Here is a 221239-nt window from a genome sequence, read left to right on the forward strand (position 1 = left end):
AAGTAGTATATTGTGTTTTGGGGTGTATTTTTACACATACCCATGCTGGGTGGGAGAAATATCTCTGTAAAAGGACAATTGTGTGTAAAAAAAATCAAACAATTGTCATTTACAGAGATATTTCTCCCACCCAGCATGGGTATGTGTAAAAATACACCCCAAAACACATTATACTACTTCTCCTGAGTACGGCGGTACCACATGTGTGGCACTTTTTTGCACCCTAAGTGCGCTAAGAGGCCCAAAGTCCAATGAGTACCTTTAGGATTTCACAGGTCATTTTGCGACATTTGGTTTCAAGACTACTCCTCACTGTTTAGGGCCCCTAAAATGCCAGGGCAGTATAGGAACCCCACAAATGACCCCATTTTAGAAAGAAGACACCCCAAGGTATTCCGTTAGGAGTATGGTGAGTTCATAGAAGATTTTATTTTTTGTCACAAGTTAGCGGAAAAGGACACTTTGTGAAAAAAAACAATTAAAATCAATTTCCGCTAACTTGTGACAAAAAAAAAAATCTTCTATGAACTCACCATCCTCCTAACGGAATACCTTGGGGTGTCTTCTTTCTAAAATGGGGTAATTTGTGGGGTTCCTATACTGTCCTGGCATTTTAGGGGCCCTAAAGCGTGAGGAGTAGTCTTGAAACGAAATTTCTCAAAATGACCTGTGAAATCCTAAAGGTACTCATTGAACTTTGGGCCCCTTAGCGCAGTTAGGGTGCAAAAAAGTGCCACACATGTGGTATCGCCGTACTCAGGAGAAGTAGTATAATGTGTTTTGGGGTGTATTTTTCCACATACCCATGCTGAGTGGGAGAAATATCTCTAAAAAAAGACAATTGTGTGTAAAAAAAATAAAACAATTGTCATTTACGGAGATATTTCTCCCACCCAGCATGGGTATGTGTAAAAATACACCCCAAAACACATTATACTACTTCTCCTGAGTACGCAATACCACATGTGTGGCACTTTTTTGCAGCCTAACTGCGCTAAGGGGCCAAAAGTCCAATGAGCATCTTTAGGCTTTACAGGGGTGCTTACAATTAGGCACCCTCCAAAATGCCAGGACAGTGAACACACCCCACAAATGACCCCATTTTGGAAAGTAGACACTTCAAGGTATTCAGAGAGGAGCATAGTGAGTCTGTGGCAGATTTCATTTTTTTTTTGTCGCAAGTTAGAAGAAATGGAAACTTTTTTTTTTTCTTTTTTTTGTCAGAAAGTGTCATTTTCCGCTAACTTGTGACAAAAAATAAAATCTTCTATGAACTCACCATGCCTCTCGCTGAATACTTTAGGATGTCTTCTTTCCAAAATGGGGTCATTTGGGGGGTATTTGTACTATCCTGGAATTTTAGCCCCTCATGAAACCTGACAGGTGCGCAGAAAAGTCAGAGATGCTTGAAAATGGGAAAATTCACTTTTGGCACCATAGTTTGTAAACGCTATAACTTTTACCCAATCCAATAAATATACACTGAATGGTTTTTTTTTTAATCAAAGACATGTAGCAGAATAACTTTCGCGCTCAAATGTATAGGAAATTTTACTTTATTTGAAAAATGTCAGCACAGCAAGTTAAAAAAGTCATTTTTTTGCCAAAATTCATGTCTTTTTTGATGAATATAATAAAAACTAAAACTCGCAGCAGCAATCAAAAAAGCAGCAAAAGAAAGCTGTATTAGTGACAAGAAAAGGAGGTAAAATTCATTTAGGTGGTAGGTTGTATGACCGAGCAATAAACCGTGAAAGTTGCAGTGGTCTGAATGGAGAAAAAGGCTCTGGTCCTTAAGGGGCGAAAAGACTGTGGTCCTCAAGTGGTTAAAACGATCGTTACCGACGGCATTGCCCGACGATCGTTCGTAAAAAGTGCACGAACGATCATTAAAACGACCGACCAACGAGATATGTCGTTGGTAAAGAACGATCCATTCTGCGAGATCTTTTCCAACGACCATCGTTCAAAAAGTAATGTCTGTACAACGATCGGTCGTTGATCGTTCGTTCTCAAAGCTTTGCACATGCTCAAACAGTTCTTTATGACACTTGTGTTTGAAATCAGTTTATACATCATGTTGCGCACGCAACGCTCGTTCCAAGATCGTTCGTACACGAACGATGTTCAAAGTAGCCTTTCTTCAAACGATCATCGGCCGATACCTCCTTTAACATCGTTCGTCGTTCAGAACGAATGATCGTTATCGTATGTCTGTACGTACCCTTACTCTCCCTCCCTGTCTCCCTGATATCCACAGTTCTAAAGTAAGCCTGCTCCATAACGTGAACAGAAAATAACAGCAATAAAAGCCTGATGGAAGCTCTAACTGTTCTTGCATGCTCTTCCTGCATCTGACCCCTTTGGACACTATTATCGCATTATTGAGTAATGTGGCTCATTGCGAAATTTTGTAGATTGCTGACACAAGAGGAAATGTTAACTTACTTCTCTTGCACCAAATTAGTTTTTGTCTAAACATACATTAGATGTTATTTTGAAGGTCTAATAACCCCCATACCTCCTCCTCCACACCCACAGGGGAACGCGGGAGCGCGGTGGTGAACGATCCTTGAAGTAAGTGCACAGCGGTAACGACGTTTGATTTTTCTGGCAACGGATGGATCTGATAGACCCCTGGTTGGTCTCCTCTTAAAGTGTATGTGTGTTGTCCTCCCCCCGTACGCTAGACACAGAAGGAGGCGAGGAGCCGCGCTGGCTTGACAGCAATACTGAAACTTTTTGTAGTAATACTGCGACTTTCCAACTTGAGACAAGTATTTGGAAGGACAATATTGTGACAATCCTACAATCTTCCTGATCTGCAGACTGTCTAGCCAGGGAGCGCTGTGGGCCACCACTGACCAGGGAGAAATCGGAACCACGCTGGAGAGCAACACCGGCGTCAGCAGGAAGTGAGGCAGGAGATCACATGATCGGAGCCTCGGGAGCCGGCTAGATCGCTGCACGGAGTTACTGTCACTGGCCGTGACAGGAAGGGTATCGGGATTACTTCAAAAATCAAAGCTGAAGACGGCGCACATCTTATCTTCACATGTGCATAGCCGGCCTTTGACCTGAGCAACTGGAGCGGTCGCTCAGGGTGGCGGCTTCCAAGGGGGCGCCTATAGCTGGTTACCTATACTGAGGGCACCTACACCTGACTTCCTATACTGGGGGCACCTATGCTTGGCAACTGGCAACCTATATTGAGGGCACCTACACATGAGATCCTATACTGGAGGCACCTATACCTGGCTACCTACCTATACTGAGTCTGAGGGGGGGTTTTCTGGGGGGGGCGCACTGCGGCTAAAACGCGTGGTGCCAATTGTCGGTGCTATCATTCTAAATGGGGGGGGGGGGCATCTAACTGTCCCACTGATTGTTTTTATTAATATTCCTGAAAGGTTTTAGCCTTTGTTTTTAAGTATATTCAGAATAATCCACACTTTCCATCCAGTCTTGGTTATTAATAGTATTATATATATATACATATGTGACGTGTCATGGAGATCTGAGCATGTGGCGTGATGTGTCACGATGTCAAACAGGTTGGGACCCACTGGCTTAGGAGATATCTCAGGAGAAAAGGTGAATTGCATATGGGCCTGTGTATGTGTGCGTGCATGCACACATGGGAAGAGGATGAAGGGGGGCACAAAAATCAGGTTTCGTTTAGGGCGCTGTGAAACCTAAGGCCGGCCCTGCACATGTGTGCTTGGTAACCAACGATTAAGGTACTGGACTGCGCAGGCACGCACCTGCGCAGTCCGCTGTGGCCCATGTGGCGGTGAATGACAGCGCCGCTCGTGCAGGTGCAGTACAGGCCTACCTGGAGGTCGCCCTGACGTCATCGCCGGGGACCGGGACGGAGCTGTGGCGAACGGCTGAAGGGAGAGCTGCGGCGAGGGAAATGCTGGAAGCTTGGGGTTGGAGGAAGCCCCCAGTAAGTAGTAGCACTTATTTTATGTATATTGCCTGATGACTTCTTTAATTTAAAATCTGTAAATAAAAAATAAAAAAAAATAAAAAAAATTGTGCAGTGTATCTTAAAGGGGATCCATCTGAAAATGGCACCTGCGAATAATGGCGCACAGCGTTGCCGCTAATGCGTTTGCCGCTTATTGCTATTTAACGTTAAAGCCTTATTGTTATTTGGCGTTAACACACAGAACCCTCTCTGTACCTATCCTTAACCCCTAAACCCCCCCTGGTGGTGCCTAACCCTAACCACCCCCCTGGTGGTGCCTAACCCTAACCACCCCCCTGGTGGTGCCTAACCCTAAGACCCACCTGGTGGTGCCTAACCCTAAGACCCCCCTGGTAGTGCCTAACCCTAACCACCCCCCTGGTGGTGCCTAACCCTGAGACCCACCTGGTGGTGCCTAACCCTAACCAACCCCCTGGTAGTGCCTAACCCTAACCACCCCCCTGGTGGTGCCTAACCCTAACCAACCCCCTGGTGGTGCCTAACCCTAAGACCCCCCTGGTGGTGCCTAAACCTAAGACCCCCCTGGTGGTGCCTAACCCTAACCACCCCCCTGGTGGTGCCTAACCCTAAGACCCTCCCGGTGGTGCCTAACCCTAACCTTGAAAGTGTTACATTAAATCCATTCACCGTTTTGCAGTTAAATAACGTCTGCAGTTTGGCTAATGTAGGGCACTATTGATAAATAACGTTACTGTGCACAATAACGTCTGCTGTTTGGCATATGAACGGCACTATTGATAAATAACGTTAGTGTGTGCCACTATTGGTAAATAACGTTAGTGTGTGCCACTATTGGTAAATAACGTTAGTGTGTGCCACTATTGGTAAATAGCGTTAGTGTGTGCCACTAGTGATAAATAACGTTACTGTGTGCCACTATTGATAAATAACGTTACTGTGTGCCGTTTTTCTTCATTTTTCCCTGTGCGCCATTATTATGCAGTACTAACGATAAATAGCAATAAGCGTATCTTTTTAAAGCGGCGCCATTTTTATGCATAGGCGCTGTGCGTCATTATTCACTGATCCGCTTAAAGGACCACTATTGTGAAAAAAGTAGGCAGGTAAAATCTGACAGAACCAACAGTCCATCTCCTCGTGGGGGATTCTCAGAGTTTTCTTTGTTTTTAAAAGCATTTCCTGAACAGCAGTTTACCTGCCAAAATAGTAAGATACCAGCCAGCCTCCCTACTCACTGGAACACTATTTTGTCAGTTAGACTTTGCAACTGCTGTTCAGGAAATGCTGTTGAAAACAAAGAAAACCCTGAGAATCCCCCACGAGGAGATGGACTGGCCCAAAACCTGTCAGTTCTGCCAGATTTTAACTGCCTAGTTTTTTTGTGATAGTGGTCCTTTAAAGGATACTCGAGGTGACATGTGACATTATTGAAGCTCATACATATGCCAGGATGCCAGGCATTACCATATGACCAGTGAAGATCGCCTGAATGGCTCTGTATCTATCCTCCTTCTCCCTAAAATGACTTTTTAAGATTTTTCACGGTTTTATTTTATATTTAACCTCTTCCCGACCGTGTCACGCCAACGGGTGTGCCCGTGGTGGCAGCCCCAGGACTGCTTAACGCCGATTGGCGTAAGGTCCTTGGGGCGTGGTTTAAGGGTGAAACTGTTAGACGGCGAAACTGCCGTCTTTTATTGCTGTACAGCGCTGCGATCTAAGGCAGCGCTGTATTGGGGACAGCCGTGTGACACGGCTGTCTCCTCCAGAAGCAGGAAAGTGATCGGCGATCACAGTGATTGGCTGGGGGGGATGGGGGAAGGGGGGGATGGGGGAAGGGGGGGGGGACATACAAAAAAAATAGTAAAATTGAATAGTAAAATAAATAAATAAATATTGACAAAAATAAATAAACGCTGGGGGAGTGATCAGGTTCCCATCAACAGAATTCTCTGTTGGTGGGGGGGAAAAGGGGGGGTCACTTGTGCGCTGACATCTGCGGCCCTGCAGCGAGGACTTAAAGCTGCAGTGGCCAATTTACAGAAAAATCGCCTGGTCTTTAGGAGGGTTTAACACTGTGGTCCTCATGTGGTTAAATCTACTTTTTAAGCCTAAAGGCCCCATTCACACTCGAGCGCTTTTCAGGCGATTTCAGCATCGCTAGAAATCGCTAGCATTTTGAAAAACTTGTGTACAATGAAAGTATATTGAAGTGTTCTCATCTAAGCGATTTGCGTTTTGCTGAAACGCAAACTCGTAGCCTGCAGCATTTTCTGAGTGAATCTGGAGCGATTCTGCAGGCTTATATTGAACTAGAAATCACAAAATGCTAATCGCTGAAAAAAACGCTGGAAAAACGCTCTCTATACAGTGAGAAATCGCTGGTAAATCACTAGGAAAACACGCCAGAAAATCGTTCAGCGTTTGCGTTAGCATTTAGCGATTTCTAGTGTGAATGGGGCCTTACTGTTTTTACTCAATGACACACTCATTGAAGTATGCCGGAGCTAAAATCTATGAACTATTAACCCTTTTTATCTCTTTCCTGCTCTCAGAAGACATTTTCTGCTAGGAAAGTGTTTTATAATTGTATTTTTTATTTAGTGAGGGTCACACTGTAGTCTGACCCAGTCCTGACTCAGACAAGAACTGCCACTTGCATACCTGATGTTTAACTCTTTCAGGCAAAGAAAGAAAGGAACACAGCATAGTTATTTGTGTGCTTGGCACTGTACATACAGATGTCTACCTCATCATGTCACTTGTCACTTCGGGTGTCCTTTAAACTCGAACTAGTGCTAGTACAGCCACACAATGTTAGGTAGGGACGGTCAATGAGGTGAATATAAGACTGAGTTAATGCTGAATTATGCAATTGTATAATGTCCATTTTCAAGTTGCATAAATAACAAAAAGTAAAGAGATCGCGGCTCAACTCACAGACAGACAGCGGATTAGCACTACACCCAGGGCCGGATTTAGGCAAAAGCCACCTAGGCCATGGCCTAGGGCACCACAGGAGGAAGGGCACCAAAGAAGAGGGCTAAACTGGTGCGGCATTTACAAGCTTGCAAATGCTGCAATGCAGGGAGATCAGGCGAGCGCCTGACCGCGGTACTCTGCTGCCAGCCACTTGTGTCAACAGCCACCTTGCTCTCTGTGCACGTTTGCATTGTGGCCGGCGGCTATGGATTTGGGCAGCATTGGAGATGGAAAGGCAGAGGAAGCTTCTGCACTGGAGATGAGTGGAGAAATGAGTGACACTGATGGCTGCTGTGGTGTGAAGGTGAGCTGGCTACCTATACTGAAAGGTGGGGGGTAGGAAAAGGAGGGCTTAAGTGAGTCATCTGACTACATATACTAGAGGAAAGGGGGAGGAGTCATCTGGCTACTTATATGGGGGGGGGGGGGGGGAGGGTCATCAGGCTACCTATACTGAAGGGGGGTGGCTGGTGGCAGTGGCCTAGGGCGGTAAAGAGTACAAATCCAGCCCTGACTACATCGCAATAAGCAAGATTATTGGTTCTGGAGCAGAGTGCTCTGTACTTGCAGATGGGCACCCAGTATAACTCTTTACTGAAGAAAACGTACAGAGAATATATCATTCACCACCATCAGGAAATGCAGTTTACTTAGTTGGAACAGAGAGAAACACAGAGTGAATACAGGAAATAGCAATGCCATAGAGATCATTGCAGCACTTTACATTTTACAGTGACATCTTGAAGGTTGCTTTACTATACTGCAGTTTAATTAATAACGTTTTTATTACCAACAGGTTCCACATATCCACAGGCATGTGTGTAAGCTCCTCTTAGAGGGGTCCCTACGCTAACAGAGGAGGCAATCACTGATGTCCAGCCCAGCACTGTGGAGAGATGACCTTCTATATCTGAGATGATTTTCTCTTTTTCATTTCCGTAAAGCTAAAGGGTTTTCACCTAAATTTCCAAGGAAGAAACGCTGCAGAGTAGGATGTGAAACCACACAGTATGAACCGCTGAATGAGTCATTTAAAGGAGAATGCAAAATACCTGTGTAGCTAATTTCACTTGGAAGCAGACATTGCACAGTTGCTAGTGTTTTTTCACTGGTGGGGTTAAAATAGCATCAAGGGTAACTTGACTGGATGCAACTTAATGAATAAAATTGCTAATATCTGAAAATGCAGTATTACTTTTCAAATTATTAAAGGGGACCTGAACTCAGAACATCCTCTTTGCTCTAGAAAATACGCAACAGCATAATAACCTTTAACCCCCCTGGAAGTAACATTATTTACAGATTTTAGGGTCTTTTAAAAAGGTTTCAGATCCTAAAATCGGGAAAAGAAATTATGCCGTCAGAGTCTCTGCAGCAGCCCCTGCTCTCACTCATCTCCCTGGGCTCCAGCGCTGCAATTTTACCTCCGTCCTCCAGGTGGCGCTGTAACTCTTTGGTGAGCTCATTGATGGCGAGGACAGGAAGGAGAACGGCTACCAATGTCTGGATCCCCCAGGAGGTGAGTAAAAGCTCCCGCTGCGTGCTGTATTCTGCATAGAGCTCCCGGCAGCTAGATCGAGCGTAGCTCACGATTACCGCCACGGAGGTTAAAGTAAAACCATTTCTGTGTTAAAGCGGATACCAATCCTGCAATAAGTCAGCAGTGTGACTACTTCCTACTTTCATGGAAGCAGACATAGGGTTAATTTGTGCTTTAAAATGAGCTTATCTGCCATCCCTGCTGCGGCAGTCATGTGACACATGGGAGAGAATAAATTACAACTTGTGATTAGACAAAAATGAGGGGGAATTGATCAGGCTAAACTTTCTAAATACATACAGGGTGGATTTCTCTCTGTTTTCCTTCTGTCCTGTGCAAGAGTTCAGGTCCACTTTAAATAATTGTTTGCCCATTGTAAAATCTTTCCTCACCCTGCTTTACATTCTTAAATATATCACAGGTGGCAACATCTGTACTGCTGGCAGGTGTATCAATGCGGAATGTTTGTTCACTGTGTTTTTTTAATTGTACAGAAGCAACACCTGGACTCTCAGAATGCTCTAGAAGCTGAATTCTGCATATGTACAGTAAGTAGCCTAGGCTGAGCATCACTGGGAAATGGTGGTTACGTACCAACATACAGCAACCGATATAAGTCTAAGGCCTCTTTCACAGTGCGACATTAAAGTCGCACGTTAGAAAATGTTTTAACGTAGACTAACGCACAGCAATATTAAGTCTGTGCAACATTCACAGTGCACACGTTGCGTTGTGTGTAACGTGTAGCAATATATGTAGAATATTCTTAAAGTAACACACTTTTTTTAATAAAAACAACAACAAAAATATTTGCACCAAAAAAAATAAACAATCTGGGGGCGATCAGACCCCAACAACAGAGAGCTCTGTTGGTGGGGAGAAAAGGGGGGGAAATCACTTGTGTGCTGTGTTGTGCGGATCTGCAGCTTAGTCTTAAAGCTGCAGTGGCACATTTTGCTAAAAATGGCCTGGTCACTAGGGGGGTTTAGCACTGCAGTCCTCAAGAGGTTAACCTAACCCTACTCCAGTGATGTTTAACCTTGGCACTCCAGCTGTGACAAAACTACAAATCCCATCATGCCTCTACCTCTCCGAGATATGCTTAGAGCTGTCAGAGTATTGCTCATGGGACTTGTAGTTCCACCACAGCTGGAGTGCCAAGTTTAGCCATCACTGCTGCCTACTCTCACACAGAAACCTCCCCCCTCCGATGTCTAACCCTAAAACCCCCCTGTTGCCCACATTGACCAGTGTATGGGCACCTTAAAGGTGCGTACACATGCACTACTGTAACAAACAACGGGTCCGTCAGACCCTCCTGCTGGGCCGACAGTAGGACGTGTGTACACACTGTCGGCAGACTGATAAGACTTTCTGACAGATCCGCTCAGCAGACTTATCAGTCTGCCGACAGCGTGTACACACGTCCTACTGTCGGCCCAGCGGGAGGGTCTGACGGACCCGTCCTTTGTTACAGTAGTACGTGTGTATGCACCTTTAGCTTCCATATCTCTCCTTCACTTTAATTATCTCAGTACAGAGAAGGAAAGTGAAGCCACTTCAGGATAATTGGAAGTTTGGGAGTGTTTCTGTTTGGTTTGCTGAGATCAGATGTTTATCTTTAAACAGATCAGTGAAAGGGACTTTCCACAAACCGGCAGGCTGTTTTTTCCCTCATCCTACTACACCAATGTCTGATTTCTACAGAAACAAAATTGCCACACACTTCTTCTCATGGTTGCCCACTGACTGAATGAGACCTTATCTTAAGACCATTGTTATTCAATCTCAGCTAAATACTGCTGGATAGAATGTGATTTTCTATACCAATGCTCCTCAAACCTGTCCTCGTAACTCCCCAACGGAGCATGTTTTGCAGGCAACCTCAACTATGCACAGGTGGAGTAATTAGTGTGTCAGGGGTGTAACTAGACATCACTGGGCCCCCCTGCGAAACTTTGGATGCCCCCCCCCCCCCCCCCCCCCACACACACCTCCCTCGCTTTCTGCACAGGAAAACTGAGGACCAATGTGTTTTCCCCATGCGTTTGCGGTTTGCATATAGAAAACTCATACGGGGTTTGTATGCATTTTACATGCGTTTTTATAGTTACATTTATGCAAATCACTTGGAAGACAACAGTAAATAAAAATTCAGCAAAAAAAAATATTTGGGGGAAAAAACGCATATAAAAACGCATACCATTGCGTTCCCTTTGACTTTCATTATGTTGGTTTTGGCAGCCATCCTGCATAATATGCAACAAAACCAGCGTTTTTAAAAACGCAGGTTTGAAAACGCATATGCGTTTTTTATATGCATTTTTTCCTGCGGCCCATAGACTTCCATTAGCGGCAAAAATGCAGCGTTTTATCCAACACTAGCGTTTCTACTACATGTCCACTCCGCCTCAGACACTAATTACTCCACCTGTGCATAGGTGAGGTTGCCTGCAAAACATGCACCACTGGGGAGTCACGAGGACAGGCTTGAGAAACTCTGTTCTATACAATCACCAAAGCCAGAACACAATCTGGAAAACAATTTGAGTGTTCGTGGAACTGGATCACAGATTGTACTGCTGCTGTGCACAGCTAGATTGTCGTTCCACAGTAGAGATGCAGTGGGGAGGGTTGATGACAATTGTGTCTTCAAAGTCAACCTAAAACCAACTATGAAATGCTCTGACACGCACCCCTCACCCTCACCCCTCACCCTGTCTTGTCTGAGAAAGTACCCAATACCCACAGTGGCTGGACAGTGTAATGGTTAAGGGCTCTGCCTCTGACATGGGAGACTAGGGTTTGAATCTTGGCTCTGCCTGTTCAGTAAGCCAGCACCTATTCAGTAGGAGACCTTAGGCAAGTCTCCCTAACACTGCTACTGCCTATAGAGCGCGTCCTAGTGGCTGCTGCTCTGGCGCTTTGAGTCCGCCAGGAGAAAAGCGCTATATAAGTGTTTGTCTTAATATAGTGCAGATACCACCAACTCAGAGGACATATGATGGCCATACTAGGCCAGTGAGGGTGGCTGACCAGGTCATACTAAGAGGGATGGCTAACCTTGGCACTCCAGCTGTGACAAAATTACAAATCCCATCATGCCTCTGCCTCCCCGATCACTCTGATCTTTAGCTCCCTCCACAGATTCTCAATTGGATTTAAGGTGCATACACACGCACTACGGCTGCCAACGACGAATCCGTCAGATCCTCCCGCTGGGAGGACTTTCAGGCGACAGTAGCGCGTGTGTACGCACTGTCGGCGGACTGATAAGGCTGTTTCTGAACGATCCGCCGGGTGGATCGCTCAGAAACAGCCTTATCAGTCGGCCGACAGTGCGTACACACGCGCTACTGTTGCCTTAAAGTCCTCCCAGCGGGAGGGTCTGACGGACCCGTCGCTGGCGGCCGTAGTGCGTGTGTATGCACCTCTAAGTCAGGACTCTGGCTGGGCCATTCCAAAACGTTAATGTTGTCAGCTAACCATTTCTTCACCACTTTTGCTGTGTGTTTTGGGTCATTGTCATGCTGAAATGGCCAAGTTTCTCTGCAGACTGCCTGATGTTGTCGTTGAGAATCCTCATGTATTGCTCTTTTTTCATGGTGCCGTTTACAGTGATTAGGTTCCCTGGTTGATTGGCTGAAAAACACCCCCCAAAGCATTAGGTTTCCACCACCATGTTTGACAGTGGGGATGGTGTTCTTTGGGATGAAGGCTTCTCAAAAAAAAGGGAACATCATTGTGACCAAACAATTCAATTTTTGTTTCATCTGACCATAACACAGAAGACCAGAAGTTTTCTTTGTCCAGATGAGCATTTGCAAAGGCCAAGTGAGCTTGTGCGTGCCTTATCTGGAGAAGTGGTGTCCTCCTTAGTCTGCATCCGTGGAACCCAGCAATGTGCAGTGTCCGTTGGATTGTCTGCCTTGAGACATTGCCACCAGCAGAGCCCAGATTCACCAGGATGGCCTTGGTGGTGATCCTTGGATTGTTTTCACCACTCTCACTATCCTCTTGGCCAGCACAGGTGTCACTTTTGGCTTCTGACCACATCCTCTGAGATTTTCTACAGTGCAGAACATCTTGTATCTTTTTAATAATACTTTGCACTGTAGCCACTGGAACTTGAAAACATTTAGAAATGGCCTTTCTTGACTTGTGAGCAGCCACAATGCGCAACCGCAGGTCCTCACTGAGCTCCTTTGTCTTAGCCATGACTGTCCACAAACCAACTGCAGAGATCCGCTGATTTTCACTTGAGTTGAGTCGATTAAAACAGCTGTTCACAATTAATCAGGGTAATTAGGATGCTTTAGAACAGCTTGGACTATTTGGAATGATATAGAACTTTGGACTTTTTCCACAGACTGTGACAGTTTGTGAAGGGTATGAATAATTTTGGACTAGACGCTTTTTTCTTAAATGTAAATAAAAGCTGAGAAATATTTTTCTCTCCACAATGATGCCTCTTGTACATTATTGTCGTATTATCTTTTGGGAGACACCTATGTCATTTCCCGTAAAAAAAATACTTACTGGTTGAATAAAAGTAACAGTCAAAATTTGCCAGGGTTATGAATAATTATGGGCAGCACTGTATGTAACACTAGACACAGTAACTTCCTCTGACATGGCAGTGCTGCTGTGTGTCCACTGCCTATTACATTTTTATTTTTAATTGTGACAATACTTATGCTACAATATTCAAAGAGCAATCATTGACCTCATGAATGTTTTGTCAACAGCAATCATTTACCCCATGAACGGAATGTTACAATAGGTTACTGTTCATGTGAATATGTAATTGGCTGCTTTAGATAGTTTTGCAGACCCCCTCAAAAAAGTCAAAGTAAGCTGTTAAACAAGGATACTATTGTCTAATGCAGGGGCGTAGCTTGGGGGGCAGAGTGGAATATGTGCCCCCGGGCGCTCGGTCCCTAGGGGTGCCCAGCCGTGACCGTTAGGTGTTTTGTTTTTTTCTAAGCGCAGAGAAGGGGGAGCAATAGGCACAGCGGTGGGGAAGGGGGGAAGTTTCCCCTTCCCTCACCTTAGGGCTCCCCCTCCCTTGTTCCCCCCTCCAGATATGAGCAGCGAGCGGCGGCAGAACACTTCCTCTATTCCGGGCGCAGTAGAGAGATCCGTGCGCTGCTACTCGGCGCTACTCTGATCTAGACTAGACCAGAATAGCGGCGCACAGATCTCTCTACCACGTCGGGAATAGAGTAAGTGTTCTGCCGCCACCCGCTGCTCATATCTGGAGGGGGGAACAAGGGGGGAGGGAGCCCTAAGGTGAGGGAAGGGGGGGGGGGGAGACGTCCCCTCTTCCCCACCGCTGTGCCTATCGTTCCCCCTTCTCTGCGCTGCCACCCCTCCTGCTGGGGGGACACCTGGCTACCTGTTCTGGGGACTACTACACCCCTGGCTATATATGCTGGGGACATATACCCCTGGCTACATATACTGGGGACAGCTATAACCCTGAATACATATAGTGGTTACATATACACCTGGCTACATATACTGGGGACACCTATACCCCTACTTATACTGGGGACACCTATACCCCTGGCTACATAAACTGGGAACATATACACCTGGCTACATATACTGGGGACACCTATACCCCTGGCTACATATACTGGGGACATTTATAGACCTGACTACCTATACTGGGGACATTTATAGACCTGACTACCTATACTGGGGACATTTATAGACCTGACTACCTATACTGGGGACATTTATAGACCTGGCTACCTATACTGGGGACAGCTATACTCCTGGCTACATATACTGGGGACATTTATACACCTGGCTACCTACTCTGTAGACTACTATAGACCTGCCTATTTATTCTGGGGACACCTATACCCCTGGCTACATATACTGGGGACACATATACTGGGGACACATATACACCTGGCTACCTATTCTGGGGACACCTATAGGCCTGGTTACTTCCACTGGGGACACCTATACACCTGGTTACCTATACTGGGGGCACCTATTTTGGGGTACAGCTGCCAGATTAAGTGTATTTTGGGGTACAGCTGCCAGATTATACGTATGTTTGGGGAACCACTGCTGCCATATTGTCTATTTTGGGGAAACCATTGCCATATGATCTGTATTTTGGAGGAACCTCTGCCAAATTGCATGTATTTTCGGTGAAATGCTGTCAGATTACATGTATTTTGGGGGAAACACTATGGCAGAGCTCAAACTTCCCTGGCAGACCTTTTACACCACTGCTAAGGTCATGTATATTTGGCCCCACCCATTACCACGCCCACATTCTGTTGCGTGGCCACACCCATTTTTTGCGCAGCGCTGCAGGACCCTCCTTGGAGGGCACATTAATAGTCTTTGTCCCCGGGCGCTGAAAGCTCTAGCTAAGCCTCTGGTCTAATGGCCCAATGCATTTCACAGACATCAAAACTTGAACTGTTAACTAAACAATTTGTAAGTATACATGGGGTGGGGTTGGCAAAGGGTGTCTCACCTAGGGACCCCTACATGGTTCAAAAGTAAGGATTTGCTAAAAAGGCTATAAATGACCTGTGTTGGTTCCTAAGAAACAGTAATGGCAGGGGCGTAGCAATAGTGGGTGCAGAGGTAGCGACCGCATCGGGGCCCTTGGGCCAGAGGGGCCCCGGAGGGCCCTCCCTCAACTACAGTATTAGCTCTCTATTGGTCCTGTGCTGGTAATAATCACTTCTAAACATACTGTGAATAGTGGTAATCATTAACACACTGCTCCCCATCCCCTTCTTGCACCTCTGACACTGTAGTTGCCATTGGCAGATTTTGGTGCGACATATCAATTGTTATGTATAGAGTGCTTGGGGGGCCCCATTGTAAAACTTGCATTGGGGCCCACAGCTCCTTAGCTACGCCACTGAAATGGCGAAGAAGGATATTTATCAGGACTTAAAGAGAACCTGTACTGAGTAAAATTATTTAAAATAAACACGAGGTAACTTCAAATCAACATTACATAGTTACCTTGCCATCAGTTCCTCTCACAAACTCACCATTTTCTGCTGACAGTGATCCCTTCCAGTTCTGACAACACTTTGTCAGAACTGAAATATATCAGTTGCTGTCGGTTATATATCACATCGGACTGATGTGTCCATGTTTCCCAATGGCTCAAGTGGGCGATGTTACAGTTTAACTGTGTGCTGACCAGAAAGCTGTTATGGTGTAATGCAGGGATGCTCAAATTCAGATTCGGAAGATACCCGGATAGTTGCAATCCGGATATCTCCCAGTAATGCTGTGCGGGCTGGGCGGGGGGGTCAAGCTTACCACTCTGACGTCTTCTTCGCTTGTCCCTCAGCGCCTCCCACGATGCGGTCCACGCGCATCACGTGACTACAAACGCTTCCTCCTTCAACCCGGAAGGAGGAAGTGTTTGTAGTCACGTGACCGCCGCGTGGACCGCATCATGGGAGGCGCCGAGGGACGAGCGAAGAAGACGTCAGAGAGGTAATCTTGACCCCCCCGCCCAGCATTACTGGGAGAAATCCGGATTGCAACTATCCGGGTATCTTCCGAATCCGAATTTGAGCATCCCTAGTGTAATTGCCATTTTACAAATGGAGGACGGAGAAATCCATTGATCACAGTGGACAAACAGGATGCAGGAGAGGAAAAAGAGATTGAGGAGTAGACTACACAGGAGGTAAGTATGACTTGTGTATGCTTATTTTGACTTTTAATTTTCAGTTTAGGTTTTCTTTAACAATGGTATGTTGCGCCATCTCCTGGGGAAAAATAAAAGTTCATCAGCCAGAAAATACTGCAGATAGCATTATAGTTACAGAGTACTCAGCAAGCTCATGGTGAACCAGACCTCCTAGGAGTGTGTAAGGGGCTACAAAGGACCAAAAAGCCTCCATAGGGCCCTTTTCCACCAGCGCGTTTGCGCTGGCTGAATCGCAAAAACGCAAACCGCTAGCGATTTTACAATCGCTACGGTTTGCTTTTTAACATAGGAATCGTGGTAGGTCATTTCCACTACCGCGATTTGTTTTTGCCGGGAACGCAAACGCGCGGCGGAGCGATATTTGCCGTGATTTTGCTATGCAGTGCATAGCATAGCAAAATCGCGGCCGCGAACGTCGGGGAATCGCCGGTAATTGCGATTCAGCAATCGCTAGCGTTCAGCGTGAACGCTAGCGATTGTTAGTGGAAAAGGGCCCATACTAAAATGTTACACAAAACAAGCTTGCCTTCTTAAAACAGAAGGTATTGGTGAAAATTCAGGTTTGCATTGGCGATTATTATCCCTTGTTATCCCGGTAAGCTAGACACACCTTCAGGGTTCATTCACACTAGAAGCGTTTTTTGTCCATTTTTAAGCACGGGCGTTTTTTCAAAAAACGCCCTGAAAGCGGTCACACCATGCTTCTCTATGGTGTCGTTCAGATTGGACCGTTCCGTTCGTGTTCAGGTCAGAAAAGTGGTGCCTGAGCCATTTTTGAGGCGATTTTGCCTCAATGGAAGGTATAGGAAAAACGCAAACGATCACAAAATCGCTTTGTGCAGCGATTGAGTTCACGTTTTTAAGAATAAATACATTGTATTTATTCTTTTCCGGATCAAAGAGTTCACTTCCTGACTGACATCAGCAATTGAAAAAACGCAATCGCTCTGCAAAACCGATTAGAAAAGCGGTTCACAAAAAAAAAAAAAACAGCACTCAGGTAATCGCTGGAAATCGGGAAATAAAAACGCCAGAAAAACCCGCCCAACGCGGACGGACACGCTAACTGAATGCAATGTGAACAAGGCCTCAAAACTGCTGGAATGCAACAATATGTTAGCTTGCTATAGGACACCCAAAGTGAAAATAAACTGATCATTAAAGATAAACAAATGGCTTCTCAGAGCAGGCAAGAGATAAAAAGGGTTAATGGTTCATAGATTTTAGCTCTGGCATACTTCAATGAATGTGTCATTTAGCAGAAACAAGGAAACAGCAAAAACTTAAAGAGGAACCGTAACCAAGAATTGAACTTCATCCCAATCAGTAGCTGATACCCCCTTTCTCGCAAGAAATCTTTACCTTTTCTCAGATACATCAGGGGGCTCTGTATGGCAGATACTGTGGTGAAACCCCTCCCAGTATGATGTCAGGACCATGGTTCTGACATCGCACTGTGGGAGCATTGTTGCATTGTGGGAAACAACAGCTGTTTACAGCTGCCAAAAAAGCAAGCAGCATCTCTTTCCACTGACATCACCTGCCAGCATTAAAAATGTCACCATGTGATAAATTTCAGAATGTAAATCAGGGAAAGAAAAGATTTTACATTGGGCAAACACTGACTAAATCATTTATACATAATTATTGGAAAAATAAAGCACATTTTTATTACATTATTTTCACGGGAGTTCCTCTTTAAGTAAGGTTAACTTGTGGACTTCTTTCCAGAGCAAAAAAGCAGTGGAGCAACAGAAAAGCAGAATGCTTCCCTTCACTTGTCTGCCTGCACGGTGTCCAGGTCTGCCCGAAGTGTTTCCTCGTACTGATACAGTGTCTATTCTGGCAGCCCATAGCAGTGCCTGCCACACTTCCTGACAACAAATGTGCCGTCTGAAAAATGTGGCGATAAGGGTTGTGGCATTGTGGAAACTCAGGCAAACCATTGCATTGTGATGACACAGGATGGCATAGGCCCATTCTGCATGTCTTTTGGGTCTGCTGCTTAGGAAAGCAGCCTGGCAGCAAACCAACAGATATGCAGAACAACCCCCATGCTTTGCTATGGGCCCGTTTACATACCAGGTTAATCCAATGCATTTCGGAAACACAAACCTGGTCTGCACAATTTATTTTTTTTACAGATAGCTGATGCATTGCCCTATTTGTAGGGAGCCAATTTGGATTGGTGTATAAACTAGACAGAAATCAGGGCTGTAGAGTCAGTACAAAAACCTGACTCAGACTCCTCAGGTTAGGATTCCACCGACTCCGCCTCCTCCAATTTGCATATTACAGTTTGTTGATTGAAAGTATGTAACATGAAATGCATCTCTTAAATACCAACGTTTAGGAATTTTAAAATACAAATGAAGTGAGAGGGATATGGAGGCTGCCATATTTATTCTCTTTTAAACAATACCAGTTACCTGGCTAGCCGGCTGATCTTCTGCCTCTAATACTTTTACCAAGGACTAGTTTTAGTCTATGACTAAGAGTACTTGTGAAAGGTACAGACAGGAACAAAGAACATCTATCAGGCCCTAGGCAATGTAACTGTGGGTACATGTAAGAGTGATGTGCAGGTACTCTGCAGGGGAATGAGGAGATTCTTCCTCTATTACACATTCTTCATGTACAATCTAAACCAGGTTTATGGGTGACAGACAACACCTCTGTGTTCAATGTGCACAACATTCTCAGTGGATTCCCTGCAGCTCTGTGGAGAGTGCATATGTAGAGTATAGTACTACTATGTAACAAAGTAAACCTGAGACAGATGAAATTAAAGTTTTATACATACCTGGGGCTTCCTCCAGCCCCCTTCAGGCTAATCAGTCCCTCACTGTCCTCCTCTGCCACCTGGAACTTCTATGGGTCCGGGTACTTGAGCCAGTCTTGCGTAGTGCGCATGCACACACTCCGCCGCTGGGAGCGTACTACACCTGCGCAGCACTATTGCGCAGGTGCGGAATGCTCCTGGCTGTGGGAGCGAACTGCGGCCTGACTGGCTGAATTACCGGGACTCATAGCAGATGATCCAGGTGGCGGAGGAGGACAACGAGGGACTGATTATCCTGAAGGGGGCTGGAGAAAACCCCAGGTATGTATAAAACATTTCTTTTCATCCGTCTCAGGTACCTTTTAATTCGTAGTCTTCAAATCAAATTTTAACATATCAAGTTATTTGATTTCATGAGCAAAGGGAGTGCATACATTTGCATAAACCAGCATCAACACAGAATTATTTCCATCTCATTGACCATCTCTATTAGTGACACTGCTACACATCAGGCTTTATTTTGACAGCAAAGATGTTATTTAGTGTATGTATATAAGATTCCTGTGTATACATCATATATACAATCAGATATGTATATCTGACTTATAATAATATACAGGGATTGCTTTATTGAAGCAGCACAACTATTTTTTGATTGGTTTATTTCATTTTTGAGGACTAAGCACAGCTATTACTGTATATATAAAATTATTTATGATGACTATTATATGAGAAATAGAACATTTTATCATATTTTCTATTTTAATTACATTAAGGCTACTTGCACACCAAGACGTTGCGTTAGGTGCCATGTTAAGGTCGCACAACGTGCACCTAACACAACGTATGGTGCTGCAAGAGCCGACGGTAGAGTGAGCCGCGTTAGGCGGCTCGATTCCTATAATGTCTCCCAGAGTGGCGCTGATTGGCCAGCGGGACCACGTGATGTGGAGCGAGACACTCCGCATCACGTGGTCCCGCCGGCCAATCAGCTGCCGCCAGTGCAGTGAATATTAAGTAGCCATGTGCGCGGCTACTGTAGCTGGCTCTCCCCGCCTCCTCTCCGCCCCCCACTGCGCATGTGCAAACAATCTAACGCGGCTATAGCCGCTCTAACGCCGTAGCATGCTGCACTTTCCGGAGAACGTGCAGCGTTACATGTAACGCAACGTGGGCTGCGTGAACAGCCCACTTGTGTTACATTGCTGTGCGTTGGGGGAGCGTTACAGGCGCACTAACGTGCGCCTGTAACATCCCTGTGTGTAAGCAGCCTTAAGCAGGCCATACACTGGCCCGATTTGCGCCCGTTTCGACAGCAGATTCGATCACTGGGATCGAATCTGCTGCCAATCGTTCACGCTACACGCCGAATTTCGATCCATTTCGTCCGATCCCGTCGATCGTGCCGTGCGGAAAATAACCGTCGATCGCCCGCGGGTAAAGAGCGCATCGCTAGCGGCGTTCGAGTGCCCGACGACCGACGCAATAGAGCCCGCATACATTACCTGCTCCGCCGGCGCGACTGCAGTCTCCCGGTCACCGCTGCTCCGTCTGCGCTCTGGTCTCCAGGTCCGGCATGCCTCACTTCTTCTAGCCCGGCAGGAAGTTTAAACAGTAGAGCGCCCTCTACTGTTTAAACTTCCTGCCGGGCTAGAAGAAGTGAGGCATGCCGGACCTGGAGACCAGAGCGCAGACAGAGCAGCGGTGACCGGGAGACTGCAGTCGCGCCGGCGGAGCAGGTAATGTATGCGGGCGGGCGGGGGCAGCAGCAGCAGTACCACCACAACAGATTGTGAACGGTTTCAGGCTGAAATCGGTTCACAATCTGTTTGCTGTAAAGGTAGCCATACGATCCCTCTCTGATCAGATTCGATCAGAGAGGGATCTATCTGTTGGTCGAATCTGATGGCAAATCGACCAGTGTATGGCCACCTTTAGTGTATTGTTTTCCCAACTCCGACTCCAGGTACCCAAAAATTGCTCCAACTCCACAGCCCTGAAAGAAATCACACTGTGAAACGATTTATCTTCTCAACAATTCTTCCTCATCTGTCCAAAAACTGAGCAATGTGGACAGCTTAAAGGGAACCCTAAAGAGTAACTGTTAGGTATGAAAAACAAAATCAATTCTCTATTTCTATCTGTTGATCATATAAAGGGAATGCTAAAAAGGCAATGCATAACTTTAAAATCAATCTTACTTTTTTATTGCAGAGATTAATCCTCATGTCCTCAGCTCCTTAGTACACAGCCAGTAATCAGCCGCTAAAGAGAAGTTGCAGTGCAGGCTGGGGGAGTTTCTGCACAGACACAGCTAGTTCAGCCTGATTGGCTGCAGTCTGTGTCACTCTTAGTCCTTTTCCTCTCATTGGCTGCCTCCCATGACTGTCCGTGTCTGCCCCCTCCCCACAGGCATCTCCGCCGTTTCATGTGCGAAGTGGCCCTGTCCCTGCTACCATTTCCTTAGGGATTCCCTGCATTTACAATCAACCCTGTAGCATCCCCGGCTCGGCGCTCGTCCCACAGCATTGTAGAACTTAGCGGGGAAGAATATATGCAGCGCACACAGACTCGCCTCAACATGGTTCCAGGCGATGGAGCTGCATTTATTCTTCCCCACTAAGCGCTGTAATGCTGCGGGATGAGTGGGAATGCTGCAGGGTTGGAGGGTAAATGCAGGGGGAATCCCTATGGATATGGTAGCAGGGCTGGGGGGGTTTTCCATGGATGTGGGGGTGCCTTTGACATAACACTCGCTATTCGTGTGGGGAGGAGGGGGGAGTAAGGGAGGAAATCACTTTACCATTGGCTTCAGCTAGAGGGAGTAAAGATGGCCCCTGCCAGCGAACAGAATTCTCTCCATTAACCTTTTTTTTTTTATAAAGTTCACTGAAATCAACACTTGGACCGTGCAATACGCATTATGTAAGTAGAGCTAGTATTTATCTACTTATATAGGTCTTTTTTTATCTGTCATAGTATGGCTGACAGCTCCTCTTTAAAGGACAACTTAAGTGAGAGGTATATGAAGGCTGCCCGTTTACAGTACTGCGCTGTAACTGATCACATTTTGTAACTCGCTGCATGAAGGCTTTGTATTTAAAGGACAACTGAAGTGAGAAGAAGAACATGGAGGCTGCCATATTTATTTCCTTTTCAACAAAACCAGTTTCCTGGCAGCCCTGCTGGTCTATTTGGCTGCAGTAATGTATGACTAACACCAGAAACAAGCATGTAGCTAATAGTCACATCTGACAATGTCAAATACCTAATCTGCTGCATGCTTGTTCAGGGTCTATGGCTAAAAGTATTAGAGGCAGAATATCAGCAGGGCTGCCAGGCAACTGGTATTGCTTAAAAGGAAATAAATATGGCAGCCTCCATATAGCTCTCACTTCAGTAGTCCTGAGGCCGACGTTTCCTTTTAACCACTTCACCCCAAAGGGATTTTTACCCTAACGCAGTGTTTCCCAACCGCTGTTCCGCGGCACACTAGTGTGCCGCGGAACGTTGCCTGGTGTGCCGTGCTCTTATCCCCCCTCCCGCCCGTCCCTGCGGCCGCCGCTGTTATTACCTTAGCAGCGGCCGCTCTCCCCTCTCCAGACCATGTATATGCTAGCAGCGTATCTCCGGCTGCTCTGTGTGATGCACTGATGCGGAAGGAGGCAGGGCTCGGTTACCATAGTAACGGCGATACATATCGCCGTTACAGGAAGCCGCTGCCCTCCTTTCTTCCGCATCAGTGCATCACACAGAGCAGCCGGAGATACGCTGCTTGAATATACACGCGCCGGAGAGGGGAGAGCGGCCGCTGTTAACAAGGTAATAACAGCGGCGGCCGCGGGGACGGGCGGGAGGCACTAAACTGGCTATACTGGGGCACTATTCTGGGGTACTATACTGGCTATCCTGGGGCACTAAACTGGCTATACTGGGGCACTATTCTAGCTATACTGGGGCACTATTCTGGCTATACTGGGGCACTATACTAGCTATACTGGGGGGCTATACTGGGGCACTATACTGGCTATACTGGGGCACTATACTGGGGCACTAAACTGGCTATACTGGGGCACTATACTAGCTATACTGGGGCACAATACTGGCTATACTGGGGGGGCTATACTGGGGTACTATACTGGCTATACTGGGGCACTATACTGGCTATACTGGGGCACTATACTAGCTATACTGGGGCACTATACTAGCTATACTGGGGCACTATACTGGCTATACTGGGGCACTATACTGGGGCACTAAACTGGCTATACTGGGGCACTATTCTGGGGCACTATACTAGCTATACTGGGGGGCTATACTGGCTATACTGGGGCACTATACTGGCTATACTGGGGCACTATACTGAGGCAACTAAACTCCCTACACTGGGGCAACTATGCCAGCTATGCAGCCGCACCCCAGCCCCCCCCCCCCCCATAGCGGCACTGTCCACTAGGTCGCGCAAACAACCGGGGGCCACATCGCCCCCACCGCGCGCGCGCCGTTCCCCGGAGAAAAATTTGGTCAGACAGTGTTCCCCGGGCTGGAAAAGGTTGGGAAACACTGCCCTAACGGACAAGAGCGATTTTCACCTTTCAGTGCTCATCCCTTTAATTTGCCAATAGCTTAATTACTACGAATCACAATTAAATGATTTTTTTCACTACCAATTAGGCTTTTTGGGGTTATTTGTTTTCAGTACCGTATTTTTCGGAATATAACACGCACTTTTTCTCCCCCAAAAATAGGAAGAAAAAGTGCCTGCGTCTTATATTCCAAAGGCAGGGAATCCCCGACTTCAGAACTGCCTGCCGATGCCAACCGCCGATCCTCCGCATTGTCGGGGACTCCCTGCCTTGTCCCCCTGTGTGGTCTGCCGGTCCGCTCCCCCGGTAACAATAACTGCAGAGCAACTCACCTTTCTATGGATTCCAGCGCTGTGTGGTCCTTCGCCTCCAGCATGTCAGCTACACCTGTAAATGAAAAGTTAGCGCAGACACTCACCTACTCAGCGGCAGCCGCTGCAGTGGCAGCACGATCTGCAGACATCTCTCCCGGGAGGCTTCCCTAGTGACGGCTCCTGCTAATGACTCATTGAGTCATGGGGAATGACTCATTGAATCATTAACAGGAGCCGTCACTAGGGGGAGCCGCGCAGCTTCCCCTAGAGATGGCTCCTGTGAATGATTCAATGAGTCATTCCCCATGACTCAATGTGTCATTAGCAGGAGCCGTCACTAGGGGAAGCCTCCCGGGACGAGATGTCTGCGGCTGCCGCTGAGTATGTGAGTGTCTCTGCGCTAACTTTTCATTTACAGGTGTAGCTGACATGCTGGAGGCGGAGGACCACACAGCGCTGGAATCCATAGAAAGGTGAGTTGCTCTGCAGTTCTTGTTACCGAGGGAGAGCTCGACATGGGGAAGGGGGGGGGGGGGGGCAGAGGACAGGATGGGGACTGGGGGGGGCACACACATGGACATGCACAGGAGGTGGCACACACAGGAGGACAGGAGGGGGACACAGGGACTGGAGGACCACACAGGGGGGGTGAAGGGGACACAGAAACACACACAAGGGGGGCAGGAGTGGACACAAGGGGCCTGGAGGACCACAGAGGGGGGCTGGAGGAGACACACAGGACATGAGGGGACACATGGGGCAAGAGGATCACACAAGGTGGCAGGAAGGGATGCCACACACAGGGGGACAGAAAGGGACACAGTGGACACAAGAGGACAATGGGGAGAACATGTACTGTACAATACGCTCCTGGAATATGGACGCACCAGGTTTAGTATATACTGTATACATTTTTTTCCCAGATTTTTGCCCTCTAAACCTAGGTGCGTCATATTCCAGAGCGTATTATATTCCAAAAAATACGGTAATTGCTTTATTTTAATGAAAAAAAACACAGTATTTCTCCAATTTCATCCCCTATAGTTTAAATATGCATTGCTACTGTGTAAAAAACCCACACATTTTATCTGCCTATTTGTCCTGGTTTTATCACAAGATTTGAATTATGTCCCTAGTACAAAGTATGGTGACAATATTTGGAAATAAAGGTGTATTTTGTCTATGTTGTGTTTTTTGTTTTACTGTTCTCACGTGCGCACATACGGGAGCGCGCACGTGCACAGTGGCAGCAGCGCTGCTTAAAGAGAACCTGTACTGAGTAAAAATATTTAAAATAAACACGAGGAAACTTCTAATGAACATTGCAGTTACCTAGCCACCAGTTCCTCTCAGAAGCTCGCCATTTTCTTCTGACAATAATCTCTTCCAGTTGACAATATTTTGTCAGATCTGAAATATATCAGTTGCTGTCAGTAAAATATCAGTTGCTGTCAGTTATAGCTGAGAGGAAAACTGATGTACCAGGTAATGTCCATGTTTCCCTATGGCTCAAGTAGGCGATGTTACAGTTTAACTGTTTGCTGACCAGAAAGCTGTTATGGTGTAATAGCCATTTTCAAAATGGAGGACGGAAAATTCCCTTGATCACAGTGAACAAATAGGACGCGGGACAGGAGAAAGACACCGAGGAGCAGACTACATGGAAGGTAAGTATGACTTGTGTATGCTTATTTTTACTTTAATTTTCAGTTCAGGTTTTCTTTAACTTATAAAAACGTTTTAATACGCTGCTTGTCTAAGTGGTTAAACAATAGCAGAGGATCAGGACAGTTAGATAACCAATATTTTTAGCCATAGACCCTGAACAAGCATGCAGATCTGGTGCTCTAAATGAAGTCTGACTAGATGAGCCAATGCTTAATCTAGTTGTGTGATTCAGACACTACTGGAACCAAACATTCAGCAGAACTGCCAGGCAACTGATATTGTTTAAAAGGGAATATGGCAGCCTCCATATCCCTCATCTCATTCATTTTAAAGTGATCCTGAGCCAAAGCTCATGATCGAATACAGATAGCTTAAAAGAGGGAAGCCTCAGGATGCCATGGAGGCTTCCCTCGCTGCTGTAAAGACCCCCCCGTTGCAGATCACGGCCCCCTTCACATGGGGGCTGCGCGGCTCTTCCTTCGGGAAGCGAGTAGACGCGGTAGCTGTGCGAGACCCCCACGCATGAGCAGTAGCCTACAGCTCCAGCTTACTGCACACGCATGGGTGGGCTGAGTCGGCTATTGCACAGCCACACTGGAGCAGGAATGCATTGTCACTAATCTTCTGGGGGCCGCACTCAGAAACAGGACAACACAGCATGGAGGGAAGCCTCAATAGGATCCTGAGGCTTCCCTCTCTTTAGGCAAGTATCTAATTCTGTGTACCCGAGCTGTGAAAATGCAAATGGTTTTCATACCAGTGTGATCCCAGCCTACGGCATCTTTCTTCACACAGGCAGCTGCTGGTGGTGAATTCACCCATCTGCTACCATGCACTGATCAGGCGCTTGCAAGTAATCAGAACAGGCAGTGGAGAGGCAGCCATGGAGGCACATCATACGGTCAAGGCAGTTTGGCTTCCCCTTCCCATTGTAATTGGTGTTCTCTGTGCTCCCATTAGTGTGCCAGCTTAAGATACTGATCTCTTCAGGTCACTTCCTATTGGAAGCCTTTTTTCTCACTGCTGCCCACTAAACTGCACTCCAGAGCGCTAATGGACAGCTCCCCCTGCTGCAAGAGTACCAGTGGCTTAGCTGGAAGTGTCCTTGGTGGCACTGCCTGTTGTGAGAAATCACGGCAAAACCACTAAGGAAGCTAGCAGAGGGTGACTAGGTCTATAAACCACGAAATTGACAGTCAATAAGACCAATCACTCTTCTATGACTATTGCACACTCCTGACTTTTTGCAGGGGAAAAAAAAACAACAACTTTTTTCTGTACAGGTCTTTATCAAAGTGCCCTAAAATCGGATATTTTTTTTTATTGTAGTGTGGCCACCATAAAGCAGAACATATTCAGCTGTTATTGGCCAGTTTACACCAGATTAATGAACAATGGGACCCAGCTGACCAATGTAATGGCCATGATTGGTGCTCTAAGACTAAACAGGGCTCAGCCCATTGGGCAGGACAGTGGGCGTGTACTCTCTGCAGATCATTCACCTTCCTTCCCTGAACAACAACAACCAACACACAAATGTTTTTTGGTCTGATATTTTTTATTAACAATTGAAAGACAAAGTTGGAGAATTACAGACGACGACCACGGCGACCGCCCTTTCTGCGGGTGCTGTCTGAAGGGATGGGGGTCACATCCTCTGAAAAAAAAAACAACAACGAACACTTGTTAGGATAAAGAAAACAAACCTTTCATATGAAACTTACAATTTATATCTTTGCAAGCATTCATCATTCATTTCTAGAAAACAGTGCAAGAGCCACCAGTCAACACTAATTTCCAGTTACCACACCCATAGTTTGCTATGCTGACAAACACAGGAAGTGCATACAAAGAAGCATGCACACCATGATGTGTGATATGAACACCGATCCTAGAGCAGAAATACAAACATGCTTTCCTCAGAGCAACTATCATGTACTCCTTCCACAATGGCATCAAATCAAAGATTTGGGTTGCATAGACAGCACAGAACAAAGCGACCATTTCCTACAGCAATCAGATCCCCATGTCTCCATACAATCTGTTTCCTACATAGCCTGATCCGTTAGAGAATGTAACCTGGCCAACATGTCTTAAAGAGAACCACAGACAAAGCACCTTCATGTATTTTACCATATATATCAGTGGGAACATTAGAGAAAACACCTACCCTGCTCTGTTTCATTCTTCACTGCTCAGTCTGCTTGTTATCAGCCCTGATAAAATCCCTGACTGAGTTCAGTCTGGCTTTGCTCAGGAATCATAGCAGAGTCTGTCTTCTCTGATGTTTTTTCATGCCCAAGCCTGCCCCCTTCTGGCTCAGCTATAATGACTCAGATATAATGATTCCTGAGCAAAGCCAGACTGAATGCTCAGTTGGGGATTTTATCAGGGCTGATAACAGGCAGGCTGAGCAGTGAAGGATAAAGCAGAGAGCAGGGTAGATGTTTTCTCTAATGTTCCCACTGATAAATATGGTAAAATACATGAGGGTGCTTCGTCTGGTTCACTTTTAAGTGTATACTCAACTAAAACCTTGTACACACCATGCAATTTCCCATTGAATTTCCGCCAGGTCCGATACGATTTCCGATCGGTTTACTGATTTGCAAAGAAGTGATCAGAAAATCGATCGGATCTGTCAGAAATTATCTATTGACTCATCTATCTAGTGGGAAATTGCATGGTGTGTACCAGGCATTAGAGGGATGCCTCTGGATCTTGCAGGGGTCCCCAACCCCTGGTCCGCAGCCCACTGCTGATCCGTGGGCTGTTTTGTGCTGGACCGCGGGATAAGCCTCTTCTCACTCTTTTCTCCTTCCAGCAGAGCAGCATGCATCAGAGTGTCAGTAGTTGGCGCTGTTCTGAGGAAGCACATGTAATGAGAACAGCTCCATGTTGAAAAACTCTGCTGCATGCTGCTCAGCTGAAAGGAAATAGAAGATGAAAGACCCGCAGTGGTAAAGCTGACTGGGGATGGATGGGGGCACATACAGCTACCTAACCTGGGAGGGGAGCTACAGAACGCTGGGGGCACATCTAGCTGCCTAACCTGGGAGGAGGGCTTCAGAACACTGGGGGTAAATTTGAATATGAATACTTGGGAGGGGACTACATAACACTGGGGGCAAATCTAGCCATCTAAACTGGGGAGGGTGCTACCTAATACTGGTGGAACATCTGTGCCTGTGTGAGATTGGTTTTGAGGCCCAGTGGTTTTCCATATGCCTGCACCATAGCCCTGTTCCCTGCCCAATCCAATTTGCTGACAACAAAGTCACTGCAGTCCGCTCCGGTCCATGAGGCGGTGACCGACAGCACCGCTCGCGCAGGCGCAGTACAGGCCGACCTGACGTAATCGCCGGGGACCCGGGGGGAGCTGCGGCGAACGGCTGTGCGGCAATGGACATGCTGGGAGCTTGGGACTGGAGGAAGCCCCGGGTATGTAGCGCTTATTTTGTTACTTTTACCTTGATAACTCTAATATCTTTAGCTAACATTGTGTGACTTGTTGTACTTGTGTTTTGCTGTGACTACAAAAGTAAAGTTCAGCTTTCAGATTAGGCCAGAAGGGAAAAAATACAAAATACAGCCTTGGAACTACTGGCCGAGCATGACTAAACCCTACGGCCCCCTCCCTTTTTAAAGAGTAACTGTCAGGCTGCAAAAACTAATTTAAACCTCTATTCTCCTGTGTTAAACAGTTTAGAAGGAAGCCAAAAAGGCAATACTGAAGTTAAAAATCTCTCTTACTTTTGATGTGTGCTGACAGCAAGGCTCTGTATTCCCAAGCCCTTAAAAAGGACGAGAGGCCGCATACCATACAGCAAAGCATTCTGGGGCCCTCCCCTCGGCTGCTAGTGAGAAGTTACAGGCTCAAGTTACAACAGCCTGTAACTCAGCACTGATAAATCTCCAGGCAGAGTACACTGCAGGAGTCCGCTATTGTTCCTAGCCACATGGCTAATTAATATTCACTGCACAGTAGTGTTATTCATTATGAGCTTTTTTGTGAGTGTAATCAGGAAGCAGGGAGGACATGACGACACAATTGGCTTCATAGGAGACAGACAAACATGGAACCTGCCATGAGCTGTCAGGAGCATCATTCTCTGCAAATACTATATAAAAATTCTGTGAAGTACAAACATGGACAGTGAAATGCATATGTAATGTAAGTACAGCCAATATTTAGCTACTGATATACGTGTTTATATAGAGACCCTATACCTAACAGCTCCTCTTTAAGCTTTATTTTCCCGAGAGGAGTCGTTCATACAGGAGGCTACAGTCCAGAGATTTTTTTTTCCACAGAATTCTTTCTGTGATCACGGTGACTGGCTTTCAGTGATCACAGGGTCAGAAGCCAATGACAATCAGCACCTGAACGGCATACGGAGCTCAGCTGCAGGCAGCAGTGGCACCAGCGCCACACAAACAGCAAAAGTGACGGGACAGAGCAGCAAAAGTAATTGAAAGCTAGCAAGGGGTAACAGGACATAAACAGGGCATAGATTTCAATTGCTTCGGTTTGGAATGGGCTAGAAGAAAAAAACCCTATATTCTGAACTGTTGGAAGGATCTTGTGGGCCTCAGTCACTCACAGATCTGTACCTGAGCCATGCCCTACATACTTGGACAGGCCATTTATAGTCAAACTTTGAAGCACAATTATTTAGCCAGGTCAGTGGTAAAGCACTTCTTGGTAAACTGAAATCTAATAAAAATTGATTTAACCATTTCAGCCCGCGGGGATTTTTCACCTTATGCATCAGAGCAATTTTCACCTCCCATTCATTCGCCAATAACTTTATCACTACTTATCACATGGAAAGGGTTCCTGTTTAACCTTACCTGTCCCTTCTCAGCCAAGTGCTGTCACCTCCATTGCATGCATTCAACCAGTTGGTTGGATATGCCTTTGCGAAGCCTTAGAAGGCTTTAGGAGCACCTGTGCTCAGTATGCACACAGTACGGAGCCATCAGGAATTGGGTATAAATGTATCGAATTTTATTTTTTCAATTATAATACACCAACTACTCTTGTACCGAGCAATAGGAACAGGAGTTTACATTTATAATTGGAAGTTTGACCCCACTTTAACAATCCTGTGAAACAGTTGATAGCATTCAATGGGCAAGAGTAAAGCACGTTTCTTACCAATGCGGCCAATCTTCATGCCGGAACGAGCCAGGGCTCTAAGCGCAGACTGTGCACCGGGGCCGGGGGTCTTGGTCCTATAAACAGAGGATTATGTCAGATGAGGATTTTGCAAGAGGCAGCCACACATCAATCCTACAATATACACCTATAATCCACCAGTCACTTTTCTATAAGCTATCATCAGGCGCTACAAATTATACACTGCGTACCTATAGCCAAATTATACACTGGGTACCTATAACAAGATCATCAATGCAGTCTATGGCATCTGCTTTGTAAAAAACACACCTTTTCATATCCACAGATACAAAAGGTTTCCACAGAGGCCAGTTGCTGTAAAGAGTCTGAAGCCATTTCCTTAACCTTTTTATTGCCCAATTATCTTAAGCATTAAGATCAAAGCTGATTTGCTGCATCCCTGAGGCAGAATAAGGCATTTATCCCCCCGAAATCCTGAGATTGCAGAATTTTGCTTCCTGGAAAAGGCAGAGATGTGCGCAGTAGCTCTGCTTCTGCTTCAGTCAACCTCTGCCTCTCCCTGCCCCTCTCAGTCTTCTTTCACTGAGAGGGGCGGGGAGAGGCAGAGATAAACTGGACTGGAGGCAAAGCAACTGGACACAGCTCTGCCTCCCCCAGGCAGCAAAATCCATGACCTGGGAAAGTCGTGCGGCCGGATCCTGTCTGTGGTGTGCTGGGCTGTGTGTCCCCCATGGAAGCAGGTGTCCCCCCCTGTAGCTGGAAGCCATCACTCACCTTCCAGGCTCCAGCAATGAGCCACAGAAGCCACCTTCTCCAGCCGGCATCTCCACTCCAAATGACGCTCAGGTTGGGTCGCGGCTTGATGACGTCATCAAGCCGGGACTCGGCGCTGACGTCAGACGGAGCAGAGATGCTGGCCAGAGCGGAGGGGGCGCCGATAGTCGCTGGAACACCAGGGAGGTGAGTGGATTCTCTTCTTTTCCCCCCTGCCACCGCTGTCAAAGTGATCACTACAATCCGACGCCGATCGTAGTGATCACGTGATCAGCAGCAATACGCGATGGCTGCTGATCACTCGGGGGAGATGCCAGCTGTCATGACAGCTTAATCACCCCTCTCGGATGCGCACGATCGCGCCGGGAGCAGTTCTTTAGTGCGGACGTTGAATCAACGTCCGGTCAGAACGCTACCACCACCTGCCGGACATTGATTCAACCTACGACGGTCCCCAATAGGTTGAAGGACACCTGAAAGAGAACCCGAGGTGGCATTTCATTACGTTAGTGGGGCACAGAGGCTGGTTGGGCACACTAACACCAGCCTCTGTTGCCCCATCGTGTGCCTCAAAGACCCCCCTGCTTGCCGCTATAGCGCCTGTAGTGCTGGCGACACGCAGCGCGTCGCCAGCACAATGTTTACCCTAGTGCTGTCTATCAGCGCCGCTCCCCCGCATCGCCGCTACCCCGCCCGCGTCCCTACCCTCCTATCAGCTGGAGGGAAGGGAAGAGGGCAGGTAGCGGCAATGCGGAGGAGAGGCGCTGACAGACAGCGCTTAGGTAAATATTGTGCTGGCGACACGCTGCGTGTCGCCAGCACTGGGGGGTATAGCGGCGAGCAGGGGGGTCTTTAAGGCACACGATAGGGCAACAGAGGCTGGTGTTAGTGTGCCCAACCAGCCTCTGTGCCCCACTAACGTAATGAAATGCCACCTCGGGTTCTCTTGAAGTGAGAGGGAGAGAGGCTGCCATATTTGTTTCCTTTTAAACAATGCAGATTGGCTATCCTGCTGATTCTCTCTAATACTTTTAGCCATAGACTCCGAACAAGCATGCAGATCAGGTGCTCTGACTGAAGTGCAACTGGATTAGCCAGGGACCTGATTCAGGTGTGTGATACAGACACTACTGATGCCAAAGATCAGCAGGACGCGGAGCAACTGGTATTGTAGGAAATAAAGACGGCAGCCACCTTTTTGCCACTGACAACCTCCCTAGCGGTATTGACGGTTATACACGTCCATACAAAACATGCTGTGAACAGTGAGTGCATACACATGAATACTCTCCTGCACTATATACTAGACCCTTGCTTGACACATTTTGACAAGTTACACGAAAATAAAAGGTTATGAAAATTAATTGGATCACTTTTTGCACAGAAATCCTGGGAAAATTGAACGCCAGGAAAGTTAAGGTTCCTTTAATTATCTGAACTAATTTCAATTCATAAACCAAATGATATTTACTGCACCCTTATCCTCCTTGTCCAATAAGGTGCCTCTGTTGCCACTAGTGTCTGAATCAACCACTTGAAACAAGCATGTGACAAATCTAGGCATCTGATCTGCATGCTTGTTCAGGTCTATGACAATGTATTAAGAGGCAAAGAATAGGCAAGACAGCCAGGCAACTGGTATTGTTAAAAAGGAAATAAATATGGCAGCTTCTATATGCCCCTTACTATGGGTGTCTAACAGCGGATGGGAGCTTTAAGTATATATGTAGTGAAAAAGAGTGCCCAATTTGGGTACTTCAGTAGAGGGAAGCCTCTGGATAATGCTTGGCTGCACTGCGCAGGTGTCTGAACACTAGCATGGAACTGAACGGGTTCAACTTCTGCCGGCAAGCCAGAGTGATGGATACATGCTACTAAACAGGGGCCAACTGTCCTGAGCAATGCGGATGTGCTAGTTCTCATATGGGAACACCGCCGCGAACTTCGGGAGTTCCAGCAAAGTATTTTTTGCCCTTAAAAAAACAAAAACAAAACAAAAAAGAAAACAGGTTTGTTTCTAAGGAAATACACTTACGGCTGGATAGTCTAGTGGCTATCTCGATACAGGAGACCTGGCTTCAAATCTTGTCTTTTCCTATTTAGTAAGCCAGCACCTATTCAGTAAGGAGTTCTGGGGCAAGACTCCATAACGCTGCTACTGCCTACTCTAGTGGCTGCCTCGCAAGCACTTTTAGCCCGCCAGGACAAATGCGCTATACAAATATAGGAATTATTACTACACTTTGTTGGCCACATACATTGCTGAGAAATGCCACATCCAGGAAAAAATTTAAATCAGGGATATGACAAGTGGTTTGCACACAAAGGCTCACCGGGAGCAGATTACCCAGAATGCCAGCTCTTACCTGTTTCCGCCGGTGGCGCGCAGCTTGATGTGCAGAGCGGTGATGCCGAGCTCCTTGCATCGCTGGGCTACATCTTGTGCAGCCAACATAGCAGCGTAGGGGGAGGATTCATCTCTGTCGGCCTTTACCTTCATACCGCCAGTCACACGGCAGATGGTTTCTCTGTAATGGGACACAGGCCAGTGAGAAGATGCAGCAGAACTAAACCTTTTCTATTCAGTTACAGAACCATACAGCGGTCAACTAACATGACAAGGGTAGGTTAGCCTGACTATGCCTAAAGATAGCCATTCTCAGGTCAATAATGCCCTGATTGAGGAAATGGATCAGGGTTCTCCCCAGGCTCTTTTAGCCGGGTGCTCCACCTGGCTAGTTTTGGTTAGCACCCGGCTTTCATTGGTTCACTTCCTATGCTGTAAGCAGAGTTGCGCACAGAAGCATTCCCTGAATCTCGCCCCACTCGGCTACTTTTGCATGCCACCCAGCTAGAAATTTTTTTTTACTGGGGAGTACACTGGATAATTAATTACCCTCAAATTGTAAATATACCATGCAGTACGCTATAAGCCACATATAGCAGCATTACATTCTGATCACATTTCAGCAACATTTTAATTTGTATCCACTGTTAGGGCTGGAACCCACAAGAGCGGTTTTTTGAGCATTTTGGCAGCGCTGCGATACGCTAGCGTTTTGCCAAAACGCTCAGCTGATGTTAATGGATGGAGCAACTTCCACAGGAGCGTTTGCGTTTCCCAGAAACGCAAACGCAGGACCTGCAGCATTTTGGGAGCGTTAGCGCTTCAATGTAAAGTATTGAAACGCTAGCAGAAACGCTCAGCAAAACCTAAACTGAGCGGTTTTGCTAGCGTTTTGCGGTTCAGCACACTGTAACAAAATTAAAAATAATTCACAGGACCAATCAGGATAAAAACGCGAAACGCAAAACGCTACACAACCGCTGAGCAAAAAAATACACTGTTGCAAAACGCGACCGAAAACGCGCATGAATCCGCTTGCAAACCGCTCAGACAAAACGCTAGCGGATGCGTTTTGCGTTTGCGGATTTCAGTGGGTTCCAGGCCTTAGGCTGGGTTCCCATTAGAGCTAAAGCAAGACAGCATGGTAAGCACTGCAAATCATCGTACACCTGCCCTATCCATCCGTATCGACCGCCAACACTCACGTGACCCGGCTGCTGCTGAGTTCTCACTACCGAAGTTCACAGACGCGAGCATGGGACTCCACATAGGAATACAATAGACCAATTCTTCGCGGCAGAGAGAATTTTCATTCGTCAACCATGAACCAATGAGAATCCTCCCTGTTGCTGAAGATTCCCATTGGTCTTTTGCATTCCAATGGGGGAATCTCCATGGTTCTGCTCAGCACCGATCTTTAGCGGGAACAAGTGGAGGAGTCAGCAGAAGTGGAACCAGGGAACAGGAGTATCCTTGATTTATCCCCAAGCTGTTACTCCCAGCAGTCTTATAACCCAGTTAGGGCTGATTCACATGGGTATTCTGTGGCTCTAAACGTGTGAGCGTGTGTGTGTGTGTCATTTGGATAAGACACTGCAAGATGTCCATGTGATTCGAGCCCCAGTGCTGTAATGTGTGATCAATGCAACAGTAACCAGATAAGACTCTGGAGGTACAGGAGCACATGAAAAAAGCATCAGAGTATTTAGAGGCTAAACCAGGTATGGGCAAACTTGGCCCTCCAGCTGTTAAAGCGGACCCAAACCAAACTTTTTTTAATTTAAAATATTTTGTTGCACCCCTGACACATACAAATATAAATAAACACTCCTTCAAGCCTATGAGCATTTCAGTGCATGCTTTTCACCCTCCTCTTTGCATAATTAGGGTTATACAGGTAGCAGCCATTAGCAATTCCTCCTTTGCTGGACACCATCTACTCCACCAGTTTGCCGGATTCTGTCCTGGCAATATGAAAGGAAGGAAGGGGGGGTTTCTCCAATAAATTAAAATATTTTACATTTGTCATCATGCAGCTAAAAAAAAGGCTGCTATTTATTATTATAATTTAGAAAATAGATTTTATTTCTGAAATCTTGTATTTTTAGTTTGGGTCCACTTTAAGGAACTACAAGTCCCACAATGCATTTGCCTTTATGAGTCATGACTGGCTGTAAGACTCATGCAATGCATTGTGGGACTTTTAGTTCCTTAAAAGGGAAGGTTCAGGGAGGGTGGGTAAAAAATAAAAATCAAATTCCACTTACCTGGGGCTTCCTCCAGCCCGTGGCAGGCAGGAGGTGCCCTCACCGCCGCTCCGCAGGCTCCCGGTGGTCTCCGGTGGCGCGCCCGACCTGGCCAGGCCGGCTGCCAGGTCGGGCTCTTCTGCGCTCCAAGGCCCGGAACTTCTGCGTCCCACGCCGGCGCTCTGACGTCATCGGACGTCCTCCGGGCTCTACTGCGGAGCGGCGGCGAGGGCACCTCCTGCCTGCCACAGGCTGGAGGAAGCCCCAGGTAAGTGGAATTTGATTTTTATTTTTTACCCACCCTCCCTGAACCTTCCCTTTAACAGCTGGAGGGCCAAGTTTGCCCATGCCTGGGCTAAACCGAGTGGAGAATCCTGAACTGCTGCAGCTAGCTATACCTCTCCTTGTTTTGTACTCCAGATGTTTGCAGAGAACACTTGGATGCAGCACTTACTTGCCAGACAGGTCAGTGACATGCACGAAAGTGTCATTGAAGGAAGCGAAGATGTGGCAGACTCCGAATACATTCTCTCCTTCGGCCACTTGTGGGCCCAGGCTGATGACCTGCTCTTCCTTCTTTTCCTTACCCTTACGTGGAGCCATTTCTGAAAACAAGACCAAAGCAATTCAATCATCAGTTCAGCTGGAAGATAAGGTCCAATGCCCTAGATGCATATTATTGCATGGGGACACAATGCAAATAACACTTCCTGCTGTTTGGGAACACCCTGGAGAGATTTATTGGTGCTAGTCTACTTCAGGGAACCCAGTAGGAAACCTCATAGGGAAATTCAGCTAACCTGATTGGCTGGATAGCACCCTCACAAACTGCTGGGTTTCCAATAGGTTGCAGTGAACTACACCCTCACTATTTGGCCAGTCACAACGCTTCATGCTGTGTAGAGGGTACTGTGATTGGAGAACTGTTACCTGAGAGGATTCCTGCTGGGTCCCCTAAAGTAGACTAGCATCAGTTTCTCCTTATTTCCTGTCTCTGGGCCCCCATAAGCTTTGTGATTTTCTTCACTGCTGTCCTTAGCAGAACTGCCAAATTTCTTGTCTGAACAGGCGGTGATTGAAATTCTTATAGTGACACCAGCAGATAAATATATAAAGAACGTTTAACCCCTTAGCACGCTGTCCAAAACTGATCAGTTCCTGGAACTTGGTTTAAATATTTCCTCCTAACTCCAAAAATGACTGTTACCATTCCATATACTGGAAGATCTGAAACAATCTAAAATTTTGAATTTGCCATTTTTTCCCCATTGGGTAAACAGGAACTTGGCACAAGGCTAATTGATGCAGAAACCTAAAGATTAAATACTTGAGCTTCATTGCTCAATCTTTACCTCTATGCATTTAATTAATCCTTTGATAAGGTCCAATTAAGCCACTGCTTATTGTATTTATTGTATTAAAGAGTAACCGTCGAGAATAAGATAAAAAAATCAATTCTTTATTTTTATGTGGTAAACAAGTAATAAGGATGCTAATCAGGCAATCCAAAAGTTAAAATCACTATTACTTTTCTTGATGATAAATTATCATTCCCCAGTTTACATGACTTATTTGGTACACAGAAAATTTGGTACACAAAAGAGAAGTTGCAGGGCATGCTGGGTTGTCTTTTTTTGCTTCTCTACTTCGCCTCAGACTTAACTAATGCAACCTGATTGGCTGAAGCATCTTTCCCTCCTGTTTTCCCCTCCCACTCCTCTGTTCCTCTCAGATTGGCCAATATTTCTCATGCTGAAACAATGCACTTTCTATAGTGAAGGGCGGGCAAATCAGGTAGAGGAGACTAAAAGTGCCATACACTCCTCAGATTAGCAGGAGATAGATCATCAGATTAAATTCTTATCTATCTGATGTGTAAAAGGAACATTTTTTACTAGAATAGAATTCCAATAGATTTCAGTTTGAAATCTATTGAAAAACTATCTGATGGCATTGTTTTTGCCATCAGATTTCCATTAGGGCCAATGCAAAATGATAAGCAATCTCAACAGATCGACCTAGATTTTCCACCCTGCCAGTTCGATGGAAAACGATCGAAATCGGCCGATAGGCCAACCGATTTGCGATCGATCTTGATCGGTTGGCCAGAAAATCAGCTGAGTTTATGGGCCCCTTTAGGGTGGATATTACATAACGACTGGCTTTAAAATAGCTACAGTAAATATGGAAACTGTCTAGAATAGGATTCTCTGCTTTTCCTTTATAAAAATCACAGAAATCATAACGTGGACAGTGCAATACATGTTATGTAAGTAGAGTAAGTATCTACTTATATATATTTTTTTTTTCCTGAGATAGTATGGCTGACAGCTCCTCTTTAAGTACCAAATTGTCACTCAGCACTGGACAATGAATACTAATCCCACTTTGTACTAAAGACAGAGTTCCTGTTGACATTCATCAAAACACTTGTGTGAATGTCACATTTTGGCGTCACAATCAATGTTGTATACAGACTTTTGGCTCTGAAAATACCATGCAGTGTGAGGCTCTACTGAAATAACCACATGCACAGCAATGCCATGGTCTACACACAGGAAAAACAATTCAAATACTTGCAGAACTCATGGATAAAAGCATAAAAAGGTCTGCATAAACAGAGGCTTTTTAAAACCTTCAGAAAAGCCATACAGCACTTGTATACAAATATTGTGGCATCTTTATAGCAGCCTTAGATCACTGAGGACACAGAGTTTGCGCTTAGACCCAATCTTTCTCCATAAACATTCTCTGAATGCCCTATGAAACCTTAATGAAGCAGGTAATTTAGATGAACCAAGTGCTTTGAACGCCACATAGACTACAATGTTAATAGCGGCTAAAGCGATGCCAGTTTATGGTCATATGCTAGAAGATGATAAATAGGGCAGAGCAGGGACAAGAAAAAGCAGCAGCATGGGTAAGCAACATGTTGCACATCAGCATGCAAATCCCCACTGCCTGGCACAGTTAGAGGAACCGCATGCCTCCTTGCATTGCAAAACATGCCGATGTACGTTTCGGAGAAATACACCAGCAATAGTGTAAACATTGCCTAAGCCATGCAAGGAGGGTTACGGTATGGAGTAGGTGTTAGTATATAGTATAGTAGGTAGAGGGGAGAGTTAGTGTGCAAAGTAGGTAAGTAAAGTGTTAGCAGAATATCAGTAAAATGACCATGTTCTACTATCCGTGTCTAACAGCGGCCAATAGTAGAAATATGGGTAATATTACCAATAATCTACTAGCAGCTTCACCTGGCACCCAAATAGCCGGACTCCCTTTATCAGTACACACAACCTGATGCTCTAAAATGCACTTCTAGGGTGAAGCAGCACATTGCCAGAGAGGGGATTTCTCAGCAGAGACTTTTAAGGAATATAATTAATAATGCACATTAATACCAGTCCTGGGCACAATGCATTAGAGTCTAAACCATAATATAATGATAAACAGCCCCTCAGGCCGTGCAGGAGATGGAGCTACAGGAGAGCCTCGGCCAGGCAGGCTTGTTATGGAGGCTCCAAGAGTCACCCTTCTATCCCCCCAAACTACAGGCTGCACTCCCTCTGCTGCCCCAATACCCCCCGCCACAGACAGCCAGGACTCCCCCACACTCCAGTACCGGCGGCCGGCCGCTCTCCCCCCTGCTGTACGGAGGATGGAAGCGGATTTCAGGAGCAGGCCACACTCACCGATACGTCTTCTCGAGGAGCCGCTATAGGAAAGGAAGGAAGAACTCTCGCACGGTCAGAGGTCACTTCCTTCCCCGGAAGTACATGTGCAGCTGCCCTCACTGCCCCGTGTCCGTAACAACGGCCACAGCGGAGGTTCTAAGTATGACGTCACCCGAGCACGGAAACCGCCTGTAGAACAGACTGCTGAGTTTATGTGTTAAACTGAAACGAACTGATAAAAGGATACCGGCGGGTGTAGCGAATTGCCAGGGACCAAGATGGCGGATTTGGCAACGAAGGTGAAAGCCAATAGAACAGCCTGGCCTCCCTTTTCACCAGGGCGAGGGCGTAAGTGACGTGGGAGCACGGATAGTACACAGTTTGTAGTGTAGTGCATAACATGCAACGTGCATTATTATCTTTTTCTTAGGCCGATGGTACTGGTTATTACTACTATATATATATATATATAAATATATATATATATATATATATATATATATATATATATATATATATATATATATATATCTCCTACCTAATAAAGTACAAGTGTCCCTGCGTAACATGTCCATGTGTCAGTGCTTTCGCACTACTGCGCATGTTCTGCACTGACACAGCCGTTGGAGTAGGACGGGCCAGGAGGCGGGCGTGTGTGCGCGTAGCAGGCGGGTGCGCACACACATTGGGCGGGTGGGTCCGTGTGTGCGGCGGTGACAGACCTAGAGCCCATTTTTTAACCACCCTGGCGTTCTGATAAGATCGCCAGGGCGGCTGCGGGAGGGTTTTTTTTAAATAAAAAAAAAACTATTCCATGCAGCCAACTGAAAGTTGGCTGCATGAAAGCCCACTAGAGGGCGCTCCGGATGCGTTCTTCTGATCGCCTCCGGCGGCCAGAACTAACACGGAAGGCCGCAATGAGCGGCCTTCCGTGTTTCGCTTACCTCGTCGCCATGGCGACGAGCGGAGTGACGTCATGGACGTCAGCCGCCTCCGATCCAGCCCTTAGCGCTGGCCGGAACTGTTTGTTCCGGCTACGCTGGGCTCGGGCGGCTGGGGGGACCCTCTTTCACCGCTGCACGCGGCGGATCGCCGCGCTGCGGCGGCGATCAGGTAGCACACGCGGCTGGCAAAGTGCCGGCTGCGTGTGCTGCTTTTTATTTCATTAAAATCGGCCCAGCAGGGCCTGAGCGGCAGCCTCCGGCGGTGTTTTGGACGAGCTGAGCTCGTCCAGACCGCTCAGGTGGTTAACGGGCTTAGGTCACTAGTATATCCTCTATAAAACACCTGTGTCCCTGCATGTTCCTGTCTATGTCCTTGGGTCCATTCTTTTTGCTACTGCGCATATGTGCAGCACGGACCAGTGTTGCCAACAGTCAGTAAATTTACTGACAGTAAAAAAGGTCAACAAATCTGGGCTGTCAGTAAAGTCCATGAAAAACTTTGTGGTGTCAGTAAAAAAAAACCCTCTCTCTTTCTTGAAAAGATCACAGCACTTACCGCTTGAGTTCACGTACCACTCTGGAATGTACACTGCTCTAGCTAAAGGTGACCATACATCTGTAGACTTGGCGGCCGATCAACCATCAGATAAGACAATTTTTATTGATATTATAAAAATCAGTGTCATCAAGAGCATGCCTAGTTGACAATCAAACCAATTTGGGTTGGGGCCGAAATCCATAGCTCCGAACTGTCCCTTTTTCGGAGGGACAGTCCCTCTTTGGTAGCCCTGTCCCTCTGTCACCCTCATTTGTCCCTCTTTCAGGACTTTGTCCCTCTTTCTATGTAAATATATATATATTTATATACTAAAAATGTGTTTGATTGACTCTAAACTTTATTCCCATTCTTTAAATTGATATATTACTAATTGTAAAATGTTACTATGAAGGAAAATGAACCAGGATAGAAAGGACCAGTGTGGTTTAAATTATAAAACAACATATGTTTCTTATGAAATCTTTATGGTATGTGTAACTGAAGGCGTGGTAAGGGCATGACCAGGGATGTGGCAGGGGCGTGGCTTAAGTGTCCCTTTTTCTCATCTCAAAAAGTTGCATGTATCGATCACATGTAACAATCGGACATGCTGGAAAAGCTCAGGTTGGCATGCTCGATAAGGTGTGCAGCGGTAAGGGCTGCGATAATCTAGAACAAATGTGACGGAAACCCCTGGTGGCATCCCCAAATGTAAATGTATCAAAGTCTCCCCTCCCCAGATGCCATGCATTAATACTTCACCTGTCCGGTGTCCGCCACTGCACTCTTCCTCCTAATTCGCACCCCACGTGGTTGCCGGTGTATTGCACGTAAGGGCGCATGTGTGATATCTTTCATTTAATTTCAATAATATTAGATGTCAGTAAAAAAAAGTGTTCTGTCAGTAAATTTTTTGTGCTTTGTCAGTAAAAATTTATTTCTGAGGTTAACAACACTGGCACGGACCCGGACAACGGTTGAGACAGGAGGACAGGGCCAGTGAGCCGGGCAGGTGTGTGTGGATGGGTGCGCACGCATGCGCAGTTAAAAAAAAACAGACCTAGAGCCTGTTTTTAAACGGGCTTGGGTCTACTATTATATATATGGTGGTGGGAAGGAGGGTGACACTAGGTGTGAAGCAGGATGACACTGACTGGGTGGGGGGAGGATGACACTAGGTGGGAAGGAGGCACTGATACTTTGACCCTTTTTTTCTTCTGTTTCTTGTCTCCTCATGGTGGCAGGTAGATGGGCAGAACGCTTGGGGCGGGGCTGATACAGGCAGGCGACAAGCTAATTAGAGGGTGGGCACGGCAGCACTCTAGGGACGGAGCTGATGTGGCCAGGAGGCCGCTCCGATTGGAGGGTAGGCAGGGCAGCAAGCTGGGGGCACAGCTGATGCGACCTAATGGCTGCACTAATTGAAGGGTGGGCAGGGGAGCAAGCTGTGAGCGAGGTTGATGCGGTCGTTTGGCTGTGCCTACTATAGCCTGAGGGAGGTCCAGGATATCCGGCGGGATGTTTCGTGGGACACAATGTCCAGGCTAAATCGGGACGTCTGATCACCATACATTATTGTAACGGGGCTAAGGTCTCATTAATTACATTCCCACTGTTCCTTCACTGATCCTCTGTGCAGCTCTGAGTGAATAAATCAAGTCTATTTGCCTTACCAACTTCCTTTTCCTATTTGGTAAGGCACACCTCCCAACTTTTTGAGATAAGAAATAGGGATACACCTCTAACCACACCCATCACCATGCATAGCATAAAATATTGTCGCCACTAGGGATATTATTTAAACACTAGGCATTAAGCCTGCCCATTTAAAACGGGCGCTAGGGCTCAGCCGCGACCCCCCTCACCACCACCTTGCCCGGCGTGCAAGCCGCGCGCATGGCCACACTCCCCCTGGGAAAAAGACTAACACTGCTGCCTATAGAGCACGTCCCAGTGGCTGCAGCTCTGGCACTGAGTCCGTCAGGAGAAAAGCACGATATAAATGTTCTGTGTCTGTGTGAGCGAGGACCCTTCTACATTGTGCCTGCTGTGTTTAGGTCTGAATAGAGCAGATAGCTGATGTGCAGTAGACATGGAGAACATTGCCTTTGCTTTCCTGAGTACTTTCTGACATATCCGTTGCATTACTGTCTGAAGTGTTACAACTCCGCAGTGCTCATTTTTCCAGACAACATGTGGCCATTCATGAAACAAACAGGTGTCCACACCACACACCCAATAGATCACCAACAGAGGCGATTGTAGTTAGCACCAAGTATGTATGTATATAAAATGTGCCTGAGCCAAAGGCAGAAAGAGCTAGAGGAATTGCTCAATGAAGCTGAGGTTGGAGCAGTTTACCCCAAGTAATCAGGGAGCCCAGCAGTTGGGGATGCACAAAAGAGGAGGCTGGCCTCTAACCTCCACGTGTGGCAGCCAGGGGACAAAAGTCACTAAGCCTGTGAGCTGCAGTAGAGCTGGTAGTAACTTAGGAGGTCAGTGGTTTGTTAGCTTGGATTCTGTGAGAGCTGTAGGACAAATGAGTCCAGCAGTGCAATTGATAGTGGTAACTTCAGAAGTAACCCATCAGTAGGTCGGCCCCATTGCGGAATTCGTCTCAGGCAGATTCGATCACTGCAGATTTGATCACCTTAACGTGATAAGATTTTAGGACTTTAAGGACATTATGACTTACCTTCACTGGAATAAAGGAAAAAACACCAAGGCCATTATTACACCACCAAGCTTCACAGTTGGCATTATACACGTAGATAGCATTCTGGATTCAGCCAAACGTATCTTCATATATCATAATCCCAAATGCTGGAGTATTTTTCAATTACTTTAAGGAAAGGGAGAAGTATCATTCTGATTCAAAACTTCTTGCTTTTTCAGGGAAAGGATTGAATATTGTATGTGATAATCTGTTTATTTGTACTGTTAGGCGAGGTTCACAGTGGTCAGTTGCATAACACACACGTTATACAGTATAATACCGTTATAATAAATTCTGGTATAGTTAACATTTGGGTTTAGTAAACTAACTCTCCAGGTCCCAGCTAATCTCCAATGCCTGGTATAGTAAACTCGGAAGTAATAAAACTTTAAAGTAAACATGTTTTTTGGCCCCTATGTGATGCTGACTCTGGATATACCGTAGTAAAAAGTGGGCGGTACATGCATCCTACGTCAGGCTGGTTGGTCTGCTGCTCTCTTCAGGCTGGTTGGTCTGCTGCTCTCTTCAGGCTGGTTGGTCTGCTGCTCTCTTCAGGCTGCTTGCAGGTAAGCTGATGCTTGATAACATTTGAAAGACAAGAAGAATGGCACCGGCGCTGGATATACAGTACAGTACAAATAAGCAGCCTGGGGAAAATGAGGAATAATGTGCACATAAACAAGAGGATGCAGCGTTTCCACTTCACAATCACCGATAAAAGTATCATCACAGTCCTCCCACAGGATTGTACGCACTCCTGGGCATTTCTTCCCTCGTTAGCACTGACACTCCTGGTAGCCCATGGAGTGCAGTACAGGCTACTTTCACATGTAGTGTGGATCAGAGCATGCCGTCTTGCTGAAAAACTAAAGCTGGCCACTAACGGTCCAATTTCTAGCGAAAAATTGTTCGAGCGATCAGAAATTCTGATCAGATTGGTTGTAAATAATCTCCATTGGTGGACACAATCGATTATGAACGAGTGAAAAAAATGTTGCCCGAATGAATTTTCGTCTAATGAAAATTTAGATTTTCTTGGTGGTCGTGATAGATAGGAAGCAATGATCGGTTAGTTGATGGTGTAGTGAACGATTTTTCGTCCGATCAGAATTTCTGATCGCTCGAACGATTTTTCGCTAGAAATTGGACCGTTAGTGGCCACCTTAAAGAGAATCTGTATTGTTAAAATCGCACAAAAGTAAACATACCAGTGCGTTAGGGGACATCTCCTATTACCCTCTGTCACAATTTCGCCGCTCCTCGCCGCATTAAAAGTGGTTAAAAACAGTTTTAAAAAGTTTGTTTATAAACAAACAAAATGGCCACCAAAACAGGAAGTAGGTTGATGTACAGTATGTCCACACATAGAAAATACAACCATACACAAGCAGGCTGTATACACCCTTCCTTTTGAATCTCAAGAGATCATTTGTGTGTTTCTTTCTCCCTGCAGTTCTCATGCACTGAAGTTTCAGGCTGCTCTTTTTTCTCCTGCAAACAGCTTTGCCCTTGTCTGTAATTCTTCAGTATGTGAAAGCCCAGCCAGCTCAGAGGACGATTTATCCAGCTTGTAAAAGATAAGAGAGAAGCTGCTCTAATCTAAATAATACACAGGCAGTGTGCATAGAGGGGCCTGGAAGGGGGAATTCATAGCAGAACCACAACACTGAAGAACTTGGCAGCCTTCCAGACACAGGCTGACAAGTCTGACAAGGGAAAGATACATTGATTTATTACAGAGACTGTGATAGTACAAAGTGCTGCAGTAAGCCAGAACACATTAGAATAGCTTTTGGAACTTGTAGGATGATAAAAAACAGGATGCAATTTTTGTTACGGAGTCTCTTTAAGGAGAGTGGAGAGGAAAAAGCCAAGTCCCCCCCTCCACGGAGGTATCAGAGCCACTCGCATTACAGATGCGAGTAGATTATCATGATTGGCTGCATTTTGAAGAGAGGCTTCATGATGGGCTTAAAGTGGATCCGAGATGAACTTTTACTCATTGCATAATTGTGTTCCTTTCCTATTGTTTACAGGGCATTCCTCAAGCCAAATACTTTTTTTTTTTTTTTTAATACTCTAATTCCCTATAAACTAAACAAGCCACACCCACAGGTCTTCAGAGAGCCAAGGCACTTTCAGACAGTAGCAAGGGCTCATGGGAGCTCAGTCTGGGCAGGAGGAGGGGGAGGTATTACTAGCCAGAGATTTCAGAGGCAGAGAGGAGGAGGGGGGATTATTTTTATTTTTTTTTGCTCAAGATGCAGATAAGCCTGCCTCTGTGTAAAGTTTACAAACAACATGGCTGCTGTCACTGTATCACAGGAAGAAATAATCTTATTCTATTAAAGCTGTTTTCAGATTGATATGCTGTGTAAACTATCTAAACTTTAGATAAGATACAGTATATAGACAAGTTACTTGTTATAGTTAGTTTTTCATCTCAGATCTGCTTTAGGGCCCGTTCACACTTAAAATCGCAGAACGCCAGCGTTCTGCGGGAGTGATTTTCCCGCGATTAGCGCGGAAAAATCACTGGACACTGCGGTGGTTTTGGAGCAATCACGATTAGCATGCTATGGACGCTAATCACGATCGCAAATCGCGGAACGCTCGTCGCCGGCAAACCGTTGCATGCAGCGCAGTTGCGGTTATCGCTAACCGCAACCGCGGCAGTGAGAACACTGCCACTCGCTACATTGTGTAGCGGTTCTTGCAGAACCGCTAGCGGTTTGCCGTGAGCGGGAATCGTGCGATTCCCGCTCAGGTGTGAACGGGCCCTTAAATGTGAGCAGAAAGTATTGCAAGACATGTGCTGCAAGTCCCACCCATGGAGGTATCGGAGCCTCTTACAAGAAGCGAGTGGCTGCCTCTATTCAGTGACTGCTGCAATTTTTAAGGAGCCGAGCCCTGGATACTGTACCAGCAATATGTCCAGCCTGGCTGTGCAGCCCTAAAGTATACTTAACCTTGTAGTCCACCAAATGTGCAAGTGCTTGTACTGTACCACCAATGGGAGGAGAGAGTTGTTCATTTGCAGCAGAGTATGTACCAGGGCATGCTGGGCCACTTCTAGGACAATTTCTGATATCCTAAACCACTTTTCCTGTTCCCTTGCAGTTTACTATAATGAGAGTATACTGTAATGACTGTACTGCAATGGAGACTGGACATGGACTTAAATACAAAGCCTTCATGCAGTGAGTTAGAATAATGCAATCAGTTACAGCACAGTACTGTGAACAGGCCCATTGAATTGTGTGGGCATCGAGAAATAGCCCTTAGTCATTTATTGAAGAATTACTTCAGGAGCATATCCTCCTATTATCACACCTATACTAATTTTATTTCCAAACCTTTCTAAAATATAACATGTTCTGACAATTAATGCAATGATGCAAGTTTTAAAAAGTCAAGATCCCGGCTTGATCTCAGGTCATCTCGTTTCATCAATTAGAAAACATAATATGTATAGTGCAAAGATGTAAACATTACTTTCCCAAGGACTGATCAAAATTGAAGATATACAAATTGGACATCATATTAAGATACCTTCCGACTAAGTCCAAAAACTCAGTGGCATGCACGTTTTCTAATGGATGAAACAAGAAGTTGGCCTAAGAATTTCCCAAGCCAGGATTTTACTCCTAAAGAAGTAAACATTATGTTACTGTCCAAGTTCACAAAACGTGTTTAGTCTCCCTTTGAAAACCTTGCCTGAAAATAATGTAATATTTTTGATATATATGATATATATATGAGATATATATGATATGATATATATATATTTATTTTTTTCCTCGTTTTGGTGATTCTTGTATGGGCCAAGAATACCTAGGTGAGAAGAAGGGAGAGACCGGGAGCCCAATGGTGCAGTATCATTGGGTATAGGGAGGATAAAATCATATAAATATATATAGGTGGGTTGCAGTTCCTGCAACCACCGTAAAGGGCCTGCAGGGAATTAAAAGTCCCTGCTCGGTACTCCAGGTCCTGCTGGATACTGGATGGTCGCTCTCCTGTAGTACGATATACTTTCCAGAAAAACTGTAAAGCTATTACCTCCAAAGGAGGTCTGACTGGTAGTGGGTAAGATGGAGGCATCCAATGTATGTTCTATTTTGGTATTTTATTATAGAATAAAAAGAGAGGTAATTGCTTACCTCTCCAGAAGATATAGACACCAGTTCAACTGGAAAAAAAAGTTGTTATTCAAAAAGTAATCTGACAACGCGTTTCACGGGTCATGGCCTACTTCCTCAGGTCAATACAAAATGCCTTGATAGCATAGGAGAGAGTATATTAGATGGATAGATTAGAGGCGCCTATACTCTATCCCCTATGCGATCAAGGCATTTTGTATTGACCTGAGGAAGTGGGCCATGACCCATGAAACGCGTTGTCAGATTGCTTTTTGAATAAAAACTTTTTTTCCAGTTAAACTGGTGTCTATATCTGCTGAAGAGGTATGCAATTGCCTCTCTTTTTATTATATAATTTTTTATTTGCATTTAAAAATACCAAAATAGAACATACATTGGGCGCCTCCATCCTACCCACTTTTGATATATGATTGACTGATTGGCTCATCACTCTAAACTAGGGGTGACATAATTTTGCATATGCAACCTTTCATTAGGAGAATATACACTTTTGACCTGTAGCAACAAGTGTGATGCAGGGTAATCAATATTTGATATCCAATTACGTGTAAAAATTACTACTGATGGCAATGTGCTGTTTTGCTGTTCTGTCATGTCTCTGGCCTCGATTCATAAAGCATTTCCGCATGAGGAAATGCTGAAAACGGCTCACTTTACCGACCACACAGCCAAATCTGTATTCATAAAGGCTTTTTCCGCATGAAAAGCCGACATCCACGAGCAGAGTGATAAATCACCGCCTTGCGCGGTGATTATCACAGCAAAAGTAACAAATGTCAATTCATAAAGATTAGAGGTAGCGGTATGCGGACGGGTATTACCGCTACCTCTGATGTGGCGAGAAGCGTGCGGAATCCGTTGCAGTGAATGGAACAGACCTCCCAAGCAGCTGCAGAGAGAACACCGCACGGAGGGATTCCGCCTGCTTCTCCTGTTTCCGCATGTCTCCCGACAGCCTAACGCCTGCCTACAGCGGAGTATCTCCGCACGCCTGTCACAACAGGCAACATTTTTATGAATTACCACCCTGAAGGCGGAAATACCGACAGCGGTGTTTCCCCGCTCGACTTTCCCCGCTCGCAGGCACTTTTATGAATCGAGGCCTTTGTGTTGTCTTTGTTATTAATTTTTTTTTTTTTACCTGATCCATGATCTACTTCACTCTGATTATTTTCTAATGTTACAACTGATCCCCGTTAAAAATCCTATTTAGCTATTATGATCAACTATAGAAGTATAACAGGATGTGGAGATAATATTGATTCTAATTGTTTTGTGTGGGTCTATTTTTATCTTAATTTTTTCCTGTTACATATACTTGATAATATCACTTTAATTGGGATTTTCCAAGGTTCCTATGTGGCTGCATGATTCGAAAGATGAGGGCTTGACAGGCAAGAAATATGAAGAGGTGGAGGGAAAAGAAGTAATAGTGAGGGTAGGAGGTAAAAGTAGTCATGTTGGGCGATGATTTTAAGTGCTCAAACCAATATGGCATCCAGTTTGTCTTGCACAGCATCCTAGAAGTTTGTCTTGTACAGCATCATTGCCACATGAGCGGGATCGAGGGCTGTGCGCAGCGGGGACCACGCATGTGCAGTGGAGCGTGACTGGTTTGGATTGTGGACCTCACTGTGGGAAAACAGCAACGTGAGAGGAAAGCTATTGAGCCCACAGACTACAGGGAGCTGGAGGAATCCGCAGGTAAATATAAATACCAGGGGTGGCCAAATTTTTTATGCCAAGGGCCATATGGCCGTTCTTGACAGTGCAAGGGAGCCGAACCACTGAAATTACACTTTTGCTGTTTGCCGTGCCTGTGACATTTTGCCAAAACATTTCCATAGGAAATAACCCATATACCTTGTGCAGTTAGCACAGTGACTGCTGCTAATCAGTGGCTGTTACTGCTGCTGGCCCTTGAGTGCAGGACCACAGCTATGGCCTGCGGGCCCCATGGTATTAACAACCATAGAGAGCTTTGGAGGCCACCAGAAATGGCTCGAAAGGCCACACGTGCCCCCGGCCGGACTTTGGCCATGCCTGATTTATACCATATTTTATCTACAGTTTCCTTCAAGTGTTTTGAAACTCCCTTTACTTTCTTAATATCAACGTCCTGACAAAACTAGCATAACTAAGGTGCAATAGCAACTTTGCCACTTCGCATGTGGAAAAGTTTACCAAACTAGGGTGAAGAGGAGGCAGGCAAACTGCAGAGAAGAAGAAGAAAATAAAAAGTGTGTTTCTGTTTATGAATTGGTCATTGAATCCCAGGTAAACTCTGACAGCAGGCTTCTATCCCAGGGGTGTTGCCAGACAGGAACAGATACGGAGGACATCTGTAGAATGTTAGGGAAGCATTTTTAGTAGATACGGTATGAAGAAGTACTGTATCTGCCGCCGTGTAAGACGCTCCGGAACATAAGACGCACCTAGGTTTAGAGGGAAGAAAAATATTTACTAAACCTGGTGCATCCACGTTCCAGGAGCGTCTTGTACATGTTCCCCCCTAAATGGCGTCGTCCTGTGTCCCCCATGTGTCCTGTCCTAAGTTGGTGTCCCCTTCTGTTTCCAGTGTGCCCACTCCCCCCCCCCCCCCCCCGTTCTTCTGCTACTGTGTAAGTGTATCAGGCAGCTGTCTTACCTAATCCACCATGCCCACAGAGATTACAGTCCTCCCTCTCCTCCGTGCAGCTCTCTCTAGTGAACGGCTTGTACTGATCGCATCATCAGTATAAGCTATCACTAGAGCAAGGCGGATTAGGTAAGCCAGCCAGCCTATACACTTACACAGGAGACACAGCGAGGGAGCAGAGGATTAGCAGGATAGCCAGGCAACTGGTATTGCTTAAAAGGAAATCAATATAGTAGCCTTCTTAAGAACTAGCATGACTGATCTTTAGTGATACCTGAGCACTGCCTTTTTTCCCCACACCTCCACCTATGGTAAACTTTTCTGGCGCATGCTGTCCTTCTGCCCCCACCCCCTCCAGAGCAATACACCAGTCGCTAGTGTAGAGGCTAGTGACGCATTTGTACAGTGTCAACACTGCACTGTCACCCAAGGTTTTGAACAGGGCTGTGGAGTCGGAGGTTTCATAAAAACGGAGGAGTCGGATGATTTTTGTACCAACTCCACAGCCCTGGTATTAGAGGAAGGAGCCAGAGTCGAGGAGTGGGAGTAATTTTGGGTATCTGGAGTAAGAGTCGGTGGTTTCATAAACTGAGGAGTCCGAGTTGAGTCGGGTGACTTTCATACCAACTCCACAGCCCTGGTCAGTATTATGCCTGGTACACACCATGCAATTTCCCGCCAGATAGATGGGATGAATAGATAATTTCCAACAGGTCTGATCTGATTTCCGATCTCTTTCTGATCAATTTTCAAATTATTTCTATACAAAATCGATCAGAAAAACGATCGGAAATCAGATTGGATCTGACGGAAATTATCTATTCCACTTATCTATCTGCCAGGAAATTACATGGTGTGCACTAAGCATTAGACAAAGGTGTCGGAGTCTTGGAGTTGGAACAGTTTTGGGTACCTGGAGTCGGAGGTTTCATAAACTCTGTCTGTGTCTGAGTTGGGGTTGGATAATTTTTTGCACCGATTCCACAGCCCTGGTTTTGAATACCAATTCCTACCAGGCGACAGAAATGGCTTTGTGCATGCAAGGCACAAGAACTAATTCTGAGCTGAACCCTGAGGCTGAGATATGGACTCATTTACAGCAATCTCCATTTCATGCAGGTCTCTTAGTGCAGGGCTTTTCAACCTTTTCACTAATTGTACCACTTTCTATCTCCTGAAAAATTTCAAGTACCACCAGCCTGCCTGCGCAGTAATCAGACCCATACAGGCTCAAATCGTTTCCACTACAGCTGAGAGCCAGTACTGCGCATGCACACACGTTGACAAGGAGCTCTTCAGGGGGTCCCAGCGCTGGATTTCTTCTACTGAGAAGGAAGGGGGAAACCTCTTTAGGATCCTGAGCTTTACTATAAGTAGCCTCCCACCGCCACCAGAGAACTGGGCAGTGACTCACTACAAAATTCGGCTCCCCATCACTCGTTCCTCACTGTGCTGGCCTGTGGAATAGTTCAGACCTCAGTTCAGTGGTAACCTGGCCACGGTGAAGAGACAGCCAGGCAAACAGTGCACAGTGACAGCTCGTATACATCAAATACCGGAAGTGGCCAGTGATGTCTGGACTCTTCTCCACCGATCTGAGGTTTGAAGTGTGCCACAGGGCAGCAGGGCGAGGAGTGAGCAAGAGGGGAGTAGAACTTTGTGGAGGTAGGACAGGACCAGGACAAGCCACAGCCAGGCAATTAAGTGGCAGGCAAGCCTGGTGCGTGCCATCTGGCCAACAGCAAAGTACCACTGGTGGTACGTGTACCACAGGTTGAAAAGCCCTGCCTTAGTGGACCATCTCGTCTGGCTGCCCCAAGGCAAAAGTCCTCTTTTCTGACCCTTCATGACAATCTCGCTGAGTTGCATAGATTCCGATGGCAGATTCGGTCCACCGGTGAGGATAGACGCTACAGACGGTGGAGGCAATACACAAGATACACAACAGGGGAGATACATCAGCTGTCCATCCAGGGGTTTAATAATATTGAAAGGTGCAGTTCCACTGACATGGAAAAAGGAGGAGACCGGACAAACACGAGCTTCAGCTTATCGTTATACCATTCTTCCCACAAACAAGGTTAGCCAAAAAGGAAGGGGAGGAGTTAAAATGTGTCCACCATATTTTTTTTTAGTTAAAAAAGTCTGTTAATGTCAATATAAATTACAAGTAAGAGCATTTAAACAGGCATTATTTGTTGCATTCTTTGACATTCATTATTCAACAATCTAAGGCTTTCAGGACAAATTCTGAAAATTATCATTTTACCGGGAAATTTCACCCTTGTTAAAAAAATAACTGTGCGTTACCACCTTGACTCTCTATAATGAGCGGATTATTGGGAAACATTGTTTTGGTTGCTTAGTTGTGTTTTTTCCCCCCTGAATGTAAACTTAGCCATTCTGCCTGGTACACACCTCACAATTCACAATAGATAGATGGGTCGAATCAATTATTTCCGATAGGTCTGATTTCTGATCGATTTTCCAATAACCTATAAACAGAAGCGATCAGAAAAAAAGATTGTCGGACCTGGCAGAAATAATCAATTCGACCAGTCTATCTGTAAGGAAATTGCATGGTGTATACCAGGCGTTACATAGTGTTCCTAAAGGCTCGTACACACATCGGATTTTTCCAAACGACCGCCAAGCGGATCCGTCAAAACCAGTCTTATCAGGTGAACAGCCGACCGTACACATGCCCGATTTGACGTCCAAACGACCGGTTGTTTGGAAAAATCCGACTTGTGTATGCACCTTAATGGAAATTGGGAGATAAGAGGGTCAGAGTTTGTTGTCAGTCAACAGATCAGTCCAAGTATAGAGAACAGTGACAAGGTCTCCTGTAGGGGGATGGTAGCTTCTGCACAATGGTCTCATGGCAACAGTATACTAAACAGGAAATGAGTAGTGTTGCCAAGGTTGCAAGGAAGGGGCAAGTTGAGCTTCCTGTCAGTTGTGGGAATTGTTCTCTGGCTGCAGAATGAAAATATAATTTTTAATAACATTAATTTGAGTGTCGCCAATCTACAATTGTGACAATTTTATGACAAAAGTGAAATTTCCCTTTAAGTGGAACATCTTGAGGAAAACATTTGAAATTGTAAGGCAGGTTTTTGCAATCGTGAACAATTTTCTGAATTATTAATCATGTTCTGTTAGGCCTGAACAGACTCTTGAAGTATCAATCACATCCTATGAGAAATAGTCCCATTTAACTTGATTACTGGAATCGATTTCCCATAATCCTCTGCACAACAGGGCTAATCCCAGCCACACAGGTTAAATGCTCTGATAGTTGTCATATAGATTAGGAAGTTGCAATCAGTGCAGCATTGCTGCAGTATTAAAGCACACCCGAGGTGAGAGGGATATGGAGGCTTTTTAACAATACCAGTTGCCTGGCTGTCCTGTTGATCTATTTGGCATTAGTAGTGTCTGAATAACATGAATGCGGCAAATCCAATCAGACTTCAGTCAAACATCTAATCTGCATGCTTGTTCATTGTCTATGGGGAAAAGTATTAGAGGCAAAGGATCAGCAGGACAGCCAGGCAATTGGTATTGTATAAAATATAATCCAAAAGGCTCACACACTCAGAACAGTTTAATACCTTGGCAAAGGGGACGCGCCACGGCTCCGAAACTTCTGATGGTTATTTAAATAGACACCTGGCACATTATGTGATTAAACAACTTTTCTTCTACTGAATGCACCGGTGCAGCACCTCGCAACTTGGCATGGTGTGTAACACTCTTCTGGTTCTTGTATTGTGTAAAAGGTAATGATTATGGCAACTACCATATTTCTCTCACTTCAGGTGTCCTTTAAGTTAATTTTCTATGGAGTCCAACATTTTGTATGCATGGCCCCGATCATAAGATCTTAAAGGGATACTGTAGGGGGGTCAGGGGAAAAGGAGTTGAACTTACCCGGGGCTTCTAACGGTCCTCCGCAGACATCCTGCACCCGCGCAGACCCTCAACGATGCTCAGGCCCCGCCTCCAGTTCACTTCTGGAATTTCAGACTTTAAAGTCTGAAAACCACTGCGCCTGAGTTGCCGTGTCCTCGCTCCTGCTGACGTCACCAGGAGTGTACTGAGCAGGCACAGACCATACTGGACTTGTGCTATACACTCCTGATGACATCAGCAGGATCGAGGACATGGCAACGCAGGCGCAGTGGTTTTGAGACTTTAAAGTCTGAAATTCCAGAAGTGAACTGGAGGCGGGGCCGGAGCATCGGTGAGTGGCTGCGCGGGCACAGGATGTCTGCGGGGGACCATTAGAAGCCCCGGGTAAGTTCAACTCATTTTCCCCCGACCCCCCTACAGTATCCCTTTAAATCTCTTATCATCTTATGTCTACAGTTACATTTATCTTAGAAGTTTTTAAAGCATGCAAAGCTAATTCTCACTAGAGTAACATTTAGAAAACAATTCTTAAAGGATGCCTTAGTCTTTACTCGATTTGGAGATCAACAGGGCTGTGGAGTTGGAGTCTGAGCCGAGGAGTCGGAGCAATTTTTGGTATCTGGAGTCGGCGGTTTCGTAAACTGAGGAGTCGGAGTTGGATGATTTTTGTTCCAACACCACAGCCCTGGAAATCAAAGCCGTGTGTGTGGGGAGGTGCGCATAGGCTTACCGCACCTCCCGTGGCCCAGCATCTGCCTCTGTTGACCTGTAACCAGCCCTGTTCCAAAGCCCTGGTCTGCGGGTGTACGTGCACATTCCCATGGGAAGACGGCGGGTGTGGTCACCAGGTGTGATAGCCGATATACTGCGCCTGTGCACGTAGTATGTCCAGGTCAGATGACCCCGCGCACCGGGTACATCTTCCCACGGATATACTGCACCTACCCCCACCCAGGACTTTGGAACGGGGCCGGTTACAGATCAACGGAGGGAGATGCCGGACCACAGGAAGTGCGGTAAGCGTATGCGCACCTCCCCACACACACACAGTGTCGATTTCCGAATTGATTAAGGACTAAGGTATCCTTTAATGAATCCATCTCAACTTTGTAGAATTAGATGTCCTTTCAACACGTCTTATAGGTCAGATTCACCATGTTTTTATTTGCCAACACATTTGCCGCTAGGAGAGACCGGCAAGTAAATGGTGGGCAAATCCAGGTAGGGAAATATGAGGGGGTGTGCCCAAACTTTATCAACAGACCCGCCCCATCTGTACATTTTTCATAAGCTCCTCCCCAGGTCTACATTTTGTCTTTCAGACATCCAAAAATTCCTAATTGGGCATGAAGACACTTCAAGAGCATATAAAGGCATAGCGGGACAAAAGACATGATTAAAATTCATTAAGTATACCATTTTGCCATCTTGTCTCATACAGATGCAGACACCGAAGAGCAACTTTTCAGAGCAATATTATCAGCAGTTCTGTTCCTTTGGCTTGTAGGAAACTAAATCGCCAACGAATATGCTCTCCTTGTGCTGGATTCATCTCCCTTTATTACCACCGACTTTCACATTAACCTCCCTGGTGGTATTATTTCCAGATTTTAGGGCCTAAAAGCGGTGCAATTTTTTCACAAGCTTTTATACCCTAAAACGGGGAGCTCTGCGGCAGCCCTGCACTTACCCACCTCCCTGAGGTCCAGCGCTGCAATTCTCCCACCGTCCTCCGGGTGGCGCCGTAACCCTAGTGTGAGTTCACCGTCTGTCATCATGACGACAAACGGCGTTCTCACCTGAGGCTTTCATAGCCTCTGAGGACCGAAAGAAGAATGGCGAAAAGAATGGCGGGATGGCGTCTGGATCCCGAGGGCGGACAGTTGAAACAGCGCCATGCTGACTCCCTACACATCCCAACAGCTACACCAAGTCAGGCTCGGGATTACCGCTCCTGACTGTTTTTTTTTCACCCACCTGACTCGAGTAGGCCTGAACGATTTTAGGAAAAGATTGAATTGCACGATTTCTGTCCGAAATTGCGATTTCGATTTGGTTCACGATTTTCTTTCAATCAAGCTTTAGTATATCACACAGTCCAGCTCAGTCACCTCAGCTCAAATGCACAGTGCCCACAGCACACATCATCTTGCACACACAGAATTAGTCGCACAGGGTGTCAGAGTGATCTGGTGTGCATTGTGCAGAGTTGCAAAGGAGGCAGGGGGCGGAGCCATGATAAATCTTAGCCTAGATGCCTGGCTCGTAGCTCTTAGTCGGTAGTGGTACTGTCTGTCACTGCCTGGCCAAACTCATGACTGACAGGCCTTCCGTGGCGCGCTAGGCTAGGAGCAAGAGAGCACGAGAGTCTGCGGGAGAAGAGAGAACCGAGAGCCTGTGGGCAGAATCTACTGCCCGCCCAGCTGATGAAGTGCCAGGCTGGGCGGAGCGAAAGTGTGAGAGCCTGCCGCGGCCGCCCGCCCAGTCAATGATGCGCTAGGCGGAGGGAGAAAGTGAGAGGCTGAGCCCTGTGATGACTTCAGAGGTGGAGGCGGCACTAGGAAGGAGTAAGGAGCTGGTTAGAACCGCTAAGCCGCCGCTACTTACACGGAGCGGCATGTGGAAGATGGACTGACTGCCTCTGCCTGGCTGAACTGATACACTGCAGGAGGGCGGGAGGGATATCGTGAGAAATCGCGGCATTCACGATCACGGAATCGTCATTTCCGTGATCGCGATTTCGGTTTTAAATCGATAAATCGTTCAGCCCTAGACTCGAGGTTAATATCCTGACTATGTTTTTACGAACTGCAGAATCAATGGGTCTAGGATTTCTCCAACTCTAGTATCTGAGGCAGGAAATGAGAACAATGATAGAGCAGCTAAATGTTATAGCAGATTTAAAGCCTCAAACAAATGTATGAGCAGGGATCGGGACACAATCGCTGGGGCGACAGTTTGAGTGCTGTGGAGGTGGGCTGAGGGAGAAGGAGGGAAGACTCATGGTGCATGGTGGATTGGCTTTCAGCAGGTGGGGGTGAGGAGTACAATGTGATGGGGGACAGTCCAACATTGCTAAAGGTTTGGCATGCCAGATCTTTACGTGAAGTTGGAGAGCACCGGTACACATGTTAGATTCTCGGCTGAGGCAGTCCTCAACACCAACCTTTGCTAAGTTTCATCCAATGTATGCACATGGCTTAAAGTGTACCCGAGCCAAAGCTCAGGTACAAATTCACATACTTACCTAAGAAGAGGAAAGACTCTGGATCCTAATGAGACTTCTCTCGCTATCCTCTTGCCCACCATCGCAGAGCGTAGACCCTCCAAAGATTGTCAGTAATCTGATTGAGGCCACGCCCCTCTTCGAGCACGAGCGCAGCTGCACTGTGCCTGCTCAAGTACGGTGGCCCCTGCGCAGTAAGCTGCTGCAGCTCGGACGTTCTCGGGCTAAAAGAGGTAGGCAAACCCGACTATCTGAAAAGCCAGCGGGCAGCAACAGGGGATCAGAGGAAAGTGAGGGAAGCCTTATTAGGATCCAGGGGCTCTTCTCTCCTTAGGTAAGTATCTGGATTTTGTTTTTGTTTCTATTTAATACATTTTGGCCTTGGGTTCTCTTTAAAGCAAACCTGAAATGAAAGGGATATGGAGGCTGACATATTTATTTCCTTTTAATCAATGCACATTGCCTGGCTGTCCCGATGAATCTCTGCCTCTAATACTCTTAGCCATAGACCCTGAACAAGCAGATCAAATGCTCTGACTGCAATCAGACTAGATTAGCCACATGCTTGTTTCAGTTGTGTGAATCAGACACTATGGATACCAGAAAGATCAGCAGGACTGCCAGGCAACTGGTATTACGTAAAAGGAAATAAATATGGCAGCCTCTATATACCTCTCACTTCAGGTTCCCTTTAAAAGTCGGGGTGAGAAAAATAAACCCAGCACAAAGAAAAAAAAGCATATGGTCATATGTAAACAAGCTTCCCAGCGCAAAGTGTCTGTAGAGGGCCAAGGGAACAGAATACCCCAAAACATTCAACACAAAAAATTGCACTCCTAATACTACTGGGCTGTCTAGTAACTGCGTGTGCATCATTGCTGACCCACTGTAACTCTCATCCTCGGGGCTGGGCACACGACTGAGAAGTTCTGTTACAGTGTGTACATACAGCAACATGGTACTGCACCTTTAAAACATCAGCCTATCTTGAAAATGCGCGAGTGGTTACAGAACCAGGATATGTACAGAAGAGCCAATGATACGGGGTTCACAGAGATTCTTATAGGCAATACTGTACAGCAGGTTTAGGCAGATGTGATTTCTGTCTAGATCAGCAGAGCGTTACTGGGGACATTTCGACGTCACAGCTAAGGTCACATGACCACCCCATTCCGCCATTCGCAGTTTGAAAACTCCGATATATAGCGACTTTTCCATCCCGGAATCCCTGAATTTTTATTGCTACAACATAGTCGTCGTCAGATTCCCATAAAGGCAGAGTCACAGAATTGAAGTCCTGTCTCCCAACGGCAGAGCTAAAGGGCCAATACTTTCCTTTTTTTTTGGGATAATCTGCATCGACCCTGGATAGGCCCCAAAAGCTTTTTTGAAAAGCTTTTGTACCTTTAAAAAAATCGACAACAGTACCCTAGTAGGTGAACTCATTAGTAAATAATTCAGTACAATGCTAGCACCAAACTGTACACTAAATACAATGAGGTTTCCCCAACCAACCCAACGTCTTCCTCACTTCGCTATTAAACCTCTAGATTCCAAGACAGGACTCTTACGAACTGCCATGAAAATTGCTGCAAACTCTCTTGGGAAGACCAGGAAATATTTGTGAAATACATGGTATTTCATAGCTTTGTGGCACTTCCGTCTATAGCAGGACAGGCATGTTAACCGTTCACCAGTCCACGCAGTCAGAAAGTTTGTTTTGTTCTTTGATAGTTGTTGTGGTGGACCTTCCACACCTATCCAGAATTCACATGTAGCCCGGTTTGCCAGTCACCGGGGCTCGTTCCATAATAATAAGTGGTTGAGTCCATGTACAACAGTCAAACGAACGTGTGGAACCCAGTAAAGTAGGGATCCCACACGGAATAAATGAGGCCTCTAAAACAGGCCTTTCAGGATGAGAAATTGGTGGCTTTGCAGTGCCTTCAGGAGTAAAGGGGTCTCAGATGTTCCTCCGAAAAGGAGTCTTTCCGTCACAGTGACCAGGTGTCACTTGGCAAGCGTAAAGGCTGGAGATCCTTGGTGGTGTCTCTGCTTGGCCATCGCTGGAAAACTTGTAAGACCATAACCTCTTCCTAAAAGCAGCAGCCAACAGCTACCTCGTGCTCTGGAGCTCCTCGCGTAGCCAGGTGGGTAATGTTTGGCCCATCTTGTAGAGCAGCTTGGACAGTTCAACATTATGGTCCCTATAATAGTCTGTCAGAAAGGCTCGAGACTGAAAAGAGAAAAAAAAATAGAAACAAAATCACATACTTGAAGTCCATTAAAATAACCAGTTATGGATGCATTAGGTATTGGAATTATCTATATTGATGGTCTTAAAGGGATACTTAAGTGAAAATAAAAAAAATGATTTTTACTCACCTGGGGCTTCCCTCAAACCCCTGCAGCTGTCCGGTGCCCTCGCAGTCTCGCTCCGTTCCTTCTGTCCCCGCCGGCGGCTACTTGCGGTTTCGGCGACAGCCGCCGACAGGCTGGGAACGCGAGTGATTCTTCGCGTTCCCAGCCACAAAATATCGCCCCCTATGCTGCTATTGCGTCAAGAAGGCCGCAATAGCAGCATAGGGAGATATTGTGGCAGGGAACGCGAAGAATCACTCGCGTTCCCAGCCTGTCGGCGGCTGTCGCCGAAACCGCAAGTAGCCACCAGCGGGGACAGAAGGAACGGAGCGAGGCTGCGAGGGCACCGGACAGCTGCAGAGGTTTGAGGGAAGCCCCAGGTGAGTAAAAATCATTTTTTTATTTTCACTTAAAGAGACTCTGTAACATCAAAAACCTCCCCTGGGGGGTACTCACCTCGGGTGGGGGAAGCCTCTGGATCCTAATGAGGCTTCCCACGCCGTCCTCTGTCCCACGGGGGTCTCGCTGCAGCCCTCCGAACAGCCGGCGACAGAGCCGACTGTAGCTTCAATATTTACCTTTGCTGGCTCCAGCGGGGGCGCTGTGGCTGCTTTCGGCACGGAAATAGACGGAAATACCCGATCTCTGTCGGGTCCGCTCTACTGCGCAGGCGCCGGGTATTTCCGCCTACTTTGGAGCCGACAGCCGTCAGAGCGCCTGCGCAGGAGCCGGGAAGGTAAATATTGACGTCACCGCTGCATGGAGGGCTGCAGCGAGACCCCTGAGGGATGGAGGACGGCGTGGGAAGCCTCATTAGGATCCGGAGGCTTCCCCCACCCGAGGTGAGTACCCCCCAGGGGACGTTTTGTCGTTACAGTTCCTCTTTAAGTATCCCTTTAAGCGGTTATGTTGCAGACAAGCACCTACAGTGGCCATTTGGTAAGAAATGCTGTCGCTATGGTTAAAACCACTGGACTGTTCAGACTGATGCAAAAATCCACTAGTAGAAAAAGATCCTTTTTTTTCCAATAAGCTCTAGACTATGGTGGCGTATTGATTAGCACTCTCGACTGCAGCGCTGGGTCTCCAGTTCAAATCCCAGCCTGTATCTGCACAGAGTTCGTTTGTTCTCCCCGTGTCTGCATGGGCTTCCCCCAGGCACTCTGGCGTCCTCCTACATCCCAAAAACATACAGATAAGTTAATTGGCTTCCCCCTAAAATTGGCTCAAGACTACGATACATACTAGCGTATGTACCCGATATATACATAGACATATGACCATGGGAGGGGTTAGATTGTGAGCCCCTCTGAGGGATAGGAGACAAGACAATATGTACTCTGTACAGCACTGCAGAAGATGTTGCTTCTGCTAAATAATAATAATAATTATATTAAAAAAAAAAGCATTAAAGTGAACCTGAGATGAAGCACCCTCGTGTATTTTACCATATATATATATATATATATATATATATATATATATATATATATATATATATATATATATATATATATATATATATATATATATCAGTGGGAACATTATGCTGGGCATACATGGTGCGTTTCTACGGCTGAATCGAGCCATTAGATTTCAGACGTGTCCGATCACCCGCCGGATCGATTCCGCCCTCGATACCGCGGGCGGGACAATGGGAAAAACGAGCAGAAGATAAAAGATGCTCCCGCAGGGACGATCGGGAATCGATCCAGGCACGCACGGGGACGCGCGGGAGTCGATCCGGCGGCATAATCGAGCCGCAGAAACGCACCATGTATGCCCAGCATTAGAGAAAACACCTACCCTGCTCTCTGTTTCATTAATTACTGTTCAGATTGCTTATCAGCCCAAATAAAATCCCCAACTGAGCATTCAGTCTGGCTTTGCTATAATGATTCCTGAGCAGAGCCACAAGGGGGCAGGCTTGGGCTTGAAAAGACATCACAAAGGACAGAATCAGCTGTAATGATTCCTGAGCAAAGCCAGACTGAATGCTCAGTTGGGGATTTTATCAGGGCTGGTAACAAGCTGAGCAGTAAATAATGAAACAGAGAGCAGGGTAGGTGTTTTCTCTAATGTTCCCACTGATATATATGGGAAAATACATGAGACTGCTTCGTCTCTGGTCCACTTTAAAGAAACAAAAGTAATATTTTTAATGAAATATTTAGCCACTCTCTACAGAGCAGCTCCACCACAGGTTAATGCTCCCTGCCCTTCCCCCACCAAAAGCCCACAACATTTACAAACCTTTCTTAGGTTTGTTTGATAGATTTATTGAACTTAGGAGCACCTGGATGCTCACTTTAGGTAAAAATAAAGGGTCACACCTACATAAAAAAAATGAAGCATACGTAATCTGTGAAGAATTATTATTATTTAGCACTTATACAGTACTGACAACTTCCACAGCGCTTAAGAGTATATAGTATATAGTCTCATCTCTAATGGACCTCGGAAGGGCGCACAGTCTAATCTCTAACATAGTCATATGTTCATAGTAGTCTAGAGCCATTTTTTTTAGGTGGGAGCCAATTAACGTATCTGTTTGTTTTTGGGATGATGGAGGAAACTGGAGTGCTGGAGGAAACATACACAGTCATAGGGAGAACATACAAACTACGTGCTGATAGTTTCCTCGCTGTGATCCGTAATGCAAGGGGAGGGGGCTATCCACTACACCACCATGCTGCGCATTGCCCAAGAATGGAGACGGAACGTCATCAGATTATCAAAAGCAAAAGTCCAAAAGTTTTCAACTTATTGAATCAAACCGAAGGTATATCAATCGCTTTCTGGATTCTTCTGTTTATCAGCTCTATAAAACAACAATCTCAAGGAAATCTATGTGTGTGGCTGGCATAAGGATAGGAGTGTACAGAGTATAACCCCGAAGGACAAGATAACTTTTTCTTTGATAGGAAAAACTTACATCTGAGTTCATATCTGGGTACTTCCTCCCTTTACTCTTTCCCAGGCATTTGGTTTTGCCCCCGTCCAGGAGTTGGCACCAGAATCCCTTCTTGGAATCGAATCTGGAAAAAAATACACCAACGCTAATATTATGGATGTGAAATAACTGCCCTAATTATAAGCGGACTCTGCCAAGTGAGAGGGATGGAAAACGTACAGTCTTCTTCAACAGACACATTACAGCCATTTAAGATTTTATATGAGAAATAAAAGGCAATCTGATGTGAGAGTTCAGTCCGCATTATCGTCTCCAGACATCTCTTCATGCGTCTGACAAGCTCATGACTTCAGATCCCCGGAATCTCAGCCAACGAAACAGCTACATAAAACCCAGCAAGGAAAAAGCAGCTCGCTGAAAGCCAAGCTATATATAAAAGACGGGCATAGCTTCAATCCATGAATATGTGCGAATGTGAAGCTAAACACAGAGTTTCTATTTTTGTCGCCGGAAACCATCGGTTTAAAAATATTCTTTGGCTCCTACACCTAAACAAATTTTAGAAAAAAAACTATCGAAAAAAATATGTTGAACATTCAATTTCTCTATACAATCGATTTTATTGAAAAACGTGAACATCAGTTTTATTGCATCGTGTGCGACTACCTTAACCTATTCCAGACCGACGTAGTTGGAATTTATGTCCCCCAATGGCTGTGCGGCTCTGACAAGACAGATTTTAACTATACACTGCCGCACACTTACGTTGGTCCTTAACCTCTTCAGCACCACGGTCTTAAAGCCATTTTTTTCTACTTAGGCCACTGCAGCTTTAAGGCCTTGCTGCAGGGCCATACAACTCAGCACACAAGTGGTTCCCTTACCCCCCCTGCCCCCCCTTTTCTGCATCTTCTGTATCTTTTTTTTTTTTTTTTTTTTTAACCCTCCCTCCTTCCTCCCGCCAGCCAATCAGCCTGATCGGCTGTCATAGGCTTCAGCCTATGACAGCGGATCACTTTTCTGCCACCCAGGGGGACAGCTGTGTCACACTGCTGTCCCCAGTACAGCGCTGCTGTAGATCGCAGCACTGTACCATGTAAATAGACGACGGTTTCACCGTCTAACAGTCTCCTATCGGCGATTGCCGCTGGGAGGCTAATGATGGAGCGATCCTCTGCAATCTACGCCCCTAGCACTTCATGCCAATTGGTGTGGAGTGGTGCTGGGGCTGCCGCTCTGCTCACGCCAATCGGCGTTGAGCAGTCGTTAAGCAGTTAAAGTAAACCGAGCACCATTTTTAGCACCCAGGGCATCTCAATAGTACATTTAATATGCACGCCAACAATGTGGCTCACTAGTAAAAAATAAAAAACAAACAAACAAAAAAACCTTACATTTTATCTTTTTACATTTAAAAGTTTAGCAGAAGCCTTTATTATACTATTTCCTCCCACTTCCTAGGCCTGTCCGACGGCAGAAATTTCAGGCAGATAAGGAGCAATCAAAAAGCTTTTGTCAGGAGGGGGAGGGGGGGTAGATTGTACACTGTGCCTCAAAGAGTTTACAGAAGTCACAGATACTATCTTCACACCTTCCCCTGGATAAATAATTGGCAGCTAGAAGGGGAGAGGGGAACATGGCAGCTCCAATAACTTTTAGAAACCAAAAGTAATGCTTGGTTCCCTTTAAGGAGCCACAGCGGTCCGGTCCCAAAACGGTTAAGGCGGGCAGCACCTGCTGCAAGTAATTAGCAGTGACATGGGTACTAATTCTAAAGTTACTGACCCCTGCCTGGGAGCAGTAGCGTAACAATAGCCCCTGCAACCCCTGACCATGTGACATGCTTGCAGCACGGAGAGAGTGGCTGTCAGGAGGAAGAGGAGATGTGACAGCGGGAACAGGTCAGTATTTGTACACAGCTCCACTTTGCCAACTCTGGGGGAGGTTGGGACTAAAGTACCAGTTAATTCACTGGCCACCACGCGGGGCGGGGGGTGCTGCAGGGACCCCAGGATCATACACTGGTCACTACACAAGGAAGGGAGAAGGTGTCTGCAGGGGGCCTCAAGGTCATTATATATGCTGGGGGAGGGGGGGCGTTGTTATGCCCCTGCCTGGGTGGGGTCATACACACTCCACCAGCTACAGAAAGGACCGGAGGAAGTGGTGAGCATTTTAGAGGCAGTGCTGATCATGTCAGCACTACGTCTGCTATGCTTTATTTTTAATACAGATTGGATGCAGTTTAAAGCAAACCTGTTGCTGGCTTTGAATGGAGATGTTTCACCAGACCATACTGACCACCATGTCAGTTGCTGTAGGACAAGTACACTACGTGAACTAAAGGAAGTCTTGCGGTTCCTCCTAGCAGCTCAACCAGCAGTTATGAGGACGGATACTCACGCCAATGCCTTGTGATAGTCCATGGCATTTGCCACACCCAAGAATTTCTGCACAGAATCCATGATGTTGGCAGGCTCGGTGCGCAGCAACTTGCCATCTAAGACCAGGATCTGGAAGACAAACATACAGCATTGCTCACTCTCTCACAGTGTAAGGTGGCTAAAACAGAGGCAGCTTCCTAAAGAGTGGGCTGGAAGAGGGGATGGTTATGTAGTGCTTAAAGGAATCGTCAGGCAAATAAAATAAAAAAATGAGTTTCACTTACCTGGGGCTTCTACCAGCCCCATGCAGCCATCCTTTGCCCTCGTAGTCACTCACTGCTGCTCCAGTCCCCTGCCGCCAGCTTACGCGTTGCACCACTAACGCATAAAAATATATGTGTTAATGTACGCGATAGCTTCATGCACCAGCGGGAATGCGTGCAAATGTATGCGTGGCGGCCCGCCAACCCCGAGGTCGGCAAAAATGACACTGACGGAGCTGAGAGAAGCCCCAGGTAAGTGAAACTTTTTTTTTTTGCCTGCCGATTCTTTTAAAGGGAACCCAAGGTGATAGGGATATGGAGGGTGCCATATTTATCTCCTTTTAAACAATGCACATTGCAGCAGATCAGGTACTCTGACTCAATGCCAGGAAACTGGCATTGTTTGCAAGGAAATAAATATGGCAGTCTCCATATCCCTTTCACTTCAGGTTCCCTTTAGGGCCCATTCACACTATAAATCGCAAAACGGTAGCGCGCATGGGTGATTTTACTACGATTAGTGCGGTAAATCACTGCTCACACTTCCGCGATTCAGAGGAATAGCGATCAGCACTTTATTAAGCACAGTACCGTGATGGCTCCAGAATCGCGGCAAAACGCTGCATGTAGTGCGCTGTGCGATTGGCGTTAATCACAAATCGCTGTGAGATCACTGCCACATACTTTCTATTGCGCTAGCGCTTTGGCGAATAAACAGGAATCACCCGCTAATTGCTCAAGTGCAAACGGCACTTAAGCGAGTGTAAAGGCAACAGTAAAAAAAAAAGTCAAATACTTACCCATAGACAGGGAAGGCTCTGGATCCTAGAGAATTCCCTGTCTTTTCTTGCTCCCCTTGTTCCAGCATTGTTACTAGGAATAGTCAATGAGATGCAAATTTCGAGTTGTTGCAGCGTTTTGAAAATTGTGTATGCAAATGTATGCACCTTGAACATGAACCAATCAGATCCTGCTGAGGTACAATTCAATTGGTCCATTTTCAAGTTGTATAAATTGAGGTGCGCGACCTCTATGCCATTTGCTGTAGGAAAAGTACACTACTTGAACTAAAGGAAGTCTTTTGGTTTGCAAACTGTGGTGCAGATTGAAGACTTTAGTATGATGTTTGCACAGCCCATTTTTTTTTTAATGAAAACATTATATATACTGTGAATCCGAAAAGTATTCACAGCGCATCACTGTTTTCACATTTTTGTTACGTTAAAGAAGGGGTCTCAAACTCGTGGCCCATTTCCGGCCCTCGATACAATATTTTGTGGCCCGTGCCGGCAAACGCTTCCTTATAGTTCGCTTCAGTGCTCCCAAGTAATCCGCCGCATCCCCGCCGCTAAACGAGGGCTGCAGAGCCCCCAAATTGCCTGGGGGGCAATCCGCCGGCATTTCCTGGAAGGGGCAGAGCTTTCAGCTCTTCCCCTCCTGACGTCAATCGCCGCATGGATTGCCGCCTCTCCCCGCCCCTCCCCGCCCCTCTCACTCTTCCTTCACAGAGAGGGGCGGGGAGAGGCGGCGATGCGTCGCAATTGACGTCAGGAGGGGCAAAGCTGAAGTTGAAAGCTCTGCCCCTTCCAGGAAATGCCGGCGGATTGCCGCCCAGGCGATTTGGGGGCTCTGCAGCCCTCGTTTTGCGGTGGGGACATGGCGGATTACTTGTAAAGGGAGCACTGAACCGAACTCTAAGGTAAAATAGGCAAAATGGTTCGCTTCAGTGTGAATTCGATTTTGAAATAAAAATCAATGCAAGGGACCGGGGGGGGGGGGGGGGCTTGCGGATAGGGGAGCTGCTCATTGACTTTTTTTGTGAAATCCCTTATGCAGCCCAGCCTCATCCTGACTTTGCCTTCTGCGGCCCCCAGGTAAATTGAGTTTGAGACCCCTGCGTTAAAGCCTTATTTCAAAGTAGATGAAATTCTTTTTTTTCCCCTCAGAATTCTGCACACAACACCCCATAATGACAACATCAAAAAAGTTAAAATTTTGGCAAATGTATTAAAAAAAAAAAAAAAAAAAAAAAAAAAAAGTCACATGTATTCACAGCCTTTGCCATGAAGCTCAAAATTGAGTTCAGGTGCATCCTGTTTCCCCTGATCATCCTTCAGTTCTATCAGCAGCTTTAATTAGAGTCTACCTGTGGTAAATTCAGTTGATTGGACATGATTTGGAAAGTCACACACTTGTCTATATATGGTCCCACACTTCAGGTCAGAGCCCAAACCAAGCATGAAGTCAAAGGAATGTCTGTAAACCTCCGAGACAGGATTGTCTCGAAGCTAAACAGACACATCCTGGATTAAACCACGATCAGGGGCATTCTTAAACTCAGACTGGGAAGACGATTCATCTTTCAGCAGTGCAACAACTCTAAGCACATAGCCAAAATATCAAAGGGGTGGCTTCAGAACAACTCTATGAATGTCATTGAGTGGCCCAGTCAGAAGATAGACTTGAATCCCATTGAACATCTCTGGAGAGATCTTAAAATTGCTGTGCACAGACGCTTCCCATTCAACCTGATGGAGCCTGAGAGGTGCTGCAAAGCGGAATGGAGAAACTAGCCAAGGATAAGTGTGCCAAGTTTGTGGCATCATATTTAAAAAAGACTTGAGGCTGCAATTGCTGCCAAAGGTGCATCAACAAAGTATTGAGCAAAGTTTGTGAATACTTCTTGTATATGCAATTTCTCTGTTTTATTATTTTTAATAAATGTGTCAAAGCCTCAAGTAAACTTTTTTCACACGGTCATTATGGGGTGTGGTGTTGAAAATTATGAGAAAAAAAATGAATCCATTTTGGAATAAGGCTTAAACCTAACATGGAAAAAGTGAAGTGAATACATTCCGGATGTAATGGAAAGCATTCAGGAATGAGTAAACTCACATTATGCATAGGATCCTTGCATACAGTGCCCCGGTGCATCAAACCACATAACAAATACTACAAATTTGGGCAGAACAATGCAAAAACCTGCCCATTTTTCCATAGCCCAACCGGTTTCGGCCTTGCACCATCAGGCTTAACTCCCTTCAAGTCAGTATTTTCTGTTAGCAGTTACCACACTTCCTGTGTTCTAAAAAATGTCTCCTCCTCATGTAAACACCATTTCTCAGTAATGCATGAAATTCTGTTTCCTACATGTTCACACCTAACTAACCTGCCCCACAGCAGAATCCAAGAAGGAAAGAATGCAAGTTGTACTGCACTGGCAAGCACGTCTGGGCCATTGCGCTTACCCAACATTCTGATTGCAATTAGACTTTGCCTTGTGTCATTTTACCTTTGTCATTTTGCAAAAACATATCCTGTGACAGGACACATTAAAAGTAACAGAGGATAGAGCCAATTACCTGGTTAGCATGAAAGTGGTTTAACCAGCGTTCAATATGAGTGGCATACCATCCGGGGACAAGGCACCTGTTCTGCAGAGCTCTCAGCTTGGAAGGAGCATCTGGCCCCGCGGTTATGACTTCTTGGAAGGTGTATTTCAAAGCCACAGGGTCATCATGGGCTCTCTGGTGCTGGAAGCAAAATAACACTTCATGTAAAGTAGGTGATTAAGTAGTATATAATTAGCTGATGGCAAATAAAATTACTTTGAAAGCCCTTAGTCCCTACTTCCTGTTCCACAGACGGCCACTGCCTTCCTGTTCCACAGACGGCCACTGCCTCCTGTTTCCACAGACGGCCACTGCCTCCTGTTTCCACAGACGGCCACTGCCTCCTGTTTCCACAGACGGCCACTGCCTCCTGTTTCCACAGACGGCCACTGCCTCCTGTTTCCACAGACGGCCACTGCCTCCTGTTTCCACAGACGGCCACTGCCTCCTGTTTCCACAGACGGCCACTGCCTCCTGTTTCCACAGACGGCCACTGCCTCCTGTTTCCACAGACGGCCACTGCCTCCTGTTTCCACAGACGGCCACTGCCTCCTGTTTCCACAGACGGCCACTGCCTCCTGTTTCCACAGACGGCCACTGCCTCCTGTTTCCACAGACGGCCACTGCCTCCTGTTTCCACAGACGGCCACTGCCTCCTGTTTCCACAGACTGCCACTGCCTCCTGTTTCCACAGACTGCCACTGCCTCCTGTTTCCACAGACTGCCACTGCCTCCTGTTTCCACAGACTGCCACTGCCTCCTGTTTCCACAGACTGCCACTGCCTCCTGTTTCCACAGACTGCCACTGCCTCCTGTTTCCACAGACTGCCACTGCCTCCTGTTTCCACAGACTGCCACTGCCTCCTGTTTCCACAGACTGCCACTGCCTCCTGTTCCACAGACTGTCACTGCATCCTGTTTCACGGACTGTCACTGAGGCATTGTTTCACAGGCCTGTTTCACAGACACTCACTGCATCCTGTTCCACAGACTGTCACTGCTTCCTGTTACAGACTGTCACTGCATCCTGTTCCACAGACTGTCACTGCCTCCTGTTCCACAGACTGTCACTGCCTCCTGTTCCACAGACTGTCACTGCTTCCTGTTCCACAGACTGTCACTGCCTCCTGTTCCACAGACTGTCACTGCCTCCTGTTCCACAGACTGTCACTGCCTCCTGTTCCACAGACTGTCACTGCCTCCTGTTCCACAGACTGTCACTGCCTCCTGTTCCACAGACTGTCACTGCTTCCTGTTCCACAGACTGTCACTGCTTCCTGTTCCACAGACTGTCACTGCTTCCTGTTTCCACAGACTGTCACCGCTTCCTGATCCACATACTGTCCCTGCCTCCTGTTCCACAGACTGTCACTGCTTCCTGTTACAGACTGTCACTGCATCCTGTTCCACAGACTGTCACTGCTTCCTATTCCACAGACTGTCACTGCTTACTGTTACAGACTGTCACTGCATCCTGTTCCACAGACTGTCACTGCTTCCTGTTCCACAGACTGTCACTGCTTCCTGTTAAAGACTGTCACTGCATCCTGTTCCACAGACTGTCACTGATTCCTGTTTCAGAGACTGCCGCTACTTCCTGTTCCACAGACTTTATACATATTCGAATCAGCAAGCAAGCACAGCTGTGGTTGGCATATCTAGACTGGGCATGTGGGGAGCTTGTGCAGAGAGGAAAAAAAACCTGTGCATGAGTGCTTCCTTATACTAGGCATCAGCAGGCCATACGTGTGTATTCCCAGTGCTTATGTGCTCATCCAGATAAAGATGGATCCTGCGGTGGAACAGTGGGCTCTGTGAGGATTCTGGAAGCCTCTGGACCATCCAAAGGCCCCCCACTAGTAAGGCAAGCGCCTACTTTCTCTCTCTGGCTCCTCCCCCCCAACACACACACTTCAAGTGTGCTTTAAAAAGGGAACAAATGGACAGCCTCCATATCATTTTCACTACAGGATCACGTTAAAGAAAATGAGGGAAATATAATACTACATAGCTAACATCTTAAGGCACACCTGAAGTAAGAGGGATATGGAGGCTGCCATATTTATTTCCTTTTAAAGAATACCCATTACCTGGCTGCCCTGCTGATCATCTGCATCTAATACCCTGAACAAGCATGCAGATCAGATGCGCAAACTGAAATCTGACTGGATTAACTGCATGCTTGTTTCAAGTGTGTGATTCAGAAGGATCAGCAGGACTGCCAGGCAACTGGTATTACTTAGAAGGAAATAAATATGGCAGCCTCCATATACCTCTCGGGTCAGGTGTTCTTTAAATGTAGGGAATGTTGGAAAAGTAAATATTTCAATATTTCTGTCTGAAACTGCAAAGAAGCATTATTAGCTGCAGTGGACAGATCAAGAACCTAATATGGGGAAAAGAACGTTAGCTCTGCGAGCATCTAGCAGAGAAATAACATTTCTATGCAATAAGACAAGCTGTGGCAAGGCTGGTTACCTGGTACCAGGAGTATGCGCGGTCTGCGGGGTTAATGAGGATTGTGACGAGTTTGGCTTTGGGCAGAAGAGCCGCTACCCGCCTGGGCACCACGTCCGAGTCAAAGTAGTTGGCGCTCTTCTCAAAGTAAAAGTCTGAGGTGGTGTTGGATGGAATGGGGAAATACTCCATGTACCTGGAAAAAAAAAAGAATCCAAATATAGCAGGGGTGTCGAACTCAGATACAAAGTGGGCCGAAATTGAGCTCTGGGACCAAGTTGCGGGCCAACCTCAATGTCTACTGGCCACCTCTCTGCCTTTATAAAGTTCCCTGGGGTCCATCTCCTATACAGTTCCCTGATGTTTAGTGGTCCTCCCTTTCCTATACAGTTTCCTTGTGTTTAGTTGCCCCCTCCTTCCCCTATACAGCTCCCTGGTGTCTAGTGGCCCCCTTCCCTCTCCTATACAGTTCCCTGGTATTCTAGTGCTGCCCCCTCCCCATATGGCTTCCCTGGTGATCTAGGGCTTACTATCTGATATAGCTTCTCTGGTGGTCTACAGTGGGCCAAACATAATGCAAACTGGGGAAACCACCTGAGGCCCAAATCTGATGGCTTAGAGGGCCAGATTTGGCCCACGGGCTGGAGTTTGACATGTATGAAATATGGTAATACCTATAGTTCTGCCTATTTTACAGACCTCTATTTCCACTATACGGCAGCATCTCAAAAGCAGTATAAAAGCAATTGTGCAAGTACATTGCATTACTAATAAGCATCCCATTTTAAAGTGCTTTAACCAAACTTAAATAGAAGTCCACTACTACTTGAATAAAAACTTTACAGTTAATGGTGCTGAATGGCGTATATATACACACCGCCGGTGAGCTGGGCACAGGGTGCCGAATGATGGCACCGTATGACCCTGCTGCCGCTCAAATCCCCGGAGGCATAAAATACTCTTCCAACTCCTCCCCCCCCCCTCCCAAGTCGTATCAACTCGCAGGGAGGTCCGCTCTACTGCGCAGGCGGCTTGCCTGTGCAGTAGAGTAGAGCAGAGATGACTGGGATCGGCTATTTACACCTGATCCCGAGCCGAGAGCCGCTACTGCGCCTGTGCTGGAGCCGGGAAAAGGTAAATATTGCAGGCGCTTCTGCACCTGCGCCACAGCCTCGCAAATTGTTGGCTGTGGCTTACAAGGGACACAGCGAGACCACAGTGGGACGGAGGAGGATGGGGGAAGCCTCGTTAGGATCCAGAGGCTTCCCCCTCTCAATGTAAGTATGCCCCAGGGTCACTTTTTAAAGTCAAAGAGTCTCTTTAAGTAAGTAAACACTCCCTGACTCCGTCCGCAGGTTCAGTGCTAAATGGTCACTTCGTAATAACACACTTCCACACCAGACAGGTCTGCAGCTCAAGACCCGGAAGCCTGTACCAGAATCCTGCAGGGACACCACTCCCGCAACCAACAGTCTATACAGCAAAAGAAGGAGACGGCACACTGTTCGCTTCTTCAAGTAAACTGTATTGTTACAACTACACACAGCTTACAGAGCAGACCAGACATACGACATGTTTCGGGCTACGTCCTTCCTCAAGTGTGACGCCTGAGGAAGGGCGTAGCCTGAAACATGTTTACTTGAAGACGCGAACAGTGTGCCGTCTCCTTCAGTGCTGAATGGTGCTGAAGTGTGGCGTTCTGGTGAATTTGGAGCCATGTTCGATTCAAACACCGACAATACTGACAATGTTATTACAACCAGCAGCAAGGCATGCTGAGCGACATACCAGTCTATCCCTTTGTGGTAATTCTGTCCGTTGAAGAACTGGATCTCCTCAAAGGTCTCAGAGCTGGGGTAATTACTGCTCAGGTCCGGGTGCATTCCTAGGAAGAGGTACAGAGCCGTGGTTCCTAGGGCAGAAAGAAAGGTACAAAGACATTGTAAAACCCGACAACATCCAAAACCGAACACGGAAAATTGTTAAAGCTCGTCATGTTGATTAGTGTAGATTAAAAGTGGAATTTAACTTTTAATATTTGAGAACCAATGGTGAAGTGGCGTTTGCCTGCCACTGTGCACCTATCCACACAGACATAAGACCTCTTGTAACTTAGTAGTTTCCAGTCTTCAAAATGAGGTTCTACAACTGTCACTACCTACTTCCACCATTGAATCTTTCCTGTGCTCTTCCATCATTGGTACACAGGGACAAAGGCAAGTGAGAGGCACAAATTCCAGAGAGTAATTGATGCCGCGGAGAAGATCACTGGGTCACCACTGCCACCGCTGGACCTCCTCCACACATGTAGAATGTTGTCCAGGGCATACAAGATAACGCTTGACCCCTCCCACCCCAGCAGTTGTTTCTTCACCCTCCTTTACTCAGGCCGATGTTGTGTCTGATTATGCTGCCTGTGGATTTGCGCTGCCCCGCATGCGCAGTAGGAGACTGTGCGGCCACATTTCCTATAGAATGATGCTGCTGGAGATAAAATACGAAATATCTCCGCTCCCACACCTCTTACACTCCCCAAATTTTCAGGGTAGGGAGGGGACCCCCCGAACGACCTCTATGCCAAATTGCAGCCCCCAAGACCCGCTGGTTCCCGAGATACATTTCTCTAATCTATCTCCTGAACTTCACACTGAGCATGCGTGCTACTCAGTGTGGAAGGGAGCTTCCGGGCAGCGCAATCAGACATTACACAGACATTACAAGGCCATCCCCACCAAGACCTCCAGTCACAGGGTCCTCGTCCTGAACTCTAGTCCCCTCCCGAATGCAACCCCCTGCACCTATGTCTTCATCGTGCATGCCTTACATTAGTCTTCCAATGGTTGCACTGTGTCACATGTTATGTCCTATGTTGTTTGTTTACTATGTTATGCATCTGTCGCATTTGGTAAATAAAGAGGATTCTGATTCCTGTGAACTAGAATCCTTCCCCTACTCACATGGGACACCTGGTTTCTACTGTTAAAGAGACTCTGAAGCCAATAAAAATAGTGCTTTTTATTTACCAGTCCTCTTCTGCAATATCAGCTAAGATGAACCGCCGCATTCCCGCGACAAAACGGGGTCTGTAACCCCCCGAACTCCCGGGGCAAAAATCCATTACTTTCAAAGTCGTGGATTTTGCTGCCCGGGGAGGCAGAGCTTTGAGCTGCAGCTCTGCCTCCATTCGCGTCAATCTGTCCGCGGATCTCCGCCTCACCCCTGCCCCTCTCAGTCTTCTTTCACTGAGAAGGGCGGGGAGAGGTGGCGATCAGCGCTGATTGACTAAACTGCAGGCAGAGCTACATCGAAAAGCTCTGCCTCCACCAGGAAGTAACAGGGGATTTTTGCCCTGGGGATTTTGGGGGGCTAAAGACCTCGTTATGCCGTGGGAATATATATGGAGGCTGCCATATTTATTTCCTTTTAAAACAATAGTAGTTGCTAGGCGTCCTGCTGATCTCATGCATCAATAATGTCTGATTCAACCACCTAAATGCAGTCAGGACATATGATCTGCACGCTTGTTAAGGGTCTATGGCTAAAAGTATTAGAGGCCAAGGGTCAGCAGGATGGGTGGGGGTGGTAACAGGTAACACAGATAATCTTCTATGAGGAGGATGACTAGTGCTGAACCTGTTAGGCCCAATTCACACTAAACGCGCTGCCGTGCACATTTTGGAAGAGTTTGGTGTGCAACACGCAAGAACGTCAGAAGTGCATAGACAGCACTTATGATGTTCAGACTACATGGGAATGGGATCAGCAGTGCAATTATTATTATTATTAATTTATTGTATTTATAAAGCGCCAACATATTACGCAGCGCTGAACATTAATTTAGGTTACAGACAATATTTAGGGGTGACATACAGCAATATGACAATACAGGAATAATAGAAAACCAGATCACACAGCACAGTATGAGTACAAGGTAATGCTTAGTCAGTCACTGGATGGAGCATGGAGATTAAAGAGACACTGAAGCGGAAAAAAAAATTATGATATTATGATTTGTATGTGTAGTACAGCTAAGAAATAAAACATTAAGATCAGATACATCAGTCTAATTGTTTCCAGTACAGGAAGAGTTGAGAAACTCCAGTTGTTATCTCTATGCAAACAAGCCATTAAGCTCTCTGACTTATGCTGGGAATACACGTTTCGTTTTTGCCTTCGTTTAAACCTTCGTTTCGATTGTGCCTTTTGTCCTTTTTGATCCTGAAATAATCGATCGTACGGTTAATATTACCACCCACGGTTTCGTTTTTTTTTCTCGATTCTGATGGTTTCGTTTTTCCAATGATCGAAGGCTGCAAAGAAACGAAACGTAGTACAGGGACGGACGGCATAAACGAATATATAATCGATCTGAACAGCCATCAAGCCTACCAATCACTCGATTAGATGGATAAAGAGAGATAATATCAAACATGTTCGATCACTAGTCGTTCGTTTTTGGGGTCTATTAATCGAAACTATAATGAGATCATGACTATTTTCACATACGTTTTCAACACTCGATTCGTTTACCGAACTAATCGAAGGCTAAAACGAAGGCAAAAACGAAACGTGTATTCCCAGCATAAGTAAGTCGTGGAGAGGGCTGTTATCTGATTTTTATTATCTCAACTGTAAGTGAACTGTTTACTTTTTCTCTGCTAGAGGAGAGGTCATTACTTCACAGACTGCTCTGAAAGAATAATTTTGAATGCTGAGTGTTGTGTAATCTGCACAAATTATAGAATAATGCAATGTTAGAAAAAAACACTATATACCTGAAAATAAAAGTATGAGAATATTTTCTTTGCTGCTAATGTTCTAGTAATTATTCATAGTACACAACCAATTCATTATATCATATTTTTTTTTTTCGCTTCAGTGTCTCTTTAAGCAAGTTAGGTTCACTCAAGTGCATAGCATGGGTGCACAGTAATGGAGGTGCATGATCAGGTACGACACAAAAGGAGGACCAACGCAGTGCGATTGCGTGCATTGCGTTCCAAGCACACAGCCATCTGCGTTGTTTAACAATTTCTGCCGCTGGGATGTGAGCCTCATGTCCGCAGCGGCAGCTGCTACAGCCGCAGGGTTGTGATAGTCATGTCCCTGCACTTAGGGGGCCTGTGTGGGCGATCGTGCGGGCAGATGCCCACGATCGCGATGTTGCTGTTAACAGGGGGGATTGGCTGCAGGGAATAAAAGTCCCCTGAGCCAATTTGTTCTCGTCCACAGAGAATAAACACTGTTTTTGTTTAAAAACAGAGTTTATTCTTAGATAGAGTTGTCGCACTTCCTCCCGCTGCCGCTCGTTACATTTATTCCCTATTTACAATGTAGCAACACATTGCTTCCTACAGCATACTTATTGTATGTGAATAGGAGGCGCTCAGCAGGAACATCTTGTGGCCAAATAGTACAATTACACCTACTGTGTTTAGGGAATTAAAATGTTTTAATATATATGACAAGAGGGCATATTATTATAAAATTAAGGGGTAAAAATTAGTGATGAATGTAAATTTTAAAACTATATTGGCCGAAAACTGAGAAATAAGATTTTTTTCCATATTCCCGCTAAAATGCATTTACAATAAAATAATTCTTAACATAATGTACCACCCAAAGAAAGCCTAATTGGTGGCCTAATTGGTGGTGGAAAAAGCAAGGTGTAGATCATTTCATTGGAAGATTAAACCGTGCTTAGAATATATATATACCAGTCTCAAAGTTCTAGTAGTGGAGCACAATGATAAAAGTCACTTAAAACTTCAAAATAATATAATTATAAAATGATCGCGCTACAAGCTCACAGACCCATTGGATGTAGAAACTTCCTGATGACCAGAATATTCCATCCACGACCACTGTGTCAGACACCAGTGTCCCTCTCAAACAAGAGGTATACAAGCGCTTGTGGGGGTAGACACCTGGTCCTATAAGCAGGGGCTGATGAGACTTCCGGGTCGAAACGCGTAGGACGGAGCGTGGAGAGGGGCGAGGAGTGGGATTGTGGTTGTGGCTTCGAATCAGCGGAGGTGGATACATTGGGAGCGGTGTCCCGGGAACACCACTTGTGATATGCTTGCCTATCTCCGATGTTTGTAAGTGTAATACCGCTTGCCTTTGAATGTATTAAACTGTACTTCACTATATGCAACTTGTTTGAGTCCTGGTGTTGGGATCTGATTGAGGTCTGTAACGGACCCCCTCTAAAGACAAGGCTGCTTACAGGACCAGGTGTCTACCCCCACAAGCGCTTGTATACCTCTTGTTTGAGAGGTTAACTGGTGTCTGACACAGTGGTCGTGGATGAAATATTCTGGTCATCAGGAAGTTTCTATATCCAATGGGACTGTGAGCTTGTAGTGCGATCATTTTTAATTATATAGATCATTTCATAGTGATAAAGTTATTGGGGAATGAAAGGGAGGAGCGCTGAAATGTGAAAATTCCTCTCGTCCATAACGTGAAAAACACTCGCGGGTTGAAATGGTTAATGTGAATGAGGCCTTAGATCTTTCAGCGTTTTACTACCTATTGTAAAGGGCACCAACACAGAAAAAAGTAATCTAGAGAGCATTTTACTCTGGGAAAAAAATGTATATTTTATATGTATGCATTTTTAAATTTTTTGTTAGGTACACACTATACAATTTTCTGTAAAGCCCCATCTACACCATACAATTTTTTGTCCGAGTCGATTCAACTCAATACATTGATTCGATTCGATTAGACATGTCAGATCGGGATTCGATTTGTAATTGCAAAACAATGGCAAATGGAATTGAATCCCGATTGGACATGTCGGATTGAAAAGAATCGAATCAATGAATCGAACCGGACAAAAAATTGTATGGTGTAGCAGGGCCTTTAGATTTTCTGTTAAACTTTGCATGATGGTGGTCATTTAAAAAAACAACAAAAGGCTAGGTTTATAAACAATCAGAGCAGGTATAAAACAATGCCAGCGCTCCTTAAATGGGCAGCAACCCCCTCCCCCACCCCTCTTTATATATGTACCCCAACCGCCCAATCTTTAATCCTTCCAGAAGTCTAACTCTTCTGTGTCTGCTCTCCCTCTCTCCTCGCATCCCCTGCAGCTGCCTCGCTAGCACCTGTGGCAGCCAATCACAGGCTCTCGGCTTCTCGTTCACTCCGCTACATCTCGGGCAATTTTTAACTTTGACAAGTCTTCTTTTCCCACATTAATTCCACCCACCTCCTGACATCCTGTGTTAAGCTCGGCTCCCGCTGTGCGCACACCACATCCTGTATTAATCTCACTTTCCTCCCTTTTCATAACCTGCATCAAGAAGTAATCCTTCCTCCGGCTTTCCTCTGAAAACCCTGGTTAATAATCCTCCCCTCTGCTGGGGGCCAGTATAGCGCTGCACACTGTAAGGTGTTCCCGACTCACACACAAAGTCTGATCCTCTCAGCTACACGTGCAGCGCGCTGTGCGGACGTACCAAGGCCAGATGTATACATTTTTTGCCCCAAGGCCAGGTATGTTGTGACTCCCCTTTCTTGTGTAGAAGTGCCCCTCCTATTCCACGTGCAGCCCCCCCCTCTTCCATGTGTATCATGTACAGCAGCCCCTTCCATTCCATGTGCAACCCCTTCTTCCATGTGTATCACCCATTTACATTAGCTCATCCCATTCCATGTGCAGCCTCCTCTTTCATGTGTATCCTCCATGTACTGTAGCCCCTCCCATTCCATGTGCAGCCCCCTCTTCCATGTGTATCATCCATGTACCGTAGCCCCTCCCATTCCATGTGCAGCCCCCTCTTCCATGTGTATCCTCCATGTACTGTAGCCCCTCTCATTCCATGTGCAGCCCCCTCTTCCATGTGTATCCTCCATGTACCGTAGCCCCTCCCATTCCATGTGCAGCCCCCTCTTCCATGTGTATCCTCCATGTACTGTAGCCCCTCTCATTCCATGTGCAGCCCCCTCTTCCATGTGTATCCTCCATGTACTGTAGCCCCTCTCATTCCATGTGCAGCCCCACCCCCTCCATGTGTATCATCCATGTACTGTAGCCCCTCTCATTCCATGTGCAGCCCCTCTTCCATGTGTATCATCCATGTACTGTATTCCCTCTTTTTCACAAACAGTTCCCTTGGGCATCAGTCTCCCCTTTTCATGTGTTGCTCCACATTTTTCATGTTCAGGTGCTCCCCGGGGCTGCAGCCACCCAAGGCCCGGGTCTTTGGGGCCTCTCCAGAAATCCAGCCTTGGGACATACCTGTTTTCTGAGGTCCGATGATGAGTAGTTTGGGGAAGCGGTCGCAGGTCTTCTCCTTGGACCAAATATCTTTATGACGTTTATCTTCACAAGGATCCTGTAGGAAATAAGACAAAAAAATAAAAATCACATCCTATTAACTGGACGATAAATCACGACAACGTATTTCATCGGTGGGGAAAGGGAAAACTTGTCTGTTACTGATTAATGGAGTCACTGGCCGCAAATCATTTCCTTTCCTTACTGAATGGCGTGATTTAATCCACATTGCTGAGGCAGAAGGAGAGTGAAGCCTGCAGAAGGTAACCCTTCACCTCTCTCAGGAGTTGCAGATTGCGGCAGGCTTGGCCGCTCCTCAAGTCCCAATCACAGCTAAGCGGTCACAGGGGAGGAAGCGGGATGCTCCGGACTTGCTGGGATCCAACGGAGGACTTCAGCTGTTACGGCCAAAGTCCAGGCTAGAGGATTACCCAACAGGTAATACGAGGTAAAGCCTGGAAGCCACTGGACAATTTCCCCACATACAGAGGGATGGGCTGTACATTGCAAGATGTTTATTATCTATAGCCTCTTTCTAACACACGGTACATATACCCCGGTGGAGGGGACTTCTGTTAAGGCTCAGGGAGTAGGGGAACATGCTACACTCCACTCATTATAATAGGTTTTGAGATGTGAAATAAAACAGCTACAAGCAAACCTAAATGTTTTTTTTTTCAAGTGAACCCAAGGTGAGAGGTATATGAAGGCTGCTATATTTATTTTCTTTTAAACAATACCAGACACCTGGCAGCCCTGCTGGTCTATCTGGCTGCAGTAGTGTCTGAATCACACCAGAAACAAGCATGCAGCTAATCTTGTCAGATCTGACAATGTCAGGAACGCCTGTTATGTTGTATGCTTGTTCAGGGTCTATGGCTAAAAGTATTAAGAGGTAGGGGGATCAGCAGGGCAGCCAGGCAACTGAAATTGCTCAAAAGGAACTAAATATGGCAGCCTCCATATAACTCTCACCTCTAGTTCATTTTAAGGAAATGTTTTCCAAACATTCATACACCATCATTTAGTACTGCTACATACAGGTGTGAAGTGGTACACTTGAGAATATTAACCATTTCCGCCGGCCGGACGTGAAGCTCACATCCGGGCGGCAGCTCTGCAGCGCTCCCGCGTTTGGGCGTGCTCCCGATCACCGATCCATGTCCCCAGCAGAAAAACCGAAGCGTCTCACCTGTGAGGCTTCAGTTCTTCTGCCCGGACAGATTTCCGCATCCCCCTTGTACTTCTGCTTAAACAAAAATGAAGGTGGCCATCTTGTGGCCAAATAGTAAAACTACAGCTACACATTTTTTTACATTACAGTTTACACATTTAACAATATTAAAAATGACCTGTTTATGTCCCACACCAAAATATTAACCAAATAAAAATTTTAATGGGCAAAAAAAAAAAAAAAAAAAAAAGGGACATAAATAGTTACCTAAGGGTCTGAACTTTTTAAATATGCATGTGAAGGGGGTATACTACAAACATTTTTTAAATTATAAGCTTGTAAATAGTGATGGACGCAAAACGGAAACAATGCACTTTTATTGCCAAATAAAATATTGGCGCCATACATTGTGATAGGGACAAAATTTAAATGGTATAATAACCGAGACATACGGGCAAATAAAATACATAGGTTTTAATTATGGTAGTGTGGATTATTTTAAAGCTATAATGGCCGAAAACTGAGAAATAATGAATTTTTTCCATTTTTTCCTTATTAACCCTGTTAAAATGCATTTACGGTAAAGTGGCTCTTAGCAAAATGTACCACCCACAGAAAGCCTAATTGGTGGCAGAAAAAACAAGATATAGATCAATTGTGATAAGTAGTGATAAAGTTATTAGCGAATGAATGGGAGGTGAAAATTGCTCCGATGCATAAGGTGAAAAATCCCCGTGGGCTGAAACGGTTAAAGTGATACTGAAGCGAAAAAAATTATGATATGAATTGTATGAGTAGTACGGATAATTAATAGAACATTAGTAGCAAAGAAAATAGTCTCATTTTTATTTTCAGTTTTATAGTGTTTTTTTATAACATTGCATCATTCTCTAATATTTGCAGTTTACACACTACACTCAGCATTCTAACGGATTTCACAGAGCAATCGAATGACCTTTTGAACTTTCCTCTGCAGAAAAAAACTAAATACAGTGACAGACACTTGAGATAATAAGCTTCAGAAGACAGAGCTCTGTGACTTTCAGTCTGAGAAATCAGTGAAGCTCTTTTGCATAGATAACAAGTGAAGTTTCTTAACTCTTCCTGTACTGGAAACAATGAGACTCATATCTCTGCTGCTAATGTTTTATTTCGTAGCTGTACTACACATACAAATCATTATATCCAACCTGCCTACGAAGTGAGTTCTCAGGTCTAAATAAAAATATATCAAAAATGTAAACTGTGTTTGCCAGCGATCATTTTTACATTTAGGCAAAAGTCAATAAAAGAATGAGGGTGGGGCTTAGCAAAGTTATTTCTAAGCTCAGAATTCTAATTTAGGAACATCAAAAGGTAATTGAATCAATTCCTCACTAGCGTTGATTGATTTGTTCCCTTGATTTTTCATTTAACGGAAGAAACATGAGAGGCTGACTGAAAAAAAAAGGGAATACGAGAACTGATTGAACATGTGGATCAAAGGAAAAAACAGTCTGCTGCTATTTGCCTCTCCTAAAGTAAACAGAACAAGGGTCTTCAGAAATTCGAAGGCTTGCTACGGAGTTTACTGATAATATTTTGTATTGATCTGCTGTGAGGCACTGTTTACCTTTCATCTCGGCAGCACTTCCTCTTACCTGCCACAAGGGGTCCTTCTCCTCCGGGAAGATCTGGAAATACTTGTGGGCGAGCTGCACAGGCGGCAGCGTCTGCAGCTTGAGGTTCGTCCAGGTGTTCAGGAACTGCACCAAGAGCTTGAACGTGTACAGGCCCAGGCGGTCGTTGCCGTAGTTAGATAAGTGGGTCATGAAAATGCTGATCTGGAACAATATTGCATCACGCGAAAGTCAGGAGATGGAAATAAAATGCAAAGTATGCATAAACATAAATGACGTTCCGAGAAAAAACATACAGAAAAAGAATTAAGACAAAATAAAGTCTGTTACTATGCAGACTAAGGAAAAAATCTCCTCCTTCCCCATCTTGATTAAAAGATTTCTGGGACAAACTCAAACTTAAAGGGATTGTTAAGTGAATGGGGGGGAAATCAACCATATACTTTTCTAAGGAGAGGGAAGGCCCTGGGCCCTATAGAGCCTTCCCGCTTCTCTCTATGCCCCCCCCCTCAATTGGTCAAATACTGCTCCTCTGCCACCGCAGAGGCTTCAGAAGTCTTCGGGAGCCCGAGTGCTCCCAAAAGATGGGCGGGCTCCATACTGCGCACGCACCCTCTCTCATGCACTCACGCATGCGCAGTATGGAGCAACCCTTCTGAAGCCTCCCGTGGTGGAGGATTTAAACGTGGGAGCCAGTGCTTAACAGAGGGGACCCTCAGAGGAGCGGGAAGGCTCTATAAGACCCAGAGCCTCCCCTCTCCTTAAAAAAAGTTGCCCTGTGGGGTACTCACCTCGGGAGGGGAAAGCCTCAGGGTCCCAATGAAGCTTCCCCCTCCCTCTGTAGCTGCAGGCAGTCCAGCGCTGGCTCCCCCGAAGTGTCCTGGAATCCTCCCTCGACGCTGATTTATTTAACTTTCCTGGCTCCAGCGGGGGCGCTGTTGCGGCTCGCCGTTCGGAGATAGGTGAAAATAGCCGATCTCCGTCGGGGACTTCTGTTAAGGCTCAGGAGACTTGTGCCTGCGCAGGGACTTCTGTTAAGGCTCAGGCGCAGGAGACTTGTGCCTGTGCAGTAGAGCGTGCCGACAGCAATCGGCTATTTCCGCCCATCTCCGAGGTGGAGAGCCGATACTGCACCTGCGCTGGAGCCAGGAAGGTAAATAATGACATCCCCGTTGTTCGAGGGGACTTTAACGCTGCCGCCGTGGGACCGAGGAGGACGGGGGAAGCCTCAATAGGATCCGGAGACTTCCCCCACCCCAGGTGAGTAGCCCCCAGGGGAGGTTTTTCTCATTACAGGTTTTCTTTAAAGGAGAGCCTTAAAGTTCGATACTCACCTCAGAAATGGGAAGCCTCTGAATGCCATAGGCTTACCGGTACAGCCCACCATTCCGGTGCAATTATGGTCCCGCGCCAGCCCAGTAGAACGATGCCATTCTTGTACAGCTTTTTGCCTCCGTGCATGAGCGCTTTTGTTTGACTGATATTATGTCACTTGAGAAGGATAGTTACACTTCGATCAACCTAATAATATTGCCGGTTGCAGGGGGAAAAAAAAATGTTCAGATTGTCTTGTAATTAACCACTTGCCGACCGCCCACAGCCGATGGGCGGCGGCAAAGTGGACGCCGAAAGGACCGCAATACGCCCAAGGGCGTTGCGTCCTTTCGGCATGCCGGGGTAGCGATCGTGTCATTGATGACGCGCGCTTCCCCCGGCAACTGGCTCCGCCCACCCGCAACGACAACCCGCCAGCCGTTCTGAAGCACCGGCGGGCTGTTAACCCCGCGATCGCCGCTACAAAGTGTATAATACACTTTGTAATGTATACAAAGTGTATTATACAGGCTGCCTCCTGCCCTGGTGGTCCCAGTGTCCGAGGGACCACCAGGGCAGGCTGCAGCCACCATAGTCTGCACCCAAACACACTGATCTGCCCCCCCCCGCCCCCGCTCACCTCCTGTCACCACCTGTCACCCCCTTGCACACCTACCCATCAGATCAGGCCCTAATTTGCCCCGTGTGGGCTCCTGATCACTCGGCCAAACCCTCAGATCCCCCTCAGACCCCCTTCCGATCACCTCCCCAGTGCATTGATTGCATCTATTTTCCCCTCTAACCACCCCCTGAGACACCCATCAATCACCTCCTGTCACCCCCCCCCTAGCACTCCTATCCATCAGATCAGGCCCAATACAACCTGTCATCTAAAAGGCCACCCTGCTTATGACCGGTTCCACAAAATTCGCCCCCTAATAGACCACCCGTCATCAAAATTTGCAGATGCTTATACCCCTGAACAGTCATTTTGAGACATTTGGTTTCCAGACTACTCACGGTTTTGGGCCCGTAAAATGCCAGGGCAGTATAGGAACCCCACAAGTGACCCCTTTTTAGAAAAAAAGACACCCCAAGGTATTCTGTTGGGTGTATGACGAGTTCATAGAAGATTTTATTTTTTGTCAAAAGTTAGCGGAAATTGATTTTTATTGTTTTTTCACAAAGTGTCATTTTTCACTAACTTGTGACAAAAAATAAAATCTTCTATGAACTCACCATACACCTAACGGAATACCTTGGGGTGTCTTCTTTCTAAAATGGGGTCACTTGTGGGGTTCCTATACTGCCCTGGCATTTTAGGGGCCCTAAACCGTGAGGAGTAGTCTAGAAAACAAATGCCTCAAAATGACCTGTGAAATCCTAAAGGTACTCATTGGACGTTGGGCTCCTTAGCGCACCTAGGATGCAAAAAAGTATCACACATGTGGTATCGCCGTACTCAGGAGCAGTAGTATAATGTGTTTTGGGGTGTATTTTTACACATACCCATGCTGAGTGGGAGAAAGATCTCTGTAAATGGACAATTGTGTGTAAAAAAAAAAATTGTCATTTACAGAGATATTTCTCCCACCCAGCATGGGTATGTGTAAAAATACACCCCAAAACACATTATACTACTTATCTTGAGTACGGCAATACCACATGTGTGGCACTTTTTTGCAGCCTAACTGCGCTAAGGGGCCCAAAGTCCAATGAGCACCTTTAGGCTTCACATGGGTGGTTACAATTAGGCACCCCCTAAAATGCCAGGACAGTGAACACACCCCACAAATGACCCCATTTTGGAAAGTAGACCCTTTAAGGTATTCAGAGAGGAGCATAGTGAGTCCGTGGCAGATTTCATTTTTTTTTTGTCGCAAGTTAGAAGAAATGGAAACTTTTTTTTTTTTTATGTCACAAAGTGTCATTTTCCGCTAACTTGTGACAAAAAATAAAATCTTCTATGAACTCACCATGCCTCTCAGTGAATACTTTGGGATGTCTTCTTTCCAAAATGGGGTCATTTGGGGGGTATTTATACTATCCTGGAATTTTAGCACCTCATGAAACATGACAGGTGGTCAGAAAAGTCAGAGATACTTCAAAATGGGAAAATTCACTTTTGGCACCATAGTTTGTAAACGCTATAACTTTTACCCAATCCAATAAATACACACTGAATGTTTTTTTTTTATCAAAGACATGTAGCAGAATAACTTTCGCGCTCAAATGTATAGGAAATTTTACTTTATTTAAAAAATATCAGCACAGAAAGTTAAAAAAATCATTTTTTTGTCAAAATTCATGTCTTTTTGATGAATTTAATAAAAACTAAAACTCGCAGCAGCAATCAAATAGCACCAAAAGAAAGCTGTATTAGTGAGAAGAAAAGGAGGTAAAATTCATTTAGGTGGTAGGTTGTATGAGCGAGCAATAAACCGTGAAAGCTGCAGTGGTCTGAATGGAGAAAAAGGCTCTGGTCCTTTTAGGGGTAGAAAGACTGTGGTCCTCAAGTGGTTAAGTAATTGCTGTGCCAGGTACAGAAAGTTTTCTGCTTCCCCTATGCATACAGCAGAAGCAATTCTGCATCGTGTACCCGGCTTAGTACAGCTCAAATCAATCCAAGAAATTTGGTAGGCAACTGTGATCTTGTCATTTAGCTTCTATGTAGAAGTCTAAATATTAACCTTCTTCTAGTAACGTGGACATCATTTATACATTTTGGCTGTGAGTTTTACGTTGTGTTCAATGCTTTAAGCCACAGGTGTCAAACTCAAAGACTACTTGCCATTTTATGTGGCCCTCAAGTGCTTTGGATATGCATTAAGCAGTAAAAGAACAGCAGCACACTTCCTTCCCAATCAGAGGAGCACAATCGGTGACAGAGTTTTTGGTTGAAACATTAACAGTTTGTCAGCAACAACTGGCAGGACCTCCGTGAAATTAGCATGGAGCCCCCTCCTTGAATCTAAATCCCCTTGTGTGGCTGGCAAAACACACACACAATTTACTACTCCCTTTCCCCCATACCCGCTTTTCCTGATCACGTGACATGCATTTGAAGTCAGAGGTATGAAGCATAGAACCTGTGGCTATCGGGCAGATCAGAGGGGTCCTGAAAGAGCACGGGAGCAGGTAAATATTAAACTACCCTACTGCACTACTCTGCAGAAGGGCAATTAGCTGCCCCCCCCCCCCACAGTTGCTATAGTTACGCCACTTCGTTTCAGACAATAAATGTTAAATTTGGCAAGCGACAAACTATGTTTTACATTTTGGCCTCCTACGTGATTTGAGTTTGACACCCCTGCTGTAAGCCATAGATGACAAGTGCGTTTCATACCACTTTTTAAGTTCTTTAAATTCGATAAAACATGTAAAATGCTGCCCAGGAGAGAACGGTTTCTTTCTCAACGAGCGGAGTTTGGCTTTAGGCGTGCGGCGGGTTTCATTCTGACACACCGCTATCTCTGAGAGCTAAAGAGAGAAATTTATGTATCCAGCTGCTAGTGCTACAATAGAATTGTTTCCCAATCTGTCTCGTTGTCGCTGTTTAGACTTCCTTGCTGTGCAGAAAGATTGACAATCCTCAACCCACCATCTGCTTCTAACCTGTGAATCAGATCACTTCTCATTATCTGCAGCTGGTAAATGTTACCAGTAACAGGAGCTGAGATTCTAAATTTCACCATCATCACCTAAATCGGTGAAATCTCTTTTTGTCAGATTTTTACTGTTAACGGTGTTCCGGTTGAAGTTTCCACCATCATTTCCTCTAATCTATAAAAAAAAGTCTTCACAACCTGTCTCCGCAATTTATCTCTCCATTTATTTTTCCCCCCCAAGTACCCCCCATACACAATCTATGTACTGCAAAGCACCTTCTTTTATCCTCCACTAGAGTGATCTCCTCACATTCACATGTATAGGATTTCTCACGGGCCTCTCTCTTCCTCTGGAACTCACTCACAACACAGTTGCCACTCTCCAATGCTCTAAACGCACCTTTAAATAGAACCTGAACTGAAAATAAAAAGTCAAAATAACCATACACAGGTCATACTCACCTCCTGTGCAGTCTACTCCTCAATCTTTCTCCTCTCATGCGTCCCATTTGTCCCCTGTGATCAATGGAATTCTCCGTCCTCCATTTTAAAAATGGCCATTACCCCATAACACCTTCCTGGTCAGCACACTGTTAAACTGTAATATCACCCACTTGAGCCATAGGGAAACATGGGCATTACCTTGCACATACAGTTGTAACTGACAGCTGCTGATATATAACTGACAGCAACTGGTATATTTCAGTTCTGAAAAAATATTGTCAGAACTGGAAGGGCTCACTCTAAGAAGAAAATGGTGAGCCTCTGAGAGGAACGGACGGTAAGATAAGTATGTAATATTCATTTGCAGCTATGTCATGTGTTTATTTTAAATAATTTTACTTGCTTCAGGTTCCCTTTAAAGGAAACCTCTAGTGAAAAAAGAGCACTAAATAGGTAGTTACCTGGGTAGAGGGAAGCCTCTGGGTAATTCAGAGGCTTCACCCGTCTTCCTCCTCCTTGCCGTTCCAGCTCTGAGACATTTGCAAGCCTGTTGACAAGGGCTTGTCAACAGAGGTCAGACGCACTGGGAAGGACGGCTCACGCCTGAACGGGGTCGACTTTTTCCTGGGCATTGGCAGGCCGTCCTTGCACAGTTTGGGCCCGTGCTTCGGGGGCCCGGCGCTGAATGGCGAGGTGGACAGGGGAAGCCTCTAGCGGATTAAGAGGGCTCTATCTACCGAATTAGGTATCTAAATGTCGCTCTTTTTTATCTTACAGGTTTTCTTTAAAGGGAACCTGAAGGGACAGGAGTAGGGAGGCTGCCATTTTCATTCCCTTCCCAACAATGCCAGTTGCCTGGCTGTCATAAAGCGCTTTTGACCTTCAGTTGTGTTTCAGTCACACACCTGCAGCAAGCATGCAGCCAGTGGAGTCACAGCATCTGATCTGCTACTCATTCTGGGCCAGTTAATCATATTATACTATACTATGGCATTAGACACAGGGCATCAGCACAACGGCTGGGCAACTGGCATTGTTAGAGAATGAAGGTGGCAGCCTCCGTATCCTCACTTCAGGTTCCCTTTTTAGGCAAGGATAGCCTCAGGATTATAAGCTTGCAATGACATTGTCCTCCCTGTAGTGTTTGTTGTCTCTGCCGTACTTTATCACATCAACCTGTAGCCGTATTGCATAGGTTTTAAACCCCACATCAACTACAGTACATACGTATTGTGTACGTGCATTGCTGGATGCTCTGACTGTGGTGTGGGATTAAAAGGACAACCAACACAAACAACTGTATAATATCAAAACACATACCTACAAATGTACATTTCTCACAGAGTAAAATGCACTATAAATGACTTTTTTCCTATGTCGCCGTCACTCACAGTAGGTAGTGGAAATCTGACAGATCTGACAGGTTTTGAACTAGTCCATCTCCTCATGGGGGATTCTCAGTTATTTCTTTATTTACAAAAGCACTTACTGAACTGCAGTTCAACTGCCAAAACATAATGCAAACAGTCCCCAACCCTGTCCTCAAGGCCCACCAACAGTGCATGTTTTGTGGAAATCCACAGAGGGAGTTAATTGGCTCTGCTGAGACACTAATTACCTCACCTGTGATTGTGTGTGGTTTCCTGCAAAACATGTACTGTTGGTGGGCCTTGAGGACAGGGTTGGGAAACTTTGAATTAGGGAACCTGGCCAACATCTTGCTATAGACCCTTTCCAGGGAGTGATTTTGTACAAAATAAAAATAATGTATACAATCTCCCATGAGGAGATGGATTAATCCAAAACTTGTCAGAACCGTCAGATTGCCACCAAACCAATAAACTGCTTGCTCACTAAAGGTGCCCACTAACGGTACAATTTTCACAGACGATCAACCGTCTGATCCAATGATAGCATCTATTTGGTTTAAATGATGGGGTGTTGCTGATCAACAACAAGCGATCATATTATCCCTGACAATTTGGCTTTAGGGTCTGGAAGGGGGATGTTACACCGATACGTGACCGGAGACTTACAGTCAGCTTTCCTGAAGTTGTGACAGTGCGTCACTATGGAGAAACCGCAGTCTCTTACTGCTATATGAAGCGTATCTGCATTGATCCATCACATCTGAAATGAGCAGTAATGGCACCCTGATCAATAATGCAATATACCGGAATTGATTTTTAGCCCCATTATCAGATGGCAGCCTAGTAATAACCTGAATGCATGGAATCTACCTGCCTTTCAACAGCTGCTATTGTGATATTCAATACACTGCTGCAGGATTCCCTATCTGTCTAATGTGTCTCTCTGCTCTGTATCTCTACAACAGGTAAAAATCACTACACTTATCCGAATTCTACTGCTGCTAGTGTTTCTTAGAGAGCAGTCCGGGACCTTTTCTGCACAGCAGCAGTTGTCAGGGGAGCACTTTGTGTGATGCACTGCTCTATTAAGCAGGGTTGCTTTTACATGCAACAAGCAGGCAAGACTGGCCGATTAAGCTAGGCATACATCGCACAATGTTTTTAATATATTAAAGGGAACCAGAGGTGAGAGTGATATGGAGGCTGCCATATTTATCTCCTTTTAAACAATACTAGTTCCCTGGCAGCCCTACTGATCCTGTGTCTCTAAAGGTAGCCATACATTGGTCGATTTGCCATCAGATTCGACCAACAGATAGATCCCTCTCTGATCGAATCTGATCAGAGAGGGATCGTATGGCCATCTTACTGCAAACAGATTGTGAATCGATTTCAGCATGAAACCGATTCACCATCTGCTGAGCTGCCGCCCCCTCCCCCCGCATACATTACCCTGAAGCCTGGTCCCGGCATCTTCTCCGCATCGGCTCCCGGCTGGCATCTTCTCCCATCACCTTCCGCATCACGGCATCCGCGTATAACTTTCTGTCACTCCGGTGACAGCGGAAGTTCAAATAGAGCGCCCTCTATTTGTACTTCCGCTGTCACTGCAGTGACACAGGAAGTTATACACGGATGCCGGGATGCGGAAGCTGATGTGGAGATGCCAGCCGGGAGCTGGGAGATGATGCGGAGAAGATGCCGGGAGCAAGCTTCAGGTAATGTATACCTGCGTCGGTCATACGCCGCTAGCGATGCGCTTCTTACCCGCGGCGATCGACGGTAATTTTCCGCATGGCGCGATCGACGGGACCGATCTATTTCGGCCCAAAATAGATCGAAAATTAGCGTGTTGTGTGAGCGATTTGACAGCAGATTCGATCCCAGTGATCGAATCTGCTGTCGATCGGTGAGAAATCGGGCCAGTGTATGGCCAGCTTAAGACTTTTAGCTATACAGCCTAAACAAGCATGCTGCAGATCAGGTACTCTGATTTTATTGGACTAGTCATATGCATGTTCTAGGGTTTTGTCTCAGACAATACTTATGCCAGAAGATCAGCAGGGCTGCCAGGCAACTGGTATTGTTTAAAAGGAAATACATATGGCAGCCTCCAAATTCCTCTCACGGGTTCCCTTTAAGTACAATGTTTTAAGATATTACATTCCAAGTGCAATGTTATCAATATTTGGCCAAAATGTTGCTCAAAATGTTATGCCCATTTGAAGAGGAATGATACTTATTGTTCACATCAGGGCCGTTTCTGTGCGCTTTCCACAGCGCACTGCCCTGTGCGTTCAGCAAGGTATTCATTTTTCCATGTAACTAAATGTAGCTGGTTCACATCTATGCGCTGCGCTGAGCAGCGTTACAGAAACGTAGTGTTGCATGCATTTCTGTGCGCTGAGCTGGAAAGCGCACAGCAATGCAAGTGAATGGGTCCGCTTTTTTAGCGCATAGAAGCGCGTACAAGCGCATAGAAGCGCATGCGTTTTTTACCCCTAATTGGAGAAAAAAATACATTTACATACAAAAACAAAGTTTTATTGACAACTGCTGCTGCTACAGTAAGCAAAACGTGCTTTAAAGAAGCGCAGCGCAACGCATAGAAACGCGGACTAAAGCGCGCACAAGCGCATGCGTTTTTTACCCTGCGCTTTAACACGTTTTTCAGCGCAGCAGATGTGAACGAGGCCTAAGTTTTCTCTCAGTTTTTAATTCAGGGTAGTTTGTGCTCATGCAATTTTCTTTACTCCCTCTGAAAGGCCCTCCAGAGGTAATTGAGAGAATTACATGAGTTCAAACTACCCAGCAGTAAAAGCTGAGAGAATTTTTATTTCTCTCTCTGGCATAGAGGTAATGCCCACATCCTTGGAGCAGAATGTTGGGAGTTAAAAAAATTATTCTCAGCAAGAAATGGAGCTGCCAATTTTTTTACCTACGATCTTCCCTGTCACATAACACAGCACACGACAGCAGCACCTGAGCTTGGATTAGAACGTTGGTTACTGCTTCAGCAGGGAGGTAAGACAGGTCAACTGTTTACACAGCCCAACTGGCACGTTGCTAAGCCTTCTAAGTGGTGGGACAGTTAAGTGAAGACAATATACTCTGTACAGCGCTGAGATGTTGGCGCTATATAAATACTCAATTATTATTATTATAATAATAATAATAATGGTGGAGGTGAGCGCCTCAGTGCAGATGTACCGAATACGGAGAGTACATCAGGGTATGGCGACTCACTTCCACCTACAGATTCGACAACGCCAACCTGGATGTGATACGTACGAGGTTACTTTAAAGGGAATGTCCAGGCAAAATAAAAAAAATGAGTTTCACTTACCTGGGGCTTCTACCAGCCCCATGCAGCCATCCTGTGCCCTTGTAGTCACTCACTGCTGCTCCAGTCCCCCGCTGGCAGCTTGCCGACCTCGGAGGTCGGCGGGCCGCATTGCGTACATTTTTACGCATTTCCGCTAGTGAAGGAACAGTGACACATACATTTTTACGCGTTACTGGTTCAATGTGTAAAAATGTATGTGTTAATGTTCCTGCACTAGCGGGAATGCGTAAAAATGTACGCAATGCGGCCCGCCGACCTCCGAGGTCGGCAAGCTGCCAGCGGGGGACCAGAGGATCCATGAGTGACTACGAGGGCACAGGATGGCTGCATGGGGCAGGTAGAAGCCCCAGGTAAGTGAAACTCTTTTTTTAATTTTGCTTGAACCTTCCCTTTAAGTATGAGTGCGCTAAAATATTAAAGATTAAAGAGGAACTGTAACCAAGGATTGAACGTCATCCCAATCAGTAGCCGATACCCCCTTTCCCATGAGAAATCTTTACCCTTTCTCCAATAGATCATCAGGGACGTCTATGGATGATATTGTGGTGAAACCCCTCCCACAGTGTGATGTCATGACCAGTTTCCTGTCTGAAGCTCATTTCATTGTGGGAAATGACGTTTGTTTCCGACTGCCACGGAAGCAGTATCTTCCTCTGTGCATATATGTTAAAATGAAAAACTTTTTAGCCCATCACATTGTTAGTGTATGTGATCATGGCAGTTGGTGCTGTCTTTTTTCCTGTCAATAGTATAGATGTTGACCTGCAGGCTCACAGTGGAGCAAACATGAATGAATCACATGGCGAGTATCGATAATTTCTTGACCCTTTTTTTATTTTTTAACTTGGTTTGCAATGTAGTGGTTAGTTCCCCCCTCCTACTGCTATGTTTCGGTAAAGTTCCTCTTCAAAGTCACTGATGAGTGTCGTACGACAGGCCCACTTTCTGTAACCAAATAATGTATCCGCAGGAAGGAATGTGAAATACCAGTCTTGGCAAGGCTGACTCGGGCCGATTCCTGGAGTCTTTGTCCCCGGCGCCCGATAAGCGCCTTCCAGGAAATCAAGCTTATGGTTATTCAAGAGAAATAAATCTTCCGCGTTTTCAAGCAGCTTGGTCATTATGTGAGCATTATGATACATTTATCCCAGGAAGAACCAAGAGACACAATTACCGCTTCATTAAATATGGATGCCGAGTTTAATGGCCATTTTATAGCTTACAACCTCCCGCCGATGTACGGATTTGATTGGCTGGAACGGTCTTGATATTTGCACCCAACGTTCACAGAGTTTGTGGCCTTGAAAATTGCCGGCAGAGATCACCTGCGAAGAATGGCGGCCAGAGACGCAAGACGCTTCGCTTATCCTGTGATAAAGGATGTTGTGTACTTTGTGAGCGTCAAATTTAAAGCCCAAGTTTAGTCCCCATTTTTTTCTTGTATATGATAAGAAATCTGCATTAGTTACCAGTTTTTGCACTAAATAGATTTAAACTTGCCTCCTTGCTGGCAGCTGAGTGCCTCCTAAGCGCACACCAAACATACATGAGCAGAAGCTGCAGGTCACCCCCTGCTGGCTGTGGAAATCTCTGTCTCTAATTGTCATTACAAGCACAGTTATTCTTAGGTTAGTAACTATAAATCATGGGGCCCCCAAGCAAAAAGCTTTGATAGGGCCCCCTAATGTTCACATACTTTCCCTTGCCATAACCCCGAATGATCGGCAAAGTCTGGGGGCCCATCTTGCAAGAGTCATAAAACAAGTATGGACATTGTAATCTTCTCACCGATAACATGTACAGCCACCAATACACCTGATCTGAAGGATGAGACCCTTCATCAAAGGGAGTTAAAGGGATACTGTAGGGGGGTAGGGGAAAAAAAGAGTTGAACTTAAATGGGGTTTCTAACGGTCCCCCGCAGCCATCCTGTGTCCGCGAAGCCACTCACCGATGCTCCGGTCCCGCCTCAGGGTCACTTTTGGAATTTCAGACTTTAAAGTCGGAAAACCACTGCGCCTACGCGGCCGCACCCTCCCTCCCACTGACGTCACCAGGAGTGTATTGCGCAGGCCCAGTATGGTCTGTGCCTGCGCAGTACGCTCCTGGTGACATCAGCGGGAGCGAAGACACGGCCGCGCAGGTGCAGTGGTTTTCCGACTTTAAAGTTGGAAATTCCAAAAGTGAACCTGAGGCGGGGGCCGGAGCATCGGTGAGTGGCTGCGTGGGCACAGGATGTGTGCGGGGGACCATTAGAAGCCCCAGTGAAGTTCAACTCTTTTTTCCCCACCCCCCTACAGTATTCCTTTAAGTAGTAGTGTGTGAAGCCCCCTTACTGCTCTGCCCCCCCCCCCCCCCCTTTCCCTACAGGGTCTGCGTCCCTGTAGTTACATTCCTGAGGTGGGTTAGTTAACAGTCGATGCACTTCTTACTGGCTTATGGATGAAAGGAAGGGTGGGACAGAGCTCCTGATCGGAAGCAAAGACCTGTGTCCAGATTTTACCTGAAACCAATGAAACTTCCTGAGAGCACAAGATGTGTAGTTGCAGGTGCCTTAGGATCACTTCACTATGGTTTCAATTCACTAAGCATTACCGCATTCAGTAATGCAGAAATGGCTGATTTTACCCTTGCCAAATGCCAATTCGCTAAACCTATTACCGCAATAAAAAGTTAAATTACTGACTTGTGCAGCAAATATCTCAAGAAATGGCAAGAAATTGCAATTCCCGAAGATTGAAGCATTCGTAAATCTAGCAAAAGTGTTCAGTATTTACTTCCAGCTCTGACCAGTCGATAACTCACAATCTCCAAGCAATAACATATTGACAGATGTAGCAGACAGCCAACAGGGAGAGCCACATAACCCTGCCTCTCAGCCCATTTGATCCAATACTCTGGTGGCCGGGACTTCAGAATGACAGAGCAGGAAAAGAAGACATTTAACCTCCCTGGCGGTATGATTCCCGCGGCTGCGCGGCCGCGGGAGGGTTTTTTTTCACTTTTTTTTTTTTTTTTTTTTTTTTTAGTGCTAGCTACATGCTTCTCCCCTCCCTGCTGCGTCCCCTTGTAGTGTCCGATCGCCGCTTGCCCATAAGGAAATCCCGTTCTGAACGGGATTTCCTTGAGGGCTTCCGCCGTCGCCATGGCGACGAACGGAGTGACGTCATCAACGTCACAGGGAATCCCAATCCACCCCATAGCGCAGCCTGGCGGCGATTGGCCAGGCTGCGCAAGGGGTATGCGGGGGGGGGGGGGGGGAGGGGCCCAGCAGGGACTGAGGAATCCTCTGCGGCGGCTTACCCCGTGTCCAGCACGGGGTTACCGCTAAGGAGGTTAAGAAGGATTTTCTGTATCCCTTTATGCTGGGATTACACGCAGGGGCGTAACTAAGACCCACTGGGGCCCCTGCAGAAATTTTAAGCGGGGCCCCCCCCGGGATCCGCCCAGGGCTGTTTTGGGGTGCTGGAGGGGTCGCAGCAGGAGGGGAAAGCCATGCTGCACTTCGGCAGGGACCCCTCCAGCCCTCCAAAACGGCAACGAGCGGGCCCCAGGGGACCCCCCCCCCCCCCCGCAGGCACATGGGCTGCAGCCCCTATTGTTACGCCCATGATTACACGGCTCGATTCTGAGCTGATAAGATGGCTCGATAGATAATTTCCAACAGATCATTTTGCCGCTTGATTTCTCATTGGAGTGAACTGAAAGAAAGAGAACAAAAAACTAGCGGAAGATAAGAGAATTGAGCGGGCAAAATGATCAGGCGCAGAATCCAGCGCCAGAATCGACCCGTGTATTTCCAGCATAAGATGTGCATATCTGTATACTGATACACAGAAGAGCTCCTTCCACTTAGCATAGATGCACATCTAAAGGGATGCACTGGACAGAAAATAAAACGTCTCATGCACAAACTTGTAAGAGAAGACTGATTGCTTGCTGCCCAACCTGCTCCACAGCTGGCGAGTCTTACCAAGCAGGGCTTAGTGAATTGAAGCATGTTTTTTCGATATATAACCAAAATTCTACCGCATGCGGGAAATCTTCGTGAATTTGGAAAAAAAAACATAAACCTAAATTATTTTACGGAACTGTCCTTAGTGAATTGAGACCAGTGTAGGAAACTAATTGTGCTTAAAGGGTAACTGTCAGGCGTAAAATCAAAAATCAATTCTTTATTTTTATCTGGTAAACAAGCAATAAGGATGCTAACCAGGCAATCCAAAAGGTAAAATCTCAATTACTTTTCTTGTTGATTAATGATCTTTCCCCAGTTTACCTGACTCTTATTTGGTACACACAAAATTTGGTACACAAAAAGGAAGTTGCAGGGCATGCTGGGTTGTCATTTTTTGCTTTTGTACTTCCCCTCAGACTTAACTAATGCAGCCTGATTGGCTGAAGCCTCTTTCCCTCCTGTTTTCCCCTCCCACACCTCTGTTCCTCTATGATTGGCCGATATTTCTCATGCTGAGACAATGCACTTTCTATAGTGAAGAGCGGGCAATGCATACACAATCAGGCAGAGGAGAGTAAGGGAGGAAATGACATCAGGATTGGCTTCAAAATAGCCACAGTTAAAATGGGCAATGCTAAGAAGGATTCTCTTTTTTACTGTAGAAAAATCACTAAAATCAAACATGGACAGTGCAATATATAGGTTATGTAAGTAAAACCTGTATTTATCTTCTTATATATGTGTTTTTGTTCTGAGATAGTATGGCTGATCGCTCCTCTTTAACTGAAATATATTTAAAAAATTGGACTATTTTGGGTATACCTGTAGGGAAAAAGTGCCCTAAATACACACCTCCGTAGAATGAAGCATCTGTATAATCCAGAGGCTTCCCCATCCCCCATCCGAACCTATTCCACAAGGTCTTGTCAAACAGGTCCACAGGGCCATGCTCCCATCTGTGTACCGGCATGGGCACAGGCGCAATATGACTTGCACCCTTGGGCGGCACTAAGCCGCTCGTGCTCGTTTTATTATGCCGTGCACAAGAGCATCCGTGTGCAGTGCATTTTGCTCATTCACAGATGGTAGAGTAGCTGCAAGCTTTCAGAGGGTCACAGGAAGTGCCATGGGCGGGCCTCTGGAGGGCTCAGAGGCTTCCGTCTGCCAAGGAAAGTATCTGACTTATTTTCCTGCACTCACAGGTTATCTTTAATGATCATTAATGATAGTTTTTTTCTGCGCAATGATAGATGATAGATTTGCACTTCTGTGCAAAATCGATCAGAAAAACAATCAGAAATCAGATCAGATCTGTCAGAAAGTATTCATTCGAGCTGTTGATCTGATGGGAAATTGCATGGTGTGTACAAAACAATAGTCTCAGGCTAGTTTCAGACTATGGATTGGGGGCAGCAGGGCGGCCCGGAGGCCGCACCAAACCACCCAAAAAAGGGCCATCAGGGATTATCGCGTTAATACGTGGTAATCCCCTTCTGGCCGACGGCTAAACACGAAGTGCTGCTCGCTTGCTGCAGTCACTTCCTGTTTCAGAAATACAGAAGTACACAGAAGCGTATTGTAAAAAATACGTTTTTGTGCATGTGCGCCACACTGCTGGCACCATTATTTTTAATATCCCTGCATCGCCATAGACTTACATGACTTCCAATCCGCCACAGATCGCTGCAGCTCGACGTATAACCGCGCTGTATCATAGGTCTATCTAGCGTTGGGGGAGCTGTGAAAACGTCACTCCTGTTGCAGCACGCCGTACTGCGGTCGTATGAAATCCCCATAGACTTTCACTGCAGTGTGGTGCGGTACCGCACCAGCCAAGTGTGAAAGGGACCTCAGGTCTGTACAGGGGTACTCTTCAATTGCAGCTTCTGCAATTTGCTTTGTTCATATTTTTCAGTCATTTACATCGAGAACCCCCAGTCCCTCCCCTCACAGAACAGAGGGCACTGCTGGGCAGCAGATAACAGACAGACCCTGCCTGATCTCTGTAGCATGAGTAGCTGTATTCACCAGTATGGCAGCAGCACAGTGTGCATAGTACTGCCCAGCCGCTGGAAGCCCCATACATCGCTGCTGCACTGGCACGGTACATTAAGCCCTGAGCTCTCATCCTCATGTCACTGCCAGCAAATGAGCTTATAGACAGCGCAGGTGAGGAGGGCATGCAGTGCGGCATAAGAAAGAGACAGAGAAGAATTCATCTGAAGTGGCGGCATTATCTGCCTACCAGCATGTGCTGTACAGAGAGCGGCACTGATAGGGCGGGGCCAGTGTGCACAATGCAGACACACGGCATTACTGAAAAGAGCCCCAATGTCAAGCCACTCGAGTGAAAGCGGTGTGACTGCGGTAAACAGCAGGCATCAGTCTAGCAACATTGTGAACTCACACAGGTCAGTCTAATTAAAGCTCAACACACACCATACAATCTTGGTTGTACAGATTTACCAAACCCATGTAGTATAAGGGCCAACAGATTGAAAATACCTTGAATGATTGATTGGATAAGCTCTTATACTACATGAAAGTGGTAAGATTGAACAACCAAGATTGTATGGTGTGTGTTGAGCCTTAAGGTGGCCACACCTCATACAATAAAATGATCTGATTTTACGGCAGTTCGATAAAAACGATCAGATCTCCTGAAAAAAATAGAAAGCTTTTTTTTTCATTCGACTGAAAAATCCGATTGGATTTCCGGTTTTCTTTGATTTTTATCGATCCGGAATGCCAGATATTTTTCTTCAATTTTTCTAAAGATTGTATGGTGTGTGTTAGATTGCCAATTTATTAATATACACACCCTAGCAATTTTCTCAGAGTTTCCAATCATTTTTATTATAATTGGGGAAACAATTAAACATATGTGTGTGGTACATTGGTCAGATTTTTCAAATGTTATAATCAGTCAGAAAAATTGATTGCAGTTCTTGAATTGAACAGATATTTAAAAAATTGTATGGTGTGTGGCCACCTTTAAAGAACTTCCTCTCTGCTCTAAAAGATAAGCAACAACATTACAACAATAACCTTTAAAGAAAAACATTTCTGTGTTACAGTCGATACAAATCCTGCAATACATCTGCAGTATCTACTTCCTGCTTTCATGAAAGCAGACATAGGGTTAACATCCTGTGTTAACAAATTAGCTGCTCTGCTAAGGCAGCCAGCTGACACATGTGAGAGATCAAATTACAGTTGTGTTTAGTCACAGATGAGGGGGAATTAGACAGGCTAAACCAGGCATGGGCAAACTTGGCCCTCCAGCTGTTAAGGAACTACAAGTCCCACAATGCATTGCAGGAGTCTGACAGCCACGGTCATGACTCATAATGGCAAATGCATTGTGGGACTTGCAGTTCCGTAACAGCTGGAGGGCGGAGTTTGCCCATGCCTGGGCTAAACTCTCTCAATATATACAGAGGACATTTCTCTCCGTTTTCCTTCTGTCCTGTGCAAGAGTTCAGGTCCACACCCGACATAGTAAAAATGGCTGCCGCTAGGTGGCACTATTGGACTAAGTCCAATGCTTGGATTGCCGCTTGCTTCATCCTTCGCTGCTGCACCATAATGTAAATATTACGTGTGTGCATTTAGGAATGTTTTAGGGGCACCACCGCCGGACGTGGCATCACCCTACATTGTTCGACACTTTGATCATCTTCAGTCCTAAATTGCACTGCATGATAACAATGTTACGCTACTGTGAGCATGCAGGGGGTGGAGCTACAGCCCGCAAGCTGCCACTGGCCCCTCCTACCAACTCGTTGGATTTCGGTGTCTCCAATAAAATTCCACTATCAGCTTTACAGGAACCAGCTGTCCAGGGGGCTTTCAATATATGCACTACAAAAAGTACAGCCATAAAAAGTACAGACAGACATAAAATGCACAAAGCTCAATAATACAAATTTACTATTACATACATTAAAATAGGCCTGGAAACTGAACTTTCATAGCTTCAGAACAGGTGAGAGATTGCATACAACTGTACAGAGAATACAGTACGGACTACATGCCAATATGACTCATGCACAGGTAGAAAGCAAGCAGCACGGCCGGAAACCCCTCCCAGGCAGGTTTATATTTGGTACTCACAGGGTTTAGCAGTACTGTAAGGAAAAGCTCTCCTCCATTGATGATCCTGTCCAGTTCCACAGGCCCCCCGGGGTACTCATTATAGAATATGGTGTGTGTGAAGAGGCCGCAGGTCTGCCGAGGTAGAACCTGGAGGAGAGAATTCAGGACGGGCATAAATATGGACGGCAAAACAATAAGGTAGAACAGAAAAGCCCTTCAGAAGGTAAGATCCCACAAAACCACTGTTCAAATGCTGAAACCCAAGAATGTTATTAAGGCTTCTGCATGGCAACGTACATTACTCGATTTGAGGCATTGATCATAATGATTAAATCTGGCAGAGACTGATGCCATAACATGGTCACTCAATCGTTGTTTTTAATCGATTTCCAGCCAACATCTATCAAATCGATCTATCCTGGTACACGATGGAAGGGGTATTGAGATCCCAATGACTGAGACCTCCAGCCAGTTTCGGCCAGACATGGGCTTTCGAGTAGAGTACTACTGGAATTCGGAATTCAAATGAAGTCTAATGTTGTTGATCAAATCTGGTGTCCCATCTACCAATGTATGGGCACCTTTAAAATGCAAGTAAGCTCAGAATTTCCTCCCTGCTCTAAAAGATTGCCTACAGCATGATAACCTCTGTGGGGAAATAATGTCACATTTACAATTGATGTAAATCCTTAAAAAAAACTGAAGTTTTACTTGGTTTCACTTTTGCAGGAAGCAATGAAAGAGTTAAGCCTCTGTACTTTGCTGTATTGGGAGAACTGCCTCGGCAAGTCTCCTGCAGTTTATTCAGAGATGCTGATAAAAATTGGCTCTATATCAGGACTGTGCCTTAATATAGCTAAAACAGAGATCTTATTTGCCAACGTTCCCCGACCCCAGGCAGCTCACTTAACCTCCTCTCTAGGACTCACGCTGCAACATAAATACATAACATATTTGGGAATAAAAATCTCAACTAACCCTGCAGACCTCTATGACCTAAACTATAAGCCTATGATCTCCCAACTACAAAGAGACCTACAGAAATGGAATACCCCAACTATTTCATGGTCAGGCAGAGTTCAGGTAGTACGTATGAATATACTTCCCCGAATCCTATACCTGTTTCGCACAATACCGATACTAATCACGCAAAAACATCTCAAGGGTCTCCAGGGAGATATTTTTAAATTTATAAATAACAACAAAAAAAGCCGTATAGATCGTAAAACAATGACCCTAAATAGAACCAGAGGGGGAATGGGAGCTCCGAACCTAATATCTTACTACAGAGCCGCTCAAATAGCCCAAATGGCGCAAATCCACTCTGATCTTAACCACCCACTTTGGGCTCAACTGGAGACGGATCTGCTACAACCCTATACTCTCCCTGCACTCCAATGGTCCACATATCCAACCCCCACAATGGTGAAAACTCAATCCCCTCTGTCGGCCCACTCCCTTACTATATGGAGACTAACCAGATTCAAAAAGAACCTACAAACAAAGATACCAAAGCTTCTCCCACTCTACGGTAATCCCATGTTTACCCCAGGCCTTGATCCACGCTCCTTCAGATGGTGGAGATCCAAAGGCATCACGCATCTCAAACACTTACTGGTAAATGACAAAATACCAACCTGGGACCAATTCAAAGCTAAAGTTGAATTCCCACCATCTGAATATTTTGCAGCAATGCAGATATACCATTTTTTAACCACTCTAGGCCCAAAAAACTCCCCCCTACCACAACTAACCTCTTACGAAGCCTGGTGTGACCTTAGACCCTTAGAGGGTGGCCTCATCTCATTGCTATACTCCCTACTCTCTCAACCCTCTGACCTGAGCAAACTCAGAGTAATGCAGACCTGGGAATCTGACCTGGGAATTACATTAACCCCAGAAAGATGGTCCAAATGCTGTACTACCCTCACCAAAGGCAGTACATACTACTCCCACATAGAGACTAACTACAAAATTCTCCACCGCGCCTACATTACACCCCAAAAACTACATAACATTGATTCAAACAAAAGTAACCTATGTTTTAGAAACTGTGGAAGGGTGGGAGACATGTCCCATATGTGGTGGTTTTGCCCGGTGGTTCAAACTTACTGGACGAGGATCACCGCACTCATAAACGCAGCTCTGGGCACTGCTCTAGGCCCAGATCCAGGGCTTCTACTTCTGGGAGACAAACCTCCTAAATGGAAACACCCGCCTCATCGACTAGCACAACACATAGCAAAAGCTGCCAGATCCCACATCGCAAGGCAATGGATGCAGCAAACGCTCTCCATCCAAGCGACTGACAACATCATCTTAGACATAATGATATCCGAAAGGACCCTCGCAATCATTAACGACACTTTTGATACCTTTATTAAAACATGGCAGCCCTGGCTGAGTGCCTCAGACTTAATTGGCCTCCGCTCATGTGCCTTCTCACTATGATCGCTATTCTGTTGCTGGATTTATTGTACGAAAAGGATTCCATACCTCAACCCTGCTACATTACCACTCACATAGAATATGTGCATACCTGTTTCCTGTTATGTTCATGTTGACTGTTTACTTTTGTATATATAATCTGTCTTGTCCTGAAACGGACACTCTTACCACTGCTGTCAAGATTATCTACTAAAATTAATCAATAAAACTCTTTTGAAACTAAAAATTAAATTAGACAAGTTGATCTGCCTAAATAAAATACAGAATAAAGAGAAGGAAACTTCTTCAGCAACCATATGAGGAAGAAAAACTTTTCACTGTGTGCTGTGCAGTTTGTACAGCAAGAGTTTGGATTCGCTTTAAAAAACATTTGATCTTATTGTCCTTAAACTGAGCACCAGATATTATGAGTGGTGGCCCGAGGGAGGAGAGGATGGATAGTCCTGCGTCTTGCCGCTATAAACAATCTCTGCGAAACGTTTGTTTACTGAGAGTTCCACAGTCAGTGCAAAATATACCTGGTCTCCCAGAGGACGGGGCTATATCCAATATACAGAAATATATAGCTATGGGAACTGCTTTTGAGGCTGGAACCAGGATAATTACCATAAAAGTGGTTATTTACTGCATTCTACTGTATGTCACTACAGTGCCTCTTCAACATTTTCCTCCTCACAGGTTTGCTTTAATGAATCCAGCTTTGAGACCTGTCCCTTTCAATGGCGATGAGAACGATGACATGCCCTCTTTTCTTAGGTCTAATTGAGATAGGGTTTGATCTCTAACATGCACATAGGAAAAAGAGGAGCTGTAATATTTGTTATACCTCCTTTCCAGTTACAGACCCCCCAACTATATGAATATTATAATAGGTTATATTGCAAAGCTTTAAAAAAAAAAAAAAAAAAATCAGCAGGCTCCTGAATCCCTGATTATCTGTGAGAGGCATCCATGCCAGCGAGCTCGTAATCCGTTACTCCCTGTTAACTGCCCGAAGAAGCGGGTGGAATACCTGCGCAACGTGTTGCACTGTTTTGTGGAGCACACAATAAAATTGGCCTGAATTAGACAATGTGACTCTTCAATAGGGAGTTAAGTCCACCACTACCTCCCGTTTTTAAAGGAATGTTCACGCTGCTAAAAAAAAAAAAAAAAAAAAAAAAAAAAAAAACTTCACTTACCTGGGGCTTCTTCCAGCTCCTGGCAGTCGATCGGTGCCCTCGCCGCAGCTCCTCTCCCTCCCGGTGTCCACCGGTGAAGAAGCCGACCTCGCTAGGTCGGCTTCTGTGCGCTCCACGGTGGGGGGTCACGTGGTGTAGAGACGTCATCGTGTCTCTGCCTATACTTACATTATTGCACCATTAGATCCAATGCAACTCAATGGGCCATCGATCTGCTGCCAGCAGTAGATCAACCTAGATTTTCCATCCTGTCAGATAGATCAAATCAATCAAAATTATTTGAAATCGATTGCAAATCAATCGTCTTGCTGATTTGGAAGAATCGATTTTTGAAATGGCTGAAATCGACCAATGTATGGGCCCCTTTAGGCCTCGTTCACATTAGCAGATGGTTGTGCAATCAGAACGCAATGCGTACGATCGCAAACCATCTGCGTTTGTATGTGTTGCATGGCTGATGCCATTCGCTCAGCCGCGGGTACTGCTAAAAAATGCGTGCAGCATGCACGTTCGCGCACGGCACTGGTACGGAACGCATGCAGTGTGAACCTCAGACAGTGCAGTCTATGCACTTCTGATGTTCGTGCGTGTCGGACTCCTGCACACGTTGCCGCACTATGGACGGCAACGCATGTAATGTCAACTAGGCCTTAAGGGGCCCATACACTGGTCAATTTCAGCCATCGATCGATCAATCGATTCTACAGAATCGATCGATTGATCAGAAATCTATTCATCAAATTCCCCATTCAATCGATTTGTGGCCGATTTTGATCAATTTCGATTTGATCCATCTGACAGGATGGGAGATTTAGGTCGATCTGCTGCTGGTAGCAGATCCATGCCCCATAGAGTTGCATTGGATCTAATGGTCCAATAATGCAATTAGATCGATTTCCAATAGATTTAATTCTGAAATCTATTGGAAATCTGTTCCTAGTGTGTGGCACACATCAGATAGATTCCTGTCAGATTAGACTTGACAGGCATCTGACAGAAATCTATCTGATGGTCGAATCTGCTGCAAATCTATAAGTGTATGGCCACCTTTAGTGGATACAGCAGGAACTTGTTTACACAGTTTATTAAGGTCCATACACACGTCGGATTTTTTTAAACGACCCGTCGTTTGGACGTCCCGTCGTTTAGTCGTCCGGACGTCAAATCGGGCGTGTGTACAGTCCGTCGTTCAGCTGATAAGACTGGTCTTGAGCGATTCGCCGGATCGCTCAAGACCAGTCTTATCAGCTGAACGACGGACTGTACACACGCCCGATTTGACGTCCAAACGACGGGTCGTTTAAAAAAATCTGACGTGTGTATGGACCTTAACCCTTCCAAAACAATCTGATAATGCTGGTCACTAAAGCAAGCTTATCTATTAGCTGCTAAATGAGGTAAAAAGCTTGGGTTTTAACCCTTCCAGTACCTTGAAAAATCGTCAGATGGTTTTAGCTGTTAATTATATGCTTTAGACCATAGATGCTATCTGATACCACTTCAAGTGCTCAACCCAAAACAATGTGAGTATCAGAGTCCTGTTTCTTCTGAAAGATGAGGCCATTGTTATGGAAGTCTCCCGACTCACCATGATTCCACTGTGGATGAAGCCTCTGCGGAAACGGGCGGGCTTCAGGTGAGGGTACTCCTCTGTGCTGGTCACCTTGATCCCCCAAATCTGCTTCCAAGCCTCGTAGAGCTGCACATGGACAGGGTACACACCAGAGTGATGCGGGGCAACAGCGTAGCCCATGTCGGTGGGAATACCATGCTCCTAAAATGGAACAGAGACATTAAAAAAATCTGAATCAGAATCATTTTGCCAAGTCACTGGGGGTTGTACCCGGAATTATTTTTGGCACATACAGGGTCGTGATGGTACAGCAAAATACACGAAACAGTAATATAAATTACATGGCAAGCCTACACATAATACATATAACTTAATGGAGGGTCCCGAGGGGTCATCCAAGTGCTATGTGAGTGGAGCTGCCACATTCCCTATAGCGATCAACGTCTCTGCAGCTATTCGGATGCCCCAATGAATGGCATTGGAGAAAAAAAAAAGAAGAAAAAGTAGAGAAAGAAAGAGAAAATCAAAATCAAAAAGTAGAGGAGAGAGAGAGAAGAGAAAGAAAGAGAGAGATAGTCCCTGGGCATTGCTGTAGCTGGCTAGTGGCATGGTTAGATGTCCCAGTGGCCTTCAGTGCAGCCCAGTCGGTGCAATCGGACAGTTTGGAGGCCTGATGTACAATAATGGGGCTGCAAGCACAGTGGTGGTGGAGCGCAGGACTTCTGGTACCCCTGTCGTACCTGTGGTGGAGAGGCTCTGGCAGCGGTGGAGGAGAGCACAGGTCCACGCTGACTGAGGCCTAGTCAGCCGCCCCAGTATGGGGGCTTAAAGTCCAACAATGGTGCTGCGGGCACAGGAAACCCAGCACGGTGGTGCAGCGCAGAATTTCTGACCCTATGTTGTACCTGTGGTGGAGAGGCTCTGGCAGCAGTGGAGGAGAGCACGGTTCCCAGAGGCCATGCTGGGCTGCTTGAAGACTGGGACCAGGGCTGTGCTGGGGATCAGCTGCCTACCGTGCCTGTGGACGGGGAAGGCGCTGATCCTGGTCTCGGCAGCGGCGGTGGAGAGCTGTTTGTGTGCGGGTCCAGACACAGGTAACGTGGACTAAGAGAAGGGCTTGATTCCGGGCGGAGGCGAAACAGTGGCAAGAGACTGGAGCAGCTGCTAAGAGCCGGTGTGGTTGCTACAGGGCCGGCAACACCTTCCCACGTGGTGAGCCGGTAACGTATGCTGGTGCGTCGGAGTGCGGGGAGCCGGAGCGGTGCAGATGAGCAGCAGTGGCGATGACAGCGGGGTTCAGCAGTAGCAGGTTGGCCATACTGCTAGCTCCGCCAGTGGTGAGGAGCAATCCGGTGGTGGAGTACGGTTCAGGGCACGTGGGCCCTGATCAGCTGGACCACCCGATCAGTTGACAGTCCGCAGTCCCGCGGTTGATGCAGAATGCCAGCTCTCCAGTGTCCCCGCATCCTCCCCGGTAGGATAGGGGGGGAATAGGGGGCAACAGAGGTAAAAGGAAGGGAACAAAAAAAAAAGTAAAAATAGTAGAAAAGTGGCCAGAGCCCTGTGGCCGTGGCTACCTATGCGGCACCATCTTGGGGAATCAAATATGTAAATGTTTTGCTGCAAAGATGGTGTCTTTCATGCTTAACCTATTTGAGACCGCCGAATGTTAAAACTATGATGCCTAAAGCTGTGGCTGCCTAAGCCTGATACAGTGCAGTTTTAACGCCGGTGGTTCCCATGGACAGGATTGCGCATCACCGCTGGCACAGAACTTGGTCAGGAGCTGTTTTCATTGGCTTCTGGTCCCCTGATCACGGTGAGCCAATCACAGTGATCAGGAAGACGTGAATTAAATAAAAGGCTCTGGTTTGTAAAGGGGGCAGAACCTGCGGCACTAAAGTAGTTATAGAAAAATTATTACAACATTAAGGGCCACCATTGCGGGAAAAAAAAAAAAGTAAAGTGTAAAAGTGCAATTGACTGGCAGCCACTAGCCAGCGGCTAAAAGTGGAGCTGCGGCGTGGGACATAGCCCTGGTTAAGTAGATTTTTTTTTTTTTGAAGAGCTCAGACATTCCCTTTACAACTTTTAGCCTCAGACCCACAACGAATATCAGATGCTGGGATTAAAGTCTGGACATATTAGCTGTAAACTTGTTTCGGGTGCGATTCAGACATTACTGAAGTTAAAAAGATCAGCAAGACAGCCAGACAATTGGCATTCTTTAAAAAGAAATAAATATGGCAGCCTCCATATCCCTCCCACCACAGGGTCCCTGTTACGCCTTTCCCTGCTATGCCTGACTACATCCAACATTGGCCTTTTCCCGCATAGGTCCAATAACAGGCACAGTCTGACATGGGAAAAATGGCAGCCACTAGGTGGCGCTCTTGCCAGATAAAATCCAGACCGAGTCCGACACCTTGCTCACCGCCAGCCCGATCCTCCGCCATGCAATCTAAATATTATGTGGGCACATTTGGGCTGTCAATAAGGGGGGTGTTGCCAGATATAGCCCAATACATCGGCAAGCTATGTGGATCAAAATGTTGGACCAGCACTATACAGCTCCACGTAATAACAAAATGACTCTGCTGCACTACAAGGGAGGCGGAGCTACAGCGTGCAAGCTGGTGTCACCCTCCCCCTGACACAGGGCCGGTTCCAGTAACATTGGAGCCCCTAGGCCCCAGACAAACCCCCCCCCCCCCCCCCCAAACCAAATAGTGGCATTAGGGGCCCTTTGCTGTAGCCAAAATTCCCCCCAGGGCCCCTGAGCCAAAAGCTGATAATGGATTGGAAAGGGTTAAAAAAGCCACATTTCATAATTTGCTTTTGTTTTTCTGTCTGGCCCCACTAAAGGCTGTACGTGTCCTTCTCTGTGACTGGAGTAATACACTTTGGAAATAAATCCCATTGTTTCCTGTGTGCTGTACCACGTCCCCAGGCTAGTCATCTTCTGGAGAGCAGAAGCTTAATGTGAAAATAAAGACGGTGAGAAAACCCGAGGGATCTGAGAGAACAATAGAGAAATTGGGGACAATCGCTTCTAGACTCCGGTTCGGCTGTAATGCCAGAGAGACGCACTCACCACAGCAAACTTCCTGTTCAGGGACATCTGCTCTGCCAGCACCGATTGGTTGTGGAACAGGTGGGGCTGCATGTGACTCCACATGTGGGGGAACCACCAGAACTGCTTGACATAGGACAGGAGGAGGTCATCCCCTTCATCCTCAGCATCGGTCCCTGTGCCAGCAATAGGAGAAAGGCAGAGAGTCAGGCTCGGGACATGTACAGGTTATACATTAGAGTAGCGGAAATTGAAGCCTTGTAGAATGAACAGGTTCATAAGCAGTGTTGCGTGTAAATTATTCAGGGCTGTGGAGTCGGAGTCGAGGAGTCAGAGCAGTTTTTGGTACCTAGAGTCGGTGGTTTCAATAAACTGAGGAGTCTGAGTCGGATGATTTTTGTAGCAACTCCACAGATCTAGTAAGTGTTAGACTAAGAAGTTGGAGTTGAGGAGTCTCAATTTTGGGTACCTGCAGTCGGTGGTTTCATAAAGTGAGGAGTTGGATGATTTTTGTACCAACTCCACAGCCCGGAATTCTCGCCAAAGTAATTTTCCCACCGAAAATGCCATTTTCAATTCCAAGAAATTTTTTTCTAAAATGCATAGTATCTTGTGCAATATGGTTAAAGGAAACCATTTTTTCTTTCCGATGCGAAAATTATTTTTACAGTGAAAATTTGCAAACAATTTTATTTTTTATGTGAAAATTTGAGGGAAAAAAACAACCTTATTACGAAATTATTTTTCAATGGCATTTTCGCTCGAAAGTCACGTTACATTATTTTTGCAGAAAATTCATGCAAAAAGAGTATCGTCGTTTTTGCTCATCACCGTTTATAAGTTACCTGCTGTTTATGCTGCATACATTTCTAATGCACTATAAAGAGGGTTGTACACTATAACGCTATGGGCACACACTGGCATGAACTCTGCCGTGGTGGACAATAAAGAAAGCCTCTGTCAATAATTGTGAGCAATTCCAGCGTGTGTATAGCGGCCACACGACATCTGCTAAAGGGCCGGCATGCTGGATCTTTATCAATCCCCGATCATTAGACGTGGGGCTAAACTTCACTGGGAGGGCGGGGCTACATATAGAGCAATATATAGCTATAGGAAGTGGTACTGATGCTGAAACCAAGAACATTTCTGTAAAAGTTGGTATCCTGAATAATATACTGCATCCTACTATAGGTCACTACAGTGCCTCTTTAACTACTTAAAGACCGCCCCACACCAATGGGCGTGGTCACGGCGGCTGCCCCAGGACCGCCTAACGCCAATTGGCGTCAAGTCATGGGGCTGCATTTTGCAGGAGATCGCGCGCAGGCTGCGCGTGCATCTCCTGCTCGGGGGCGGAGCTCCGCCCCATCTTCAGTCTCCGAGCGGCAATTGCCACTCAGAAGACTGTTAGACGTCTTTTCTGTTAGTAAAGGACTGCGATCAGCCCTTGGGGGACAAGAGAGCGATCGGCTCTCATAGGCAGAAGCCTATGACAGTCGATCGCAGGATTGGCTGGTTGGGGGGGGGAGGGAGGGGTTTACAAAAAAAAAAAAAGAAAACACAACACGAGGTATAGTAAAAAAACAAAAACACCAAAATAAATATTTATAAAAAGAATAAAAAAAATAAACCAGGGGGGGTGGGGGGGGGGGGGTGGGGGGTTTGGCTATCAGACCCCACCAACAGAGAGCTCTGTTGGTAGGGAGAAAAGGGGAGGGGGAATCACTTGTGTGCTGTGTTGTGCGGCCCTGCAGCTTGGCCCTAAAGCTGCAGTGGCCAATTAACAATAAATAGGCCTGGTCATTAGGGGGGGGGGTTAACACTGCGGTCCTCAAGTGATTAAAGTTCATGTGTTTGCTCACAGATGAAAAGACCCTCAGCAAAATTGTAAAACAGAATTTTCTAAAACAATAAAATAAATAAATAAGTGCTTCATCCCCTCTTACCTAGTCGGGTACAGGACAAACATTTTGGTCGAGCAACAACTAGAAGAGACTTGGAAGGCTTCAGAGCCAGGGCTGTAGAGTCTGTACATAAATGCTCCAACTCCAACTTTTCAGTTTATGAAACCACTAACTCCAGCTACCCAAAATTGCTCTGACTCCACAGCCCTTGCAGGGCTATGGAGTGGTTACAAAAATCATCCGACTACTTTGACTCCGACAACACAGCCCTGCTCAGAACATCTCAACATCTGCGGAGGTAGCAATGAAAGGGCCAATCTGGCAGCATAGTAGCTTGGTAGCTCTGTGCTATTACAGTGGGCGTATTGTGAGGTAAAGTGGGGTGCAGCAGAAGCCGACTCTGCAAACACCGCTCTACCTCTGTTACCTGTCTGCACATTTGTATTCTGAATGGATTTTCAGCACAGTCTATAAAACATAAGCATACCTTTATATAATTAGCATTATGCTCTGGACATGTTTCTCACCCACCTGTGTGAAAGAACTTTCCAGAAAAGCCCAGATTGAAGGTGAAATTGGGGATGTGCGCTCTCAGCTCATTCTGGGTGTCATACAGCGCCTGAAACAAAATGGAGGCGGTCAAACAAATTCTGTTCATCGGAACGCATGAAACACAACCTTGTCTTATACGTCAACTACTCCTACCTTCACATCTTCTACCTTCATGCGGGTCCCCTCCTTCCCAACAAATATGTCATCTATATCCACAAGCACATAGCGGTTCAGTGGAAGAGACAACCTTTTTCCAGTCAGAAAGGACACCGCGTCCACAAACACCAGCTTGTGGAGCCAGAAGTTCAAGTTGTTGCCAAAAAGTACCCTCTGAATCCCGTCATGCAGTCCCAGGTCCTGCACCACGGTGGTGTGAAGAGCCGCGTCCACGCTGAGGTGAGGGATGGTCTCTGCCGTCTTGGTCTTGGCCAGAAGGACTGGCTCATAAGTAGAGTGGTTGGATTGAAATACTGTCCAGTCTTCTCCTGGAAGGTCTCCTTTTTCCACTTGGTTGGGTTTGGTTATATACAAGAGTGGGGATTTGGGATTGATGCTGCAGTCCTTGAGGCCTAGATTGGAGTGAAGGAACAAGGGGAATCCTTTCAGCTGTGCACTAAGCAGGCTGTTTTCATTGGCCTAAAGGGGAAAAAGAAAAAAATTAGTTTGAGTTCATCTATGGGCAAGAAATAAACTTCTTCAGCACAAAGTATTCCTCTACAGTATGTAATGTAAAGTACACTTAGGCCTCCTTCGGACAGGCAGCTGACAGGTGGTGAATTCATTGCCTGTCAGCTGCTCTCTTGCATCGTGTCACATCTGAGTGTGTCTGCAGCCATGCTCAGACACGATGTGTCGCGGTTGTCTGCCGCCAGATAACACCACCGCGTGCCAAGCGCTAACACCCGTGATATTACAACTGCTGCCATTCTGCTGCATTTAAATTGCACCTAAATGGCACATGGGACAAGCTCGCAGTTCAGCCATCCATCTGAAAGAGGCCTTATGCCACGCTTACTAACCCACCAAAAAAAGAGAGTCATCTCACTTTCAATTTGCTACCTATTCGATCTGCAATTGACTCGCAGCTCTTCTAACAGAGATTTCAGATCCAGAAAAGGCTGGTGGAACAGATGGTTAAGTAAAGCAGCAATGCAAATGATGGAGGAGTGAAGACAGGGGGAAGGAAAGAAGAAATACAAATGAGGGAGGAGTGAAGACGGGGAAGGAAAGAAACAACGCAAATAAGGGGGGAGTGAAGACAGGAGAAGGAAAGAAGCAATGCAAATGATGGAGGAGAGAAGACAAGGCAAGGAAAGAAGTAATGCAATTGAGAGAGGAGTGAAGACGGGGAAGGAAAGAAGAAATACAAATGAGGGAGGAGTGAAGACAGGGAAGGAAAGAAGAAATACAAATGAGGGAGGAGTGAAGACGGGGAATGAAAGAAGAAATACAAACGAGGGAGGAGTGAAGACAGGGGGAAGGAAAGAAGAAATGTAAACGAGGGAGGAGTGAAGACAGGGAAGGAAGGAAGAAATGCAAATGAGGGAGGGGTGAAGACAAGGGAAGGAAAGAAGCAACGCAAATGAGGGAGGAGTGAAGACCGGGGGAAGGAAAGAAGAAATACAAATGAGGGAGGGGTGAAGACAAGGGAAGGAAAGAAGCAACGCAAATGAGGGAGGAGTGAAGACCGGGGGAAGGAAAGAAGAAATACAAATGAGGGAGGAGTGAAGACAAGAGAAGGAAAGAAGAAATATAAATGAGGGAGAAGTGAAGACGGGGAAGGAAAGAAGCAATGCAAATGAGGGAGGAGTGAAGACAGGGGGAAGGAAAGAAGAAATACAAATGAGGGAGGAGTGAAGACGGGGAAGGAAAGAAGAAATATAAATGAGGGAGAAGTGAAGACGGGGAAGGAAAGAAGCAATGCAAATGAGGGAGGAGTGAAGACAGGGGGAAGGAAAGAAGAAATACAAATGAGGGAGGAGTGAAGGCAGGGGGAAGGAAAGAAGCAATGCAAACGAGGGAGGAGTGAAGACAGGGAAGGAAAGAAGCAATGCAAATGTGGGGTAAGTGAAGATGGGAAGGAAAGAAGAAATGCAAACGAGGGAGGAGTGAAGACGGGGAAGGAAAGACGAAATACAAACGAGGGAGGAGTGAAGACAGGGGGAAGGAAAGAAGAAATGTAAACGAGGGAGGAGTGAAGACAGGGAAGGAAAGAAGAAATGCAAATGATGGAGGGGTGAAGACAAGGGAAGGAAAGAAGCAACGCAAATGAGGGAGGAGTGAAGACCGGGGGAAGGAAAGAAGAAATACAAATGAGGGAGGAGTGAAGACCGGGGGGAGGAAAGAAGAAATACAAATTAGGGAGGAGTGAAGACAGGGAAGGAAAGAAGCAATGCAAATGAGGGAGGAGTGAAGAAGGGGAAGGAAAGAAGAAATATAAATAAAGGAGAAGTGAAGATGGGGAAGGAAAGAAGCAATGCAAATGAGGGAGGAGTGAAGACAGGGGAAGGAAAGAAGCAATGCAAACGAGGGAGGAGTGAAGACAGGGAAGGAAAGAAGCAATGCAAATGTGGGGTAAGTGAAGATGGGAAGGCAAGAAGAAATGCAAACGAGGGAGGAGTGAAGACGGGGAAGGAAAGAAGAAATACAAATGAGGGAGAAGTGAAGACAGGGGGAAGGAAAGAAGAAATACAAATGAGGGAGGAGTGAAGACAAGGGAAGGAAAGAAGAAATACAAATGAGGGAGGAGTGAAGACGGGGAAGGAAAGAAGAAATACAAATGAGGGAGGAGTGAAGACGGGGAAGGAAAGAAGAAATACAAATGAGGGAGGAGTGAAGACGGGGAAGGAAAGAAGAAATACAAATGAGGGAGGAGTGAAGACGGGGAAGGAAAGAAGAAATACAAATGAGGGAGGAGTGAAGACAGGGAAGGAAAGAAGCAATGCAAATGTGGGGTAAGTGAAGATGGGAAGGCAAGAAGAAATGCAAACGAGGGAGGAGTGAAGACAAGGGAAGGAAAGAAGAAATACAAATTAGAGAGGAGTGAAAACAGGGGGAAGGAAAGAAGAAATACAAATGAGGGGGGAGTGAAGACAAGGGAAGGAAAGAAGAAATACAAATGAGGGAAGAGTGAAGACAGGGGAAGGAAAGAAGAAATACAAATGAGGGAGGAGTGAAGACAAGGGAAGGAAAGAAGAAATACAAATGAGGGAGGAGTGAAGACAGGAAGGAAAGGAGCAATGCAAATGAGGGAGGAAAGAAGCAATGCAAATGAGGGAGGAAAGAAGCAATGCAAATGAGGGAGGAGTGAAGACGGGGGAAGGAAAGAAGCAATGCAAATGAGGGAGGAAAGAAGCAATGCAAATGAGGGAGGAGTGAAAACGGTGGAAGGAAAGAAGCAATGCAAATGAGGGAGGAGTGAAGACAAGGGAAGGAAAGAAGCAATGCAAATGAGGGAGGAGTGAAGACAAAGGAAGGAAAGAAGCAATGCAGATGAGGGAGGAGTGAAGACAGGGGAAGGAAAGAAGCAATGCAAATGAGGGAGGAGTGAAGACGGGGGAAGGAAAGAAGCAATGCAGATGAGGGAGGAGTGAAGACGGGGGAAGGAAAGAAGCAATGCAAATGAGGGAGGAAAGAAGCAACGCAAATGAGGGAGGAGTGAAGACAGGGGGAAGGAAAGAGGCAACGCAAATGAGGGAGGAGTGAAGACGGGGGAAGGAAAGAAGCAACGCAAATGAGGGAGGAGTGAAGACAGGGGGAAGGAAAGAAGCAATGCAAATGAGGGAGGAGTGAAGACGGGGGAAGGAAAGAAGCAATGCAAATGAGGGAAGAGTGAAGACAGGGGAAGGAAAGAAGCAATGCAAATGAGGGAGGAAAGAAGCAACGCAAATGAGGTAGGAGTGAAGACAGGGGGAAGGAAAGAAGCAATGCAAATGAGGGGGAAGTGAAGACAGGGGGAAGAAAAGAAGCAATGCAAATGAGTAAAAAATGCTCAGAGAACACTTCAAAAAAACACTCAAAGGGGTCATAGTGTGTCTACAGACTAAAAGCACCCTCTGAGCACTTGGAAAGCTCCTAATTCCAGATGTGTCATGTGCCAAACAGCCCCACATTTGTGGACCCTGAGCGAGGAATTTTACTGAACATAGCTCAATGAATAACATTGCTTATTTTTAACAAATGTACTTTATTATTTAGTCAGTAGTGGTCCACTGTAATAACTTTCCTCACCAATTCCTAATTTTTTAAAATGATTACAGGTGGCAACATCTTTACAACTAGTAGGTGCACCACTGTGGAATGTTTTTTTTTTTTTTTTACTGTGTTCTAAAGTTAGTTAAAATAACAACCTAGTCTCCCAGAATGCTTTGGAAGTAGAATTCTGCTGAACTAAACAGACTAGGCTACGCTTTACTGGGAGGACGATGCTACATACCAATATACCGCAATATATAGATATGGAATTACCGTAGAAGTGGGTATCCTGAATAAATTTACTACATTCTACTATATGTCACTTAAGTGCCTCTTTAAGGGTTTAGAGTCAAAGATCACAAAACAATGAAACGGTCATGTAACCCTTCCGCTCTTATCAGAGTTAAGAATGCTGCACTACATGCAGGTCAAATTCTTAAAGCGGGATTGTCACCATAAGAATCAAATGTCAATAGCAACTGGTCTGAGTATATTAAGTGATAAATATGCTAATCCTGCATTCAAAACTTTTTCTGCCGTTATGGTTTGGAGTTATCCCATACCTCAGGAGCACTGGCCGTTTATTAGTCAGTGCCATTCAATTGCATGCTGGGGGTTCTTTTTATCTATAATATATTCCTCCTCTTCCCTTTACTTCCCTGCCTAGCTGCCTAGCTGAAACATGATCCTCTGCTGACGTGTGTTTACAAGCAAGGCTGAGGTGACTCAGCGATTGGAGAATAGAAAATAAAGTTAAGGGAAGAAATGACATCAGTATTTAGCCTCAAATTGTGGCCAAAAGACATGGTTCTCACCAGGAACAGAATTCTCTTCATTTACTATAGAGAATTCACTGAAATCAAAATGTGGACAGTACAATACATCTGTTAAGTAGATCAAGGATTTAATTATATGTTTTTTTCCCCTGGCATAGTATGGCTAATCCTCCTGCTTTAACACCACTTCAGCACCACAGGGTTTTTTGCTTAAAAACCAGAGCAATTTTCACATTTCAGCGCTCCTCCCATTCATTCACCAATAACTTTATTGCTACTGATCAGATGTAAATGATCTATATCTTGTTTTCTTTTGCCACAAATTATGCTTTGTGAGGGTGATATTTGCTTTTAGTAATTATGTTATTATCTGTGCATTTTAAAGGGAAAAATTAGGAAAAAAAAGAAAAAATACACTATTTCTCCATTTCCATCCACTATAGTTTTTAAATAAACAATGTTACCATAGGTAAAACCCACACATTGTATTTGCTAATTTGTCCTAGTTATCTCAACATTTAAATAATGTTCCTAGTACAATGTATGGCGATAATATATTAGTTTCTGGTTTGTGTTTTTTGTTTTCTCATTGTACTCTATCAGTAATTAAAAGCCCTTATCTTCATGATTAACAGTAATACACTCTCATGGCATACATATTTTAAAAGCTAAGTCCCTAGGGTAACTATGTATTCTCTTTTCAATGCTGTCACTTTTGTTTTTTTTACAAGTATTTATTTAGGGGTATAGAGTACATGAAAATAACAGTTTTATTGCTTTTCATTCAGTTTTCCCGTAAAAAACAATCACATGACTTAGCCCTCAGTTGTCAAACAACACAAAATCTATTCTCTCACTTGTCACGGTTAAAATGATACCCTATATACATAATCAGATAGCTTATTGGGCATACAGCACACTGTTTACCACAAGTACGCATATTTACTCCCCTGAGCTTCAGATGAAGTTTTGTGGGGAGTAGATAAGCGTAGCAAGGGATTCAAAGTGGTTAAAGAGAACCCGAGGCGGGGTTCTCACAATGCTATTTGCATACAGAGGCTGGGTCTGTCTATAGAGCCCAGCCTCTGTTGCTATTTTAATCCCCCCTAAATCCCCCTTGCGCTCTGTAATCCCCCCTAAAACACAGCCACACTGTGCAGGCTGTGTTTATCTCTTTACTGTCACTCTCGCCGCTCCCGCCGCCTCCTGCAGAGCTCCGGTCCCCACCCGCGTCCCTTCCCTCCAATCAGCTGCGAGGGAAGGGACGCGGGAGGGACCGGAGCTTTGCAGGAGGCGGGGGGAGCAGCGAGAATGACACTAAAGACTTAAACACAGCCCGTTCTGACAAGCTGCGTGTCAGCAGCGCGGCTGTGTTTTAAGGGGGGATTACAGAGCGCAGGGGGGGATTTAGGGGGGATTAAAATAGCAACAGAGGCTGGACTCTATAGACAGACCCAGCCTCTGTATGCAGCTAGCATTGTGAGAACCCCGCCTCGGGTTCCCTTTAAAGCTGCAAAAAACAACCCATAAAGCTCAGATGTAACAAACACTATTACGGAATTTTATGGAAAAGCCTAAGCAGCACAGGGGTGTAACTACAAACCTCCCCCCCCCCCCCCCCTGAAAAAAAAAACACTTTGGTGTGGTCTCCCCAGTGTTCGCCTCTGGTGACCCTCACAGCCTAGAGGCCACCCTTGTAAGGGTCATTAAACAAGTGCGGACATCATGATTGTCACACACCCATAACGAGTGTAGCCACAAACACAGCTGATCTAAAAGGCTTGACCCCCTTTAATGGGAGGGAGTGAAGAGGTATTTGGGGCCCCCTTACAGCTCTGGGCCCCCCTGCAGTTGCAGAGGCTGCTCCCCTCTAGTTACGCCCCTGAAGCAGCATAACATTTATCAAACATGTGGAACAACCTTAACAACTATTTACACATAGAGAAAAGCTAAACTAAACTGTGTTACAGAAGCAATTATGCAATTTAAGGTTATTGAAACTGTGGGCAGCTATGTTTTCCAGATTTGGCAGATGATTCAGGACACACTTAATCTGAAAGCGCACCCTGTCTGGAGCACTGCTGCCCACGGCTAGACGATCCATCAGCCTGCAGTATTTACAACAGGTCAATGTTTTTCGCCTTGCTTAACTACTTCCGTACCAGCAGTCTCTGCCCCCTTAAAGTGAACCAGAGACGAAGCACCCTCATGTATTTTACCATATAGATCAGTGGGAACATTAGAGAAAACACCTATCCTGCTTTCTGTTTCATCCTCGCTGCTTAAAGTGTCGGTTATCAGCTGTGATAAGAATCCCGGACTGAGCATTCAGTCCGACTTTGCTATAATGGCTCAGCTATAATGATTCAGAGCAGAGCCTGCAGGGGGCAGGCTTGGACTTGAAAAGGCATGAGAGAACACAGACTGAGCTATAAATATTCCTGAGCAAAGCCAGACTGAATGCTCAGCCAGGGATTTTATCAGGGCTGATAACAAGCAAGCTGTGCAGTGCAGAATAAAACAGAAAGCAAGGTAGGTGTTTTCTCGAATGTTCCCACGAATATATATGGTAAAATACATGAGGGTGCTTCGTCTCTGGTTCCCTTTAAGGACCAGAGACTGCTGGTACCGTAAACTGGCACTTACCAACGAGTCGCCGCACAGACCCATCACTCCTGCTGTTCACGCTGCTCTCCCATCGCCACAGGTCCCTCTTTCTGCCGTCTCTGACGGCAGAACTATGTGCGCTGGTCAGGAGCTCCTGACCCCGTCAATCAATGTAAGCCAATGGTATTGGCTCACAGTGATCACGTGGTCAGGAGCCAATGAAATCGGTTCCTGACCGGCTCTCACAGCTCTGCCTTCATACTGACGGCAGGGCGAGTGGGGCGCGGCAGGAATAGAGTGGCGGGACCGCACGGCGACGATTGTTGAACTCTACGTCCTGTCAGAGCCGCGCAACCACAAGCAGGACGTGGATTTCAACTGCGCTGGTCCGGAAGCGGTTAAAGAAAACCAGTAGCATTTTAAAAAACAGAAAAAATAGTCAGATACTTCCCTAAAAAAGAGAGAAACCTCTGGAGCCTCCACAGGCTTCCCCCGTTGTCCTCGAGACCACTGCCGCTGCCCAGGACCCTCTAACATTCAGCAGCTATGCTCCTCAATGTAGATGCATGACCATATTGCACCTCCAGCGTCCATGTGGGGAAATTTGTGGGGTCAAGGAGGACACAGGACACTATCCAGAGGTTTCCCACTTCTTAGGTAAGTATCGGATTTATATTTTTTTAGGGCAACCTTAGATTCTGTGATGCAATGATTATCTTCCTGTTGCTGCCTTCTTATTGGCTGGAAACTGCTGTGGTTGCCAGCTGGGAGTCAAGCAGAGGTCTGCCCGCTGAGTGGGAGAAGCAATTGGGGCTGAGAGGACACCTGAAGTTTCAGAGATATGGAGGTTGCCATATTTATTTCCTTTTAAACAATAACAGTTGCCTGGCTGCCCTGCTGATCCTCTGCCTGTAATACTCTTATTTAACAACCCCTGAACAAGCATGCAGCAGATCAGGTGTTTCTGACACTATTGTCAGATCTGACAAGATTAGCTGCATGCTTGTTTCTGATGTAATATAGCCACTACTGCAGCCAAATAGATCAGTAGGGCTGCCAGGCAACTGGTATTGTTTAAAAGGAAATAAATATGGCAGCCTCCATATACTTCTCACTTCAGTTGTCCTTTAACCCCCTTAGTGCTAATCCCGAGTCAGGCTCGGGACAGAAATCCACAGCTCAAAGCGGTAATCCTGTGCCTGAGTGAGTTATATGCAGGAGCTGCTGCAGCTCTCTCTGTGGTATGTTTTTTTTCTTGTTTTTAGGGTCTAAAAGCTTGTTGAAAATTGTGCGGCTTTTAGACCCTAAATCTGGAAATAATCATAGCGATGCCAGTTGCCTGGCAGCCCTGCTGATCCTCTGCCTCTAATACATTTAGCCATAGCCCCTGAACAAGCATATGCTGATATGGTGCTCTGACTGAAGTATGACTGGATTAGCTGCAGGCTTGTTTCAAATGTGTGATCCAGATGCTACTGCAGCCACAGAAATCAGTAGGACTGCCATGGAACTGGTATTGTTTAAAAGGAAACATATATGACAGCCTTCATATCCATCTCACTTCAGGAATCCTTGAAGCTCTGTTTAGTAAAAGGAATACTACAGGCTGCAGATTTCTAAAATGCTTATGAAGTTTGCTCCACAAATGATATTAAATCAGGCATGGGCAAACTTGGCCCTCCAGCTGTTATGGAACTACAAGTCCCACAATGCATTTGCCTTTATGAGTCATGACTGTGGCTGTCAGACTTCTGCAATGCATTGTGGGATTTGAAGTTCCTTAACAGCTGGAGGGCCAAGTTTGCCCATGCCTGTATTAAACCCTTCAATTAAAGTGGACCTGAACTCTTTTGCAGAAGGAAAACAGAGAAATGCACCCCGTATACATTTAGAGAGAGTTTAGCTTGTCTGATTCCCCTCATCCGTGACTAAGCTCAAATTGTAAATTGATCCCTTAGCTATGTCAGCTCGTTCCACAGCAGAGCGCTAAGTGGTAAACCCAGGATGTTAACAATATGTTTACTTCCATGAAAGCAGGAAGTAGAAACAGTGCAGATTTATTGCAGGATTTGTATCGGCTGTAACAAAGAAATGTCTTTCTTTAAAGGTTATTATGCTGTAACGTATCTTATAGAGCAGAGAGGAATTTCCGAGTTCAGGTCCGCTTTAAAGCGGGATTGTCACCATAAAAATCTAATTTCAACAGCAACTGGTCTGAGCGTATCAATTGATACAGATTGTAATCCTGCATTCAAAACTTTAAAAAACGTTTAACTGCTGTTATGGTTTGGAGTTATCACATACCTGAGCACTGGCCCTTTAATTGCTATTGCCAAACATTTGCATGCTGGGTCATTTTATCTATAATATATTCCTCCTCTTCCCTTTATTTCCCCCTCTGTCTAATGACATAAGACAGTGCACTTCCTAGTATAGACCTCAGTGGGAGTGTCTGAAGACTCTGGTAGGAGGGCAGGTAACGAATACACAATTAACAAGAGGAGGAAAAAAAAAAGAGTGAGGGAGGAAATGATGTTAGGAGGTCAAAGGTAACAAAGATGGAAACTGCCTAGAATAGGATTCTCTGCTTTTTCTTTATAGAATTCACAGGAATCATTACGTGGATAACACAATACACCTGCTATGCAAGTAGAACTAGTATTTATCTACTTATAAATGTTTTTTATTTGTAGGTTAGCATGGGTGCCACTTGTTATTCGAAAGCCTAATTTTGCGGGGGGGGGGCGGATGTTGGCAATAAGAGGACAACACACAGAGGTCACATTTGCATCAACTCAAAATGATCACCATCCCATTGACCATCTCTAGTAGAATGTAGGCTCTATGTAGATCACATCTTTATATCGGAAAATAATTAAAGAGACTCTGTAACTTCAAAAAGATCCCCTGGGGGGTACTCACCTCGGGTGGGGGAAGCCTCCGGATCCTAATGAGGCTTCCCACGCCGTCCTCCGTCCCACGGGGGTCTCACTGCAGCCCTCTGAACAGCCGGCGACAGGCCCGACTGTAATTTCAATATTTACCTTTGCTGGCTCCAGCGGGGGCGCTGTGGCTGCTTTCGGCTCGGAAATAGACGGAAATACCCGATCTCCGTCGGGTCCGCTCTACTGCGCAGGCGCCGGAGACTTGCGCCTGCGCAGTACAGCGGACCCGACGGCGATCGGGTATTTCCGCCTACTTCGGAGCCGACAGCCTTCAGAGCACCTGCGCAGGAGCCAGGAAGGTAAATATTACGTCACGGCTGTACGGAGGGCTGCAGCGAGACCCCTGAGGGACGGAGGATGGTGTGGGAAGCCTCATTAGGATCCTGAGGCTTCCCCCACCCGAGGTGAGTACCCCCCAGGGGACGTTTTGCCGTTACAGTTCCTCTTTAAGGGGCAGGATAAACTTTTAAGGACAACTATTGTCAAAAATTGTAAAATTTAAAATGCATACATGTAAACGGACAGTTCTCCCTGAGTGAAATGTGCTATAAATTACTTTTTCCTATGTTGCTGTCAATTAAAGTAGGCGGTGAAAATCTGACAGGTTTTGGACTAGAACATTTCTTTTATATAAAAAACAGCTTACTGAACGGCAGTTGCTCTGTCCAATTGCCAAAAAGTGTGCAAACGAGTAGGGAAGCTGTCTGACGTCTTTGTATGGATCCTATCCCGGGAACGCTTTTGTAAAGAATAAAAGTACGGTAATACTGAGACACCCTCATGAAGAGATGGACTAGTCCAAAATCTGTCAGATCTGTCAGATTTTTACAACCTACCTTAATACACAGCAACATAGGAAGAAAGTAATTTATAGTGCTATTAGCTTAGGGAGAAATGTTCATTTTATATTTATGTATTTTACATTACAGTTTAATTTCGTTATAATAAACTTGGGTATAGTAAGCATTCAAGTATAGTAAACTAACTCACCAGGTCCCGGCCAATTTTCACTATAAGTCTGTGAAAGCAACGTCTAGTATAGTAAACAAGGTTCTAATAAAGCTGTGATAGTAAACGTGTATTTTGGCGCCTACGTGAATCGGACTCTGGCTATAGTAAAAAGTGGGCGGTGCATGCGTCATATGTCAGTGTGAAAGCCATGGTCTGCTGCTCTCCTCAGGCTGGTGCTGCAAGTCCCACCCACTGAGGTATCGGAGCCACTCACAGGAAGCCAGTGGCTGCCTCTATTCAGTGACAACTGCAAGTTTTACAGAGCCCTGGACACTGTATCAGCAATATGTCCAGCCTGTCTACACTGCCCTAAAGTATACCTAAACTTGTAGTTGGCCAAATGTGCAAGCGTACTGTACCTCCAATGGGAGGACTGAGTTGGTCTTTTGCAGCAGAGAATGTACCAGGGTATGCTGGGCCATTTCTAGGACAACTTGTGATATAGTAAACCACTTTTCCCGGTCCCTTGGAGTTTACTAGAACGAGATTATACTGTATACAATGTATTACAATAGCAGCCCTTTAAATCCGTGTTATTTTGCCGTTTCAATGAATGCCACATATAACACCACCATACACGACGGCTATGCTTAGCCAGTACGATAAACTCACACCTGCACCGCCGAGGGAACAAATTACATGTTTGGCTCAGGTGACGGCAAAGAGCTATTTTCTGTACATTGCGGTTTTATGACACACGAAAAAACAACAAAACATCAGAAGATTTTTTTTATCGCTTGTTCTTGGCAACTGTCACACATACAAAGATGGCAGAATTGTGTTTTGTCAATAACACTCCCAGCTTGAGTTCCGGCATCTCACCTCAAGCTGGCGACGTCTATATTGTTGTGATTAGATTAGTGATTTGGAGAGGAACGATCTTGTAGTTAAGATAACGCAGAAAAGTCTGAGATTAAAAAAAAAAAAACGAAGGGAAAAAAAAAAACCTCACAAAAATAATTGGTGTTTTTTTTTTTTCAAACCTGCCGGCGCGATCGCACGTACGCGGTATTGTTTTCTTCGCGATCCCATTATTCTTGTAAGAAAGAAGCATCCTTAATTGGAGACGATAGCTTACTTTTCCGAAAACACACACTGAGCAATTAAATGCAACCTTAAAGCCCGTGTACATTTTTTTAACCCTTTCCTCCTACTCCCTTCTCCAGAAACAGAAAGAAAACGAGCCCCCGGTCGGCCCATAAAGTCACCTATTGGGGTCCTAATTTTTAATGGGGAGGGAGTGACTTTATGGGCCCTTTCCCACTAAAAATGCGATATGCGATTGCGTTTCTTGTATTTTCCACTACCATAATTCTACCACGATCTGTCGGGTGTATCGCCTAATTGTGGTGTTTTTGCAATTAGAGCCGGAAGAAAAAATGAGTGAGAAAATAATTTAAGTCGTAAAAAAAAAAAAAAAAAAAAATTTAAAAAAATTTAAAAAAATAAATCACAAAGCGGTGCAATTGCGATGCGATTTTCACAGGGCTCGGTATAAAAATGATCCAACTCCTCAGCTTATGAAACCACTGACTCCAGGCACCCAAAAATACTCCAACTCCTCAACTCCACAGGCCTGGAAAATCCTGCGCCTCTACACAAAATATAGGAACTCAATTGAATGAAAAATGCTGCAGGATTGGGGTTTGCGATTAAATGTAACCTTGTGATTGGGGGAAAATTGCATCACGTAGGGATCACACTAATGGAAAACGTTTGTAGCGGTTTCCATGCGTTTTACCGTAAATTGCAATTTTACCATCTCCAAGCAATCAGAATAGGACTGCAGAACCATGGTAGTGGAAAATGGCCCAACCCCTATTTTAGCAGACCTCCCTGCACCAGCCCAGCTTCCTGTGTCCAGACCCCTCCCCCTAATCCCTTGCGTTTCTTTCATAGGAAGCAGCATGGGGTAGGGGGAATGGTTGACCACTCCGCCCTATATCCCACAACACCAAAGCCACCAGCACAGAAGTGAAACAAACAGGTGAGTAGCTGGAGTAGACACGGTCTTCTCCTAAAGAGGGAGATAAAAGGGTGGGTGTAGCAGTCTGCACCACAGCCAACTCTGAGAAGACACTGTGAGAGGAAGGACAACTGCAATAATGCGGTGCCCCTGTGGAAGATGTCCTATGCTTTAAAGGATAACTCCAGATGAAAATAAATCATTTTTTGTGTGTAGAAATCACTCGATTTTTATCAGATGCGCTATGGCTGCTACCCAATCACAAGATAATTGCCACCAAATACAGCAGTCTCTATATTTGTCCAGGGGCATTTCTCATTTGATACTCCCCTTGTATAAGCACTATTTATAGCATGTTTATAAATTGAATAACATGTCACCTATAGTATGCATGTTTTTGTATATACTCTTGGCATGTTTGTTGGCGCCTCCCAGCTGCTCCTGTTTTCACTGCCTGATGAAGCGGGCTGAGACCCACGAAACATACCACAATTTTTAGAATAGATAGCAAAATACTGTCATCAAAAATTCTTTTATTGACTTGTCTGTGGGGAGGCAAGCTTTACTTCCCCTGTTACCATTTTATTTTATTCAGGATTGGCGCCTCTGTTTTACCTGTTCACATTATGGTCTACAGGCGCACTCGGCACAGGTGGCGGACAGGTGGCCCACCCATGTGTTCAGATGCAACATGAGACAATTTTTCGCCACGTGCTAACGCAGCCATGTGACAGCCCTTGACATGTGCGGTGTTACAACCTCTGCCATGCAGCTGCATTTTAATTGCACAAGTAGACAGGACACTGTCTACACAGGACATTGCACTTGGCAGTAGACAGGACACTGCACTGCTCGACATACGAGCTGTTCAGACGTCTGTGGAAAAGAGTCCTTAGAAAAGTAGTAGGTGACAATGGTAGGCGGAGCAAACTCTCCATTCCCCTGATCTTTGTCAGTCAGTGAAACAGCAAATCTATAGCCTGAGCTAAGTATTGTCGCTTATTTTAGCTTGCATGTAAATTAAATGAACATTGTATGCCCCTTGAACTTGGACCCGCCAAATACACTTCCTGATGATTCCGATTGGCAGAACACAAAGATAGGTTCAATTGGCGTTACCAGATCGCAATGATTACCGTAGAAATCTGATTGGTCAACCCTGCTTGGAATCAGTAACAGAGTACAGGACTGCAGATCAGACATGGCTAGTTGCACGCCTGTTCCTTATGTGTGACTCAGGCACTATCGTCCCCTGGCAACAAAATACAAGCAGAGCAACATCAGCAGGCGGAGGATAACCAAAATAACAAAATTAATAGATGTTACTAGAAACACCCACACACAGGCAAGTCTCCTCCACACAGAATATAAAAATATCAAAACTGTTTGAAAAAGGACCACATTGACCCATGGACCAGTGATACAGGCAGCATCTACTGCACAGAAAAACAAATGAGTCACTATGCACAGATCACAGCAGAAGGCTCAGCTAAAGGATTATCCAATAGGACGAAAGGTAGCCATACATCTAGCGATGCATTGGCAGATTCGATCAAGAGACAAATCTCTCTCTAATTGGGTCTGATAAGAGAGATCTGTCAGCTGCCCATACACCACAGGCCGATTCCCGCTGTGCCCCCCTAATGTAAATGTGCCCCTGATGCCCCGTGTAAAGTATACATTACAATACAATACAATAACATTTCTATAGCGCTTTTCTCCCATAGGACTCAAAACGCTTAGGCTCACTCAGATTCAGTAATTAGTAGGATGAAGTATTCACACAACAAAAGTTACATTTCTGCAAATGCCAGACTGAACAGGTGGGTTTTCAGTCTGGATTTAAACACATCCAGGGATGGGGCTGTCCTGATCTGTTGAGGTAAAGAGTTCCAAAACGTAGGGGCAGCATGACAGAAGGCTCTGGGACCAAAAGTTTCTAAGTTTACCTGTCCGTGGCCTCCGCTTGTCCCCCGCTGCCTCCGGGATATCGCCTCTCCATACACACGCGCCCCATGTGGTTTCCTAATAAGGGCGTGCGCGTGTGACGTCACATCAGTGTCCTTACTAGAAAACCACGAGGGACGTGCGTGTATAGAGAGGGGAATGCGCCCAGAGCAGCAGAGGGACAAACGTAGATTATTTCCAATCTGATTTTCAATCGTTTTTCTGATTGATTTTGTAAAGAAGTGATTGGAAAATCAATCAGAAAAAAACGAACGAAAATTAGATCGGACCTATCGGAAATAAATGATTTGCTCCATCTCTGATGGGAAATTGCATGGCGTGTATCGGGCATTAGAGGCGTAGGATCAGCAGGACAGCCAGGTAATAGGCATTCTTAAAAAAAGAAATAAATATGGCAGCCTCCATATCTCACTCACTTTAGGTGTGCTCTTTCAGGCCTAAAAAAGTACATCAGCCTAGTTATTTAGCACTGCACACACAGGTTTATCTCACCGAGCCACATGTCACGTGGCATACCCCTTTAAATACTTTCCCTGCCATACAACTACATAAAATAAAATGTTTCACCTCCACTACCCCTTTAAAACGGACCTGAACTCAGAACTTTCTCACTGCTCTAAAAGATACGCAAAAGCATAATAACCTTTAAAGCAAAACATTTCTAAGTGAGAACCAGTTTCCACTAGCTGCCACGTGTGGCGGCACTTCCTGGTCTGCGAATACACAGGCGAATCCCAGAAGCCATGCACGAAAAAATGAAGCAATTTCGGCCGAATCGCTAAGGCAAGTGATTCGGATGGCGGCAGCATTATCCCCTAATGCAGAGTTTCCCTGCGCGATTTGCTTGGGGGGAAACGCTGCATTCAGCTCGATTCCCGTAAAAAAAAAATGGACCTTTACGGGCCTTTACAGCCGTTACAAATCCTACAATAAATATGCAGTGTGTCTACTTCCTGCTTTCCTGGAGGCAGACATAGGGTTAACATCCTGTGGGTACTTATCCGTTAGACGGGCGCATCCGGCAGTTGTCGCTAATTACTATTCCCCCTCCAGGCCGACATGGATAGTAGGGAAAGATGTAACTCTGGTGGACTTTTGTCGCCACCTAGAGGATGCGCCCGGCTAACGGATAAGTATCATCCTGTGTTTACAAATTAGCTTATGTGCCAAGCAGTCAGCTGAGGGATCAAATTACACTTGTGCTTGAGGGGGAATTAGACAGGTTAAACTCTCTAAATACACACAGGGTGCATTTCTCTGTTTTCCTTATGTGCTGTGCAAGAGTTCAGGTCCACTTCGAGCTAGCTGTGGATAGCAGAGGAGCGCTTCACACAGGACGGTCACCGGCGTCACGTTTATGAATTTCAGGACCGCGTACAGAAAAGTCTATTTGTTTTTCCACAGCCGCAGCTGAGGGCCCGGGATTACTGGTGAAAAGTAAACAGGTGGCCCCGTGTGATTCCGGCCGTGCCAGCAGGGATCGGGTTACACGCAAACATGCTGACATGGACAGGCCTCATGTGTTGTGCAACATTAAAATGATTGTTACAGTTATTTTCCACATATGGCTGACCGGCCCTGTGTCACATGATCGCTGTGCAGCTGCACGGGCCGCACTTCCCATGAACACTGAGGACTGACAGCAAGACAGAGAGGAGGACACCACCTTGTAGCTGCTCAATTAGGAGAATCTGCTGAGGAGGTAATCCCAAAACACTGGGGCAGACAAAAAGCCACAGACCCTAATGCAAATTTCACATGGACACCACCACTCTCCTCCCCCCTCCCTTTTTTTATCCCCAGCTCCCCCTTTCCAGTAACAACCGCACTGAGCTTTGCCTGAGCAGAGAGTGGGGAAGAAGATATCACCACAATGCAAAGCTCACGCAATCAGTAAACATGCCCATACATGACTCGATTTTCACTCAAGCGCTTAAAGTGAACCTAAACCGCACTAAAAAAAAAAAAAAAAAAAAAAAAGTTTTGCTTACCTGGGGCTTCTACCAAACCCCCTGCAGCCTCCCTGTGCCTGCGCCGTCCTGGAATGAATTTCCGGTCCCCCTCAGCTAAGTTTCGCTTTCCAGCAACTGGTCAGTCGATGGCCACTGTGGTTGCACAAACCTGGCTGCACGCGTCCTCCTTCACGCTCCCGTTGCCTGGAGCGTCCTGCGCATGCATAGTACAAGAAAAATCTTAGCCACTAAAATGAAACTTAGCCGCTGCGGGGGACCGGAGGATAATTGAGTGATGGTGCGGGCACAGGGTGGCTGCAGGGGGCTTTTTTTTAGTTCTGTTTAGGTTTCCTTTAAAGAGGAACTTTAACCCAAGATTGAACTTCATTCCAATCAGTAGCTGATTTTCCATGGCGAATCTTTACCTTTTCTCAAATAGATCATCAGGGAGGTCTGTATGGCTGATATTGTGGTGAAACCCCTCCCACAGTGTGATGTCATGACCAAGGTCCTGACAGTTCGCTGTCTGTGAAACTTGCTGCATTGTGGGAAATAATTGCTTTTTCCAACTGTCAATCAAGCATCATCTCCTTCTGTGCATAGAACGCTCTCAGTAACGAACCACCCTCACCTGCACTGCCACAGAGCACCGCCCCCTCCAACTTGGCAGCCGCAGTTTAATTGGTAGATGCCAAGCTGGGGCTGGGCCATGGTAATGCAGGCTTTGGCAGACTTCGGAAACATGTCCGCGGCTACAGTTACTAGGAGGGGGAAGAGTGTAATCTGTGTCTCAATCACATTGGATCAGGTAGGTTATTAACCTGGAGATCCTCTTTCACTCAGTCCTGTAGCATTAAGACAGAGCCTGGCATTTTCATACTGGAGATAATCTAGTAGTGATCAACTTTATTTTGCGATCAGCAACAACGGCAGTAGCAAACCGGATTGAAGGAACGATCAGTAAATGGATAATTTGTCAATGATTGGTGCCACCATCGATGATCGATTGTACGTTCAATCGCAAGGGAGATTGTACCCTTAAGGGCATCCTTCCAACCTCCTACACCAAACTAAAAAGTGCCTAGAGCATACATGGCAAACTCCGGCCCGTGGGCCAAATCTGGCCCTCGGAGCCATCAGATTTGGCTCTCAGGTGGTTTTCCCACTTTGCATTATGTTTGAACTGTATGTTTAAACACCAGGGAACTTCATAGATGAGGGAGGGAGGACCACTAAACACCAGGTAACTTTATAGGGGAGGGAGAAAGGCCACTAGACACCAGGGAACCAAATAAAGAATGGAGGGGGCTATTAGACACCAAGGAACTTTATAAGAGATGGAGGTGGCCACTAGACATTGAGGTTGGCCCACAACTTGGTCCCAGAGATCAATTTTGGCCTACTTTTATTTGAGTTGGACACCCCTGGCCTGGAGTTCTACTTTTGAACTTTTTTTTTTTTAAATCTGCAACTGATCCAAGCATAAAAAGAAAGGAAGAGTTGCATGCAGCAAACACAAACTTGATCGCAATGTGACGTAAAAATGAAAAACTGCAGTCTCTGTACGAGTGTGCAAAGGGTTAATGATATGCGCGCCTGAATAACAGGACTGGACAACTCTACTGATGTCTTGGCAAAAAAACATTTCCTATGCTCAGCATTTCTGCCGTCCGCCTGGATATCAGCTCCAAATAACACAAGGCAAATGATTTTTCCATCTTTTTTTTTCTATAAAGACAGAATCATCTGCTGCTGATAAAAAAAAATTGCAACATTATAAAGTCATCGGGAGGAGAAAGTTATCGGCGGAGCGCGGGTGAAAAGGCCATGCGGCGCTCACCAGACAGGGTGGGGAAGGAAAGAACGTGAAGCGAACAGGAAACAATCAGCTGAAAGAAGATGTCCAGCGAGACCCCCGACCCCACAACAATGACTCATTTACAAGCTTTTTGTCAGAGGATTAAAGTCCTCCAGCCGAGAGAGCCGCGACTTGCCGGTGGCGCAGAAAGTGAATGAGCGATTCAGTCGCCAGCGAGGAAACCGCGTCAGTAAGTCTTAGAAGCCAAATTAGCGAGGGCTGTGAGACCTCCGGACGTCACCCAGTAACGCGGCGGAGAACAAGGGAAGAGAACGGAAACATGGTTCTCATAACCACATCTAATTGGGGGGCTTGTCTGCCGCACGAAATAAGTTCCGATACAGGAACGAGCTGGAGCTAATGACTCTCTTTCACACACTTCAGTGAGGGTCTCCCACTGACACCGCTGAGGGGCCTGAAGCGCTGGCCCAGCCAAAGCATGAGCTCAGATTCACGTGAGCCGAGTGTTGTCACCTCATCCCTGTCACACCGGCCACATGCAGACTACTCAGCTTTCTGTGACTAATCCGTATCCGCCAGTGCCTTATATAGTCAGATGCTGGGCAGCACAGTGGTGTAGCGCTTAGCGCTCTCGCCTTGCAGCGAAGGGTACCCGGGTTCGCATCCCAGACAGGGCACTATCTGCACTGTATGTTCTCCCTTTGTCTATGTGGGTTTCCTCCATGCACTCCGATTTCCTCCCAAATCCCCAAAACTTAAGCTGCCCATACATGGTACAATTTTTGATTTTTTCCCAATTAGATAATTTAGTTTGATTATTCCGTTACGTCGAATATAAAGATTTTTCCAGCAAGTCTGATCAGATTTTTCTCGAAAAAAATGGGATAATCGTTCGAATTTCTTGATCGAAGAAAAATTATTAACAACTTTAATTCGAATCAATCATTTAGATCGAATAAACTGGAAAATCGAACATTTTTATTGTATCGTGTATGGGCACCATTACAGATAATTTAATTGGCTTCCTCCTAAATTGGCAGACTACGATACATTACATGATACATACATACATAGACATATGACTATGGGAGGGATTCGAACTGTAGCAGATCCAAATACAGAATATGAGTCCACTACTATACCACGAAAGAGAAGCATTGGCTAAAAGAACTGTTTCTTACAATTTAACCACTTGCCGACCGCACGCTTATACCGTGCGTCGGCAAAGTGGCAGCTGCAGGACCAGCGACGCAGTACTGCGTCGCCAGCTGCAGGCTGATTAATCAGGAAGCAGCCGCTCGCGCGAGCGGCTGCTTCCTGTCAATTCACGGCGGGGGGCTCCGTGAATAGCCTGCGGGCCGCCGATGGCGGCTCACAGGCTAAATGTAAACACAAGCGGAAATAATCCGCTTTGTTTACATTGTACGGCGCTGCTGCGCAGCAGCGCCGTAAGGCAGATCGGCGATCCCCGGCCAATCAGCGGCCGGGGATCGCCGCCATGTGACAGGGGACGTCCTGTCACTGGCTGCACAGGACGGATAGCGTCCTGTGCAGCCCGGATCACCGGGGGGAGAGGTAGGAGAGGGAGGGGGGTGAATGTCGCCGCGGAGGGGGGCTTTGAGGTGCCCCCCCCGCAACTAGCCTGCACGCAGGAGCGATCAGACCCCCCCTGCACATCATCTCCATAGGGGGGAAAAAAGGGGGGCGATCTGGTCGCTCTGCCTGCACGCTGATCTGTGCTGGGGGCTGCAGAGCCCACCCAGCACAGATCACAACAAACAGCGCTGGTCCTTAAGGGGGGGTAAAGGCTGGGTCCTCAAGTAGTTAAAGCAAACACGAGGTGAAAACAAACTGGTGAGATAAACAATTGCATCTATCCTCCTCCTCTTAAAAATGACTTTTTTATTTTTAGATATCCCACAGTTTTATTTAATATTTAAATCTACTTTTTAAGTTTGTACTTATTGTCTCTGCTCAATGACCCATTTCTTTTTCTTATTTGTTTCATTTCCTTGCTTCTAATTAGTACTGCTGTAATGTATATTTATGGCCACTCGTCACTAGAGGGCAGTGAGAGACAACAACAGAGGACTTCTGTTTTCAGTCTCTATATTTGCTGCTAACAGAAAGACATCAAAGTATTCCAAGAATTTGCAGCACAACAAGTTCTGCTGACTGGTCAAAAGCAGAGCACTTATCTCAAACGAGGTAACTCTACTGAAGCTGCTAATGGGTTAAAAGTGTAAGCTATATATACACACATTGACGCATAGTGTTTACTCACATCCCTCTTACCTTAAAAAAGCCGATGATCCCTACACCATACTCCACACAGTACTTGTCCAGCAACTCCCGATTCCATGCGTCCAAGTTAACATACTTCAGAATGTTTTCATACACAATTAGTGCAAATCGCCCCCTGTCCTTATCGGTAAGAGTGGGCATATCCCCCTTGCCCGGGGCTATCTCGGTCCGATATTTAAAGCGGCTCGACTCCAGAATAGCCACTATCTCTTGCCCAAGCTGGGAGTAGAGGCTCTCCACGAAGACAAGAACCAAGGGGTCCGTCCGGGAGGAGTCCACCGATTTCATAGACTTGACAGGGAGCAGACGAGAAGGGCTGATTTTCGGTTCATCGCAGTCCAAGGCTTGTGTTTCACCGCCTGAAGGTTCCAGCCCCCTTTTCCAACCGTACAGGTAATAGGCTGAGATGAAGACACTCACGAGACAGAAGGCGAAAAGAAGGAAGAGAACCAGTTGCGGGCTTACAGGCCTCCCAAACCTGCGCGGCTTCAAGGACAAGCTCATGGTCCTTGCGCCTTCAAAGAAGGAGCGACACAGGCACTCACAATCACCAGCCCTCACACCTCGGTCGCGTTGCAAGTACCCCTTATCTCTTCCTCCTCATGTCACCATGGCATGTCCATTGACAGTCCGGGTCCAGGATGAATCGGGTGTGCAAATCTAGCCTATCGAGGCCCTCTCCGGCAAAGAAGATGAGATAACGTGCCGGAGAGAGGCTCTGGCATAGGCAGGCGGAGTGGCAGTCTTGCATTATTCAGGGAATCAGGAGTCTGAGAAGATGGAATACTGCTGAACAACTTCATTGGCTGGAAGAAATGAGAAATAAAGAGGTTGGTTAAACAAAAATAGATTGAGGACTTACAATCAGGGATGAGCGAAATCTGTTTCACTGAAAGCCCGAATACACTAACGCGTTTCTGTGCATTTTCCAGCAACACATATCACCCTTTATGTAGCATCGATAAGTTGCTGCAAAAAAGACAAAAGCACGTTGGTGTGTTCCCGCCCTAAAAGCGAAACTGTCCCGGAGAGCACAGACTGAGACAGGGAGGCTTAAATTACCTTTGTTGCTGCTGTGCAGCAAGCTGCTATCCATCTTTCTGACTTTCTACTGTGAAGGTGGAAGTGTCGGAAAGATGGTAAGCAGTGAACAACGCAGTGGCGAAAGATGGCGACATAGGTAAGTTAACCCTCTCTGCCGTGGTCCGTGCCACCAATACACTCTGGGACAATTTTCTCCTTCCTCAATCCTACTTACAATTAAGCAAGAGTATATCTAGATCTTTAGCAAAAATAAAAAATGAAAAAAGAGGATATTTTCGTAAAATATTTAGTGACATTTTCATAAAATATTTAGTTCACGTTATTTTGCAATAAAAAATTTTTTTATAACTTTTTGGGTGCCAACTGGAGAGATTTCCCCTCACTTTCTGATCTGTGCCATTTCTCATAGGAACAAAGAGACTCTTTGCTGTGGGGACATAGATAGCGGCAAAGCAGACAGATATTCTAACGTCCCCACAATTTAAAGTGAATGTACAGACTTTACAAATGTTATAGTTTACAGAAAAAGTAGAGTGTTTCTCTCCCATAGGACTCAAAGCGCATAAGCATGGCTCACACCAGTAATTGGTTGGTACAGATAAGTCCACAAATGCCAGGCTAAACAGCAGTGGCGTAGCTAAGGAGCTGTGGGCCCCGATGCAAGTTTTACATGGGGCCCCCCCAAGCGCTCTATACATAACAAGTGATACAGCGCACCAAAACCTGCCAATGGCAACTACAGTGTCAGAGGTGCAGGAAGGGGATTGGGAACAGTTTGTTAATGATTACTACTTTTCAAAGTATCTATAGAAGTAATTATTATGAGCACAGGACCAATAGAGAGCTAATACTGTAGTTGAGGGAAGGCCCTTCGGGGCCCCTCTGGCCCAAGGGCCCCGATGCGGTCGCAACCCCTGCAACCCCTATTGCTACGCCCCTGCTAAACAGGTGGCTTTTCAGTCTATGTTTGAATAACTTCAGGGATGGGGCTGTTTTTAATGAGTGTAGTAGGGAGTTCCAAAGGGTATGGGCAGCATGACAGAAAAGCTCTGGCTCCAAAGGTTTTGAGGTGCACTCTGGGAGTAATCAACGGATACTGCTGATCTGAGGTAGTGAGAGGTGTGGTGCAGTTCCAGCAGGTTCTTCATGTATCCAGGGTCCAAATTCTGTAGGGATTTGAATGTCAGTATCGATAGAGTGAGCCACATAAAAAGTGCTCCCCTTAACCTCGGGAACCAGGTTACAGTTGTGCAGATGATCTCAGCAGAGATAGAAAGATTGCCTGGCTAAACTTGGAGAATGGAGGTGATAAATTAACTGAATTGGAAAGGGTTAAAGGTACATACACACGTCAGATTTGCGCAAACGACCGGTCGTTTGGACGTCAAATCGGGCATGTGTACAGTCTGTCGTTCATCTGATAAAACCGGAGTTGAACGATCCGCCAAGCGGATCGCTCAAGTCCGGTCTTATCAGCTGAACGACAGACTACACACGTGCAATTTGACGTCCAAGCGACCGGTCGTTTGCGCAAATCCGACGTGTGTACGCACCTTTAGACTGCTCCCTTCAACTGCCTGACTGGGTTGCTATTATCTTACAATCGTTCCACTTCTATGAAATAAAAGGAACCACCGGATGTATCCATTTTACGTATATTCCACATACAGCAACAAACACAGTTTGCTTATAGATGAGAACAGTCAGAACGTCTAAGCTAAGACATTATCAATCAGTCATGCTGGAAAGACTCGAAAGGGCTCACTCAGGTGCACGGTGACAGTGGCGTCACTAGGGGGTTGCGGTAGGGGCGGACCGCACCAGGTGTAACCAGCAGAGGGGGTGACACCAAATGCCAATCTAAGGGAGAGTGGAGTAAGGTTATGTAAGTATAGACCACGCTACTGCCTGATGTATTTATCCCTCCTGCTCTTCTCCCTTCTGGCTGCTCCGTGCTGAGCTGATAACAGAGGCCACCAGGGCCTCGTGGTGATCACCTTAATATCCCCCTATTAGCATCGGTGTCCCATCCAACCACCTCCGATACCAAGTGTGTCCAGCATGGTATACCTCCCCCACCCCCTATAGCAAAGTGTAGCCAGCATAACAATCCCAAACTCCTCTCTCCTCCTATAGCAAATAGGTTCACTATAACCCCTTCCGTAACAATCAATGTTACTACAAAAAAGTATTATTGGATTTATTTAGCTTTTTTGAGGTTGGAGGTTAATGGGGTAAAAGAGGGTTGACACCATGGGCTTGATTCACTAAGACAAATAGCACGCCTTATTAAAATTAACACGCCTTATCAGAGTAGCATAGCGAGCGCTACGAACCCGCAGGGGCTCAGGGCAGGACGAGTGGAGCTCTCGTCATTGCCATAAGTTCGTAGCGCTCACTATTCTACTCTGATAAGGCGTGTAAACTTTGATAAGGCATGTTATCGCTGATAAGGCAGGCTATTTGTCTGAGGGCTCGTTCCCACTGTTGCGACGCGATTTCGGCCGCATTCCGACGCTTGTAAAAACGCATGCGGATGCGTTTCCACATGCGTTTTTACCCGCGATTTCGCATGGCAGGGTGCCATGCGAAATTAACCATGACACTGCCAGGGCTAAATAAAATTGAAAAAGGTGCGAAATCGCACGCGAAATCGCGGGTAAAAACGCATGTAACAAACGCATGCGTTTTTACTATTAAATACATTAGCGGTGATTCGCACGGATTCCCGACGCAGGCGAAATCGTTGGCTCTTTTGTGCGTTTTTTTCACGCTGAAAAAAAACGCACCTCAACAACGCTACAGTGGAAACAGGCCCATCCACTTGTATTACATGTGCGGATCTGCATGCGTTGGACGCATGCAGATTCGCGATAGTGGAAACGAGCCCTTAGTGAATCAAGTCCCATTAGTTTCCACACCGGGCGACACCAAACCTATGGATACCTATTATTATTACAATGGATGGAAGGTAAAGAGGAATCTACCAGATAGTGGTCATCCACTAGTGTATGATTAAGCTATACACTCTATTGTTACACTAATAATGTTCCCTATGAGGGCTGATTTGCTTAACAGCGTTTTGTGGGTGAGCCAGCTTTAAAGGGGACTTTTCAGCTGATTTCACATTCTGCACATACAAGCGGCTTTTGTATTTCCGTGTAAGGCAACAATGCTATTTTGCTACGAAACGGTGCATTTTTATATATATTGCAGCACTGGGGAGCTTACCTAGGCAGAATTCCTAAGATCATTCTCCCAGGAGCATAGTGGGAGAGTGATGTCATAGAAGGTAAATAATGCATATCGAGGGAAGGTGTACAGGCATTCATACAGAGCTTATCATCAAAAGGAAGCAGTTAGCCGAAGCCACCGGGGAAAAGCCAACAAGGCTGCCCTATCAAAGGAGTCTGAAACATAAGTAGACTATTTAGGCGTTTGCTGCCCTATTCAAAAGTCTGTTTAATGGACATTTGGGGATTCCGTTATTTTGGATTTATTTTATCTTTATCTTTTAAATTCGCCTAGAGTAGGTCCACTTTAATGCAGGGCTGTGGAGTCGTCGGAGCAATTTTGGGTACCTGGAGTCGAAGTTGGTGGATTCAGTAAACTGAGGAGTCGGAGTCGGATATTTTTTAACCAAATCCATAGCCTTTGTAAAAATTAGACTAAGGGGTCGGAGCAATTTTGGGTACCTGGAGTTGGAGGTTTCATAAAATGAGGAATCGGGTGATTTTTGTACAGACTCCACAGCCCTGCTTTAATGTATTAAAATAAACATCACAGCAAAAGCTAAAAGCCTTCTAACAAAGTACAGACATATATAACGTAAAATATACAAGTGCTAATCTTACCAGGTGGAAAGTGCCAGTAAAATTCACATTATACTGGCATTTGTTGCCATAAGCACACCCTACTTGGGAATGCAATCAGGTTGCTGTGCGTATTACACAAATGCACTACACCTCACTGTTCTCCCCAGAATTTTTTTCCATCCGGGTGGCATGAAAAAGTAGCCGGGTGGCAAGAAGTAGCCGGGTGGGGTGCAAGGGGAAAATGGAGGGCTGGCGCAACTCTGCTTTCAGCATAAGTGGAAATAAGGAAGTAAGCTAATGACAGCAGGGTGCTCACCAAAATTAGCAGGGTGGAGCACCCGGCTAAAGGGGCCCATACACTCAGCCGATTTTCTGGCCGACCGATCGATTGCAAATCGGTTGGCCAATCGACCGATCGATGGCCGATTTCGGTCGATTTCGATGGATTTCCATCGAGCTGGCAGGATGGAAAATTTAGGTCGATCTGATGAGATTGCTTATCAGTTTGCATTGGCCTTAATGGAAATCTGATGGCAAAAAAATGCCATCAGATAGAATTCCAATAGATTTCAAACTGAAATCTATTGGAATTCTATCCTGGTAAAAAATGTTCTAAAAACGCATCAGATAGATCATCAGATGCATTTCTTATCTATCTGCTGCCAATCTGACGAGTGTATGGGCACCTTAAAAGTGCCTTGGAAGAACACTGCACCTGCATTGCTCTCCATAGGAGCACTTACCCCATTCAACTATACTGAATGTGACAGCTCTGTATTGTGATCAAAATGCTTACAGTGGGTTAACCGGCACTGATGGGGATCGACTGATGCTGGATAACTGTGCTTTCTGGTTGCTCAATGTTAAAAAAAGGGCCCAGCTAATACAGGTCTATGCTCCACTCTAGCAATGCTTTTCTGCTACGTCATCACGTAGCTAAAAGCGCATGTGCACAACCACTACTTAGAACAGGCTTTCTCAACCAGGGTTCCTTGAGGACTCTGCAGGGGTTCCTTGGCATGTTACTCCATCGTGGGGGGGGGGGGGGGAAGTATAATAGAGCACACTATAATAGGTGGTACTGTAACAAGAAGCACTAAATTGGGGGGTCAGGAGACAGTATAATGAGTGGCAGTGTAATAGGAGATAGTGAAATTAGCAGCCTAACCTATTTAAAGACCATGCCTCCTGAAAAATAAATATAGGGGTTCGTCGAGACCAAAAAAATTGTTTGCAGGGGTTCCTTGTGATCCAAAAGTTATTTACAGGGTTCCTCCAAGGTAAAAAGGTTGAGAAAGGCTGACTTAGAAGCTCCATCATCGCCCATCGACAGAGCAGCAAAACCTGGCATTTGCCTGCCTCTGCCCCCCACCAATTACCTCATAGACTCCTCCTCCCTCCTAAAAGATTCTCTGGTGGACTGCTTAACAAAAGTGAGCGGAGGAGAAGACAGTACAACAAACCAATCACTTTTTACTGCAGTCGGCCCTCTTAATTAATCCACCCATTTTGTCGTGCAGTCTATATACCTATGTGAATTTATTGTAATAAAATCATATGGATATATGTTAAATCAATTACCAGTACGTGGTCTGCTTTAATATGACGAGGGCGGAGGCAAGCAGGGGCAGCGGAGCATGGAGCCTATGAGGTCGCTGACGGAGGCAGACAGGTGCTAAGTTTTGCTGCTCCAACGATGGGGGATGATGGAGTTTCTAAGTAACGGCTGTGCGCATGCGCTTTTAGCTACGCAATGACGCAGCAGTACCTGTCATTGCACCAGCAGGCTGCACACACTCTAGATTGACGATAGGTCTCACAGCAACTGCTAAAATCCTTCAAGCACACAGTATGGATATATACAATGTAAAGCATACAAGTGCTCATCATACCACACGGTGAATGCCAGTAAAATTCACCAGCTTTATGGCGGTTTATAGAGAAGCAGCAGCGGACCATTTAAACTATTCCCCGTCTGGTATTACTTACTTCCTAAATTAGGATTTTTTTTTCTTCTCTTTTCCGTATTGAACGTGATAACGAAAACTGAAATTAAAAAGATACATTCCCTTTAAAACCCATTATAGCGCACTAATGACCTTGATAGAGCCTTGATTGTTTCTCTTACAATTGCCATTGGCCTTATCTATAAACACCCTCTTTCACTTTGAAATAAGGCCAGGAGAAGCGGCACAATGAAGCTCGGCTGGAGTTGCTAAGCTCTCATTACCGAGGCTTCATTTGCATTCTCAACTCCCAAAACATTTTTCCTCCTGTCTGCCTCCCACTGCTCCACATGAATCAAACCTGCCCGGTGACAGGCGGAGAGAGAGAACACTGCTATCTAGGTCACAGCGCCTCTGGGGAGAAGCCAAGCTCCTTCTTGCTGTGCCTCAACACCTTGACAGGTGCTCCTCTGCGATCCAATCTTGCCAAGCCAAGTGGCCACCGACGCCGATTCCCCCCCTTCCCTAGCAGTCTACCTTCTCTCTCCTTCCCAGATCTCCGGGATTCGACACGACTAATGCGCTTTCCAAGGACATCCTAATGCTGCCCTGCAGCCTTCAGCTACTCTACTTACTGCATTAGCATTCTGCAGACACAGCTCCCAAACAGCACCCTAATCCCATCCTACCGCGCAGAGCTCCCCTAACAGAATCCCACACATCTCCCTGTCAGAGAATTACAAGGCGAGGACCATCTATGGGACTGTATGGGGGCGAAGCTTCCACAGGCAGCCACTGACAGCTGAAGAAATGGAAAAATACACATTTTTTTCCTTTTTCAGGACCGAACACATTAGAGAGAAAGCTGGTGATGCCGGGAACTCTCTTCCACATGTCTCGTACCTGTTACAGCTCCGCATGCAGCGGCTGTGCGCTCTCGTTTAATTAGACTTTTTCAGGTCTATATACGGTTTTTACAGGAAAGCCAAAATTAACTTTATGAAATCAGTAATAAATGTCAGAAATGCTCCATTTTAAAGCCAAAGCAATATTGCCATGCATAATTCATGGCTTCCTTACAGTAATAGAATACCAGTTTCACATAACCCCCCCCCCCCCCCCCCCCCCCTTCCTTTATGACAACATTAACCGGGTCAACTATTTCTGATAAAGCCTATAACTTACTTTCTATAAGCAACTCTAAAGCCACGTCAACAGTGGGATGTTGCGGTGTATCTTTGTATCGTGGCTTGCCACGCTGCAATTATTATTTAGTATTTATATAGCGCTAACATCTTCCGCAGCGCTGTAGTAATATGAATAAAATGTGTAACAAATTCCAAGACACAATAGGGGGAGATAGACCGGTAATGCCAAATAAAAATCGCTGAGAAAGCCTGCAGCTCAACTCTCTTCTGACTCATGCTGTCTTCCCTGACTTCAGAGAGCTGACAGCATGAGTCATCAGAAGGGGAGGGGTTAGGAGTGATCAGGTGACAGACAGCAGCAGTCAGGCTAGACTGAGCTATAATCCAATGTCATGGTTTCCGTAAAGTGGCTGTATAGAAGAAGGAAACTCCATATCGTGTTTTTTTCAAACCATTTTATTTCAGGCTATACCTGTAGATTCAATGCTCTAACCCACTACAGGGTTCTCTAAAAATGAAAAGCTTACCTGAACTCAGAATTTCCTCTCTGCTCTAAAACATATGCAACAGTTTGATAACCTTTAAAGAAAAAACCTGTTACACCAGATAGCAATCCTGCAATAAATCTGCAGTGTGTCTACTTCCTGCTTTCATGGAAGCAGACATGGGGTTAACATTCCGTGTTTAGAAAATAAGCTGCTCTGCCATAGCAGAGGAGATTCCTGAGCTGACACAGCTGCAAGATTAAATTACAACTTGTTATTAGTCACAGATAAGGGGGCATTAGACAGGCTAAACTCTCTAAATACATACAGGGTGCATTTCGCTATGTTTTCCTTCTGTCCTGTGCAAGAGTTCAGGTCCACTTTAACACTATATATTTTGGAATATACAAAGTTTATATTTGCTCTCCTGCACTTTTTTCTCTGCCGTTTCTGCTGTTGAAATCCAGGGGACTGCGGCGAGCTGAGACTGGAGCTGTGCAATCATGATAGCGACGGGTGATTGTCAGGCACACCACAGAATCTCTCAGCGTTCGTCAGCAGACAGGAGAGATGACACAGCTAATTGGCCTCTGGAGGCCGCTTCTCCCTCCGCAAGATGGCAGAAAGGCTCTGTCAGAAAATATTTACACAGGAGAAGAAAGCGGGTCATGGAACAGCACTCTGCGCCCGCTGCAAACTACGTCTCTCAAGGCACCTGCCCTGAGCTATAAGTAGTTCATATCTGTGTCATCTATGTAGTACATTGAGGAAAAATGCATAAAATATTCTCTTAGGAGGGCAAGGCTGGAGTTAAAGTTAGCCTTTTTTTTTCTTTCAAGAGAACACTTGTCACTAAAAACCTATTTAAAGGGGAAATGTAGTGAACATAAAGTTATGAATAAAATGGCTTTTTTTTTTTTTTTTTACAAGATTCACTTTGAAAATAATTTAGTCAGTGTTTGTCCATTGCAAAACCTTTCCTCTCACTGATTTACATGGTGGCGACATCTTTAGTCCTGTCTGGAGCAGCTCTGTGGAATGTAATGTTCGTTAAGGGCTTGTTCACCCCTAGGACGTTATCGGTTTGTTTTTTTTAAAGGACATCTGAGGTGAAAATAGGCTACTGGAAAAAAACAACTGTATCTATCCTCCTCCTCCTAAAAATGACCTTTATTTTATATCCTACAGTTTTATTTTACATTTAAATCTAGTTTGTAAGTTTTTACTGTGTCGTCTCTGCTCAATGACACCTTCATTGAAGTATGCCAGAGCTCAAATCTATGAATTATTGACCCTTTTTATCTCTTTCCTGCTCTTAGAAAGCAAAGCCATTTACTGACAGGAAAATGTTTTATGGATGTAACTACTTATCAGTGAGGGTTTGCAATAGCCTGACCCGAACAGAAACTGTCAAAGAAAAAAAAAGAAAGAAACCCAGCATAATTATTTGCGTACTTGGCATTGTACATACACGTCTATCTCATGTCACCTCGGTTGTCCTTAGAGAACCCGAGGTGTGTTTAAAGAATGTTATCTGCATACAGAGGATGGATCTGCCTATACAGCCCAGCCTCTGTTGCTATCCCAAACCCCACTAAGGTCCCCCTGCACTCTGCAATCCCTCATAACTCACAGCCGTGCTGTGAGGCTGTGTTTACATCTGTAGTGTCAGTCTCAGCTGCTCCTCTGCCTCCTGCATAGCTCCGGTCCCTGCCCCCGTACCTTCCCTCCAATCAGCAGGGAGGGAAGGGAAGCAGGCGGGGACTGGAGTTCTGCAGGAGGCGGGGAGAGCAGCAGACTGACACTATAGAGATAAACACAGCCAGCTCTGACAAGCTGTTTGTCAGCAGAGTGGCTGTGATTTATGAGGGATTGCAGAGTGCAGGGGGACCTTAGGGGGGTTTGGGATAGCAACAGGGGCTGGGCTGTATAAGCAGATCCAGCCTCTGTATGCAGATAATATTCTTCAAACCCACCTCGGGTTCTCTTTAAGCGCAGGTGATTTTAGAAATCACCCTAAAAGCGCTTGTGCAATGATTCCCTATGAGAGTGTTCACATCTGAGCGGTTTGATTCCTCACCAAAGCGCAGCCTGTACCATTTTCTGGGCGATTCGCCTACAATGGAAGGTATAGGGAAATTGCAAAGTGCTTGAAAAAGCGCTTTATATAGCGAGTTCCCTAACGCTTCCATGAATAAATACATTGTATTTATTCATTTCCGGGTGAAAGAGTTCGTGAAAAAAAAAATTGCTTTGCAAAAGCGCTTAGAAAGCGTAGGGAAAGGCGATTTTAAAATTGCAAAAAATTGTTCAGCGCTTGAAAAATCGCTGGCGATTTATAATATGAACAGGGTCACACAGAGTTCTATGCACAGAGGGAGATGCTGCTTGCTTAAAGAGAACCCGAGGTGGAGCTCTGACAATGCAATCCACATACAGAGGCTGGGTCTGCCTATACTGCCCAGCCTCTGTTGCTATCTCAATCCCCCCTAAGCCCCCCCCCCCCCCCCCGCGCTCTGCTATCCCCCATAAATCACAGCCACGCTGCCGACACGCAGTGTGTCACAGCGGGCTGCATTATCTCTGTACTGTCAGTCTGCCGCTCCCCCGCCTCCTGCATAGCTCCGGTCCCCGCCTGCGTCCCTTCCCTCCCGTTCCCCACTGATTGGCGGGAAGGGACGCGGGCGGGACCGGAGCTATGCAGGAGGCGGGGGGAGCTCGCAGAAAGACAGTACAGATGTAAACACAGCCCGCACAGCACGGCTGTGATTTATGGGGGATTGCAGAGCGCAGGGGGGCTTAGGGGGGGGATCTGGATAGCAACAGAGGCTGGGCAGTATAGGCAGACCCAGCCTCTGTACGTGGATTGCATTGTCAGAACCCCGCATCGGGTTCTCTTTAAGGCTTATTTCACAGTGCAACGTTAAAGTCGCACATTAAAACAACATAATAGAATAACTCACTGCAATGAAAAATAAATGCCCTGTTCACAATGCACACGTTGCGTTGGTGTCTAACGCTGCACGCTAAGTGAAAGTACTGCATGCTGTGCGTTATACACGTTATTAGCTGCGTTGGACTGTTTGTACATGCTTAGTAATGGCTTGGAAGCATACTTTTCATTGCCTTATGTTGTACTGTATGCGACCTTAATGGGGCATTAAGTTGCGTTGCGACTTTTTGGGGGCACTGTGTTGTAATTTGCGTTGCGACTTTAACGTTGCATCAAAACGCAACATCCTACTGTGAAAGAAGCCTAACAGTTGGAACTGGCAATTATGGGCTCTTTTCCACTGGGTGCGATCCGATCTGAAAATGCACCTTCCCTCATGCCGGTGGATGTCTAACCCTAATCAACTCCTACCGACGCCAAACCCTAACAGACACAACACCGCCCCCCACAATGCCTAACCCTGACACCCCCCCGCCCCCTTGCAATGTCCACCGATACTAGTGCCTAACACCAACCTACCACCCCCTGCAGCAATTTGTGCTGATGCAACCACACCTTATATGCTAATTAACAAGCACCCTAATCCCAATAGGTGTTGGGCTCCACTGGCATCCAAATTAACTCCCCTGCCGACAAGCGCTGCCATAACCGCAAATAACATTACAGTCCATGAGAGCTCCGCCAGCACCAAAATTAACTGTTTAGTGGTCAATGAAATTATAATAATTCCAAATGGATACATATTTTATACAAAGTTTGGTTTAGTCCCAAGCTGCCTAAATTTACATAAAATTAGCATAAATGAATGATTAGCCTCTAGCCACACCTACACACACACACACACAGACTTTTCAGAACGTTTCAAAAAAGCTAACTGGAAATGTCGAAACACTCATCAAATAAAACCGCACACTGATGTGGAAATCTCTTGATCGTTTTTTCATCAAACTGTCAAACGTTAAAACGTTTTCTCTTACAACAGATCAAAATGTACAGAGCTGACTAGAAAAGATCTTGATAAAAACGTTTCAGTGTTTCATATAATAATCTAAGTGACCAGAAAATGGAAGACTTTGATTGCCACGTATGTAAACACTATTGAATACAATATTGTTTATTCTACGGACATTTTTATGGAATTGCAAGTTTTGGTACACAGTTTCTACTGATAGCAGTAAGAGAATTTTCAGTTCACAGTACTGAAAATGATTGAAGGGCTGCTTCACATGGGCAGTAAATGTGATGTTTTTCGGCAATTGACGTAAGCGCCAACTGAAAGGGATCTACCGCCATTCTATTCAAACGAATGGAAACTGTTTTAAAAGAGGAACTGTAACCCAGGATTGATTGTCATCCCAATCAGTAGCCGATACCTCCTTTCCCATGAGAAATATTTACCTTTCCTCAAATAGATCATCAGAGGGTATTGTATGGCTGATATTGTGGCTAAACCCCTCCCACAGTGTGATGTCGGCACCTAGGCCCTGACAGTTTCCTGTCTGCGAGTCTTGTTGCATTGTAAGAAATAACAGCTGTTTCCAACTGCCAAGCAACCAGTAACATCTTCCTCTGTGCATATGTATATCTACCTATATGTGTGAGTGTGTGTGAGTGTTATGTTCTGGGGTTCTCGTGTCCCCCCCTGCTTACCTGGTCGAGCTACAGACAGCAAATCAGATTTCACCCATTTATGTCAATGGAAAAGGATGTAAAAGGCTGCCATTCTCACAGTCATCAAGCCAGAGTCCCCACACTTGGCACAGTTGGTCACTGGTGACCGAGGTTACAAATCCAGGAAAATTGGGCGGAGCAGAAAATAGGTAAATTTCAGCCATTCATTTTCAATGGGAAAATGTAAACTGCAGCCATTCGTAGACTGTTAATCGCAGGGTCCTCAAACTTGGCACACTTGGTCACCGGGTGAAGGAGATTAAGATTCAGGAAAGTGGGTGGAGCATACAACAGCAAATCAAAAGTCACCTGTTGATTTTCAAGGAGAATATTTAAACTGCTGCCATTCTTACACTTTTTATGGCAGAGGCTTCAAACTTGCTGCAGTTGGTCATTGGGTGACTGGGGTCCAAATACACTAAATGGGCGGGGCCACAAACAGCCAATCAGATTTCTTTGCTCGAAAAAACTGCTTCCATTCACACATTTTTGATGCCAGGAACCTGAAAGCTCACAAACTAGGTCATTGAGGGACTGTGTGTCAAGGTTAACTAAATTCACAGGTCAAATATAAACTGCAGCCATTCTTACACTGTTACTGGCAAAGTTCTCAAACTTTGCAGTTGGTCACTGGGTGACGGGGATTAATATTCAGGAAAATGGGTGGAGCCTGCTACAGCCAATCAAAGTTCACCTGTTGATTTTCAAGGGGAATATTTAAATTGCTGCCATTCTGTTAATCTGTTAATCTGTTAATAGCAGATGCCTCAAACCTCATACAGTTAGTCAGTGGGTGACTGGGGTTAAAATTCAGAAAGCAGCCAGAACCACAAACAGCCAATCAGATTTGATTAATTTCAATGGGAATATACAAATTATTGATACCAAGGACACCAATTCATAAACTTGGTAATTGAGTGACTGTATGTCAAGGTTAGAAAAATTGGTGCGGTGCCAACAACTACATTTTTAACATGGGAAAATATAAACTGCAACCATTCTTACACTGTTATTGGCAGGGTTCCCAAACTTGAAACAATTGGCCATTGGGTGACTGGGATTAATATTTAGAAAGTGGGTGGAGGCTACAACAGCCAATCTAAATTCACCTATTGATTTTTCAAGGGGAATATTTACATTGCTACTATTTTTACACTGTTAATGGCAGAGGCCTCAAACCTGATACAGTCAGTCATTGGGTGACTGGGGTCCAAATTCACTAAAGGGGTGGAGCCACAAATAGCCAATCAGATTTGTTAGATTGATTTCAGTCATTCTGTTAATGGCAGGGTTCCCAAACTTGACATAGTTGTTCACTGGATGACTGGGATTAATATTCAGGAAAGTGGGCGAAACCTACAACAGCCAATCGAAATTCACCTATTGATTTTCAAGGGGAATATTGAAACTGCTGCCATTCTTACACTGTTAATGGCAGATGCCTCAAACCTGCTACAGTTGGTCATTGGGTGACTGGGGTTCAAATGCTCATATATATACACACACATATATGCACACATAGTACATTACCTGGAATAACATATAGGATACTTTTTATCCCATAACCAAAAAGTGGGTGGAGACAAATACAAATTTCACTGGGAACATGTAAACTGCAGCCATTCTTACACTGTAAGGCCCCATTCACACTAGAGCGTTTTGCCGCAATTTCGGCAAAACGCTCAAACGCTAGCGCTTTTTAAAAGCGCTAGCGTAATGAAACCCTATGGGCCCATTCTTACTTGGGCGATTTGCGCTAATCGCCGCAAATCGCCCAAAAACAGGCAAAAACGCCAAACGCAAACGCGTAGCCTGCACCATTTTCAGGCGATTTCCAGGCGATCGCGTTATAGTGCTATAGAAGCGCAAAACACAATCGAGCCAAAATCGCCGTAGTGTTCAGTGATTTTTCCACATTAAATCGGAATTGCCGGTGTTTTGAAAACGCAGGTGTGAATAGAGCCTTAATGGGACTTTGCACAGTTGGTCACTTGGTGACAGATTATTATTCAGAAAAGTGGGTGGAGCCTACAAAAGCCAATCAAAATTCACCTATTGATTTTCAAGGGGAAGATTTAATTGCTACCATTCTTGCACTGTTAATGGCACAAGCCATGGTACAGTTGGTCATTGGGGTTCAAATCCAGAAAGGGGGCGGAGCCACAGCCAATCAGATTTGTTTCATTTCAATGCAAATTACTTATGCCAAAGACCGCAAAGCTCACAAGCTAGGGAACTGAGTAATTGTGTGTTAGGGTTAGAAAAAGTGGGCGGAGACAACACCAGCCAAATACATACCCGGGCCAGGTAGGTGTGTGGGTGTGTGTGTGTGTGTGTGTGTGTGTGTGTGTGTGTGTATTTTTTTTCTCCTTTTACCTCCATGTTGTATAGGCTCTTTAGACCCCTCCTGGCTACTCCCCTCTGTCTTGCCACTGTATGCCCTGCTCAGAGCTGCAACTGGGACCAGTAGTAGCCTGGCTCATGCACAATTAATTTTGCACACGTGCACCTTGCTCCCACACAGCTGTGCACAGCAGATATGGCCAAGAGCGTCCTGGGCATGCACAGTTTGGAAAGAATCAGAACTGTGAAAACTCCCGGTGACAGCGTGTGCGCACAGCCATGCGTGAGTACGAGACACTTGTGGAGTGAACTACGCACGCGCCCTGGGGATCTGTGCAAAGTCAGAGGCATACGGGGCCATACAGCAGCAAGATAAAGGGGAGGCCGGACACAAGAACGAGCCTCAATCATCGAGGTTAAAGAGGAACTGTAGTGAAAATAACAATGAATAAAATAGCTTATTGTTTACAATATTCTTTTATAGATTTAGTCAGTGTTTGCTCATTTTAAAATCTTTCCTCTCCCTAATTTACATTCTGAAATGTATCACTGGTGGTGACATCTTTAGTTCTGCCAGGTGATCTGTACAGAATGTTTGTTACTGAGAGTTCTATGCACAGAGGGAGATATTGCTTGCTTGTCAGTTGGAAAAAGCCGTTATTTTATGCAACGAGGTTCACAGACAGCAAACTGTCAGGACCATGGTCATGACATCACACTGTGGGAGGGGTTTCACCACAATATTAGCCATACAGACGCCCCCTGATGATCTATAGATTTCTTGTGGGAAAGGGGGTATCAGATACTGATTCGAATGACGTTCCATCCTTGGTTACAGTTTAAGTATATTCTAACACTTTTTCCCCTCTCCGGTTTCCTTGAAAAATGAAAGACACCTGCAGAAACAAACCTCTGTGTAATTTTCCTTGAAAAGGGAAATTTCAGGTTTTTTGTATACCAATTCATTACAATTTCTCAATTCTGACAGTCTGTCTGTATCCCTGATCAGGGAATACCGAGCAATGCACAACACTGAACTTCAGATAACGATCTGACTCCGGCTCCCCCGGTGATCTGCTGTAAAGTTCTTAAAAAGAATGAAAACAGCAAATCCACAGACAGGTTGTTTTAATAACATGCCAGTTCCGATGAAATCTCCAGTCAAACAAAGCTTTGCTGATAAACAGGGAAACCTGGAGCTGGCTCAGTAAAAAGGAGCAAAAAAAAGTTTCAGGAGACCACTCAAACGATCTTAAAAGAGTTTGTGTACCCATACAATACGTTGATTTCCGGTTGGAATACAACAGATGCGATCAGTTGATCTGTCCAGGCTGAAAATTTTGCTCAATCGCTAGCGGGTCGGGAGCGCATTGTTATTGGCGTTCTATACAGTGACGACTGCCACAGCAGTAATATCACCTGTCCGACGGCGCGACTCCCCGGGTCCCTGCAGTCTCTCACTTCTTCCAGCGTCTCTTCACTTCGGGACACAAAGTGAAGGAGAGAATGGAGGAGAACGCCGGAAGAAGTGAGAGACTGCGGGGGCTCACGCCAGCGGACAGGTAATGTTTTTTGACTAGCCAGGGGAGCAGGGGCAGCGAGCAGCTCCACAGGTTGTGAATCAAATTCATGCTGAAATCTATTCAAAATCTGTGTGCCGTGTTTGGGCAGCCAATAGATGCCTCTCTAATCAGATTTGGTCAGACAGGAATCTGTTTGGTCTGGTGGCATTCGACCAGTGTATGGCAGCCTTTTGTGTGCTGAACCTCAGTGCTATGGCTATCTACAGATGACTCAAGTGACTGAACCACACAAGAAGTGATAAGAGATCTGATTGGAAGAGGCAGTAGTCAAAAGACAAAATAGACCTCCTGAGGGATACTTACAATGGGAGGATTCTCCCAGGGCTGTGGAGTCGAGGAGTCGGAGCCATTTTGGGTACCCGGAGTCGGAGTCAGTGATTTCATAAACTGAGGAGTCAGAGTTGGAGTCGGAAGATTTTTGTACCGACTCCACAGCCCGGGATTCCCATTCAGGATCCAGTGTTGTCTCCCCCGAGTCCCCTGTGCAGTTGAGCGGACCTGATCGGGCTCGGCTGCTCCAGATCGCGCTAGGTAAATATTGCGGGCACTATTCCTCCTGTGACCACAGCCAACATCCTTGTCGGCTGTCTTTTCTGGGGAGCCAGCGCTGGATCCCTGAGGTTTAGGAGAATGGGGAAGCCTCCTTAGGGTCCAGAGATTTCCCCATCCTGAGATAAGTAGGTCACCAGCTGTGACGTTTGCTTCACTGCATGGCTTAAGGTGCCCACATATCAATTTTCCCTGTCAATTTACTGCAGATTTGATGACTGATCAAATCAACTAGAGACTGATGTTCCAACATACTTGCCTGATCATCATTGGGGCAGGGCGGGCGGCCGTAGTTTGACAGCTCATGGAGCTGCATAGCATTAAGCAAGTGCAATGCTACGATTCGATATTCAATACATTTCCTCTTCATTAAAGAGGACCTCCATAGTAAGGCCTCATTCACACTTCGTGCGCTTCTGTCCGCTTTTTTTCAGCACATAATGTTAACAGATACATGTTGCTGAAAAAAAGCGTGCAGAAGCGGACAGAAGCACATTGGAGTGAAAAATCTGGCAGCCTGCAAGAAAAAGAAAGATACATTTACCCGAGAAGCCTTGTCCCGCGATGCCGTCCCGAAGTCCCTGCATCACCTGCCTTCCGGCGCCTGGCCCCGCCTCCCCTCTCTCCGCAGAGAAAAGTGCCAAGCTGTTTACTACAGTAGGTAGTTTGGCGTTTCTCTCCGGGGAGAGGAGGCGGCCAGGCGCGGAAGGCGGGTGATGCAGGGACTTCACGACAGCATCGCGGGACAAGGCTTCTCGGGTAAATATGACTGTCTTTTTCTTGCAGGCTGCCGGATTTATCTATTTACAATGGAAGTCGTCTTTAAGCTGTGGGGTCGGTACAAAAATCATCAGACTCCCGACTCCTCAAGTTTATGAAACCACCGACTCCAGTCACCCAAAATTGCTCCGACTCCTCAGCCCTGCATCGTTTGTTTCCTGCACAGTAACAATCAAAGCTTGTATAAGCCCAGCTTGTAGGAAATCTGCCTCTAATGTTGGGACTCCTGTCTATAACAGCTACCCATCCTAAATAGCTACTTTCAGCACTGCGCATGCGCACTTCCATAAACGCGTCACAGGAGGGAGGAGGGTCGTCTGAAATAGCTACTTTTCTGCTGCACTCAGAAAAACTATCAAACCTACTAGCACAGAACTGTTGCTAAAGAAGTGGCAACTAGCCGCTGTGCAGGCTTGCCGAGATCTCATCTCCCTTCTCCTCTTACTACACAGCTGCGCGACTCGCAGGGCAGCTGATACTCCCTCACTCAGGCTGACGTGCTTCTCCCTGCTTCCTCCTGAAGGCTGCAATGTCTGTCCTCCTCGCACAGCATATCTCTGGCATACACCTCGTCTAGTGCTGTGCATCCCTCTTCCTTGCTCTCTCCTCTGCTTTCTTCAGAGCTCCTCTGCTATAATTCACATTTGTGCGGCTCCTGACTGACTTGTCATGTGACAAACTCGGGAAGCACAGTACACTGGGCAGCTCTGATGAAAGTGTAGGAGAGGAGCGATGCAAAGCGCTGGATGAGGTGTAATGGAATTATAAACTGCTTTGCTGTCATGTGCCTTAAAATACAAGGTGGTGGAGGACAGACATTGCAGGGGGGAGGGGGAGAATGTCAGCCACGAGGAGTGTGTGTGTGGGGGGGGCTCAAATTACATCAATCTTTGTGAGACGTAATATACTGTACATGGGGCAGGTGAGGGAAGAGGGTCAGTAATGCTGGCCACTTAGTTTTTTCGTTGGGGTGTTGGGGGGGGGGGGGGGGGATGATCCTGGCTATACATAGGGGAACAAGAGGACTATTAGATTAGTAGGGGGGGGGGGGGGGGAATTGGTAGAACATGATATGAGGGGAAGGGCAGGGGGTAAGGTGCAGAGCAGGTGAAAACGGGGCTGCCATAAGCACCAATATTAAAAGCCGCAATTAACGATATGGACAGTACTTAAAGGGAACCAGAGACGTTGGGGGAAAGGTTTTATACATACCTGGGGCTTCCTCCAGCCCCATAAGCCTGGATCGCTCCTACGCCACCGTCCTCCACTGCCTGGATCCGCCGGTACCGGGACCCGTCATTTCCGCGAGTCGGCCGGCGGACGCGGCCAATTGTCCGCATCACAGGGGCTCCCTCCATATACCTACGCGTGCGGCTGCAAATTGCGCAGCCACATGCGTACGGGGATGGAGGTAGCCCCTGTGCATGCGGACAATTGGCCGTGTCCGCTGGAAGTGACGGGGCCCGGTACCGGCGATACAGGAAGCGGAGGATTGCGGCGTGGGAGCAATCCAGGCTTATGGGGCTGGAGGAAGCCCCAGGTATGTATAAAACCTTTTCCTATTTTTCCCTATCCTTCCTCTCTGGTTCCCTTTAATAATGTGCTGCCCACATAGCGATTTTTCTGGTGACTGCTGCCTTTCTGGTGACTGCTGCCCACTTTACGATTATTTTCTGGTGACTGCTGCCCACTTTACGATTATTTTCTGGTCACTACTGCTCACATTACAATTTTCTGGTACCTGCTGCCCACATTGCGATTTTTCTGGTGACTGCTGCCCACATTGCGATTTTTCTGGTGACTGCTGCCCACATTGCGATTTTCTGGAGACTGCTGCCCACTTTACGATTATTTTATGGTGACATGCTGCCCACGGTACGATTATTTTATGGTGAAATGCTGCCCACGTTATGATTATTTTATGGTGAAATGCTGCCCACTTTACGATTAATTTCTCGTGAAATGCTGCCCACTTTACGATTAATTTCTGGTGAAATGCTGCCCACTTTACGATTCATTTCTGGTGAAATGCTGCCCACTTTACGATTCATTTCTGGTGAAATGCTGCCCACTTTACGATTCATTTCTGGTGCATTACGATTATTGTATGGTGAAACGCTGACCCATTACAATTATTTTATAGTGAAACGCTTTATTTGAAATGATTATTTGGCACCTATGGGGGGGCCCCATCCAAATTTTTGCAGGGGGGCCCAGTGATTTCTAGTTATGCCCCTGCTAGTATATGCCCAAGTGTTATACATACTTGGGGCTTCCTCCAGCCCCATCCACACGAATCGCTCCTACGGTGCCGTCCTCACTCTTCTGGTATCGGGTCCCATAACTTCAGCCAGTTGCGGCCAGTTGTTGCATGCGCAGTGTGGCTGGGAGCGTTCTTTGCCTGCACAGTACTCCCAGCTGCCGGAGAGGGACGGAGGGATCGCACTGCGCATGCGTTGACTGGCCACTGGCCAGTTGCAAATAATTATAGCTGGGGTAACTGGAAGAAGCTGCGCATGCGCAGTTATGCACAGTCCGTACAGGCACTGGTAAAGCAAGTTGCAAAATCTGTTGGGTCGCAAAATCTTTCACCACACCAATCTAGTGGGAGGCATCAGCAGATACTTTAACAGTATTTAAATATCACAGTGGCTGAATCCGGTGTAATGAAAAATTTTGCAACCCATCATAGTTTGCAACTTGCCATAGAGGACAGTGTATAACTGCGTAGGTGTGGCTTCTCTCTGTTAACACGCCTGTCATTTTTTTGCAACCACGGATCCCATTGAGCTAGAAGGGGATTGTTCCCGTCCCCTGTAGCTCAACTAATAACCCCCCCCCCCCCCCCGGAGGGAACAATCCCCCCTCTTGCTCAACTAATAACCCCCCTGGAGGGAACAATCCCCCCTTCTTGCTCAACTAATAACGGATCCCATTGAGCTAGAAGGGGATTGTTCCCTCAGGTGTTATGAGGCCCAGGATGCTTCGATAGCGGCCTTAAGCTCATCCAGAGTGTTGGGTCTTGCGTCTCTCAACTTTCTCTTCACAATATCCCACAGATTCTCTATGGGGTTCAGGTCAGGAGAGTTGGCAGGCCAATTGAGCACAGTAGTACCATGGTCAGTAAACCATTTACCAGTAGTTTTGGCACTGTGATCAGGTGCCAGGTTGTGCTGAAAAATGAAATCTTCATCTCCATAAAGCTTTTCAGCAGATGGAAGCATGAAGTGCTCCAAAATCTCCTGATAGCTAGCTGCATTGACCCTGCCCTTGATAAAACACAGTGGACCAACACCAGCAGCTGACATGGCACCCCAGACCAGAGAGGTAAGTCCACCTGAACATCCCCCTCTTTTAGACGGGTTTTAAATGTTTTTATTCTACTCTGGCGCCTCTGTACACCAAGCTTTACTGAAATCTTGATTCCACCCTCGGTGGAGGGGTGCTACCCCGTTTCCTATCTACAGAGAACGACATCTTAAAAACCTGAGTGGGGTCAGGTTATAATACTCCCTACCTGCACTTGAAGTGGTTGCCTATGGGTAACCCATGTTTGTGAGTATATCTAAGATTTTTTGTTTTAAACCACAACCAACTTAACAATACTACACCATATTGGGCTCTCGATTTCTCTTTGTTCTTCCAAGCATACTCCCTCAATATGTACCTTCGAGCATGTTCTGTTCCATAACTGTTTGTAGCCCCAAGTCCCCCCCCCCCCTCTGGCTCACGCTCACCCTCACCCACCCTCCCTCCCTCAGGCTTCAAGTTTGCTCACCCACCGTCAAATATGCCGCCTGTATAGACAGACAGTGAGTGCTGTGCGGTGTGCGCTGCCTTTGGTCCTGAGCTGCCTCACCTAGCTCTGGCTGATGTAAAATCCGGTCCGGCTGCTGCCTCCACCCTGGGCTCCACGCACGGCACGCTGTCTAACCTCAAGCCTCTAGGAAGTATGGGGCTGGCTCGCTGGTGGCGCCTCTGTCTCTCTGCTGACTGCCGCTCTGCTCAGCGTTCCACTTCGGCCATGACGTGTGACGTCACTGAGTGGGGAGATCCGGCCCGGCGCCGCTGGCGGTGAGGATCGATAAAATAAATGTATAGATTAAAGAGAAAAAAAAAGACACTGCAGCCAGTGGCGTACCTAGCATATTTGGCACCCGGTGCTGATTATCCAGTCAGCCCCCCCTAATTGGGGCTACGTTGCGCGGCGCGCTTAGCGAAAAATGTGTGTGGTCATAGACCAAAATGTGGGTGTGGTCACGGGTGGAGACAAGTTTACATGAACTTAGCAATGGTGGGACATTAGATCAGGACAGTGGTGGCGATGGCGAAAAGTCACTTACCTATCGCAAAGTGCCAACAGCAATTTAAACTAAATACAAACATTTTAACTCATACATGAACATTATGGAAAATCCAAGTTGAAAATAAACTGTGAAGATAAACCATTTCATCCATCCTACTCCTGAAAATGTATTTTTTTTTTAGAACCCCCCCCCCCCCCCCAGTTTTATTTTCTGTTTTAAACAGCTAAAAAAAAGTAGGTTTAATACTATTGTCTCATATGATGATGATTTAGCTTTTCCTATAGTCTCGCAGTTAGCAATCATGAGGCCCCCAACAAGACAAATTCAGCAATCTTGAGGCCCCCAACAAATCATGAGGCCCCCAACAAGACAAATATAGCAATCTTGAGGCCCCCAACAAGACAAATCCAGTAACCATGAATCCCCCAACAAATCAAATTCAGCAGTCATGAGGCACATAAATAGACAGCATTTCACATAAATGGGCAGAATGCCCCCTTAATATAGTAGACACCTCTCACCTGGCTTCTGAATTCTCCTCGCCTGGCTGGCAATACTATTTTTGTCTGGATTGGGGATGATCTGTGGGCTGAAAGGCCTGGCAGTGATGCTGTGGCCTGACTGGTGGTGATGCTGTGGCTGGGCTGGCTAGCGGTGATGCTGTGGCTGGGCTGGCTGGCGGTGATGCTGTGGCTGGGCTGGCTGGCGGTGATGCTGTGGCTGGGCTGGCTGGCTGGCGGTGATGCTGTGGCTGGGCTGGCTGGCGGTGATGCTGTGGCTGGGCTGGCTGGCGGTGATGCTGTGGCTGGGTTGGCTGGCGGTGATGCTGTGGCTGTGCTTGGCTGGTTGAAGTAAATGCTACCCTGACTGGTGGTGATGCTGTGGCCTTTTTGCCAGTGATTCTGGGCTGGTTGGCTGGTGGTGATGCTGGGCTGGCTGGCCTAGATAGTTTAGGTAGTGAGAGATGCCCCCTAGTTTAGGTAGCGCCAGGAGCCCCCCAGTTCAGGTAGTGACAGGCACCCCCCATTTAAAGTGATAGGCACCCCCAGTTTAGATAGTGACAGGCACCCCCCAGGTTAGTGACATGGACCCCCCAGCTTACATAGTGACAGGGACACCCCAGCTTCAGACCTCAGTATCAGCCGGCGACCAGTTAGAGCGGGCGCACCAATCTCGGTGAACACCACGCTGTATATGCGGAAGTGATGTCACTTCCGCATATCAGTGCGGTGTCCGCTAGGTCCTAGCGCCCGCATAGTGGTCGCCGACTGGTCGGAGGTCTGAAGCTGGGCTGCTCCTGCCTGGCAGCGGGGACGGCCCCGGGGGGGGGGGGGGGATTAGCAGGCGGCCAGGGGGGGGGGTAAAATCCCCAATGGGCGCCCTTGGGGACCTAGCGCCCGGGGGCACTTGTCCTACCCCGACCCCCCCCCCCCCCAAGCTACGGGTCTGGTCTAGGGGCCTGGTGGATGCTACCCCCACCAAATCTAACTAAAAAAGTCAGGTGACCATCAGCAGTGCACAAAAATGGGGCTAGTCTACTTTAGGGGACCCAGCAGGAAACCTCATAGGGAAATCTAGCTAATGTGATTTGGTGGACGGCATGCTCTTGAACTTCTAGGTTGTAATAAACTACACCCACCCTGTTCAGCCATTCACAATGCTTTGTGCGGTAAAGGATGCTGTGATTGGAGAATTGTTCCCTATGAGGTTTCCTGCTGGGTCCCCTAAAGTAGAGTAGCGCCCAAAAAAGTGCTATCTTGTCTAGGGCCCTATTTCATCTTAATCCTTTTCTGTGCTACTCTGCATGTGGGTGGGGCTTAAAGGGAACCAGAGAGGATGAAGTATACATACCTGGGGCTTCCTCCAGCCCCATACGCACGGATCGCTCCCACGCCGCCGTCCTCCGCTGCCTGGAACCGCCGATACCGGGTCCCATCATTACCGCCAGTCGGCCGGCGGACGTGGCCAATTCTCCACATCACAGGGCACTCCCTCCATACAGGTACGCGTGTGGCTGCCTACTGCGCAGCCGCATGCGTACGGGTATGGAGGGAGCCCCTGTGATGCGGACAATTGGCCGCGTCCGCCGGAAGTGACGGCGTGGGAGCGATCCAGGCTTATGGGGCTGGAAGAAGCCCCAGGTATGTATAAACTCTTTATATTTTATAAAATCATTCCTCTCTGGTTCCCTTTAAAGACAAATAAGTGTGGAAAGTTTGGGGCTTGTACCTGTGAAACTGTAGGAGGAGTAGCGTATAGAAAATGGGGGGGGGGGGGGGCACCGATAATAATATTAACTAGATGGTGTCGTTTCTGAAGAAACCACAGGATGTTGGCTATGTGTCTGATTGGCTGTATGTGGCTCCGCCCACCTTGCCAAATTTTAACCCCAGTGACCCAGTGTGCCAAGTCTGGGAACTCTGGCTTTAATACAGTGAGAATTACAGCTGTTTACATTTTCTCATTGAAGTCAATAGGGAAAATCTGATTGGTTGATTATGGCTCTGCCCACTTTTGGGGGTCCCCAAAATGTGACAAAATGTTTCAGCTTCACTCCATTAACAAATGACCCAAGTTTGGTGAATGTAACTTCAAATTTTCATTGGCCGCTGGTAGCTCCGCCCACTTCAGGGTGACCCCCCCCCCCCAAAATACATATTTTTATTTGGGGTTACACCTACAATATGTGGTCCGAGTTTGGACGAGTGGCAGTGATTTAAAATTTTTCCCTGTCAAAGTCAACACGGAAAAAGGGGTCTTCCGGGGTCCGCCGCAGGGGCACGGAGGGTGGGATCGCTTATTAAAGCACAAGCAATATACTTTGCTACAGGACGAATAAGTGTAGAAAGTTTGGGGCTTGTAACCCTAAAACTGTGGAAGGCGTAGCGTATAGAAAATGGGGAGCGCTAATAATAACAATATTAATAATAAGAAGAAGAACGAGCTGAACTAGAAGAACAATCTATTGGCTATTTCATATCCAACATAATAATTATTACATAAATAAGATCTGTAACCTATCACTCAAGGGCAAACAACATTATGCAGCATATACACAGGGTTTGTTTTTTGCCATGGTAGCTAATTCAGACAGGGTAGCTTTTCCAGACACACTGTGCTGTCTGATTTAGCTACCGGTAGCTAAATCAGACGAAGTAGCTAAATCAGACACCACACCGGATCTCGTGTGGCCAACGGGAGAGGACAGTGTAGGGTCGACTCCAAAGGTCCTCTGTGGTCCATGGCAGATGTGTTACCACCATAGGCTATATGGGGAATGCATCTGGTCTTCCAGAATTATCGCGGACTGCACCGAAGTGCAGTCCGCTTACCGCAATGGATCCGTTACAGGCTGACAAGTGTGAACGGTTCCTTACAAACTAGGAGCTGTTCACTGTCAGTGTTGCAACGAGCTAAGGACGGTCACCGTCAAAACACGTCCGTTCTCAGCTCAAGTGTCCATAAGGCTGGGGGAATACAGCCTTATGGACACTGCTATTCTTAGTTACCAGCTGTGTGCTAAATCAGGAAATTGGAGCCCAGGTCCACTTAAAGGATAAGTTACTTTTAAAAGGATTCTTTACAGAAGCGGTAAAAGTGGTCCTGATCAATAATGCAAACACACTGCATCGATGATTTTCTCTTCTAATGAGTTTTAACAGCTGCTACCTTTAGTCTTGTAGGCACGCTAAAAGGGTCGGTTAGTGTTAGGCATCAGTAGGGGGAGGTGAAGGTTACGCATTAAACATCAGTTATGCAATAAAGAATGCAGCGTGGAGGGTCGGTTAGGATTAGGCATCAGTAGAAAGAGGACTCAGGTGAGAACAGGGATAGGTTGGGTGTTAGTAAAGCATTGGTATTTTTTGCCGGCATTTTACGATCGGAATTAGCCATTGACTATAGTGGAATAGTGTTAATTCTACCGATTAGCCACTTGCGGTTTTCCTCAGCACCCAAATTACCACAGCGTGCTTTTTAAATGTAGGCATGAAGCGACCAATCGAAAACCAATGTAGTGTCTGACGCTTCCATTTTGAATTTGCTGCCTGTTCAGGACCAGCAGACCCAGCGTGCATTGAGCCTGAGGGCCAGTCCCCACCAGGCACAAAGGGGTGCGTTTCCCACAACCATGCGCAGTGGCTCTTAGACATGCTCTGCAAAAAATTTCACGTTCACTAATTTACCACATGCGTTTAGACTATTTTTTTTCCCAATTCCCCACGATTTCCACACATGCAGCAGTTCAGTAAATTATTGAAAAACTGGGTGACAGTTCACTGGGATTGTTACCTTATGCCAGAGTCCTCCAGCACCCAAGGCTGAGACATCAAAGTGCGCCCCTCCACCCCTCCCACCCCAGCCGTCACACACTGATTGCTATTAGACTAAGAGGTGCCACAGGGCCCACAACCTCCCCAACACCTTAATATCTAGTTATCTGGCTTACAGTCACTGCTATGTATCCCCTTTTCTTATTTCTTTCTGCTTCAAACACAGTTAGGAATGACAGCTGAATGAATTGTACGCCCCCTCCTACACTGCGCCCTGAGGCTGGAGCCTCTCCAGCCTATGCCTCGGCCCGGCCCTGCCTTATGCTGCATTTCATTCGGTTTTTTATTATAGCAAATGGATGGGATACAGATAGCATTTTTTATTATACAAATTTAAGCTGCATATGATTAACATAAAAATTATTAGTATCTTATTAACCATTTTCAATTACCAACTAATAATATTGTGAAATTAGGGAAATACAGTAAGTTTTATTAACTTTTTTTAACATTTTCCTGAATAGTTTAAATATTTCCACGTTTTCTCTGCTCCGTTTCCTCCCTTCCATCACTTTCAGAATGGCTCCAAGCTGGGGATACTGAACATCTCACTTGTCTTACTGCATGCGTTATGCTTTTGAATGGACATTTATGAGGTATTTACTGTACCTCACAAGTTAGGTCATTTACAATTTACCACATGAGTCAGCACTTTTAGTTTTCCATGTGGTAACAGCCTGTACCTGTGAAGGGGAAAAAAGTGCACCTGTGGGGTACTCACCTTAGCAGGGGAAAGCCTCTGGAACCAAAAGATGCTCTGTCTTCCTCCACTGGGACGCCTGAAAAAGAACTTGTCGACGCATGTCGGCAGCTCACACAGGCGCAGTAGCTCCGCCCCGCTTTCTATTGGAAAAGCCAGGCTGGATCGAGTTCGCGCCACTGCGCCAGCGCGAGCCGCCTGTGTGTAGCACAGACCCAATCCGGCTCGACTATTTCTGCTGGAGCCTGAGCAGGACGGAGGTAGTGCGCATGCTTTTCGGAAGTCCCAGCGCAGGGACCAGAACCCAGCAGAGGAGAGTACCCCCTAGAGGAGCTTTTTTTCCCTTACAGGTTAGCCTTAGTGAGTAAACATTTCACAAAATGTTTGGTAATGCTAGGTACACACGATACAATTTTCTGTTAGGTTTACCTGCCAAATTGATTTTTTTCCAACATATCCAATCGTAATTTCGATCAATTTTCTGATCGATTTCGCAATCGATCGGAAATCGATCGGAAAATCGGTCAGAAAATCAATCGGAATTAAGATCGGACATGTTGAAACCAAATCGATCTGGCAGGTAAATCTAACAGAAAATTGTATCATGTGTAACTAGCATAAGATCACCTGTTTTCTGCTTTGTCGAAAGCAGCACATTTTCTACGCTTTTCTGCGCTATTTAGTAGGAACAAAGACGAAAAGTCCTGGCAGCGGACACAACACAAGAAGACGGTGCTGCTAGGATGCCCATCTTCTGTCCATTTTAACTGGCAGCAACAGATTATGCATTTTTATTGATACACGGCACAGAGTGCGGCATCCTATACATTAAAAGGCTGCTCCTCCCCCTGATATCTTGTCCTGCTCATTACACACTGCCTCCAGTACTGTCACATCTTCCTCTATGGCCTATTATACAGGCTGGCATCAAGCCAATCCATCTTGAACTCTTTCTGCTTGACTCATCCACTTCTGTTCCTGCTGTTCAAATGAGGCTGCTTTCTGCCAATTCCTCTACTCTGGCTACCACTTACTAAAACGTTTAAACTAATACACTAACTGTGAAGACAAAGATCTCTACAACTATTCAATCGCTAATGTCACCTCCAGCTTGTCTGCACACAGCTGTCTCCCATCATGCACTAAGATCACCTCCTCACATTCTTGTATTTAGTACTTCTCACTAGCTTCACCCAGTCTTCAGGCTTTCTTTCCTTATTACATCAGTCACTCTCCAATTCTTAAAAACCTTCAAAATGCAAACCTAACACTTACCATTTTCTGGCACTGGATAACAAATAAGAATGCTAAGGACTCCTTACTGAATAGATACTGACTTACTTATAGGAAGAATCAAGATTCAAACCCTGATCTCCCATTTCAGAAGCGGTGTCCAGTACACTATCCAGCCACTGCCGTGGATTTCCTCTTTAGTGTATTGAAGCAGCTACGAAAACATTTGCAGTTCCCCACTCTTCAATTTCATGGGGGATGGATGAGAAAGAAAAAAAAAAAAACAACAACACAGGGAGCCCAATCTGGTGCAGTTTATAGATATTAAATGAAGAATGTTCTAAATCTGATAATGGATACTCACAAAGGAGGGTTGCATAGATTAGTGCTATCAAACTGGCGGCCTATGGGCTGCACTCGCTTACCCGGCCTGTTTTATGTGCAAGTTGCCCCCTCCTCTGGTAGCCCCACCTCTCATCCACGCTTGGCTCCGCCCCAAAGCAGAGCTGTTGCTGATGTTCCTCTTCCCTCCATAAAACCCTGCTGTTTGCCCCGCCCCTGCCATGAATTTGGACAGCACTGGCATCCATAGCTACTATACGAGAGCATGGGGAATTAACAGTCCCTACTTAAAAACAATCCTAAAATTACTTAATTTCTTTAATCTCCCTGGTGGTAGGATTATTTCAGGAATTTAGGGTCTTTTCTGAACATTTCAGACCCTAAAACCAGGAAAAAATCATGCCGCCAGAAAGCCAGCAGCAGCCCCAGCACTTACTCACCTCCCTGGGCTCCAGCTCTGCAATTTTCCCTCTGTCCTCTGGGTGGTGCTCTCACCAGAGCGATTCAGAGCCTCCATGGAGAGGAAGTAGAATGGCTGTCTGCGACTGGATCCCTCGGGAGCTGAGTAAACACACGCCCGTTGCACTCCATTGCTCTGCATTGAGCTCTCGGCGGCTAGCCCGAGCATAGCTCGGGTTACTGCCAGGGAGGTTAACCATCACTACATGTGCGGCAATGCGCTTTTCCCGGTAAGCGGCAAACCGCGTGATTGCGACAAGCGGTTTCTGCCCTGTTGTCCATTGCCAAGTTGCCCATATAGCTAGCAATTTTGCAGGCCAATCGACTAAACTGGAAAACTGGCGCTGCAACAAGAATGCAAGTGAAGAGTGGTCCGGTCATTGTGCAAACAGAGGGAGATATTGGCAGTTGAAAAAAGCAGTTATTTCCCACAATGCAATGAGGTTCACAGACAAAAAACTGTCAGTACGTGGTCCTGACATCACACTGTAGGAGGGGTTTCACCACATGGCAAAGGGGGTACCAGCTGCTAATTGCGATAAAGTTCAATCCTTGGTTAAAGAAAAACCGTGACCAAGAATTGAACTTCATCCCAATCAGTAGCTGATACCCCCTTTCACATGAGAAATCTTTTCCTTTTCTCAATCCGATCATCAGGGGGCTCTGTATGGCTGATATTGTGGTGAAACACTTCCCACAGTGTGATGTTAGGACCATGGTCCTGACAGTTTCCTGACTGTGAAGCTCATTGCATTGTGTAACATAACAGCTGTTTACAGCTGGGTTCAACAGCCAAAAAAAGCAAGCAGCATCTCCTTCCTCTGACATCACCTGCCAGCAGTAAAAATGTCACCATGTGGTAAATGTCAGAATGTAAATCAGGGAGAGGAAACCTCTTACAATGGGCAAACACTGACTAAATCATTTTATACATAATTATTGTAAAAATGAATAATTTTTTTTATTACATTGATTATTTTCACTGGCGTTCCTCTTTAAAGTTCCTCTTTAACGCTGCAAAATGCAACAGGTGCTGTCCAGGTCCAAATCACGATGATAACGAGTTAATATTCGTTTTCTTTAGGTATAATACTCAGTATACGCGAGCTGAGTCTATCTATATATAAAAACAAATCTACCGTCAATCAGCGCTTCCCTTCCTCCCACCAGATCTGGGAAGCTCAGCGCGGACGCTGAACATCTGGACAAGTCGGGTTTGGCCAATCTCGGCCTTCAGCCACATCTGTTAAACGAAACGCCGTTCCCCTCCCCCGGGTCAAAAAGTTAATATACAGATACGGTCTCCCTGTACCGAAGCTATTCCATGGGAGCTCGTTAAAAAGAAAATAAACAACTTAAAAAGCGATCCAGGTCCCCTCGCCTGCAAGCAGCAGGGCTGGCATGTGCGGCCTCCAGCACCTCCAGTCTCACACTCCATCGTGAAAACTATCCCCTAGTCATCACTTCCCAAGATTCATGTAACGTAATATTTGCCGGACAGATTAACAATAACCGCCATTGTGCGCATTCCCGCAATTTATAGGGCTGCCTGGTATGGACACATGGGAAGTAAGAGTCTCGGCCACTTAACTCCTTCACGGCAGTCCCAGCCAAATGGAAAAAACTGCCCCCTTCAAGCCATTACAGGGGCTGCTGTTTGTATTCAAGAGGTCAGACTACCTGATCTCACTTATGGGTGGCCGGGATCACTTTGGGAATCCAGCAAGCGCTCCACATGTTGGAAGGAAAAGCAGCCGTCCCCCCCAGCCCCCCCCCCCCCGATTTAATGTAGAGCTCTTGCCCTGTAAAAGTTTATATTCGTCAGTTGGTGGCAGTAAAAACTGCGTGTCTGTATGATCTGCAATGCCAGAGATACAGAGATATAAAATATATCCATAAAAAGGAAGGGTTTCTGATGCTGAAATCAGGATAATGAACTTAAAGGGATACTGTAGGGGGGGTCGGGGGAAAATGAGCTGAACTTACCCGGGGCTTCTAATGGTCCCCCGCAGACATCCTGTGTTGGCGCAGCCACTCCCCAATGCTCCGGCCCCGCCTCCGGTTCACTTCTGAAATTTCTGACTTTAAAGTCAGAAAACCACTGCGCCTGCGTTGCAGTGTCCTCGCTCCCGCTGATGTCACCAGGAGTGTACTGCGCAGACACAGACCATACTGGGCCTGCGCTGTGCGCTCTTGATGACATCAGCGGGATCGAGGACACGGCAACGCAGGCGCAGTGGTTTTCTGACTTTAAAGTCAGAAATTCCAGAAGTGAACCGGAGGCGGGGCCGGAGCATCGGTGACTGGCTGCACGGGCACAGGATGTCTGCGGGGGACCATTAGAAGCCCCGGGTAAGTTCAGCTCATTTTCCCCCGACCCCCCTACAGTATCCCTTTAAAGTGAACCTCCAGACTAAAAATTTACTCAGCAGCACTGAAAAGGCTTGGTGTTTCTTTAAAGAAAACCTGTACTGAAAAAAAGTTCCTGTGGGGGGTACTCACCTCAGTAGGGGGAATGCACAGGCGACAATTGTCGGGCTGTGCACAATTTACCTTTTCTGGCTCCAGCAGGGGCGCTGTTGTGGCTCTTCCTACGGAGATAGGCGAAAATAGCCGATCTCCGTCGGGTCCACTCTACTGCGCAGGCGACTTTTTAATTTTGCCGCCGCTCCGGGAGGATTTTCGCCGCCACTGTGGGACCGAGGAGGACGGGGGAAGCCTCAATAGGATCCGGAGGCTTCCTCCACCCGAGGTGAGTACCCCCCAGGGGAGTTTTTTTCAATACAAATTTTCTTTAACAGTTTCACAGCATCAGAACTTTGGCTTACTTACCCAAACCTCATTTTTAGCTGCACAGAAGAAAACTGCCCAGGCATTTTTCCCCTGATGCTGTGCAAAGCATGATAGGATTTCTGATGTTGATCTCGTTCTGCTGTTTTGATGCAGGTTTTTTTTTTTTTATTTGAGATTTGAAGCCTAGCATGCACAACTGGGAGAGGTGTTCAGGACACAGGACAGTTGGAACTGTGTCTCCTGCTCCCTGTCACCTCCTTTCAACCAAAAAGATGGCTGCCCTGATGAAAAAGATGGCTGCCCCCATGAAATCACAAACATTTGCCTGTTCTTTTAAAAATGGGGTGGGTAAGAGATTACCTATCTATTTTAATTAACATAACTAATGTAACTTATTCACAGTATTTTTGTTTAGGCTGAAGTTCCCCTTTAAAAAGGACCACATTCCTGAAAAACTGTATAATTTGAAATACAAATACATGTAAACACATACAAATAAGAGGTATGTTTCTAAGAGTAAAATTATTAATTACTTTTCTCCTATATTGCTATCATATACAGTAGTTAGTAGAAATCTGACAGAGCTGACAGGTTTTTTGACTAGTTCATCTCTTCATGGGGGATTCTTAGTATTTCATTTTTTCTTTTCAAAAGCACTCCCTGAAGAGGATCTATACAAACATGCAGGCCATCCCCTCTACCAGTTTGCACACTATGCCGGCAGTTGGCCTGAGCAACTGCTGTTCACTAAGTGCTTTTAAAAATAAAGAAAACCCTGAGAATCCCCCATGAGGAGATGGGCTAGTCAAACACCTGTCGCGTCTGTCAGATTTCTACTGCCTACTGTAAGCGACTGCAACATAGGAGGAAAGTAATTTTTAGCACATTTTACTCTGAGAGAAATGTACTGTTTATGTGTTTTTGTGTATTTTAAAATGGTACATTTTTATGATCATGGTCCTTTAACCACTTAAGGACCACGGGCTTAAACCCCCCTAGTAACCAGGTTATTTTTTTACTAATTAGGCCACTGTAGCTTTAAGGCCTCGCTGCAGGGCCCCACAACTCAGCACACAAGTGATTCCTTTCCCTTTTCTGCCCACCAACAGAGATTTCTGTTGGTGGGCTCTGATCGCTGATCCTGTGCTGGTTTTATTTATTTGTGTTTTGTTTTTTATAAATATTACCATTTTATTTTTATTTTTTTTAAACCCCTCCCTCCCTTCGCCAGCCAATCCTAGCGATCGGCTCTCAAAGACAGAAGCCTATGAGAGCCGATCACTCTCTTATTCTCCCAGGGCGACAGCCGTGTCACACGGCTGTCCCCAGTACAGCGCTGCCATAGATCGCAGCGTTGTACATGGTCAATAGACGGCGGTTTTTCCGTAGAACGGTATCCTAGCGGCGATCCGTCATTCAAGTGGAGATGGTCACGCATTGGCGAGCGATCTCCTGCAAAACCTCATCCCAGGACTTCACGCCAATTGGTGTGGAGTGGTCCTGGGCTGCCGCCACGTTCTCTCCGATGGGCGTGGATCGGTAGGCAAAGGGTTAAAATGGAGTATCCTGAAGAATGTATTACATTGTATTATGTATTCCGTTTTGGGGCCCTCTATTTTAGCGTATCAACTGTATTCTCTTACGAAGCGCGCCTTCGTGGAAGACTTTTTTTTCCTCCCGTTTACACTCGCCAGATGCTGCAATCTAACAAATGATTTTCCTCTCTCTCCATTTGCTACTTTACTGCTGAGCTGAAGATGGTTAGAGCGATTTCCCACTTTTTAAGCCGTCACATCCAGCAGCGCATCCTCCAGCAATTAGTTCCAGGCTTCCACGGATGGGAGACGAGAAAGCAACAATGCCTAAAGCTGATTATTTTTGTTATCGCGCAGCAGGCAACCTGCCAATGAGTTTTTCCCCCCTCTATGCATGTCTTATCATAAAGAAGACACACAGCTGGGTGTCGGCAGCGCCTGGAGAGGGGAACGGCGCAGCCTGCAGGCTGGGAGGTGGTATACAGTAGGATCTGTGTTCCCCGGCAATTAAGCCAAACCCATTAGATGTGTGAACTGTGCATGAACTTGTGTCTCGGGAATCGGGAAAACGCAGGGCCAAAAATCTATAGATCCCATATTGTCTGGAGAGCCTGAAGTGGCCAACGGGGAGATTAACCGTGCTTGAAAAGATGATCAAACCACTTAGGCCCCTTTCCCACGTAAGCGCATTAATGAAAACGCGGGTGGGTGAATCACACAGCACTCGCGTACCTACACGATTTTTGTCAATGCGGTTGTGATACCCATTCACTGTAAAAATCAGGGCTGTAAAGTTGGTACAAAAATCATCCAACTCCGGACTCTTCAGTTTATGAAACCACCGACTCAAAGTACCAAAAATGGCTCCAACTCCTCTATTCCGACTCCACAGCCCTGGTTAAAGCGGATCCGAGATGAAAAACTAACTAGAACAAGTAACTTGTCTATATATCTCTTATCTAAAGTTTAGATCGTTTACACAGCAATGCTCAAAGATAGGATTATTTAGTCCTGTGATCCAATGAGAGCAGCCATGTTCTGTTTGTCACCTTACACACAGGCAAGCTGATCTGTATCTCCACCCCTCAGCCTGTGAAAATCTCCCCTCTGCCTCTGAAATCTCTGGCTAGTAACCTCCTCCACCTGCCCAGACTGAGCTCCCATAAGCCCTTGCTACTAAGGCTCTCTGGAGAAGCTGTGGGCGAGGCTTGTTTAGTTTATAGGGAATTTGAGTATTAAAACAAAACAACAAAAGTATTTGGCTTGAGGAATGCCCTATAAACTATGTGTAAGGGTCACAATTATGCAATGAGTAAAAGTTTATCTCAGATCCATCTCGTATCCACTTTAAAGGGAAGGTTCAGGGAGTGGCGAAAAAAAAAAAGTAAAAATCCAAATCCACTTACCTGGGGCTTCCTCCAGCCCGTGGCAGGCAGGTGGTGTCCTCGGCGCCGCTCCGCAGGCTCCCGGTGGTCTCCGGTGGCTGACCCGACCTGGCCAGGCCGGCTGCTAGCTCAGGCTTCTTCTGCACTCCAATCTGCGTCTCACTGGTGCGCGCTGACTTCATCGGACGTCCTCCGGGCTGTACTGCGCAGGCTCAGAACTACTCACTGGATTGGTCGGGAATTTGTTGGCAAGCATGCGTTGCAATTCCGGGGTGAATTGCAATGCAAGGATGGAGCATACGTATTGCCGCGCCCCCAGTGAGCCGAATGACTGCTCTCCTCGGCAGCGTTCAAGTGGACCTGAACTCTTGTACAGGGCAGAAGGAAAACAGAAAAATTGCCCCCTGTATGTATTTAGAGAGTTTAGCCTGTCTAAGTCCCCCTCACTTATGTCTAATCACAAGTTGTAACTTGATCCTCCCGTGTCACATGACTGCCTATGGCAGATAAGCAGATAAGCCCATTTGAAAGTACAGGCTGTAAACAATATGTCTGCTTCCATGAATCAGAAAGTAGAAACTGTGCAAATTTATTTTAGGATCTGTAGCAGCTGTAATAAATACATGTTTTTTTTGTTTAAAGGTAATTATGCGGTTGTGTATCTTTTAAGCCCAATCTACACGATACGATTCTTTAGAATTCGATTACGATTCTATTTAGAATCCAATAAAATCCGGCATGTCCAATCGGGATTCGAATCGGTTCAATTCCATTTGCCATTGCAAAACAATATCGAATCCCGATCAGACATGTTGGATTTAATCGGATCGTAAATAGAATCGTAATTGAATCTTACAAAGAATCGTATCTTGTAGATGGGACTTTAGAGCAGAGAGGAGTTTTATGTCTACATTAAAGCGGTATTGTCCATAAAAATCAAATTTCAACAGCAACTGGTCTGAGTGTATTAAGTGATAAAGATGCTAATCCTGCATTCAAAACTTTTTCTGCTGTTATGGTTTGGAGTTATCACATACTTTAGGAGCACTGGCCCTAGTGCCAAAAAGTTGAATGCTGGGAGTTCTTTTGAATGCTGGGAGTTCTTTTAAATGCTGGGAGTTCTTTTTATCTATAATATATTCCTCCTCTTCCATTTATTTCCCTGCCTAGCTGATCACTTGTGTTTACAAGCAAGGCTGAGGTGACTCAGTGATTGGATGTGTAAATAAAAAAAAAATGACTCTGGGAGGAGGGCAGCTAATGAATACACAATGAGCAAGAGAAAGGGGGGGAGGGGGGGGGGAAGAGTCAGGGAGGATATGATGTCAGCATTAAGCTTGGCAAGATGGCCACTGCCTAGATTAGTATGCTTTCCCTTTGTAAAATTCACAGGAATCATTACGTGGATCGCACAATACATCTGTTATGTAAGTAGAAGTAGTATTTATCTACTTATATATGTGTTTTTTTATTTCTAGGTTAGCATGGGTGTCGCTTGTTCTTTAAAGAGGAACTGTAACCAAGGATTGAACTTTATCCCAATCAGTAGCTGATAACTCCTTTCCCACGAGAAACATTTACCTTTTCTCCAATAGATCATCTTATGCGTGTTACTGTAGCAACAACAACAAAAACCTTTCCACAATCCCCCTGGCACGGCATGGTTGCAGCTAGGAAAAGCCACCCAAACCAGATTCACAGAAAAAAAAAATGGGGGACATATAGAGGTTTACATATATTTTTGTAGCACTAACCAATTTTCTATTTTTTTGGATATTACAACTCCTTTTAACATTTCCATAGCGGTTTCTCCTGTTTGACACAAAGCCCTTAAAGCAGTCGTCTTAAACTCGCGGCCCGCGGGCCATTTGCGGCCCTCTATACAATATTTTGTGGCCCTCACTGGCAAAAGCTTCCTTATAGTTCACTTCAGTGCTCCCAAGTAATCCGTCGCATCCCCGCCGCTAAACAAGGGCTGCAGAGCCCCCAAATTGCCCGGGGGCAATCCGCTGGCATTTCCTGGAAGGGGCAGAGCTTTCAGCTTCAGCTCTGCCCCTCCTGACGTCAATCGCCGCATGGATCGCCGCCTCTCCCCGCCCCTCTCTGTGAAGGAAGAGTGAGAGGGGCGGGCAGAGGCGGCGATGTGCCGCGATTGTGAAATCCCTTATGCGGCCCAGCCTCATCCTGACTTTGCCTCCTGCGGGCCCCAGGTAAATTGAGTTTGAGACCCCTGCCTTAAAGGGAACCTAAACTGACAAGGATATGGGTTTTTCCTGTAAAAATAATACCAGTTGCCTGACTCTTCTGCTGATTCTGTGTCTCTAAAGGCCCATACACACGTCGGATTTCCGCGGACGGGTCGTTTGAACGTCCCGTCGTTCGCTAAATCGGGCGTGTGTACAGGCTGTCGTTCGCTTGATAAGGGTGAGTTTGAGCGATCCGGATGGCTCAAACTCGCCCTTATCAAGCGAACGACAGCCTGTACACACGCCCAATTTAGCGGGCGAACGGCGGAACGACGGGACGTTCAAACGACCCGTCGTTCACGGAAATCCGACGTGTGTATGGGCCTTAATACTTTTAGCCACAGCCCCTCAACAAGCATGCAGGTCAGGTGCTCTGACTGAAGTCAGACTGGTTAAGAAGGAGAATGAAAGCAGATCTGGCACCGGCTGCAGTTAACCAATTTCCTTTAATCCAGTGGGTACCGCATACAGACAAGTAGTGAAAAGGTCGGCCTAACAGCCGTTTCGCAGGTCTCCCTGCTTCTTCTATGTGCCTCTGAAGAAGCAGGGAGACCTGCGAAACGGCTGTTAGGCCGACCTTTTCACTACTTGTCTGTATGCGGTACCCACTGGATTAAAGGAAATTGGTTAACTGCAGCCGGTGCCAGATCTGCTTTCATTCTCCTTCTTAAGTATTACCTTGGTTTATGGATGTGAGCACGGTGATTTTAGTGACCAGAATCCAGTGCTGCTTCCAGTCCCTATTTTTGAGTGCCGGTCATACTGCTTTTTCTCTTTAACAAAATTGAAGTCAGACTGGATTAGCTGCATGCTTGTTTCAGGTGTGCGATTCAGCCACTACTGCAGCTAAAGAGATCAGCAGGACTGCCAAGCAACTGGTATTGTTTAAAAAGAAACATCCATATCCCTCTCAGTTAAGGTTCCCTTTAAGAGCTGCAGCCACTAAGCAACCACCCAATAGGCCCTGAAAAATTAGGCCCAAGAACGCCTTCTTGAATAATTAACTGGCTGCGGCCAGGTTTCGAACCCCTGTCTGATGTGTCAAAGTGCACGATCCAGCCGCATTGTGTGACCAAGAAACGGTACTGGAACACCGGGCTGCGATTTAGGCCTCATTCACATTGGCTGCGTCAGAAACGTATTTAAGTCCATGATAAAACAATGCTAGCGTTGATGCGCGTTTCATAACTTGTTTCAGTGCGTTGCGGTCTGATTTTTTTAAGCGGACCCATGCGTTTTACATGTGATTATGCACTTTGGTTCAGCATGTTTTGCTTATTTGATGTAGAAATTGTCAATAAAGATTTGTTTTCATTTGAAATTTTTTTTTAATTAGGGGTAAAAAAAAAAAAACGCATCTCCAAAGTGGATTGCTATGCGATTCTATGTGCTAAAAAAGCACACCCATTCAGTTACATTGCTGTACGCTTAACAGCGCAATGCACAGAAATGCATGCAATGTCACGTTGCTCAAACAGACAATAACAAAGCGCAGAGATGTGAACATAGATGGTACATTAGAATCATTAACCAGTTCACCCCCAAGGGTTTTTATCCTAACGGACCAGAGCAATTTTCAGTTGTCAGCGCTCCTCCCTTTTATTCCCTAATAACTTTATTACTACTTATCACAAGAAAATGATCTATACCTCGTTTTTTTCGCCACCAATTAGGCTTTCTGTGGATAGTACATTTTGCTAAGAATTTTTTTATTCTAAATGCATTTTAATGAGAAAAACAGAAAAAAAAAGAAAAAAAATCATTATTTCTCAGTGTTCAGCCTTTATAGTTTTAAAATTAAACATTCTCCTGTGGATAAAACAAACACGTTTTATTTGCCCAGCGGTCCCGATAATTAAACCGTTTAGATTATGTCCCTACCACAATGTATGGCGACAGTATATTATTTTGAAATATAAGTGGTTATTTTTCTGTTTGTTCTGGCCATAATTACAAGCCCCTATGTAATAAATTAAAATTAATTTTCCCCCATAAAATATAGAATAAAAAAAGCTGAGTCCCTAAGGCAACTATTTATTATTTTTTTTTAAGCTGATTTTTTTTTTTTTACAGGTGTTTTTTTTGGGGGGGAGGGTTGGAAGTGTAATTTTATTAATGATGTGTATATACTTGAAAATGTATGTATTTTGTAAGTGTAATATACTTTTTGGCCACAAGATGGCGCTGGTGAACACTCATAGGACGTGTTCACTTTTTTTTTTTTTTTTTTTTTACACACTTTATTAAACTGTTACATTTCCTGTTTATGTGAATGGACGTAGCCGCTGTTCGCGGTCACGTCCATTCACTCCAGGCACTGCGATTGGGTAGAGGACTGTTCAGTCCTCTTCCCCAATCGCCCAGCACGGGATCCCGACGGTAATGGCGGCGGTAGCGGCGGACACACGGCGGTAGCAGCGGCGGGAATGCGCGACGTATTAAAACGTCATGTTGCTGTTAATAGCGGTAAGCATGACGTTTTAATACGTTAGGATGGCGGTAAATGGTTAAAAAGCGCACAGCGCAATGCACTTAGAGAAGCGTAAAGCAACGTCCCTAGTGTGAACGAGGCCTTATATTAATATTAGTGGCTGAATTGTGTACTGGTTAAAGGATACCTGAAGACATGTGACAGGATAAGATAGACATGAGTATGTACAGTGCCTAGCACATAAATAACTAGGCTGTGTTCCTTTTTTTCTTTCTCTGCCTGAAAGAGTTAAATATCAGGCATGTAAGTGGCTGACTCAGTCCTGACTCAGACAGGAAGTGGCTACAGTGTGACCCTCACTGATAAGAAATTCCCCTTTTTATCTCTATCTTGCTCTCAGAAGCCATTTTCTGCTAAGAAAGTGTTTTATAGTTGGAATTTCTTATCAGTGAGGGTCACACTGTAGCCACTTCCTGTCTGAGTCAGGACTGAGTCAGCCACTTACATGCCTGATATTTAACTCTTTCAGGCAGAGAAAGAAAAAAAGGAACACAGCCTAGTTATTTATGTGCTAACCACCGTACAAACACAGGTCTATCTCATCATGTCACTTCGGGTATCCTTTAAGGGCACCGCCTGGCTAGGGTCAGTACCTATTCAGTAAGGAGTCCTTAGGCAAGACTCCCTAAGACTGCAGGGTGGCTTCTTGAGCGCATTCTCAGTGGCTGCAGCTCTTGAGCGCTTTGAGTCTGACAAGAGAAAACTGCTATACAGAGGTTTGGATTTTTTATACATGGACGGCGGTTCTAGTCAGCTGCGCTTTGTGAAAACGTGAAGATTTAGGACAGACCTCAGCCCACACACAGCATTCTTTATCTGGAAACTGAATTTAAACATAATATATGTATAGGACTCCCTCCGCAGTCCGCAGCCTCACCCCTGACTGGTAATCTGCACTGTCCATACCAGATGTATTGCCTCTCCTGCTGGTCACTGATGATTGCAACACTTGGAGTGGAACAGAGCTTCCCTCAGCTGCAGTGACTGATGGATCCCCTGTGATATTACTCCCGGCATCATCACATTACTGAGCACATTCACGAGGGGTGCTGAAGCAATGACAGGCCGCACTGACTCACTTTATCTGCTCAGTGTTTGCTGGAAATGTCTTTACATACCGCACTCTGCCTCCACAGGCATCGCAAGAACGGCCCGCCGCATACGGGAAGACCCAGCTATTAATAAACACAACCATGGATTGCCACAGAATCAGCCTTCTGAGCTAAAGGACACCTAAAGGGAGAGGGATATGGAGGCTGCCATATGTATTTCCTTTTAGACGATACACATTGCCTGACTGTCCAGCTGATCCCCTGCCTCTAATACTTTTAGGGCTCGTTTCCACTAGTGCGGTGCGAATCGCCGGGATTCCACCGCTGAAGAAATCGCATGCGGATGCGATTCCGCATGCGTTTTTTGCCGCGATTTCGCATAGGCAGGGTATATGCGAATTTAACCATGTCACTGCCTGGTTCAATTTAGATTACTTTTGGTGCGAATTCGCATGCGAAATCGGGGCAAAAAAACGCATGTGCGATTTCCCCTATTAAATACATTGCCTGCGAATCGCCTGCATTCCACACGCGGGCGAATGCTGCAGGCTCTACCGTGCAGAAAAATCCTGCACAGAAAAACGCACCAAAAAACTGACAAGTGGAAACCGGGCCATCCACTTGTGATGGTTATGCGAATCCGCATGCAGACAACGCATGCGAATTCGCTCTAGTGGAAACGAGCCCTTAGCCATAGACCCTAAAAAAGCATGTACAGTGTTCTCCCCAGGCTCTTTTACCCGGGTGCTCCACTCGGCTAATTTTGGTGACCACCCGGCTAACATCCACTCATTTCCTCGTATGTGGTAAGCTGAGTTGCGCATTCCACCGTCGTGCCCCACCCGGCTACTTTTTCCTGCCACCCGGATAGAAAAAAAATTCTGGGGAGAACACTGATGTAGATCAGATGTTTCTGACTGAAGCCTGACTGGATCAGCTGCATGCTTGTTTCAGGTGTGCGATTCAGACACTACTGCAGCGAATGAGATCGTCAGGACTGCCAGGCAACTGGTATAGTTTAAAAGGAAATAAATATGGCTGCCTCGATATTCCTCTCACTACAGGTGTCCTTTAAACACCAATCCCCATCCCCATAAAATAGAATTTCAGCTAATAAACAAGAACCCTTGTTTTCAGGATGCCCTATGACAACAGCACAGGTGCTCTTGAACCTCAGGAATGGTATAGGCAGCAGTGTGATGTGATGTCACCCCAGGCTAGGGGAACCAGAACCTTCATACTGAGCGATTAGAAGTGCCTGAAGGACACCAAACACCCCCGTATTCTATTCCTGGGAGACGGAATCACGCTATTCCCACTACATTAGAAAGGTGTAAAATAACACCTCCAAGCTGCTGAGATATTACAAGGTTACCAGCAGCACATCTATTAATAATATTATCCCAGTTATTAAAAACTAATCTTGAAAACAAGGACAAATTTTCCCATCTACTTCAATAAGCAGAGCAGAACCTCCGGAGCAGGACCCTCGTGAGGTGAATAAGGCACCCCTGTCAGGGCTGGCACCGTCTGTGAGCAGTTAGGCCTGGTACACTGTAATAAGCAGAGCAGGCCCTCCGGAGCAGGACCCTCGTGAGGTGAATAAGGCAACCCTGTCAGGGCTGGCACCCTCTGTGAGCAGTAAGGCCTGGTACACTGTAATAAGCTGAGCAGAACCTCCGGAGCTGGACCCTCGTGAGGTGAATAAGGCACCCCTGTCAGGACTGGCACCCTCTGTGAGCAGTAAGGCCTGGTACACTGTAATAAGCAGAGCAGACCCTCCGGAGCAGGACCCTTGTGCAGCGATTAATGCAACCCTATCAGGGCTGGCACTGTCTGTGAGCAGTTAGGCCTGGTACACTGTAATAAGCAGAGCAGGCCCTCCGGAGAAGGACCCTCGTGAGGTGAATAAGGCACCCCTGTCAGGGCTGGCACCCTCTGTGAGCAGTAAGGCCTGGTACACTGTAATAAGCAGAGCAGGCCCTCCGGAGCAGGACCCTCGTGAGGTGAATAAGGCAACTCTGTCAGGGCTGGCACCCTCTGTGAGCAGTTAGGCCTGGTACACTGTAATAAGCAGAGCAGGGCCTCCGGAGCAGGACCCTTGTGCAGCGATTAATGCAACCCTGTCAGGGCTGGCACCCTCTGTGAGCAGTTAGGCCTCGTACACTGTAATAAGCAGAGCAAAACCTCCGGAGCAGGACCCTTGTGAAGTGAATAAGGCACCCCTGTCAGGGCTGGCACCCTCTGTGAGCAGTAAGGCCTGGTACACTGTAATAAGCAGAGCAGAACCTCCGTAGCAGGACCCTCGTGAGGTGAATAAGGCAACTCTGTCAGGGCTGGCACCCTCTGTGAGCAGTTAGGCCTGGTACACTGTAATAAGCAGAGCAGACCCTCCGGAGCAGGACCCTCGTGAGGTGAATAAGGCAACCCTGTCAGGACTGGCACCGTCTGTGAGCAGTTAGGCCTGGTACACTGTAATAAGCAGAGCAGGCCCTCCGGAGCAGGACCCTCGTGAGGTGAATAAGGCAACCCTGTCAGGGCTGGCACCGTCTGTGAGCAGTTAGGCCTGGTACACTGTAATAAGCAGAGCAGGCCCTCCGGAGCAGGACCCTCGTGAGGTGAATAAGGCAACCCTGTCAGGGCTGGCACCCTCTGTGAGCAGTAAGGCCTGGTACACTGTAATAAGCAGAGCAGGCCCTCCGGAGCAGGACCCTCGTGAGGTGAATAAGGCAACTCTGTCAGGGCTGGCACCCTCTGTGAGCAGTTAGGCCTGGTACACTGTAATAAGCAGAGCAAAACCTCCGGAGCAGGACCCTTGTGAGGTGAATAAGGCACCCCTGTCAGGGCTGGCACCCTCTGTGAGCAGTAAGGCCTAGTACACTGTAATAAGCAGAGCAGAACCTCCGGAGCAGGACCCTCGTGAGGTGAATAAGGCAACCCTGTCAGGGCTGGCGCCCTCTGTGAGCAGTAAGGCCTGGTACACTGTAATAAGCAGAGTAGGACCTCCAGAGCAGGACCCTCGTGAGGTGAATAAGGCAACCCTGTCAGGACTGGCACCGTCTGTGAGCAGTTAGGCCTGGTACACTGTAATAAGCAGAGCAGGCCCTCCGGAGCAGGACCCTCGTGAGGTGAATAAGGCAACCCTGTCAGGGCTGGCACCGTCTGTGAGCAGTTAGGCCTGGTACACTGTAATAAGCAGAGCAGGCCCTCCGGAGCAGGACCCTCGTGAGGTGAATAAGGCACCCTGTCAGGGCTGGCACCCTCTCTGAGCAGTTAGGCCTGGTACACTGTAATAAGCAGAGCAGGCCCTCCGGAGCAGGACCCTTGTGCAGCGATTAATGCAACCCTGTCAGGGCTGGCACCCTCTGTGAGCAGTTAGGCCTGGTACACTGTAATAAGCAGAGCAGACCCTCCGGAGCAGGACCCTCGTGAGGTGAATAAGGCAACCCTGTCAGAGCTGACACTGTCTGTGAGCAGTTAGGCCTGGTACACTGTAATAAGCAGAGCAGGGCCTCCGTAACTGGACCCTCGTGAGGTGAATAAGGCATCCCTGTCAGGGTTGGCACCATCTGTGAGCAGTAAGGCCTGGTACACTGTAATAAGCAGAGCAGGCCCTCCGGAGCAGGACCCTCGTGAGGTGAATAAGGCAACCCTGTCAGGGTTGGCACCATCTGTGAACAGTTAGGCCTGTTACACACCATGCAATTTCCTGTCAGATCACTGGGTCAAATGGATCATTTCCGACACATCCGATCAGCTCCAAATCGATAACAGGATTGATTTTCCAATCACTAATGCACAATTTTGAACGAGAACTGATTTGACATGTTGTCATCGCCTGTACATCAGTTGCTGTCAGTTATAACTGAAAGAACAACTGATGTGAAGGTACTGTCCATGTCTCCCTATGGATCACGTGGGCAATATTACAGTTTAACAGTGTGCTGACCAGGAAGCTGTTATGGAGTAACGGCCATTTTTAAAATGGAAAAAAACGGAGAATTCCATCGATCACAGTGGGCAAACAGGATGCAGGAGAGGAGAGATTGAGGAGTAGACTACACGGGAGAGGTAAGTATGACCTGTGTATGTTTATTTTACATTTTCAGTTCAGGTTTGCTTTAGGGCTGGTTCACACAGCCGCTTGGCGGGCTGTTACCGCCTCGTTAAACGCTCCCATTGAAGTGAATGAGAGCGTTTGTACCAGGCTTTTACCGGCATCTGTGCGACCGCGGTGGTCCGATCCAGATTTTCCCCGCCGTTTGAGGCGACCCTGGACATTACATGTAGCGCCCAGGGTCGATTAACCGATGCATCTAGTGCCCCCTGTGGGGGCGAAAAACGCAGATCGCGACGGGAAGCCGCCGCAAGCTCAAATGCGATGCCGCTGAGACGCCGCTGGAAGCCAGGCAGATGTTTGTGTGAACCAGGAACGCCATTGAAAATAATGTAATAAAAAAAATTTGCTTCATTTTTACAATAATTATGTATAAATGATTTAGTCAGTATTTGCCCATTGTAAAGTCTTTCCTCTCCCTGATTTACATTCTGACATTTATCACATGGTGACATTTTTACTTCTGGCAGGAGATGTCACTTGAAGGAGATGCTGCTTGCTTTTTTTTTGGCAGTTTGATTTCCCACAATGCAGCAAGGCTCCCACTGTGTGATGTCAGAACCACGGTCCTGACATCACACTGTGGGAGGGGTTTCACCAAAAATATCAGCCATACAGAGCCCCCTGGTTATCTGTTTGTTAAAAGGAAACGATTTCTCATGGGAAATGGGGTATCAGCTACTGATTGGGATGAAGTTCAATTTTTGGTTACAGTTTCCCTTTAAAGTGGCTATTTGTCTTATAAAAGCTTCCCCTGCCGCCATGTCAGGGATCCATACGGTAAACGGCAGCAGTCTGGGATGGAAGCGTTTACTTTATTAGGTCCCCTTTCCTGTTTACGGACGTGACAGCTTTACTTGAATTCCCAGCTTTATCAGTCACTGCATAAACCGAACGAGGCAAACCCTCCAAAAGACACGCAAGAAGCCGCAGTGGCCAGAGCCATTAGCACCTTCCACAGAAACATTCGGGTATTAGCTCTTCACGTTTAATGACATCCTGCCGGGGGTCTCCATAACACACTTAGCGATAATAAGCCTTCTGTGGCTAATGCTGAGACTTCCAGCAGTCGGCACACAGCGCAGCCTCCTCAGTACGGGATCTGAGGCGATCGCTTCTCTCCGATGAATACCATGCATCCTATTTGTAGCAACGGGGTTTGGCTGCATCCGCCCATCTCTCTGGATACCTGGAAAGATTACAGTTGTCCCCCTGGAGAAGGAGTCTGGAAGACGGGCGGTAATCTGTCTGCGTCACGCCCCCTGAGAGTCCCCAACAGGTGATGCCACAGCAGAAAACACACACTTCTGCCGTGTGACTGTACAGGACACAATGGTAAGGGCCTGTTCAGACTATGTGCGTTCCTAGACGTTTTCAGGGAACGTGTCTGGGTACCAAAAACGCATAGGAACGGCTCCTAATGCTTTTGAATGGGCTAGTTCACATGTATGCGTCTGAGACGCATACGTTTCTCATCCGCATTGCTGCACGCAGTTCTGTGCGTTACGCATAGAAACGGACGCAATGAAAGTCTATGGACGCGTATCAAAAACGCGTACTATTGCGTTTTTAGCGTCCGTTTTCCTCTGCGGTTCCCATAATTATTTTTTTTCCCATGGGTCACGTGTGTGTGCAAAACGCAATAGAATACGCATTAGAACGCAAGAAAAACGCATGCGTTTTTCAACTTGCGTTTCTTTGATTTTAAACGCATTCTTCATACGCAGATAGTCTGAACAGGCCCTAAAGTGTATGGACGGTGTAACAGGTACTCGAGCAAGTCTGAAGTGAAAATTAAAGGACAACTGAAGTGAGAAGAATATGGAGGCTGCCATATTTATTTCCTGTTAAACAATACCAGTTGCCTGGCAGCCCTGCTGATCTATTTCGCTGCAGTAGTGTCTGAATAACACCAGTAACAAGCATGCAGCTAATCTTGTCAGATCTGACAATAGTGTCAGAAACACCTGATCTGCTGCATGCTTGTTCAGATGCTATGGCAAAGTATTAGAGGCAGAGGATCAGCAGGATAGCCAAGTAACTGGTATTGTTTAGATGGGAATAAATATGGCAGCCTCCATATCCTCTCGCTTCAGTTGACCTTTATAAAAAAAAAAACAAAAACAAAAAAAACTCCCCTATGGAGAGTGAAGGCTCTGGGTCCTATAAAGCCTTCCCGTTCTAATCACGGCCCCCTTGTTCCAGTGCTCCCGTGGCGGGATATTCAGAGTGCTCCTGGAGGTGAGTGACTGCATACTGTGTATACACACGAGTGAGCGCACACTCACGCAAGCACAGTATGGAGCAGGTCTTCGGGAGCCAGACTACCGTGACGGCACAGAGCAGTCTTCAACCCAAAGGTCGAATACGGCTAATGGGGAAGGGGGGCGTGACAGCGCTGGAACGCGGGGACCGCAAGAGGAATGGGAAGGCTCCGTAGGACCAGAGCCTTCCCTCTCCGTAAAAGTAAACCTGAGATGGGCTTACTAAAAGATCTGATACTTACCCAGGACTTCCTCCAGCCCCATGAGCACTCCTGTGCATGCACGGAGGGACCACACACGCACAGACGAGCCCGACTGATGCAACTGAGCCAGATTACCAGGGCTGATTGTGGCCGAACGGAGAGGGACGCATTGGTGCTAATGGGGCTGGAAGAAGCCCCAGGGGGTGAGTATCAAATCTTTTAGCAAGCCCATCTCGGGTTCACCTTAAAAGGAGAACAATGTGGTCACCATCACATAAAGCTCCTGTGCTTTGCAGAATTTGGTTACAGTCCTTTAAGTAAAATACAAGATGTACCGACCCCCATGTCACACAGCAGTAATGATCAAGAGGCCCCCGCTCTGCCCTACAACTGCTCAGCAGTGACATTAGAGTCATCCCACGGCATAAATAAGAATGTAATCCTCTATCGGCCGGCGCACACACCGTGATTTAGCAGCAATCTTCCCAGATGTCAAGAGCGGATATCTGTAATTTAAAACCATTTTGAAACGACAGTCATTTTCAGCGGTAAAACTGCAATTAATCCTCACCTCTGTCCGCGGTCGGCAGCTATGAGCCATGCAGCTTAGATTAACATTTACAATGTTATTAGTGATAGCATGATCTAACAGCGAGGACTCCTGAACTGGAACTAAGGGCCGGCGACCCGGGCCTGGTCATCTCCTGATTCCGAACACGGAAAGGCTGACCAAAAACACCAGGCAGAACATTTTATATCCTCTTTATGCACTTGTTTTATTCCCCACTTTAGGGAAGGGGGGGGGGGGGGGGCATTCAACTGGAGCCTTCTCTACATTATTAAAGTCATTATAAAAAGAGTATCTAAACTTTAAAGGGATTGAATACTTCTAAGTACTTTTTCTGTCATGTTTTTATGAAGGTATTTCTTATATAGATATGAACCATCACTCATAATAAGAGACTGGCACTTCCGCAAATGATAACTTTATTTAAACAGACAAGCCAAGGTTTCCGGACACCCTTCTTCAGGGCAAATGAGTCTGTGAAATACTGTACAGGATGTCCCCGGTTAACAGAAAAGATAAGGACAGTAGGTTTGTTCTTAAAGGACATCCGAGGTGAAAATAAACTGATGAGAAAAACAATTGTATCCATCCTTCTCCTAAAAAAGACTATTTTAGATATCCCACAGGTTTTTTTTTAATACCTAAATTTAGTGTTTAAGTTTTTACTGTGTCATTGTCTCTGCTCAATGACACCTTCATTGAAGTATGCCAGGGCTAAAATTAATGAATTATTGACCTTTTTTATCTCTTTCCTGCACTCACAAGCCATTTGCTGACAGGAAAGTATTTTATGGCTGTAATTACTAATCAATGAGGGTTATGCTATAGTCTGACCCGGACAAAAACTGTCACTTGCATACCTGATTTTTAACACTTTCAGGCATAGAAAGAAAAAAAAGGAACACAGTATCGTTATTTGTGTGCTAGGCACTGTACATACACATGTCTATCTCATCATGTCACATGTCACCTCGATTGTCCTTTAACCTAAATGTCAGAACACTGTGCCATCTCTGTCCTCTGTACCTTCTCTATGCCACCCTGTGTCCCCACCTCCATGTCACCTCTGTTCCCTCATACCTTCAGTGTCCCTGTGTCACCTCTGCTCTGCTGTGCCCCCTCTGTATTACCCCTGCCTCCCCACTGTGTCACCTCTGTTCCCCTGTTCCCTTAGTGTTCCAGCGGCAGCGGTGTTTTAAACAGCCACGCTGTGAGATCATTTTGGACCAATGGCAGTGCATAACCATCCTGGGACCCAAGGAATGGCCATTGGGCCAGCACACCAGATGGGAGGCAGAGAAGTGTTTCCAAGCCATGACTGCAACAGGCATGCTCTGCAAAAGTCATAAGCCGATCTACATAACGATTTCTAAAGTAGACCCCTGTACTTCTCCCAATTTCATTTTTCTCTTTACCTGGTCTAGGTGCCTTTGCCCAAGTACAGGGATTGTGCAGTGTCAGCAGGATTGTGGGGTTTTTTTTTTCCGTTTTGTTTTTTAGCTACAGTAACAAGCTTATCTCAGCATGCAAATAACAGAAAGCTTCCCATTTTGGATAAAATAAGGACACTATGACCGGAAGGTAATTGAATCCCCCTCCATTTAAAAATGAAAATGGGAAGACACTTCATATTAACCGGAAAAAAAATATCCAATAAAGAAATGACTTATGTTTTTAGTATTCAATATCAGATTACGAGAAATGTGATATAAAGAAAATATTTGTACTCGTTTCCATCTTTACTATTTCTTTGTGATGCCAAAAGTGACATCACTTCTGCCCTTTACTTTTTTGTTTTTTTCCACCCAGCTCAGTGTTAAATTTCCCCTCCCTATTGCCTCAGCCTACCGTCTCTCCCACATTACCTAGAACAACAGGATTACATTACTGTTTAAATGGAACCTGAACTGAGAGGGATATGGAGGCAACCACATTTATTTCCTTTTAAACAATACCAGTTGCCTGGCTGTCCTCCTGATCCTCTATCCTCTAATACAGTGGTCCTCAAACTAAGGCCCGCGGGCCGAATGTGACCCCCTGAGGCTTTTTTACAGGCCCCCCACACACAAAATGTATTATAGATGCGGTCAGCTACATCTTTCAATATTGGTGGTCCGCATATAGAATGAAGCCAGAAGGCAGTAATTCGCTGGTTTCCAAACAAATTCCACATCAGGTGACACTGCTGTCCAATTGGACTGCAGGTTGTCACCTGGGTATGCTTCACTGTCTGGCCCACAAAGACTTCTACATCATTTTATGTATACTCCGGCCCCCCAGCAGTCTGAAGTATATTGACCCAGCCCCCGACCCAAAACGTTTGGGGACCCCTGCTCTAATACGTTTAGCCATATACCCTGAACAATCATGCAGATCAGATATTTCTGACAAAAAGGTCAAGATAGTCCACATGCTTTTTTCAGGTGTGTGATCCAGACACTGCTGCAGCCAAATAGATCAGCAGGACTGCCAGGAACTGGTATAGTTTAAAAAGGAAATAAATATGGCAGCCTCCATATACCTCTTGATTCAGGTTCCCTTTAAAGTTACATGTTCCCTCTGAGGTCACCAAGACATCCATGTTGCATAAAACACATGTACACTCTTTGGCTGCTACCTCGTCTATACTAATGAGAACAGTGACACACCGTGAAGATGGCTTGGCTGTGAATGAACGTTGTTGTCAGAGATCCTAATAGAGCATAAAACCTCAGAAACATGACACCAAAGTAAAGCCGTAACCCGACTAGCATGTGACAACCAATGGCAGCTCAGATCGCAATCTACTCTAACCGCTCAGACTACACCAATAACAGCAGCCCGCAATTAAGCTGCAATGAAACACTTCTGTGGTCACGCTGTGAATGTGAGGTTACAGCACTCGTAAAGGAGATCTCTACCCTAATTAAAGCAGACATATACTATACTAGGCAAACAAAACTCGAGGTGAGTGTGATATGGAGGCTGCCATATTTATTTCCTTTCAAAACAATGCAAATTGCTTGGCTGTCCCCCCGATCCTGTGTCTCTAATGCTCGGTACACACACGATACAATTTTTGACAGATTTAGGCCTCTTTTACAGTGGGGCGTTAAAGTCGCACCTTATAAAAATTATAACGCAGACTAACGCACAGCAATACAAAGTCTGTGCGACATTCACAGTGCACATGTTGCGTTGTGTGTAACGTGTAGCAATATTTAGAAAGTGCTGCATGCTGTGCGTTTAGCAAGAAATCTGCTGTGTTGTGTGTGCTGCTGCACATGCTCAGTAATTTTTTATTTTTTTTTTAATGCAACGCATGCGCCGTTTTCATTCCATCACTGCGCGATGAAAACGGCGCACCAAGAGACACAACACAGTTCAAAATAACATCCAATTTCATAACCTACATGCGCTGCGTTAGGGGCACGTTGTGCGACTTTAACATCGCATCAAATGCAACGTCCCACTGTGAAAGAGGCCTTACTGTCAGATCGACTATTTCCAACAGGTCCGATCTGATTTCAGACTTTCTGAAAATCGATCGGAAATCAGATCGGACTTGTTGGAAATAGTCGATCTGACAGTGAATCTGTCAGAAAATTGTATCGTCTGTACCAAGCATAATACTTTTAGCCATAGACCCTGAACAAGCATGTAGAGACGATGTTTCTGACTCAAGTCTGACTGGATTAGCTGCATATGCTTGTATCAGGGTTATGTCTTATGCCTGGTACACACCATGCAATCTCCCATCAGATTGATGGGTCGAGTAAATCCTTTCTGACAAGTCCGATCTGAATTCCAATCGTTATTTGCGATCGATTTTCAGATCACTTCTATACAAAATCGATCAGAAAATCAATAGTAAAACAAATTGGACCTGTCAGAAACTATCTGTTCGACCCATCTATCTTATGGCAAATTGCATTGTGTGTACCAGGCATCAGGCACTACTGATGCCAGAAGATCAATAGATCTGTCAGGCAAAAAAAATATGGTAGTCTCCATATACCCCCCGCACTCATGTTCACTTTAAATTTAGCTGGAGGTAAGAGTGTTATGGAGCCTGCCATATTTATTTCCTTTTAAGCAATACCAGTTGCCTGTCAGTCCTGCTGATCCTATGCCTCTAATATGTTTAGCCACAGACCGCGCAAGCATGCAGCAGATCAGGTATTTCTGACATTATTGTAAGAACTAACAAGATTAGTTGCATGCTTGTGTCTGGTGTGGTATTGTTAAGGAAGCAAATATGGCAGCTTCCATATAGCTCTTACTTTGGGTTCACTTTAAGTAGGGTGAAATCACACTTATTAAAAAGATGCAGGAAGTGAAACTTTTCATTAAAAGTCTGGAAATAGAAAGCAGGATATAAAACTGGCCACTGGGCTTGCGCTTTCCCGGGTCACTTGCCTCCTCCATTGTGCTACCATGGCTGGGATGGGGTGTTTTTCCTTATGGACTTTACATGGCTGACAGCGGCATAGCGGATGGAATGGGATCCAGAGAAAGAACATTGAGGGTGCTGACTAAAGGGGGCTGGAAGAAACCCCAGGTAAGTAAAGGTGGCCATCCATCTAGCGACTTGGCGGACGATCGACCATCCAATTCGAGAATTATCAAATCGGATGAAAAATCGGTTCCACCCAGTGCATGCCTGATTGACAATGCAACCAATTTTGGGCCGAGCATGTAGAGATGCTGCAAGATGTTGGGCCATCGTGGTGGATCGGTTGCACGGTGGTAATGGCGAGCAATATCGGGATGAGCGATGAATGTGACAAAACCCCCGGCGCTGTTCCCCCAATGTATAAATGTGCGAGTATCTTTGCATTTATACATTACCTGTCCTGTGTCGCGGTGCCCATCCCTCTCCCGAATCCGCCGCTCTTCCACAGCCACATACATGCCGATGCTTAGCACACAATGCGTGACATCATACGCAACACCACACCGGCAGCGTGTATAGGGCTAATGGAAGAGCGGCGGATTAGGAAGACGGATGTGCACCGCGACACACACTGTTATACACAAGGGAGGCAGCAGCAGACTAAGGCGATTCCCAAAAGATTACATGCTGAAATCGATGGGGAATCGGCCTGCGGTGTTTGGGCAGCCAATAGATCCTTCTCTAATCAGATTCGATCAGAGAGAGAATGGTCTATGGCTACTTTAAAGTCAATGGGAATACCTGTAAAAACCAAAAGCCAGTTACTTACCTAAGGAGAGGGAAGGCTCTGGGTCCTAATGCGCCTACTCTCTCCTCTTTCGGTGCCCATTCCAGCTCAGGATCCCCCGTAGCAGCATTTAACCAATTCGTTCAAATGCTGCTCTCTCTGCTGCCGAAAGGAGGCTTCGGAAGTCTTTGGCAGCCCGAGTCCTCCTGAAGATGGGCCGCTCTGTAATGCGCACGCGCGAGCGCCCTCTATCACGTAATCGCACTTACCGTAGAGGTGGAATTTTGAGCGGAGGATCCTGAGCTGCATGGAGGGCACCGGGAGAGAAGAGGGAAGGGTCATTAGGACCCTCTTTCCCATCCCCTCTCCTTAGGTAAGGATCTGACTTTTGTTTTTGTAAAAGGGATTCCCATTGACCTTTTATCCAGTTCATCTCATGTACACTTTAAACCTACTTTTTGGGGCTTTTAAAATGAAAATAAAACTGTGGGATCCCCCCCCCCAAAAAAAAAGAAATTTCTAGGGGTAGGAGGATAGATACCAGGGGCGTAGCAATAGGGGGTGCAGAGGTAGCGACCGCATCGGGGCCCCCGAAGGGCCCTCCCTCAACTACAGTATTAGCTCTCTATTGGTCCTGTGCTCATAATAATCACTTCTATAGACACTTTGAATAGTGGTAATCATTAACAAATTGTTCCCCATCCCCTTCTTGCACCTCTGAGACTGTAGTTGCCATTGGCAGGTTTTGGTGGGCCGTATCAATTGTTATGTATAGAGTGCTTGCGGGGCCCCAATGTAAAACTTGCATCGGGGCCAACAGCTCCTTAGCTACGCCACTGATAGATAAAATTTATAATTTACCTTCACCTCAGGTTTATTGTAAGCTAAAACTTTTAGCTTTACCAAACCTGTCCTCACGTCCCACCAACAGTGCATGTTTTGCAGGTAATATATGCACAGCTACGTGGATTAACTGTGGATTTCCACATAACATGAAGCAGGGATGGATCATGAGGACAGGTTTAAAAAACACTGAAAGGTTCAACTGCTGACATTTGTAGGTGACGGGCTGGCGTAACATCCCCCGAAGTCACACAAAGAATATGTCCGATGGCGCCTGCAGCTGCGCGGAGTCCTCGCCTGAACATTCCAACCTTAGAATTCGCATGCCCCAGGCCGCTCAAATGTGTTCCGGCCTGGCCAGCGAATGCAGGGCTCTGCCTTAACACCTCACCTCACACTTCCATCTGGTGACTGAGATATCTACACAGACAATACATCCGCACTAAAGGAAGCTCAGGGCTTGCATCTCCATTATCCCTTATAATGGCCCTGGCTATCCACACAAAGCTGCAGAAACGGTTAGTCTCGTCACTCCCGGACCAGTAATGCTTTGCAGTAAAAGGATTTAAATGCCATAATTGCCTCAGGGATGCAGAAAGCATTAGATTTCATAGAGTGCATTGCTAAACAGCACTCGATCCTCCGAAGGGGCGCAGCGCGCAAGCTTGTCACTGTGCATTGAGCTCCCTCCGACTCAGACGCAAAATTACCATCCTTTATTTAAACAGAGCAAATATATTTGGCGGCACGGTACAAGGATGAACAATACACGGGAGGCCCAGAACAAAGACGTCTTTTTTATTTAAGACGGATTGAAAGTAGTGTTGGATCTACGTGTGACAGACGCCCGAGTCTAAAAGACTACAATCATCATGAGCGGGAGTTAAGGCCTACCTGTCACAGCTGATATACACAGGCCGACGTTTATTATTACGCATTCATACAAACCTGGCGCATTTTGTGCAGCACTTTACATAGAACAATTTAAACTTGGTTTAGACCTGCAGTTCTGTAAATGCCAGGCGGTTTTCTAGGGGTAGTTGAGAGGACCCAACGGGAAACCTCACAGACCCAAGGCCGCTTCTTGCTTGCAGCAATTTGGTTGTGACCACTGAGTTAATAGGTTACCAGGATATAAAATTGTAGGAGAGCTTCCGGAAACCAACCATGAAGAGGATTTCAACTTTAATAATTGCAAAAAAAAAAAAAAAAAGTACAAAAAATACACAATAAATATCTTCGATAGGGATACAAATATCCATTCAAAAGCAGTAAAGGCCCATTGGAGCTTAAAAATTGCAAGAAATGTAGGCTTTTAAACACTTTCTTTTAGGCAACGACGGGTCATAAGGACCCTTCTTCAGGGCTTAAAATTTACAGTATTTATCTGTTCAAAAACAGTTTATGCACAAAGCCATAAGGTAAATTACATCTGGACAGACAAAGCCAGGTAACATGCTCGCATGCAATGTAGTCTGACCACTAACTTTTTTTTAAAAAAATACGGGACCCAGCGGGAAAGGTCATTTGTGGGCAGGTCTTTTGTCTAGCATGAGTCGCTGGTTTTATCTAAAGTCACGAATATGTAGTAAGCTCCTCCCACAACAAAACACACCAAAGGATTCCAAATTGGGGTTTCAAACAGAGCAAACATTGATGCAATAGCCAAATAGCGTCACATTATTTCACAAATTTCTTAAAAATTCATACAGAATTTTAGCTTCACAGGCAAAATTCAATAATAGCCTGACGTGTTTCACAGGCAAAAGCCGCTTCTTCAGAGGCATGCAAAATAACACATGCAATCCATTCCAGAATCAGGGGCGACCGCACCCTGCGGGCAAGCAGGGATGCACCTGATGTGGAGGGTCCTGTTTGTGAGCATCACAGATTCATGAGACGTGTCACATTCTGGAATGGATTGTATGCGTTATTGCATGTGACCCCGAAGAAGCGTCTTTTGGCCGCGAAACATGTCGGACTATTATTGAATTCTGCATATGAAACTACATGTTATTCCTCGTTCTGTACAAACTTTGAAGAATTTTGTGAAATAATAAATGTAATGTTAATGTAATTTGACCATCCAATTAGTGTTTGCTCCATTTAAAACCCCAGCTTGGAATCCTTTGTATGTTTTTATATCCAAATGAACCAATATTCAATCTATTGTATCACTAAAGGTCGCCATACATCTAGCCATGATGGGCAGATTCGACCAAGAGACAGATCTCTCTCTGATCGAATCTGATAAGAGAGATCTGTAGGCTGCCCATACACCGCAGGCCGATTCCTGATCAATTTCATGCTGAAATTGCTGTCTCCCTTATGTTCACGGTGACATCATACAAGCGCCCATGTTACTCCAGCAACCACCTGGGGCGCTTTTTGGGGGGGGGGGGGGGGGGGGGACAGCATTGGTAGTTCCAGTGCTTATCCCAATATCGCTCACACTCAACCAGGACAGCCTGACAGCTTGCAGCATGTGTGATCGACATGCTCAGCCCAAAATTGGTCAATTATCGAATCGGATGGTCAACATAAGTATGGGCACCTTTACGCACATAAAAATTACCGTAATTTCTACATTAAAAATAAGAATAAAAAAGCAGACTGAAGGTGATAGGCAAATATGGATACTAATAAACAGTATTAATAGAAAAGAGATCTCCTGCGCACGATCAAGGATCTAAAGATACAACTTAACACAATGCGGGGCAGCGATATACTCATTGTTCTCCCCAGGCTCTTTTAGCCGGGTGCTCCACCCGGCTAATTTTGGTGAGCACCTGCTGTCATTGTTTACCTCCTTATGCTCCTCCTATGCTGTAAGCAATGTTGCGCCGGCGCTGCATTCCCCCTCGCGCCCCACCCTGCTACTTTTTCTTGCCACCCGGCTGGAAAAAAATTCTGGGGAGAACATTGTATACTGTTAACAGTCTCACGCACACCCCCACTGCAGATCGCAATAAATTCTTGGGGTGTTTTCCCCGTTCATCAAACGTCACTATGGCACCAAGATCTTGCACTCAATAGTTGGAAACACTCTATATGGAAACAGCATATAGTATCCCGATTTCAACTTTACAACTTCCCGAATGAGCGGTGTTTGTGAAGCTGAAATCGGGATACTATACGCGGTTTCCATATAGACTGTTTCCAACTACTGAGCGCAATATATTGGCTAAGTGCCATTTAATAGTTTTGCCTATGGGACACTGCTCAAAAAACAGCACCGTTAGCAGACAGTCACAGCACAGCGCTCATGCGGAGTTCCCCCACATAGACATTCTCGCAGAGTTCGGCTGCACTCTGCACAGGATGCCATGACAGAATCCTGTCGGGTTTGACTGTCTCCACACTTGAACACGTTTGATCTTTCTGACCCGCAGTTTCCAGCACAGAAGTGTAAAGAAGCAGAGATACATTATTCAGCGCAGCCTGGAGACTGATGCTTTAATCAGTAGTTGGCTGATGGTGTAATGGTTAAGGGCTCTGCCTCTGACACAGGAGACCAGGGTTCGAATCTCGCTCTGCCTGTTCAGTAAGCCAGCACTAATTCAGTAGGAGACCTTTGGCAAGTCTCCCTTACACTGCTACTGCCAATAGAGCGCGCCCTAGTGGCTGCTGCTCTGCTCTGGCGCTTTGAGTCCGCAAGGAGAAAAGCGCAATATAAATGTTATTTGTCGTCTTGTCTTGTCTAATCCATCCCCGGTCCTCTGCGACCGAACCTGCTGGGAGGGAATAGCAATCGGATGCGCTAGTTTTTCAACCGGTTGTAATTGTAGTCCCTCACAGCAGTAAACTTCCTGCTCCTCTGCCCCCTCTCCATAGGACAGTACATACCGAAGAGCCAAGTCTCTACAGGTGTCGCTGAGCAGACTGAAGATAATACTCAGAATATGTCCATCATCGCTTCTCCATACGTGACTTTACCTTTCCCTGACCACTCAGCAGACACAGGGCTGCTAATCCAAAGTCTGATGGGCACTGGCTAAAGCAGGGGTCAGGAACCTTTTTGGCTGAGAGAGCCATAAACGCCACATTTTAAAATGTAATTCTGTGAGAGCCATACAATATGTTTCAAACTGGCACAGCAGGGCTCACGTCCCTGTTGCCATGGTGATGTGTACACAGTTGATCCGCCAGGCAGCAGAAGTGTCAGACACGTCTTCAGCTTCTCTTTGGTTCCAGCATCATCAGCATTTTCCCCGGGAGCCAGACAGGAGAAATACAGACTAACAGCTTGTACAATTAGCTAGCTGACTTGGGGAGTTGATTCACTTTGTAGGACGAGGTCCTGTCAAGTGATAGGCAGCCTATTGGGCCAATCAAAGTGCAGGGATCTCGTCCTACAAAGTCACTGGACCTGACAGGATCCGGGGTGAGACAATTGGAGTGGCCATTAGTTTTGAGGGGAGTGCAAGTAAAGTTAGTAGTGCATGCAACAGCAGTAGCGTGCCTACTCTAAAAATTTCACTTGCGCTGCCACACTAAGCTGTGCTGCTTGAGCAGTGTAGCTTAGTGAATAAACCCCTACTGATTTGTATCTGAGCCAAATGCAGCCATCAAAAGAGCCACATCTGGCTCCCGGGTCATAGGTTCCCTTCCCCAGCCATGTATGGGCAGATTCACCAGTAGACAGGACTCTCTCTGATGGAATCTGATCAGAGAGTGATCTATTGGCTGCCCATACACTGCAGGCCGATTCAGCATGAAACCTCTCAGGATTCGACCTCGTGATGCTGCCCCCCCCCCCCCCCAAATGCCCATGCGTCTCACCTGCTCTGACTGACACCACTCTCCAGCTGCTCTTTCAAACGCATGCTTGCTTAAAATGGACCTGAACTCAAAACTTCCTCTCTGCGCTAAAAGATCAGCAACAGCATAATAACCTTTCAAGAAAAACGTCTTAGTTACAGCTGATAAAAATCCTGCACTAAATCTGCAGTGTGTTTACTTCCTGCTTTCATGGAGGCAGACATACTGTTAACATTACCTCTCTGCCCTGGCAGTCAGCTGACACAGGTGAGAGGTTAAATTACAGCTCGTGATTAATCACAGATGAGGGGGAATTAGACAGGCTAAACTCTCTAAATACATACAGGGTGCATTTCTCTATGTTTTCCTTCTGTCCTGTGCAAGAGATCAGGTGCACTTTAACATTTGTTTCAGTGTTGTAAGGAATTTGTATCTAGAAAAGACTACACAGCTCGTCCCACACAGGACAATAACGCCCCAATCCTACAGGTGAGCAATCAATCACTCCCTCATTAGAAATACCTCAGGCTGTAGCGACCAGCAGGCTACTTTGGCCTCCCCAATCTCAATGAGATTTACTGAATGCATTACTATACTGTAGAGAAATTTGCCAAGATTGTGTGCTATAAATAGACATCAGAATTTTGCTGTAAAAAAAACTTCAGACAAAAAAAAAAAAATCTAAAAAAAAACACATAGTGTCTATGGAGTAGAATGAGCAACCCTTTGCCGGCTGAGTCAGAGCAAAAGATGAGGTTTAAGGAGGGAAATTTTAGTTCCCAAGGTAAACCTGGGGCCAAATATTACAGCATGTCCACAGAGCAGTATATGGGACAGAGCAGAGAAAGCAAGAGAAAGACACACACACGGGGCCAGGAAGGCAGAGACATGGGACGCGGAAGGCAGAAGAAAGATATGGTCGGTAGGAAGGCAGAGAGAGAGAGAGAAAGAGAGGCACAGACATGGGGGGGGGGGGGGCGGCAGAGAGAGACATGGGATGCGGAAAGCAGAAGAAAGAGAGATATGGTGGGTAGGAAGGCAAAGAGAGAGAGAGAGAGAGAGAGAGAGAGAGAGAGAGAGGAGAGAGAGAGAGAGGCACAGACATGGGAGGGGGGGGGGGGGGGGGAGGCAGAGAGAGAGAAAGAGAGGCACAGACATGGGGGGGGGGGGGGGGGAGGCAGAGAGAGACATGGGATGCGGAACGCAGTAGAAAGAGATATGGTGGGGGGAGAGAGAGAGAGAGAGAGAGAGAGAGAAAGAGAGAGACAGACATGGGGGGGGGGGGGGCAGAGAGAGACATGGGATGCGGAAAGCAGTAGAAAGAGATATGGTGGGTAGGAAGAGAGAGAGAGAGAGAGAGAGAGAGAGAGAGAGAGAGAGAGAGAGAGAGAGGCACAGACATGGGAGGGGGGGGGGGGGGGGCAGAGAGAGAGAAAGAGAGGCACAGACATGATTGATTGGCTCAATAGGCTGCCTGTCACTTGACTCTTTTGGTGAATCAACCCTTCTGATTTGTATGCGAGCCAGATGTAGCCATCAAAAGAGACATCTGGCTCCCGAGCCATAGGTTCCCTACCCCTGCTCCAGAGTATGAAAGTCGTGAGACGTCCGATCCGCTCGCTGATTCACAACACCTCCGTTCTCTGATTACAGAGAGAGCGTTAGCGGAGAGTGACGTGATCGTTGGCTGTGCACCGGCAATGACAGAGTGAGGGAGCTGGGAATGCTATCGGGATTATGTCACCGCCGGAGTCCCTGAGAGATAGGAGAGGCCAGAGAGTGACTCATGTGGGCAGCGAGCACGCAGTAACGAAGGATCGCTTCCCAATGTATGTCCAACTAAAAACCAGAGAAATAAAGCTGCCAAACACGCCGCAAGCTCACAAACGGTAACAACGTTTCAAGCCCTAACATTTTACGAGAAAAGTAATCTGACCTCCAACCTTCTTCTGAAATAGAGAACATACGTAACCAAGCAAGCCTGGAAAGGACATTAAACAAATAAAATAAGAAAAAAAAAAGTTTGCACACAGCTGCAAATATAACTTATTTTTCTGAGGAGAGAGTGCTATGAAGGCTGCCATATTTATTTCCTTTTAAGCAATACCAGTTGCCTGGCTATCCTGGTGATCCTCTGCCTCTAATACTTTCAGCCATAGATCCTGAAAGAGCATGCAGCAGATCAGGTGTTTCTGGCATTGTCGTCAGATCTGACAAGATTTGCTGCACGCTTGTTTCTGGTGTGATTCAGACACTACTGCAGCCAAGTAGTTCTGGAGGGCAGCCAGGCAACTGGTATTGCTTAAAAGGAAGTAAATATGGCAGCCTCCTTATCCCTCTCACTTCAGTTGTCCTTTAAAGCCTTATAGGGTTACCTGGGATGGGCGGTGGGGAAAAAAAATATACATACCTGGGGCTGCCTCCAGCCCCATGAGGCTAATGCCTCCCTTGCAGTCCTCCTCCGCCTCCTGGATCTTCTACAATGGCCCCGAAAAGTCCTCCAGTCGGCGCAGTCCAGCCGCGCATGCGCAGTACTTGTCAGACCGGAGGACTTACCAGGGCGAATTGCCAAAGATCCAGACAGAGAAGGAGGGCGGCAATGAGGGAGCGATCAGCCTGGAGGAGGCTGAAGGAAGCCCCAGGTGTATTTTTTTTCACTGCCCATTTCAGGGTCACTTTAATTCAGACCCGAGTGTTCTTTTAATGACGAGGGATGTGCCAATATTTGCAATGCGCAAAGTTTTAAAGCGGATCCAAGATGAAAAACTAACTATAACAAGTAACTGGTCTATATATCTTATCGAAAGTTTAGATAGTTTACACAGCAAATCTAGCTGCAAACAGCTTCAAAAGTTTATGATTATTTATTCCCGTGATACAATGAGGGCAGCCACGTTCTGTTTGTCATATTGTCACAGGCTGAGGGCTGGAGATGCTATCAGCTTGCCTGTGTGTAAATTCAGTCCCCTCTGCCTCTGAAATCTCTGGCTAGTAACCTCCTCCTCCTCCTGCCCAGACTTGAGCTCCCATAAGCCCTTGCTACACTGCCAAGGCACTGTGAAAGCTGTGGGCGAGGCTTGTTTAGTTTATAGGGAATTCGAGTATTAAAACAAAAAAAAGTATTTGGCTTGAGGGATGCCCTATAAACTATATGAAAGGAACACAATTATGCAATGAGTAAAAGTTTATCTTGGATCCACTTTAAGCATTGCACATAAACCATTAACTGGTGGGGTCGAGGACATGGGAAGCCTCTGGTGGAGTAGCTAACTTGTAGCCCCCTGGCCAGTTCAGGTTCACTCTAAGGGCCCTTTTCCACTAGCGCGTTTGCGCTGGCCGAATCGTGAAGTCGCAAACCGCTAGCGATTTTACAATCGCTACGGTTTGCTTTTTAACATAGGAATCGCAGTAGGTCATTTCCACTACCGCGATTCGTTTTTGACGGGAACGCGAATGCGCGGCGAAGCGATATTTGCCGCGATTTTGCTATGCAGTGCATAGCATAGCAAAATCGCGGCCGCAAACGTCGGGAAATCGCCGGAATTGCGATTCAGCAATCGCTAGCGTTCAGCGTGAACGCTAGCGATTGCTAGTGGAAAAGGGCCCTAAGGTCTGTACAGCTGCTCAGTTACTGGACTGATTAGTGATCATTCCAGGTGACCATTTTAGGAATGTCTGTTCTAAAGCTGAGCAGCCTGTTCTGTCCTACAGAAAGCACAGGACGCTAGCAGTCACTCATGTCAGCGCTCAGTGGTCTGGAGCAGAGGATTGCTAAATGTCCTCATCGGACGCCTGTACTACTAACCATCACGATCGATCATCTCAGCCGAGGAAAATCCAGCATCTCTACATTGCCTTACTGAAGCAGCAAAGTGGAATTTATGGGCGATCTGTACTCCCCACAATGTATTGTTGCCACGGTTGCAAGGAAGTGTAATCTGAAGCGCACTGCCAGCACTGGAATTTCTTAGCTGGTGTACCTATGGGAAAATGACAGGCTATGTCTTAATGAGAAAGGACGGGGAAGGGGGAGTTGAGGGAGTTAAATACATACTGTCTTTAAAGGGAAACCGTATCCAAAAATGGAACTTCATCCCAATCAGTAGCTGATTCCCCCTTTCCCATGAGAAATCTTTTCCTTTTTACAAACGGATCATCAGGGGGCTCTGTATGGCTGATATTGTGGTGAAACCGCTCCCCCAGTGTGATGTCAGGACCATGGTGCTGACATCACACTGTGGAGCTTTGTTGCATTGTGAGAAACAGCTGTTTCCAACTGACAAAAAAGCAAGTAGCATCTCCTTCCACTGACATCACCTGCCAGCAGTAAAAATGTCACCATGTGATAAATGTCAGAAAGTAAATCAGGGAGAGGAAAGATTTTACAATGGGCAAACACGGACAATCATTTATACATAATTATTGTGAAAATGAAGCACTTTTTTTTTATTACATTATTTTCACTGCAGTTCCTTTAAGACTTAGGGGTACAGGTGACACTCCACTCCCTTCCCCAGCAGTGCGGCAGCAGCCATGTTTCCGAAGAGTGACTTTCAAACCCTCCACCTGCATGGCCTTGCCCCCCTCCCCCCTTCTTAGCTCAGCAGCCACCAATTGGGCAGCAGCTGCCAAACAGGGGGCGGGTCACAGCAAGAAGGTGGGGGTAGCCACCGAGCTTTGAAAGACTTTAGGAAAAAAAAAGCCACATTTTGGTGGAGTTTCTCACATCTAATGAATTACGGAGAGAAGGTGAGTTATTAACTGCCAGGCTCTTTAGCGCTCACTTCCTGTGGCCAGAATTCGAATTGCGTGGAAGTCTATTGACAAAATATGCTTCCATGCATGCGTGCAACACGAAAATCTTAAAAGAAAACTGCGATGCCATAAGCTTACATGACTTCCGGGATTCCTGCCCTTCGCTGCGCAAATTACACACCAATGCGCTGTTGCGCTAGCGTCAGCCGTGCAGGAAAAAACGTCACTTCCGCCGTATTGCACAAGTATGAAGTGCTCCATACACGTTCATTGGTGTAGTGTTACCCTTCATTAAACCCGGGTAAAGGTGTCACCCTGTTCAGTGTGAAAGGGGCCTGAACAAGCATGTAGCAGATCAGGCGTCTCTGACATTGTCAGATCTGACAAGATTAGCTGCATGCTTGTTCCGGTTATTCAGATACTACTGCAGCCACACAGATCAGCAGGGCTGCTAGGCAACTGGTAAAGGAAATCAATATGGCAGCCTCCATATCCCTCTCACTTCAGTTGTCCTATAAGACTATCTTATGTCAAATGTCTTCTTATAAAGCCTATTTTTTACAAAGCGATGAGGAAACACAATAACCTCAGCACAGGCTCGCTTCAAAGAGGACCTTTACGTAATTTTTAGAAGCATCATCCCCCCACTGACCTAAATTGAAAAAGAAAAAAAAAAACACAAAAAAAAAACCACACAACTAAAAATGAGGCTTTCAGGCTTACCTGTTACAGAATGGCCAGCCCTGGGCTGCTGACAGAGTGATCTCCTCAGAGGAAAATGCAAGCTAATTAGGCGCTCTGATTCTCCCCTTCTTTGGAGGTCACTCTGCTGGGTTTTGGCGACTTTCTCAGGCCGTCCAAACCGCAGGATTCTCTGAGCGGAGTTTTCAATTCCCTTTTGGTTTAGCTCAAACATCCCGCTGTGGGGGCCGCTGTACGTGTTTGAACGCCAAAAAATGCTTTTGTGTGAACGTGGAAATATACACAGGAGCAGTTTTTTTAACAATCATAATTGCCTCCGCTAAAATAAATGTGAACATGTAGCATTTAGGCCCCATAATAAAGGTTTTAATGCGCCGGTAAACATGAAAAGACAAAGAGCGGTCTTACAAAAACCCTGCACGGTTTCCACTGTTTATCCTCAAATGCAAGAAAGTCTCAAGCACACTTTGGAACAGATAAATACAATGTGTGCTTTTCCAAGCATTCTTTAAACACTTCAGGCTACCGGTGTTTTTACCTCAAGGACAGAAGCAATTTTCCCGTCATCGCTCCTCCCATTCATTCGTCAATAACTTTATCACTACTTATCACACCTAAATGATCTATATCGTATTTTTTTTTCACCAACCACAAATTAGGCTGTTAGGGAGTGATACTTGCTTTCAGTAATTCTGTTATTTTCTATGCATTTTATAGGGGCATTCAAGAAATAAAATGGAAAAATACAAAATTTCTCCAATTCCATCCCCTATAAAAAAATTTTTAAAATAAACAATGCCACTATAGATAAAACCTCCACATTGTATTTGCCCAGTTGTCCCAGCTATCACAACATTTAAATTATGTACCTAGTAAAATGTATGGCGAGAAAATATTTTGTGGAAATAAATGTGTATTTTTCTGTTTTTACCCTATCAATAATCACAAGCCCCTTGTTTGCTAAAATAACAGTAATATACCCTCATTACGTTGATATTAAAAAAAAAATTATCTCAGATCCTAACATAACTATTTATGTAATTTTTTTTTTTAAACTGGTCACTTTTTTTTACATGTATTTATTTTTGATAGCTTCGTCCTTCTTGGACAGCACACCTATCTTGCTTCAACGGCTGTGCCAGGTCTAGCCTGGGTGGCTGATACAGACTTGATGCTGATACAGACTTGATGCAAGCAAAAAACAGTTTCGAACGGATAAACCGCTCTTTGTCAAGTGAAAGCATTTCACTTGACAAAGAGCGGTTTATCCGTTCGAAACTGCGACAGTCCGTTGTGACTAGAATTGGGCTGCAATGGAGGCGTAACCTATTCTGGAGGAAGTCCTCATGCCATTGTATGCAGCTAAGAGCTATACTTACTACCAAGAGCTATAGTTACATTCTGGGAGTCCGGATGTCATGGCTATTTCATTCACTCTTTTTTGTGAATAAATATTCTGCTTTTTAACCTCCCTGCCGGTTATCCCGAGCTCAGCTCGGGGTAACCTGCCGCGGAGGATTCCTCAGGCCCTGCTGGGCCGATTTGCATAATTTTTTTTTTTTGTTACACGCAGCTAGCACTTTGCTAGCTGCGTGTAACTTACGATCGCCGCCGCTCCGCGCCGATTCGCCGCAACCCGCCGCATCAGAGGGTGCCCCCCCCCCCGAGACACGTGCGCTGCCTGACCAATCAGTGCCAGGCAGCGTCGAGGGGTGGTTCGGGACTCCCTCTGACGTCATGGCGACGGGGGAAGCCCTCCTGGAAATCCCGTTCAGAACGGGATTTCCGGATGGGTAAATGCGCCGGCGGCGATCGGCGCATTCGGGGGGACGCCGCAGGGAGGGGGGAAGCATGTAGCTAGCGCTAGGCTAGCTACATGCTACAAAAAAAAAAAAAAAGCCAAAAAACACCCTCCCTGCCGTGCGCAGCAATTTTTTATAACGGCAGGGAGGTTAAGAATTGGCAAGTGCTGGTCATCTTTACTTTTTTTGTTTATTTTTGGTAGCTACGGGGGAGAGAGGACATCAATAAGATTATATTATTTATTAAATGCATTTTATTAAAAAAAATATATATTTATTACTAAAATTTTACTAGCACTATCCTGTAGTTACCAGGAAGTGCTCAATCCGTTTTTTACTACTGTTTACTTTCACTTTACTGAATCAACATGCCTTGTGATTCGAGGCATGTGAAAGAGAATCTGTAAGTTTAAAAGCAAGTTGAAATAATCATATTATTTGAATTACCTTGCTCTCCTGGTCCCATCTGCCCTATTCTCGCCGCTCCCAGTCGTTATTCTGGCTCCAAAAAAACAGTTTTAAAAACTGTTTACAAAATAATCAAAATGGCAGCGACCCTGGAACTAGCATCGTGCACGGGAGACGGGAACTCCAGTCTGGAGCTGTGAACAAGCACCATGCAGCTCTGATCAGCTGTTCAGCGGCTCCCTCACTCGCAGCCATGCTCTGCGCAGGGACGCTGATTCATATGCAGAGCTGGGAGCGGACTTTACATAAGCGTGGAGGGGCCGTATCTTGAACTGCACTGGGCGTGCACTAGGCATCCCCATTGCAGAAGATGCCACTGCCCCCATCGTCAAGCCTCGACAAAGCTAGGAAAAGTGGGGAGAACAGAGAGACGAGCGACTAAACACCACCAGGATTAACATGAGGAGGTCTACAGGGGGAACACTACATGCCACCGGCCGTAATCACAAGCGTCAGCGTGACAGCGTGTTTTTCTAAACCGCGTATGCGCAGACCTGTCACGCTGGCCCCGTGATGACACCATGCGTCAGGAACAGCAGGGGTAACGGGGGCTGGCAGAGGCACACGGAGAGGAGCCAGGATGACGTCGGGGACCTCGCGGCCTATGATGGGCTGGAGGAAGCCCCAGGTTAGAGTAATCATTTAATTTAAGTCATTGTTAAGGGTCCCTTTAATTCCCAGGAGCTTCGGTTGGCTCGGGGGAACACTTGTTTCCCTCACCGATCGATCCCCTGTAAGTGCCGCCAAAAACAAGCAGGGAGCGTGCGAATGTGCGCACACCTGCCGCAACAACACTGTGCGTCCAGATAGATTACATAGGCTCTATAGTTGTCCATTTAGGATTAACTGGTTACACAACAAATAGAAAGCAACTGCAAAGTAGGGTACTTACGGGTATGGGTACGTCATAAGGCCTCGGTCACGCTATACAGGTTGCCGTGAGCATTTTGGCGTATGGTGTACGACATGCAGGAACAGCAGAAGTGCATGGACTGCACAGACAACATGCGCTATCGCACTGCGACACACAGTTTTCACCAAAGCGCAGCGCTCACCCATTCACTGTAGTGAATTGGATCATCAGCGCAACACCGGCAGCACAGATGGCGCGCGATTGTGGGTGTTGCATTCCGATCGCACGGCCATCTGCAGTTGGAAGTGTGAACAAGGCCTAACAAATAAACTAAAGAAATATTCCTGAAGGTAATAATATAATGTTCATTTTTTTATGGATCAGCAGGATAGCCAGGAAACTGGTATTACTTAAAGAACAACTGTAATAAGAGGGATGTGCAGGCTGCCATATTTATTTCCTTTTAAACAATACCAGTTGCCTGCTGTTCTATTTAGCTTCAGTAGTGTCTGAATAATACCAGAAGCAAGCATGAAGATAATCTTGTTAGAAACACCAGATCTGCTGCATGCTTGTTTAGGGTCTATGTCTAAATATATTAGAGGCAGAAGATCAGCAAAATAGCCAGGTAACTGGTATTGCTTACAAGACAAATAAATAGCTTCCATATCACTCTCCTTACAGTTGTCCATTAAATGGAAATAATTATGGCATCCTCCATATCCCTCTCGCTTCAGTTGTGCTTTTAAAAGGGCACCATGGTAATATGGGCGCTATGGAAATCTGCTAGTGGAAAAATCAACAGCTCATCCTTACCTATTCTTTTTACACAAGCTCTCCTTCTACCAATGTCTCTCTCTCTAGCCGCTGCCCCCTCCCCAAAAAAAAGTTGCTGATATCTACGCCTAACCTTAACCTCCTTTTGTCGCACTACTTTTTCTCGCCCCCCCCCTCCTTTGGGCTCATTCACACCTAAAATCGCTAAACGCTAGCGATATGCGTTAGCGTTTTTCCGCAGGTGTTTTTTTCGCGATTTAGGATGGGAAAAAAAAAAATCACTGGACAAATTTGCGTTTTTAGAGCGATCGTGATTAGTGGTTCAATACATGTTAATTGCAATCGCTCCAGAATCGCCGGCAAAGCGCTGCAGGTAACGCATTTGCAATTAGCGATAATAACAGTGAGAACACTGCCTTAGGCTACAATAGCACAAGCATTTTAAACAACGCTAGCGTTTTGCGATTAGCGGGAATCGCGCGATTCCCTCTTAAGTGTAAATGGGCCTTTTCATTGATGCCTAATCATAACCAACCCTCAACGCCATTTCCACTCCTCCTATGCTGCCAAATGTTATGGGCGTCATCAGCCTCCTAATCCCAATATTTATCGGTATCCACCAGCGCTCAAATGAATACCAGCATAGTCGTAATTAACATTGTGGTCTACGGGGCACCGATTGTACCGCAGCACCGCTGGCACCCAAAATACCCGCAGTGAGATTGCCACTACCTTTAAAGCCTTATATCTTCTATCCTATAAATTCCTATCCCTGTTCTAATGTGGTCTGGATTACTGCAGCCTTTTCTAGTTGCACTGTCTCTGTAATATATCTAATCTTTTCTTTGTCAAGCTTTGTCGACCCAGGGAGGAATGGGCTGCCTCTGTTGTAATGAATACAAGTTATGCACACCCCCTGCAGGCTCTGTGTACTTTGTTTACGCCACACAGATAGCGTCTCTGCTCTCAGTTTCATCTTGTCTGTGATGCAGTTTGTGAGGCTGAGGGGGAGGGAGCTGCCTGTCACATGCTGAGAAACTGTGAAAACCCCATAATTCACTATGTAATGAAAACTTGGTGTGTGTGTGCGTGTGCGTGTGTGTGTATACACACACATACATACACACACACACACAAACACATCAATTCCTGGTTAGCCGCCATGTTTTTTGTTTGTAAACACTGCCTAATACTGGCAATTAAAAGCCAGGATCGCGGCGGAGAGCGGCGGAAATGGCAAAGAGGAATCCAGCAGGACACAGTCACTCGATTGGTATTGTACAAATCGGACAGTACAGATTCTCTTTAACACAAGTGTGGGCCGGTTTTACAAAATGACGCTCCCAGTTATTTAATCCAACTGCAAACTCAGGAAAAATACAGCAGGCAGTAAAAAAAAAAAAAAATCACATCGCCCCTGTGATAAGGCACCGTGATTACCATATTAATCACAGCGCCACATTAATCAGCAAACTGCATGCACTAATGATCGATAATCTACTGGAAGTGCATGCAACGTGAGCAGGCCCATATAAACCTATATCATAGGCTAGTCAAAACTTACTTTGGCATGTGCCGCCACCCCCTACTGATTACTTTAATTATTCCTTGTACCCCTTCAAACACAACATACACCCAAAACGTGCCTAAACAACCCCCAAGCTTCACATCTGATAGCGCATTTAATTAACAAACATACTTATTCGGCCTCCTTGATATCAAACTCAAACACATGTTGTACTTAATTACATTTATTAAGCCTAAGCACCCCCTGAGGCCATCTGAGGTCTCCGCTGGGGTACAAGTACTGCATGCTGAGAACCTGGGTCACCGACAACACAAAATACAAACCTCAATGTCACAGCTGTGAACAAAGCATATGGATCGCCGTATCTGGGAGTGTCCTGTATGTGCAGATTACGGTCACAATATGCTAAATGACAAATGTGCCGCTTTGTCTCTATGATCTGTATTAAGGTACCAAGGTTCACTTTCCACACCCTTCAAAATGATTTGCTATTATAAACCATCCCTGTAAACTGAATTAGGGGGGGCCTAATGCAAACCTATGGGGAAGTTCATACTTCCCACATTGCAGTACCCTGCGGCGGAAGTCCCTAATCTATCGCTAGCGCAGAACTACGTTACCGTGCGGGATCCGCGTCGGCCCGGAAGTCATGTTAGTCTCTGGCAACGTGGGGATATTTATAAAGATGACGCTGCTGCGTACATGCGCGGAAGCGTATTTTTACAATACGCTTCCGTGCACTTCCGCATACCAGAAGCAGGAAGTGACCGCAAGCACACGTTACTTCCTGCTTGGCTGGTGGCCAGACCTGAAGGCCTGTTTCTGGCGGTGCGGCGGGCGCGACGCACCTCATCGCTGCCTTAGGGCTAAGTATATGTTTGACCTGAGCAAAATTGTGAACATTTTGTCAATAATCACGTTTCACTGTGTTCACATTTTTGTGTGCACTTTCTGCATTGCTTTTGCATTTTTGATTCACGTTTGCATACAATTTTATACGCGGCATTAAAAAAAACCTGTTGTTTTCATAATGCTAGCCGCATGAGGAAAAAATCTAAAGGGAAAAGCTAAATGCGGTATTTTTCTTTTTGCAAAGAAAAAAACGCTTTTTTCACATGCGTTTTGTTGTTTGCATCCGTATGTGAATTTTATTATCACAGCTGATGAAAGCCGATAGGAAGTTGCATGCCAGTTGCACATTTATGCCGCTAGACACCCAATGCGAAAACCAATACAGCGCAAGCAATTTAATTATGACTGAGTGGACAAAGTGGTAGTAGTGATCCCTTCCACCATATTGATTTCTGATTGGAGAGTGATTTATATGTATTGACCCATATAGGACTAGCTTAACACAAGTAGTCCTCTACTGTCAGCAGACTCTGTAGCGTAACATAAGTCTCCGTTAATGAGGCACTGTAGTGACATATAGTAGAACGCAGTCAATTATTCAGGAGACTCACTTTTACGGTAATTTTCCTGGTTTCAGCATCAGAAACACTTCCTATATCTATCTACTGCTGTATACAGCTTAGCCTAGGCTGTTTAGCTATGCTGAATTCTCCTCCCAGAGAATTTTGGAAAAACAGGTATTTTTTTTTTCTACTGGCTTTGGAACGCTTAGTCAGGTCTCTTTCAGACATGCAACTAACAGTAAGTTAAAGTCACTGCCCGTTCAGCTGGTCTCTTGCACCAGCCGGGTGCTTGCTAGCCCTTGGTACTATCGCTGGACAGTCGCCTCCCTCCCATGGAGTCATATCTGAGCGGGGCCCCAAGCATGTTTGGACGCAACATGTCGCAGTTCTCTGCTGCCGGGTAACAGCGCCACTGACACGTGTGGTGTCACTACCGCTGCCATTCAGCTACATTTAAATTGCACTCATGGCAACAAACGGGACACCGGACTGCTTGGCAAGTGCACAGTTTGGTCATCCATTTAAAAGAGGCCTAAATGTACATTCCACATTGAGGCACCTGCCACCCATCATAAATTTCAGAATGTAAATCAGGGTGAGGCCCCGTTCACATCTGAAAATAGCAAGCCGCTAGTGATTTGTGCGAGTGATTTTACCGCGATTAGCGCTGTAAAATCACTGGACACTTCCACGATTTCAGAGTGATCGTGGTCCGCGCTTTATAAGCACTGTACCGCGATCGCTTCTGAATCGCTCCAAAAATGCTGCAAGTAAGACGTTTGCGATTGGCGCTAACCGCAAAACGCACGTGATCGTCGCCAATCGCGGCAGTGAGAGCACTGCCATAGGGTAACATAGCACTAGCGCTTTAGCGATTAGCTGGAATCGGGCCCTGAGGAAATATTTTACAATGGGCAAACACTGATTAAATAATTTATAAACAAATATTGTAAAAAAAATAAAAAAAAGAAATAATGAATTTTATTTATTACGTTATTTTTACTATAGGTCTTCTTTAAAATGATGCATAGATAATAAAGTGCGGTTTCCCATTTCATCTCATGTCAGTATGTTTGGACCACGGCTGATGTATCTGCCTTAGCAGCACCCTCATGGCCGCAGCTCGGGGGGAAACCCTCCAGCCACTGTGCTGGATTATTTTAGCTGATAGAACATCGTCCACTTGAAATACGAGAAGCTCTGGAGGAGTCCGCCATGCGTGTTCATACAATGGCTGGGAACATCTGTGCACATACAGTACATATGAGGCATTGTGCACTTTCAGGGACACGACTGACTAGCTACGTAGCCGCCATGCTTTAGGCTGTGTTGCGCCTCCTGTGAAAACAGGATCGCAACAGAGGTGTAAAGTCGCATTGTCATGTGACAAACAGCGAAGCATACAGTACATGTTAAGCGCGCCGCCTCTGACACGGGGGACCAGGGTTTAAATCTCGGCTCTTCCTGTTCATTAAGCCAGCACCTATTCACTAGGAGACCTTGGGCAAGACTCGCTAATGCTGCTACTGTCTCTAGAGAACGTCCTAGTGGCTGCAGCTCTGGCGCTTTGAGTCCAGTGATATAAATGTTCTGAGTCTGTGTTACAAAAACACTATACTTCACAGCAGCTGTAAACATGCACGTTGTCCGGTAAATGCACAGCATGCCTCGTGCTATTCCAACACTTTCCCTCACACCGCGCTGCTAAGGAACGTCCCATTACAATATACAGTAGAGTCCCGGTTATACAGGACTCAACCAACTGGCTGTCAGTGGCGGGGGCTATGGGGGCGCACACATTTCCTGATATGAAAGAAGCCTAAGTGGTTTGCACTGCTTGGTATTTGCTGTACACCCAAAACGTATAGTACAGGTTTTTTTGGTGAAGCTCAAAAAGTCAAACCATCTCAATTAGTGTATCTATTATCTCTTTGGGGCTTCAGAGGTGAGATTTCTGTACTCCCAGAGTGATGACGCTCAGTACATGCGTGGAGTGGGAGGGGTTAGAAGGAGAAAAATAATAGCAGAGTAGAGAGCAATCAGCACTCCGGGTCTCTCAGCAACCCGTCAGATCCGCTAGATTCTTGGCCTGTATGCTAGGTTAACGTCTATATCAAGCCTAAAGGTGGCCACACACACCATACAATTTTTTAAATATCTGTTCAATTTAAGAATTGCAATCAATTTTTCTGACTGATTGGTCATATCTTTGAAATGTTACAATGCACCACACACCTATGTTCAATTTTTTCCTCAATTATGATAAAACGGATTGAAAACTCAGAGAAAATTGCTTGGGTGTGTATATTAATAAATTAGCAATCCAACACACACCATACAATCTTTAGTAGAAATTGAAGAGAAATATCTGGCATTCCGGATCGATTTAAATTGAAAAAAATGGGAAAACCGATCGGATTTTTCAATCGAATGCAAAAAAAAAAAAAAAAAAAACCACACCTTTCGATTTTTCTAAGAGATACGAGCGTTTTTATCGAATTACTGTAAATTCGGACCATTTAATTGTATCATGTGTGGCCACCTTAAGAACTGAAATACATCTTCAATTATGATTGGCCAAACACTAACCAATTTTACCCCCTCCATGTATTATGAGGGTCAACAGATATTGAATACTACGAGCAGATTGCCTAGGTAAACTCTCATTCTACATGGAGGGGTTAAAATTGGTCAGTGATTGGACAATTAGAATTGAAGGTGTGTACCAGGCTTTAAGCTTGGGTCCCACTTGCAACGGATAGGCAAAAGCGCATCCATCCAGATACGTCACATAGTTTGTTGCATCTTTTTTGTGTTTTGTCACGGATCCGTCATCCGTTAACATATCTTCGCTGTGTTACCAACACATTGAATGCGCCACCAAAGCGTTGTTTACAGTGCAGAAGGTGCACTGCTGTGTAGTAGAGTGAGGCATGTGCGTCACCACAAAAAGCGCAAGTTAATGCTTAGGTCCCGTTTACACTTAATCAGTTGGTGTGCGTTAGTGCACTTTTTTTTCACAGCGGTGCATTGGGAAGAAGATTTCAGTTGAAGCGCGTTAAAGAGGAACTCCAGTGAACAACTTACTGTTGGCAGGTGATGTAGCTGCTTGCTGTTTTGGCACTTGGAAACAGCTGTAAACAGCTATTTCCCACAATGCAACAAGGTTCAGACAGGAAACTGCCAAAAGTTCAAACTTTTCTTGTGGGTGGGGTTACTTGCACCACAATATCAGTCATACAGCGCCCACTGATGGTCTGTTTGTGAAAAGGAATAGATTTCTCATGTAAAAAGGGGTATCAGCTACTGATTGGGATAAAGTTCAATTTTTGGTCGGAGTGAACTGTGCCATAGGAAAACATGGGCATTACTTTGAAAATCAGTTTTCTTTCCGTTTTAACTGATTAAGTATAAAAGGGGCCTTACAGTGAAGCATAATTTTAATTTACTGCATGCGACGTCACGCAACACACTCATAACGTGCAGCGCCACTTTCCCGATCTGTTTCATTGCATTCCTGCTGTACAAGGTATGCACCGCAATGGTCACTGTGTGCAAAATATAGCCGATTCCACACACACAAAAAACAACACTTTTTTTAAAAAAAAATTACTTATTTTTATTAAACTCTTGAGGATTGTAGGCTTAGGCTGCATTTCCACTTGTGCGGTGCGAATCGCCGCGGTAAAAATTCGCATGCGGATGCGAATTTCGCATGCGGGTCCATGCGAATTTTCATGCAAATTTTCATGCGAATTCGCATGGATTACGATGCATGCAAATTTAACCATGGCAGTGCTGGTGTGCTTTTCCATTGTTTCTATGCGAATACCCAAACCGCATGCGAATTTCCTATTAAATACATTGTATGCGATTCGCATAGCGGTATGCGAATTCTGATGGCTCTGCCATGCAAATTTTTTATGCACAGAAAAACGCAATGGAATCCTGACAAGTGGAAACAGTCCCATTCACTTGTACTGCTATGCGAATTTGCATGCGAAAAACGGTATGCGAATTCGCGATAGTGGAAATGGGCCCTTACACCTAGTGACCAGGCTATTTTTTCAAATTGGTGCTCTGCAGCTTTAAGAGCTCGCTGCAGAGCGCTACAACTTAGCACACTAAAGCATTTTACTTCCTTTTGTTGCCACCAACAGAGCTTTCTGTTAATGGCATCTGATTGCTGCTATAAAACGTATGTTATTTTTTTTTCATTTATTTTTATTAAATTTGTCATTTTTCTTTAAATTTTCCCTCCCACCATCCCTTGCTCTCCCAGACAGCCAATCATAGATGATCGGCTCTCATTGGCATCAGCCTATGAAAGGTGATCATCTGCTGGACCACCAGAGAGGACAGCTCAGTGACAGAGCTGTCCCTGTACAGTGCTGCTGTAAATCGCAGCGTTGTAGACGTAAACAATATATATATATATTTTTTACTCTTTACAGTCTATTAGTGGCGATCGCCGACGGCAGACTGTTGAAACTGTAATGCGTGCACAATATCCGCCCCAGGACTTAACGCCAATTGGTGTTAGGCGGACATTAGTAGGTTAACAAAATAAGAAATTGGAAAGACGCTTGGCGAATTGTGGAGTTCCGTTGGAATCAGAAATCAGCATTTCCGACCATTTCTCGGCTCTGCCTGTTCAGTAAGCCAGCACCTATTCAGTAGGAGACCTTAGGCAAGTCTCTCTAACACTGCTACTGCCTATAGAGCGCGTCCTATTGGCTGCAGCTCTGGCGCTATGAGTCCGCCAGGAGAAAAGCGTGATATAAATGTTATTTGTTTTGTCTTCCAAACAGGAGTACTGTATATACTTGAGTATAAGTCTAGAAATGTAGGTCTGACTCACTAAATAAAAGTATAAGGTTCAACTTATACACGAGCCACGGGCAACACTAAGCACACTGAGTAAAGTGTGTACTAACAGTGACATTCCCATTTGCAGCAATGTACCCAGTGGTAAGTGACACTTTTTTGATAAAGGAAATGCCAAGAAAACACCGGTCAGAGTCTTGGCCACAAAAATTAACAAGGAAAGGGGAGGGGAATAATGGGCTGCAGGAAGGGAAGTAAATAATTGCAGCACTTGGGGGCCTGGAGCAGTTATTGCCTACACTTAAGGGACAGGGGCGTTACTGGCTGCAATATTGTATACAGTGCAGTCATTTAACCCCACCTGGGCCCCAAGTTCAGCCATTACCTTTGCTGGGTAGACTTATACTTGAGTCAACAAAATTCAGCTTAAGAGTGTTGAATATTGGAGTCGACTTATACACGAGGTTGACTTGTATTCGAGGATATACGGTAGTCGCTAGCGCCTTCTTGTGTCTTTTGTGAATGTATTATCATTTATGTGAAATTTAGGCGCTACATGATAAGCATCCCAGCCAATATAGCAGTAACAGAGAGATGCTGAGAGACGGTCAAACCCGAGACTCCAGCAGGAAAATTGCAGAACAACATCTCCCCAAGATACCACCAGTTCCTGCAGTGCAATCAGTCCACCATCAGCCTCCCTGTATACTGGAACGCAGCGACTCCTTCAACCCAAATGGCGTCAGAACGAATGCGCTGATGCAACAACCATAAGGAGGGATTATTCCTTAATAAAAGATGTGATTTTTAATTCCACTACTCATGTCTTCATTCTACAATTAGTGGCTGGAATTAGCAAGGGCCGAAAACCGCAATTTCGCACGGGACTAATCGCATTCCAAAAAGCTAATTTTTAATTGACTAACGGTTTAATCAAGGTGTCAATCATTCGCTTTCTGAATTTGATTAGCCTTGTGCAAAGTTGTGATTCAGCCCCTGCTAATTCCCGGTTCCCAAAGGCTAAAATACTAGAGGTAAGTTGAATTTAAAGGACAACTGAAGTGAGAAGAATATGGAGGCTGCCGTGTTTATTTCCTTTGAAACAATACCAGTTGCCTGGCAGCCCTGCTGATCTATCTGACTGCAGTAGTGTTTGAATAAAACCAGAAACAAGCATGCAGCTAATCTTGTCAGATCTGACAATGTCAGAAACACCTGATCTGCTGCATGCTTGTTCAGGGTCTATGGCTACAAGTATTAGAGGCAGAGGATCAGCAGGGCAGCCAGGCAACTGGTATTGTTTAAAGGGAAATAAATATGGCAGACTCCATATCCTTACAGTTGTCCTTTAATGTTCGTTTTAGAGCAATGGTCAAACAAACACTGAAATTGCAGAACTGTAGTCCCCGAAATAGATATGATAGGATATGAAATCTGACTAGGCAGTTTATTTTTGCTCTACGATGATAATATTAAACTCCCCTGGGCTGAACCAGATCTAATCCGATTCAGAATGCTGATTTCTCATTCATCTAATCATTATTTTCCACATCTAATTAGCCCCATGCAAGGTTTCCTCTCAGCCTAGGAGCAAGAAAATCGCCTTAAAGTTGAATTCCAGCTCATCTCTACAGCATCACCAGAATTCTCTACTGTAATCAGCAGGTCGTCATCATACCTGAATGCTAGGATGGAGGGACCCTCTAAAAACTCAAATGCCACCAGATTTACAGTGACAACAGCTGACACATCAACAACAACAAAACAAATGAGATTTATTACTCCAAGTTCCCTTAATATCAAGCTGACAGCCACTAAGCTCTAATGCCTGGTACACACCATGCAATTTCCCGTCAGATAGACTGGATGAATACATAATTTTTGGCAGATCCAATCTGATTTTCGGTCATTATTTAGATCAATTTTGTATAGAAGTGATCAGAAAAATGATCAGAAATCAAATGAGACCTGTTGGAAATGATCTATTCAACCCATACCCTACTGCTACTACTAGTCAACCCATCTAACTGACGGGAAATTGCATAGTGTGTACGGCCTGGAACCCACTAGAGCATTTAGGGATTGCTTTCCATCACTTGCGATTTCCCTAAACGCTGTGCCAATGTAAATGGTTGGGACGGATTCCATTAGAGCTACTGCGATTAGGCAAATCGCAATCGTAGGACATGCAGCATTTTGGGAGCTTTTCGATTCTAATGTATTGTATAAGAGCAGGGAAATCGCTCCCAAAGTGTTACCACAAATCACTAGCGATTGTGATAGCGCTTTGTAGTGGGTCCAAGGCCTACCAGGCATTATACAGTAATTGCCCCATCAAGGATTCTGCTTTTCCCAGGTCTGCTGCTATGCCTCCTCCAGCATTACCTCCAGGGTTTCCTCTAAATCACCAGTCACAACTTTAACCCCAGGCCATGGCCTGGATGCCCCCCTGATCACCTGCCCCAGTGCCCCCTCCCCCCATCCCTGATCATCTCTCCAGGATACAGTCACAACTTTATCCTCAGGCTGTGGCCTGAATGTCCCCCCCCCCCCCATCCCCGGCCCAAGCACCCCCTCTCCAGCCTGCGACAGATTCCCAACACCTCATCCCTGATGTGCTCTCTAGCCTGCAGTCACAACTTTATCCCCAGGATGTGGCCTGAATGCCCCCCTGATCACCTGCTCAAGCGCCCTCCTCTCCCAATTTGACACCTTCCCTACGCCTCATCCCTCCAGCCTGCAGCCCCAACTTTATCCCCAGGCTGTGGCCTGAATGCCCCCTGATCCCCTGCCCCACCACCCCCTCTCCCCGTTACACCTTCCCCCCACCTCATCCCTGACTCTCCAACCTGCAGCCCCAACTTTCTCCCCAGGCTGTGGCTTGAATGCCCCCTGATCACCTGCTCCAGTGCCTCCCTCTCATCCCTGATCATCTATCCAGCCTGCAGCCCCAACTTTATCCCCAGGCTGTGGCCTGAATGCCCCCCTGATCCCTTGCCCCAGTGCCACCTTCCCTCCACCTCATCCCTCCAGCCCCAACTTTCTCCCCAGGCAGTGGCCTGAATGCCCCCCTCTCCCCCAGTGACACCTTCCCTCTGCCTCATCCCTCCAGCCCCAACTTTCTCCCCAGGCTGTGGCCTGAATGCCCCCCTGATCCCCTGCCCCAGTGCCACCTTCCCTCCACCTCATCCCTCCAGCCCCAACTTTCTCCCCAGGCAGTGGCCTGAATGCCCCCCTCTCCCCCAGTGACACCTTCCCTCTGCCTCATCCCTCCAGCCTACAGTCCCAACTTTATCCCCAGGCAGTGGCCTGACTACCCCCCTGATCCCCTGCCCCAGTGTCCCCCTCTTCCCCAGTGACACCTTCCCTCCAGCTCTGACACATGTAGACCCTCCTGTCTCCCCAGGATGACATTGCAATGATTGCTGCCTATGTAGACATACATAATGAGAGACACATGCATCCCTATGGACAGAGATCCTGCATAGTGTGACACTAATCTCAGCATAAAGCAACATGCCTGCTGCCACATATCTGCTTGGGAACTCTCTGCACAATTCAACACGTCTCTAGAAGCGTCTGTCTACCATCATTCCAGGGGGAGCATGCAAGGCCGGGATTACCCAGAACCCCCCTCTTACCTGCTGTAGTCATGGCTGCTGGGGTGTGGGCCCTGATCCCCGGCCTGTCTGTGCTGCCTGTGCCTCCCCAGCCCGCTGCCTTTACGGGGAAGAGCTGTGCTCAGGCTGGGGGAATCCAGAGCCTGCAACACAGAGAGAGGGAGGGGGGGAGAGGGAGGAGGAGAGACACACAGGAGAGGGGGAGGTTAGCAAACCCTTCACAAAGGCTGATTCACATTAACTCCTGCTCTGCTGCAGGGCTGGCTGCCTAGCACACCACTCACTGGCACTGATTGGGTTATCCCTGTCTGGCTGGCTGTCCCCAGCAGCCTTTCAGCTGTCCCTGTACCTGTCACCTAGCTGTCCTGTCTATATATAGCTGGGAAGTATATGGTTACCTGCGCCTTCTCCGCTGTCTGGCAAGCTGTCACCCACACGACCTTATTTTTCTGTCCCCTCTGCGGCTCTGCCACAGTTCTCAACTGTTCCTAAAAAGAATTGTCGTCCGGGAAGCACATGGTGGCCTTGCGTGTCGATGCGCGGTGGTGTGTCTGAAACGTACCCCTGAATTAGGGAGGGGGAACAAATGAATGAAGCCCATAGTGAGCTAGATTGCCTTTTCCCGAGTGTCCTGGTGCTGATTGTCAGCTTCAGGGTCCTTCCATTCACCCTGGTCCTCAGTCCTCTAATTATTAGATATTTAGGCGATTATTTTTCCAGAAGTTCCCCCAAGTGACGCCGCTTGTTTCGGAAATACGCACAAGCGAGTTCCGAACCTCTGCTTGCACAGCAAAAGCAAGCACTCATCTACGAGCGCTTTCTTTCACTGCACTTGCGCAGTTTGAAACTCATTCAGGATTTAGATTTAGAATCGCTCTGTACCGCTTGGAGGGCCTTTCACAATGCTCCGGGGGTAAGAGAATTGGGTACAAGGAGGAACTCCAAGGCCAACGAGCAGCGTCAGTACACTCTGGGGGAGGTAATGTAGCCCGCCAGTGCTTCATTCAATAATTTTTTCCCCCATTCTATGGTCCTTAAAGTGTACCTGAGATAAAGAAAAAATAGAAAAATTATACATACCTGAGGTTTCCCTCAGACTGATAGGTCCCTACTTCGATAAATAACAAACATACAACTCACTGTTTTCAATCAAGGTGTTAGCTAACACTTTCGATATTTTAGCGAATGCGGCACTGAAGAAAAATCTTAGTGAGTTCCAAAAAATGGTAAACTTTGAATGCGGAATTTTAACGAAAGGGGTTTCAGTTATTGAATCCCTGTTGATGAATTGAAGCCCATGTCTCAGATACACGTTAAAGTCTAGTTTCACACTGGGGCATTGCATTGCACATCCAGCAAAAGCAGGATAGCAACAGAGGGGAAAATTCACATTGCGTGGTATGCACTACGGTGTAGCATGTAGTACATACAAAGTATGCTTCACTGCAACTGTAAACATGCACATTGGGGTGGCTCTTGTGAAGTCCTGTAGTCGCACATGGGAGTGCGAGATGTGTGGGGTGGGGTGGTTAGGAGGAGGATTTTGAAGGAACAGAGTGAGCAGCCAGGTGTGTATCTGCTGACCAGGTCAGAGATGTTGGTTGGGTAGGACTTGTGTGAATAGATTTGTAGGCCAGACATAGGATCTTGAAGCTGATTCTGAAGTAGATTGGGAGCCAGTGGAGGGATTTGCATAGGGGAGTCATGGAGAAGCAGCCAAGGGAGGAGTAGATGAATCTGGCTGCAGCATTCATGATGGATTGTAGCGGGTGCGATGCAGTTCAGAGGGAGGCCTGGCAGGAGGGTGTTGTAGTAGTCCAGGCGGGAGATGATGAGGGCATGGACGAGGAGTTTGGCAGTGTCCAGGCTCATGAAGGGGTGGATCTTGGAGATGTTGCCTAAAAGCAAACTGCAAGCCCTAGTAATGGTTTGGATGTTGAGGGTGAAGGAAGGGTCGTGTCCAGGGTGACACCCAGGCGGGTTTGTGCAGTCAGACGGATGATTGTACTGTTGACAGTAAAATGGAGCGGGAAAATTAGGCGTTCTGTTTTATCCATGTTTAACTTCAGGAACCTGGTTGACATTCAAAATGAGATAGGTGAGAGGCAGGAGGATACCTTCTCCATGGTGGTGGTGGAGAGGTCCGTGGAAGATCTCGGTGTCATCTGCTTATAGGTGGTAGTTGAAGCCCAGGGAGGAGAGAAGTTTGCAGATGGAAGCTGTGTGAAGTGAGAACAACAAGGAGCCAAGAACAGAGTCTTGGGGAACCCCAACCGAGAAGGGGGTGGAGGTTGGAGAGGATCCATTGAAGGGGGTCAATTTGAGAGGTAGGAGGAGAACCACGCTAGGGCAAGGTCTTGGGTGCCCACAGATTGCAGGGATTGGAGAAACAGGATTACTACATCTACAGTGTCAAATGCTGATGAGAGATCGAGGAGGATGGAGTATTTTCCTTTGGCCTTTGCGAATGTGAGGTTGTTGACGAACTTGGTGACTTGAGCGCAGTTTTGGTGGAGATAGTTTTTGTAAAGCAGCAGGAACAGATAAGAACTGAATGTTAAAATAAATGGGTAAATAAATTGTACTGTGCAGCTGACCAGCGTTCAGAGTCGGGACAGGATTTCCAGGAACTCCTCTTCAAAACAAGAAAACGTTCCAAAGATAGCAGGAAACCATATATGCCAAGGGTTGGGCTTATCATAGACTTATCAGCCTCCAGAATGGGGACCTTCTCACTCACAAATTTAAAGAACCAGGGTCTTCTATTGGTAAGAGAAGATAGGACCACTTCTAGTGTACACTGTCACCTGGTTAAAGTGAAGCTGAAGTGAAAATACATTTATGATATAATGAATTGTTAGTTTTAGTACAGCTAAGAAACAGAGCATTATTAGCAAAGACATGAGTCTAATAATGTTTTCAGTATAGGAAGAGTTAAGAAACGTCACTTGTTATCTATGCAAAGAAGCTTCTCTGAGCTCTCTGACTAATTTAGTCAGAGAGCTAAGTGCTATTTTCTAAAGCACTTAGACATCAAAGAGACAGTAAAAGACAACTTCATATAAGATTTTACTGCAGAGGAGGTCAAATGGTCATTAGTTCTGCTCTGTTTTATAGTTTAAAATCACGTGATGCGCGTGGGAGGCACCGAGGGACGGAGTAAGAAGACGTCAGTCAGGTAAGATTGACCCCCCTCTTTTTTTTACATTAGCCATTGGAGAGGGCATCTACTGTCTACAGTTAAAAGCCATAGGGCAGCAGTGAAGTACTGTGTAAGTAAGGAAATCTGACTATTAATGGAGTGATGAGATGTTGTGGATAACATAACACCATATCAAAGTAGAATTAACTAACTACTTGTCCTCTATCTCACTGCTTGATCAACTCCAGTCTGGTTTAAACTCCAACTATGCCACTGAAACAAAAGTTGTTAATGTCCTAACAGCCAAATCTAAAAGCCATTACTCAGTCTTCATTCTTGATTTATCCTCTGCTTTTCACACTGTTCATCACCTTCTCCTTGTCCATACACTCTCAAACTTGGGCATTAAAGGCCTTGCTCTTTCCTGAATATCTTCCCACCTCTCTGGAAGGTATTTCACTGTCTCTTATTAGGACCACATTTCCTCTCCTCGTACACTATCTGTTGGGGTACCTCAGGGCTCAGTCCTTGGTCCTCTTCTTTTTTCCCCATCTATATGCATGGTATCGGCACTCATTCGGCTTTCTATACCACCCATACACTGTTGACACACAACTGTACTTCCCAGCCCCTGACCTTAATTTACTCTTATTGCGCATCCCTGACTGAATGTTTGCTGAATCTTCTTTTGTGATAACATAACTTAACATGACTTAACATAAACAAAACATTTTTCCGCCATCTCCTTCTTCCTTTCTGCCTGATATAACAAAAAATGTCAATAACACCTCAATAACCGAAGTTCCCCAAACACGTTGCCTAGGGGCAATATTCGATTACTCTCTCTCATTCATCCCTCACATTCACTCTCTCTAACCATCTCCTGTCATCTTCAACTCAAAAACATATCTCACATTCGATGCTTACCCTTATTTCCCCTTTTCTCCAGAGTTTTCTCCTAAGAGATAATGTTTCATCTTCTCTTTGAAATAACTTTTCAGCACTCTTCAATTGAAAAAGTACCAAAAGGTAGGAGAAAAAATAACTTCAAAATTATTTTGAATATTTTCTTTCTTCCTAATGGCTTAAAGGGCATTTTATTTAGGAGGTATGAAAAGATCACATTGGAGAAAACTCAGGAGAGAAAGTTAATCGAATAGGGGCCGGGACTTTCTCTCTCAGGACTCCACTTAACACATGCCCTAATAATATCTTGCCTTGACTACTGTAACACTCTGCTCCGTGGACTTGCACCCCTCTAGTCTAACTCAACTCATCCACCTCTCTTATTGCGCTTCATCTGCTGCTCTTCTTTGCCAAGGTCTTCATTGGCTGCCAATTAACCAGAGAATTTGCTTGAAATTTTTAACTGTAACCTACAAAGTATTATTGTTCCCCCACACATCTCCACACATCATAATCGCAACCTCTCCTTGGCACATGACCTTCGGCTATCATCCCCAGGACCGGATTTACTATAAAGCACTGTAGGCACGTGGTACAGGCGCCTGATGATGGAAAGGCGGCTCACACCCCTCCCAGAGTGCCTCACTTCCTCCTTCCCTATAAGGAGTCCCAAGCTGAGTGTAAATGAGAGGTTACTCACCCAGCTCTTGGCATTCCACTGATGAAATCTCCCTTTATTTAGCACCTCTAGCTACTTAAAGAGACTCCGTAACAAAAATTGCATCCTGTTTTTTATCATCCTACAAGTTCCAAAAGCTATTCTAATGTGTTCTAGCTTACTGCAGCACTTTCTACTATCACAGTCTCTGTAATAAATCAATGTATCTTTCCCCTGTCAGACTTGTCGGCCTGTGTCTGGAAGGCTGCCAAGTTCTTCAGTGTTGTGGTTCTGCTATGAACTCCCCCTTCCAGGCCCCTCTATGCACACTGCCTGTGTATTATTTAGATTAGGGCAGCTTCTCTCTTCTCTCTTATCTTTTACAAGCTGGATAAATCGTCCTCTAAGCTGGCTGGGCTTTCACATACTGAAGAATTACAGACAAGGGCAAAGCTGTTTGCAGGAAGAAACAAGCAGCCTGAAACTTCAGTGCATGAGAACAGGGGGAAAGAAACACACAAATGATCTCTTGAGATTTAAAAGGAAGGCTGTATACAGCCTGCTTGTGTATGGATGTATTTTCTATGTGTGGACATACTGTACATCAACCTACTTCCTGTTTTGGTGGCCATTTTGTTTGTTTATAAACAAACTTTTAAAAACTGTTTTTAACCACTTTTAATGCGGCGAGGAGCGGCGAAATTGTGTCAGAGGGTAATAGGAGATGTCCCCTAACGCACTGGTATGTTTACTTTTGTGCGATTTTAACAATACAGATTCTCTTTAATACTGAGGGTACCTCTGGCTACCTAATGCTAATGGACACTTGTATCTACCTGTCACAGGCAAGGGAAGTGAGGGAGAAGTGACAGCTGGGCCAACCAGAACACCTACAGTGAGGTTCAGCGGGGGTTTGTAGGTTCATGGAGGGTGAAGTCTGAGGTGCCAGGACATGTGTGCCTATAGGCTCCTGTGAGGTAAATCCGGGCCTGATCATCCCATAGAATCACCTCCGATAAATGTATACAGGACTTCTCACAAGCCTCTTCCCTCCTCTGGAATTCACTTACATCCACCTCTCTCCGAACCTTTCAACCCTAAAAACTTTTGCACCATTTTTTTCAGACTAACCTACAATCTAATCGAAGACATCCCACCTTCAGCTTTTGGACAAGCTGTGCTCATTTCTGAATATAACACAACAGCACTGAATGTAAACCTTGTGCATTTCCTCACCTCTTGTCTCTTCCCTATCCCTATAGATCGTAAGCTCACAAGGGCAGGGCTTTCTCCCTTTTGTGTCTTGAAAGTGTAGTATGCTTTGTTTATGACCATACAATCTGTCCCTGTGACTTTACTTTATTATCAACCACTTCTATCTTATGTACGATTATGCCTGTATTGTCATGTATACCAATGCCTGGATATTATATACCCTGGTTTGTTTCTCCTATTGTACAGCACCATGGAAGACGATGATGCTATAACAATCAGCAATAATAGTAACATTCTTTATATATTTATAGTTTATATTAGTATTTTTTTGTGTCCGTTCTCTCATTACCTAAACATACTACAATTCATTGGCACTCTTGGTTTTCTCTGTTCTTTCCAGTTGTTTGTTGAATTGCATCCGCTAGACCAGTGTTTCTCAACATTTTATTGGTATGTACCCCTTTTAAATCTCTGTACTCACCAAGTACCCCCTAGCATAGTAAACATTATCACCAGTACCCCCTTGACAAATATATATTTAATTGTAGTACATGATAATTGGTTCTAAACAATTTCCAAGCATTTACTATTCTTTTTACTTAGCTAAGATACTAATTTGATGTTGTTTAACCTCCTTAGCGGTAACCCCGTGCTGGACACGGGGTAAGCCGCCGGAGGGTGCCGCTCAGGCCCTGCTGGAACGATTTGCATCATTTTTTTTTTCAAACACGCAGCTAGCACTTTGCTAGCTGCGTGTTTGGTCCGATCGCCGCCGCCCGCCGCAGATGCGCCGCTACCCGCCGCATACCTCTTGCGCAGCCTGGCCAATCGCCGCCAGGCTGCACTATGGGGTGGACTATGGGGTGGATCGGGACTCCGTGTGACGTCACGACGTCGATGACATCGGGGGAAGCCCTCAAGGAAATCCTGTTCAGAACGGGATTTCCTTATGGGCAAGCGGCGCCGGCGGCGATCGGAGGTGACGGGGGGACGCCGCAGGGAGGGGGGAAGCATGTAGCTAGCGCTAGGCTAGCTACATGCTAAAAAAAAAAAAAAAAAAAAGGTTAAAGAAAACCTCTGGCGGCCGCGCAGCCGCAGCAATCATACTGCCAGGGGGGTTAAATAAGATTTATTATTTTCTAAAACTCAAAATTTGTTATTCTTGGTTAAGTATATCAAGCCCAAGTACCCCCTGGAACCATCAGACGTACCCTTTGGGGTACCTGTACCACATGTTGAGAAACTAGGCGCTAGACAATCATAGTAGGACCAGAGGAGTATCCATGCTCAGTTTTTAAGTAGCAGGCTGCCTCTAAAATTGAATTTTGTTTAACATTGATGGGAATAGCTGCTTCAATAATTGGCTGCACCCCTTCAGCACCTGTCCTTGTTAGTTTAGGTCTCTTCAAAAAAAAGAATCCAATCGCACCACAACTAGAACGCAGGCTGCTAATGTGAAACCGGTGTAGTGAAATTTTTTGCAACTTTATCAGATTTTGCATCCAGTTGCACTTATTTATAGGTATAGCTATCAGAAAGTGCAACCGAACCATTGACTTCAACCTATCTGTATCAGAAGATGCAACCCAACCAAACCCTATTCTCACACAGAACCCTCCGCTCTTGCTCAACTAATAGCCCCCCTGGAGGTAAGAATCCCCCCTCTTGCTCAACTAATACCCCCCCCCCCCCCCATAGAGAACAATCCCCCTTCTTGTTCAACTAATAACCCCCCTGGAGGGAACAATCCCCCTTCTTGCTCAACTAATAACCCCCCCTGGAGGGAACATTCCCCCTTCTTGCTCAACTAATAACCCCCCCTGGAGGGAACATTCCCCCTTCTTGCTCAACTAATAACCCCCCCTGGAGGGAACATTCCCCCTTCTTGCTCAACTAATAACCCCCCCTGGAGGGAACAATCCCCCCTCTTGCTCAACTAATAACCCCCCTGGAGGGAACAATTCCCCTTTCTTGTTCAACTAATAACTCCCCCTGGAGGGAACAATCCCCCTTCTTGCTCAACTAATAACCCTCCCTGGAGGGAACATTCCCCCTTCTTGCTCAACTAATAACCCCCCCCCCTGGAGGGAACAATCCCCCTTCTTGCTCAACTAATAACTCCCCCTGGAGGGAACAATCCCCCTTCTTGCTCAACTAATAACCCCTCCTGGAGGGAACATTCCCCCTTCTTGCTCAACTAATAACCCCCCCTGGAGGGAACAATCCACTGGCGAATGGAGGGGGCTATTCCGGGTGTCTGGAACACCCCCCCTGCACTGAGCTGTGTATTCAGCCAGGGAAGCCAGGATAATATAAACAGTCT

At 46.0% G+C, this 221239-nt stretch overlaps 2 protein-coding genes across 4 annotated transcripts; both read right to left on the bottom strand.

The window, feature by feature from the left end:
• Positions 1-27080: 27080 nt before the first annotated feature.
• Positions 27081-39851, bottom strand: RPS14 (ribosomal protein S14). The gene is made up of 5 exons (XM_068278079.1): positions 39747-39851; positions 36506-36656; positions 33825-33986; positions 30703-30779; positions 27081-27198 (listed from the first exon to the last, which is right to left on the bottom strand). Exons 2-5 carry the CDS (start codon positions 36652-36654, stop codon positions 27131-27133), a joined length of 456 nt encoding a protein of 151 aa, XP_068134180.1. The 5' UTR covers positions 36655-36656; positions 39747-39851; the 3' UTR covers positions 27081-27130.
• Positions 39852-55031: 15180 nt separating this feature from the next.
• NDST1 (N-deacetylase and N-sulfotransferase 1) lies at positions 55032-213425 on the bottom strand. 3 transcript variants are annotated; one of them, XM_068278075.1, is made up of 16 exons: positions 213394-213425; positions 213017-213138; positions 133131-133945; positions 111751-112233; positions 111577-111664; positions 109160-109314; positions 106081-106266; positions 100882-101010; positions 82747-82929; positions 79894-79990; positions 73431-73554; positions 71664-71838; positions 69156-69326; positions 65550-65659; positions 63168-63270; positions 55032-60107 (listed from the first exon to the last, which is right to left on the bottom strand). In XM_068278075.1, the coding sequence occupies exons 3-16, from the start codon at positions 133641-133643 to the stop codon at positions 59988-59990; spliced, it is 2637 nt and encodes an 878-aa protein (XP_068134176.1). In that variant the 5' UTR covers positions 133644-133945; positions 213017-213138; positions 213394-213425; the 3' UTR covers positions 55032-59987. The 3 variants fall into 3 exon arrangements, with proteins under 3 accessions (XP_068134176.1, XP_068134177.1, XP_068134179.1); XM_068278076.1 differs by lacking the exon at positions 213394-213425 and having other exon boundaries at positions 213017-213146; XM_068278078.1 differs by lacking the exons at positions 213017-213138; positions 213394-213425 and adding an exon at positions 151221-151283.
• Between the last annotated feature and the right edge of the window lie 7814 nt (positions 213426-221239).

The sequence above is a fragment of the Hyperolius riggenbachi genome, chromosome 3, assembly GCF_040937935.1.
Source record: "Hyperolius riggenbachi isolate aHypRig1 chromosome 3, aHypRig1.pri, whole genome shotgun sequence".
Taxonomy (NCBI): domain Eukaryota; kingdom Metazoa; phylum Chordata; class Amphibia; order Anura; family Hyperoliidae; genus Hyperolius; species Hyperolius riggenbachi.

Coding starts and splice junctions, on each gene's coding strand:
- RPS14 (XM_068278079.1), bottom strand. CDS start 36,654: ATGGCTCCACGTAAGGGTAAGGAAAAGAAGGAAGAGCAGGTCATCAGC. Junction 33,987..36,505: donor GTCACTGACCTGTCTGGCAA/GTAAGTGCTGCA, acceptor GTCCCATTACAG/AGAAACCATCTGCCGTGTGA. Junction 27,199..30,702: donor CATGAAGATTGGCCGCATTG/GTAAGAAACGTG, acceptor TTTTTTTTTCAG/AGGATGTGACCCCCATCCCT.
- NDST1 (XM_068278075.1), bottom strand. CDS start 133,643: ATGAGCTTGTCCTTGAAGCCGCGCAGGTTTGGGAGGCCTGTAAGCCCG. Junction 65,660..69,155: donor ACCACTTTCATGCTAACCAG/GTAATTGGCTCT, acceptor TTTGTCTTCCAG/ATCCTGGTCTTAGATGGCAA. Junction 63,271..65,549: donor GACTATCACAAGGCATTGGC/GTGAGTATCCGT, acceptor ATTTTTTTCCAG/ATTCGATTCCAAGAAGGGAT.